The sequence below is a fragment of the Gorilla gorilla genome, chromosome 21 (genome assembly GCF_029281585.2).
Source record: "Gorilla gorilla gorilla isolate KB3781 chromosome 21, NHGRI_mGorGor1-v2.1_pri, whole genome shotgun sequence".
Classification (NCBI taxonomy): domain Eukaryota; kingdom Metazoa; phylum Chordata; class Mammalia; order Primates; family Hominidae; genus Gorilla; species Gorilla gorilla.
This window is the reverse complement of record NC_073245.2, coordinates 53355989-53618893: the sequence shown is the minus strand read 5'-3', so window position 1 is coordinate 53618893 and position 262905 is coordinate 53355989. Positions and strand designations below refer to the sequence as shown.

The 262905-nt window shown below is 46.1% G+C and overlaps 4 protein-coding genes and 2 pseudogenes across 25 annotated transcripts; 3 read left to right on the top strand and 3 right to left on the bottom strand.

The window, feature by feature from the left end:
* The first annotated feature begins 24308 nt into the window (after positions 1-24308).
* On the top strand, positions 24309-24410 carry LOC115931803 (uncharacterized; annotated as a pseudogene).
* A 2847-nt stretch (positions 24411-27257) lies between these two features.
* On the top strand, positions 27258-33524 carry EMILIN3 (elastin microfibril interfacer 3). The gene is made up of 4 exons (XM_004062158.5): positions 27258-27627; positions 28951-29073; positions 30248-30471; positions 31056-33524. Exons 1-4 carry the CDS (start codon positions 27461-27463, stop codon positions 32840-32842), a joined length of 2301 nt encoding a protein of 766 aa, XP_004062206.4. The 5' UTR covers positions 27258-27460; the 3' UTR covers positions 32843-33524.
* A 2-nt stretch (positions 33525-33526) lies between these two features.
* On the bottom strand, positions 33527-53290 carry LPIN3 (lipin 3). 6 transcript variants are annotated; one of them, XM_019017534.4, is made up of 20 exons: positions 53028-53290; positions 48099-48298; positions 46451-46546; positions 45211-45479; positions 44926-45009; positions 44189-44309; positions 43686-44028; positions 42158-42257; positions 41858-42018; positions 41379-41472; positions 41211-41280; positions 39342-39434; positions 39216-39259; positions 38047-38185; positions 36893-37041; positions 36634-36720; positions 36050-36202; positions 35749-35863; positions 35558-35661; positions 33527-35381 (listed from the first exon to the last, which is right to left on the bottom strand). In XM_019017534.4, exons 2-20 carry the CDS (start codon positions 48288-48290, stop codon positions 35237-35239), a joined length of 2559 nt encoding a protein of 852 aa, XP_018873079.3. In that variant the 5' UTR covers positions 48291-48298; positions 53028-53290; the 3' UTR covers positions 33527-35236. The 6 variants fall into 6 exon arrangements, with proteins under 6 accessions (XP_018873079.3, XP_018873081.3, XP_063558426.1 ...); XM_019017536.4 differs by having other exon boundaries at positions 44926-45006; XM_063702356.1 differs by having other exon boundaries at positions 48144-48298; positions 53028-53247.
* Positions 53291-62340: 9050 nt separating this feature from the next.
* On the bottom strand, positions 62341-62878 carry LOC101135552 (acireductone dioxygenase-like; annotated as a pseudogene).
* Positions 62879-76336: 13458 nt separating this feature from the next.
* ZHX3 (zinc fingers and homeoboxes 3) lies at positions 76337-215213 on the top strand. Of its 12 annotated transcripts, none has more exons than XR_010132323.1 (6): positions 76337-76464; positions 124657-124756; positions 188714-191723; positions 192396-192494; positions 193672-193735; positions 207690-207849. XR_010132323.1 is itself a non-coding variant. In XM_063702420.1 (6 exons), exons 4-5 carry the CDS (start codon positions 188864-188866, stop codon positions 192443-192445), a joined length of 2910 nt encoding a protein of 969 aa, XP_063558490.1. In that variant the 5' UTR covers positions 76337-76464; positions 124657-124756; positions 154972-155080; positions 188714-188863; the 3' UTR covers positions 192446-192494; positions 193672-195581. The 12 variants fall into 12 exon arrangements, 11 of the variants coding, with proteins under 11 accessions (XP_063558490.1, XP_063558487.1, XP_063558486.1 ...); XM_063702420.1 differs by lacking the exon at positions 207690-207849 and adding an exon at positions 154972-155080 and having other exon boundaries at positions 193672-195581; XM_063702417.1 differs by lacking the exon at positions 207690-207849 and having other exon boundaries at positions 124657-124745; positions 193672-195581.
* Positions 215214-217956: 2743 nt separating this feature from the next.
* Positions 217957-256696, bottom strand: PLCG1 (phospholipase C gamma 1). Of its 6 annotated transcripts, none has more exons than XM_055372968.2 (33): positions 256580-256696; positions 255757-256094; positions 233953-234105; positions 233748-233841; positions 233558-233605; positions 231173-231257; positions 230984-231067; positions 230720-230754; positions 230437-230509; positions 230233-230334; positions 229879-229997; positions 229711-229796; positions 229516-229636; positions 228616-228784; positions 228350-228472; positions 228166-228267; positions 227891-228078; positions 227324-227524; positions 227123-227242; positions 226859-227039; positions 225790-225867; positions 224848-224951; positions 224543-224639; positions 224192-224261; positions 223449-223606; positions 221420-221516; positions 221066-221290; positions 220834-220982; positions 220177-220291; positions 219898-220059; positions 219700-219788; positions 219400-219587; positions 217957-219244 (listed from the first exon to the last, which is right to left on the bottom strand). In XM_055372968.2, exons 2-33 carry the CDS (start codon positions 255971-255973, stop codon positions 219202-219204), a joined length of 3876 nt encoding a protein of 1291 aa, XP_055228943.1. In that variant the 5' UTR covers positions 255974-256094; positions 256580-256696; the 3' UTR covers positions 217957-219201. The 6 variants fall into 6 exon arrangements, with proteins under 6 accessions (XP_055228943.1, XP_055228946.1, XP_018872524.2 ...); XM_055372971.2 differs by having other exon boundaries at positions 219400-219584; XM_019016979.4 differs by having other exon boundaries at positions 219898-220291.
* Between the last annotated feature and the right edge of the window lie 6209 nt (positions 256697-262905).

Sequence of the window (262905 nt, the reverse complement as noted above, 5' to 3'; positions counted from 1 at the left end):
GTTCCCACCTTCCTGTTAGGCTATTCCCCATGAGCCTTTTTATAAAGAGTTTGGCTGGGAGCCAGAGAGTTTTGGAAAGTGTATGGGCCAAGCCAAGCTGTACAAACCTGTCTTCCTCCCAGAGCTGAAAGAGGCCAGGTTGTTCCCAGACAAATGCAGAGGCGGGGCCGGGGGTTGGGAAGAAGAAAGGGGGCTATTTTAGGAGGACTTGCATACTGCAGAGCCCCCACACAGCAGCAGAGGGTGTGGGGAGGCACAGCCAGAGGCAGCAGAGTTAGGGACCTGGTACCAGGTGTCTCATGTAGACACACACATGAAACATATGCATACACCCCCAAACGCATGTGGGCACAGACACAAGTTACACAGATACATAGGCTTGCGACTGTGTATAAGCATGTGCTGATGTGTACAGAAATATTCACAGGTACATACTAGGCAGTCGCACCTGCAGCTGCAGGGACATGCACAAACATGCTCATACATACAATCACACACCACCATGTACACACACATGCATAGACACTTAGAGATGTACACAAAGGATGCAGATTGAGCAATGCCAGCCTAAACCCAGGAGGCTGGGAGAGGGCTTGCACTCCCTGACAACCCAACTCCCTGAAACCCAGCACACACGTGCGTGCACACACACACACACACACACACCCTGGGAGGAAACCGCTTCCTCCATTGGAACTTTTGGATCCAGGGCAACATGCAATCAAGACCTTGTACTAGGAAAGAAAGCGCCTTTGTCTGCTGGGACCAGGGCTGCAGGAGCAGCTGCAGCCTCCTCCAGGATAAGAGCCAGGCGAGTTCCTTGCCCTGGGGAGGAAGGTCAGGCCAGGCCCTAGATGGGGGGTGGAAAGAGGGAGCTGGGGGCTCCAGCAGGCCCTGCCACCAATCCCAGGACACTGTGTCTGGCTGGTGGCACAAAGCCCGGAAAGCCTGTTGTTCTTAGGCCTGGCCTCCCTGACCTCTAACCCTAGTTTGGCCCTGTCTCCAGAACGACTGTGGTTCTGATCCCAGCCCTGGTGCTACACTGACCCAGACTGAGACCTGGCTCGCCCGGGGCTCCATGCCTGCCATGTGCCTGTGACGTCACTTTTTTTAGCGAAGTGAAAAAAAGTCAGGCTCTGGAATTAGAAAGATGTGAAATTGAATCCTGATTTTGTCACTCTCGGAGTGATTTTGAGAATGTACTTGACTTTTTGAGCCCTAAATTCAAACTCCTGTTATACAGAGGCAAATCTTTTTATTTATTTATTTATTTAGAGACAGGGTTTCATTTCTTATTCCATCACCCAGGCTAGAGTGCTTGCCGTAACCAACCTTAAACTCCTGGGCTCAACTGATCCCCTCACCTGAGCCTCCCAAGTAACTAGAACTACAGGTGTGCACCACTCACCTGGCTAATTTTTTTTAAAATGTATCATAGAGATGGGGTCTTGCTGTGTTGCCCAGGTTGGTCTGGAACTCCTGGCCTCAAGCCATCCTCCCAACTTGGCCTCCCAAAGCACTGAGATTATAGGCATGACCCACCATGCCCAGCCCAAATCGTCTTTATTGAGCCCACTGCATACAGCTGCCTTCTCCCTGTGTGCATCTTCTCTTCTGGGCCTGGTGAAGCTGGGTTGGTCCTCTCAGCCCCCAGCACCCCTACCCAGCACCCTCTCCTGCTGCGCTGGCCCCAGGGAGGAAAGCAAGACCCAGCCCTGATCTCTAGGGGCTGCCATCTTGGGAGCACCCCTCTTCCCTTGTGCCCTTTTCTCACCCTCTGTGGTCCCAGCCCTGTCCTTGAAGCTGCCCTGTGCCCCTTTGCACTCCTCATCACACTCTGAAGGCCAAAACTTCAGTGAGAACAGCCCTGTTTTTCTAACTCAGGAAAAGGATTTAGCCTTGGAGACCCTTCAGAGGTAACTTAAGCCCCATCCCCAGACACTTCCAGAACTAATTTCAGTCCTTCCATTCAACAGATGTTTACCAAAGCCCTACTATGCTATTCTAGATGCTGGAGATTGCACGGTGAGCAAATAGGCAAAACTTCCTGCCCTGGGGCTTACATTGAGGCTCCCCATGCCCCATGCTGCGTGGGAGCCTTTAGCCTCACACATTCTCCACATCTGCCCGAGGGCTGCAGTCACTGTGCAAGCGCAGACACACCTCCTCCTTCATGTTGCCACAAAACTTTGGAATGTCACTATCATCACCATCGCAGCTCTTTCTCCCACTAAGCGGCTCCTGGCTGATGCTAGGAATCTCAAGGGCAGGAATGCGCCTGGTGTGAATGCACTTGAACTATTGAAAGCCATTGAGGCGCTCTCTCTCTCTCTGCCCCGCCACCTCCTGCCCTCATGTAAGATGTGCCTTGCTTCTCCTTGCCTTCCACCATGATTCTAAGGCCTGCCCAGTCATGCAGAACTATGAGTCAATTAAACCTCTTTTGTTTACAAATGTTTTAAAAATGGGCCGGGCGCGGTGGCTCACGCCTGTAATCCCAGCACTTTGGGAGGCTGAGGCGGGCGGATCACGAGGTCAGGAGATTGAGGCCATCCTGGCTAACACGGTGAAACCCCGTTTCTACTAAAAATACAAAAAATTAGCCGGGCGTGGTGGCGGGCGCCTGTAGTCCCAGCTACTCGGGAGGCTGAGGTAGGAGAATGGCGTGAACCCGGGAGGCGGAGCTTGCAGTGAGTCAAGATCGCGCCACCGCACTCCATCCAGCCTGAGCGACAGAGCGAGACTCTGTCTCAAAAATAAAAAATAAAAAATAAGTAAATAAAATAAATAAATAAATAAAAATGAAAGCCATTGTGGAGTCTGACAGCGGCTTTCAATAGTTCAAGTGCATTCACGTACCACTGTGCCTTAGCGTAAGTCTTCTGATCTTACTGTAACTTGGCATCTTTTAACTATGATGCAGTTATGATAAATTATTGCATCGTAATTGAATTATACATAATTATTTCTCTTAATTGCATCATAGTTAAATAACTTGCCCTTATTTTAAATAAAAGCATACTGTTTTAGGAAATAAATCAGTCATGCGCAATGGCTCATGCCTATAATCCCAGCACTTTGGGAGGCTCAGGCAGGAGGACCTCTTGAGGACAGGAGCTTGAGACCAGCCTTAACAACATAGCAAGGCCCCATCTCTACAAAAAATAAAAAATTAGCCAGGCACAGTGGCACATACCTGTAGTCTCAGCTGCTTAGGTGGCTGAGGTGGTAAGATTGCTTGAGCCCGGGAGTTCAAGGCTGTAGTGAGCCATGATCATGCCACTGCACTCCAGTCTGAGTGACTGAGCGAGACCCTGTCTCAGAAAATATAAAAGAAATGGACTGAACCTGAAGCTCAACTAGTGTCAGTTCAGTTGCCCTGCTCTGTCACTCACAGTACGATGCATTTGTTCATGAAATATTAATTGAACACTTGCTCTTTGCCAGACCTGGAGAGGGGGAAAGGGGTCCCTGGAGCTCCCTGTCTAGAGTGAGCCAGTGAGCAGAAAATGACAATGCTGTATAGTAAGTGCTGAATAGACTGATGGGCAGTTGCCATAGGAGCCCAAGGGGAGTTCCTTGGGGGCAGTGTGGGCAGATGGATTAAAGACAGTTTTGCAGAACAGGGGATATTTGAGCTGAGCTTTGAAGGAGCAGTTGGATTTTTTTCAGGTAGAGATGAAAGAGAGTGAGCCAAGCAGAAGGACCAGCATTTGCAAAAGTCATGGAAACAGGGAAATGCCTGATGTGTGAGGAAGATGGCAAAATGTTAAATGTCCCAGGCAGGGAGGTCAGGCTGGCTGGGGAAGTGACTGGCACCAGATAAGACTGTGAATGCCAGGGAGAGTGGGGAACCCCTGCCACATGGAGGTCACCCAACCCTGGCCCTGGAGCTGTCCCCCTGAGCTGTCCACCCCCATCCTGAAAACTCCGTTCAGCCCCTCCCCTCCTACCTTCCTCCTGCCCTTAGAAACCGTGATTTCACTGTGGTCAAATTCCCCTCCATTCTTGGCTTAGGGAAAACAATTATGAGGCAGGAATTCTTGTAAGAGCTTTTTCTATATTAAAATGCTTGATCCTCTGTTAAATATTGTCTGTCTTTTTTTTCACAGTTTGACCTTATTTTATTATGTTTTGATAGAAAGAAGCCTCCCATTATTATGTCGTGAAATCTATCAGTCTGTTCATGTGATGTCTTCTTAGGAAGTTGTCCCCTATCCTAAAATTGTGTAAGTATTTGGATTCTTTTATGGTTTACCTTCTAGCATTTAAATCTTTAAGCCATCTGCAGTATATTTAGGTTTAAGGTAGAAATCTAACTTTTTTCCAAATTATTAGCCAGTTGTCCAGTCCCACATCTTAAGTAATCCATCATTTCTGCCCTGTTTTGTTTTTTTTTTCAAATTTTCAACTCCCCCCTCTCCTCGATTTTTAAAGTTATACATGCTATCCAGAAAAAAGAAGAGGAACGAGCAGGAGGGGGATGAGAAGTGTGGAAATGTATGGCTAAGGAAGTAAAAGCCCTCCCCTTTCACCTCCCTGAGGTAGAGGCAATAACTGTTCATCATTTGTTATAGATCCTATTATTATTCATGTTATAACACTTACTAGGTTTCTCTTAAGTGCAGAGATATTGAAAAGAGAAAATCCAAAAGGGATCAAAACCTCTGGAACATATTTTGGCATAAAAACATGTTGGCTTCTCAGGTGAAGGAGGTTGCAGTGAGCTGAGATCGCACCACTGCACTCCAGCCTGGGCAACAGAGTGAGACCCTGTCTCAAAAAAAAAAAAAAAATATATATATATATATATATGCATATATAAGTATATGTGTGTATATATGTATACGTGTGTGTGTATATAGGTATATATATATGTTGGCTTTTTTAAAAAAAAAAGAATACATATGGCAGGGCACGTGGCTCACACCTGTAATCCCAGCACTTTGGGAGGCCGAGGCAGGCGGATCACAAGGTCATGAGATCGAGACCAACCTGGCTAACACGGTGAAACCCTGTCTCTACTAAAAATACAAAAAATTAGCCAGGCATGGTGGTGTGCGCCTGTAGTCCCAGCTACTAAGGAGGCTGAGGCAGGAGAATCGCTTGAACCCAGGAGGCAGAGGTTGCAGTGAGCCAAGATTGCACCACTGCACTCCAGCCTGGGCAACAAAGCAAGACTCTGTCTCAAAAACAAAAACAAACAAACAAACAGAAATATATAAGGTTGGAAAATAAAACAACTCTAAAAGATATAAAATGAAAAGTGAACACTTCCCTCTCACTACTGTCCCACGCCAAGTCCCTCTCCCCAAAGGTAACCACTGTTGAAATTTCCTATTTGCTTTAGTGTGACATGCATTTCTTTGCCACTTTCCACATTCTCATCTGGAGATGGGTCTACTGCTCGTGTTTCCATTTTCTGTGCCAATTTCCTCTCTGCTGCGCCGGCACAAGTACCATAATGTTCAACGTATTTTAGTGTTACCTGTGTTTTAACAGCTGAGAGGGTAAGTCCCGCTTTAATGTTTTTCATCTGCGGAGACATGGTGAGTATTCGACACTTAACGTTCAACTTTATATTGCACCCTCTCCCTACCCCCACCAATTTGATTGGAAATTTGTTGGAAGGGCATTGTGTGTATAGATTCATTTGGAGAAGATGATGACTTTATCTCTTTGTGGACATCTCACCCCTGTGACTGCATTCAGATTTTGTGACTTTTCTTTTTTTCCTTTTGAGACAAGGTCTTGCTCTTTCATCCAGGGTGGAGTGCAGTGGCACAATCACGGCTTACTGCAGCCTCGACCTCCCGAGCTCAAGTGATCCTGCCACCTCAGCCTCCCAATTAGCTGGGACCACAGACACATGCCACCACTCCTGGTTAATTTTTTTATTTTTAGTAGAGACAGGGTCTGTCTATGTTGCTCAGGCTGATCTCAAACTCCTGGGCTCAAGTGATCCTCCTCGGCCTCCCAGTGTGGGGATTACAGGCGTGAGCCTGGCCCTTTTCTCTTTGAATTGGAGTGAAGGCATACAGATTTTATTAACATGTACACAGGGAGAACCACAGAGTCATTCCCCCAGACGTTGAGACTTTTCTTGTTTGGGATTTTGAACATCTCTCCTTAGAGCATCTTAATCTTCGTCCATCTAATGTCATAACTGCAGCTGCCTACTAGGAAAAGGGTTGGGAGACTCGGTCTCTGTCTTCCCATACTCGAGGGTATCAGGTGAAAGAGGGTGTGGCCTGCTCAGCAGAGCTCCAGAGAGCAGAACTCAGACCAGTTGGGGGTCACACAGAGGCCGCCTTTGGCTTAGTGAACGGAAGAATGTTCTATCCGTTGGAGCTGCAGGGCCATGGAACAAGCCACTGGGGGAGGTGGTGAGCTCCCCACCTTGGCTCTTTTCCAGTGTTCCAGGGAAAATGCAGCCCGTGCTGCCCAGGGGCATCCATGTTGCTGAGAGGAGTAGGGGAGGATGCTTGGTGACTTGGGCCCCTGTTCTCTCCACTCAGGGAAAGTCAAGGCTTTCTGAGCCCCGTGCTGTGCTGCTTACTTCATTTCATTTTGCACAATGACCTCTCTGGGTAGAATGGCGTTATTCTATTTTCCATTCAAAGACAGGGAGGCCAAGGACTTCTCCAGGCTCATCCAGCTAGGCCTGCTTGAACCAGATTCCAAAGCAGACCCTCCCCAAGCTGCCTGTCATGATTGTCCCCTGGGAGCCCCTGCTCAGAGTCAGGGCTGAAAAAAAAGGAAGCGGGAACACCCTTCCTGTCTTTCAGTCTGGGGACAGCTGCAGGGCAGGTGAGCAGCCCAGTGGGCGGCAAGAAGGCACCCTGGCTCCTCTCCCATCCCTGGTTCTGCACGCCCGTGTCTCTCCCCCGGGCAGCTCTCAGCTTGGCTCACAGTGTCCTCAGGGGGCCAATGGGCTTCTTGATTCCAGGCTGCACATCTGGAAGTTGACGCTATTAAAACAAACCCCATTATATAACAAACGGACATCTGGAATCCGTTAGCACTGAGTTTTTAGAAAAAGAAATTGTTTTGGATATGCTCTCTCCTAAGAATGTGGCAAAGCGCCCTCACCCTGGCTGTCCAGGAACCCAGGGATCCAGGGGCCTCTCCTGGGCCCACTTCTCAAGGTACTCAGGCCAGGCCAGAGGTGGGCTGGGGCAGAGACAGAGACAGACTCCCCCCGGCCCCCACAGGCAACTTCACTGTCTCCTGCTGGCTCCATCTTTGGAAGGCTCCTTTCCAATTTCATGTAAATATTCATTCAGCAAACACTTGTGTGCCTACTATGTGCTGCCAACTGCATATCATTCATATGGCCATGCCCAGCTTCTCCACTGAGCCTAAGCACCCCAACATGGCTTAAGAAAAAACATCCTGGACTTCCCTGGATTCTAAACAGCAACGCAAAACAGCCTGAGCCTCAGTTTCCTCAAACACAGAGCCCAAACGCCTTATCTAGTCCCTAGAACTCCCTAGCACCCTCAAGGCCTCTTTTGGAATTGTCTCCCTACTCTTTCTTCCTGGGCATATTGGTGGGGGACACAAGGACAATTGACTTGGCATAGGCTCGTGGCAACCTTGATCTAGCAATGAAGAAAGATTTTATGAGAAATGTCTAGCTAATATTTTCAAATGGAAATTTTATCCCCCCCCCCCAACATTTTATGATGAAAAATTTCAAACATACAGAAAAGTTGAAAGAATTATACAATGAGGCCAGGCACAGTGGCTCATGCCTGTAATCTCAGCACTGTGGGAGGCTGAGGCAGACCGATCGCTTGAGTCCAGGAGTTCGAGACCAGCCTCTGCAACATGGTGAGACCCAACTCATAAAACAATCCAAAAATGAGCTGGGTGTGGTGGCACACGCCTATAGTCCCAGCTATTCTTGAGGCTGAGGTGGGAGGATCGCTTGAGCCCAGGAGATGGAGGTTGCAGTGAGCTGAGATCACAACACTACCCTCCAGTCTGGGCAACACAGCAAGACCCTGTCTAAAAAAAAAAAAAAAGAAAAAGAAAAGAAAAAGAGAAAGAAAAGAAAAGAAAGGGCTGGGCGCAGTGGCTCAAGCCTGTAATCCCAACACTTTGGGAGGCCGAGGCAGGTGGATCACTTGAGGCCAGGAGTTTGAGACCAGCCTGGCCAGCATGGCAAAACCCCGTCTCTACTAAAAAAATTCAAAAATTAGCCGGGCATGGTGGTGGGAACCTGTAATCCTAGCTACTCAGGAGCCTGAGGCAGAAGAATCCCTTGAACCAGGGAGGCAGAGGCTGTAGTGAGCCTAGATCACGCCACTGCACTCCAGCCTGGGCAACAGAGCAAGACTCCATCTCAATAATAATAATAATGATAATAATAATAATAATAATAATAATAATTGTACAGGGAATCCACCATCTAAATTCTGCAATTGTTGGTAGGTTGCTATATGTGCATTTTCAAATATCTATCCATCTGTAGACCCAGCCATCAAGTCAAAAGCTATTTGCAGACAGCAGTACACTTTATCCCTTAACAGTAGGCATGCATATTATTAACTAGAGTTCAATATTTGTTTCTGGTTTTCTTTGAGGCAAAATTAACAGACAATTAAATGCACAAATTGTACTATTCCATGTACCATGTGGACTACATGTTTTATTCCAGTGAGTTTGACAAATGTAGATACTTCCTTTTTTTTTTTTTTTTTATGAGACGGAGTCTTGCTCTGTCGCCAGGCTGGAGTGCAGTGGTGCAATCTCAGCTCACTGCAACCTCTGTCTCCTGGGTTCAAGCAATTCTCCTGCCTCAGCCTCCCAAGTAGCTGGGACTACAGGTGTGTGCCACCATGCCCAGCTAATTTTTGTATTTTTAGTAGAGACAGGGTTTCACCATGTTGGCCAGGATGGTCTCGATCTCTTGACCTCATGATCCACCCACCTCGGCCTCCCAGAGGGCTGGGATTACAGGCATGAGCCATCGCGCCCAGGCAACAAATATAGATACTTTTATAACCCAAACCCTATCACCAAATCCAATTTTCCATCAACCCCAGAAAGTCCCCCAAACCACTTCCTAGTATATCCCTAACCCACACTCCTCCCAGAGGCAACCACTATTCTGGTTATTTTCACCATAGTCTAGGTGTTGTGGGCTAATTGTGTTCTTCCAAAATCCATATGTTAAAGTCCTAATCCCTAGTACTGCAAAATGTGACTGTATTTGGAGGTTGGGTCTTTAAAGAGGTGATTACCTTAAAATGAGATCCTTAGGGTGGAACCTAATCCAATATGCCTGGTGTCTTTATAAGAGGAAATTAGGACACAGATACACACAGAGGGACAACCACGTGGAAACACTGGGAGAAAACTGCCATTTACAAGCCAAGGAGAGGGGCCTAAGAAGAAACCACCCCTGCCAACACCTTTATCAAGGCTTCTGGCCTCCAGAACTGTGAGGAAACAAATTTCTGCTGTTTAAGCCACCCCGTCTTTGGTACTTTGTCATGGTAGCCCTAGCACAATAATACACTAAGTTTGTCTTTTCCAGAATTTCATATAAAGTCATTTGCTCTGTGCCCTTTTGTGTCAGGCTTTTTATTTTGCCCAGTGTAAGACTGTTGGGATTCATCCATGTTGCTACAAGAATCAGTACCTTGTTCCTTTTTATCGCTGAGTAGTATTCCATTATATTAATATTCCACAGTTTGTTTAGCCAGGCACATTTTTTATTTTTTAAGAACAGAGGAATGGTTTGTCAGCATTTCACTTCAGTGTATGCCCTTTATGCCATCCCAGCAACAAACCAGACATTCCATGGCCCGCCCTATTCAGCAGGAGCTTCGGAACCATACGTGGATGTCTAACCATCCTGATAAAAGACATCATAACTCTGGGAAATAAAAGTTCTTACAGATGAGATTAAATTAGTAGCACATCATTTTTATCTCAGCAAATATAGATGATCCATGATATCACAGGAGCCTCAGATCTTCATCCCTTTGGCTGCAAACTGAACACAGTGATTACACCGGCTTGAGAATCAGGCTAGGTTTGACTCTTACTTGCTTTGCAACCTTGGGCAGGTCACTTAACATCTCTGACCCCCACTTTCCTCCTACAGCAAATGGGACTAGTGATTTCTTCCTGCAGGGTTGCTTGAAGACTGAATGAACTGATGAATTCAGGGTGTGTATTAGTCCCTTTTCAGACTGCTGGTAAAGGCATACCTGAGACTAGGTAATAAGAAAAAGAGGTTTAATGGACTCACAGTTCCACATGGCTGGGGAGGCCTCATAATCATGGCAGAAGGCAAAAGGCATGTCTTATATAGTGGCAAGCAAGAGAGAGAATGAGAACCAAGAGAAAGGGGTTTCTCCTTGTAAAACCATCAGATCTTGGCTGGGCGCAGTGGCTCATGCCTGTAATCTCAGCACTTTCGGAGGCCGAGGCGGGCAGATCACGAGGCCAGGAGTTCAAGACTAGCCTGGCCAACATGGTGACACCCCATCTCTATTAAAAACACAAAAATTAGCCAGGCATGGTGGTGCGTGCCTATGGTTCCAGCTACTCGGGAAGCTGAGGCCCAAGAATTGCTTGAACCTGGGAGGCAGAGATTGTAGTGAGCCAAGGTTGCGCCACTGCACTCCAGCCTGGGCAATAGAGTGGACTCTGTCTCAAAAAAACAAAAAACCATCAGATCTCATGAGACTTATTCACTACCACAAGAACAGTATGGGGGAACCCACCCCCATGTTTCAATTGTCTCCTACCCAGTCCCTCCCAATCCCGTCCCTCCCGGGAGCTACAATTCAACATGAGATTTGGGTGGAGAAACCATATCAGGGTGGAAAAGGAAAGACTCAGGAAACATTCGATGTGATTTGTCTCACTCTGCAGCTGTCGGGGCCAGAGCCTGTCACTGGACAGAGCAGCAAAAGCGGGTTTCTAAGTCACTAAGAGTAGAAAATGAGCTTTCTGCACTGCTATTGTAATCGCTGAGACTAAGGAGCAGGGTAGTGAAGACAGTGTCAAATCATCAGGCTGCCAAGATCAATTAAGTTGATACAATCGTAGCAGAAGTGATGCTTTTGGAGTTTCATAAAACACACTCTGAATTGTGGGATTCAGAGTGCTTCCAGGCTGCACAAATTTTGCACGTGTTTGACTATTTCTGTGTATTATTTTATTTCAACTGAATGGGACTGCTCAGAAATTTGCTTCACTTCAATATGATTATTTCTATGGAACTGTAAATTTAAATGTAATCTAGGAACCCATCCTTCATAAGAGACTTTAATTTAATACTTTTCTTATGAGAAAGTAGGAAAAATGCATAATTGGAATTGCCATCATTTGTTTTATCTCAGAAGTTCTTTTCTTCTGAGGGAAATATTTTTCAACTTTGAAGTCCTTAGGAATTGGTTTTTGGCATAATTTATCCACTCTGTCCCAAGTGGCCTTGAAAGGCTCATAATTTCTCTCAGATGGTGATCTTTTTTTGGCTTTTAAAGGCAAAGAAAATGTCTACAGTTTCACTTTGAAGCTCTTTAGAAAAAAATCCTGGGACACTTATCATGTGGTTAAAAGAAAGTAAAACAAAAGATAAAATCAAATTTGGAATCAGTGATAGCAATTGTATACTTCGATCACCTGCAAGAGCTGAAGAGTCATTTGTTACTACTTCCTGTGGTCTAATGGTATCTGAAAGTTCTTCATCCGCAGCTGAAGATGGACCCTGACGCCCAGTCCAATGTGTTTTCAAGAAATTGGCCGGGCGCGGCGGCTCACGCCTGTAATCCCAGCACTGTGGGCGGCTGAGGCGGGTGGATCACGAGGTCAGGAGATCGAGACCATTCTGGCTAACACGGTGAAAGCCCGTCTTTACTAAAAATATAAAAAATTAGCTGGGCATGGTGGCGGGCGCTTGTAGTCCCAGCTACTCGGGAGGCTGAGGCGGAAGAATGGCGTGAACCTGGGAGGCGGAGCTTGCAGTGAGCCGAGATCGCTCCACTGCACTCCAGCCTGGGTGACAGAGCAAGACTCCGTCTCAAAGGAAAAAAAAAAAAGAAATCACCCTGTTCCCTGCACACTTCATCTTCACCCACGTCCAAAGGTTTGGAAAACTCTTTTGGTGGGTACATGGTGTTGTGCCAAGGAGAGAACTGAGAGCATTTAAGGTTTTTTTTTTGTTTTGTTTTGTTTTGTTTTGTTTTTTTTGAGACGGAGTTTCACTCTTGTTGCCCAGACTGGAATGCAATGGCGCGATCTCGGCTCACCGCAACCTCCACCTCCCAGGTTCAAGCAATTCCCTGCCTCAGCCTCCCAAGTAGCTGGAATTACAGGCATGCACCATCACACCCGACTAATTTTGTATTTTTAGTAGAGACGGGGTATCTCCATGTTGAGGCTGGTCTTGAACTCCTGACCTCAGATGATCCTCCCGCCTCGGCCTCCCAAAGTGCTGGGATTACAGGCGTGAGCCACCGCACCCAGCCAAGGTTTATTCTTTTCCTCACAAAATGCTATAATTACCACAACAAAAAAATGTGCGGAATTCCTCAGAACTCCTTCAATGTCACTCAACTTTTTATGCATGCTAGATGCATCATCATAGACCTAGTAAATTTAAAAAAAAAAACTGATTTTATTCAAATCCATTCCATTTTGCTTTTTATTTTTTTCTGATATACTTTTGCAAGTATAAGTAAACTTTTGCAAGGTGATTGATCCCAGTCATCTCTTCAATATCATGAAACCCAAGAACTTCTCTTTAATTAAACCTCCAGGGTGAAGGCAGCCTGATCGCCCTGCTGCCCTCCTTTCCAATATCCAATGGGCTCCCACAGCAGAGCTCCTGGGTCAGCCAGCAGCCAGGCCTGGTCGGTTGGACAGGGCCTTTGTCTTGATAGCGCTGGCTTAGGACTTAGTCTCCTTCTGGGGCAGACAGTAGGGACCCGCAGCAGAGACAGCCCTGGGTGAGAATGGGATCTCCAAGGCTCCAAAGAGAGAACTTGGCGCAGGGATGCACAGAGGAGAGCAGAGCCAGCAGCTTTGGGTGGTCCTGGGAGGCCCTGCAGAATCCCTCCCTGCCCCGAGGCTGGGAGACGGGGATGCAGAGCAGCAGAATGAGCAGAGCGCTCTCTCCTGGGATACAGAGAGGTGCAGCCAATTTGTCAGCTGGATCTGAGCCTTGGAGATGATTAGGGCTGCAAGAAGGCAGAAAGACAGTCGGCACCTGAGGGAATCTAGCAACCAGGAAGGAAGAGCCTGCAATTCACTCAGCACTGCAAGAGGAGACCAACCACAACTTGCATAACAGGAAAAGCAAACAAAACCATAAGCTCACATTTTAAAAAATCAAAGGCATTGGGCGGCCAAGGCGGGCGGATCACAAGGAGTTCGAGACCAACCTGGCCAACATAGTGAAACCCCGTCTCTACTAAAAATAAAAAAATTAGCCGGGCGTGGTGGGGGGCGCCTGTAATCCCAGCTACTCAGGAGGCTGAGGCAGGAGAATCGCTTGAAACCGGAAGGCAGAGGTTGCAGTGAGCCGAGATCACGCCACTGCACTCCAACCTCGGTGGAAGAGCGAAACTCCATCTCAAAAATAAAATAAAATAGTCAAAGGTGAAATCAAATACTTTCCTGAACGAAGAAACATCGTTTTCAATTTAAAATGACTTGGAGGAGAGGAAACCATGTGGAAGAGATAATGCAAAACCCAAAGTAAAAATCTAAAAGCGCCTCAGAGGAGAGAGATACAGGAGTTGTAATAGGTGAATAATGAAAATAAGAATAAAAATCTCAGAAAAAAGAAGAAATAGAAGAGAAGCAATGATTTTTAAATGAGAAAGAAAATTTTCCGTGGTTTGAAGAACGTCTTGGGTTTGCAGATTAAAAGGCTCATTGACTTCCAGGCAGGAATGATGGAAAAAAGACACACATCTAGGCATAGCCTGGTAAGGTTCCCGAATTCCACGATTAAAGAGAAAATTCAGACAAGCTTCCCTAATGAGAAAATAAGTTGCATAGAAAGAAGAGAATCAGACTGAAATCATACATCTTATTTGCAAGCTAGAAACCAATATGAATCACCTCCACAGACCACTGAGAGAAAAGCCTCCTAAACCAACCAGGTTGCCATTCACCTTCCTAGGATAGAAGAAATGCAAAGGTCCACGTAATTTTCCCATATGGGGAAAATACCATAGAAAGGAATCTAATCAGGAAATAGATGAATCAGATTGGAGACAAGGAGATGAAGAAAAGAGAAACCTGTGGTGAGCCGTGAGCTGACCAAATCATGTACAATTACCTCCGAATAAATAATGATAGGATGGAATTTGTAATGTAAGGGCTAAATAAGTATATTCTTTTAAACAGAAGAGAGATGCAATAAGATGTATTGCTAACCTAAAGGGAAAGTGCTGAATGATGGCAAAGTGTAGGCATTGAGGAGGGGAAAGGGAGCCTGAAAAGGCATTTTACGTATCTCCTATTGCCTGAGGGAGGAGAAACAGGGACAAGAGCTCTCTGGTGAGAGGAATTAACTGGTACCTTGTTGCTATGAGTTTCTTTTTAATGAAAATCAGAAAAGGCAAGGTCAGTACTTGCGGACAGCAGCATCTAGCAGAGCTTCCAAAATAAGAAGGGAAAAAGAAGAATGACAGGTGTCTATTGTCAATTGTTCCATCTTTAAAAAAAAATTTAAGACTTTATTACGGAACCATTATATATATAATATATAATATATATTTTACATATATATATATGTATGTATATGTATATATAGAGAGAGGTTTTCACCATGTTGGCCAGGCTGGTCTTGAACTCCTGACCTCAAGTGAGCGGTCTGCCTCAAGTCTCCCAAAGTGCTGGGATTACAGGCTGGTCAATTATGGAAACTTCTGAACACACACCACACAAAAGGGGAGCCATAACATATTGAATCTCTGTGGACCTAACACTAGGGTCCAATGACTCCTTTTTTAAAAGCTGGGGATACATTGACAGGTATAAAACCCTGTAATGTTTCAGTTTTTATTTTCCCCAGCATTCCATTTAGAATCTACACTTTTGCAAAGATCACCACTCATCTTCATTGATCAAAAGGTTTCTTTTCCTATAATTTTTTTTTGAGATGGAGTCTTGCTCTGTCTCCTGGGCTGAAGTGCAGTGGTGCAATCTTGGCTCACTGCAACCTCCGCTTCCCGGGTTAAGCAATTCTCCTGCCTCAGCCTCCTGAGTAGCTGGGACTACAGGTGTGCACCACCACGCCCAACTAATTTTTGTATTTTTAGTAGAGGCGGGGTTTCACCATGTTGGCAAGGCAGGTCTCAAACTCCTGATCTCAGGTGATCCACCTGCCTCGGCCTCCCAAAGTGCTAGGATTACAGGCGTGAGCCACCACACCCGGCCTAATGGGCGATATCAACCAGCATTTATCTTCACACGGTAAGAGACATCTGTCTTGGACAGTATCATTCACTCTCTGCCTCTATTTTAGTGCCAGGTGCTAGTGATTCTGGAAAACTCTGGGCCATCACTTAACTCCTTGGGTGAGTTCTTGCTGGAAAATGACAACAGACTGTGTCTTACCTCATCACAGTTACCTTGGTCAAGATGTCAAGAAGTAAAGAGTAGGAAATATTTGTAAGCACAGCGATAAACAAGCCAGGCACGTGGGCAGGTGGACACCAGCAAGGTAGAGAAATGTCAGCATCAATTTGTTCCCAGACATTCAGTTTTCTTCCTTTGTTCTTCTTTCCAGTGAAAATGTGATTTTTTTTTACATTGCCACAAAGCAAATAGTCACATTTTACAATTCTGAAGCCCCTGCCAGGTTTCTGTTGATTTTTTTGTTTGCTTGTTTTTTCAAGACTGTCTCTTGCTCTGTCACCCAGGCTGGAGTGCAGTGGTGCAATCTCGGCTCACCGCAACCTCTGCCTCCCAGGTTCAAGCAATTATCATGCCTCTAACTCCTGAGTAGCTGGGATTACAGACACGTGCCACCACGCCTGGCTAATTTTTTGTATTTTATTGGTAGAGACGAGGTTTCGCCATGTTGGCCAGGCTGGTCTTGAACTCCTGGCCTCAAGTGATCCACTTGCCTCAGCCTCCCAAAGTGCTGGGATTACTGGCATGAGCCACCAAGCCCAGTCATGTTTCTGTTGATTCTAAATTTGGTTTTCCCTAGGAAACTGGTTGGGGAGCAGCAATCCTTACTCCCACAAGGTTCCCTCTCCCTCCCTAGATCCACCCTTACAGCCCTGGACAGGCCGCTGTAGGCAACGTTTTGACCCCACCCTCAAACTGCTGGGGGGCTGTGGCCAAGGGGCAGTCACCAGAGCCTTGCAGCCACCGCAGAGGCTATGGTCTAGCCTGTCCTCAAACCTTCACTTCTCCTCAGCCTCATCTAAATATTCCTCCATCCTCTCTCCAGATCTCAGGAGAAAACCTCACTTCCCGTTCAGACCAATAAGCAGAGGTCATTTCTGCTTCCTGCCACCCCGTCAGCCCCCGCCACACCTGCAGGTACTCTGCCTCCCAGCCTGTCTGCCGCCTCCTCCTCCTCCCGCCCCTCTTCCCTCCAGCCTGGGTCCTGCTGCTAGGGGCCTTGCTTTCCTCTCTCTGGCTCCCTCCCCTTTGCCTAGAAACATCTCAGCTCTTCCAGCTCAGCACCCTACCCTTCCCTGGACTCACTCATTCTCCTTCAGCTGCCTTCGACTTCTTCCTGCCCCCTCCCCACAGTCACTGCCTCCACTCCATGACTCCCTCACCTCCACCCTGCTTCCACCCAACTTGGTCCAAGCAGAGGGCACCACCACCTTCCCTCTGGGTTGTGAACTCCAACTCTTCACCTATAGCTTCTCTGAGTCTCTTGGAAACTCCTCCCTCTCTTGCTCTCTTATCTTGGCCGGTGTCTCTCTCTCTCTCTCTGTCTCTGTCTCCCCCCCGCCCATCTTTCTCCCTCTCTCTCTCCCCTCCTCTCCCACCCCCCTCCTCCAGCTCCTCTGACCACATCTTTCTGATCTCCTTCACTGACTCATTTTCCTTAGTTTTCGCCTTAAATGTCCCCAGTTTTCTTCTTACACCACACAAACTCCTTTGCTTGTTTGTTTGTTTTCTGAGACAGAGTCACTCTGTTGCCCAGGCTAGGGTGCAATGCAAAGATCTCAGCTCACCGCAACCTCCGCCTCCCAGCTTCAAGCGATTCTCCTGCCTCAGCCTCCTGAGTAGCTGGGATTACAGGTGCGCACCACCATGCCTGGCTAATTTTTGTATTTTTAGTAGAGATAGGCTTTCACCATGTTGGCCAGGCTGGTCTCAAACTCCTGACCTCAAATGATTCGACTGCCTCGGCCTCCCATAGTGTTGGGATTACAGGCGTGAGCCACTGTGCCCGGCCTACAAACTCCTTTGGAGATCTCTTCATTCCCATTGCCTTTATTTTTGCTGATGAGTTAAATTCTCTCCAATTTCAAAGAAATGAGATGGGGCAGGTTTTGAACATTCAGCTGGTTTTGTTGTAAAACTTTTTTTGGGGGGTTGTCTCTATTTTCCGTTGTATTAGGAGTCATTTGGCCCATTCTTCTGGGGAGGGTGACCCACGTCTGGTTGGAACCTAGACTTCTCCCCTCTCTTCCCAGGAATGCTGCCCTGACTGGCACACTTGAGTGTCTAAGGTCAGGCCCTCAAGGTGGGGGAAACCCGTTTCTCTCCTGCTGACAATTTGGGCTCCGGGTATAATGGGCGATCAAAGCTCTTCCTGATTATGGGAAAAGGAGGAGAATGAGGTTTGCGGGAGGAGAGAGGGAGGGCCCCTGGGAAGGAGTTGGTGAGAAGAGAGGCCAGGGATGGGGGAAAGGACGAAAAACTCACGAGGGAACAAAGCTGGAAGGGTGGTCGGTGGTGCGGCAGCCGCCTGGGAAGTGCCAGGCCCGTGGAACAGGGAAGGATGGCCTCGGGGCAGCAGAGGGGCTGTGGCCTCAGCCAGCCGTGCCTTCTGACCAAGTGCCTTCATCAGCTATCTGGGAGGAGGGGTCACAAGGATACCCAGTCAGCGACTTCCCTGTGGCTCTAACAGGAGCCCTGGACAGCAGTGGGGTAGGGTGGGCCTCTGACCTTGCACTACAGCATGCTCTGGCCCCCTGCCCTGCCCCCAGCTTCAAAGGGGCAGCCAACAAATGGGACACCTTAACAGTGTGCATATCCTGCTGCCCTCCAGACAGCCTTCTCCCCCGGGGTACCTGAAGGCACCTCCAACTCAGTGTGGCTTCCCTCCAAACTGGTGTACCCCTCTGTCCTTGTCTCAGCAAAAGAGGCCCCCCATGCCAGAAACCTGTAGTCATCCTGGAGCCCCTCAAAAGTCAAAAGGCCTCATCGCCTGGATAGTTTCAGCTGCTCCCTTCCATCCTCACCAACATGGTTCCAGCCTTCACCCTGGCTCAGGCACCAGCACTGCCACCTAACTGGTGCTACCAACCACCCACTCCATGGTGGGCAGCTGGGGGACGATGGGGCTCTTCATGAGGCCAGAGAAACAGGAGGAGGATGGAGAGAGGGAGGGAGAGGGAGGGGAGGGGAGACTGTGACTGGAGGTGAGACTGTGGTGATATGGCCAGGGAGGAAGATACCCTAATCCCAGTGCAGCCCCTGGGGCAAGGGAGGGAAGGAAAGGATACAGTCCCCGCCGTGGGAGCCTCCTGTCCGCTCTTTCCCAAAGGAACTGGGGCTGCTGGCCAACACCAGCATAGCCAGGAATGTGGGAGCCCTGGCTGCAAAGACTCAACCTGGGGAAGGCCTCAAAGGTCACATGGCAAGGACAGGTGGGTGGGACCTGGGCAAAAGGAGAAGGCTGGGCTGCTCTGGAGGGGAAAGGGGTGTCAGAGGGTCAGGCCCTGGCAGGGACCCCTTTTGAATAGATGCCAGATATATCATCTAGCCCTAAGCATAAGACAGAATCCTGGGGCCCCACCAGGGTGGGGCCCATGACCCTGACCTTAGCCCTGACCTTTCTCCAGCCAGCTCATTGAAGGCTGGTGACTCTCTCTCCAAAATGCCCACCCTCTCTCATCTCCAGCATCTCTTGCCTGGATGCCAGTGCCAGCCTGCCTAGTGCCATCTCCTCATGGCTACAGAATGACCCATCTAACACCCACGGTGCATTCATCTGGCAAATTTGGGCAGGAGATGGCCCCCCGCATCCAGGACTGCCAGTCTGGATTGGAGCTCGACTCAGAAATAGACAATGGCAGTGGCACTAGGAAGTGGTCTGGAGTGGATTCAAGGGGCTGAAGGCCAAGCGTCAAAATGCAGCACCCCCCAGCCTCCTCAAGTCCTCAGCCTGCACGCAGCCCTCTCCCCTCCTGCCATGTCCCCTCCTAAGTCCCCTCCCTCTGATTGGAGCATGTGCCTCCCACCATGGATGCTCTTTCCCCTCTCACCTCCCCAGGCCCCTTTCTGGCCCCTCCTGGGGCTTCTCTAACTCTCATCCACCTCTGCCCCTCTGGATGCCTTGAGCACAGAGCCTGGAGCCAACCTGTCTGTGCTTCCAGCACCGGGTGCCCAGCAAATGTCCCAGCAAATTAAGGAATTAAGGCAGAGCAGGTCTGAGATAAGGACAGTGTCTGGGTGAAGGGCAGGTTCTGCCTGTCCAAGCATGAGTCTTCCATGGCAACACCCTCCACTTCCTTCCCCCCATAGAGGGTAGCCCCCTCACCTGCTCGTTTTGGCCTCTTTGCACACACCCTGCATTGCAAGCCTGCCTCCCCCATCACCAGTGGGTAATCTTGTGTAGTTTTTACTCTGGTGCCCATGAATAGAAGAGTTAGAGGAGAGCTGACGGTGAGCCCTTCCCAGGGCCTTGCAACCACACCCCCGCATCGATGCCTGAGCAGCTCTGCACTCCACTCCCCTGCCCCCAGCCTCTCCCCATCCCTGTCCTAATCAGGCCTGGAGGCCAGCCCCTCCAGTGAGGGGCAGCACCAGGTCCTTACTGGGGTCAGGCCAGCTGTGCCACATACTCTGGTCAGTGTCCGGACCTTCCAACTGGAGGCTCAGCCTGGCTCTAGCTGTGGTGGGCACAGGGAATGCAGACCCCTGCCCTGTACAGCTCATTCAACCCTGCCTCAGCCCTGATGTTTTGTCTCTTCTCTTTGTGGTACCTTCTAGACTCCTTCCCACACCCAGAGCCCCCAGATTAGCCACCAAGGCCTTTTAGTCCTTTGTCCTGAAAGCCTCTAGAATCTAGCCCTGTTCCTTATCCCTCGGTCCCTGTTAGCCTGGTGGCTGACTGCTGCCAGGGCCACCCCACTGGCACCCCACCTCCTGTGTCTGCTCCACACAGCTGCAGCCACAGGATGTTTTTCCTGACAGTTCTGCATGCATCGTTTCCAGCTGTAAAGTCCAGACTTTTCACTGGGGTATTCAAGGCCCCTCTTGTCTGGCCCCTGCCAACCTCTCTTGGAGCCTGGGCTACCCAGAGCTCTGCGGGGTTCCCCATACATACCAGGCTCTCTCCTGCCTCCAGGCCATGCACATGCCGCACCCACCACCCAGGGTGCTTTCTCCCCATGCGGTGAACTCTAGTGTTGCCTGTTTTGTGAAACACCCTCTGATCCCTTCCCCCAAGCTCAGGCACCCAGGCACTTCTTCCTCTGTGAGCCCACGCTACCCTATGGTTCCTGACTATACAAGTTCATGTCCCCCTCTGCATGCAGGTCTGTCCCCCTCTCTTGGGTTGGGTTCCACAAAAGCAGATCCTGAGACAGGGATCTAGTTATAAGTCAGTTATCAAGGGGGCTCCTGGGAGAGATACATAAGGGAGGTAGGAAAACAGGAGAGGATGGAAATAGAGCAAGAATGGATCCCAGGAAGAGTCTAGAGGGGCCTGACCAAGGGAGCTCTGCAACATAAACTAACACTGGGCTGTCCACCATGAGGCGAGGAGGCTGCCTTTTATGTCCCCCTGTATATTAGTCCATTTTCACACTGCTGATAAAGACATATTCTAGACTGGGCAGTTTACAAAAGAAAGAGCTTTATTGGACTTACAGTTACGTGGCTGGGGAGGCCTCACAATCATGGTGGAAGGTGAAAGGCACATCTCACATGGCGGCAGACAAGAAAAGAGCGCTTGTGCAGGGAAACTCCCCTTTTTAAAACCATCAGATCTTGTGAGACTGAATCACTATCATGAGAACAGTGCAGGAAAGACCTGCCCCCATAATCCAATCACCTCCCACCAGGTTCCTCCCATGACACATGGGAATTGTGAGAGTTACAATTCAAGATGAGATTTGGGTGGGGACACAGCCAAACCATTTCACCCTATCAGCCAGTCACTCCTCAGCCAAGGGCAATTCGCAGAAGGGGCAGCTGGGAGCATTCCCAGTCATCACACCTGCAGCCAGGGGATTCATGGGTACACTGACCAGGGAAAGGGAGTCTGGCTGGGGTACCCACAGCACCCCTGTTGAGTGTGACCTCTGCCAGATTTCTTGATGAGTGAGAGGTACATGGATTCCTGGTCCATCCAAGCACTGACATTTTCCAAACCCAGAGCTGCATGTGCTGCTTTGCAAGAAGGTCATGCCCACAGCCTGAGGGGGCACAGTTGCTACTGCAGTGACTAGAAAGGAGGCCCAGATATCCAACCCCCAAGAAAGGACTCTGTGCAGAGCCCTGCCACACTCACTGGGCGTCTGTTATGTGCATGACTGTGCACATGGGAGCCTTGGCCAAAGTTCTCATCTATTCCTCATAATAATCATTTTCGTATAGGAAAGCAGAGGCTCAGAGGGGTGAAGTGACTCAAGGGAGGTCATGCAACTTGTGAGTGGCAGAGCTGGGATTCAAACCTGAGTCTAATTGACTCCTTGCCTGATTTCTTCCCCACAGTGTGTGAACCACCTTGGAGCAAAGCCCTTCCTGCCCACCATAAGAAAACTGGCAAGTCCTAGCCAGGTGCAGTGGCTCATGCCTATAATCCCAGCACTTTGGGAGGCCAAGGCAGGTGGATCACTTGAGGTCAAGAGTTCAAGACTGGCCTGGCCAACATGGTGAAACCCCATCTCTACTGAAAATATAAAAATTAGCTGGGCCTCATGGCTCACGCTTGTAGTGCCAGCTACTCCAGAGGCTGAGGCACGAGAGTGACTTAAACCTGGGAGTCGGAGGTTGCAGTGAGCCAAGATCACGCCACTGCACTCCAGCCTGGGCAACAGAGTGAGACTCAGTCTCAAAAAAAAAAGAAAGAAAGAAACTGGCAAGTCCAGGGTGATCTCTCTGCCCCACAACAGGTCTCAGCTAAACTTAGGGTCTTCAAGGACCCTATCTGGCATTTGCAATAGTTGGGAGACCTGTGCATGTATTTTGTATATAATTTGCATAATGTTGCATCTGGTTTGCATATGTCCATGTTGACAGTCCATCAGCATTCACAATTTCTAAGCTGTTCCTAAGCTACTCTCACTCAATGGAAGTCCGTCCAGGTTTTACAGAGCCCAGTTTCCACGATTTCTGGACTCTTCCAGGACCTCGCCTCCAGGCTGCACATCTATCCCCCGTAGGATCCTGGACGAGCCCTGCTTCTGCCTAGCTGGATGGGGTCAGTGCAAACCCCTGCCCCAGAAACTCACGTGCATTTGGTATAACCTTTTAAGATGGTGCAGGTATAATCAAAATGCTGATGGTGATGATGTGGAGAAAAAAGTGAGCCTGGGCAAACAGCCTTGCTGCACAGAACTTCCAAATGTGGCTCTGTGGGCAGGGAGGCCTAGCTGTGCACTCTCAAAAAAGAAAAAAAAAGAGGGTAAGGGAGATGGGCAGGGACAAAGGGCTGCACCTTAGGGCTGGTGCCTTCAAGGGCTGTGGTCCCTGTGCAGGAGGGGTCCATATGCACCAGGAAGAGCTTGTACCAGAAAGCCAGCAGCTTCAGTGCTTTCTATTTCTGTCTCTTTTAGGGGAACTGCATCCCATACAACTTTGTGTGGTTTTTAATACTCTTATGTGCTGGGCCCTCAATAAGAAAAGGAAAGGCCAGATGTGGTGGCACATGCCTGTAATCCCAGCACTTTAGGAGGCCAAGGTGGGTGGATCATTTGAGACCAGCCTGGCTAACATGGCAAAACCCCGTCTCAACTAAAAAAAAAAACGAAATACAAAAAATTAGCCAGGCGTGGTGGCATGTGCCTGTAATCCCAGCTGCTTGGGAGGCTGAGTCAGGAGAATTGCTTGAACCTGGGAGGCAGAGGTTGCAGTGAGCCGAGATCACGCCATTGCACTCCAGCCTGGGCAACAGAGTGAGACTCCGTCAAAAAAAAAAAAAAAGAAAAGAAAAAAAAGAAAAGAACAGAAAAGAAAGGCAGGATGCATAGGGCTCACCCCTGCAGTCCCAATACTTTGGGAGGCCAAGGCAGGAGGATCACTTGAGGCCAGGAGTCTGAGACTAGCCTAGGCAGCATAGTGAGACCCCATCTGTACAAAAGGAAAAACTCATGCACATGCATGATAATGGTATGGGGGATGGGTTGGGTGTGGTTGTGCATGTCCCTGTGAACTGAAACTGCACTCCCACTCCCATGTGTGGCCTGTTTCCATCCAGGTGTAGAAACTCCAGTCTGAGTCAGAGGAACATGACTGCCTCCTTTCCTCCTCTGCTTCTGGCCTCCCTAGGTTTCCTGTCTGGCAGATGCAAAGTGGCCTCATCGTCTATGGGGGGACCCCCGCTCTGGCCTGATCCAGCCAAGACCCTGAGCATCTCCCTGTACTGAGGTCCTCCACCCCCACTAGAATGGGGCCCAGATCCTGGATCCCAAAACTGTTGCAGTGAAAGAGGGAGCATGGTGTTTGATGTCAGCCACCTGGGAAAGGGGGAAGTGGGGTCCAGCTATCTTTTAGCCCCTATGACGTGGACATTTCCAAGCTCAAACAGGGTCCAGCCTCTTCCTTGTGAGTTTTGGGCCCCACATCTGGGGCTGGGGAAGGGAGTGAGAGGAAGGGGTGGGACCACTTGGAAAAAGATCACAGCCTCTGGGGTGGGGGAGTTCCTCCCAGAGCCAGGCTGGGCAATGCTGCCAGGCAGTCAGCACCCAGCCTAGGATGAGGAGCTGGCTCAGATGTTTCTCACTTCCTAAAAAGCGCAAAGTCAGTGGTTACAAGATCAAGAGCGTGTTGTGGATATGGTGTATCTTGCCCTCAGCAAAATGGTTCATAACATCTCTCTTAGAGGTTGGAGCATATAATAGCACATTCAGTGCTTTTATACGGAGAGTGAAAGGCTGTCTTAGGGACCATGTGGTTGCTGTAAGACTATACTTTTAGGGATCATTTCTACAGTTCATGACTAGAGCAGTTTCTCTCTGTAGAGGACATTTGGTTGCTGGGATCAGAAACCCATTCAAGCTAGCTCCGATGGTGGACTATTGGAAGCAGATAGGGAAGTCACAGCTTGTCCCCAGATGGTTACTCACCACATAGCCCCTGACTCTGCCCCTCTCTCCCCTGACTCTGCCCCTCTCTCCCCTGACCACCCTCTTTCTCCATTTCCCATGATTCCCCCAGAGCTCTCGTGGTCTCTCCTATCATTACCAGCCAAGTGCCCTTGTAGTGGATTGAATTGTGCCCCTCCCAAAATTCATGAACATTTGGAACCTCAGAATGTGACCTTATTTGGAAATAGGGTCTTTGTAGACGTAATCATTTGAGATGAGGTTATGTTGGGCTGTACATCCAATGACTGGTGTCCTTATAAGAAGAGGAGGCTGGGCTGGGTGCAGTGGCTCACGCCTAGAATCCTAGCAATTTGGGAGACTGAGGTGAGAGCATCACTTGAGCTCAGGAGTTTGTGACCAGCTTGGGCAACAAAGTGAGAGCCCATCTCTACAGAAATTTTAAAAATGAGCTGTGCATGGTGGTGCACAACTGTGGTCCCAGCTACAGAGGAGGCGGGGGCAGGAGGATCACTTGAGCTCAGGAGGTCAAGGCTGCATTCCAGCCTGGGTGATGGAGCTAGACCTTGTCTCTATTTATTTATTTATTTATGGAGATGGAGTTTCGCTCTTGTCACCCAGGCTGGAGTGCAATGGCATGATCTCGGCTCATTGCAACCTCCACCTCCAGGGTTCAAGCGATTCTCTTGCCTCAGCCTCCCAGGTAGCTGGGATTACAGGCGCCCGCCACCATGCCCGGCTAATTTTTTTATTTTTAGTAGAGATGGGGTTTCACCATATTGGCCAGGCTGGTCTCAAACTCCTGACCTCAGGTGATCCCCCCACCTCAGCCTCCCAAAGTGCTGGGATTACAGGCATGAGCCATCGCGCCCAGCCCTGTCTCAAATTTAAAAACACAACCAGAAAGGCAGGGCGCGGTGGCTCACGCCTGTAATCCCAGCACTTTGGGAGGCCGAGGCGGACGGATCACGAGGTCAGGAGATCGAGACCATCCTGGCTAACACGGTGAAACCACGTCTCTACTAAAAAAACAAAAAAAAACAAAAAAAAAACCCCCAAAAATTAGCTGGGCATTATGGCGGGCGCCTGTAGTCCCAGCCACTCGGGAGGCTGAGGCAGGAGAATGGCGTGAACCCGGGAGGCGAAGCTTGCAGTGAGCCGAGATCGCGCCACTGCACTCCAGCCTGGGCGACAGAGCGAGACTCTGGCTCAAAAAACAAAAACAGAAAGAAGAGGAAAGGACACAGATCACAGTCACAGAGAAAAAAGGTCACCTGAAGAGGGATATGCGGAGGGAAAGCAGAGGCTGGAGTGATGCTGCTACAAAGAATCCTTGACCAAAGAACGCCAGAGATTGCCAGGAACCACCAGTGGCTGGAAGAGGCAGGAAGGCTTCTCCCCAGAGCCACTGGAGGGGGCATTGCCCTGCTGGCCCATGGATTTTGGAGTTAGCCTCCAGAAATGTGCAAGAATACATTTCTGTGTGTTAAGCCACTGAGTCTGTGGCTGTCACCACAGCCCTGAGAAACTCACACAACCTACACCTGGAAGCTGGATTCCTTCAGCTTCTGTGTTCTGATTCCAAAGCCTGGGAGAAAGCAGGATGGGCCTAGCTGGGGTCAGGTGTCCGCCCCACAGAACCCAAAAGCCACTAAAGCTAAGGGCAGGGAGTAGATGTGGGTTTCAGAGCTGCCCCTTCCAGTATCCTTGATAACCATCGCCCTATCCAAAAGGCATTAATTCATATCTCAAGGTCAATTTGGAGGGAGGTCTCTCCAAGCAAGCCCCAGAGTTCTGTGCGTTCTGCACACCTATCAGCTCCTGGGGCAAAGACACAGAAGGCTGTAGCCACCGGTGTGGATGAGACAAGGCCAGGAAAGTACCGCTCTGATGACAGAATCAGAAGGACTCTGTGCAGGTTAGAGAGTTAGCAAGGTGATACTGAATGAGGACGACGATAAAACCCAACTCTTGGGTTCCAAGAGTCAACTTCACAAGCAAAATGTGGACGACGCCTGGCTTCACGGCGGCAGTGCCCTGTGAGAAAGACCTGAGGATTTTCTCTGACCAGCCGGCTTAGAGCTTCAGTTGCACGAAAAGCACAGCACTTTTGGCTGGGCTGGGGCGGTGATAGGCCTTTCGGGCTCGGTGCAACCCATACCTAAGACAGAGAGGCAACACAGGCGCCTCCAGAGAACCAGAGGTGCAACCGGGCCACCAGGCTAGGTGGCAGAGGTTGCGGGGTAAGGGGGAGGTGGGATGCCTGGGGAGAGGTCAGCGGAGTTATCAAACTAAGGTTCCCGGGCAATGATGGAGCCAGGAGACAGAGCGAGCAAACGGGGATGATCTGGGGTCTATTCCAAAGGTGGCGGGGGAGGTGGTGCTGCTGTGCCCCCAATCACGGCCATCTCGGCTCCAGAGCCCTGGAGAGCAGTTCCCGGGTTCACACGGACTCTGAAGACAAGCGTATCCTGAGGGTGGACGACTCCTGGAAAGCCCACGCCCAGGCTGGCCTCAGGGGTCCGCTTCTCTGCTTCTCGCCCCGTGCCCGCAGAGTGGGCACTCTGTGCCGACAGAGTGGCTGGTGTGCTCGGGGGGCCTCCCAGGGCGCGGCGGCCTGCGCCCCTGCCACCTGGGGCTGCTCCCTTCGGAACCTCCTGTTCGCAGGCGGCCCCTCGGCCGTCCGCTCGGAGCTGGGGCGAGGGGCTGGCGGCGGCGGAGGGGGCTGGCGGCGGCGAGCGGCGCGGCCCCAAGTTTATGCTAATCCGCAAAGAGCCCGCCTCCCGCCTCCCCTCCGCGGCCCCAGCCGCGAGCAGCGCCGGCCACTCCGCGGGACGCAGCCGCCGCGAAGCGCCAGGCGGCCGGGCCAGCGAGCTCGGGGGCCGAAGGGGACCCAGGGACCCTCGGGGCGGGACCCAGGCCGACCAGCGGCGGGGGCGGCGCGGCGCTGCAGGCGGACACCCGGCGGGGGGCACCGCGCAGGGCCGGGCAGAGGCGCGGGGGCCGCTATGGGTCGCCGCCGCCTGCTCGTCTGGCTGTGCGCCGTCGCGGCGCTGCTCTCGGGGGCGCAGGCCAGGGGCACCCCGCTCCTGGCGCGGCCCGCGCCGCCCGGTGCCTCCCGCTACAGTCTCTACACGACGGGATGGCGCCCGCGGCTGCGCCCGGGGCCGCACAAGTAAGCGCGGGCGGGCGGCGGGCGGCGGGCGGCGGGCGGGAAGAGGGAGGGATGGGCCCGCGCGCGTCGCCGCTCCCACCTGCCCGCACCCGCGGGGGGCGTCGAGGCCCCGGGCACCCCGAGGCCGCTGCACAGAGGGGGCGGCGCCCGGGGCCGAGCCCCTGCCCAGGCGGGCGCCCTACGCTCCGGGAGGTTGCGGGGCTGGCGAGGAAAAAGGAACCGAGGGGGCCTGGCGCGGCGGCTTGGGATCCTGGCAGTGCCCGCGGAAACCTTTCCAGCGAAGTAACATTTTCCAGCTGCGCTGTGTGCAGACTCCGGGCGAGCGGACCAGGTGGAGGGAGAGGAGGGAGGGCGTTCCGCGCGCTGAGCACGCGTGGCTCCCCCGCCCCGGGCCTCCCTTCTCTCCCCTGGCACGGCCAGGTAGGAGATAGAGCTGCGCATCCGGGTGGCCGCCGCCCTCTTACAGTCACCCTGGCCCCGGCAACCCCATGGGAGCCCCAGCGTGGCCGGGCTGCAGAGCCAGAGCGGGCTCCTGGCTCCGGGCCTGTGCTGTGGCACAGCCGTCCACAGTGGTCGGCTTATGCCAAGCAGCCACCTCCTCAGCCCTTGTGGCTCATCAAGGAGCCTGCTTTCCCCGCCTCAGCTTCTGGTGTTTTGTGGGCAGTGGCTTGCGAACTGGCCTCAGTTAAGTGGGCTGGAGGCTCTGCCTGGGATGCTGGCTGAACTTGAATTCTAGCTGAATTTGAGAGCTGTTGTAGGAGGAAGAGTACCAACATTCAGTGGGCCTGGGTACATCACAGCGAGCCTCCTGGAGGAGGTGGTACAAGAACTGCTCTGAGAGTAAGGGAACAGGACCAAAGGCAGGGGCTGCAAAACTACGAGGAGAGGTGGATTTCCCCGGGAGCCAGGCAGGGAGGAAGGACAAGACGTGGTGCTCTCAAAGGAGTCACTGAGTGGGGACTCGGAAGCCTTGAATGCCAAGATAAGGAGTTTGGAATCAGCGAAGGATGGGGGGTGTGGCAGGGCACTTGAGGGAGAATCCGGGCTGGCCTCTTCCCTGCGCAGGGAGGGGCAGCCACATCAGGCTCCTGGTTCCAAATAGTGCTTAGCCCAGGGGCCACCCATCACGGAGGCTGGAATCAGAGACCAGCAGCGGGGCTGGACCCCAGACCAAGGGCATTGGCTCCCAGGGACACAGAGAACAGACAGAAGAGACATGGGGGTTTGGAGTCCTGCTGAGGCCCACAGATGGAGGTGGGAGGGTAGGCGCCTCTGTGGGCCTCACTCAGCCAGATATTCCAGGGGTGCCATTTTCTCCTGTAGGGCCCTCTGTGCCTATGTGGTGCACAGGAATGTGACCTGCATCCTACAGGAGGGAGCGGAGAGCTACGTAAAGGCTGAATACCGGCAGTGTGGATGGGGGCCCAAGTGCCCCGGGACAGTCACGTAAGTGCACTCCTCACCTACACACTTGGAATCCCCTGGCACAAGCGCCAGTCCTGCCTTCAGCTGAGAGCAGCTGCCAACTCCACAAGGGGCTTCTTGGACTCCAGAGAGCCCACCTGAGCCCCCATATAGGCCAGAGTAGAAGGCGGCCCCAGAAAAGAGGGTGCCAAGGAGAACCCCAGGGATTTGGGCTTGCAGCAGAGCATCACCTGCACAGACAGGGGCAGGCTTGGGTTGGAGCCCAGGAACCACAGAGGGACAAGGGGAAGGTTCTGGGGGCAGAGGCAGCACAAGGCTAGGAGGAAGTGACAGAGGCAGAAGGTGAGGGGAGAGGAGGGAGCAGAGGGCCCCTTAGGCAACGGGTGATGCCACCGGGGGGCCTGGCAGGCCCAGGGAGGACTGTGGTGACCACAAGGAGGCAGGCCATGGGGCAGGGAGAGGAAGCCGGAGCAGCAGGGCTGCACGCACATGGGACGCACAGCTCTGTACCTGGACAGGTTCAGGTGTGTGTGTGGAAACAAACCTGTTGTCTCTGGTGTGTCAGTGGGTGAACAGGTATGTGGCTGAACAGTGAGGGCATGGACCCTCGCGAGCCTGCCTGTACCCCGGACCTTCCCTTCCCTGCTCACAATCAGAGGTACCCATCCATCTGCCTCTCTGACCAGAGCCGAGGTCCCGGAGCAGGCTAGAGAGGAGTGGAAAGAACTAAGGGGAGCAGGTGGGAGCCAAGAGTGGCCCCCAGGGCAGTGAGGGGGCGGCCAGCGCCAGCTCCAGGGCAGTGCCCCTCCCTGCCCACAGGGAGGGCTGGGGCTGTGTCTGAATTCTCCCAGGTGCTAATGCAGCCTGAGTGGAATTTCTCATGGCAGCATGAGCTAGAGGGGGTCCAAGTGGTCTTGGGAGTGATGGGGCAAAATTCTTGCTTCTCTCCAAGCTACCAGGATGGGTGGGACTTCTACCTGCATCCTTCCCTAACATGACTGTGAGCTTCAGGAAGGCCTGCCCTTACCCACCCCTGTCACCTTAAGCACAGAAAAAGTACAGCCCTGGGGGTGGTATGGAGGTGGGGAGATACCCAGCCTTATGCAAGTGTCTGAGGGCGGCCCTGAGTGCCAGCTAGGGGCAGAAGCACAGCCCTCAGGTGCAGGATCCCACTCTCTTGCCCTCCCTGGCCCAGGTACCGCACAGTACTCAGACCCAAATACAGGGTTGGCTACAAGACAGTGACAGACCTCGCCTGGCGTTGCTGTCCCGGCTTCACTGGGAAACGCTGCCCTGAGCACCTCACGGACCATGGGGCTGCCTCACCCCAGCTGGAGCCTGAGCCTCAGATTCCTTCGGGGCAGCTGGACCCAGGCCCCAGGCCCCCTTCCTACAGCAGAGCAGCCCCCAGCCCTCATGGTGAGTCTGCCCAAGGAGACCCTCCAAGGTGATTGGGTTTCTTGGGCTCAGTGGCAGGGGCAGGGAGGGGACTGATCCCAGGCTGGCTGAGCTCCGGCATGGATGGGGAGGGGCAAGCCCCAAGCCCCACTTTCACCCCACCATAAAGCTGAGGGAGTTATGCCCAGTGAGAAGGTAGGCTTAGAACAGAAAGTCTGGGCTGGGCGCGGTAGCTCATGCCTGTAATCCCAGCACTTTGGGAGGCCGAGGCGGGTGGATCACGAGGTCAGGAGATCGAGACCATCCTGGCTAACATCGTGAAACCCCATCTCTACTAAAAATAGAAAAAAAATTAGCCGGGCGTGGTGGTGGGTGCCTGTAGTCCCAGCTGCTCGGGAGGCTGAGGCAGGAGAATGGCATGAACCCGGAAGGCGGAGCTTGCAGTGAGCCAAGATCGCACCACTGCACTCCAGCCTGGGCGACTGAGCAAGACTCTGTCTCAAAAAAAAAGAAAAAGAACAGAAAGTCTCTTGGGTGGCCTGGCATTGTGACAAGCTGAGAGGGTGAGGCCAGTGATGCCCCTGGGGCTCTCTTCTCTTTCCCAGGAAGGAAAGGCCCGGGGCTGTTTGGTGAGCGGCTGGAACGCCTGGAGGGTGATGTCCAGCGCCTGGCTCAAACATATGGTACCCTCAGTGGCCTGGTGGCCAGCCACGAGGATCCCAACAGGATGACTGGTGGCCCCAGGGCTCCTGCTGTCCCTGTGGGCTTTGGGGTCATCCCTGAGGGGCTTGTGGGCCCAGGAGACAGAGCCAGAGGGCCACTAACACCTCCCTTAGATGAGATCCTAAGCAAGGTGACAGAGGTGAGCAACACTCTTCGGACCAAGGTGCAGCTTCTAGACAAGGTGCATGGGCTGGCACTTGGCCATGAGGCCCACCTGCAGCGGCTGCGGGAAGCCCCACCATCCCCGCTCACCTCCCTGGCCCTGCTGGAGGAGTACGTGGACCGACGGCTGCACCGACTCTGGGGGAGCCTGCTGGATGGCTTCGAGCAGAAGCTGCAAGGCGTCCAGAGTGAGTGTGACCTGCGGGTGCAGGAGGTACGGCGGCAATGTGAGGAGGGTCAGGCCGCCAGCCGGAGGCTGCACCAGAGCCTTGATGGCCGGGAGCTGGCCCTGCGCCAGGAGCTGTCACAGCTGGGCAGCCAGCTGCAGGGCCTGAGCGTGTCTGGCAGGGGCAGCTGCTGTGGGCAACTAGCCTTGATCAATGCCCGTATGGATGGCCTTGAGAGGGCCCTGCAGGCAGTTACCGAGACCCAAAGGGGCCCTGGTGCCCCGGCCGGGGATGAGCTTACGAGGCTCTCTGCTGCCATGCTCGAGGGAGGTGTGGACGGGCTGCTTGAGGGTCTGGAGACACTCAATGGGACAGAGGGTGGAGCAAGGGGATGCTGTCTGAGGTTGGAGATGGGGGGGTGGGGAGTGGGCGGCTTTGGGACCATGCTGGAAGAGCGCGTGCAGAGCCTCGAGGAGCGCGTAGCAACATTGGCTGGGGAGCTAAGCCATGACAGCGCCTCTCCGGGCAGGTCAGCTCGGCCCCTTGTGCAGACAGAGCTGGCCGTGCTAGAGCAACGGTTGGTCTCACTGGAGACTTCGTGCACCCCGAGCACCACCTCAGCCATCCTGGACAACCTCGTGGCAGAGGTGAAGGCCTGGCAGAGCCGGAGCGAGGCCCTCCTACGCCAGGTGGCCAGCCACGCAGCACTGCTCCAGCAGCTCAATGGCACTGTGGCCGAGGTCCAGGGACAGCTGGCAGAAGGGACAGGCAGCTCACTTCAAGGCGAGATCACTCTGCTCAAGGTCAATCTGAACTCAGTGAGCAAGTCGCTCACAGGCCTCAGTGACTCTGTCAGCCAGTACTCTGATGCCTTCTTGGCTGCCAACACGTCCCTGGATGAGCGGGAACGCAAGGTGGAAGCCGAAGTCCAGGCCATCCAGGAGCAGGTCAGCAGCCAAGGCTCCAGGCTTCAGGCTGGCCACAGGCAGGTCCTGAACCTGCGTGGGGAGCTGGAGCAACTCAAGGCTGGTGTGGCCAAGGTGGCCAGTGGGCTGAGCCGCTGCCAGGACACAGCCCAGAAACTTCAGCACACAGTGGGACACTTTGACCAGCGGGTGGCACAAGTGGAGGGTGTGTGCAGGAGGCTGGGCCTGCTGGCCACGGGCCTGGACAGCTTGCCCACTGAGCCACTGAGGCCCAGAGAGGGCCTGTGGAGCCATGTGGACCAGCTGAATCGTACGCTGGCCCAGCACACGCAGGACATTGCCCGCCTCCGGGATGACCTACTGGACTGCCAGGCCCAGCTGGCTGAGCAGGTGCGGCCAGGGCAAGCCAACTAGACAGGCTGGCCAGGACCCAACCCCTAGATCCCACCAACTTGGGGAACATCACCCCAGAGCCCAGCCTTATCCAGCAGCGCCTTCCAGCCTTCCCTGGCTAGCCCAAATGGCACTAAGGAGGCCACTGAGGGAATCCTCCATGTGGCTGTCCCAGCCACCAAAACCCATGCACAGTGCTGCACAAACTGGACAGTTCCGGACAGCGGTCAAGGCAAGGATGTCATGCTTGAAGGCCAGGGTGGACTTGAGAGATTTCACATTCCACTGTCTGCAAATCAGTGTCTGGGCAGCCAGCTGCAGGGCCTGAGCGTGGCTGGCAGGGGCAGCTGCTGTGGCAAACTGGCCTTGATCAGTGTCCGTATGTAAGGCCTTGAGAGGACCCTGCAGGCAGTCAGCACCAGCCTCAGCAACTGTGCAGAGACCTACAGGCTCACAGCCAGTGGCCTGTCCGCATTGCCCTGTGCCCACAAGCAACAGTCCACAGCCCTTGGTGGCTTCTGTTCTTGTCCCCTCGGCTTCTCTTAGCAGCCATCAGGACTAGGTTTGTGCAGGAAGGTGATGCCCACTGGAACTCTCCTCACACCTGGCAGCTTCACGGATGTTGTATCTGAACTAAGGACCAGAGGCTGCCAGATGTTTCTGGCTCCTCACGTGTCCTTCAGGACAGAACAGAAGCACAAAGACTCAGCCAAGAGTTCTCTTTATTCCCTTTGATCCTCCCCCAAGGTGAGGGCTTAGGCAGCTGTAGAACCCCGGGAAGGAACGGAATCCAGGCAATCTGTTTAGAGACCCCCCCCCAACTCCAAATTTATCCTTTTCCTTTCCTTCCCCTAAGATGTTTCCAGGGCCCTCTGGTGCCCACACTGTCCTCTTCCTTCCACTTGGGGGTGGGGAAATCCTTCCTGCGAGGTCAGGGCATTTCTCTACAAAGTGGCCTGAATGAGGCCAGGCCCTGAGAAGGAGCCCCCAGCGGGAGGAAAGGGGCTCCAAGCCTTGCTTTTAACACCCCTGCAAAACCCCCACCCTCCCAAGATGTTCACAAAAGGTGAGAAATTCAGGTATGAAACCATCAATGGACAACTTGAAAATGCATGTTCCTCAGGCCTATGCAGTTCCCAGAGACTCTTGACACCGGTCTCTGCTGAGGCTCCCAGCCTCAGTTTCCCCCACAGCAGCACGGGCCCCACTGTGCTGCTCTTCAGGTCCCCACAGCCCTGCCTTTGGTTCCTGGACATTTGGTATTCTGCCCTCCACTCTGGTACTATCAGAGTAGGGCAGGCTCTGGATTAAAGCTTTTAGCCGGTCTAAAGCTACTTTCTTCAAAGACAGTGGGAGGAGAGGTTGCTGGGCATCAGCCCTGCTTCCCACAGCTCCTTAGGCAAGAGCTTACCCAGCAGCTGTGAGCACCAAGCTGGCCAGCAGAGGCTGGGGGAGGACTTTCAGGCCAACACCTGCCCCAGCTGAGTTTGGGACTGTCCTTAAGGGAGGTCTGGAGAGAGGCAGCGGCAGCAGCCGGACGGGGAGCAGGCCAAGCCGGAACCACAGCCTGCAGGTATGGGTGTGTGTCATGTGCTGAGATGCCAGGGCACCAGCAAGGGGGATATGTTGGCAGTGATGTCTGGCTTCGGAGGGTACAGTCCTGGCTCCCAGACAAGGGGCGGGGAGAACACTGTGTCCTTCCAGAGGCTGTACCACACTCCCACTGCTGTCACCCTTCACTGAAGCCTTGAGCCTCGGTAGGGCCTCCCTCTTCTCCCTGTCTTATCAAGAGTTACAGCAAGGTCCCAGGTTGACAGGGAGACAAATATCAAGGGCATAGAAAACCCTGCAAGGAGGCCTGGCATGGTAGCTCATGCCTGTAATCCCAGCACTTTGGGAGGCCGAGGTGGGCAAATCACTTGAGGTCAGGAGTTCGAGACCAGCCTGGCCAACGTGGTGAAAACCCATCTCTACTAAAAACACGAAAATTAGCCAGGTGTGGTGGTACACACCTGTAATCCCAGCTACTTGGGAGGCTGAGGCAGGTGAATCGCTTGAACCCGGGAGGCGGAGGTTGCAGTGAGCCGAGAGATCATGCCACTGCACTCCAGCCTGGGCAACAGAACAAGACCCTGTCTCAGGAAAAAAAAAAAAAAAAGAACCCTGCAAGGGCCCAGATGACAAGCTAATTGCCCCAGGCCAGTCCCACACTGACGCCTGGAGCAGCTGCAGCTTAGCTGGCAAAAATATGATGGGGAAGATGGGGGAGTCTCTCTAGCTGCCAACCAACCTGCAGCCCCCTCCTTCCCCTTCAGTGGGTTTGCCCCATGACACTCCAATTCCCACCCTCCTATACCCCAGGACACCTAGTCAGTCCTGGGCCGGGCCAGGGAGGAGGAGCCAGCCAGGGCAGGTTCAGTCCAGGGTATCAAGGTCCACAGCAGGCAGTGGCTCCCGCCAGTAGCAGAAGTTACTGTATTCAGGGTTGGCCAGGTCTGTGCTGGGGCCACGGGCCACAGGTGGGAAGAGAAGCTCGACCACTTCACCAAGCCGCTCATACCTACAGGCAGAAGGGGGCCAGCACTGAGCCTGAGCTGCCACCAAACGATGGCCTTGGCCATGGGAACCCAGAGTAAGGGACAGACTCCCTGGTAAGAGGTAAAATTGGGGCCCAGGGAGAAGCCAGGGCAGGGGGACGTGGCAGGGCATGGGGAACATGGCAGGGTTTAGCCTCACGTGGATTTGTGGTTCTTTATGAGCTCCTGGATGAGCTCTCCCCGGGGGTTGACTGTGAAGATGCGTGACTCAGGCAGGCCCACCTGCCGGTAGGCAAAGACGTCCTGTGGGAGACAGGAGGGGCCCATGGAACGGAGGCCTGCAGGCAGCTGGGGAGAGGTGGCTCAGCAGAGTGGAGGGGGCACACTCACGTTGGGCCTGTTCCCAAAGGCAGCATAGAAGGGCTGTCCGTGGGGCAGAAACAGCTGCTGGATGTCACTCAGGCAGGCGACCTTGAACACCTCCGGTTTCTTCTCGATCACCTCTCTGGGGTGGCCAGAACCACAGCAGGGAAGGGGGCCAAAGTAGGGAAGAAGCCAGGGGGGATGGCAGGCTCAGGTGACGGGGGGTCTGACCCCACCCTCCTTGCCACCTGAGAGCTTAATGCCAGCCTGCTTGGGCCTGCCTCTCCCCACCAGGAGGCCATGGGCTTGTATGTGTAGGGGTGGTTACCTGTGGAGGGCAGAGAAGAGGCTGCTGGGAGACAGAAGGATGGGGCCCTTGGGGAGGCTACAGCCCCCCTCGCTCACCCACTGCAGGTACCCCTTGGTGAGGTCCGCCATGCCAATGGCCCGCGCCGAGCAGTACAGGAACTTGTACCCATTTCTGAGAGTGGGGGACAGGGTGGCATAGAGCCATCAGAGACCAGCCAGCCCCCATCTTTCTCCGGCTTTAGCCTGCCCAGCCCAACTGTGGGACTCTGATGTTCCAACCTTTGCAGGGAGGGGACTTGAAGAGAACGGCCAGCAGTGGACTCAGCTGGATGGTGCACAGAGTCCTGAGGCCTGGGTGGACCAGGATGGAGAGGGCCTCCCCTCCGGCCTCAGGCCAGTAGGTGGGCCCTGATCCTAGAACACAGCCCCAGGGGATGAGCCTTTCCCAGAACTGCGGGCCAATAGAGAGGTCTCAGCACTCCAGGCACCTGCCCTGGCAGCCTGCCTTGTGGGCCCTGCTGGTCCCCAAGATGTCCTGTCCTGTCACTCCCTCTCTGGAGCTGGGGGCCTCGCCTCAGCCCCAGCCCCAGCCCAGGCACTCACAGGTGGATTTTGTGATAGAGACTGGTGATGCCCTGGTGTGTCCAGTCTTTACCCAGCTGGGGCAGGATATGGCCCAGAGCATCTGACCTAGAGTAAGAGAGGAAGGGTTACTCCAAGACAGCTCCACGTGGCCCAGCTCCACCCCCAGGATGGCCCACCAGGAAGGGAGGGCTCCTCTCACTCCCCACCACACCCAGCACAGAGGGAGGCAAGTCCACAACCCCTCTCCCTCCCCTTCCCACAGCTGGGTGGGCCTCACTTGGTGATGGTGCCGTCGATGTCAGAGATGACCACCTTGTCGTCCCATTTCCACAGGTAGATGGTGGCCTTGCAGCGGCAGGTGCCCTGGTACTGAGTGGTCACACTGAAGACCACATCATTGGCACCTTCTTGCAGGTTCAGGCGCCGCTGAGGCCAGACAAAGCGGGGTGTGTTGTGATTGATGACAGCCAGGCACTGCCTACCTCTCCCCTTACGCCGTGGCCTCCGATCCCCTCGGGCCTCTCATTCTCCTCTTCCTCCCAGCTCAGAGATGCTTCTTGGATTCATCAGAGATAGCCATGCACAGACACATCCATGTGGGCAGAGGGTGGCCATGCTGATCAGGGCCCTGTCCAGTGCAGGCCACAGGAGCCCTAGCCTCCCTTCACTCCCCTTTGAGATGTAACCCACAAAGCCGCATCCATGACTCCCTGCCCAGGATTCCCAGGCCAGCCCCAAGGCTGGGACTGCTGTTGGCAGGGAAACACACCCCTCCATAGATGGGGGTCCTGTGGGGATCTCCATAGGAAGCCCCTCCTTGGGGCCAGGGTACCTGAGTCAACATTGTCCTAAGGAGAGGCCTAACCCTGTACTTGATCCATAGGGAAGGATCAGGGCCGCTTCCCACCAAAGCCCTGAGTTGAGTGTGAGCTCCAGGGTACCAGACAGATGGCAGCTGCTTTGTACTGGCTGGTCAGCCCCTCCTGGACACTTCCCTGACCATGGAGCCACAACCATGAAGAAAATATGTTCTTATTCCAGGAGCCACCAGTTACTGAGCTTAGAGAAGAGGTGACTTGGGGCCAAGGGTTGCCAGAATCTGAGGGGCTGTCATTAGCATTTGATTCTTTTTAGTGTTGCTTCCAAGGGCTGACCTAGAGCCTGCTGGCTCACTACAGGTTGATATCTTAGGAGGACCTAAGAGACAGCTTTCCCGGTGTCTGACAGACAAATGGGCTGTCATGAGAAGTGAGCGCCCTGCCCTTGGAGGTATTCAAGTGGAGGCCATCAGGGAGGCTCCCAAGGGGATAGATTCTGGCCTTTGGTGAACATGTGGCTCCCTGGAGCCATTTCTCAGCCGGGTCCTGAGGGACTCTAAGACAGAATTAGCTCAGCCCCTCCCCAGCCTCCACACAGACAACCCACACTTACGATCTGATCGGAGGAGAGGCGGAGGGACTTCTTGTAGGTAGGAGTGGAGGGTGGAGTGGAGGGTGGCAAGGAGGGGATCTCGAGGATCACAGGGCTGTCTGGGGCATCGTCATCACTGCTCAGGACTTCTGTCTTCTCCCTGTGGACCGCACTGGCTCTCAGGCCATCTCCTCCAGCCAAAGGGCCTTCACTCCCGGGAGATGCCAAGAGGAGGCTGGACCTGTCCCCGCCATGCCAGGGCCTACCCAGGGTATCAGTGATCCCTCCCTCTAGGTGCAACCCATTTGGAGTGGTGGCAGACACAGGGGTGCAGGCTGGTAGTCTCCACCCAGCCAAGTGACAGCAGAGGGTGCCGAGACCCAGGGTTGCCAGCCCTCAGTGTCTGCCTTGGAGATATTTACCTGAAATACCTAAAGTGTATCTCTGGGCTTATTCCCAACCCCACCTGCTTTGGTTTCAGTCAGGCCATCCTTAGCTACTCTCCACCCAGCCTTAGGCAGCTGGGTCACTTCAGATGTGGAAAAGAAACAAAGTCAGCTGGCTTATTTGGGCTGCAAGAGGCCCTGCCCCTCCTTAATAGGGATCCCCTTGTCTGGGGCAGGAGCCTGAGGACCTGTGTCAGCTCTGCCATTTCCTGGTTGTGGGCCAGGAAATGTGTCTCTAGGCCTCATTTTTTCCATCTGTAAAATGGGGCCATTTCTCAGGAGAAAGAAAAGGTATAGAAGTGCTTGCGGTGGCTCAAGCCTGTAATCCCAACACTTTGGGATGCCAAGGTGGGCAGATCACCTGAGGTCAGAAGTTCAAGGCCAGCCTGACCAACAGGGTGAAACCCCATCTCACTAAAAATACAAAAGTAGCCAGGTGTGGTGGCGGGCACCTGTAATCCCAGCTACTCAGGAGGCTGAGGCAGGAAAATCGCTTGAACCCGGAAGGTGGAGGTTGCAGTAAGCCAAGATCGTACCACTGCACTCCAGCCTGGGTGACAGAGCCAGACTCTGTCTCAAAAACAAGCAAAAACAACAAAAAAAGAAGTGCTTGGTGCTTGAGGAATGACAAAAAAAAACCCACAGCTGGAGACAGGGTGCTGGCTCCTCCCTGTCACCCCCCTGCACCCAGGGCCATCTTTCCCAGGCTCCCCCTGCAGAGCCCCAATAGGGGGTCTCACTCACCCCTGCTGCTCCTTGGCTGCAGTCTTCTCCCTCTGGGCACTGCGCTGTGGAAAGAACATCCATTAGTGAATCCCACCTCCCGCCCTGTGCTGGCCCTGGCCCTGGCCCTCGACTGTGACCACCCACCTCCTCGGCCAGGAAGTCCCTGCGTCGCCAGGAAAACCACCATCGCCCACCCTTCCGGGGCATCTTCTCCCTCTCCAGCTTGTCCACGGTGCTCTGTGGGCAGATGAAAGCCATGGCAGTGTTTCCTGCACCACACAAACCTCCTACCTTACGTTGTTCTTGGGACCCTCCACGCATGAGCCCAGAGTCTGGGCCAACCCTAGGGTAAGGTGCTGTCAACATCTGGAGGCCAAGGAATCACGCTCACCTCCGTCCTGGGATTCCAAGCAATGACTCGGGTGAGCTATACTCAAAAGACCAAGGGCTATTCCTGCCCCCAGCCCCGATCCCTAGCTCTAACCCAGCCTCAGCCTGGCCTCCAAATCTTGTGGATCCATTCCTCTACTAGAGTAGTTAAAAGCAATGCTTTGGGAGTTTCTCAAGATCTGGTACTCCCTATGCTGTGACCAAGTGGCAGCAGGGAGAACAATCTTTAGCTGGTACTCCCCTCAACCTCCAAGACTGCCCCAGGCAACCTCCTAAGGTTGGTGATCCTATTCCATGAACAACCCCCTTTTCTGTATGTTACCATAACTGTCTGGTTGGGGCAAGTTGACCTTGTGAAAAAATGCTGATTAGATCTATGCTATTATAGATAACCCCAGGGAGAGCCCAGGCCAAGTCCCATCTGGGGAACACACCAGCATCCTACAGACCCAAGTCAGGAGGATGTGGGCTTGGGCTGGGAATAGCCAGGGGGCCCCCTTGAGCTGGGAACAGGCTGGTGGGGTAGGGGTCTCTCAGGGGCCTCAAGCGGTGGGTCTGTCTGGGTAAGGTGAGGAGATCCAAGCAGGGAAGGGACCCTCTTCCTTCCCACAGACTCTGGGTCCTACCTCAGACCCTGTACCAGCCAGAGGACAAAGCTGTCACCCAATGGCAGTGACAGCTGTCAACGTCTGTTAGTGATGCTCTTTGGGCAAGCCAAGAACAATAGGCCATGCCAGGTCAGTGTGGTGCCTTGGATTGCTCCCAGAGGGGCAGGGGCAGGTTGGCACAGGCTGGCACTGCCCAGGAGGGCACCATCCTCCATGAGTAGGGGAAGGTGGCTGGGAAGACCAGGGAAGAGGTTCTGGGAAGAGTAAAGAGGCTAGGCATACCCTCATTCCTTTCCCCCTCTGGGCATCATACATGCTGTTCCCCACCCCTGGCCAGCTCAAGGCCCACCCATCCTTCAATCTCTGCAGAGCGGGCACTTGCTTATCAAATCCCCTTGCCATAGGCTCTGCAAGCACTGCACACCTGTCCTTCCCAGCGCTCAGGACTGAATTATATTCATCTGGATGAGTCTTTGGTTAACTTCGTCTTCCTTTCAGAGCAGGGATAATTTTGTTTCGTTTATTCATGACTGTCCCCAGCCTAGGCCTGGGACATAGTAGGTACTCAAGAAATGTGTGCAGATAAAGAAAGTAAACACCCTTCAGCCCAACCTGGAGGAATAGTCTTCAGACAAGGTGAAGGGTGCAACTTCCATTTCCCAAACCCCATATTTCAGATCCAAAGGCTTCCCCATATTTCAGATGCAAAGGCCTCCTGCTAAAGACATGTCCTTGTTTAAGCATCTGTTGGATTTTTCTTCCCCTTTGGTTTGTCCTGAGCTCCTCTGAAGTCAAGTTTAAATACAACAGGATTCTGCCACGGCCAGGAAACCAGGGAAGGGTGAGGCAAGGCTTCAGGGACCTGTGTCGCCTCTCCCAGAGTGAGTCTTGCAGCCAGCTAGCCCCTGGCTCCCAGGCCCATCTCTGCTCACCCTTCACTTCCTTGCCAAGCATCTCCCTGCCCTGAGTCTATGGCTGCCTTCCCCAGCAGGGGCAGTGGTGCTCTAACCATTACCTTGGGCAAGTTTTTCTGGAAGGCTTGCAGGGAGAGGATCATGGGGGCAGCCACAGCCCAGTTATAATGCCTAGAGAGACAGAACAGGGCATCAGGCTGCAGCAGCTGCAGGGTTGTGAAGAGGGAAATGACTCTCCGGCTGCCAGCAGCCCCACCTCTGGGACTTACTTTCCATTGATTTTCACCACTAGGTTTGGGTCATCCAAAAGTCCGGGGTTTTTGGTGAGGTCCTGGTAAGAGACGCTGTGCTGGTTGAATTTCTCTGGGCACAGAGGCAGAGTGAGGGGTGAGGCTGGCACATCCCATGTGACCCGCTGCCCCAGCCTCCTGGTGCTCCCCACTCTGCTGCTCACCTCCTGTCGGTTGACTTTGTAACCTGGCAGTGCACCTCCCTACCTGTGGTTTTTACACCTGTTCCCACCCCAGGACTCACAGGATAACTCACAACTTAGCGTCAAGCATTTTGCTTCATGGGGACTTGGGAAGGTCCAGCCCCTGCTGGCAGAGTGTGGGCTGCACAGGGCAGAGAGCTGCAGGGAAGCCCAGCCTCTCACCTCTACTGCCCCACCCTCACGGTCTTCCCTGCCCTCCCAATCCTCTGGGCTCAGCACCAGTCCTCAAAAGGGCTTGGCCATAGTCGAACATACCTAGGGAGATGTCCCGGCTGTCAGCCAGTCCACCACAGAGGGACAGCGCTATTGTATCCACTGTGTCCAGAGTGGGTTCAGGTTCATGTTCAGGGTTGGGGTCCCTCAGGGACTTCTGACTGCTGGGTTCACTCCGTCTTCTGGCCCCCAGCCCAGAGTCACTGCAGGCAAAGGGGCCAACAATGACAAGAATACGAGGAGGGCGGGAGATGGGTCCTTCCTCCTCACAGGCCCTTGATAGTGGACCCTTGGCCCCAGGAGCCCAGACCCAAGACACCCTGGCATCCAGAACCCAGGCACCTTTGGGGGAAGTAAAGCGCTGCATTCTCAAAGTCCAGGGAGGGCAAGTCATCCAGGTAGATGTCACTGGGGCCCAGGTGCTGGCTTCTCTTTGGGGAGCCTGAGAGTTGAAGAGAGGATATCTGTAGAGCTGACATGTGCTCAGCAGTGTGGACAGTAAGTGCCCTCTGACTCTGAATTCTCTAAGGCAGTGCTGCCCAGCAGAACCTTCTGCAGTGATACAAATGTCCCATGTCTGCACTGTCTGATATATTAGCTGCTAGCCACATGTGGCTATTGAGCACACTTAAAATGTGATCACAGTGTGACAGAGAAATGGAATTCTAGGCTAGGCGTGGTGGCTCACACCTGTAATCCCAGCACTTTGGGAGGCTGAGGTGGGTGGATCACAAAGTCAGGGGATCGAGACCATCCTGGCCAACATGGTGAAACCCCATCTCTACTAAAAATACAAAAATTAGCTGGGCGTGGTGACATGTGCCTGTAGTCCCAGCTACTCAGGAGGCTGGGGAAGGAGAATCACTTGAACCCGGGAGGCAGAGGTTGCAGTGAGCCGAGGTTGCACCACTGCACTCCAGCCTGGGTGACAGCGAGACTCCATCTCAAAAAAAAAAAAAAAAAAAAGGAATTTTGTATTTTAATTGCAATTAATTTAATTTAATTTTAATTTTTAATTTTTATTTATCTGTCACCCAGGCTAGAGTGCAGTGGTGTGATCATAGCTCACTGCAGCCTCAAACTCCTGGCTCAAGTGACCCTCCTGCCTCAGCCTCCTCAGTAGTTGGGACTACAGGCACATGCCACCGTGCCTGGCTAGTTAAAAAAAAAAAATTTTTTTTTTTTTTTTGTAGAGATGGGTTCTCACTACATTGCCCAGGCTTGATCTTGAACTCCTCAAGCAGTCTTCCCACCTCAGCCTTCCAAAGTGCTGGGATTACAGGCATGAGCCACCATGCTGTCCCTAATTTGATTTTAAATAGCCACATATAGCCAGCGGCTACTGATTTGGACAGCACAGGTCTCATGCTTTCCTAGCACTTTTAGATAAACCTGAGCTTGTGAGCTGGAGCCATCTGAGTCTGCTCATCTCCCCAACTTCCTATCCCGGCTGTCTTCCATTTCTTGCTCAAGGCACGCCAGCTGCTTTCAGTTTCTGGACATGAAACTTCTCTCCAGCCTTACATCCCTGGCACATACTGTTTCCTCTGCCTAGAATTCCCTTCCCCTGCTCCTCACTTGGCTGAATCTTCATTATCCATGTCTCAGCTCCAACATCACCTTCTCGGAGGGGCCTTCTCTGACCACCTGGTTTAAACAGCTCCCATTCCAACCAATGACTATGCCTGTGGCACGCCCTTCCACACACGCAGCATCTGTCTCCCACACTGCACTGTGAGCTTCATGAGGCTGGTGCCAAGAACAGCACCTGGCACACAGCAGGTGCTCAAAATGTACTTGAAGTCCCAGCACCCACCCAGGGGACAGAGCGAGACCAGGGAGGCAGTGGGAGAGACCCAGCGTCACTCACCTTTCCCCCTGGAGATGCTCTCTGGCTGCCCGGTGGGAACTGGAACCTCCAGAGTGGCCCAGCTCCATGACTTGGAGGCAGGAGGGAGGCCCATGTCCCCAGAGCTCTGAGTCTTGGTTTCCTCTGTCTCTGGGGTGTGGAGAGGGGGACCCACTAGAGTGGGATCCTCTGTGTCAGGCTGAAGGTCGGCACCAGCCTCTGTTTGCTGGATTGGGAGTCCCAAAGGGTCCACGCCGCCAGCCACAGAGGTAGAGGGAGTGCTGGGTCTTCCCCGAGGAGGAGAGGTTGCCCCAGCTCTGCCTTCAAGGACCACTGAGGACTCGGGCCGCTCAGCTCTGGCCACCTTTAGTGGAACAAATGGAGGAAGATGTGGGCCAGGGTAAGGCCCATGCCCCACAAAGCTTTTGGGGCAGTGGCCCGAGTTTCAGTCCCTCCAACCCTGACCCATGGGGGCCACAGAGCCCCTGAAAGGCAGGGCCTGGGGTTGATACAGAGGGACTCACCTTAGGCAGCCTCCCCCAGGCCCACTGCATGTGGGACTCGGCTCTTAGGGGACTGGGCTCCGGGGTCCGCACCTCCAGCTCCGAGTCGCTCTTAGGGGATGTTAGCTCACCTGCTGAGAGGCTGCAGGAGACATATTGAGAGGCCTTGAGCCTGCCTACCCATCCCCGCTGCTGCCCACCCCAGCCAGGGAAAAAAATATGTGCAACCTATATTTATGCCTGTGTTGAATCCATAATATATAAGGAATATGTAAAGATCTAAAGAGTATATAAATATATGAATAACTTATACTAATCAACAAGAAGAAGACAATCCAGTAAGAAGAAGGATGGGAGGGAGGGAGGGAGGGAGGGAGGAAGGAAGGAAGGAAGGAAGGAAGGAAAAAAAAAGAAGATGGCAAAGTTGTAGCTGGATTGCCTAATGGGCATAGGGTTTCCATTTGGGGGATGGGATATTCTGGAACTAGATAGTGGTTATGGTCATTCAACACTGAATGTACTTAATGCCACTGAACTGTATACACTTTGAAATAGTTAAAATGGTAAGTTTATGTTATGTATATTTTACCACAATTTAAAAAAATCTATAAAAGACTTGAACTCTTTACAAAGGAAAAATACGAATGGCTAGTAAACACATTAAATGGGTTCTGTGTCATTAGTCATCAGGAAAAATGCAAATGGAAACCTCAGAACTTGATCTGGAGTCCCGGCCTGCAGCCCACCTGGACTCTCACCTGGCCTGGGGGGGCCACTCGCCATCCGAGTAGGGGTAGATGTCTTTGGGCTGCAGTGAAGACTTCTCTTCCAACTGAACACTGCTGAGGGGCCACAAGGAAATGGTCACTTATCAGGCAGGATGCCCCAGGCAGGCATGAGAGCCTGGACATCAGGGGCTTGGTAAGGTGAAGCAACTACTGCTCAGAGAGGTCAAGGCCCTTGCCCAAAGTCACACAGCATGAGCAGAGGAAACAGCACTTGAACCCCCAAACTGGGGTTCAAGTCCCTTGGTCCTTACACACCCTGGGGGCTCTGGCCTCAGCTTTTCCGGCAGGGACAGCTCACTCTCAGCGCCTGCCTCCAGTTCCTCCGGACTAGAATCAGTTGCCACTGCATCCTCTTTCTGCTTGGGTTTCCTCCTGCGACGCCTCTTCCTCCGCCCAGTGGAGGCCGTGCCTGCCATGACGAGGCCCTCAGGCTCACTGGCAGTGCCCAGCTGGGAGTCCGAGGGGAAGCCAGACAGACCCCCCCAAGGGATGGGTGAGGTGCACAGGCCGGGAGGCACATGTTCCTGTGGAACAGACCAAGAACTGAGGTTGGGGGCTGACCCCAGTGGGGCTGCGCTCACCACACAGTCATCTTGAGCCTTGCCTGGGTCCCAGCCCTGGAGTGAGCTCATTTAGGGTCAGGAAAACAGGTGTGGAGGCACCAGCCTGGCCCTGTAGCCACTGCTGGCCTCAGAGGTCCCCAACAGAGCCACCTGCCACCCTGGCAGGCCAGGCAGAGATCTTGGCATCAGCCTCTGATCTCCTCTTCTACCCAAGTCTATGACAGCAGACATCTACTTCTGCTTTAAGATTCAGCCAGATGTCTCCTTCTCCAGGAAGGAGCCTTGACTATCCCTCTCCCAATCCCAACATCCCTCACTGCAATGACCAAACGGCTCATCATCCATTGTTTATGTGTCTAGCTCCCAGACCAGTCTGGAACTTTCTTTGAAGGCAGGGGTCACCCGTCATCTGAGTCTGTTGCACAGTGTCTGGCATACAGTAGGGACTCAAAGTTTTTCAAGTTCTGTTTCAACTCCTCTGCTGGCTTCTGCTGGGCCCTGCCTCCCCTGTGCGAACACCCACCACTTACACACTTCTAGGTTCCAGCCGCATGGAGCTGGCACCAGACCCAGGACAAGCCAGATGTTATACTTCCCAGCCCCTTTCTTCAGCTCCCGCCTCCTCTTCAAGCTGCCTGGGGAAGGCCTCCTTTTCATCCCACAGGGGCCCAGCTCAGGGGTCCAGTCTTCTGAGAAACCTTCCCCAACTTCCCAGTAAATAGAGTCATTTGGTACCCTGGCCCCTTCCTCTGGGCCCCCACAGCATATCATGTGTGCCAGAGGCCAGCCCCAACTGATACCCCTGCCTCAGACCTCTGCTGGTGGGGTGCTCCCGGGGAAGGGCAAGGATGGTGACAAATCCCAAGGCTCTGCCCAGAAGAGGCACAGGAAAGGGGTGGGCGGGGCAGGTGCTGTTAGGAGGGCAGACTCACATCATCGCTCTCCAGCTCCTGAACAAAGAAGGCCTCCCCGCTGTCCCCAAGCTTCATATGCAAGTCCACAGGCTCCCCATTGAGCTCAATGTCTACCTGCAAATGGAAAGCGGTGGCAGGGACATGGGCCTTCACGCCCATGCTTCCAACCACAGGCCTCCTGGCTGGTCCTCCAGTGGCTCCTTGCCGCCCCAAACACCGTACTTGCTGGGGTTCGCTCCCTCCGGACCTCAAGTGCCTGGCTGCTCCCCACGAAGGGGGGCTCTGCTGCATCTCCCCTTCCTCAGAGAGGCCTTCACTGAGCTCCCTACCCATCTCTCCCTCATTCACACTGCCCCACTGTCTGAGCCTCATTGTACTTGTCACTGTCTCGGTCTTCTTGTGTATTGCCTGGTTTCCAAGTTCTTCCCTCTCTCTCTCACATCCACAAGAATAGGGATGTGATCTCTCTTGTGATCGCTGTGTCCCCAGCCCCCAGATTATTGACTGCATAAACAATGGTGGGAATTTTAGTGTACTGGCCCTTTGTGGAGTGTTTTCTATAGATTATCTCATTTAATCTCTGCAACCACTTGCAGTAGCTCCTATCATTACCTCCACTTTACAGATGAGGAAACTGAGGCTTTGGGGGTTTGAGTAATTGGTTAGGAGGCAGCCTCACAGCAAGTGAGCCTATGAAGCCAAAAAGGCTGAGTCTACAACCCAAGCTACTAGCCTCTTAGATATACTGTTTCCCATAGGCTACACTTTTCTATTAGGATCCTGGAAACGTCACAGTTGCCTCAGTGTGAATCTTGATTCACACCCTAGACCTTGCTGCTAACAAAAATCTCTGCTGTGCTTGTCTGAGCCCAGTGAAGATGGAATGGATTTATTTATTTATTTTTATTTATTTATTTTTTGAGACGGAGTTTCGCTCTTGTCGCCCAGGCTAGAGTGCAATGGCACAATCTTGGCTCACTGCAATCTCTGCTTCCTGGATTCAAGCGATTCTCCTGCCTCAGCCTCCGGAGTGGCTGGGATTACAGGTGCCCACCACCACACCCGGCTAATTTTTCTATTTTTAGTAGAGACTGGGTTTCACCATGTGGGCCAGGCTGGTCTCAAACTCCTGACCTCAGGTGATCCACCGGCGTCGGCCTCCCAAAGTGCTGGGATTATAGGCGTGAGCCACCATGCCCAGCCTGAAGTGGATTTATTAAGAGAGAGAAACTAACATTTGAGTGTTTCCCACATAGCTGGCCCTGGGACGGTATTATCAGTTGCTACTGACTTGTCCCACCAGCATCATTAGGCCGATAAAATCATATCCATTTGTGCAGGTGAAGTAACTGGGCTCAGAGGCATGAAGTGACTTACCAAGAACACACAGGTAAGGTCTTAGTAAGCTGAGCCAGGTCTGACGGCCCCAGCACTGGGATGAGCCCTACTGGTCTGTTTCCATGAGAAACTAACTGTGAACCCTCCCAGACCAAAACCCCCAAATCAACCCAAAAACCTTCAAAGAAAGTACAAATGAAGGGAAGCCTGTCCAGAGGACAGATCCCCACCTAAGGGAGGCCCCAGGTCCTGTCCTGGGACTGTAGTGGCTGCCCCAGCTTAAAAAGCCCACTCTGCAGTAGCCACTTCAGCCAGCCTGAGCACTCACCACCTTCTCCCGCGACCGCAGGACGCCCAGCTTGCCAAAACGCACGTGGAAGGGTGAGCACCGGAACGAGCCATCCACCTGCTTCACCACCAGCACGTCAATGCCGCCGCTCAGTGTGGCCGGGTTCAGGCCCCGGTACAGCTCCTTCACCGTCCCAAACACCGTCTCCGCCAGCTGCCCCACGTAGTTCATGGCTGGTGCTGGCAAAGAAAGGCAGTGGCTTGCACAAAGGTCTGCTCCAGCTCCTCCACAAGAAGCTCCTGCAGCCTGACCACCCAGACCCCCAAGTTTACATTTGTGTCACGCCTTGGAGTGCCTTCGCACAGATGGCAGCAGCTGTGCGATGGGAGGTACACCTGTAGATGTGGGTCTAACCCCAGCTTGCCCACTGCCCTGCTAAGGGACCCTTGGGCAGCCGCCTCCTTCCCCAAGTGCCGATGTCCACATCTGTAAAATAGGGCACAAGGTAAAACAATACCCAGTTGCCTCGTGCCTCTAAATGCCATGACTAATGATAATGACCACAGTGTTCCGTGGGTACGGCTCATTTCATCTTCACAACAACCCTGTGGGGCTGGCTGAGCAGGTGTCATTATTCCTGTTTACAGGTGAGCCAGCAGAGGCTCAGAGAGGTGGAGTGACCTGCCCAGAGCCTCATAACTATGAAGGAGGGAACCTGAGATCTGAACCCAGGTTTGTGTGGTTCCACTGGGATGGTCCATCTGTGAAAACGGAGGGGGTGGGAAGAGGGGGCAGCCTCATTAGATAGCAGGCCCAGGGCCCTGCTGGATAATGGGTGACTGTGCTAATGAGTACTCTTCTTTTCCCAAGAAGTGGGAAGGAAGGAGCCTCCACTTTTCCATCTGAGAAATGGGCTCAGCTGTCTTGCTATCTGTTGGTCCTGTGAGTTGGAAGGTGTCTTGCTGGGCGATTGTAGCTGACTTATGGGGGACCAAGGGTGGGAGCACCCCAGGTACTCAACGCTCTGTTCAGCCCCATTCCTGGGGTCAGATGCTCAAGGCAGAGCATCCCCTATAGCGGGGGGCTTAAGGTCCCAAACTACAAATTCCTTCCCAGTTTCCCTGGTGGGAAGCCTGTCCATGCACAGCCTGACCCCAGCGGTGTCCAGGCTATAGTTCTCAGACCCCAATTTCAACCCTAACCCCAGCTCCTCAGACCAGGGCTGAGCTGGCTAGGCGCTCAGACCCACAATCAGGCCTTGGGCTGGCCTCAGCCCACTGAAGCTGCTCCCTCCCCCAGCCAGACCGGTCTCTCCAGCTTTCCCACACCAGACAGGGCTGGGTAAGCCCAAAGCAGGAGGCTGAGGCGGCCTCAGAGAAAAAACAGGGCTATGATGAGAGCCTCCTCCAAGCTGGCACAGTGCCCGCCCCAGCAGCTTTAGGTGATCACCCCTGCCCTCCTGGCCAGGCCAGTGGCCTGCTGCCCCTCTGCCTGCCAAGACCCAGACTGTCCTATCTCTACAGAGCACTTTCTTCTCTCAGACCCTGGGTCAGAACCCCTGGAGGACAGCCTGCCATGCAAGACCACTTAGCAAAGAAGCTAAGTGACTTACCCAAGGTTAAGTGACTTTACAGGTGAGGAAACTATTCAAGCTCTTCTAAGCTGACAGGCCATAGAAGGGGTATAGGGAGGGGAGAGAGGGAGTAAAGACTCATATCCAGCTCTCCTGACTCTAGAGCATGGTCTTCTTCCACTCCATGCTTCCAAGCCACCCAAGAGTTGGGTGCATGGCCCATGACCACTTCTGCACAGCCCTGCAATGCCCTGCACTCAAAATGTGGTATGCACCAGCAACAAACATCAGCATCAGCATCACCTGGGAGCTTGTTAGAAACAGAAACTTAGGCCCAACTCAGCCCTACTGAATCAGCATCTGCATATTTTTCTTTTCTTTTCTTTTCTTTTTTTTGAGACAGGATCTCACTCTGTTACCCAGGCTGGTGTGCAGTGGCACCAAAATGACTCACTGCGGCCTCAACCTCCCAGGCTCTAGTGATCCTCCTGCCTCAGCCTCCTGAGTAGCTGGGACTACAGGCATGTACCACCATAACTGGCTAACTTTTAAATTTCTTTTGTAGAGACAGGGTCTCACTACGTTGCCCACGTTGGTCTCAAACTCCTGGACTCAAGTGATCCTCCCACCTTGGCCTACCAAAGTGCTGGGACTACAGGCGTGAGCCATTGCACCTGGCCTAGCATCTGCATTTTAACAGATGCAGCCTTTCATGTGTTTGAAAGGAACTGCTTTTGTGTTCCCAGTCCACAGTCTACTCTTGGAAGAGCCTAAACGACAAGACCCCCACCTCCACAGCATTTCTCAGATAATGCCACATCCTGCCCATCCTAGGACATCGGATGAAGCAGTGGATTCTTTCAGTCTATGTCAGAGCGTCACAAACATAAGACACAATTAGAATTGCCAAAGTGAAAATGGGATGAAATGAAACTCCTTGGACCCCTAAGATGTCACTCAAATCAAGTTTATCTGCAAGGCACCTGCCATGTGCTAGATGGGACATTTCCACTTTGGTTTCTCCCTACCTAATGCCAAACTCTGAATACAGGTCTGGGGAGACAGAGTGGTGACAGACACTTGGTGGGCAGACCTCTAAACCACTGTGCCCAGGAAAAGCAGAGAGGACTCCAGAGGCTTCCAGGAATTAAGGAGCAAGCATGGGGAGGGGCAGAGCCGGGGTTGGGGCAAAGGTCCATCCAGCTGGAGGCCCAAGCCTGAGCTTTCTGCCCTATTAAGCCCTAGTGCAGTTTGTCAGCTTCAGCATTACTGCCCTTTGGGGCCAGATAATTCTTTGCTGGGGGGTGGGTGGGTGCACTGTAGGATATTTAGCAGCATCCCTGGCCTCTGCCCATTAGATGCCAGTAGCACTTCATCCCCCGCAGCTCCAGGTTGTGACAGCCAAATTGTCTTCAGACATTTTTAAATGTCTCCTGGGGGACAAAATTGCCCCCAGCTGAGAACCACGATCTAGTAGAAAGGGCCGAATAGCAGAGATGGCACCCAGGGTCCTACTCGGATCCAGCCCTGGAGTATTCTCAGGCAAGTAACTGGCTGGCCTCAGTTTCCCCTTCTGTGAACCAAGGCCTCAGTTTTTTAGACCCATCTCCCTCAGATCTAATGTCACAGGAGTCCAGAATTCTCTCCTCTCTCTGTTCCCCCCACTTCACCAATGGATGTCCCCCACATCTGCCTGCTCGGCATTTTGGGGGCTTCCAGTGAGCCCCCCCCCATCTGCCTGCTCAGCATTTTGGGGGCCTTCTGTGAGCCCGCCTCTGTCTTCACCTATCCCTTAGGCACCCCCTTTTCCCAGGACCCAGCTCTACCTCCTTGTTCTTTTCCAGACAAAGGAGAGCTCTGCTTGGCTCCCCTCTATCACCCTCCACCCACAAACTAACATGTCTAAAATCAGCCACTTCACTCCTCACACCTTCCCAGGAAGCCGAATACCCCTTAGGACTAGTCACTACCCCTCTCTCCCTCCCTAGCCCTCTGAATCTTCTCCCCCAATTTCCTGCTCATCCAGCCCCTCCTTTCTCCAGCTGTCCTAGGTTAAGACTTTATAACCAGATGCCCAGATCACGAGTGGCCACAGGACATTAGGAGAAAAGGCACCAGATTATCTGGGTGCTGATCCCCACTCTGCCATTTGCTAGCTGTGACCATGGGCAAGTGACTTCATCTCTCTGACCCTCAGTCTCAGCCTCCAAAATGGGAATAACATCAAGCGCGTGTGAGTAACTAATGACTTTGTGTAAAGCCCTGGAATGCAATAAAAGCCTGTATGTACACCTATCAGCAGCAGCATCATGACAGCCCCACTCATGCAGGCTGGTCCTGTGGGCACTGCAGGTCATAGTCTGATGAACTGCCCCTGCCAGCAGTTGAGAGTTTGGACTTCTTTTATTTATTTATTTTTTTGAGATGGAGTCTTGCCCTGTCACCCAGACTGGAGTGCGGTGGCGTGATTTTGGCTCACTGCAAGCTCCGCCTCCCGGGTTCAAGCAATTCTCCTGCCTCAGCCTCCCGAGTAGCTGGGACTACAGGCGTGTGCCACCATGCCCGGCTAATTTTTTGTATTTTTAGTGGAGACGGGGTTTCACCGTATTAGGATGGTCTCGATCTCCTGACCTCATGATCCACCCGCCTCAGCCTCCAAAGTGCTGGGATTACAGGCGTGAGCCACCACGCCCAGCGGAGTTTGGACTTCTTAACTTGGCACTCAAGGCCGTGCACAATGGTGGCACCACTATTTGCAAAACGAGCATGTACACTCCACGTAGGCCTCACACCCCACCTTGGGGATGTTCACAGGCCTTCCAGGCTAGACTACAACTCTAGCACAGGGAAGCCAGAGCAAGCTGCCCTAGGACTGGGCTCTCAGCCCTCGGGGCTCCCAGGTTTGGGTGGATGAAGGGTGTGGCTCTCCACCGAGGACCAGAGGGAGCAGGAGAGTAAGCACTCCTAATGCCCAAGTAGAGAGAAAGCGCCACCCCAGCCCCCAGCAGCTACAGCATCTGACCTGCCCAGTCTCAGGGCAAGCAGGGCAAGGGCCAGTCACTGTTTTGCAACTGAGGACACTGGGTACCAGAGAAAGTGGCTGTCCTCCTCAAGGTCACACAGTCAGGCTGGGGTAAAGCTGGGCCAGCCTCCCCTGGGAGGTTTCGACGTCTCCTCTCCAGACTCTACGTTCTGGGTGTCCAGGGGGCCTGCAGCCGCTGGGCCAGGGAGAGAGGGACAAAATGAGGCCAGTCCCTCCACCCCTGCGTCCCCATCTTACAGCTAGGGGTGGACCCAGGCCCGCGGACAGGAAGGAAGGAATGTAGGATGGCAGGACAGATGGGCAGGGCGGGAGGGGAGAGGGTCATCTCTTCTCCCCCCGAGTTGGGCCCTACCTGGGGAGCTGCCCACTGGAGCTCCTGGACTCAGAGTCGCAGCCTCTACCTGCGTGCACAGGCTCCACAGGTGAATGTCTTCGGCCCTCAGTCACTTGGCGCTTCCGGGTCCTCTAAGACAGGGTGAGAGCACAGCTCCACTCCTTCTACGATCCTAGTGCGGCCTCCACAGGCCCCAATCTGCCCAGGCTCCACTCCCTGGAAAGACCCCGCCCCTGCTCCGATCCCCGCCCAGGGCGCCCTTTGGCCTCTGAGGCGGGGGCGGGGCCAGACTTCATGCCCCGCCCACCAGACCCCGCCCCAAGTCCCTGTGCCACCGCCTGCCCCACCTCCAGAAAAGTGTGGATTTCGGAACGGGGCGGACCTAGCTCCTCCCAGATTTGCTTCCAGCTTGCTGTGTGATCTTGGGTGAATTCAATCCTCAATTTGATCCCATTTCCTGTTTTGTCAAGGGGGGAAAGCCGCCTTGCAGGATTTTAGAGATGACATGAAATGACTTTGCGCGGCTCCTGGCGCTCAAACGTCCCCTCCTGGGGGCAGCTTTTCCTGAACCCGACTGGACAGGCCCCTCGCGTCATCTGTTCGCATAGCCAACAGTTGTAATTTCATATTTGCTTGAATGACTACTTGATTAATGTATATCTCTTCATTTAAATTTGAACTCTGAGAGCAGGTCACGTACATCCTTACACTCCAGCGCTTATCAGTACATCGCCTGACAAACAGCAGGCGCTCCATAAATGCCCGCTCCTTCATTCCATCCCTGGGACGTTCTGGTCGAGCGGCAGCGGGCTCAATACTGACACTGGCCAGCAGGGGGCAGGCGGTGATCAGCCTTCTGGCCCAGCCGCGCTCCCTCCCTGTCTGCAGGCACTGCGGGAGGGGACAGGTGAGCCCAGGTGCGCCGAGGCACGCGGAAGGTCCATTTACTCTCGTGCCTTGGGCAAGGCCCGGGCCGGGAACGGCTTTTTCCTCTTGGATCTGTGGCTCGCGGCTTTCCTGGACCAAAGACCTTTCCGACGCCCTATGGCCCCTGCAAAGAAGCTGCCCTGAGAAGGGCCTAGAGATGAAGTAATTTGTTCTAAAAGAGAGAGGGCACCGAGGAAAGGCTTGGCGGAGCAGCAACGGCGACGAGCCAGGCTTAGAAACGACTGGGCGGTGAGGAGGAGAGGTAGCTGCCATTATTCTGACTCAGGGTGACAGAACCTGTTTGGAAGTGACTGGCCTCAGTTGTCCTCATTTTGGCAGAAGTCATTTAGTATCAGTCCTGATCCCAGGTAGTGTCTGGCTGCTATCTCAGAAGAGCCCTGTTGGGAGCAGAGCTATGTCAAGGTGGCCAGGAGGGCAGCGTCATACATACCATTTTCTGTAACATCAGGAAATCCCTGAAGGGAGCCCGAGAAGGAAGGAAGCAGAGGTCACAGGTTGGGGCTACAGATGCCGAAATCAATTTACCTCTTTGAGCCTCAATTTCATCGGCAAAGGTGGTGATAAAAGCTACCTTGCAGGATTCTATTGTGAGGATTTACAGGATGAATTAAATAAGTGGTTCTCAACCTTGACTGTGTGTTAGAATCACTGTGCCCTAGACGAATACTGATGCCCCGGATACTGGGATTTTAAAAACCTCTCCAGTTGGTTGAAATGTACAAACAAGGCTGAGAACTGCTGATCCAAATTAAATGCAGAGCACAGCGCCAGGGCACACACTAGGCATTCAGGAATGTTTATCACATATTTGTTTTTATTTAAAAAATTTTTGTGTCACACATTTTTAAAGATGGAGCACAAATTGTTTTCATTGTTCATTGTTAGAGGAAAAAAAGTTGATATAAAGGTTGTTGCAGAAATTGCATTTCTGGCTGGGGTGAGGTGGCTTACGCCTGCAATCCCAGCACTTTGGGAGGCAGAGTTGGGCGGATTGTCTGAGGTCAGGAGTTGGAGAACAGCCTAGCCAACACGGTGAAACCCCATCTCTGTTTTTTTGTTTTTGTTTTTGTTTTTGTTTTGAGATGAAGTCTCGCTCTGTCACCCAGGCTGGAGTGCAGTGGCGCCATCTCGGCTCACTGCAAGCTCCACTTCCCGGGTTCACGCCATTCTCCTGCCTCAGCCTCCTGAGTAGCTGGGACTACAGGGGCCCATCCCCATGCCCAGCTAATTTTTTGTATTTTTAGTAGAGACAGGGTTTCACTGTGTTAGCCAGGATGGTCTCGATCTCCTGACCTCGTGATTTGCCCACCTTGGCCTCCCAAAGTGTTGGGATTACAGGCGTTAGCCACTGCGCTCCGTCCCCCGTCTCTATTAAAAATACAAAAAAAAAAAAAAATTAGCCAGGCATGGTGGTGCACAGCTGTAGTCTCAGCTACTCAGGAGGCTGAGGCAGGAGAATCACTTGAACCGAGGAGGTGGAGGTTGCAGGGAGCTGAGATGGTGCCTCTGTACTCCACCCTGGGTGACAGAGCAAGACATTGTCTCAAAAAAAAAAAAGAAAAGAAAAGAAATTGCATTTCTGACAGGCTCGTTTCTGGAACTCTCAATCATCTGGGATTTGGTGATGAGGGTAGGAGAAGAAAGGCGGATAGAACAGCCTCTGCTAGTATGACTTGTTCTAACACTGAATGGAACTGAATAAGGCAGAGACTGTCCCACTCTAGCTTGTGGTTGACATCACCATCTCCAGGGCTTTCTCTGATGGTGCAAGCAGCATGGACACTTGTGTTTGCCCATTTCTGGGGTTGAAGGTGGAGGCCATTTTTTCCTCTGCTTGGGTATACTCATCGGATGAGCCTATATCACTGGCAGCTGTTTCTTTCTTCATTAATCCAAGAATGCAGGTGGTACTTCCTTCTTTACAGAATTTGGTAGCTTATGTGTTTTATTGTTTTTTTGTTTTGTTTTGTTTTAGACAGGGTCTGGCTCTGTCACCCAGGATGGAGTGCAGTGGCACAATCACGGCTCACTGCACCCTTGACCTCCTGGGCTCAAGCAATTCTCCTACTTCAGCCTCTCGAGGAGCTGGGACCACAGGCATGCATGATCACACCTGGCTTTTTTTTTTTAGAGACAGAGTCTCGCTCTGTTGCCCAGGCTGGAGTGTAGTGACACAATCTCGGCTTATTGCAACCTCCGCCTCCCAGGTTCAAGCGATTATTTGCTTCAGCCTCACGAGTAGCTGGGATTACAGGTGCCTGCCACCATGCCCGGCTAATTTTTGTATTTTTAGGAGAGATGGAGTTTTGCCATCTTAGCCAGGCTGGTCTTGAACTCTTGACCTCATGATCCACCCGCCTGGGCCTCCCAAAGTGCTGGTATTACAGGCGTGAGCCACGGTGCCCAGCCACACCTAGCTAATTTTTAAAAATTTTTTGTAGGGATGGGTGTCTCACTATGTCACCCAGGCTGGTCCTGAACTCCTGGGCTCAAGCAATCCTCTTGTCCCTGCCTCTCAAAGTCCTGGGATCACAGGCATGAGTCATTGCATTCACCCTATGTGCTTTGTTAATTTACAGACCCAGTGGTTAGTGACTGTGCCCCTCTACTTTCTTGCTGGGTGAACCTGGTATGAGGTGAGAGGGCCCCCTTACCCAGGCCTGTAGTTGTGATCACTCAGAGCAGCAATACTGGCTTCTGGGAGCAGCTCATCAATCACTCCTGTTGGCTTTGTTGAAGGTGGGAAGGGAGGCAGTGGACCCTGGGGCTGGGTCTCCCACTGCATGCAGGACTAAGGGCTGGGGGGCAGGCAACTGGTGTCTAGTTGGGATTGCCAGATTTAGCAAATAAAAATAAAGGACACTCATGTAAATCTGAATTTCAGATGCACAGCAACTGCTTTTTAATATAAGTATACCCAAGCAATATTTGGGACATACTTATACTAAAAGAAAGTATTCATTATTCATCTGAGATTCAAATTTAACTGGGCATACTTTATCTTCTTTGCTAAATCTGGCAACCCTATGTGTAGCCAAACAGCCAAGTCTCCAGCATGTGGGACTTGCTGCCGGCAATGGCCTCCTGCCCCATGTTGCCACATTCAGCTTCCACCTGTCACTGCCCAGCTCCAGAACTGTGCGTGGCTCCCAGTTACTTCTACAGGACACTCCCTGGCTGCTGTGCTGGGCCTTGGCTCTTCTGCCAGCCCAGCTGACCTGCTTGGGACCTTTCCCATATCTGCTCCTGTTCATGCTTTCCCTGCCTGCCATGTCTCCTGCCTACTCCCAGGAGGGATCGCTAACATTTATTGAGCACCTACTGGGTGCATGAGTTCTTCATTTGCATTATCTCTTTGGATTTTCACAAAACCCAGGATAGTGGGGACAGTAGTTATCCCATTTTACCAGTGAAGAAACTGACACCCTGAGATGGGGATTTGTGTGATCTTGGCTCACTGCAACCTCTGCCTCCCAGGTTCAAGCAATTCTCCTGCCTCAGCCTCCCAAGTAGCTGGGATTACAGGCGCCCACCACCACGCCTAGCTAATTTTTGTATTTTTAGTAGAAATGGGGTTTCACCATGTTGGGCAGGCTGATCTCAAACTCCTGACCTCAAGTGATCCAACCACCTTGGCCTCCCAAAGGTGCTGGGATTACAGGCGTGACCCACCGTGCCAGGCTAACAGTGATTTTTTTTTTTTTTAAATTTTTTTGAGATGGAGTCTCGCTCTTTCACCCAGGCTGGAGTGCAGTGACGCAATCTTGGCTCACTGCAACCTCCGCCTCCCAGGTTCAAGTGATTCTCCTGCCTCAGCCTCCTGAGTAGCTGGGATTACAGGTTTACAGGTTCGTGCCACCACGCCCGGCTAATTTTCGTATTTTGAGTAGAGAGGGAGTTTCATCGTGTTGGCCAAGCTGGTCTCGAACTCCTGACCTCAAGTGATCCACCCACCTCGGCTTCCCAAAGTGCTGGGATTACAGGCGTGAGCCACAGCACCCGGCCCCAACAGTGATTCTTAAAGTGTGGTCCCTGGACCAGCAGCAGCACTTGGGAACTTGTTAGAAATACCAGTTCTCAGGCCCTACCCCAGACCTACTGAATCAGAAACTCTGGGGGTAGGGCCCAGAATCTGTATTTTAATAAGTCCCTCCCTGCCTGCACCACCAAGTGGATTCTGATGCTCACTCTAGTCTGAGACCTGCTGCTGTAAAAGATAAAGTGACTACCAGACTCTCCCATCCCGGCAGAGGAACAGAGGACAGCAGGGTGATTGTGTTCTTCCTGAGCACCATGCCTGGGCCAGGCACTAGAGATGCTTCAGGAGCCCCATAGTCTTAGAGGATGGGGAGGGGAGGGGAAGAACAGACTAGCAACCAGGGAATTGCAATATAAGATGATGAAACCTGAGGTGGGGCAAGCCCAGGAGCCCATAGTGGGGTGGGAAGGGTCAGAGAATGCTTTCCAGAGAGTAGAAAAGTAAGTTGGAATTAGGTGAAGACAGGTGAGCACAGTGATCCAGGTGCAGGGACTCATTTGTACAAAGGCCAGGATGAGCCACCTGGGGATAGTTTAGGTTGGGAGGTGGGAAGGGTATAAAATCCCTGCCCTCAGAGTGAAGGAAGACGCTGTAGTGAGTGCTGAGGGTAAAGCCTCTGCCTTCCAGATGGAGTAAATGCTGGAGAAGATGGAAATTGGGGTGTGAAGAGAGACCCAGGAGGTGCCAGGCCTCCCCACTTCCTTCAATCCAGGAGCTTTTGCTCTCAAGACATTTGCTCAACCCCCAGCCATGTCAGTGAGCAGTGGGCAGGTACGTGGTTGCAAGGTCAGGGCTGTCGGGTCCAAGCGCAGCTCCTTCCTAGGCTAGGTGAGAGATGGAGCTGGGGGAGCAGCCCCCTCCGCCCCCGGCTGGAGAGGTTCCTGCTCTGTGTCCCTGGCTGGGTTGCTTTTGCCTTCCTTGTTTCCTTCTCCTGAGGATGTGGCCAGAACTGTGCACAGCCACTGGGGGCCTCTCCTCCCAGCCAATGGGAACAAGTCCTGGATGTTATCAGGGACCCTCAGGCTGGAGGGCAGGAGACTTCTGTTGCCATCCCCAGCTCCTGCTAAAGGTACCTTTTGTGCCAGATGAGGAGTGACCCGGCTTGGCTAGATTGCAACTGTGCGGTTCCCGACTCCCAGAAAGACGTCAGTTTAGCAGCCTTTTTGGAATTTGTTTGTAATTTCTAGCCTGGAGAGGAATCCTGAAAGATCATTAACCAATGTAGGAAGTGGAGCTTTCTGTGGCCTGAAAATCCCTTCAGGATTTCCCGACTGCCCCATGGGTTTGATCCTCAACAAAGGGACCTCCTATTCTTTTTCTTCTTGGGGTGTACCTTCTGCCTCCACCCACCCTCCATCTGGCATGTGGACCATGTCTTAAGCTTTGCAACTCCAAGAGGATCTGGCACACTGCCCTCTACTTAGATATTCAGAAATATTGTTTACAGAATATCAGTTTATGCTGGGCCTTGAACTATATATAGATGGGGTAAATATAGGAGGCAATAGGCAGTCTAAGTGGGTGGAAGTGGTGAGTGAAGGCACAGGTATTGAAGACAAAGCTAATGCAAGGAGATAACCTTGAATATGGGGCAAAACCATAGGCACTGGGGAGCTATCAATGATAATTGAGCAGGAGAGTGATACGGTATTGCTAGTCACTAGACTAGGCCCTTTGTATAAGTTGTACACACCATCTGCTTTCACTGTCCTGCCCCTTCTCTGCTTGGACAGTTCTTCCCTCCCTCTGTCCACATTGTTGATGCCAACTCATTTTTCAGATTCCAGATCCATTGTTACTGTCTTCAGTGGCAGACAGACTCTAAGGTGGCCCCTGCATTTCTGCCTCCTGGTGTTCATGCCTTTGTGTCATCCCTTTCACTGAAGTGTGGGTAGGACCTGTGACTTACTTTTAACCAATAGAATATGGCAAAGGTAATGGAATATCACTCCTAAGATTATGTTACATTTTATAATATTCTGCTTTGGCCAGGTGTGGTGGCTCACGCCTGTAATCCTAGCACTTTGGGAGGCTGAGGCAGGAGGATTGCTTGAGCCCAGGAGATTGAGACCAGCCTGGGCAACATAGTGAGACCCTGACTCTACAAAAAAAAAAAAAAAAATTAGCTGAGTGTGGTAGCACGTGCCTGTAGTCTCAGCTACTTGGGGGACTGAGGTGGGAGGATTGCTTGAGAGCAGGAGGTTGAGGCTGCAGTGAACTGTGATTCTGTGATCATGCCACTGTACTGCAGCCTGGGCAACTGAGCAAGACCCTGTCTCCAAGAAGAAGGAAGTTGCATTTTACAATGACCATTTAGAAATGAATCCATAAAAAAAAAATCAGATCAGCACTTTATCAGAGTAAAATTTGACAGAAGAAAGCCCTGTGATATTTATGTTATCACGGTTCCTGTCTACATTTTAATCCTTTTTTACAATTTTATTTATTTTTTTAAAGATAGAGACTCTGTTGCCCAGACTGGACTGCAGTGGTGCGATCTCAGCTCACTGTGACCTTTGCCTCCTGGGTTGAAGTGATTCTCCTGCCTCAGCCTCCCGAGTAGCTGGGATTACAAGCGTGTGCCACATGCCTGGCTAATTTTTTGTGTTTTTAGTGGAGACAGGGTTTCACCATGTTGGCCAGGCTGGTCTCAAACTCCTGGCCTCATGTGATCCACCCACCTCAGCCTCCCAAAGTGCTGGGATTACAGATGTGAGCCACTGCACCTGGCCTTAATCCTAAAATTAATAATTTCAGGATTAAAATGTACACAGGCACCATGATAATAACATTTAAGGATCGACTTTCCTCTGTGCAGTGAGAAACAGACCCCCAAGACCAGTATGAAAGTAATGAAAAATTAATTTTAACATGAAAAATTTTCATCCAGTTTTAGAAAAATACTTAGAAAACAACCTGACCTTCTAAAACATGAAATTTATTTGGGGTTTTTCTATGATTATAACGAACTAGGCATAATTGTGTCTTAGAATTGGGTAGAAAAATAACGTACTAATTCTCTTGATAAATTTTAAAATACTAATTCTGTTAAAATCTTGATTGTGAAAGAACCTAGACAACTCGCACTGAAAAAAATACCAACACAGATAATATACACATTAATCACATACATATACAGTCACACAAAGAATCTAAACTGGTGATTTTAACAAGCTAGGCAAAATACCATATATACTTGAATATAAGATAATGCCAAGCCATGAGCATAAAATTGAGGCAGTCACTTTATTTTCTTTTGTTTTTTTTTTTTTTTGAGATGGAGTCTCGCTCTGTAGCCCAGGCTAGAGTGCAGTAGAGCGATCTCAGCTCACCGCAAGCTCCACCTCCCGGGTTCACGCCATTCTCCTGCCCCAGCCTCCCGAGTAGCTGGTACTACAGGCGCCCACCACCAAGCCCGGCTAATTTTTTGTATTTTTAGTAGAGACAGGGTTTCACCGTGTTAGCCAGGATGGTCTCAATCTCCTGACTTCGTGATCTGCCCGCCTCGACCTCCCAAAGTGCTGGGACTACAGGCGTGAGCCACCGCGCCCCGGCAATGACTTTATTTTGAACAAGAAAGTGGCATAAGCAACTCAGAATGTGTCCCCTAACATAAGAGCTCTTCCCTCTACCACTCCCCACCTCAGTGTATAATTTTGGGAAAAAAAAAAGTGTCTTCTATCTGGTTATCTACCATTGCACCTTGTTACAAGGCAGGCACAATATCATGTCCAGATAGAACATCTAAGGAGACACATTTTGGGAGATGAAACTCTCATTTGGACTAAAGATGAGTGCATGTACTAACACAGGGCTACTGAACCACTAGTCTTGATTGCATTAGACAAAACGAAGGTGACTTGTCTTCATTTCCACAGTTGCTTTCATGTAAAAATCAGTTTTATTGCTGCTTTCATTAAAAAATATTCTGAGCCAGGCACGGTGGCTCATGCCTGTAATCCCAACACTTTGAGAGGCTGAGTCAGGCAGATCACTTGAGGCCAGGTGTTTGAGACCAGCCTGGCCAACATGTTGAATCCCTGTTTCTATTAGCCGGGCGTGATGATGTGCACCTGTATACAAGCTACTCAGGATGCTGAGGCATGAGAACCACTTGAGCCTGGGAGGTGGAGATTGCAGCGAGCTGGAATCACGCCACTGCACTCCAGCCTGGGCAGCAGAGTGAGACTCTGTCTCAAAAAATAAAAATTAGATAAAAAACATTCTGATCAAATAATCTTGCAAAGGAAAGACAAGTTTACCATATAAAAGCAAAGAGAAAAATGATTTTGTGCTCGGTTATGTTTAGGACCTTCACAAAGCACATGTTCTCAGGGAGCCCTGCTATGCTGTCTGTGCCAGAAATTTCATGTATTGTCCCTGGACGTTGAAATGGTCAGCTGGCCCATTGTATGCTGTCCACACTGGATCTCCCTGAATGGCCATATGGCCTTCACGTACTTCTTTTCATCCAGCGTGAGGTGGTGACGAATTCCTGCGGGGAGAGTTATGTCTCCTTTCTCCATGAAGATGTGGATTCACTTGTCCTCTTTATCTGTCATATCAAAAGTATCCACTGCCACCCGGGATGTAACAGATCCGATCATCCAAGTGTAAATGCTCCTCATAAAACACCTTAATCTTTTCTTCATAATTCGGTAATTTATCTTTACATGTGGTTATTATGTCTATCCAGGAGTAGCTTCTCTCTCTTTGAGTCTTTTCTAATTCTGGATCATTCTCTTATTTGTCAGTGTCTAGCTTTAGTAGTGCACCCTGAGCCAGCATGGCTGTTTCTGGCCCACTGGGTGGCCAGGGGCTCAGGGTGGTGGGGCTGCCTCCAGCAGTCTGGGAACTCATCCATGTACTCGGCCTGCACCATGGCTGCAGATGCTAACAGGCAGAGTGGGGCTAGAGAGGGGAGGCTGCATGGAAGGGCTGCCACTGGGAGTGAGGGGCTGTTGTGATTAGAACTCAAGGCTCTCAGGAGCTGGACAAAAGGTAGAAACTGTTGTTATAGATGAGGAAAAGGAAACCAATTATTGAGTACACTTAAAAGTATACTTGGTCAGATGCAGTGGTTCATGTCTTTAATCCCAACACTTTGGGAGGCTGAGATGGGAGGATCGCTTGAGCCCAGGATTTCAAGGTTGCAGAGCTGTGATTACACCACTGCACACCAGCCTGAGTGACAGTGTAAGACTCTCTCTTTAAAAAAAAAAAAAAAAAAAAAAAAAGCACACTGGCTGTTTCCTCTGCCCAGAAGTTTCTTTCCCTAGATGCCTACCTGGCTGGCTCCCTCACTAACCTCAAGACCATACCAATGTCCATGAAGTCTACCCTGACCATGCCCAGACACCTCTCTGTGCTCTAATCTTTTCCAGTAGCCCTAACAACTTCCTTGAGTGCTAATTTACTTCTTGAGGATGTCTGGTATGTGTGTGTCTCCCTCCAAAAGAATGCAGGCCCCTTGAGGACAAGACATCTGATCTGTCTTCACTGACAGTTCCTAAGAACAGTCTGGGGCCGGGCACGGTGGCTCACGCCTGTAATCCCAACAGTTTGGGAGGCCAACATGGGTGGATCACTTGAGGCTAGGAGTTCAAGACCAGCCAGGCCAAGACGGTGAAACCCTGTCTGTACCAAAAATACAAAAATTAGCCAGGTGTGGTGGTGCGTGCCTGTAATCCCAGCTACTGGGGAGGCTGAGGCGGGAGAATTGCTTGAACTGGAGGTGGAGGTTGCAGTGTGCCGAGATGGTGCTACTGCACTCCAGTGAATGAGACTCCATCTCAAAAAAACAAACAAAAAGCATCTGGCACATAGTAGGTCTCCGATAAAGATTAGTGAGTGAATGTCCACCTTTAAAGGTTTTGCCTGTACCTTGAAGTCTCCGTTCCTTGGGGCTGCCTCTTTGCCCAGTACTCTTGACCCTGTCCTGGGTGATATGACCTGTTGCCCAGTGTCTGCCTGATCAGTAGGGTCTTCCTAGAGTGCCAGCGTTTTGACCTCCATGTGTCCCCACTAAATTGCCAGCATGTGTGAAATACTAAATTCCAGCTGTTTTTGTTTTTGTAGGGCAAGAGGGTTAAAGAAGGAGTAGGAAGAGGGGGAGCTGATGAGAAGAGCAATGGTCAGAGTGGAGGGGGTGGAGAGAGAATACAGTCACAGATTTCCCCACCCCATCAACTTTCCAAGCAGCTCAGAGCGGCAGCAGAGCCGCGAGTGAGGGCTGCGCACCACATATCCGGAGCTGTGTGCCACGTGGCAGAAGCTGTCCCGTTGAGTCATAGGATGTACTGCTGCACTGCTCTAGAGTTTGGTGTGTAGAGTATTTTTGGTTTTTACAGTCCAGCTCTCTGTGTAATGACTTCCTTCCCATGGCCTTGTTCATCGAGGTGTCCCTGAACGACTAGCTGAGTCACAACATTCCTTGCAGCTTAAAACACTGACCCAAGGCAGTTTCTCCATGTAGTTAGGGACTTAGAAGGCTGCCAGGGAGTGCCTAGGGAAGACAGTCTGTAGTGCTCTTGTCTCTAACAGGCACCCCTCCCCGAAAACATTTAAAAAACAAGTGAAAATAGAGAAGAAATTCCATCTGTTAAGTCACTAGGAAATGGCCTCAGCCCTGCCACAACCTGAAGAATAATTTGTCAGTGACCATGAAGTCAATTTCAAATTGAATCGGGGCACCAGGAATCAACATCCATCGTCTCAGTGTTACTGCAACGCGAAGGGTCAGAAACCCATGCGAAGAGATTGGACTGGTGGGAATATAAACTTGCTCAGCCCTTCTATAAAATAAGCCAGTAGTTCTGAGTAAAATTAAGTATGCATAGGGCTCAGTAGTGTAGCAGTCTCATGCCTGGAAATACATTTTGAAGAAAGTTTGCTCAGATCCGCAAGAAGACAAGCAGGAGGTTATTTGTTACAGTGTTAATGGCATACATGAACTAGAGGCAAAGGAACTAGGGGATGAGTTAGTAAAATGTTGTGGATACATACCTTGGAATTCTACATGAAATAGACATAAAATAGCATGGATGGAATTTATAGTGCTAAGTGGAAGAAAACAGTAAAAGATTTAAAACACAAGGCCAGGCGTGGTGGCTCATGCCTGTAATCCCAACACTTCAGGAGGTCAAGGAGGGAGGGCTGCTTGAAGCCAGGATTTTGAGATCAACCTGGGCAACAAAGCAAGAGGCTGTCTGTACAAAAAAAATTTGTTTAATTATCTGGGTATGGCGGTGCGTGCCTGTAGTCCTAGCTACTCTGGAGACTGAGGCAAGAGGCTTGCTTGAGCCCAAGTGTTGGAAGCTGCAGTGAGCTATGATCATACTACTGTGCTCCAGTCTGGGCAGAGGAGTGAGACCCTGTCGTGCCAAAAAAAAAAAAAAAAAAGGTGGGGAGAGATTTAAAACACAACCTTTTTTCAGTTTTACTGAGGTATAATTGATGTATAATAAAACACATATCTAGGCCAGGCACAGTGGCTCACGCCTGTAATCCCAGCACTTCGGGAGGCCAAGGCGGGCAGATCACGAGGTCAGGAGATCGAGACCATCCTGGCTAACATGGTGAAACCCCGTCTCTACTAAAAAATACAAAAAAGTAGCTGGGCGTGGTGGCGGGCACCTGTAGTCCCAGCTACTCGGGAGGCTGAGGCAGGAGAATGGCGTGAACCCGGGAGGCGAAGCTTGCAGTGAGCAGAGATGGCACCACTGCACTCCAGCCTGGGCGACAGAGTGAGACTCCATCTCAAAAAACAAAACAAAAAAACACATATCTAAAGTGTACACTGAGTTTTGATGTGTGTACCTGTGAAATGATCACCACAATCAAGGTAATAAATATATTAATCACACCCAAAATTATGAAGTTTCCATCACCCCCTAAATTATGAAGTAGGTCTCTATGTATTAAAATATGTTTAACAGATGTTTAGCAGCTACTGTTAAGTTTTAAAAAGGTAAACAATACATGTAATATAATACCATATTTATAGTAAAAAATGTTTAGTTACCCTAAAAAAATCTGGAAGAACATACAACAAATTTAATTATGTTTATTGTTGAGAATCTTTCCAGAGCTGCGTGGCCTTCTTTTGCTAATGTGCAGTGCACCTCAGGAATTGCTTGTTGTCCCATATCGTGGCCTCCAGTGCCTGATGAAGGTTTAGCATGCTATAAATGGGTCATTATGACCCCCTAACTTTCAGTGACTTTATTAAAATAACCCTGTAGCTGAGTATGGTGGCTCACACTTGTAGTCATACCACTTTGGGAGGCTGAAGCAGGTGGATCACTTGAGCCAGGAGTTTGAGACCAGCCTGGGCAACATAGTGAAACCCTGTCTCTACAAAAGAAAATAGAAAAATTAGTTGGGCATGATGGTGCGTTAGTCCCAGCTACTCACGAGGATCACTTGAACCCGGGAGGTCGAGGCCGCAGTGAGCCATGATAGTGACAGTGCACTCCAGCCTGGGTGACAGTGAGCCCGTCTCAAAAAAAAAAAAAAAAAAAAAAGTAACACTGAAGTCATCACAATGGATTCTAACAGAAGGGTGGCCTCACCGTAATAATGTTCTCTATCCCCACAGCAGAGAGCTGTCAGTCACTTCCTTGAATTCCCTGACCTCGAAGGCCAGTTTCTCTCCTCATCCCTGCACGCAGGAGATATTCCAGTAGGGGGTTGGTTTTCTGTGCCTGGGTACAAAATGGTGATTCCCTAACTAGTTACCATGAAATCTGTCTCTATTACCACTCTTTCTGTGTCTCATAAGTAGAGGAGTGGTGGGGGATTGTGGGCGAGGGACATGTTTGGTTTTGTGTGGCTATGGGTTTTATAGAAAGGCAGTCTTAAGATGTGTGTGTGACTTCTCTGGCTTCACACTCGTTATCAGATTCTTCCATGGTACTGTGCACAGCTATACTTCACTCATTTTCAGTGTTGTCTGTAGTGTTCTGCTGAGTGAATATATCACAATTTATTCCATCTGCTACTGATGGGCATTTGGGTTATTTCCAACGTGGGGTTATTATAAATAATGCTGCTGTGAACATTCTTGTACATGTCTACTGCTGTATCTGGGCATGTGTTTCTCATGGGTATGTATTTTGGAGCAGAATTTCTGGGTTATGAGCTATGCCTATGCTTAACTTAAAATAATGCTACTGGGTGCGGTTGCTCACGCCTGTAATCCCAGCACTTTGGGAGACTGAGGTGGGTGGATCACGAGGTCAGGAGATCAAGACCGTCCTGGCCAACAGGGTGAAACCCCGTCTCTACTAAAAATACAAAAATTTAGCAGGGCATGGCAGCGCACACCTGTAGTCCCAGCTACTTGGGAGGCTGAGGCAGGAGAATTTCTTGAACCCGGGAGGTAGAGGCTGCAGTGAGCCAAGATTGCGCCACTGCACTCCAGCCTGGGACAGAGGGAGACTGTGTCTCAAAAAAAAAATAATGCCAAACTGTTTTCCAAAATGTTTATACAAGTGCACTCCCTTCAGCAATGTATAAGAGCTTCCCTTATACATTCACCAACAGTTCTCACCAACAGTTGTTACTGTCAGACTTGGAATGTTTAGCCACCTGGATCTGTAGTAGTTGTTCGCTGTATTTCATTTTCATCATTAATGAGGCTAAGCACTTGCTACATGTTTATTGGCTGTTTGGATTTGTGTGTGTGTGTGTGTGTGTGTGTGAAGAGCCTGTTTTTGCCCATTTTTCTATTGGTCTATATAGTAGTTTTTGTATATTTTGGATATAAAACTTTTGTTATGTGCATGGCAAATCTTCTGTGGCTTGCTTCTTCACTCTCTTAGTGATGTCTCTTGTTGAACAGTTCTTAATTGTAAAAAAAAAAAAGTGCAATTTATCGATCTTTCCTATGGCTAGTGCTTTTTCTGTTCTGTTTAAGAAAACTTTTTTTCTTTTTTTTTTTTTTTTGAGGCGGAGTCTCGCTCTTGCCCAGGCTGGAGTGCAGTGGCGCGATCTCGGCTCACTGCAAGCTCGGCCTCCTGGGTTCACGCCATTCTCCTGTCTCAGCCTCCCAAGTAGCTGGGACTACAGGCGCCCGCTACCATGCCCTGCTAATTTTTTTTTGTATTTTTAGTAGAGACAGGGTTTCACCATGTTAGCCAGGATGGTCTCAATCTCCTGACCTCATGATCCGCCCACCTCGGCCTCCCAAAGTGCTGGGATTACAGGCTTGAGCCACTGCGCCCGGCCAAGAAAACTTTTTCTACCTTGAGGTTATGAAGATATTATTGTATGTTATCTTCTAAAACTTTATTGTTTTACCTTTCATGTTTAAGTCCATATCCAACAAAAATTGGTTTGGCTGTTCATTGAATAAGTGAAGTTAAGTTGGAGCAACATATCACATATATGCACCCATTCATTCAAGATATATTTATTGAGTATCTTCTGTATGTCAGGCCATGATTATAGTTTTATTTTGTGTATTTAGGTCATAAGCAATCCACCTGCCTTAGCCTCCCAAAGTGCTGGGATTACAGGAGTGAGCTACCAGACCTGGCCAGTGTCAAATAGTTGAGTCTTGTTTGTTTGTTTTAATTTCAGTTTGTTAATTTTCCCCTTTTGCTAGAATATTTAGTCCATTCCCATTTAATATAATTACAGATATGATTTCAAACCATTTAAGTATATAATCTGGCTATTTAAAAAAATCTATCTGTCCTACCTGGCTTTTGTCCCTGTTTAATTTTTTTTGTCCTTCTTCTGGAGTAGCCAAGTATTTTTTATTCCATTTTATTATCTCCATTTGATCTTTTTTCTTTCTTTCTGAGACGGAGTCTTGTTCTGTCACCAGGCTGGAGTGCAGTGGTGCGATCTCAGCTCACTGCAACCTCCACCTCCCGGGTTGAAGCGATTCTCCTGCCTCAGCCTCCCAAGTAGCTGGGACTACAGGTGTGTGCCACCACGCCCAGCTGTTTTTGTATTTTAGTAGATATGGGGTTTCACCATTTTGGCCAGGATGGTCTTGATATCCTGACCCCGTGATCTGCCCACCTTGGCCTCCCAAAGTGCTGGGATTACAGGCATGAGCCGCCCGGTCCATTTGATTTATTTTTTTTAAACTGCGGTAAAATCTACATAAATCTACATATTAACTTTTTTTTTTTTTTTTTGAGATGGAGTCTCTCTCTGTTACCCAGGCTGGAGTGCAGTGGTGCAATCTCAGCTCACTGCAACCTCTGCCTCCCAGGTTCAAGCAATTCTCATGCCTCAGCCTCCCAAGTCGCTGGGATTACAGGTGAGCACCATCACACCTGACTAATTTTTGTATTTCTTGTAGAGATGGGGTTTCACCATGTTGGCCAGGCTGGTCTTGAACTCCTGAGTTCAAGTGATCCACCCACCCTGGCCTCCCAAAATACTGGGATTACAGGTGTGAGCCACCGTGCCTGGCCCTGTATTAACCATTTTTAAGTGAACAGTTCACTAGTGTTAACTTTATTCACATTGTTGTGCAACCAATCTCCAGAACTCTTTTCATCTTGGAAAACCAAAACTCTATACTCATAAAACAATAACTTCCAATTCTCCCTTCCCCCCAGCCCCTGGCAACCACCACTTTACTTTCTGTCTCTATGAATTTGACTATAGTAGGTATTTTACATAAGTGGAGTCATACAATATTTGCCTTTTTCTAACTGGTTTACTTAACCAGTTAGAATAATGTCCTAAGTTTCATCTATGTTGTAGCATGTCAGAATTTAATTCCTTTTAAAGATTAAATAATCTTTCATATGTATATACCATATTTTTCCCATTTATCTGTTAATAGATGCTTGAGTTGTTTCTACCTTTTGGTTATTGTGAATAATGCTGCTATAAACATGGGGGTACAAATATCTCAAGACTTAGCTTTGGACCTGGGAGTGATGTACGGTGAATTATACACCACACAATGACGTTTTGCATATACAATGGTGCCACGCTGTACGTGCAGTCAGTGATGAACTAACTGCATGTACAGTGGTGGTCCCATAAGATTGTAATGGAGACTAAAAACTCCTGTCACCTAGTGGCCTTATAGCCATCATAACATCAGAGTGCAACACGCTAGTCACAGGTTTGTGGTGCTTCTCATCTAAAGAAACCTGTGTTGCCAGTTGTCTAAAAGTACAGCACATACAATTATGTACAGTACATGATACAGGTAATACAAATAACTTGATACTGGTAATAAATGACTATGTTACTGGTTCATGTGTTTACTATTTATCATTATTTTAGAGTGTACTCCTTCTACTTATAAAAAATAACTGTAAAATAGTCTCAGGCAGGTCTTTCAGGAGGGATTCCAGAAGAAGGCATTTTCATCATAGGAGTTGACAGCTCCGTGCATATTATTGCTTCTGAAGAGCTTCCAGTGGGACAAGATATGAAGGTAGAAGACAGTGATATTGATGATGCTGACCCTGTGTAGGCCAAGGCTAATACATCTTTTTACAAAAAAGCTTAAAAAGTTAAAAAAAAAGTTAATAGAAAAAAGCTTATAGTTGGGAACCCAAGGCGGATGGATCACTTGAGGTCAGGGGTTTGAGACCAGCCTGGCCAACATTGTGAAACACTGTCTCTACTAAAAATACAAAAATTAGCCAGGCATGGTGGCACACACCTGTAATTCCAGCTACTCGGGAGGCTGAGGCAGGAGAATTGTTTGAACCCGGGAGGTGGACGTTACAGTGAGCAGAGATCACTCCACTGCACTCCAGCCTGGGCGTTGGAATGAGACCCTGTTTCAAAAGAAGAAAAAAAGGAAAAAGAAAAAAAGCTTACAGAACAAAAATATGAAGAAAGAAAATGTACAGCTGTACAGTGGGTTTGTGTTTTAAGTTCAGTGTTACTTCCCAACTACTTGGGGAGCTGAGATGGGAGGATTGCTTGAGCCTGGGAGGTTGAGGCTGCAGTGAGCTGAGATTGTACCACTGCACTCCAGCCCAGGTGACATAGCGAGACGGTCTCAAGAAAAAAAAAAAAGCTAAGTGTTACTACAAAACAGTCAAAAAGTTAAAAATATTTAAAAGTACAATAAGCTAAAAAAGTTAAAGTAAGCTAAAGATAATTATTAAAGAAAATCTTTTTTTACCTATTTATTTTCCTTTCCTTTTTTTTTTTTTTAAGAGATGGGCTCTCCATCTGTCACCCAGGCTAGTGTGCAGTGCCATGATCGTAGGTCACTGCATCCTCAAACTCCTGGGCTCAAGTGATTCTCCAACCTTAGCCTCCTGAGTAGCTGAGACTATGGGCATGTGCCACTACACCCAGCTAATTTTTACATTTTTTTGTAGAGATGGGGGGTCTCACTATATTGCCCAGTTTGTCTCAAACTCCTGTCCTCAAGCAATCCTCCCACGACGGCCTTCCAAAGTGTTGGGATTACAGGTATAAGCCACTGTGCCTAGCCAAATAAAAGCATTTAAAAACTAAATTTAGTATAAGTATGGCCGGGCATAGTGGTTCACTCCTGTAATTCCAGCACTATGGAAGGCCGAGGCAGGCAGATCACTTGAGGCCAGGAGTCTGAGACCAGTCTGGCCAACATATTGAGACACTGTCTCTACTAAAAATATAAAAAATTAGCTTGGCATGGTGGTGCACACCTGTGATCCCAGCTCCTAGGGAGACTGAGGCACGAGAATTGCTTAAACCCAGGAGGCAGAGGTTGCAGTGAGCCGAGATGGCGCCATTGCACTCCAGCCTCAGCAACAGAGCGAGACTCTGTCTCACGAAAAAAAATTTAGCAGTAAGTGTATAGTGTGTATACAGCCTACAGTGGCATACAGTAATATACTAGGTCTGCACATTCCCTTACAACTCCCTCACTGACTCACCCAGAGCAACTTCCAGTCCTGCAAGCTCCATTCATAAGTGCCCTGTACAAGTGTACCACTTTAAAATATTTTATACCCTACTTTTACTGTACCTTTTCTATGTTTAGATATGTTTAGATACACAGATGTATACCACCGCGTTATAACTGCCTACAGTATTCAGTACTGTAACATGCTGTACATGTTTGTAACCGAGGAGCAATAGGTTATACCATATAGCCTCAGAGTATGGTAGGCTTTACCGTCTAAGTTGTGTAAGTACACTGCATGATGTTTGCACAATGAAGCAATAACCTAATCACACATTTCTGAGAACATATCCCTGTCATTAAGCAATGTGTGACTGTACTTCTACTCACATTTTATTGACCAAAGAAAGTCACATGGCTATTCACAAATCCAAGCTATTGTAAGGAAGTACAATCCTATAATGTGCCTACAGAGGTCTTATGGAGAGCATCCCAGTTTTTGTCCCCTTTTTTGCTGGGAAAAGAACAGCTTTCAGGCCAGGCATGGTGGCTCATGCCTGTAATCCCAGCACTTTGGGAGGCCAAGGCTGGTGGATTGCCTGAGGTCAGGAGTTTGAGACCAGCCTGGCCAAAGTGGCAAAACCCCGTCTCTACTAAAAATACAAAAGTTAGCCAGGCATGGTGGTGCACGCCTGTAATCCCAGCTACTTGAGATGTTGAGGCAGGAGAATCACTTGAACCTGGGAGGCAGAGGTTGCAGTGAGCCAAGACCATGTCATTGCACTCCAGCCTGGGTGACAGAGCAAGACACAGTCTCAAAACAAAACAACAAAAAAAACCAACTTTTTTTTTTATTGCCACTTAAAAAAGGCCTCCCTACTATGCAGAAATCAAGAACTCAACAATTGTTTCCTGTGTCACTACCAAATGTTTCCCGGGGGGTTTTGCCACTATGTGGAACCAGCAGTTCTGTGGGGGACTTCTTTCAAGATACCGCCTCAGCTGGAAACAATTTCCCTTTTCCTGGTAATTGGCCATTTCTTGATTCACAGAGGTGGCTTCCTGGTGAACTTCATGCCTGTAAGCTGGCATGACTGTTCTGGAGGAGGAGAGTACCTACCACAAGTTGGGTCAGTTAGAGCCTTTTCTACATGATTTTGTGATTAGAATGATTAGGGAGTTTTAGTCTCTGGGTAGTTGGAATTGTATCTCATACTTGGGAGAGGCTGGTAGACACATTTCCCATTGTATTATTAATACCTGGAGGCAGAGAAAACAAGTTTGCTGGAGTCATACTGGCTCCCCTTACTCTGCTTCCAGCCCATCCAAAATCCCAGCTAATTATTTCCCTTGGCCTCTGTGAGATCCATCCCACCCAAAGCCTAAAGATAAAGTCCCCTTTTATTTTCCTTAAATTGGTCTGATGGGTTTCTGGTCCTTGCAGCCAGCAAACTTCAGATAGTTCTTTGCCTCTGGACCCTGGCACAAAAAGTTCACAGGTGTAGCCCATTCTAATAAAATAGAGGTCAGGTGGTAACCATTGCATTAACTATACTAGCAGTTTCCTTACTGCTTGAGAAAGCTCATCAGAATATGAGTGCAAATGACATTATTATAGGGATTACCTGAAATCTGCTTAATTTTTTTAAAGGAAAGTAATATGCCTCTGTGTGTAAATATCATTTGTGACATACCCCTCAACACTGGTATTAAATGGCCGTTTCTTCTGCCTGGAATCTCTGTCTCAACAACTCTTTAGATGTGGCCCCAAAGTCACCTTTTCTGGGAAGCCTACCCACACTCTCCTGTATATTGTTAATTATGCTATTCTCTGTGCTTCCCAAAGCAGTTGGCACATCCATCTTTGTTACATATTTTCTCCCAGAAGTTTTTTGTTTGTTTGTTTTTGAGACAGAGTTTCGCTCTTGTTGCCCAGGCTGGAGTGTAATGCTGCAAACTCGCTCACTGCAACCTGTGCTTCCTGGGTTCAAGTGATTCTCCTGCCTCAGCCTCCCAAGTAGCTGGGATTACAGGTGCGCGTCACTATGCCTGGCTAATTTTTGTATTTTGAGTAGAGATGGGGTTTCACCATGTTGGTCAGGCTGGTCTCGAACTCCTGACCTCAGATGATTCATCCACCTAAGCCTCCCAAAGTGCTGGGATTACAGGCGTGAGCCACTGTGCCCGGCCAGAAGTATTTTTTTTACATGACTGTTTCCTCTGAAATACTGTTCCTCAAAGGTCGGGAGAATACCTCGTTTTTCTCAGGATCCCACTGTGCCTGGATCAAAATAGATGCTCAGAAAAGTTTGTTGAATAAATGAAGTTGTATTGGAGCAGTATAACCTATATACATTCTCATTCATCCCAGAAATACTTATTGAGTACCTGAACATGTCGACCCATGTTCTAGATGTTGAAGGTGGGAAAAACAAAGTTCCCACCTTCAGAGATATTATAGATGATATTCAGGTTAGAAGGGCTAGGCAGAAGAGTAAAGCAGGCTTAGAGGATAGTGATTGGAGTTGGGATTTGATACTTTAGTAGAGTGGTCTGGGAAAGTCTGGGGAGGTGACTTTCGAGTAGAAACTTGGAGGGCACACGACTTTCTGATATCTGGGGGAAGCAACACCAAGTACAGAGGTTCTGAAGTAGAAGTGAGCCTCCATATTCCGGGAGCAAGAAGGAGGCTAGTGTGCCTGGCATGCAATGAGGAGGCCAAGTGGAAGGAGGTGCAGTTAGAGAGGTGGAGAGCATAAGTGGACGAAGGGCAGACACATAGGATCTTGGAAGCCTTTGGGAAAAAAAAACACATTTTGGAAATGAAAAAAATAGGTGGGCATGGTGGCGTGCACCTGTAGTCCTAGCTACCTGGGAGGCTGAGGTGGGAGGATTGCTTGAGTCTGGGAGGTTGAGGCTGCAGTGAGCTGTGATGGCGCCACTGCACTCTAACCTGGGAGACAGAGTGAGACTGTGTCCCACTCTCAACCCCACCGCCCCCATTTTTTTTTTTTTTTGGCTTTTACTCTGAGATGGGAAACCTTTTGGGGGCTTTTGAGCTTAGGTTTCAACAGGATCCCTCTGGCTTCTGTGTTGAGAGAAGGCACCATGAGAGCACAGTGGAATCGTGGAGAACAGGTAGGAGGCTACTACAATATTCCAGGAAAGAGGAAATAGAGCTGACAGGCTTTTATAACGGGTTGCATGTGGGATATGATAGGGAGAGTGGAGTCCAGGATGACTCCAGTGGTTTGTCCGGAGTCATCAGAAGAATGGAGTTGACATGAACTGAGGTAGGGAAGGTTGTGAAAGGAGCAAGCTAAGGTGCCATGTATGGGTGTTTGACTATCGACTTGTTTACTTGGACACATCGCTTACACTTGTGTATATGCTCCCTGGTTTTCAGGATCTGAAGGTTCTAAAGTTACTTGAAGTTAAAGGCAGCCTTATTTATTGAACACCAAGCACTGTGCAGAAAACTTTATATGTGGTGTCATTTAACCCTTTTAATATTTCTACTGATTTACTCATGTTTCATTGCCCTTTTACAGTTGAGAGATTAACACGTCCAAAGTCACTCAGACAATTATTAACCTGCTAGATTAATGCAGATCTGGGATTCCCGTCCAGGTGCGTCAAGACGGTAGAGCTCCTGCTGTTTACTAATCACTGGATTCTAAAGGTGGGAGTCACTTTCTGAGCATATTTGCTGCAGACTTGGTTCCATAACTAAAAAGGTGCCTGGATCATGTGACGAGAATTCAGGAAAGAACCCAACCCCATCCCAGGCATTACAGGTTACACAACAGCTATGAAGAAAGGACGGTATTAGTGGACTCGAGGAGGCTGACTGATGTTTGAAAGTTCAAGTACTTGAAGACTCAATGTTAAAACAGTGATCAAGAGTTAGTTTTTTTTGTTATTATTTTTAAGAAAACAGAAAATATTAAAAACTGCAGTGAACCCTTGGTTGGATAAAAGACCACTCCTAGTCGACGCTTGTTGGGAAACACTGGAATTGGAGGAGTGGGGGCAGACAGGAGCCAGAGCCCCTGCCAGCCTACACACACATCCTTTTGAAAGTGTAACCTGGTGTGACCTTCTTTAAGTGGTCCTCTGGAAAGAGCAGGATATGGAGTACAAAAGCCAGGAACCTCTGGGACGGCAGCATCCGCCCCCAGCCCCTCCTTCCCCGTCTTCTTCAGCCTCCACACGATGGGGTAGGGGGGAGGAGGAGGAGTGCTGGCGCATGCGCCGGGGGCAAGGTCCGCTCCCCGCGACGTCAGGGGGCTCGCACCCGCTCGAAAGCTCCGCCCCGCGGCCGCCAGAGGCGACCTGGGCGGGCGGGGGGGCCTGGGCCACGCCCCCAGCCGAGCCGAGCAAGGCCGAGGGGAGCCGTGCAAGGCCGAGCAGAGCCGAGCGCCTCCGACAGCGGCCGAGCCCAGCCGAGCGGCCCGGAGTCGGTTGGTGCGGCTGCGTCCCCGCCGCTCAGCAGTCCGCGGCTCCGGCGTCGCCGCCGCCGCCGCCTCTGCGGGGCCTGCGCCGGCCGCCCGCCCGCCCGGCCGCGGGGTGGGAGGCCCGCAGCGCGGGAAGAGCGGCCCGGTCGCGGGCGCCGCCACCGCCGCCGCTGCCAGGTGAGCGCCCGCCACTGCCAGCCGGCCCCGCGTGCCCCCGCGGCTGTCAGTCCCCGGTGTCTGTATCTCTCTCTGCCTGTCAGCCCCTGTGTCTGCGCGAGCTCCTTCCCGCCACGCCTGGCCCGCGGCCGGCCCGCAGTCTCAGTCAGCCCCCTCCCGCCGGCTGCCCCTGGTCTTTCTGTCAGCCGCCAGCACCCCCATGCTGAGAGGCTCCGCCCCTTCCCCCCGGAGCCCCGCCCTCCGCCATCTGTCATCACCCCCCGGGCTCCAGGAGCGGGCGTCCAGGGGTCCTGGGGGTCAGGGTAGCCCCGCGTGCCACCATCGCGGAAGGCGCAAAAGGGGGTGGTAGAGGAGAAGCGGGGGCGTTCGCGCAGGCCCGCCTGACCGTGTGAGAGTGCATGCCCGAGTGTGCGTTCCGCGTGTGCACCCGAGAGCCGCCTGCGTCCACGCCCCAGGGCCCTTGCACTCTGCTGGGATGTGGCAGCCCATGCCCCCGGTGTAAAGAGCGTCAGCTCGACCAGTGAAGGCGGCAGAGCCAGGACTCGAACCACTCGGGGTACAGTAGCACCCTGAATCTTGGGACCCTTGTTTGCCCACGCGAAAACACTACACGTGGGCCCCAGGTCCTCGGATTCCCTGAGTGGCGTGTGAGTGGAGTTTGGAGCTTGTTAAGCCTTCCCAGTTTGGGATTTTCATTCAGGGAAGCCTGTTGGAAGTGATTGAGGAGTGGATGGGATGTAGGACTTAGGTGGGGAGTGTTTGAGAGCTTGAGTCATTTTGAGTTGCATGGTTTACATTTCTGAGCAGTGATTGCCCTGGGCTTGTGCCCTGCGAGAAACTTATGTGACTTGGGGTGGGGGAGTGAGGTAGGAAGGAATGCTCCTTTCTGTTTTTATCCATGTGAACACATAGTATATATTTATCCAGATATCCTAAATGTTTATTCATGAGGCGTCCACACATCTTTAATTTAAAAAAGGATTACAGTAGTTTCCATTTATACACGTTCTTGTGTGTTGTTATCTCGATGTTCTTTATTTGTGGTAACTTAGTATTGCAATATTTCAAAACTAAGAGAAAATGCATCCTAAAACAACTGGTATTTTGCCGGATAATTCTGAACCCCGGAGAAGGAGCCAAAAGCGCACTTCATTAGCTGGAACAACTTATTCGAGCTTAATTTGTTTCTAAGAGACATACAGTGGAAAAATCCAGAAGCGCAAAATAGTATCAAAGACACTTAGAAAATGAATGAAAAGGGCCCTTCTGTTGCTGCCTTGGAAAGATGGTATCAAAGTTGCTGTAGAGGACAGAGTCACTATGTAATGATCAACATATTAACCAAGTTGGTTTTGTGACCTTGATACATTGAGCGGGGCTTGATTTGTGCAGTGGTTCATGACAGGCAAACATTGCATGGGAAGTGTGGTAATTTTTGGAAAAAAATGTTCCCCATGTTGTTTTGGTTTTTGGTTTTGAGTTTTTTTTTTTTTCATATTGAAGTAAGATTTCAGACAAGGGAAGTCTCATGGTGGAGTGCTTTTTTCTTTTTAAAGATAACATTAAAAATTACCAAAGTAATTCATGTTTAAGGCAGAAAACTTGAAAAACAAAGAAAAGCATTGCAAAAAAACAAACAAAAAAACCCCCCATAATCCCACAAACCATAGTAAATCACAATTTGGTATTAAGCCTTTTAGCCTTGTTCCCATGTATACGTGTTTTTTCTTACAAAAATGCTATCATACTACACAACTTTTATTCTATGCTTTTTTTCTTTGACTTATAACTAGATTATGAGAGATACATCTTTGTTTTATGAGTAGGAACTTGTGTTTCTCTTTGCAATCCTTTAAAAAATTCAGATCATGTTAGTCCTCTGCTTAGAGCCCTCCAATAGCTTTTTGTCTTAAAGTAAACTCTGAAGGCCTTGCTGTGGCCTGCCAGGCTAACCCTCTTCCCCACAACCATCCTCACTTCGAGCCTTGCCAGACAGATCTCTTTGCTATTTCTTAAAAACATCAAGCTTACACTTGCAATCACAGCACTTTGGGAGGCCGAGGCGGGCGGATCATGAGGTCAGGAGTTCGAGACCAGCCCGGCCAGCATGGTGACACCCCGTCTCTATTAAAAAAAAAAAAAAAAAAAAAAGCCAGGCCTGGTGGTGCGTGCCTGTAATCCCAGCTACTCAGGAGGCTGAGGCAGGAGAATTGCTTGAACCCGGGATGTGGAGGTTGCATTGAGCCAAGATCGCACCACCGCACTCCAGCCTGGGAGACAGAGCGAGACTCTGTCTCAAAAAAGTCAAGCATACTCCAGCCTCAGTGCCTTTGCATTTGCTGTTCCCTCCGCCTAGAACTCTGGTCCCTGGATATTAACATAGTTGACTCCCTTACTTCAGGTCTCTGCTCAAAAGTTAGGTTGTCTGGCTTTGCTTGACCGCATTATCAAATACACCCCATTTCCCTGTTGTTCTTATCCTGCCTTGCTTACCACCACTTGGTAATACATATTTATTTGTTGGTGTATTGTCTCTCTCCCTCATTAACCCAGAAGTGTGAGACTTTTTTTTCACCGATACATCCTCAGGGCTCAGAAGCTGCACCTGGCCCATTGTGGGTACTTAATATTTGTTGAATGAATGAAGGAAAGAATGAATGCTCATTATCCATCTATTCATATGACCTTGCTGGTAGCCTTCTAGGCTTCTAGGTAGCTGTGTCATGAGTTAAAATGACAGTCTCTTAAAGGTCATGATATTCCTTTCTCATCTATATCTGAGAAGAATTTTACAAAGTGAGGCTGTGGTCTTAAAAAGAATTACGGTCTTGATTTAACTTGAACAATTGAGGGAAGGAACATTTTTGGCAAATGTTGTTGGCTTTCCTTCTTATGCGTTATCCCTGTGTCACACTGGATATTTTTGAAAAGTATAAAGTTTCCCAGTTATGTTTACAGCTGTGATTTCAATTTGGTAGTTGATAGTGATAGTGTAAGCCTCAAGAGCATAGTGGGGTTTTTGTGTCAACAGATACCCAGAGATATAATTATAGCTTTAATGTGTTTTCATTTGGGGAATAGCTGTTACATATTTACTTATTTTTCTGGCAATTCTATCCTTTTCCTCTCCCTGCTTATCAGTTTTTGGATGGCCTAGCAGGTATACTTAATTTTTTTTTTTTTAACATTTTAAAATAAATCCTTGACCTTTTGCAATTTTACATCTCTCCTGTGACTCTTGAACTGTTTGAAAGTACCAGTTTCATCTTTCAGGATGAAACATCTGTAGTAAAATGTATAATTGCATTTTAATTTATGAGGATGGGAAAATTGTATCTTGGGGCAGAATTTTTACAGAGAAGTTGTAATGTGAGCGTAAGCTTTTCAAAGGTTTGAATTTCAGGTAGACTACTTTTCATTTTAGTGACTTTTTGGAAAAAAACAGTTGCTTCTTATTTTTAAGAAAAAGGATCTCCTTGAACACAATCCAAACAGAGACCTTCAAAAACTTGTTTTTCTTATCCTCCAAATATACAAGAAATTGGTAGTCGTGGTGGTAAGGGGGGAATCCTAAATGAAAATTATTTTCTTAAAGGCCTAAAAGGAGGCCGGGCGCAGTGGCTCATGCCTGTAATCCCAGCACTTTGGGAGGCCAAGGCGGGCAGATCACAAGGTCAGGAGATCGAGACCATCCTGGCTAACACGGTGAAATCCCGTCTCTACTAAAAATACAAAAATTAGCCAGGTGTGTTGGCGGGCGCCTGTAGTTCCAGCTACTTGGGAGGCTGAGGCAGGAGAATGGCGTGAACCCAGGAGGCGGAGCCTGTAGTGAGCTGAGATCTCGCCACTGCACTCCAGCCTGGGCGACAGAGTGAGACTCCATCTCAAAAAAAAAAAAAAAAAAGGCCTAAAAGTATCTGTTAAGAATTTATTTTTACTTGTTCCACAGGTATTGATTGAGCATGTATTTGAGCCAGTTCTATGTTTGTGTGGGCTGTGTTACCATGTTCAGTTTTAAATTATCAACGTGATTTTTGGTTATTTCTTTTATTTTCTGGCTCTGCTACCTCCCTTCTCTCATCATATTCTCTCTCTAAATGATCTCATCAATTCCCAGGACCCTAGAACCCCCTGGATGCAGATGACTCTTTCTGTTACGTCTCCCCACCCTTTCTCTGGTTCCAGACTTGAAGTTTTAGCTACCACCTTCCTGTCCCAGTGATCTCAAATTTCACAGGTTCAGAACTGATCTCTCAATCTCCCTCTCAAGCTTCGAAATTTGTATTCCTCATTCCTGACCCTTCCTTACTCTCCCCTTCAGCCTTCTGTCTCACTGTTAGTTATTATTGTCTATTCATTGTTCAGGCTGGACACCTGAAAGTTGTCTGTGATTCTTCTCATTTCCTCACTCCACATGCAACCCATCTGTATGGCTTTTTGGCCTAGCCTCTAGAATATCTCAAACCCTTCATTTTTTCCATCTTCCTAATTCACCTACCTACCTCTCTCAGATGGATGATTCCCTGTCTCCTGGTTGGTCTCCCAGCTTCCACTGTTGCTTTCTTCTAGCACATTTTCCTCACAGCAGCCAGAGTGATCCTACTAAAGAGTAAACCCAAGCATGCCACCCCCCTGCTTGGTGGCTTCCACTGCACTTGGACTCGCATCCACACTTACTCTGATGTGCTCCCTCTCCAGGCTCCCCTCCTTGTTTGCCATGCTTGTCAGGTTGAACACCTTCAGTTCCTCAAACATGCCGTATTCTCTTCTGTACAGGCTCTTCAAGACCTCCACTTGTCTCATAGAAAGATCCTTAAACGTCCAGTCTCAGCTAAAACATCTCCTCCTCAGAGGGGCCTTCCCTGATCACCACTTCTATAGTAGCTTCCTCCCCATTGTTCTCTATCTCAGCACATGTGCATTTATTGCTTGCACTTCACTGAAATTCATAGTGTGTCCGGAGTTCGTTCCTTCTGGTGGGTTCGTGGTCTTGCTGACTTCAAGAAAGGAGCTGCGGACCTTTGTGGTGAGTGTTACAGCTCTTAAAGATGGCATGGACCTAAAGAGTGAGTAGCAGCAAGATTTATTGTGAAGAGCAAAAAAACAAAGCTTCCGCAACCTGGAAGGGAACACGAGTGGGTTGCTGCTACTGGCTGGGGTGGCAGGCCTTTATTCCCTTATTTGTCCCTGTCCATGTCCTGCTGATTGGTCCATTTTACAGGGTGCTGATTGGTCCATTTTACAAACCTCTAGCTAGCTACAGAGTGCTGATTGGTGTGTTTTACAAACCTCTAGCTAGCTACAGGGTGCCGACTGGTGCATTTTACAATCCTGGCTACAGAGTGCTGATTGGTGCATATTACAATCCTCTTGTAAGACAAAGAAGTTCTCCAAGTCCCCACTCGACCCAGGAAGTCCAGCTGGCTTTACCCCCTCAATAGCACTTCATTTATATGTTTCCTTCTTTTGTTTTATTCTTTATTGTCTACTCCCTCAATAGAGACTACAAGATCTAGGAGGGCAGGGACAGCCTTGTCCTGTATATGGTACAGTCCTAGCACCCAGTGCTCTGCCCAGAGTCCAGTAGGTATAGGGCCTCAGAACATTTTGAATAGTTATTTTAATAGCTACTTTTTTCGAGAATTCCTATGTACCAGGTCCATTGCTATGTATGTTCACACATTATCTCTAAATCTTTGGGAGAACCCAGTATGGTGATGATGGTAATTATATTACCACTTCTGTTTTTTTAGTTGAGAAAATTGAACTTAGAGAATTTAAGTAATGTTTAAAGTTACATAGCCAAGAATATGGTGGAATTAGGATTTTAATCTATGTGATGTGACTTTAGAACCTTCCCTCTTATTCATTACTGCCTTGTGATATGAATGCAGGAATGAATGAATATGAAATATGCTGCAATATTAATCCCTGATGGTTTCTCTTGTCTTTCTAAGCATGTATGAGAGCATTAAAAATAAGAATACTTGGGTTAGGATGTTATATTCTCCTGGGAAGCTTCTGTTAGTAACCACTATGCCAAAGCATATAGATAGTTTGCTTTCAGGCTCTGTGTTCTAATTTTACTTTTGCCACTTTCTAGCTGTAAGCCTTTGGGAAAATTACATGTCTAAGTCTGTTTTTTCAGCTGTAAATGGAGAAAAATAATAGTTCTTATCTCATAGGATCTTTTGAGGAGCAGAATTATACACAAAAAACTATCAATGTTAGCTATTACTATTATAAGGAGAAAAAAAATCCTCAAGAGAAGACTTGTAAACTCATCAACAATTTAGAGTTTGGATAAGAGTGAATAACAGACAATAACTAACTTAGTGTTCTTTCACTGACCATGGTTTTGAATTTATAAAAATTATCAGAGAATTGGCCAGGCATGGTGGCTCACGCCTGTAATCCCAGCACTTTGGGAGGCCTAGGCGGGCGGATCACGAGGTTAAGAGATCAAGACCATCCTGGCCAACATAGTGAAACCCTGTCTCTACTAAAAATACAAAAAATTAGCTTGGTGTGGTGGCACGTGCCTGTAGTCCCAGCTACTCAGGAGGCTGAGGCAGGAGAATCCCTAGAACCCGGGAGGGGGAGGTTGCAGTGAACCGAGATCACGCCACTGCACTCCAGCCTGGTGACAGAGCAAGACTCTGTCTCAAAAAAAAAAAAAAAAATCAGAATTAACTATCTGGGTTGGGATTTATAATTATTCTATTGATGTATGACAACGTATGTTTGGATTTGTGCTTGTTAAATGCTTGTGAAGTAAGATAGCTTTCTTTAAAAAAAAAAAAACAAACTCTTCCCCATCTTTAGAAGGATTCTCAGGGTAGAGAGATCTTTCAAGAAGCTGGCTATACTATTTTATTTTATTTTTTTGCACTAGAAAGATATTCACCAGCATACTGTTTACATCAGTAATGCTTACCACCAGGGAGTTTATTTCAAATAACCAAGTGAACAGTAGACTCAGTTTAAGCATAATGGGCTTGACAGCTCGCATGTTGGAATATCTGGGCACAGTTATATTTTCTGGTGGGATGCCTTATGAGCAAGTGCCAAGTTTGGTGGTGGTTATCATCTCTGTGAAATAGAGGTGAGGTCTGCTAAGAATAAATGGGAAGAGGTCAGAGGAAAACAAGGTTTGACATACCATTGAGGTCAAGAAGAGTGGGTAATGAACCTGAGACAATGTCCATGATCTCCAGGCAGTATGCAGGGCTCCACTGAGATAGGACCATGGATTAACTGCGGCACTGGTAGCATTCAGCTGCCTGGTTTTAGGAGCAAAGAAGGCATATAGTTGGATTGAGCCAGGGTTGGGGTTTGCTGGGGTGAGTGGCAGAAAGACAGTGGAGCAGAGGAACTGGGATACTGGCCAGGGGGTGACTAACGTGATAGCTAAAGGTATCTAGGCTAGATGGGGAGGAGAAAAGGACCAGTGTTGTTGAAGTCAAGGAATGGGTGTGTGGAGTGATGGAGTAATAGGATGTGGCTAGAGAGGGACGCATGAGTGGAAGATTTCAGAGTTGGAGCAATTAATTACTGGGCATGACAGATTCATGTGTTCTGCTACAGATATAAGTGACTGAAATGAAGTGAACTCAGTGAAGATGGCTGAATTCAAGGAGGTCGAGTAACTGAGAGGCTGGAGAGTTGTTTCGGCCATCTGTGTGGTCAGAGAAGCCATCAGAAGGATTGTAGGATATTTAGGATGGAGAAAAGGAAAGTGGGCCAAATCTTCAGCAAATGAGGTGGGGTCGGAGATCCCAGCAACGAGATGTTGTGGTTACCCTGCAGGAATCTGAAAGGATCAGGGGATTTTACCCGAGGGAGATGGAAAAGTAGTGACCTGGAAGGTTTATTGGTTGCCAGGTCTCTCAGGAAGGAGTCGGCCATGGCCCAGGTTCATTACACTTCTGAAGGAATCCCAATTCAAGAGGGCAGCACTAGAGGCATGTAGTATTGTGTTTCTAAACGTGTTCATGAAAATCATGTGAGGATGTATGTTAAAAAAACAGATTCCAGGCTCTATCCCGGGCCCACTGAACTACAGTCTTTAGTAGGAGGAGACTGAGAATGTGTATTTTTAACACCCTCCCCACTTGGTAATTCTTTATAATTAGGCAAGTTTGGGAAATGCAGCTGTAGTGATTAAGAACATGGCATCTGGAAGCCTATTGCCTGGGTCTGAAGAAGGTGGGACTGGTGGGAGGGAACCTTAGCCCATGACACTTAAGAGTTTGGCTTTCCTGATACATCTGATATCAGAAACAGTGAACTAAGAATGCTCTATCAGAGGCAAACACACTGACAACAGCAGGAAGGGACAGCTGGTAATGACAGAAACAGAAATGCTCTATAAAATAATTCAAAGTATAGCTGTTTGGAGACATTTATTATAGAGAAAAACATAACCTGTTTGCCTCGGTGGTCTCTGAATACATCAACTGATTATAATTGTTATCATGTTCAACAGGAATAGGTCGAATTAGGGTTTAGTTTGTTCAGAAAGGCTGAGAAGGAAGTTGTGCAATTTAGAAAGCTTTCCGTCATAAACCAGCATGCTTAGTGCTTTAGGTATTTGTAAAATTATGTGCACAATTCTGTCTCTGAAGATACTGGATTTAAAAACAAAGTTTTACTCAACAAGCCAAAGTTAAGAACAGTTGTTATCCCCAAGGGGTTGTCTATATGATTAGATATTTAATATTATGATACTGGTAGCCTTACTGCCCCATTCTCCCTATTTTCCCTGGGAAAATTCTTTCCATGACAAGGAGAGGAATCCTGCAAAAGAATAGCTGCTCACGAGGGAACTTGGAGTTAGTCATTCTTGGCTGACCACTTACACTCCCCCTGTTGCTATTAAGGAGGTTCTGAATTTGAGTTGCATTGTTTAGATTACTTAACACTATACCACCTGGTTTATCATACCCAAACACTAAAGCTTTGGGAAAAGAATGTTGTCAGCACTGTTGAAGTGGTTGCTATGGACCTTGAGCCTAAAACTTGATTTGCTCAATCATGTGTTCCATTTCTTATTTCCTCTTGGACTGAGAAGGCTGGCTTTCAAACTGGTGAATAGCAGCACCTCAGTTGCATTCCAGTCACCTACCACATCCTTCCACTCACTGTCTCCTCTCCTCAGTGAACTACAGGGAGCTAGTCAAATGTACATCATGAGGCCTAGAAAATGTGGCCGTGGAGGATTAGCAATGCCATTTCAACCAGAACTTTCATTTTGCAAGTTGAGATTTGTAAAAAGTGATTCCATTTTAGAGAAAAAAAGGAATTCAGAGTATTGTTCCCTTTTAGAAAAACATTTTCTTCTAAAGCTGAGGAATACTCAACCGATCAGTGTGATGGTGATAATATGTTCTTTAATGTTACACTTTTCCTCCCGTCAGAGCTCAGGAACCCTTGCAGGCTCTGCTGTATTACGGTGCTCTTTATAATGTTTAAGTCACTAAAGGTATTCACCTTGTGAAGTGTTTGTATTCCTGCTGTGAACTAGGTACCTTAGTTGAAAAGAGGGTCCATGGCCTCAAGGAACTTTTTAAAAAGTCAAGGTGCATTTAGATCTCTAACCTCAAGCAGACCATGCTATGTGCTGTGAAGGAGATATAATCAAAATGTTATAGGATCACAGATGAAAGAGAGGTTATTTCTAGTGGTGGATGGAGGTGGCAAGAGGAGATTGGAGGATGCTTTAAGGGAATGTTTGTATTCAGACTGGATCTTGAAGTTTGAGTAAAATTTTGGAACTAGTAAATTACATTTGATATTTTCTGTTTACGAAGGCATCATTTATTTTAGCAAGACTACAACATGGTGCTTAATGAATTAGCCTTCAGTTATCTGAAATGACTCAATTACTTTGGATACCTCGTTTCTGTAACTAATGTGTGATGCATTAAGGAATATTTGGTGGAGAAGGGCTTTTATGGAAGCATAGCTGAAAATGATCTTGGGATCATAGTAGAGATCTGAAAGAATGGGATATATAGTGGTATGGTAGTGAATAGAAAACCAGAATGATAATGGGATGTATATGTTTGAATATATGGTTTAAAATGGAGGGAAAATGGAGCTCTAAATGATGTTAATGAGGCCTTCATAGGAAATGAATAGTCTGCCAGGTTAGCAGGACTTTTGAATACTCACCATCTCATTTCTGGGTATTTTTCTCTGGGGTGGTTGTCAATGTGGTCGGTAGATCCCTGTGAGGTTGGCCACAGTAAACCAAAGGAGGTCAGCTGCTCCTCATTCTGCCTTGCTCTAGGTGGCTAAGCACAGATGGTTTTACAGAAAGCCTGTGAAGCCATGTCCAGAGTGGCTCTTTCTGCCCTAGACCTGTGCACACTTGGTTCCTGGGCTTGGCCTACCTCAAAGCTATGTCTTCCTGCCATGGAGTGGATTCTCTCTCACTGGTGTGTGTACTCTCTGGATGAGTTCACACTCCTTTGGCAAGCCCATTTCTTGCCATGGTAGGTTAGCTATAGCTGGACCATTGTGCTAGCCTTGTAGGTGGTCATCGTTATGCCTGAAATCTTGCATTCAGTTTTTGCTTTCCCATGTTAAGGCTCTTCCACTTGACCCCTCCATTCAACTCTTAATTTTCCAGGAAGCTGAAAAACATACTGCTTGCTACCTTTTGTGCTGAAATGGGGCCCTGGCCCAGAATTTTGATCCCCTTGGGAATCAACATATATAGTTCACAGAAGATAGCATTTCCTTTTTGTTTATTCCTGATAATGCCAATACCATTTAAAAAGCCAAGATATTTGGCAATGCTATAGGCCCCATTTTACCATACAGGTAACTAAAACCACTTAAGAAAATGATTTCAGTAATTCACCAAATAACATACTTACTACGTGCCTACTATGTGTCAGATACTATGCTGAACACCAATGGAGAGCAAATCAGACATGGTCTTCTGTGGTACTCACAGTCTAGTGGACCTATGGCCAGAAAGCCAGGAGAGCTTTATAGAATGACTGTAGGCTTTGGGGAAGAAAGGCCTGGTGTCTAGTCCCACTTTTGCCTTTTATCAATTACATGACCTTAAGCATTTGACCCTATTTTCTGTCAAGTAAAATAAAAAGGATTTGCCCTGGCTTATAAGATTTTTCTAAGACTGGATGAGACCACGTAGAAAAGAGCTTTGCAAAGGTCAAGTTACTATATATGCAAATATAGTTGGGAGTAATCAGCTGTGTCTTCTTTAACAAGAATGACTAATGGAGTATTTTCACTTCTCTGTGGCTTCAGAGAATGCGTCGCATCCCCAAATACAATGCTTGAACTGAATATTAACATTTCACTAATTCTAATGTATATTAATAAATAAGGAAACCAGCTACTTAGGTGGTACCTAGGGCTATATAGTTATCTTTAAAGTCGTAGATTTAATACATATTGGCTTTATTTCAGAAAACAGTGCTTCTGGATGTTTACTATATAACCAGAAATTTATTATTACAACAATGGACATATAATTCTAATAATACAATACATACCATGATATAGTACAAAAATCAGAACAATAGTTATAATAAAAAGTATTCTTTGTAAATAATAGAAGATTACTTTTTGCAGGTTTATGTTGATAAGGAGTTTTGAGCTGAACTGTTACTTTTTGGTCGTTGGTTGGGGTTTATTTATTTATTTATTTATTTATTTATTTTTATTTTTTTTGAGACAGAGTCTCGCTCTGTCACCCAGACTGGAGTGCAGTGGCGCGATCTCGGCTCACTGCAAGCTCCGCCTCCCGGGTTCACACTATTCTCCTGCCTCAGCCTCCTGAGTAGCTGGGACTACAGGCGCCCGCCACCACGCCTGGCTAATTTTTTATATTTTTAGTAGAGACGGGGTTTCACCGTGTTAGCCAGGATGGTCTTGATCTCCTGACCTCATGATCCGCCCGTCCCGGCCTCCCAAAGTGCTGAGATTACAGGCGTGAGCCACCACACCCAGCTGGTTGGTTTTTGAGACAGGGCCTTGCTCTGTTGCCCAGACTGGAGTGCAGTGGTGTGATCCTAGCTTACTGCAGCTTCTGCCTCCTGGGATCAAGTAGCCTCCTTCCTCAGCCTCCCGAGTAGCTGGGACCACAGGTGTGCACCAACATGCCCGGCTAATTTTTGTATTTTTTGTAGAGGCAGGGTTTCACCATGTTGCCCAGGCCGGACTTGAACTCAGTTCAAGCAATCCACCTGCATTGGCTTCCCAAAGTGCTGGGATTACAGGCATGAACCACCGCTCCCAGCCAACCTTCTGTTGTTTTAATGGTCCCTCTTACCTTGCATATCACTGAACAACTAAGACATTTCGTTGTAGGTATTTTTTTGTAGCAACCTAGACAAGACCCTTAATCTTTGAACCTCAATTTTACTCATAAAATGTGACCTTTTCTTTGCCATGCCAACTTAACAGGGTTGTTGAGACATTCAAATATAGTATTGAATGGATATGCTTCTATCTGTGTAATGGTCCTTGTTCAGTCATGGGTGTAGTGATGCGGTAATTCTGGCAAATGAATGCCCCAGAAGGGCTATGTCTTGATTTGTAACATAGTCCTTGGTCAAGTCTTGATTCTTCCCCATGATGATTCATCCTATTGTCCCATTCTCATTTAATAACATCTCACTTTATACCCACTTGGCCATTAGCCAACACTTACTGAGCTTCTGCTGTGTGTCAAGCCTGTGTAAGATGCTGGGGATATAGAGGAGAGTACCTGTCTCCTGGGTACTTGTTCGAGTAGGGGAGTTCAAAACCGCAACAGCAATTCTTGCCTCCATTTCTAGCCTGCTGGTCTGCCCAAAATTTAAGACTTGTCAGCCCTACAATTGCGTGAGCCAGTTCTTAAAATAAATCATAGTGTGTGAGTATGACTGTGTATTCATACAGATATCCATTCACACACACATATATATAGATGTTTCATATTGGTTCTATTTCTCTGTAGAGCCCTTACTGATACAATACTCAATAAATGCTCTCCTTATGGATGCAGTAAGAAGAGGAACAAGCATGGTAAACAAGATGCTTGCTGTGGTTTTAGCCATGTTGAGTTTGAGCTGGAATTCCACCCATGGAATCCAGGTGGAAATACTGGCAGGCACGTGTAGCCAGATTGTGGAGAGCTCACATGAGTGGTCTGGACTGTGGAGATATAGCTACACTTCCACAGCTACACACTGTGTAAGTCTGCAGTGTGTAGCTGTCAGTTGAAGTTATATCTGTGGATGATTTCAAACAGAAAGTATAGTATGTAGAGTAAGAGGAGGTATAAAGATGGAACCCCAGGAAATACCAACATTTAGTGAGGAGGCAGAGGGGAGGAGACTATACTGGAAACCAAGTAGGAGTAGACAGACGGGGAAGATCAAGAGAGAATGGGGCCATGGAAACTAAGGCAGGAGATAATTTCAAGAAGGTGGGAGTACAGCAGTGTTAAGTGCCATGAAAAGGTAAAGTAAGAGAAATGTTGGAAGTTGTCCATTGGATTTAGCTCTTAAGAGGTATCACTGGAGGTGAATGTTTCAGCATCCCACCACCACATTACCGTGGGTGGGGGTGGAGTAGAGAATCCATGGTAATGAAGTAGAGATGCATTTTCACTGCTGATGCTTAAAAGAGCTCAGCTAGGAAGTGTGAGGATAAGAGGGGGCTATGGGCTTCCCAAGGAAGGGGTGATTTTAGGATGAGAGGGGCTCTAGCATGTTCAGAGGCCGAGGAAAGGAGGAGCCAGGAGAAAGGAAAAAAATCAGAGATTCAGGAAGAGAAAGGATAAGTGCTTGAACAGGGTCTCTTCTGTGGATGGAGGGGCATGCACAGGAGATGGCCAGTAGCATTGCCAGAGGAGGAGTGCCTGTTTCATTTGACTGTGTGGAAAGAGGAAAGGCTATTTGGGGATACAGAGAAGTCTATAGAAGGCAGGGGGCTGGAATTTTTGCCCTTGTAAAAGCTTCTATTTTTTTGTGTAAAGTGGAGCATTGGCATCCACTGATAGCCAAGGGTAGATGATGCAGTAAGGTCTTTGAAGGCAGATAAGATATAAAATTACTGTGTGGAGCTTGGAAGTGGGAGTTGATTTTTGCTTCTCATTGTGTTTTGAATAAAAGTTATACTCCACAGTCTGATATTTACAAAGACCCCCACAATCTGCCTTTTATCAGTTCTACCAGACTACCTATCCTTTTTGTTTCATTCTAGCACCCTTGTACCTTAGTTCAGTGTGTCTGATGTGGCACTAGAATGTGGCTTTGAGAGATTAGATGCTGCAGGGAAGATGCTGTTAGACTAAGAGTCAGGGGTCCTGTGTCCAGTTTGGCTTCGCCACTTATCAGCTATGGGATCTTGGACATACCTTAACTTCACTAAGTCCATTTTTTTCATTTGTGAATTGTTAATAGTATTGATTAAGGTGTGTCAAATGAGAAAACATATTTTAAAGTACTTTGAAGAGGATAAGTAATACAGAAATGGAGATGGTCGTCAGGCTATGCCTAATCCTAGCTCCAGGCTTTCTTCATTACCACTAGAGTCCTCTCCCTTCTCTCCAGCTGCCATTTTAATTCAGCCTGTATTGTGTAGAGAAACACTGGCTACTGTAATAGATAAACCCTGCAGAAACTTCAGTGGCTTAAAACAGTAGACATTTCTGTGCTCATTTAAAATCCAGTCACCTGTGGGGATGGAGGGGGCCCAGACTAATGATGCTCTGCCATCTTCAAACCATGGTTTCCAGGTTGTCCTGGGTGTCAGTGGCCTGCCAGCAGTGTTGGAGAAGAGAGTGAGAGGGCATGATTGTCTGGGAGGCTTTTGTATACCAGGCCTAGGATAGGAGCTAGTGACCAAGGCTAAAAGAGATGGTTGAGAAGAGGCATCTATCTACTGGATAGGTGGTGAATTTGGGGTGTGTGGGTGTTTATTTGCAGAAAATGGTTGAGGTGGCTCTGAGAAGAGTGAGGTGCAGGACCTGCGCAACCCCAGGAGGGAATGGAGAAGCTCCTGCCTCTGTGGGCAGAGTTTGGGAAGGGCCAAGGGGCCTAGGACTTGTTCCTGGTAAAGAAGGCAAGTGATGCAAAGGTGGGAGAGAGGTCCCTGGGTCAGGGAAGAGGGAGCTGAGAACTGGGGTGTTAGTACACCCTTGTGGTGAGCTTCTTAAAGGCTAGGGAGACACTGTTTATCTTTTTTAGGATAAGAAAATTGATGCAGTGGTGCCTTGATAAAGGGCACACAACTAATTGGCAGCAGAGAAATGAGCTAGGGCCTTGGTCTTTTGACATCAAAGCCCCTACTAGTGAGACCCAGGAAACATCCCACTGGGAGGACTGGAAAACCTGGGCTCTGAAGAAGTTGGTTTGAGGTAAACCGTTGGGCACGGGGTTGGAAGAGCACTTGCGGTGGCCTATTCCTCTATAGGTAACTCACCCTTTGCCTGCATCTACTGGATGGGAGGTGATTTTGGGGTGTGTGGGTGTTTATTTGCACAAAATGGTGGAGGGAGCTCTGAGAAGAGTGAGGCAGGACCTGTGCAAACACAGGAGGGAATGAAGAGGCTCCTGCCTCGATGGACAGAGCTTGGGAAGGGCTTGGGGGCCTAGGACTGGTTCCTGGTAAAGGAGGAAGGGCAAAAATCCTAAGGCAGGACTGTTCTTAATGAATTCAAGGACTGAAAGGAGACCAGGTTGGTACAAGACTAAGAGGAGGAGAGGTGTATGAGAAGATACTGGAGCGCAAAGCAGGTCCCATATCACTCAAGAACTTACAGGGCATAGCAAGGCATTAAGATTCTATTCTAAGGTCAGTGAGAAGCCGTTGTATATTTTGAGTATGGGGTGGTATGATGGCCTGATTTATAGTTTAAAAAGACCACCCAGACTGTTGTATGGAGAATGGGTAGAGGGGAGGCCAGAATATAAATTGAGTGTAGTCGGTGAGGGAAAAGGAGGAATTCAAGAGGAGATGAAAGTCTGGAGCTTAAAGAGGTTCAGGCTGGAAAATACAATTTGATCCAGTATTTCCTGTTAGCTCACTCCCTGTTCTTAGCCAGGCTTCCTGCGAGTAGCCTTATCCATGGTCTCTACTTCCTCACCTCCTGCAATTTAACCCTCTGTACTCTGGCCTCTGTCACTGCCACTTACTTCCCTGAAATGTCTCAGGCAAAGGGCACCTTAGGCCCTTTGTGGTTACCTAAGTCTAGGCCTTTAGCCCTTGTCTGACTTGGTTTGCGCTCCTTCACACTGTGAGCGACTTCTGCCTTGAAAGGCCCTCCTCCTTAGCCCTTCTGTCTTTCTGGCCCGTCTGTCTTTCTGACCCGTCTGTCTTTCTGACCCATCATTCTGTGGCCCCTTTCTGGTCCCCAAGTCCTCAGGCCAGCCCTGAAATGTTAGCATTCCCCAGTCTTCTGGGTTTCCAGTTGGTCCTCCTGGCTTCCCCTGTGCCCCTCTGCATAGAATAAACCCTATCCTGCCCATTAGGCCAACACTACTTGCCTTTCCAGCTTCATCTCAGGTGCCCCTCCTCCAAAAGCCTTCTCTGACCCCTCGGGCTGGGTAGGCGCCACTTCTCCTTTTCCATTTCTCCTGGAGCATAAAGTAGATTACCTCTGTGATAGCACTTAGCACCCTGTTGACTTGTCTCCCCAGTCTAGTAGTGCTTGAGGGATAGAGTTACAATGAAATACTGCGTGATCTAGGACAAAGATTGCTTTCTCCAGTTCAGGTGAAAGCCACACTTTATAATGAAGGTATCTATACTTGATTGTATATCCTTTAATAGTGCATTCATTTCTCACTGGGTCTGAAGGCTGGAATTCTGGTATAATATATTCTATGAACAGATTAATTTAACTAGAAATAATCAGTGTCTCAATTTTCTGAAAGGAAAAAAAATGACTAAGAATCTGAATTGCTTCAAAAGGGCTTCTGAAGCCTTGAATTTCTTGCCTGGTAATTTGGATCTCCACTCCTACCCTCCCATCCCAAAGCCTGTTACATGTGTCTCGTATTTTGTGATTCCACAGTTCTGGGTTTGACATTACAATTGCCTCCATGGTGATGAGCACTAACATTCTTGTGTGCTGAATTGTGATAGCCGTCAAAGGCAGCAAATAGACTGAATGAAAGATGAACTTCTGCCTTTATGTCCTTCTCTCCTGCTACCCAACTCATTGTGGTGAAGGAAAAAGAAAACGCGGGTGGAGACTGCACTATATGCTTAGGTATACAAATCATACATCTGGAGTTTCAGGAAGGTTTTGGGTGGTTAATGTCACTAAACTCTCATGCTTGGCTTTTTTTTGAGACAGAGTCTCCTTCTGTCGCCCAGGCTGGAATGCAGTGGTGTAATCTTCGGCTTACTGCAACCTCTGCCTTCCAGGTTCAAGCGATTCTCCTGCCTCAACCTCCTGAGTAACTGGGAATACAGGTGCCTGCCACCATGCCTGGCTAATTTTTGTATTTTTAGTAGAGATAGGGTTTCGCCGTGTTGGCAAAGCTGGTCTCGAACTCCTGACCTCAAGTGATCCACCTGCCTCAGCCTCCCAAAGTGCTGGGATTACAGGCATGAGCCACCGCACCTAGCCTCATGCTTGTCTTTCATATGTCTTTTTCTACTCTTGAATTTTTTCTTTTTGTCTTTCTCAGCTCCAAATTCACTCTATCATTTTTGGCAGGTGGAACAAAGAAAATATAGTGTTGAATCACTTTCTTCTCAGTGGCTGTGATTTTTAGAATATTTCTTGATTTTTTTCAATGTTTAGTTTTCTGAGCCTAGCAGAGCAAAAAAGCAGTGATGCCTTTGATTAAATGAAACCCTTAGCATAATTACTCAAAATCATGTGACAGATTATCCTTGTGCCTTTTTTGATATAGTGTTGGGCTGATTAATTTATCTTTAAGAAAAAACATTATAGAGTTATTATTTACCTTTAAGTAGAATGCCTCTCAAATGGAATAAGTAAATGCCTCTCAAATTACAAGTAAATGTAATAGCAGACTGAATTTGAGCTGTTATGTTATTCTCTGAAGGTTTTGTTGTTAGCAGGGTGAGAAATGCTGGCACATAGAAGCTGCACTCTGTTGATTCCCAATTATGTTTATTTCTGGTGTCCAAATAAGACATTAGGATTGCAGACTTTCAGGTAGGAAGTGACCACAGGGTTTTCCAGTATGCCCACTGGTGAAATGCCAACTCATCATCTTATGTAGGGGACACCGCTTGGTTAACACAAGAACAGTCTTCCTCATAGGAAGCCACAATATTTGTCCTGGGACTCTTGACCCACTGGACTTCCTTAGTCTTTCCCATCACAAATAACATATGCAACCCTTCAAGTACCTGAAGAAGCTTTCTTCACTTTCATCTGCCAAGTCCCTCTCTTCAGATTCTGGATCCCTGGTTTCTTCAGATGTAAACTTCCTCCTTAGTCTGCATATTGTGATCCTAATGAATTATCCTGAGGTTTTGTTAGCATTTTAATGGTTCAGTCCCTTACTGAACTTACTCCTGGCTGACACCCACTCTCATGGAACTCCCCTCTGAATGTAGGTTCTAAAACATCTATTCAATGAAGTATTTCTAGCTCAGTGATCTTACTAGCATAGTTTTACTGCTATGTTTTGTTACATTTGTTAATACTGTAATATACTTCCTCTAAAAGTAAACAAAGGCTTTTAAGCCCTAGGGTGCAGGTAAGATGCCAGTAAGGCTGTAGAATTTGATTTCCAGCTAGAGGAGACTTAACCAACTTCAGTTTGGTCTGATTATAAAAGCAAGCATTTATTGAGCCCTCATAGCATGTCACTCACTGTGCTAAGGACTGCTACATGTATCATTAACCCTATGTTAATAGTAGTGTCATTAATAGTGGATAGTGTTATTGACCTCATTTTAATGATGAAGAAATGAAGGTTTGGAAAGGCTGGGGCATGCTCCATGTTTCACATGTCACAGTGTGACCCAGAGCAACGAGCTCCTAGTGTGCCACTATGCTGCTGCTTTAATGCCTTCCTGCTGGGTAATGCTCTGTGTACAGCTCCTTTCTCTTGTACTTTGTATTTACTTCTCTGGTCTTCTTAAAATATAAATTAAAAAAAAAAAAGAATTGGATGACTCTTTTTAACTCACTAGGGCATCTGGAAGAGCCCTCTGCACATGGCGGGTGCTGACAGCTAAGGCTGTCCTTAGCTCTATATCTTTAGACTCAATAGAAATAGATGAAACTTCTGTGAGTTCTTCAGTCTTGGAATGACTAGGGCCACTCTAGACCTCGTAAGTGCATCTTAAACCAGTAAAAGTCTGACACATTATGGTGGGCTAGGACTCAACTGAGGGGTGTTTCCTTTAACTCGCCTTTGGGCACCTGGACAGCACAGACCAAATGGGAGAAAATATGGCCGTTGTCATTAAAGTTGGACTGGCAGTCAGTTGCCTTTATTCAGTCCTGGCTCTGCCTTACATACTTACTTACCCTGGGTAACTAGGTCCCCATTTCCTCACTTGCTCTGGGAATTGGAAAGGAGAGAAAGGTGTGTGTAGGGGGGTTACTTCATATTCTTTCCCCACTCCATCCGAGGCTAACACAACCCTTTGGTTTTGGAGAGTCCATTCTTGTGCTCTATTTTCTAACTCCACGTGAAACCATGGCACATGAAACCATGGCACAATAGGAAAGATAGGATGTTTGCGAGGCTGCTATGTTTCCCCTTCCCCCAGTCTCTGAGAGATTGGTAATTTGGACATCTTTATTAGTTTGAGATAAAACTGGGACTCACTGACTGAGGCTGGACTGAAGATTTAAAACATGGGGAGGCCTAGAACTTCTTGTCAATTCACAGGGTCCCAAGGGTTTAGAAGCTGATGTTATTCCTCTGGGTTCTGAGGAGAATGGCTCAGCTGTGGGACCAACTCAGGCCTATTGGGGGAACACAGGCTAGCCTTGGGAGTTTTGAATCATCAATACTTAGGAGTATTTTAGAATTATCAGATCCTGCCTGCATGTGCATCTCAATCTGAAACCCCAGAACTGCCATTCTCCTTGTGTTGATTCAAGATATAAATGATTCGGAATTCTATAGACAGGACTTAATCTGTCAGAGTCCCAACAAGAAAAGTTGGCATTCTCAACTTAGGATAATTCCAAGAGAGTTTACTTCAAGAGGTATGGGCAGGATGTAGAGAAAACCATAAGGGATAGTGCAGGAACCAAGGTTTATAGTGATGGTGGAGCTGTTACTACCCCTAGCTCCAAAGAGACAAATGGATGAAAATGGATGAAAGTAGTTATCAGGAGCCAGAAGAGATTGTCATTATCAAGTGTCAAGAGGCTACCTTGAGAGGAGCAGTGACTTTTGGTTGAGGGATGCATACGCCGCAAGTAGAATGAATTCTCAACTTTATTCCCTCCCTCGCCTCTCCCTTCCTCCGCCGATCTCTTTCTGGGACTTAGCATTGGCTAAACCCAATCAGAGGTCAAGGTCATAGGGACCTGTTGATGTGATTCATAATGATTAGCCTGCCAAGACAGAGAGCAGGGTAGAGAAAGTTGGAGTGGGCATCTGGGAAATAGTAGACTTAAGGACCCCTGTAGTTTTAGAATGGGCAGAGCTCATGTGCACGTGTGTGGCAGAAGGTGGGGAAAAAAGGATGAGATGAGCATTTCTTGAGCATCACCATGTACTAGGGGCTTTCTTGTGACATCACCTTTTGGGGCAAGCAGTATTATTTCCATGTTATAGATGTGGAAAACTTGAGCTCAGATCTCTTGGCCCTAAGTCAACTCAGTCCTGGTGATCCCTGTGGTGACAGGTAGTATTTGGATATTTCTCTTATCTTAACTTTCTCTGTGGCCCATTCCAGAAAGCCGCATTTCATACATAGTAATGCTGGGAGAACAGTGAGGACTGTAACAGAGCTGCCATGTATTTTTTTTTCTCTTTTTTACTTTATGAACTTGAGAAGGGAAAAGAAGAGGAAAAAAACTCAACTTGGCATGAGTGATGTTAAGTGAGATCAAATAAGGTGAAAAGCAAAATAGACTCCAGAAATTTAGTTTTGCTTTTACCCAAAGTTCATGGGCAGTTGCTGTACAAAGTCCTTTTTGCTTTCCACAAATGTTAAGCACTTTTAATAACATGAATCTCATTATCTTTACTTTTTGGTTGTTTATGAACTTAAATAGCGTTATAAAGGACAACCAACTGAACGTGAAGATCAAACTGTGTGTGTCACCTTTTACTATTTCATTTCTTGCGAATGTACAAATTCTTACACTTGTAATGAGTTAGTTATTCTGGCTCCTGATAATTTTTTTTTTTTTTTGAGACGGAGTCTCGCTGTGTCGCCCAGGCTGGAGTGCAGTGGCACAATCTCGGCTCACTGCAAGCTCCGCCTCCCGGGTTCAGGTCATTCTCCTGCCTCAGCCTCCTGAGTAGCTGGGACTACAGGTGCCCACTACCACACCTGGCTAACTTTTTTGTATTTTTAGTAGAGACGGGGTTTCACCATGTTAGCCAGGATGGTCTCGATCTCCCGCCTCGACCTCCCCAAAGTGCTGGGATTACAGGCGTGAGCCACCGTGCCTGGCTGGCTCCTGATAAATTTATTATAAAAGTATTGTACAGCCAACAGTGAAATAGAAAGTTTAAATTTTTTAAAAAGGGAATTCTAATACTCTAGAAAATTCTTGGATTTTCTTTTTTCCTACTTTTTGATCACATGCATGCATAATTTTATATGGCTAGAATTATACAAGTTTGTATTGTTCACATGTCATTGTAAGCATTTTTCCATGTTGCTATGTAACCTGCATAATTATATATGATAGTTTCTCAGTTTACCTTAAATATTCTCTTATTATATATTTTTAATTTTTTATGCCTTGCTGCATTCTCTGAAAAGGATTGCATTCTATTGAAGTGTTTTATGTATTATTTTTCTTTATAAATATTGTTTATTTGCATCTCAGGCAACTAGTTTCCCCACCCCTCCCTGTTTTGTTCTTCTGGAAGAAGAAATAGAATTATTTCTTTAGGATAATTTTGGGAGTGGAATGAGCAACTCTGAAGCTACATCAAGGAACTGGAAATATAGTAGTTTGAGGGATAGCTGAGAGAAGAGTACAACTGAAATAAGTCATTAATACAGAGTTGTTACTTAAAATATTAATGTGGGCTGGGCGCAGGGGCTCACGCCTATGTATAATCCCAGCGCTTTGGGAGGCCGAGGCGCATGGATCACTTGAGGTCAGGAGTTGAAGACCAGTCTGGCCAACATGTTGAAAACCTATCTCTACCAAAAAATATAAAAATTAGCCAGGTGTGATGGCACATGCCTATGGTCTGGCTGAGGTGGGAGGATCGCCTGAACCCAGGAGGCAGAGATTACAGTGAGCAGAGATTGTGTCACTGCACTCCAGCCTAGGCAACAGAGCAAGACTCCATCTCAAAAAATCAATCAATAAATAAAATAATGTGGATTTTTATTAAATCTTAGGTTTTAAAAACTATTGCTAAGGCTGGGCACAGTGGCTCATGCCTGTAATCCCAGCACTTTGGGAGGCTGAGGTGGATGGATCACTTGAGGTCAGGAGTTCGAGACTAGCCTGGCCAACATGTTGAAACTCCATCTCTACTAAAAATACAAAAATTACCCAGATGTGGTGGGGGGTGCCTGTAATCCCAGCTACTCGGGAGGCCGAGGCAGGAGAATCACTTGAACCCAGGAGGCAGGGGTTGCAGTTAGCCGAGATCATATCGCTGTACTTCAGCCTGGGAGACAGAGTGGGACTCCATCTCAAAACAACAACAACAACAAACTATTACTAAATGAGAACTTAGACATCATTTACTCATAAGTTTAAGGTATGACATCATTTACATACAAAATTTAGCTGTTAATTCTAAATTGTTAAATTTTAAAAATTTTGTTGTCAGCTAAATTGAATGTAGCATAATTCTAAACAAATCTTGGATTAATGTCATTGACCCCAAGCATCCTCTAGCCCTGGAATATTAGCATTGGCCTGTTAGTCCCCTGAGCTACTACTCCCTGGGAGGTGGTCATCCTTTCTTAACTCATTCTTTCCAGCCCTGGGGAGCCTCGGAACTTTTGTCTATTCACTTCTTTACAAAGCTGTAGCCTTCTGGCCAGAAGGGGCTTCCTTGATTGGTGCCCATGTCCTTCCACTTGCCTTTGATTGTCTGGAGTTGTGCTTTCTGGAAAAACAGGCAGGTTTCTTCCATTAGGCAAGAAACATCAGAAAATTAGAGATCTGTTCTGGTTTTCACTCTCTGTATCCTTAGCTCCTGGCATGGTGCCTGGCACATAGCAGATGCTCAAAAACACATTTGTAGAATGAAATGTCTTGAGACAATCTTTCAGATGTGTGAATATGACCATGATGTCCCCACATTGTCACCTCTTCTTCAGGTTTAAGGTCCTTCAGTTCAGCCATTCTTTTCGATAGAATTTCCAGATCCCTTTCCCTCCTTGTTTCTCACCAAACTGTGTGACCACAGTTCACTGTCAGTCACTTAGAATGTGTGACCAGACTTATAGCCAGTTCTCTAGAAGTGGTCTGATTTGTAGCAGTATACTCAAGTGTGCCTTACTTTTTTTTTTCTTTAGCAAATCTCTGGTTGTTTATATTCTTTTACATGATCAGCTGTCAAGCCTGGTCTCTTCCAAGAGGTGCTTTTGCAATTGTTTCCTTCTAGTTTAGTATTCCTTGGGATTTGATGAGGGTTCTTCAATATCCTTGTGTGACTCATCAGTAAAAATGAGGAACAGGAGGGGCCCGAGGAAGAGTTTTGTGGAAACCTCCTTCCAAACTGACAATAATCCTCTAAATCCATGCTTTTCAAACTGTGATGTGCATACAAATTACCTGGGAATTTGGTTAAAATGCAGATTCTGATTCAGAAAGTCTGGGTGAGGCAGAGCTTCTGCCTTTGTAACAAGTTTTCTCTAAGCTTGTGCTGATGTTGTGGGTCTCCCTGATCATCTTTTGAGTAGCAGGGCACAGTTCTTGGGGAAAGTTGTTCATGAAAGCAAATCCTTTGGTATTTGGGTAGCTGTGCTGTACCCATCAGAGCCCCCAGCAGATACTATCTGATGCCGGTATTTGACACCCTATAATCAAACGTGCGTCTCCCACCTCACTAGGTAGATGAAGAAAACAACAGCAGGGCTGTCTTGCCAGCTTCCAAATGGTGGCACACCTCTGTGTATGTTCAATTGGACCTTTTATTCTAGCCAGACAAGCTGTTACCCAACATACTTAGTATCTTTTCAAGTTTCTTGTCATCTGGACATCTGATAAAGTGCTTGTGTATACTGTTTTTTTGAGTTATTAATCTGAGATACTCTCACATACCAGAAAGTTACAGAAAAGAGACAGTCAACAGTTTTTTAAGCATTGGCTAGAAAGTACAGTGTTACTGATAAAATTCTTTTATAAGAAATGTTATGGAGCATCCAATTTTTTTTCTTACTCTATTGGAATTTGGATAAAATGGATGCACTGTTGAAATTACATTCCTAAACTGAAAGGTACTCATGCAAAGGGCAGCTTTTGAATGGTAGATGAGCAAGTGAGTTCTGTAGAAACACAGAGTAGAGAGTTCGTGATCACCTGAACTCCCTTTTCTCCAAGTTTTTAATCTTTTAGCTTAGGGGAGAGGTGCTTTTCTCTTGCCCTTTGTACATGGCAAACAACACTGTGACCCATACTTTTTTGGTCATTTCAAAACAAAATTACTATTAAGCATTGGTTAGAAAGTAAAGAAGTTTAGACAACAAAGCATTTGCACTTGTTTATTTTGTAGAGCTCATTGTGACCTGGTCAGTGGGACAGGACAGTTCTGTATACTGTTGATTAATATGTTCAGATAATTCTGGTTCCTAAATATTAGAGACAGTGTCTTCCTAATGTGTCACAAAAGTTGAATCCTGTAACTAGACATTAAATTCAAAAGTCCCAATCAGAGGATAAAGACAACAGCAAAAAACCCCAAAGCTTTGACACTGACAATTCAGCTGCTCTATTTTCAGTAAAAAATAAGCAATAATGCCAATATTCAATCCAGATTGAAAATGAAATGACTTGGATGTATTAATAGTAATTGAATTATAGAACTTTTTTTTTTTTTTAAAGATGAGGTCTTGCTGTGTTCCCCAGGCTGGTGTTGAACTCTCCTGGCTCAAGCGGTTCTCCAGCCTCAGCCTCCTAAATAGCTGGGATTACAGGTGCACGCCACCTTGCCAGGCTTGAATGATAGAACTTAAAAACAACTAGAGTGCCATTAACTTACCCCTAAATAACAATAGTTCTTTAATATCATCTAATACTCAGTCTATATTTAAATTTCCCTGATTGCTCAAAAATGCATTTTTTTTAGATTCATGCTTTACTTTTAATTGATGGCCCATACAAAAACTTGTGTAGGTTTTGAATATATACATATATAAACTTATATCTGTGTGTGTATACATATGCATACACAAACACGTGTGTCATACATGTATGTGTGTATACGTATACACACATATATTCCAAACCCACAAAATATATATATAGTATATATATATTCTTGTCCATCAATCTTTTATTTATGTAACCACAGCTTTCATATGGTACTTATGCTCTGTGTTTGCTGAATTATTAACAAAGAAAAGTGTAGTCATTTCTATCATAATTATTGCGTCTTCGTTAGAAGAGATTTAAAAAGTTGATGCAGCCACCCTTTCCAATCCTGTACTAACGTGGTGTTAGCATCTTCTTAGAGATGCTGCTGTAATCCTAATTCTGCAACATTTGTGTCATTTTGAATTTGCCTTTCTCTGGCAGCATTTCTCATCTACTTCCACATATTTTTAAGATTTGTTGTGACTTCTGTTCTCTGATCTTCTCTTTCTATATGGATTACTGACCTTGAATTTATGCAGCTTCTCTTTTGGTTGTGGAAAGAACACTGCATGGGGGAAAAAGTCTGAGTTCACATCTCAGCTCCGTGTGGGGAAAAATGTCTGGATTCAAATCTCAGCTCCATCACTTACTAGCTGTATGACCTGAGGCAATGTATTTAACTTCCCCAATTACTTTGTAATTGAGCAACATATTTACTTCCCTTTCAGTGGGCTTCATCAAACAATACCACAGATTGCTTAAAATATCCTAAAGCTCCCCAAAGTTGTAGGCAGGGAGGAAGCAAATTATTGGGTCACTGCTTATTGTCCCAAACTACAAGTTAGCATTGCCTAAGGAGCCAGGCTGGGAGGCCCCCAGATGAAGAAAGTGGGAGAGGAGATGGTAACTAATTAACTGAGTCCCTGTAGCCACTTTTCCATATGCTCATTTAGACCTTGAAGCTGTCCTGGAGATTTTATGATTTAAGAAACTGGCTCTGCCAGTGTAGCCAAATGGTTAAGATCAGTAGCTTGGGTTGAAATACCTGCCTTCCTACTGCATACTAGTAGCTATATGACCTAAGGCAGGTCCCTTCACCTCTCTGCATCTGTTTTCTCATCAGACACAGAGATAACTCAGATTCTGCTTCATACAGTGTTTGTGAGGATTAAATGAAACAAGTGACCGGGTGCAGTAGCATGTGCCTATTGTCCCAGCTACTTGGGAGGCTGGGGTGGGAGGATCGCTTTAGCCCAGGAGTTAGGGCTGTAGTACGCTATGCCAGTCGGGTGTCCACACTGAGTTTGGCATCAATATGGTGACCTCCTGGGAGCAGGGAACCCCCAGGTTGCCTAAGGAGGAGTGAACCTGTCTAGGTCAGAAACAAAGAAGGTCAAAACTCTCATGCAGATCAGTAGTGGGATTGTGCCTGTGAATAGCCACTGTACTCCAGCCTGAGCAACAGAGTGAGACCCTGTCTCTAAGAGAGATAAAATCTATTCTGTTGTACTGGCAAAATAAATAAATAGTAAGAAATGTGTGAGGTGTCAAGCATAGTACCTGGCACATAATCAGCATTCAATAACACAAACTGTTACTCATCTTTTACTTCTCTTTAGAGCTAGTCTTTTTAAAGGAAGACTGTGGAGTTCTAGTGACTTTTAATAAAATTCATAGTAGTGACTACAGACTAAGCAGATTTTCTAACAACCATAATGGAACTTTGTCAAACATGAATGCTTTCCTTTCAAATTGGTTATCTTGAAAGCCTCTTATTTTAACGTTGCCCCAATGTTTGGCGTTATTATTAGTTTTTAGTTTCTAGGTTTCTTTCTGTTGAAACTACAACTAGGATAGAAGTGCATACTTACATAATTCAAATTAGTTATTTCCATGTTTTCAGCAATCTTTTATTGACCACCTACTATTTGTCAGGCTTCCGCTAGGCACTTGGAATATGGCCATGAACCAAGTAAGACAAGATCATTTCTCGGTGGCATTTGTAATCTAGGGGGCAGAGAGCTTTCACTGGCACCTTGGATTATGTTAAAAAAAAAAAAAAGTGACAGTCTTAAATAACATTGTTAAAGCTGCTGAAAGGAAATGGACAAATTTTCAAATGTTTGGTAGACATAGCCAAACCTTTTATTAGTACAATAAGATTGCATCCTTGGCATGTTACCTAAAAGGAAGACAGATGCCTTCTTTATGAATAAAATGAGATGTACTGAGGGAGACACTACTCTGTAACCAGTGCAATAATGTAACTAGCACTTTAAATTTGGAGTAAAACAAGGAGCACTGTTATTTTTCTCTGTTTGACTGTGACTTTGGAACCACTCATTCAAGAACTAGAAATGGGAGGCATAGTTACATTAAACAACACACCTGACAAAGTTATTTACCAATGACCTGGTAATTATTGAAAATGGTTATATATTCAAGAATATTTGTGCTGAGTGCTGTGGCTCATGCCTGTAATCCCAGCACTTTGGGAGGCTGAGGCAGGGGGGTTGCTTGAGCCCAGGAGTTGAGACCAGCCTGGGCAACAAAGTGAGACCCTGTCTCCCTGTCTCTACAAAAAAATAAAAAAAAATTAACTGGACATGACGTGAATGCCTATAGTCCCAGCTATTTGAGAGGCTGAGGTGGGAGTATCACTTGGGCCCAAGAGGTTGAGGTTGCCGTGGAAGCCATGATTGCGCCACTGCATTCCAGACTGAGTGACAGTGAGACCCTGTCTCAAAAAAAAGAAAAAACTATTTGTTAGATTCCATTAATTAGCATGTCTAAAACTGTGCTGATTCTTCTAAAAAGTTTCTAAATATATGTCTATTCAGTGTAACATCTAAGTATTAAATAATTGCAAAACACATACAATTAAATGAATGAAATTATAGAGTCCTGAAATTCAAAGTCACTTTAGAGATAATTTAGGATACCCACCCTTATAGTATGAAAATGCCTGCAGCTATTTTCCAACACCTCTAGTGATGGAGAATGACTAACTATAGACCAGGGGTCATAGACATATAATATAAAGGTAGGAATTTGTTAGTTATAAGACAAGAGTGGTAGTTACATATATGGCAAACTTTTGGGCCCTATTTGTCATACAATTTTTTTCAAAATATCATTCTGGCTAGCTAAGATTTGTCTTCTGCACACTGGTTTCTGCCTGTGCACCACCAGTGTGTTGCCCTTCAAGTAAATTTTGGCATTGCCTAGGGAAACATCTCAAGATCTTTTCATTTTCTAAATTTGTAATAAACATTATAGAATATAATTTTTAACCATGTATTCATTTAGCAGATATTTATTAAGTGACTACTGTGTGCCTGTCACTTTTCTAGGCAAAAGGGATGGTAGTATTCAGCAAAAAGTCACTACCACCATGGAGATTTCAAATTCATGAATGAGTGGCTCTAAAGTCAAAGGCTGGGAACGGTGGCTCACACCTGTAATTCCACCACTTTGGGATGCCAAGGTGGGTGGATTGCTTGAGGCCATGAGTTCAAGACCAGCCTGGGCAACATGGCAAAACCCCATCTGTGCAAAAAATACAAAAATTAGCCAGGTGTGGTGGCATGTGCCTATAGTCCTGGAAGGCTAAAGTGGGGAGGATCGCTTGAGCCCAGAAGGTGGAGGTTGCAGTGAGCTGAGATTGTGCTACTACACTTCAGCCTGGGCAGTAGGGTGAGACCCTGTCTCAAAAATAAATAAATAATAAAATGAAGTCCTTGCTTTATTCCAAATTTGATTTTAAAGGGCTGGTTATATCATCACAGTGCATATAGAGTGGTGTCTTTCTTAATACATCCCATGATATTTTATATTTTACACATGAGAGTATATTATCTATTGTTACATAATAAATGACTCAAAGTAGCATCTTAAAACAACAAATACCTATTATGTAACAGAAATGGGTTGAGAATCTGAGCAGGGCTTAATGGGTGCCTCTGGCTCACAGTCTCTCATGAGATTGCAGTCAAGCTGTAGGTTGGAGTTGCAGTCTCATCTAAAGGATTGATTCAGGACAGGGATGGCCCCACTACCAAGCTTACTCACATGGTTGTTGCTAGGCCTCAGTCTCTCACCATAAGTACCCATCTATAGGGATGCCTCATGACTTGGTGTATTGGCTTCCCCTTGGGGCATGATCCAAGAGAAAGTAAGAAACAGAACCCAGGATGGAAGTCATGGTCTTTATATGACTTAATCTTGGAAGTGACGTTTCATCATATCTGCTGTATTTGTTAGAAGTGAGTCAGTAAGTCTGGCCTACACTCAAGGAGATGAGGTTTCACAAAAGCATGAATACCAGGATGCAGAGATCATTAGGGGCCATCTTAGAGCCTGCCTAACACAGAAGGTAAGACATATTATAAATAAATACAATGTGTCAAATGGTAACACATGCTGTAAAGAAAAAATAGAGCAGAATAAGGGAATAGAGAATGATAGAATGGGAGTCTGACTGCTACTTGGGGTGGTGTAGTCAGGGGAGGCCTCTCTAAACAGTAATATTTAAGCAGAGTTCTGAGGAAGATAAAGGGAACAGGTGTGGATTCCTGGGATAAATGATTGATTCCTGTTATTCAAATCAGAATGAATAGTAAGTCAAAGGCCTCAAGTCAGCAGCATGTTTGAGGAATAGCACAGAGTTCACGTGTATTGGTCTATTCTTATACTGCTGTAAAGATACTACCTGAGACTGGGTAATTTATAAACAAAAGCAGTTTAATTCACAGTTCCACATGACTGATGAGGCCTCAACTTACAGTCATGGTGGAAGGGGAAGCAGGCACTATCTTCACAAGGTGGCAGGAGAGAGAGAGAGCTCAGGGGAAACTGCCACTTTTAAATAATCAGGTATCGTGAGAGAACTCCCTCACTATCATGAGAACAGCATGGACAAACCACCCCCATATCCAATCACCTCCCACCAGGTCCCTCCTTTGACATGTGGGAATTACAATTTGAGAGGAGATTTGGGTGGGGACACAGAGCAAAACTCTGTGATTACCAGAGGTGTGGAGTAATCAAGGGGAGAAGAGAAGAGATGAGGTTATAGAGTAATGGGAGTGGGTAAGATAGATCATGCAGGGCTTTTAGCCCATGGAAAGGATTTTTGTTTTTACTCTGAAATGGGAAGCCATTGGAGGGTTTTGAGCAGAGATAAGAAAAGAATAGAGAGAAGGAAAGTAGCAACATTCCAAGAGTTCTCATATAAGAATTACAAGGAATCTTGACTATAATAAGTATGACTTACAGAAGACTTTTCGACAGCAGCAATCAAGGCTGAAAGACAATGGAACAAAGTGCTTTGAGGAAAAAACTGTCAACTGAGAATAAACTGCCATGCAAGAGTGTGATATCAAGTTAAACTATCAGTAGATCTCAAGTTAACTATAATTCAAGAGTGTGAGTGAAATGGCTTTTTTCAAAGACTGAAGTTTATCATCCACTGACCATTGCTAAAAAACCCCTTAGGAAGTACAAAAAATGAATGCAGAAGGAAGGATTAGGAGTCAGGCAGCAATGATACAATTCATAAACTTGACAGTAGCCATCTTTCTGAAAGTTTTTTTAATGTTTTCAATAATAAGTGGCTAATTTTGGGTAATGGGAATGAGTAAGCATGTTTTCTATTTGTCTTTATAATTTTTTGCATTTTTAATTGAAAAGAGACTTTACAAGTATTCAAGAAAGTGCATTCTCAACAGTGACTACTACTCTGATGCTATTATAATGTTTCTCATCCTTGTCAATATAAGAACTCTTCGCTGATAGTTTAAAATGATAATAGCATTTATTGATCATTTACTCTGTACTAGGCATACTATGCTAAACCTTTTGTATGTATCATCTCATTTAATCCTTAATAGTTCTGTGTGAAAGGCACTATTGCTATTTCTCTTTTACAAATGAAGAAACTGATGCTATGAAAGTTGAGTAACTCTGTGATAACACTAGTTATTAAGTAGCACAGCCAAGATAACACCAGCTAGTGAACAGCACGGCTAAAACAAGAACCTGGGAAGGTTTGACCCTATAATTCATGCTTCTAACTGCTACACTGTTTTCTCCCTTCTTCTACCCAGTTTTGATTACTTTATTTTGATAAATGGTATCAGTTTATTGATACAGTAAATTAAACTGGACTTCTCTTGAAAATAATTTGACAATGATGCCTTGCTGCATTTATTGTTACAGAATTTTATAAACAAAAGAGATTTTAATGAACTAGTTCAGCTCCCTCATTTTATAAACAGGGAAACAGAGGCTCAAACAAGTTAACTGACATGTCGAAGGCCGCACAGGTGATAGCAGCAACATTTAGAAGATGGGCTTCCTAACACCAGCATTAGTATTATTTCCTCTGGAATCTGAGTATTTAGCCTTAAAAAAGGTCAGGGTTCTATTGAAATGGCTTCAGTAAGTAAATGATTTGTCCAGAGATGCTTATTCTGTAAGTTGGCATTCACATACCAATATTGATGTAAATGCCTTCCATGGAGAAGAGTGGCAGACAGAAGTCTGCCTTCACCTCAAGTAATTTACAGTTTAGTGAGGATATAGAGGAATAAAAAGAAATTATAGTTCAGCATGTTAGGTTCCATGAGAGGGGTAAAACAGAATGGCAAGCAGAAGGACCGTCGACCCAGTATTTGGAGTGGGGAGATGCAAGGGTAGTTAGAGAAAGCTTCTTAGAGAAAGAAGTGTTTACGCTGAAACCTAAAGGACCAGTAAGAGTGTCAAGTCAAGGGATGGGAGAGGAAGTATATGGAGGAAGAAAGGTGTGCCAGATAGTAAGGGGAAAAACTATGAGGCAAGTGAATGCTTGTATCTAGGACCCTAAAGTAATGAAGCATAGCTAGTGAGAGCATGCTGTGTAGGGGGTAGGATGGAGCTTGGGAGAGAGGGGTGGTTAGTTTGGTGGAGGATGAGGCTGGAGAGGTGATAAAGGCTTAGATCCAGATCATAACATCCCTAGATTTGATGCTGAGGGTTTGATGAAGGGCTCCCGAAAACTTTCCAGGATGAGAGCAATCAATCAGATTTTTAGTGAGAAAGATTAAACCTGGAACAGTAAGGAAAATGATTGCAGAGAGCTTCAAGGCTGGGGTCTTGATGAGAAAGGCTAGTCCTTTGAGAAAATATATAACTGTAGGGACCAACAGACAGATTGAAGATTTAGGAAGTGGAGAACTGGCCATTGTTGGATACTGGTGAAAGGTGAGGGGTTGGGCACTTGGGTATACACTGAGATGGGCAACATAGGGAGTGGGTCAGGCCTAAGGGAGATGATGATTCCGGTTTGGGACATGTTGAACCTAGGAGTTAGTGGGCCATCCAAGAGCAGATACCTAATGGGCAGCTTGCTCTGTGGTGAGAGAAAGCTGGCTTTGGGGATAGTTGGCATGTAAGATGGGACTTGAAGCAATTGGAGAATAGAAGATGAGCAAGGAAAGTGAGTGGCCTGAGAAGAGGAGAGAGTCTAGGATAGCATGCTGCTTGGCACCTTGTAAGTACCCAAATGTTTATAAATGCATTTATTTGATAAACAGCTGTATTCCTTCTTAAGTAATTAGGTAATAGGCATTCCTTATTTGGTAATTGAAACATTATGAAGCAAGTGCAATTTTCTCATTACTCTGGGGACGCTAACTCATTCTATCACAAAGGTTTGAGAAAAAGACATTTTTGTTTAATAGCCTTTCCTTTTTTCTTTTTTAAAATTACATAAATAATACACAATGCATATATATTAATACTTGTACCATCCAAAAGATACAGAAGTACAGAGAGTAAAAAGGTTTTCTCTTCTCTCCTCATCTTCTCTCCACTCAAGACCTTTTGAAAGTAATTATCCATTACTGTTCCTAAGAGGAGCTGGGTTCTGGACAGTCTAGGTTGGAGACTGGAGAGTGTGATCCTCATGTTTGTCTTTGACTCACAGTGACCATAGATAAAAGTGATTTTTTTTTTTTTTTTTAGATGGAGTCTCGTTCTGTCGCCCAGGCTGGAGTGCAGTGGTGCGATCTCGGCTCACTGCAAGCTCCGCCTCCCGGGTTCACATCATTCTCCTGCCTCAGCCTCCCGAGTAGCTGGGATACAGGCGCATGCCACCATGCCCGGTTAATTTTTTGTATTTTTAGTAGAGACAGGGTTTCACTGTGTTAGCCAGGATGGTCTCGATCTCCTGACCTCGTGATCTGCCCGCCTCAGCCTTCTAAAGTGCTGGGATTACAGGCGTGAGCCACCACACCTGGCCCGATAAAAGTGATGTTACTGTTCAGTGACTGTCTCCCCAGGAGATGCATGTGCTTTTGCCCTTAGTGGTGTGTGACCTTGTTTTTATAGGAAGTCATTCAACTGCATAGTTAGTGGAGAGCTGAAACCCTGCATTATGGACTTTGGGAAGCTCTACCACAGCTGGACAGATGTGGAGGAGAGGGCTCTCATTTCCAGGGTATAGAAAATCACTGGCATGTGAATGCACACACACATGCACCCTGATGGCGATGTCTAAAGAGTTGTGAGGCCGGGCATGGTGGCTCACACCTGTAATACTAGTACTTTGGAAGGCCAAGGCGAGTGTATCACCTGAGCTCAGGAGTTCAAGACCAGCCTGGGCAACATAACAAAAACCCTGTTTCTACTAAAAATACAAAATTAGCTGGGCATGGTGGGGTATGCCTGTAATGTCAGCTACTTGGGAGGCTGAGGCATAAGAATGGCTTGAACCCAGGAGACGGAGGTTGCAGTGAGCCAAGATCATGCCACTGCACTCCAGCCTGGGTGACAGAGCAAGACCCTGTCTCCAAAAAATGAATAAATAAGTAAAACAATAAAGAGTTGTGAAAGCCTTTGGTTATGCAGTGAATTTTTAGTGTTATTACGTGTACCAGTCTCTAGCTGATCAAAATAATTATCTTTAGGAAATGTTAGAAACAGACATGAGATGTCATGTATTTTATTAGATTCCTTGTTTGCCCAGTTTAACTTCATGCAATGTACCTGGGTTTTAGACTTGATATTTGGCCATCATTTAAAGGTGGACTTCATTAGAGGCATCGAAAGATGAATTGTGGGCTGGGTGCGGTGGCTTACGCCTGTAATCCCAGCACTTTGGGAGGCCGAGATGGATAGATCACAAGGTCAGGAGTTTGAGAACAGCCTGCCCAACATGGTGAAACCCTGTCTCTACTAAAAATACAAAAAATTAGCCAGGCGTAATGGGGCATGCCTGTAATCCCAACTACTCAGGAGGCTGAGGCAGGAGAGTCGCTTGAACCCTGGAGGTGAAGGTTGCAGTGAGCCAAGATAGCGCCACTGTTCTCCAGCCTGGTGACAAAGCTAGACTTTGCAAAAAAAAAAAAAAAAAAAAAAAGAAAAGAAAAAAGATGAATTGTGTCTAATGGACCTCTAAGACATTACTTCTCCAGTGTTAAATACGCATAAAAATATGTGGTTGAGGAAGATTGTTACTTGGTAGAGAAGATGAGAAGTTAAGTGATTGCCTTTGGCATTTGCAGCATACCACAGGATCTAGAATTTAAATGAAAAATTAGTCTCGAGCTCAAGCACTGAAAGGGTACTTAATATTTTTTTGACAGCTTGCTGATATATTTATTTTCTGGTCTTCTTCATCTTGGGGTAAATGACATCTTCATGGACTTAGTTGTTAAAGTCAGGAACCTGGGAGTCATCCTAACAACTTTGTCCCTCATGCCCAATCCACAAGAAGGACTACCGATTCTACCTGTAACACATAGGGAATCCATCTTCCCTGGCAGCACCCTAATGTGGGCCACTGTCATCATAGCCCAGGACTTCTGCAATAGCCTTCTGCCTTCTCTCTCAGCTGCTACTCACTCCCATCCACTCTACATTTCAGCCAAAGTGATCTTTTTGGAAACATAAGTCAATTATGTTACTCCCCTGCTTAAAACTTTTAAATGGCTTCCCATTGCACTTAGGATAAAATGTTTAAACACCCATCACTGTTTGCAAGGTGATATGTGACATGGCTGTGGACTAATTAACCTCATGTTGTGCTCACCTCCATTCACCACCATCCTTCCAGTTCCTGGAGGAAGTCATCCTTTTATTTGAACCTAACTTTCTCTGTAAGCATCAAAATTTAATTACCATCTATGGTTCTTCCGCAAATAAGAAAGATTTTATGTCTGCTACTCTTTCCTACTCCCAGCTATTTTTCAAAGTTTTTCATTAATTTTCTACATTATGTCTTTTTTCTTTCAATAATTCTTATTAGCAATTGCACTTCACCTAATGTCTATTTTATTGATAATTGTGGAGTAGAGCTTTAAACCTATTTCTTTGTTCAGCACTGCTTCTTGTATCCCAAGTCATCTTTTATTTCTTGGATTCAAATTTAATTTGCTACAGTACACCTTGGAGTCTCTTCCTACTTACCCCCAGAGTACACAGTGGTGAACTTCATGGAGCAGTTGTATATCCCCAAATAACTTTATTTTGCCTTCATACTTAAGTAACAGTTTTAGGGATATATGAGAGTCTATGCTTAAAATTATTTTTCCTTTTAAACTTTGTAGAAATTGCTTCATTTGTGTTTTAGCACCCGAAATTACAGATGAGAAGTCTGGTGCAAATACAATTTTCCTTTTGTTACAGTTAGCATGCTTCCTAACTGTAGCATGTTCCTAGATTTCAATTTTAGTTTGTAATTTAAAAATTTCACCAAGTTACATTTACTTTTTTTCAATATTGTTATACATCATGTAAACTTGGCAGACCCTTTCAACCTAATGCTCAGATCTCTTTAACTCAGATCTATTTGGTCCTATTATTTCTTTGGTAATTTCTTTTCCTCTGTCCTCTCCTTTAAAAAAAAAAAGGTTAGACATATTGGATCATCTAGATTTATCCTCCTTTCCCCTCTCATTTCCCGTTTCTTGGTTTGGGAGAATTCATCAGTTTGATCTTCTAAATCACTACTTTTGTCTTTGGTTATGCCCCTTTTGCTATTCAGACCTCTGTTGAAGGATTAAGAAATTTTTTTGGCCTGATGCAGTGGCTCACGCCTATAATCCCGGCGCTTTGGGAGGCCGAGGTGGTTGGATCACTTGAGGTCAGGAGTTTGAGACCAGCCTGGCCAACATGGTGAAACCCCATCTCTACTAAAAAAAAAAAAAAACAAAAAACAACAACAACAAAAAAAAACAGAAAAACATAGCTTTGTTTTTTTATTCCCCACTAATAACTTTTTAGTATTGTTCCTCTCCCTTAGTATCTCCATAGATCTTTGAAATAGTATCTTAATAGATCTTTCAGAGAATACTACAATTATTTTCTGCTTCCTTTGCTGTTTTTATTTGTTATTACTTAAGGGCACATTAAATTATCTGGAGAATATTTAAATACAAATGCCTAGATCCCTCTTCCCTCTATAAATACTGATTCAGTTGCATTGCGGTGGGGCCCAGGCAATTGGTATTTCTAAAAAGCTCAGCAGATGATTCTGATGTGCATCCAGGATTGAGAACTCTTTGTATGATCAGAGTGGTAACTGTAGTGGGTTCTCTCAGCACAAGTGGGAATTATTCTTCCAGAAGTAAATTCAGAGTACAGGAGTGCTGGTCCTGCTAAGTACCAGGGATGTACGTCCAGGGATTCAGTCAGCTGCCTTCTGGGTGGGTGTGTGCATTGTCATTTGTGGTGCTGTTTCTTCATTCTGTAGTCCCAGCACCTATGTGGGTGGTTCCCCCACAGCTGATCCTCCACTTTATTACAGAGAGCTGTTCTCACAGCTTAGCCTTTCTGAGAACGCTGGAGGATGCAGCTGTTGCATAGGCCTCTAATTATTCTCCTGACAGTCCTGGGCTCACTTCTACTTCTACATCCAGCTTCACTTATCTCTGAATTTGAGTTTGTTCCCCCCTAGGGTTCTATGGTTATATTCACAGTTTTAGAGTTTCCTTCTTTTGCTTGGTTCAAATTGAAATTTCCTTTACGTCTTAGTATTGCTGTCATTCAGTCAGTCCTGATGGCATTTCCCCTCCCTTTGGCCCAGAAGTCCTCATGCTATTCTGATGGTGTCTTTCCTGTTTATCCTGTGCTGCTGTGAACTTATTACTCTTGTATTTTTATAATATATATTCTTTTAATAAGTAGTCTTTTATATTGGTCATTTTAAGAGAGGGGAGAAGTACATTCTAAGTTAATCATTATTTATGATGAACAGGAAGTCCTCAAATACTTTTTGGTTACTTCTGAAAAGTATCAGACATTCAAGGAATTTAGCTGTCTATTTACAGAAGAGGAACTTGAGGTGGTTTAACCAGATGAAAAACTACTTCATTCTGTTAGTTTAAAAAAAATGCATTTAAAGTTGTAAGATACTGTTTTTCATGTATCAAATTAGTGAAGTGTGTTTTTGTGTGTATGTGTGGAGCGGGGGTTGTGGTGGGGAGTATATAAGGGGTGAGGATTATATATGAGAAAGAGAATTTAATGCTAACAAGGATGTAAAAGTATAGACATTCTTATATACTTCTTGTGGAATGCAAAGTTGTACAATACTCAGTGCAGTTTGGCAATATGGGCCTTTAAAACTTTCATACTCGTTGACCCAGGATTCAAATTCTGGCAGTCCATCCCAAGGAAGTAATCATGGGTGAAGACAATAGTTTATTTACAAAGATGTTATAAAATAAATAAAAACAGTCTGGGTGCAGTGGCTCACGCCTGGAATCCCAGAACTTTGAGAGGCCGAGGTGGGCAAATCACAAGGTCAGGAAATCGAGGCCATCCTGGCTAGCACGGTGAAACCCTGTCTCTACTAGAAATACAAAAAATTAGCCGGGCGTGGTGGCGGGCACCTGTAGTCCCAGCTACTCAGGAGGCTGAGGCAGGAGAATGGCATGAACCCGGGAGGCAGAGCTTGCAGTGAGCCCAGATCATGCCACTGCACTCCAGCCTGGGTGACAGAGGGAGACTCCGTCTCAAAACAAAAACAAAAACAAAAAAACTGTGCAGAGAAAAGTAAAAATTAGCAGCAGTGATTGTTTCTATGATTTGAATTATGTGAATTTTTTCCTCTATAGTCTTATACTCTTCTGTATTTTCCATATATCTACAATAAGTATATTCAGGAAAATATTGGTATTATTTTCTAAATCGCCAAGCTGTTCCACAAAGAAATATGAATGGCCACTAATCAAATGAAAAGATCCAAGCTGTTCCACAAAGAAATATGAATGGCCACTAATCACATGAAAAGATTTAACCTCAGTAGTAATAAAAGATGCAAAGAATGCTCAATAACATGAGAGATGTTTATCAGACCTGTATTTAAGTGAGAAAAAATACCAATATGTGCAGTATGATCCCAGTATGGTTAAAATTGTGCATGTGCATCAGAATGTTGACAGTGCTTATCTTTTGGTAGTGGATAGTTTTGGCTTACATGAGCTTTCCCCCAACTATAATCTTTTTTTTTTTTCTTCAAGACAGGTTCTCTCTCTGTCACCCAGGCTGGAGTTAGAGTGGCACAATCTCTGCTCACTGCAACCTCTGCCTCCCTAGTTCAAGCAGTTCTCCTGCCCCAGCTTCCTGAGTAGCTGGGACTACAAGTGTTACCCCCAACACCCAGCTAATTTTTGTATTTTTAGTAGAGATGTAGTTTCACCATATTGGCCAGGCTAGTCTTGAATTCCTGGCCTCAAGTGATCTGCCCACCTCGACCTCCCAAAGTACAATCCCAGGCGTGAGCCACCACACCCAGCCTCCCCTAGCTATAATCTTCTCTACTTCTTTGTATTTTCCAGTTTGCTTTTATTGAAAGTGTATTGCTCTTGTAATCAGGGGAGTTTTTTTCCCACACTTAAATTAATCTTTCCATCCCCTACACTATACTTTCTGCATTTAAAACATGCTTAAAATATTTGACATGGAGGGGGCCGGGCGTGGTGGCCCCCGCCTGTAATCTCAGCACTTTGGGAGGCCGAGGCGGGCGGATCACAAGGTCAGGAGATCGAGACCATCCTGGCTAACATGGTGAAACCCTGTCTCTACTACAAATACAAAAAATTAGCCAGGCATGGTAGCGGGCGCCTGTAGTCCCAGCTACTCAGGAGGCTGAGGCAGGAGAATGGCATGAACCCGGGAGGCGGAGCTTGCAGTGAGCCGAGATCACGCCACTGCACTCCAACCTGGGCGACACAGCGAGACTCTGTCTCAAAAAAAAAGAAAAAAAAATTAACATGGAGGGTAGGGCAAGAGAAATTTGAGAGAATTCTCTGTGTGATTCAGTCTTAAGAATTAATTGAACTCAATATAAATTTATATACTACTTTGAAGAGATTTATGTTTGTTTAAAGAGGTATATTTGAGTATATCAAATACTTTAAAAATATACCTTTTTCTCAAAATATTAGCCACGTAGATGCAACATGATGGAAAACTGACTTTGTGCCATTAAAAAATGTTACAAAAATGTTTGTGTCATTTTAAAAAAGATATAGTTGAATAAGTTTGTTTCTTTTGTAAGAGATAGGGTCTTGCTATGTTGTCCAGGCTGACCTTGAACTCCTGGGCTTTAGCAGTCCTCCTGCTTCAGCCTCCCAAGCAACTGGGACTACAAGTACACCCCACCTTCCCTGGTAAACTTTTTGTCAAATGTTTATACTCATGTAAACACCACTCCCAATCAGTATACAGAATATTTTTGCCACTCTAGAAAAGTTCCCTCCTCATGCTGTCTTGTCTGTCTTCACCATTCAAAGGTAATTTCTATCGTGATTTTTACCACGAGAAATTTTGTCTTTTCTAGAACTCCACATTTTATTTTATATCTAACTTATCTTGCTCACCATGCTTTTGAGATTTATCCATGATGTGTATTAGAAACATACTCCTTTTTCTTGCTGAGTAGTATTCCATTGTATGAATATCACAATTTTTAAAATCTATTCTTATGCTGACAGATATGTAGGGTGTGTCCAGGTTTTGGCTGTTTAAAAATTGAGGACAGTTTGTAGCTATGTCATAAACCCCAGTGTGCTTTCTTCCTCCTTTTTCCTGTCTAGCAGGGCTTGTGAAGCAAGCATTTGCCCTGCAGTTAAGGGCTTGTTTCCAGGCGCTTATAACTAAGACCACCACAAAGAGAACAGAAAACAAAACTAAAGTGAGCCCGCCAAGTCCCAGGCGGACGCCTCAAGAGTTCAGCTCTTGGGCACAGAACGGCAGGCCTGCAAATTAACTGAAAACTCCCTTTACAGAAAGAAAAAAAGAGCTAAGCATTGAGAGAGCTCAGGGCACCCAATTAGAGACCCAGAGAGCTAGTACCACTTTGGATCAAATCACAGCAGTTGTTTTGAGACCGAGAGGTTATTCAAAATGCTGAGCCTTGACTATACTGAGAGTCAGGCGGGGCGCTTCCTCTCCCCAGCAGCCTTGCAGCAAATTTCCCTGAAGTGCCTTATCGGGGCTCCCTTTTACAGAGGCTTCAGGCTAAGGAGTACTAGGATATACTCTTAAAGTACTTCCCTGACTGCTTTTCCAACATGAGCTACATTTAAAAAAAAGAAAAAGAAAAACAGACTTTTAAGGGTAGGGTTGGGGGACATACTTGATAACTGGAAAACAAAAAAAATCCCACAGACTCAAGTGGCTATCATACATTCAGGTATTGAGCATACTCCCTAAGAACAGGAATTCTCAGCTCTGGGTTTGAGGGGCCCAGGATGCCTCTTTCTGTGACAGACAGGGCACAGCACCTCCTCTCCTATCTCATTCCTTGTAGAGTTCATTTTCCTCTATGCCACCACCAACCAAAGAGAATGTGGCCTTTATCCTGTTTCTTCGGACACTGCCTCTGTATCCAACCCATCCTCTGAATCTTTGTTTGTTTAGTGTTTTTATAAATTTATTTTTATTTTTCGTATTTCTTTTGTCCTCTGAATCTTCACACAGAGTTCAGGTTAACTGAGTGCAACTGGTGCTGAAGAAATGGAGAGGGAGAAGTACAGTCATTCAGTTAGCGTGTTGAAGACACTTTTAGAAGATGGGAAATTGTGTGAGCCCTAAAGATAGGACCCTCATCAGGCAGTGGTAAGACCAAAGAATAGGAAGTCCTCTCCACCTGCCATGTTAGAAGGGCTTTCCAGTTGTGGAAGAATTTGTGGCAAAACTCACGCCATGAGAATGAGTCTCCTACGGATGTTATGCTGACCAGCCTTGCTCACTGTGCTGATTGCTTGGCATCAGACTCAGCCAGCAGAAGTCCACCCTATGTCTATCCTAACCCAGTTCTCGTCATCACTGGACTGTTGTCTATCTGTTGCATCACTGCATCAGGTTTTTACCTGGTTACCTTCTGGCCCCCATTTCTTGCCTGGGCCAATTTTTTTTTCCCTTGCCCTCTTCAACTTAAACTTCCTGGTGAAAACAAAAAATAAACATTGACTCAGAAATTCAAATTTTACGTTAGCTAACATGCTCTGCCAAAGCACTGACCCTGAGCACCTGCCAGATGATATTTTTATTGCTTTTAGTTTCATTATAGATCGCAAAATATATGGAATTGGATTTCTTTTTCCTGCGATTTGGTGGTGGTTTATTTCAACAGATGGTATTTTCTGACTGAAGGTATTTATAAACAGTTTGATTATTTCTTTTCTTTTTTTTTGAGACGGAGTTCCACTCTTGTCGCCCAGGCTGGAGTGCAATGGCACAATCTCAGCTCACTGCAACCTCCGCCTCCTGGGTTCAAGTGATTCTCCTGCCTCAGCCTCCCAAGTAGCTGGAATTAACAGGTGCCCGCCTCCACGCCCGGCTAATTTTTGTATTTTTAGTAGAGACAGGGTTTCACCATGCTAGCCAGGCTGGTCTCAAACTTCTGACCCCAGTTGATCCACCCGCCTTGGCCTCCCAAAGTGCTGGGATTACAGGCATAAGCCACCGCACCTGGCCCAGTTTGATTCTTAAGATCCTTTCTGATGTTGCTGGATCACCTTGGACTATGAGTTTCATGTAGCTTATACATTGAGAGGAGGTGCAAACTGAAACTTTGAAAAGTTGACACCAAACATCACTACTGAGGCAATCACTGCCCCTCACTCAGACTCATAATCTACTGGTTTCAAATGACTTTTATTTTAGGGGAATATATACTTTCCTTGCAATTGCGAGTCTTAGAAAACTCCACAGTGATTTTTCCTGGGTTATTGTGTTATCTTCAGTTCTAATTTTGATGTGTGAGCAAAAAACAGATTGTATCCAGCTCAAGTTACCTTTATAATATCAAGTGATTGTTCTCTCACAGACTTTAGCCAAAAATTTTTAAAGACTTGTAAAACCCTTCCTCTCCAACTGACACCCTGTCCAACTAAAGTTGATACTTTAAGCTCTGACTCTCAAGCTTCTGTGAGCAAAATCTTTGGCGAAGTAGCTAATGTGACATAATCAATTTGGGGGGATTTGAACTACATGAAAAAGAGTTCCTGATACCGTTCTGCGAAGTCTGTTAAACAACTTAACTCTTATCAGTGAACAAATAAGCTTCGTGCATCTCTGTTCCTCTACTGGGAAATGAAGATAATGAAACTTAATTATAAATCAGGAAAATGAAAATCCTTAAGTTCTGACCTTTTCCATAGCCCAAAGCAAACAAAACAGACGTTACATAATTTACATTCATTCTCTGCAGTATGAATTTTGGATTACCAATGGCAAGTATAAACTTCATATTTGTGACATACTCCAGGATATTAGTAAATTACCATAGCGATACAGACAACTAAAGAAGTTAGTGTATCACCTTATCAAGGACATTTTAAAATAACCTTAAAATTACATCATAGAATGGAAAGACATCCATGGATTAGAATACTTAGTATTTTAAAGATGGCAATACTACTCAAAGTGATGTAAAGATTCAGTGCAATCTTGACCAAAATTCCAGTACCTATTTTTGCAGAAATAGGAAAGCTGATCCTAAAATTCATATAGAATTGCAAGGGACCCTGAATAGTCAAAACAATCTTGAAAAAGAAAAACAAAGTTGGAGTATTCATGCTTCCCAATTTCAAAAGATACTACAAAGCTACAATAATCAAAATAGGTATAAGCATAAGAATAGACATATAGATCAGTGGAATAAAACTGAGAGTCCAGAAATAAACCTGTACATCTGTGATCTTTGAGAACAGTGCCAAGATGATTCACTGGGGAAAGGACAATCTCTTTAACAAATGGTGCAGGTACAACTGGATATCTACATGCAAAAGAATGAAGTTGGACCCCACACATACTAAAATTAACTCAAAATGGACCAAATAACTAATTATAAGAGGTAAGACTATAAACTCTCAGAAGAAAACATGAGGGTAAATCTTCATGACCTTGGATTTGATAATGGATTCTTAGAAACATACCAAAAGCACAAGCAACGAAAGAAAAAATAGACAAATTGGATGGCATCAAATGTTAAAATTTTGCAGCAAAGGACGCTATCAAGTAAGTGGAAAGGCAACCTGCAGAATGGGAGGAGATATCTGCAAATCTGTTAAAAAACAAAACAAAACAAAAAACTCTTAACAACTGAACAACAGAAAAGATAACCCAATTAAAATATGGGCAAGGGACTTGAATAGACATTTTGTAAGCTATGCAAATGGCCAAGAAACATATGAAAAGATTTCCTGGGTCATTGGTCATTAAGGAAATGCAAATCAAAGCCACAATGATATACCATTTCACACCTACTAAGATGTCTATACTTTAAAAACAAAACAAAAACAAAATTATAAGCATTGATGAGAATGTGGAGAAATTAGAACCTTGTACTTTGCTGATGGGAATGTAAAATGTTGAAGCCACTGTGGGAAACAGTGTAGTAGTTCCTCAAAAAGTTCCATATAGAATTACCATATGACCCAGCAATTCCACTCCTGGTTATATGTCCAGTAATTGAAAACAAGTATCAGACAAATACTTGTACACTCATGTTCATGGCAACACTATTCACAATAGCCAAAAGATGGAAACAACCCAAATGTCTATCAATGAATGAATGGATGAGCAAGATGTGCATCTATATACAGTGGAATATTTTTCAGCCATAAATAGGAATGAAGTACTGATGCATGCTGCAATGTAGATGAACTTTGAAACATTATGCAGAGTGAAAGAAAGCCAACCCAAAAGGTCACATATTGTTTGATTGCATTTATATGAAATATCCACAAGAGGTAATTTTATGGAGACATAAAGCATATTAGTGGTTGTCAGGAGTTGGAGGAGGAGGAGGAGGAGGAATAGCAGTGACTGCTTAATGAGTACAAGGTTCATTTTCGGGTGATGAAAATATTTCATCAGTAATGTAAGGTAATGGTAAATGTAATGGTTGCATGATACTGTGAATGTGCTAAATGCCACTGAATTGTACATTTAAAAATGGTTAATATTACGTTATGTGAATTTTCAGTTTTTAAAATTACATCATATAATTTCTGTGATCTCACAGATAACTGTGGCTTTGCTGTCATAGTTACCTTGTGACTGTTGAAACCCATGTGCTTTGTACATTGGGAAGTTCTTTCCAGCTCTGGACAGGAAAACGTGAAAACAGATGATCCCAAGTAGGTTTCTCCCTAAACTAACAATTAAAGAATATAGTTTCACTTTTTCATTTTTATTTGTTGAAACTGGTAAAGCTTCTACCTTGAGTGGGTCTGGGTTGTTTTAAAATTTATCAGACCACATTGGTCTGATATTGTTTCCTTCATTTAATTTGAAAAAGCTTGTTTAAAATAACTATTTGGAGATGGAATAATTTTTTGGTTTTATGAAAATTTAAAGGAATTATAAAAGAATCTAAGACATACTTATGGAATTGCAGTCAAGTTTTTCTGGTGATTTTGTAAGCTACACTCCTAGAGATTTTTGTAATACTTTCTAAAATCATTTCAATTTTTTTTTTATTGTCAGTGACCTTGGTGTCAGGAATAAGAAAATTGTATTCAGATCAGTCAAGCAGAGCCTGTGCAAAAACAAAAAACATTAATTTTTTATTTGTATCTCATCTGTTTTGTTTTTTGAAGGAGGAGCTTTAGGCTATATTCTGGCAAATGATCTGAGAAGAGCTTCTTACTCAGAAAGCTCGAAGTGTTTTGCCAATTATTATGAAGCTTTTTTTTATGAATGAGGCTGTTGCTTCTGGCCCACAGTCAGTGCTGTTTTTGGAGACTTGTTTCTCCAGCAAACGTTGTCTTCCACACTCCTACCTGCTTCCTCTTATGATCCAAAATATACCATCCAGACTAAAAATCTGTAGATGTGAAGCAAACAAAGCTAACTGGTTTATAGTGGATTGAACCCATAGCTTTTGGCATCATCTGAATCAACCAATCAACTGAACTCTAATGCCTTGGTTGAGTAAGGGTGTTGCAATTTTAAAGTTAGAAGGGATCTGGCAAGCATAGGAAAATATCTATCATGCTGGCTATTTTTCTAAAAAAAACTTTTGTAGGCTGGGCATGGTGGCTCATGCCTGTAATCCCAGCACTTTGGGAGGCTGAGGTGGGTGGATCACGAGGTCAAGAGATCGAGACCATCTGGCCAACATGGTGAAACCCCGTCTCTACTAAAAATACAAAAATTAGCTGGGTGTGGTGGCGCGTGCCTGTAGTCCCAGCTACTCAGGAGGCTGAGGCAGGAGAAATGCTTGAACCTGGGAGGCAGAGGTTGCAGTGAGCCGAGATAGTGCCGCTGCACTCCAGCCTGGGGACAGAGAGAGACTCTCTCTCAAAAACAAAAAACAAAAATACTTTTGTAGAGACTGTGGTCTCACCCTGGTGCCCAGGTTGGTCTTGAACTCCTGGCCTCAAGCAATCCTCTTTCTCAGCCTCCCAAAGGATAATTTTCAAAAAATAAGCAAAGATGAGGTTTAAGTTAGGGAGAATTAGAAGTTGTTTCTCAGTAAATTATTAATAAGGAGAAATTTTCAAGAGCTAATTCAGTAGACATTGAGCTACTTTAGGCATACCAGGACAGAAGCAGAAGAAGTGAAATATATGGATGACACTGTAGCTTACTGCACAGTTATATTTGCCCACGTACCCCTGACTATGAACAGCAGCATAGTGCATAATACTTTTTTTTTTTTTTTTCTGAGACGGAGTCTCACTCTGTCAACCAGGCTAGAGTACAGTGGTGCGATCTTGGCTCACTGTAAGCTCCACCTCCCAGGTTCACGCCATTCTCCTGCCTCAGCCTCCCGAGTAGCTGGGACTACAGATGCCTGCCACCACACCCAGCTAATTTTTTTGTATTTTTAGTAGAGACAGGGTTTCACCGTGTTAGCCAGGATGGTCTCGATCTCCTGACCTCGTGATTTGCCCACCTTGGCCTCCCAAAGTGCTGGGATTACAGGTGTGAGCCACCGTGCCCGGCCTTTTTTTTTTTTTTTTGGACGGAGTTTCGCTCTGTTGCCCAGGCTGGAGTGTAGTGATGCGATCTCGGCTCACTGCAACCGCTGCTTCCTGGGTTCAAGTAATTCTTCTGCCTCAGCCCCCTGAGTAGCTGGGATTACAGGCGCACACCACCATGCCCGGCCATTTTTAGTAGAGACGGGGTTTCGCCATGTTGGTCAGGCTGTGTCAAACTCCTGACCTCGTGATCCGCCCGTCTCGGCCTCCCAAAGTGCTGGGATTACAGGCGTGAGCCACCGTACCCGGCCTTAACATAATGCTTTTCTTTAGGTAATTTACCTAATAAGTTTCCTTATCTGGGTGATTAGAATATAGAATCAACCTCATAGCATCATTGTAAGGATTGGATTAATGTATTTAAAGCTCTTACAACAATCCCTGATGCAGTGTAAAGCTAGATATGTGTATGTTAAAGACATAAGATGCTGGTGTTAAGAAGTTAAGCCACTTGGGTGAGGGATTTTTTTTTTTTTGAGGGGCAAAAAACATGTGTACATTCATGGATGCTCGTAGTCATGATGCTCTAGTCATGATACACTAGAGTCTAGTGTACAATGCCTAGACGTCTGTTGGAAGTTCTGAGACCTTCTGGTATACTCGCTTTGGGGCCATTTTACTGCTAATGGGCATCTCAATCAAAGATAATTCTTCAAGAAAGAAATAAGAACTCAAAAGTAGTGGTTTTACAGCTGTTTCCCAAGTAATTTTAAGATCCCATGAAGCATCTCTGGTTGTCTGTTGAAAACATAGTTACTGTCTCATTCATTTACCGAAAGTGCCCATGATGAAATAGGGGTAATGGTCAGAGACAGAGATGAAAACAGTTCCTTGGCCTGGAACTCACAGTCTGAGCCATTTTTGTACCTCTAGAATCCATACCAGGAAAACCCGAATGGAAGAACATCAGAAAATAGCACATCCTTGAAGTTACAAAGCAACACATCTGCTAGTATTATTTCTGCCAAGCTGTCTCAAACTTAGCTGGGAGAGAGACATGGAAACTCATTGGTGGAAAGAGCGTTAAAATTACAGATTTTGTTCTGATCTGTTATCAGAGACCATTGAGTTTGCTTTATTTCTTCTAGGAATTTTAATAGTTTCAAATTGCTAGTTTGTATTTTGATAACCTCTTTTTCACCTTTGTCTCACTGGTTTTTCTGTTTATGTATAGTTCTGGTGTGAATGAATTAGGAAGGGAGACTGATGAGATTGGATAACTCAGCCTCCTAAAATGTTTTCTCATAAAGTGATGATGTGCTGCTTCTTTTATAGGACTGAAATGCAACTGCAGAAGCAACATGCGACCTTTTAGAGATGCTGGTAGGACTGCGTAAAGTGAAGAGGGAAACTGGAAAAAACAAGTAAGGAAAAAGTATGTTTCTCGAGTAAATAGCATGCTTCTGAGTTTTCACAAGTTTCTTGCTACATCAATTACCACAACTTTGTAATGCAGAAGTCTTTATATTTAGTCTTTGCATTGCTGTTAAACATTATTTTCTCCTCCCTTGTTTTTTATTGCTGAAGTCTTTGATCAAATGATTCTTTTTTGGATTAATCTAAAAATCTGCATTGAATCTACAACTTCGACGATTTCTTTGATCATCTGATAGGAATCTGTTATAGGTTGACCATTGAGATCATAAGAGTATCCTGTGTTGTGTCTCTCTATGATGTGCAGGGTGAGTCAAAGTGTCAGCTTTTAGTTTGAGTGCAGAACTTACATTTGATTGACTTGAAAAACTAGAAAACTAATTTGAATACTGATTATTCAAGCCATATTCTCAGGTTACAATATATGTGACACTACACTTATCTCTGGGATCTGTGGAATAGGAAACCTTTTAAAAAATGATCTAGTGTATTTAATGATGGACATATATTCACAGTAGACTATTAAAAAGCAGTTACAAAACATATTAAAATTTAAATTGGGAAAACTTTTTTTAATGCTAAACTTAATATGGAAAACAAAGCACACTAGCAAACAATCATTGTAAATAGAGCCTTCATTTGATGAAATAGATATGCCTTAGTAAGCTTTTTAAATAAAGCGTGTCTTTTACATTATTTTCCATTATTAAGAAACTTTGTCCAGTAAGCTGAATAGAAATTTTTAGAAGGAGAGAAAGAAATGGAGGCAGAGTCATTGACGATATGTGATGCTGGAAGTTCTGTACAACTTCTTTAGACAACTCCATGGCAACATCTCTCTCTCCTCCTTCACAAGCCTGGGGACCACCAGCCCGTGGGAATTTTCCCACAAATGTAACTTCTGGAACTTTCTGTCTTGTGGTGGGCACCTTCCCTATGCTTCAGTAATGGATTGCTGCAGGCGTAATCTTGGGTATTCTACCTTGATCATTATTTAACTTTGAGTCTTAAAATTGAGTAAAACTGTTTAGTGGCTTTATATATCAATCCTTTAAACCAAAAATGTCATAAGACAAGTTTCTTATGTACACATCTCCTAGTGCTCACTCTCATACTGACTGCTTCATCACACTGGTCTGCTGGCCATGCTTCAGTCTGCCCAGAAATATTCCTGCTTTGGAGCCATTGTTCTTGTTCCCTCTGCCTGGAATCATCGTCTCCCACATAGCCAAATGGCTACTGCCCTCCTCCTTCAGGTTTCTGCTCCAAAGTTAAACTTTCAAAGATGCCTTGTATGGTACCCTCAATTGAAAATGATACCTTACCATACCCTGGAATCACTCTATCCTTCTCTATTTTTTCTATAGCATTTATCACCATCCAGCCACTGTAGATAAATTTGATTGGCTGTCTCCCTGCCTTCCCTTCATACCCAGTACCTTCCCTGCCTGAAATCCTCATTGAGGGCAAGAACTTTATCCCCAGGATCTAAACCAGTGCTGGACAATAGGTGCTCAGTAAGTATTTGTTGGGTGAATGAATGAGGAATGCTTACGTTAGGAGGATTAAGTAGATTTGGAGATCATGTGATTGGATTGAAAATGATTAACAGGGAAAATATTGTGGAGGAAGTATCTTAAACTGTATGTTAAAAGCCTGCTAAACAGCAGGGCTTAAAAATCATTGTCAAAAATAGCTCTTTGATCTAGAAGGTAATTTATAGCCACTTTAGGAATATAAATGGCAGATTAGATATTTACACTAAAAAAAAGACATAAAATATTAAACTAATGTCTAGGAAAGCTTTGGATGATAATAAATTGGGAGGGTTAGACCAGGTGCCGGTGGCTCACGCCTGTAATCCCAGCACTCTGGGAGGCCAAGGCAGGTGGATCTCTTGAGGTCAGGAGTTCAAGACCAGCCTGGCCAATATGGCGAAACCCCATCTGTACTAAAAATCCAAAAAAAATTATCAGGCATGGTGGCAGGCGCCTGTAATCCCAGCTACTTGGGAGGCTGAGGTGCGAGAATTACTTGAACCTGGGAGGCGGAGGTTGCAGTGAGCCGAGACGGCACTCCAGCCTGGGCAACAGAGTGAGATTCCATCTTTTTAAAAAAAAAAAAAAAAAAAAAAAAAAAAAAAACGCCGGGTACGGTGGCTCACGCCTGTAATCCTAGCACTTTGGGAGGCCGAGGCGGGCAGATCACGACGTCAGGAGATCGAGACCATCCTGGCTAACACGGTGAAACCCCGTCTCTACTAAAAATACAAAAAATTAGCTGGGCGCAGTGGCGCGCGCCTGTAGTCCCAGCTACTCGGGAGGCTGAGGCAGGAGAATGACGTGAACCTGGGGGGCGGAGCTTGCAGTGAGCCGAGATCGCACCACTGCACTCCAGCCTGGGCGACAGAACGAGACTCCATAAAAAAAAAAAAAAAAAAAAAAAAAAGATTGGGAGATTAACAAAAAGAGTTACAGTGGTTCAGGTGAGAGGTGACCTGAAAGAAGAATATCATGGTCAGGATAGAGGGAACCAGGTGGGCCCTAGCAATGCCTGTGGAGTTAGATAACTGGTAGGATGGGGACATTGCATATGACTGGAGGTTGCAGTGGGGGAAGGTTAATGGGAAGGTCAAAGTCAAACTGGAATCACTGAGAGTTTTCTTATATGTCAATCTCTGTACCTACTACCTGGTGACACTGAGCCATCTTGACTAACTCCAGCTTACCTCATTTCTGCTACTCTGCTTCTACCTATGAAGTATGATGTTTATTCTACACGTCATGCTTTTTCTCTTTCACCTTTAAAGTCTTTTAAAATTAATCTTTCACTTTTAGAGGCACATACCATCTGACTCAGCAATTAATACAGCATTTCTAGAAATTTATCTTACATATGACCTCATACAGGTATGCAGGTAATCCTAGAGTACCTCGGCCTCTATGAAATCCTCACACATGCCTCCTACCTCAGTAACACTTGGAAAGAGAATAATTATCTATCGCTACCATTGTTCTGTTGTGGCCATGGGTCTTGTCCCCCTCCACCGGTTCTGGTATTAACTTCCCACCTTTTTGCCTAAACTGCAGTGGACTAGAGACATTTGTACAGGAGCTATGTCTTCTCTCAGGTTTCTTCTTTTGAACATTTGTTCCTTATGGCAGTCTTTCTCTACCCATTTGTGAATATTATGAACGGTTAATAGTAATACTTTTTTACTTTGTATTTTTAAAGATATTTAGGTAACTAAGTATATAGTAGTGGGCATCTCTACTTGGCTACACATTAAAATCACCTCAGAAGCTTTATAAAATTCTAATCCCTGGTCTCACCCTCAGAGACTCTGAGACAATTTGTCTTGGGGGAGGTGTGGACATCAACATTTAAAAAGCTGCACAATGAATTTCATGTGCACTCAAGCTTGAGGACCAGGAATACTATAAGTTGTTCTGTACTGATCATGACTGTGGTCACTTTAAATTTATCATAACGGCCGGGCGCGGTGGCTCACGCCTGTCATCCCAGCACTTTGGGAGGCCGAGGTAGCAGGATTACCTGAGGTCAGGAGTTTGAGACCAGCCTGACCAACATGGAGAAACCCTATCTCTACTAAAAATACAAAATTAGCTGGGCATGGTGGTGGGTGCCTGTAATCCCAGCTGTTCGGGAGGCTGAGGCAGGAGAATTGCTTGAACCCGGGAGGCGGGGGTTGCGGTGAGCCAAGATTGTATCATTGCACTCCAGCCTGGCCAACAAAAGCGAAACTCCGTTTCAAAAAAAAAAAAAAATTATCGTAATGATTTAAGTGATTCCTTTGGGTTTTATAAGTTTACAATGGTGTTATATTTTTTAAAAAGTATATATAACATCTGCCTTTATTGTATTTGTGTCTCTCCTTCATTTTTGTGTTGCTTTTTGTTGGAAGGAACTTCTGATACTGTGTTAACAGTGATGATAAAATGCTTATTTTGTGCTTATTTTTAATGACTGCATAGTTTGTTTTTTCCCTTGAAGTATAATTGACATTTGGTTCAATAAATAGGTACTCAATCAGGGTAAGAAAATATACCTTTATTATTAGTTTTAGAATTTTAAAATTAAGAATAGGTGTTAGATTTTAACAAATGAATGTTTTTATTTCTGTTGACATGACACAAATAAAAATTTTAAAAAATCTGTTTCTAGGTTCTATTTACTATTTTAAATTTTTGAGCATAAGTTCGGAGTGAGCTTTGTGTGCTTTGTGTATAGTTTTCTCTCTTTCCATTTCTTTTAGCCAGTTTTAGGGTCAGATTAGTAGAATAATTAGATAACCTATATCCTGATCCATTTTTGGCATGATTTCTATAACATGAATCATTTGTTCCTGGAGACTGTGAAAGAATTCACTACTTTTTAGGGGTGTAATTATTTGATTTTTTTTTTTTTTTTTGAGATGGAGTTTCACTCTTGTTGCCCAGGCTGGAGTGCAGTGGCGCGATCTTGGCTCACTGCAGCCACTGCCTCCTGGGTTCAAGTGATTCTCCCATCTCAGCCTCCCAAGTAGCTGAGATTACAGGCATGTGCCACCATGCCCGGCTAACTTTTTTTTTTTTTTTTTTTTTGTATTTTTGGTAGAGACGGGGTTTCTCCATGTTGGTCAGGCTGGTCTTGAACTCCTGACCTCGTGAGCCACCCGCCTCGGCCTCCCACAGTGCTGGGATTTCTGCCCCAAAATGCCTCATAATTTTTTTTTTTGTATTTTAGTGGAGATGGGGTTTCACCATGTTGCCGAGGCTGGTCACGAACTCCTGAGCTCAGGCAATCTGCCCGTCTCGGCCTCCCAAAGTGCTAGGATTACTGGTGTGAGCCACCGCGCCTGGCCTAGTTATTTGATTTTTAAAAGATGTTGGTCTGGTTAGGTATTTTATTTTTGCCAGTGTTAGAATTTTACATTTTTGATTAAAAACTCATCTATTTAGTTTTATCCAAATTTATTAACACACATATTCTCTTACAATTTTATTGCTTCTTTTTGTGTCCTGTTTTTCCAATTTTATGTTTCCTTTTTTTGCACTTGCCAGTAGTATCAATTTTAGTCTATTCACAGCAACTTTTAGTTGAAATATAAAAGTTTAAAAAATACAAAAGGATATAGTGAAAAGTCAGTTTCCCATTCATTCTTATTCCTTGGCCAAATAGCTCCCCTCTCTTAGGCAGCAGCTCCTGTCAGTTTCTTATGAATCCTTCAAAAGTTTTTTGGTTTTCAATTTCAAAATATCTAATTTATTTCTTTTTTTAAAAAAAATTCCTCAGCCAGGAGTGGTGGCTCATGCCTGTAATCCTAGAACTTTGGGAGGCTGAGACAGGCAGATTGCCTGAGCTCAGGAGTTCGTGACCAGCCTCAGCAATATGGTGAAACCCCGTCTCTAGTAAAATACAAAACAAAAATTAGCCGGGCATGGTGGCATACACGTGTAGTCCCAGCTACTCTGGAGGCTGAGGCAGAATTGCTTGAACCCGGGAGGCAGAGGTTGCAGTGAGCCGAGATCACGCCACTGCACTGCAGCCTGGGCAACAGAGCGAGACTCCATCTCAAAAAAAAAAAAATTCCTCTAATTCTTCTGTTTGTTTCTCAAGATTATTAGTTGTGTATTTAGTTCTTATTTTTATTTTTCGGTAGCACAGAAAGCAATACTGCTCTCTATTCTTTTTTCGTGATCTATAATTTCTTATGTAATGATTTTGTTACATTTTCCAACTTCATTATCGTTATTTCATAGCCTATCTTGCAAACAGAATGTTGTCGGATTTTGTCTGTTTAACTTATCTTTGAAGGTTCTATATCTTATATGGGAATTTATACTCTTTAATTTATTATTGCTATTGTATTATGTTTTCTGTATATTGTATGTTTCTTTGTTTTTATATTTGTTGTTTCTTCTCCATTATGTCTTCTGTATTACAGAACATTCTTTGCTTTCTTTAGCTTTAAACAAATTTTAAAGGTTAACAATCTTTCAAATTCTCTTAGTGCTAAACATATTTTTCTGTATTTATTTACTATAATCAAAGCAAAAGCAAGAACTTGCCTTTTCTTCCATATAAGGAAATTTAATTTGCCCCTTTTTTGGCATCTTCTCTTCCTATTCCTTATCTACCTTATCTCTCCAATTTTTTTTTTCACCACTTAATGTTTGTTCTGTGAAGTGTCTTAATTCTTCTGAGCCTCAGCCTGGTACTCATAAGTATTTTGCTATTTTTGATTCAGTTAGTTAACAACCACTGAGGTCTCACTCTGAGCCAACAGATCCTGAGCTGGGTGCAGGAGATACAAAAGTAAAGGCAATTCTGTCCCTGCCTTCAAGGTTGATGAGGTGGCATGATGTGCAAATCAGCCAACAATGGCAAAAGATGTGATGTGTCAGGTGTACTGGATACAGAGAGAGAGAGAAAGAGAGAGGGAGTGATGTTTGGTGAGTCAGTGCAGGCACCCTGGGAGCTAAATGTTACTGTATGTACCAGCAGGGCTTTGTGAGAAAGAGGATAAAGTGAGAGGGCAAAAGTCTGAAGGTGCACAGGTACATCACCCTGTTCTTGGGTTAGTGGCTGGAGATGAGGCTGGACAAGGGATGTTGGGGCCAGATTGTGAAGCACCTTGAATGTTGGGCGACAAGTTTCAGTTTGTATCCTGTGGTCTGTACCAGAGGGTTTAAAGCAAGGGAGTGCCATGTTCTAGTTCATTTTTTAGGAAGGTAATTCTTGCTGTCATGTGAAGCACAGCCTGCAGGGAGGGAAGTCAGTTAAGCAGCTGTGGCAGTTGTCCAGATAAGAGGTGAGAGCAGCTTGAGCAAGGAGATAGCAGTGATGATGGAGAAGAGGAGATATGAGGAATTTCGGGGCAGAATCTAAAATTACCAATGCCTGCCATGGTGGAGATTGGGAATTAGGGCATGCCTCAGAGGAGTTTTTGTTTGTTAGTTTTAGGGAAGGTGGTGATAGATGGTGGAACTACTGACCAACTTGGGGAGTGGCATAAAGGGTGTGGATTGGGTGCAAAGACTAATTTGCAGAGAAGCAGGGGAAAGTTTATTTTAGGACTTGTTGAATGTCTAGGAAAACATATCTAGGAGCAGTTGGAAATATGGATCAGAAACTCAGATGAGATGTTGGGGCTGGAGATAAAGGTGTGAGACTCACTTTGTACCAAGGAGGATATCAAAGCCATAAGAAGAGAGATAAAATCCCTCAAGTACAGCATGTACAGAAATTAAAAGGCCTTAGGATTGGCTGTTGGCAAAGATCAGTCTTTATGTTCAGGAAATTGAACATATTGAGCACTGTAATACATGTCCAGCATGGGGTGGCTAGAGCTTTTTCAGATGGCTGGCTTAGTCTTCACAACAGGCCCAAATGCCACATCCATGCTAGAGAAAGAAGTAGAGGAGATACAGAAAAGTGGTGTGGAAGAGGTGTTTTCCTTCAGGGGCAGTGGCCAGCAATGCCAGCATGCTGAGTTCCCACACAACCTAAGTCAGCTCCCTCTGGAGTCAGGAGGCAAGGAAATGCAGTTTGACTGCCACTCTAGGAAACAGTTTGTTAGATGAATGATGAGGCCACTTGGTCTGGGGGTGGCGTCATTTTTGTTTGTTTACAGATGACAGCTTGAGGTATCCTGATTTGCTGAGCTTCTTTGAGGTTTTATATCTTAGATTGTCTCATTTCTAGACTTTTGTTATTTAAAAAAATAAAAAATAACTCTACTAGATTCCCCTTCATGTAATCTATTTGTTAACTTGTTTACTTGGAGTTTTTTTTCTCTCTTCCTTCTCACATTGTTTTCAGATGTTTCCAGGTCATGTCCCAGGGATCCTCTTTGCTAATGATGTGTGAGACCCTGGGAGTGCCTTCTTGTTTCTTCTTTCAGGTCTTTCCATGCTGAAAGTAGTTTCCTTCTGTCATTTGAATCTTTTGTTCAATTCAGTTTCCTCCAGAGCTCTAATTCATAGATTGTATCTTTCCTGTAGATGACAATTTGCATGTGCATTCTTAGACAACAGGATTGTGTAGTTCTAAGAGCATGGGCCTGGAACCAGACTGCCTGGGTTTAACTCCTGGCTCTACCAGCTACTAGCTGAGTAACCTTGGGCAAGTTATTAGCTTCTTTTGTGCCTCAATTTTCTCATCTGTAAACTGGAGGCAAAATTAGAATCTACTACCAAGGGTTGTGGTGAAGGTTAAATGAACTACCACTTTTAGTGCTTAGAAAGAAAGGTGTCCAGTGTGTGTTCCACCATTGTTAGTTGCTTGTGTTGCCATTGTTGTTACTGTTCTAGGGAAAAATGGTGCAAGAGATAACCTCTTCCTCATTGTCATTTGGACCACACAAATAGTGATAAATTTCAGGCTGTTGGAGCCTTACTTGATGAACTAGAAGTAGGCAAATCTTGGGAATTGGGTTGTATTCCCTCAAGTTTTTAAGGAGTTCAACAAAGAACAATTTTAACCTTGGTCCAGAAGTGACATCTGGAGTTCAAGTGTCCACTATGTGACCTCATCTACCCCATGGCAGTGTTCAATTGATGTCTCTTAAAAACAGGATGTAAAAGTTTTATTTCTACCTTACAAAAAGCTCTTCCAAAAATTTTTATTTTTGCTCTTATAGTTGTCCAATCATCTCATCTGTAGATAACATATTTAACTTCCTCTGCAATATATATGCCTACCTTATTTCAGCTGTCTTGCTGCGTTGGCCAGAACTTCAAAACTATTTAAGATGGTAAAAGTGGCCTGTCTTTTATTGCCTTTTTTTTTTCACATTTGGCTTAGAGAGATGTTTTATATCATCTTTCTTTACCTATATGCCTTTTGTTCTTAGTATTTTTATTAGAAATGAATATTAGCAAATTACATTATTGTATCCATGGAGAGTTTCATTAGGTTTTTCTCATTTAACTCTTTGATTTTGTGTCATGTGTATCTTGAACTATCATTCCATTCTGGGCAAAATTCTTATCAGTTTGGTTATTCTTTTATCATTAAATTATTTCTGCCAGTCATTAAACATTTTAAAATCTATATTCATTCAGAGTTGTTGCCTATGAAAAGGGTTTTAAAAATCTTATTGGGGTTTTTAAAGTTGTACTCTTTGTAAAAAGTTCAAATAATATAATAGTTACAGACTAAATACATAATAAAATTCACCCAATAATCCTATTCTCCCAGAGTCATTGATGTTGGGTTTATTGTGAAACTTTCCAGATTTGTTTCTATGCATTTACATATATATAGGTTTCATGCCCTCTCTAATTCTTTTCTTTTTCTCTTCTTTCTCCCTCCCTCTCCATCCCTCTCTCCCTTCATCTTACCAAAAATGGAGTCATGCAAAGTCCTGAAATGTTTTCATTTAATAGTATATCATGGGAGTCTTTCTATGTCCATTCACATGTATCTACTTCATTCTTTGTAGGGTATTCCATAGTGTGGAGTCATCATAATTTAGCCAGTTCCCTGTTGGTGGATGTTTAAATTATTCCCAATTTTTTGCTAGCACTACATGAAATGTTTTTGGTACATGTTTGTATGTGCAAGTAATTTATAGGCTAGATTACCAGAAACAGAATTGTGGATCAAAGGTGATAAATAGAATAGGGGTTCTTAACCTAGTCTGTGAGTCCCTATAGTTGTATGCAAAATGTCGTGTGTACTATATATTGTGCATTTTCTGAGAATGAGAGTCTATAGATCAGATTTACAAAGAAGTCTTTGGCCTCCCAAAAAGAAAGAATTACCTGCACACAAAATTAGGCAACTTGCCCAAAGTCCATGGTGGAACTGTGATTTAAGCTCATGGTATCTGACTCCATTGGTATTAAAAGAGGAAAAAAGGTTCATATGGAATATACATCAAATTATCTATAGTGCTAATCTCTGAAGGTGGGGTTATGAGAGCTCCACAATTATATTTTTTTAAACAATGAAAATGTGTTTTTTTTTGATAAGCAGAAGAAAAGTAAAATTCACTGAACAAACAAAAGTAATCAGAGTGCTTGTGTGGCAGAAATAGTTAGGGAAATCATATCAACTAATCTCTTGGAAATTTTAAGCAGAGTGAGCAGGTTTGTGAATAAGGGAGCCAGTAGTCCTTCAGGAAAGCTTTGAAAGAATTTGCATCATCTCAAACTACCTCAACGTGTTAATTAACTATAAAGAAAGAGGTCATAAATTGGTAGTGGAAAAACCCAGCAGAAACCACCTTAACCAAGAGGTCAAGGCCAACACCACCAGCAATAAGACATATCAACATCATGAGCCCCATGATATGATGTATTAAGAACACAACATCATTTCTGTGGTATTTTTGCCAAGAATGCATAACCTCAGAGTAATCATGAGAAAACATCAGGCAAACCCGAATCAAGGGACAGTCAACAAAATAACTGTTTAATACTCTTAAAAGTTGTCAAGAACATGAATGACAAGGAAAGAACAAGGAACTGTCACAGGCTGCAGGAGACTAAGGATAAATAACAACTAAATACAGCGGGGATTCTGAATAGGATTCTGGAACAGAAAAGGGACATCGGTAGAAAAAACCAGTACAACTTGAATAAGGTCTTTGGTTTAGTTAATAGTATTAATGTTAAAGTTCTGGTTCTGGTAAATATACAATGGTTATGTAAGATGCTCACACTGGAGAAGCTGGGGCCAGGATATATGGAAACTCTGTACGATTTTTGCAACTTTTCTGTAACTCTAAAATTAGCTCAAAATGATTTTTTAAAAGAAATCTTGGCTAGGTGCAGTGGCTCACTCCTGTAATCCCAGCACTTTGGGAGGCTGAGGCGGGTGGATCACCTGAGGTCAGGAGTTTGAGACCAGCCTGGCCAACTTGGTGAAACCCCATCTCTACTAAAAATACAAAAATTATCTGGGCATGGTGGTGGGTGCCTGTAAACCCAGCTACTCAGGTGGCTGAGACAGGAGAATCACTTGAACCTGGGAGGTGGAGGTTGCAGTGAGCCGTGCCACTGTACCCCAGCCTGGCTGACAAGAGCAAAACTCCGTCTCAAAAAAAAAAAAGGGTTGGGTGTGGTGGCTAACACCTGTAATCCCAGCACTTTGGGAGGCCAAGGCGGGCAGATCACAAGGTCAGGAGTTCGAGACCAGCCTGGCTAGCATGGTGAAACCCTGTCTCTACTAAAAATACGAAAACTTAGCCAGGCATGGTGGCGTGTGCCTGTAGTCCCAGCTACTAAGGAGGCTGAGGCAGGAGAATTGCTTGAAGCTGGCAGGCGGAGGTTGCAGTGAGCTGAGATCACGCCACTGCACTGCAGCCTGGGCAACAGAGCGAGACTCTGTCTCAAAAGAAAAAAAAAAAGAAAAAAAGAAAAAAAATCCTGACAAGATCTTATTTTCTATCTCACTTTTAAGAGTCATTGTGGAGTTAGAGAATCAATTTGGACCTGAGTAGAAACTGGATTAAGAATATGAAAGAAAGCTTAGGGTTAAATCCCCTCCTATAAGTGGGTAAAATATGAATGATGACTGTCCATAGTGCTGCCTATAGGCTCATTTTCCAATATGTTTAATTTCCTAGACCTTTTTAAAGGGTACAGTAGTGGAAAGCTACGATGAGAGATTTTCATGAACATTTTATGAGGCTATGATAGCAGAAAATTAGTCAATGCAAGATACTGCACTTAACTGGAAAAAAGAAATTCCAAACCAGCTTTATGCAGAATCACAGGTCCCAAGATACCACTTAGTAGCCTTAAGGTCTCTGAAGATGTTGCCTTAGTGTTTGCTGCTGAGGCCAAGATGGCCTGAAAATTGTTGCACATCCATGTGAAGGTGACCACACAATCTTCTGGAGGCATTTGTAGTTGAAGGTCCTTCCTTTGTCATTAGGAAGCAGCCAACCTGAAGCACTATACACAGAAAAATCTTAAAAGCTAGAGGTTTATGCATGTTCTCACTTATAAGTGGGAGCTAAACAATGGGTACAGATGGACATATAGAGTGGAGTAATAGGCATTGGAGGCTCCAAAAGGTGGGAGGGGGCTGAGGGATGAAATACTACCTATTGGGTACAATGTACACTATTTAGATGATGTGGACGCTAAAAGCCCAGATTCACCACTACCTAAATCTATTTTAAAAATTGCAAAAGCTAAGGGTTTTATAACATGTTTAGATGAAGAATGGTGCAAAGGGACAGCAGACGGGAAGTCTGCATGGAGTCTAGGAGGAGTTGGAGTGTGGGACTCTCTGAGTACACCTGGCTCTGTCTGTGAAGGGAAGTGCCATATTGGCCTGGGGCAGACATTCTGATTGCTGCAAGGCTGGGCATGCTAGAACACAGGTTGAAAACCCCCAAAGGGGCTCTAAATTTGTTCCTTATGCAGCAACCTGATTAGGGATTCTGTTTCCTAGATGCTTTGATATTAAGAAAGGACAGCTCTGGGTAAATTACGGGAATAGTGAGGCTCCTAGAAAGCTATACCCCTTCTAAAAATGAGGGGAAAAAATCTAATTTGTCTCCATCGAGTTTAGTTGGTATTAAGTCAGTTCTACCCTCACCTAATTAAGAACTGAATAGTCTCTTAATGAATATTTAAAAAATTCTCAATTTACAAAGCTGGAGACTAGTCTTATTCTGTCAGTGGGTATTTCTCAGCAACAGTTATATGCCAGGCACTGTATTACACCCTAAAAACATAGCAGTGAGCAAGACAGTCATGGGTCCCTGTCCTCATGGAGCTCACAGACAAGGAGATTATTCCTCCGAGCCTAAATCAGCCAGCACACCTACCTCACTCAAAGGTGCCTCTGCTAAAAAGGCTTGGTTTACACCAAAATAAGTTTGCTTTTTATTTTTCCCTTGAAGTTAAATGTAAAAATAAATTGTTACTATTTTAATTTCCAACAGTGTTGAAAAAATGTTTTCATTTATACTTTATATATTTAATTTACATAATTTTGAAGTAGCATTTGATGCCTTTAATCACAAAACCTGCCCCTGTCCTAGCCACTTCTTTCAGGCTGTGATGTTGAAAACACTTTGGTAAGGCTTAGTGAGTTTGCTCAGTGCCTACAGAAATCAGAAATGTGTTTACCAAGGCATAGCAATCTCTGAGGCCCAGCATGGCCAGCTGGCAGTGGCCAAAGGAAGCCAACTCTTCTCTGCTGCATGGACACCTCTCCCTTCCTGAATTTAATTTCTTGAGTCAGATTCCAAGTTGTAACCTCAAAGTAGTGAAACAACCAGAGTGGCACTAACTCACTCGATTCTACCACAGTGTTAGTAGCCTCTTCCCTGGCCCTTCCTCTAGAGGCTCTGGGATGTATTATTTAGTAGAGATATGTCCTTGTTGGTAAAATGGTTATGGTTATGAATTCTTTGCTTCTCTATATAAAGAGTGCAGTGGATAAATGATGAGTAGTATTTATTTCTTAGAAAAATCAAGGAAAAGTTACTGGTTGATATAATTAATTTGTAAGACTTAGCTCTACGAACCTGGTGGAGTGTAAGAATAGTTGATCCTTTGCTGGGCGTGGTAGCTCACGCCTGTAATCCCAGCACTTTGGGAGGCCGAGGCAGGTGGATCACAAGGTCAGGAGATCGAGACCATTCTGGTTAACATGGTGAAACTCTGTCTCTGCTAAAAATACAAAAAATTAGCTGGGCATGGTGGCAGGCGCTTGTAGTCCCAGCTACTCAGGAGGCTGAGGCAGGAGAATGGCGTGAACCCAGGAGGCGGAGCTTGCAGTGAGCTGAGATGGCACCACTGCACTCCAGCCTGGGCGACAGTGCGAGACTCCGTGTCAAAAAAAAAAAAAGATCATTTTTTCAAAATCCTTTTGACCTTTCCAGGCATGAATCTTCCAAACCACCCTGACCTACCTTTTATTAAATTCTAGTAGGGTGCCTATACCATGTCCTTTAACAAGCTTTTTCTTACCCTTTTCTGACTTCAAGTCCCAGTTCATCAATGCCACTCTCCCCTTGAAGTCTTCTTTGGTCTTCCTCACTCACTATTATCAGTCTCCCTCGGGTATCGCATGCCCATTGTAGTACCTTTCCTGTAGCACACATTCATTATAGGCTGCTTTGTGATCCCTCTGTTGATGTTGCTTTCTTGTCTCCTGCATTATCAACTCCTTGAGGGGTCAGGGACTTAGGCATTCATCATTATGTCCTCTGAGTATCCAGCATAGTGAATTCGCTAACATCAATTGAGTGTTTACACTGTTTCAGCTACTGTCTAAGCCATATATGCATATATAGCAAAATAATATAAGCAATATAATTGCATTTGTCATAACCCTATGAGAGTGACATGTATTATTCCTATTTTACAGATGAGGAAACTGAGACACAGCTTAAGAATTTTGCCCAAAGCTACAAAGGTAATAAGTGGTAGAGTTGGCATTTGAAGCCAAGCAGTCAGGAGTCAGGGCTTCTAGTCATTACTTGATACTGGAATAATCTGCTGTGATGCCCATGCTCCTTATTGTATGCTATAATGACATAATAACAGCTAGCACTTCTCAAACACCAACTGTGTGGCAGGCACTGAGCTAAGTGCTACATGTTTATTATCTCACTGAATCCTCACAAAAATCCTGTGAGGCACTTGTAATTATTATTCCATAGATGAGGAAACTGAGATGCAGAGGAGCTGGGGTTAAGCAACTTTTACCAGGCAATGCTAGAGTGTGTGCCTAGTACGTGTTGACGGGTGAATAAGCAAATAGATGAATAACAATAGGGATAGGATTTGAGAAGGGAACTAACAGGTATTTTTATTTTTATTTTTGCAGTGTCCCCCTCATGGCATTAAAGTTTTCTTCCTTTCTTCCTTCCCTCCTTCTGGTAGAGACAGGGTCTTGCGATGTTGCCCAGGCTGGTCTCACACTCCTGGGCTCAAGCAATCCTTCTGCCTTAGCCTCCCAAAGTGCTGGGATTACAGGCATGAGCCATTGCGCCTGGCTGAGAACTAACAAGTATTGAGTACCTTCCATTTTTTTTGGTAGGAATTTTTTTCCAACATTTTATTATGAAAAATTTCAAACATACTGCAAAATTGAAAGATTATTACCATGAACAACCATATATCCACTACCAGTTTTCAGCCATCAATATTTTACTGATTTTGCTTTCCCTTTATCTAGTCATTTGTCATAGTATTTTCGATGCATTCCCCCCTCACTATTTCAGCATGTTTTATCGCTAAGTAGAGGTAATTATTTGTTTATAGGTTTCTTCTTTGGAAGTAAGATGTGTGCATTTTATTGTAGTTAAATCTTAACTGTATATGGACCTGGTTTTGACAAATGGATACACCTATAAAACCCAGACACCTAGAAGGATATTATCATTACCCAGAAAGTTTCCTCATCTCCCTTCCCAGTCAGTGCCCACCCCTACTCCCCAGAGGAGTATCTACTGTTTTTATATTGTATATTCATATGGCATCCTGTTCTACCAGAATTTAAAGTGACTCACTCTGGTCCATAAAATACAAGAAGAAAACATAAATGAGAAGTAGATGGAAAAAAGAAACCAAGGTAGGAATATTAAATGGAACCAGGAGACCACCTGGAACTTTTATAAGTAATACATTATTCAGTCCTCACAAAAGATATACATAATTATTTCCATTTTATAGACAAAGAGGCTACAAAGCTATGTAGCTAATAAGTAATAGGGACACTTTTACTCCAAGTCCATACTTTTTTTTTTTTACTGTAGTCCCAAAAACCAAGACAACAGGTAAAATAAAAGCTTATTTTAACTGTGAATGTGGTCTCAAATAATATACGCTAAAGTATTTGCAAAATTGTGTTTCCTCTTCTTGTTGGTACTTTGACCATGAGAGATGGCAAGGGTGGGGGCACTAAAATAGTCCTGCAGTCCTTACAAATTTCCTTAAGGTCAAGGTTGGCTTTGGTTTATCCTGTGTGGCCCTAGAGATGGGATTCCATGTCCTCAGTTATAGAAAAAGACAACTTTTCCAGGACTGGTGATAAGAGTGAGAAGTCTTGAAATGCCCTGTCGACTGTTAATTAGGACTATAGCAACATCAACAAGGAGGCATCTTACATATAACAGACTCCTGGCCAGAGTTTTCAGTTTTGACTTTAGTGGGGTTCGTTTGTTGTGTTGAGGAAGAGAAAAGATAACATTTTATAAAAGAATTATAAACCTCTAATAGGGGACCTTAGAAATCTGCCTTCTATATTCTGTGTTGTCTCCTTTATAATAATATATTGTATATATAAGTAATGGGTGAGGAAGAACTGAAGATTACTTTAGAATTTCTTACTTAAAATCCCAGAAAAGGGATTGGGCATGTTATATGGTAGGAAGGCTGTCACAAGACTCCTGGATAAAGTTAGAGAGAAACTGAAAAATAAAAGAAGATGAGCATGTTACAGTTAGACTTACTTGGCAGTATAAAATGAAGACTTTCCTCTTCTGGACTGTGGCCACCAGCATCGCGGGATGACACTGGGTTTGGCTCTGTTGGGCCACAGGGGACTAAGATGTACTCACATGGTCTCAGGTGATGGATTAAGAAAACACAGGAACTAGCTCAGTGGCGAGGCCTAAGAAGACCTAGAGCAATGACTCTGGAAACCACTAGAAGTGAGCAGGCATCCAGTAGTCCTGCTCTACTGTCTGTACTGTCTTCTCTCTACCCCCTGTCCCCTATCCCTCTGCTCCCTAACTTCTCATTTCCCACTCCCAGCCCCTCCTCCCTGGATCCCATACCCAAAGTCTGAAAAGAGGACATTTCCTGGTCTTTCAGGCCTTCTGCCCTGTGCCTCTGGTCTTTTGGAGGGTAAGGCAGGTATAGACAGCCAACTCATCAGTAGAAAGATCCACATTAATGGTGGCTAGCAATGATAAAGATTATTTCCTCCTTCCTAGGCAGCAATACAGTTATCTTGAATAGACTGCTTTATTTGGAAAAAACAACATTTTTTAAATTATGAAAGCCATTCTTTCTTATTGTAGATAATCTGAAAAAACATAGGAAAGAATAATGAAGATAATTGAGATGCCCTTAGTGATATCTTGATATCATTCCTTTTAGGTATTTATTTAGAAATTGCTTACATACAGTGTAAAGCCATGTTTTATATATATATATATAGTATCTCACTTTTAGGATATTTATGTATTTATTTATCATGTCTTATCCAAATATTTTTCTGTATCAAGAATGATAAGCATAATTTAAGCATTGCTATTTTATCCTATAGACAGTACTCTACTTTTAGCTTAACTATTTTGTTGAATTTGAAGTGAGTTTTTGTGAACAGCATATAGTTGGGTTGTATTTTTATTCTACTCTGCCAATCTTTGCCTTTTAGTTGGTGTATTTAGATCATTTATCTTTAAGCTAATTATTGACATATTAGAGCTTTAATCTGCCATTTATTATTTACTGTTTCTTTTCTTGTCTTTCTCTGGGTTACTTGAACATTTTGAGAGGTTTTTATCTTGACTTTCTAATAGTTTTTTTAGTGTATTTCTTTGTATTATTTTCTTAGCAGTTGCTCTGAGTATTACAGTATACCTATGTGACTTACTGTAGTCTACTATGATCAGCATTTTACCACTTTGAGTGCAATGTGGAAACCTGACTTCCATTCAGGTCCGTTTACATTCCCCCTTTTAATTTTTAATTTTTTTAAGACACAGAGTCTCGCTATGTTGCCCAGGGTAGAAGTGAACTTCTGGACTCAAGCAATATTCCTGCTTTAGCCTCCCAAATAGCTGGGACTACAGGAGGATAATCTCTCTCTCTCTCTATATATATATCTCCCCATATTTCTGCCTTTTCTGTTGTTTTCTGTTCCCTTTTGATGCTTCAGAATTCTTTTAATTTCCTTTCTGTTTGAAAAACTTCCTTTAACCATAAAAATGTTGTGCCACTTCCTTCTGGCCTCCATGGTTTTATTTTTTATTTTTATTTGTTATTATTTTTTATTTTTAGTAGAGACGGGGTTTCACCATGTTGGCCAAGCTGGTCTCAAACTCCTAACCTCAAATGATCTGCCTGCCTTGGCCTCCCAAAGTCATGGGATTACAGGCATGAGCCAGTGTGCCTGGCCAGGCCTCCATGGTTTTAGATAAGAAACCTGTTGTCGCTTGAATTGATGTTCCCTTGTAGGTAGTATGTTGTTTTTCTCTGCTTTCAAGAGTTATTCTTTGTCTTTAATTTACAGAAATATAATTAAGATGTGTCTTGGTGTGGATTTCTTTGAGTTTATCCTATTTGGGATATGTTCACCTTCTGAACCTAGGTTTACGTCCTTCAGCAAATTTGGGGAATTTTCAGTCATTATCTTTTTGAATACTCTTTCAGCCCTTCTTTTTATTCTCTCCTGTGACTCTGATAATATGAATATTGGATCTTTTGCTATTGTTTCATAAGTGCTGGAGGTTCTGTCTGTTTTCAGTCCATCTTCATGGTTTTGCCATGTTGCCCAGGTTGGTCTCGAACTCCTGGCCTCAAATGATTAAACCATCTCAGCCTCCCAAAGTACTGGGATTACAGACATGAGCTACCACGCCTGGCCAACAGGTGATTTTTTAAAATCTACTTTGGACATTTTGTCTATTAAGAGAGTCTGGGTCCTATTTAAATCTTCCATTTTAGCAGGCAGTCACAGTGTTTAGATGCAGCATGTGAGCTGGGATTTACTCTTGTGGTTCCAACGATGATTTACTTTTCAGAGCCTTTGCAGTACTCTTTTGGTCCACTTGGTTTATCTGGTGCTGCCACGGCTCCCACTAGTCCCTGTTGGTGCTGTCTGATGGGGGTAAGGAGTTTCCCCAGGCCATGCTGCCTGATATCTAGGTAGAGGAGGGAGTCTCCATCCTGCTGGGATGAAGCTTGCTTCCTGGGGGCCCTGTAGTCGGGGGGAAAAGTGTTTCCCCAGACTGCTTTATTGTTAGTGGGGTCCTGAGCTATCCCCCTTGTTGGTGCTTCCAGCTGGCCTGGTATTGTCGGCAGAGCTCCCATTCAATCCTCTGCTGCCCTCTGTTGCTAGGTTGGGGGTTGGGAAACGGAAACACCCTCGGCCACCTTCTTCTATTGAATGGGGGTGTGGTCATAAGATGTGCTGCTATGTTGTTCCTCCAATCCTGGGTCCCTAAGTAATTCACCTTCCTTTTTCTTTCAGACTTCTCCTTTGGTTGCCTTTTGTGTTATTTTCAGGATTTACAGTTGTGCTTACAAGGAGGTGGGGGGAGAAATGGGTTTAGACCATTTTGTCTGAACGGTGACAGGGTTCTATTTAACCATTCATCTTTTGGATGCTAAGATTGTTTTAAATGGTGAGTAGATTAGACTTTGTATTGGAGAACTGGGGGAAGGAGGCCTCCCAACGACCTTGATATCTCAAAGGCTTTCTTACTCCACAGACTCATGGGCCTGGGCCTGGTTGGCCGCCCAGTGCAGGCTATTACTCATCTGCCTTCCGCTTGCTTGGCTGGTGATGTCAGTTCTTCGTGTCTGCTTTAAAGGCAGGCTTTTCTTGTTCTTATGCTCACTGAATAATGCAGTAGTTTGTTATACTTTTAGCATGATTAAAACAGATGAACTGTCACTTTTGTAGGGTCTTTTCTTGGCCTATCCTTTTGGTCAATATTGTTTCCCTTTTGGCAAGGGAATTTTGCAATTTATTTTAAATTCAGTCATGCAAATTGTATTTAATTGTGACTTAACTATGAGATTTTTTTTTATGTGAACAATTCTGTTTCAGGGCTGCAAAACAATGACCAAGTTTTTCTTATATTAGTGTGAAGAAAGTTTTTAACATTTTCCATTTGTGAATGAGGAATTTGAGGTCATCTCAGTTCTTCCAAAGTAAATGTGCCTTTAAAAAAATCAGAGTGAGAAATCCTTTATAGTGGAAGTCATGGGTAATTTTGTATAGTTTACAAGAATAGTTTTGCACAAATAATTTCAGGTTAAAATTGCATACTATTTATCCCCACCCATTTCCTTTATTGGCTGTGACACACAGGAATTACGCCCATTGCTTGACTAACCTTTCTGACCTTTTGTTACTTGGCTATAAATTGACTTGGGTCTTTTGCAAAAACACTGTCAGGGGGGAAAAATCTTTTTGTTAGAACCCAGCCAGTTCCTGCTTCAGTGGAGAACAGTTTGTTCTCCTGAAGAAATGAGCCAGTTCAGTGAACAGAAAAACATAGCCATAAACTGGCATCGTCAAACACTGCAAAAGCGATTGCCCACATTCATTCCACAGAGGAGGGAGTTTTATAAAAGAATGAGGTTTTGGAGAGAGAAATACGGTTTTGAGCACCATGGGCTTTAGGTCAATGTAATTGACTCGTTAGAGTGAGCTGTAACCACATAAAAAAATTTTCTTTTCCTGAGCTCTGGCAGCCACCAACATTTTAACATTTTAACATTTTAAACAGGAATATTGTGGAATTCTCCTGCTGCCTGCTTTCAGTCCTCTTGACTGTGTTGTATAGCATGTATCCTCTGCATTTCATCTGATGTTTCCATGAGATTGGAAGCTGCCTGTGTTCAGCAATGCAAACATTTCCCAAGTAACTGCTCTATGCAAAGCTGAGTGTTGTTATACTTTTAGCAGAGAAGACATTAATAATGGTCAGTGAATTACAAAAAAAACCCTGAGAAATCGTTGTATGACAGGCACAGGTGCAAAGTAGTAGAAAAATGTACAAGACACGGTTCTGGACAGACTGTACCACAGAAGTAGAGGCATTTGAGAGAGGTTTGAAGTCTGTTAAAGAATTTGCCGAATGGATGAGAAGAGTATTCTCATCAAAGAGAGGAGTAAATGTAAAGCTGAAGAGTGATGACCCAGCATGGAATTTCAGGTACTATAAGTAGATTTATGCTTGGGTGTAAAGTATAAGGAGGGAAACGAGTAGCAGACAGTGAAACTGGAGAGGCGCAGGGACCTGATACCATGGGTCTCAAATGCCACCTGAAACAGTTAGGAATTTATACTGTAGGCCATGGGAGGCTCTGTAAGAGCTTGAAGCAGGGGAATGGCCTAGGCAGAGTTGAGGTAGGAAGATGTGGGTTTGTAAGGAACTGTTCAGAAAGGGTGGGTTGGACCAGACTAAGACAGGACCATGATACCAGGCTGAAGTGGGCAGACTTTGTCCTGCAGGGAATCACTGAAGACAATGATATGTGCTCTAGAAAGGCAAATATGGTTGTGATTCAGGGGAGCATACAGGGAGGGCAGGGTGCAGGCAGTGTAGATTGCTGAAGTTACTGCAGAGGTTTACAAGCCACAGGAGAAGGATGGTGCTGCAAAACCTTACTCAGCGTGCAAGTTGGTCACTGGGGAGTGCAGGGGAAGAGGAAGGAGGCAAAAAGCCTGAACATGCTACTTAATTCTCCTGTTAAAGACACTTAACAGGCACTTAATGCCTGTTAAAGATACTTCCACACAGACTATCTTGTTTAATTTTTATAGTGGGCCCCATCTTGTCTATATTCAGATGATTTCCATTGTGCAAAAGAGAACTGAGGTTTGGGAGGTTCAATACTTTGCCCAAGACCCAAATGACCTACACTAGGAAGTAGCTGAGTCCAGATTAGAACCCAGGTTCATCCAACTCTGAACACAGTGACATGCCACCCTTGACTAGTACTTGCTATAACTGAGCTGCCCAGTATTAAGCAAGTCTCAAAATGTGTATGTACTCTTTTTTTTCTTTTTTGAAACAGGTTCTCCCTCTGTCACCCAGGCTCCTGCCACCCAGGAGTCGGTGGCATGATCTTGGCTTACTGCAGCCTCGACCTCCTGGGTTCAGGCAGTCCTCCTGTCTCAGCCCCGCCAAGTAGCTGGAACTGCAGGCATGAGGCACACGCCACAATGCCCATCTAATTTTTGTATTTTTGTAGAGACAAGGTTTTGCCATGTTGTCCAGGCTGGTCTCAAACTCCTAGGCTCAAGCGATCTGCCAGCCTTAGCCTCCCATAGTGCCAGGATTACAGGCATGAGCCACCATGCCCAGCCATATACATACTCTTTATAAGAGTTCATGTCTATAAATCATAGTACTGCTAATATTTAGATATTAGTTTTTTTGTTTGTTTGGTTTTTTTTTTTTCAGATGGAGTCTTGCTCTGTCCCTCAGGCTGGAGTGCAGTGGCACAGTCTCGGCTCACTGCAACCTCCACCTCCTGGGTTCGAGTGATTCTCCTGCTTTGGCCTTCCGAGTAGCTGGGATTACAGGCATGTGCCACGACGCCTGGCTAATTTTTGTATTTTTAGTAGAGATGGGGTTTCCTTATGTTGGCCAGGCTGGTCTTAAACTCCTGACCTCAAGTGTTCCACCTGCCTCAGCCTCCCAAAGTGCTGGGATTACAGGTGTGAGCCACGGCACCTGGCCTAGGTATTAGTATTAATGCTAATACAATTAATATTTCAAAAGCCTGGATTTTTTTCTTCTTAACCTATTACCCTGTGAAAATATCAGCTGTATCATTTTATTTGTTAAAATCTCACCATTTTAGAAGAATTGGTTTAGGGGAAAGCCCAACCAAATTGGCAAAAAGTATGAGTGAGTGAGTATGCTTAAATAAATGTAATTTTAAAATGTTCAAGGTGTGTCTGTATGTGTGTGTAACAATTCACATTAGAATAATAGACTATGGCTTTCAGAAATTAGAGAACCTTTTAGGACTGATATGAACTTAATGTAAATTTTAGTAAATGTGTGCTTTAATAGGTCTCAGAAAACATACCTTTTAGTATTATATCTGAAGAACAGGCTTACTAAGCAAAAATCATCTTCAGTGAAGTCCCAGGACGAATGAATGATTCTCTTTATGCAGCATTCATTCTACTGTCATGAGGTCATGGAGTCTGTGGTTAGGGCCTAGGAAAGGAGATGCAAAAGAACCAGAAACAAAACTGGCCTACTCTATATCAAAAATATATTCCTGGTTAATGGATCAGCTCCTAGTTAGTTACCAAGGGGAAGTACTGTTCCATTTGATGTTGGAGACTTGAGGTTCCAGCATTGAAGGCTGTAATTATGGAATGTTGCAAGCTGTCTCTTCAGCATCTCACATTTTCACCCTTTCCTTGCTTGCTGCTTCTCAAAGTGGAACCAGAAATAATGAGTGTTTTCAAGGTAGAAAAGTGCAGGAAATGTGGGTAAACTATCTCAATCTTAAGATTACTGTATTATTATCTTTGTGGCATCACTGGTAGAAATTGCTAGGTTTTTAAGAAAAAATTAAGATCTAATGTAACTGAGCTGTGGAGCTGTAGCACACTTCCCTGCCCAAACAGTTGGAATTATATATAGCACAGGAAAAGAAAGACAGCCCTGCTTTCCTCTAGTGGCTGCTGAGCATAGGAGCAGAGCAGGAGAGGCAGTTATGTAACTGGGTGTGCTCATTAGTTGTGCTGTAAATTCACACAGCTGGGCTTCCATGGGTCCTTTGTTCACCTCAGCGTTACCTCTTGCTCCCTTCTTTGTATCACTGGGGCCTGTGCCTGGCACATAAGGAAATACTAGAGTCACAGAACTCAAAGCACAGCACCTGACACAGATTAGAGCCCCTCTGCTCTAATGTTGCAGAGCAAACAGACAAGCAGGCAGCTACAGCTTGCATGGGGCAAGAGGCTGTGGGTGCTGAAGTGTGAGGAGGCACAGCATGGAGGAGTCTGCCAAACAAGCCCCTGGCCACACTGGGAGGCCCCTCAGTCTGTGAAGATGCCTCTGAACCTCACTTTCCTTCTCTATAGAAAGGAGCTTGTTATAACCACTTCATATATAGGTATTACGTGATGCTGTGAAAGTTGAAGGTGGTGACTCATGCAATGTGCCTTGCCCAGAATTGACACTCAGTGGGCATTTTGTAAACATATACTTGTAGGCCCCTTCCCTTTCCTCAACCCCCATCCCCAGCCTCAGCTTTACCTTGTTTTCTTTTTAGTGGGAAACATGGTCCTTTTTGTGAACACTGTCAATAGATCTCTTTTGAACCTCAGAATTCTCTCATCTCTACTCCCTTCTTTTCTTTCCTTCCTCCCTCCCTGAACTAAGTATCCCAACTCCTTTTGCTTTTCCTGGGCCAAAACCCTTCCAAGGGTGAGAGGTGAGGCAATAGGAGATGGCCGAGAAGGTAAGGATGGCACTGCAGTCACAGACACAACACACATCAGTATTTCTCCTTATCCAGTTCCTCTCCAATCCTCCCAAATGGGCATGGGAATTCCAGGTTCATTATGACTATTCTATTAGCATTCCCCCGGTTGTCTTCTCTTTCTTTGATTTACCGAAAGGAGAAAGAGAGTAAGGGTTTTTCTGTTCCAAGCTGTGTGGGTGTAGAATCCATCCTCTCCACTTATAAATGTCCTACTCCCAATCAAGGTCCTACTGGACATTCATCAAAGGGCCCTCATCATGGGATCTCATTTGCCTCCATTTGTCTTTTTTTAAATATGTGTTTTTAAAAAAATAGATACAGGGCCTTACTCTATTGCCTAGGCTAGACTTGAACTCCTGGGCTCAAGTGATCCTACTGGCTCAGCCTCCCAAAGTGGTAGGATTACAGGCGTGAGCTACTGTGCCTGACCCTCCGTTTGCTTTAAGGTAGTCAGAGTCCATACCTGAGGGAGTTGCTGAGAGGACTTGAGTCACACATCTGTCCCTCTTTCCTATCTGGTTCATGGCTTCCTGTTCTTGCTCTGCACCTCCCCAGCCTCCGCATTTAGCCAATCCCCAGTTTCTGGCACATGTTCACCAAAGGCACTGGTTCTCAACTAGGGATAACTGTGTTCCCTAGGGGATATTTGGCAGTGTCTGGAGACTTTTTGGTTGTCATCACCTGGGGACAGTGTGCTCTACTGGGATCTAGTGGGCATCTAGTCAGGGATGTTACTAAATATCCTGCAATTTACAGGACAGCCCCCCAGCACATAGAATTATCTAGCCCTAAATGTCAATAAAAAGATTGAGAAACCCTGATGTAAGGGGTGGTCCACGAATCCCTTTGTGTTTGCCTGCTTCCAACTCTGTGTTTAAGAACTTTTGTTAACCTCAAAAGCATCTCCTCCCCAGTGGATGGCTTCACATCTCTTAAGTTTTCCTTCATACTCACTCCAGTCAGAGTTGATCCTCGCCATAGGGTTTCTAAACTGCTTGTGTCCATTCATTGCAGCACTTACCACATTTGCCTTCTAATAGCCCCCTTCAACATGATATGTTCTTTCTCCTTTGAGAGTAGAGTAAAAGCTTGATTATGAGGATGACCATTGAAATCCCATGTATTGTTATAATAATAATAATAATATTATAAGGCCCCAAACCTCAGCACTAGGGGAGTCAGTGGCACATAGTGGAGTCAGCCCAGAACATAGTGTCAGGAGATTCAGTCTGGTATCCAACTATAATTGTCCAGCTCTGTGACAAAAGATATAACTTTCCTGAGCTTTATTTAGCTTCCACATAGGTAAGACAGAAATAATATCCATTTCCTAAGACTGTTTGAGTCAGTGAGATGTTAGCATAGAACCTGGTCCATAGTGGTCATTCAAATATGGATTGAATCAGGAAAATGAAGCCAAGGTTCCAGATGTGACCCTGATAATAATTGGCTCATGGGGAAGAATGGAACTGTTTCTTATTACCTTGATAGCGGCAATCTTAATTCCAGGCAGCCACATCAGCTAATTACACTTCTTGAGAATGAAGAGAAGCCCTACTGATGCTGGGCTGGTAGCACATCCTATTCACTGTGGAATTACTAGAAAGTGTTGGTGCTTTCTCCTAATTTCATGGAAGCAAAGGGAAATCCCATATGCCTCTGACTCCCCATTATTTTATAGAGGAAGTATTTCTCCCTCTCTTGGAGCACTGGGAACCTAGAAGCATACCCTGAAGGTTGGGAGGTCTGTCCCGACCTGGGTAACCAGAAGTCTGCTGCTTTGTAAAGGGACTGCTGAGGCATGAGAGGGACACCACATCCACTTAGACCCACTACTTTCTGGTACATGGAGACAAGCACAGAGGAAGTGGTATTACATTTTGTTTAGACATTATAAGACATTTAGCTTTTTCCACCAAGCTAAAAGGTTAGTGACAGTTGATCCTGTGGGCAAAGACAATTGCCATATGCTCTTAGGGATAGGGTTATAAAAATCACTTAATTATTAAACAATGGAAGTACTATCTAGTATTTGGCCAGAGGATTTCAAACTTCCTCCATATATGGCCTTATGTCTAGAACAGAATAGAAGTCTGTCCACATCAGGGAAAGAGCTGATTCCATCCTTGGAGATAACTTTGAAAGGTCTTAAGGCCTGTCAAAACGTCATTGGTTTTCCATTCTGTCAGTGGCTAAAGACATAGTACACTAGTAGATCATGGGTCAGAGGCCAACAGACAGATTGTGTTTGATCAGTTAGGCATCAGTGTTCACAGGGTTCACAAAGCTAACAGCTGTGTATGTGGCTCCTCCTCACCCTATTTGCATTCTTTGATTTCTCCTAAGCCACTTTACTCCACATCTCAGGACTTAGCTCTTCACTGTAAATATACTCTTTCTACTCCTCACCCTTAGTGGATGTTTGTGTTTTCTTCTCAGCCAGATGTGCTGTGGTTAAGAATCTAGGCTTTGGAATTGGGAGCACCTGGCTTTGAATCCTAGCTGTTGCCTGTTGCTTGTGTGACTGAGTCAAGTGACTTAGCCATTCAAGCCTTGGTTTCCCAATTTGGAAGATCAAGTTGATATTTAGCTCATAGGGTTATTGTGAGGATCAAATTAAATGAGAAAATAAATGTAAAGCACAGTGCCTGACATCCTATAATTTTATCCAGTTGATGGTAGTAGTAGTTGTTACACTTCTTGAGGGCAGAGACAACTATAGTTTTGAACTCTTCCTCCTTGTACCCTGTCTCTTAGAGCTGAGCATCTAGTAGCACTCACATATTTTAAAATTTGAAATAATGACAGGTGCACACATGTACACACACACACACACACACACTCTTAGAGGATAATCTGATAATGACAGTAATTTAAAACACTCTAGAGGTCATGATTTTAAAGTGCTTGAGCTTACTTTTATAAATATGATACATAAGGGGTCTAATTCATGGATTGGAAGAATAAATATTGTTAAAATGTTCATACTACCCAAAGCAATCTACAGAATCAATGCAATCTCTATCAAAATATGAATGACATTCTTCACAGAAATAGAGAAAACAATTCAAAAATTTTTATTGGAACCACAAACAACCCAGAATAACCAAAGCTATCCAGAGCAAAAAGAACAAAACTGGAAGAATCACATTACCTAACTTCAAATTATACACAGAGTTATAGTAACCAAAACAGCATGATATTGGCATAAAAACAGACACATAGACCCATGAAACAGAAGTGGGCAAAGATTTCTTGAGTAATACCTGGACAAGCACAGGCAACCAAAGCAAAAATGAACAAATGGAATCACATCAAGTTAAAAAGCTTCTGCACAGCAAGGGGAACAATTAACAAAGTGAAGGGACAACCCACAATATGGGAGAAAATATTTGCAAACTACCTTTCTGACAAAGGATTAATAATCAGAATATATAAAGAGCTCAAACAACTCGATAGGAAAAAAATCTAATAATCCCATTAAAAATGGGCAAGGGATTTGAATAGACATTTCTCAGAAGACATACAAATGGCAAACGGGCATAGGAAAAAGTGCTCAGCATCATTTCTCAGAGAAATGCAAATCAAAACTGCAATGAGATATCACCTCACCCCAGTTAAAATGACCTTTATCCAAAAGGCAGGCAATAAGTAACAAATGCTGGTGAGGATATGGAGAAAAGGGACACCTTGTACACTGTTGGTGGGAATGTAATTTCCCACTGTGGAGAACAGTTTGGAGGTTCCTCTAAAAACTAAAAATAGAGCTATCATACAAGTCAGCCATGCCACTGCTGGGTATATACCCCCAAAAAGGAAATTAGTATATCGAAGAGATATCTGCATGCTCATGTTTACTGTAGCACTATTCACAATAGCCAAGATTTGGAAGGCAACCTATGTGCCCATCAACAGATGAATGGATAAAGAAAAAGGTAGTACATATACACAATGAACTACTGTTCAATGATACAAAAGAATGAGATCCTGTCGTTTGCAACAACATGAATAGAACTGGAGGTCATTATGTTAAGTGAAATAAGCCAGGAGCAGAAAGACAAACTTTGCATGTTCTCAGTTATTTGTTGGAGCTAAAAATTAAAAGAATTGAACTCATCGAGATACAGAGTAGAAGGATGGTTACCAGAGGCTGGGAAAGGTAGTAGGGTGGGCGACGGGGGGGAAATAGGGATGGTTCGTGGGTACAAAAAAATTGAATAAGACCTAGTATTTGCCAGCACAACAGGGTGACTATTGTAGAAAATAATCGTACATTTACAAATAACAGTATAATTCAAAGGATAAATACTTGAGGTGATGAATTCCTCATTTACCCTGATGTGATTATTATGCGTCACATGCCTGTACCAAAATATCTCATGTAACCCATAAATATATATACCTACCATGTACCTACAAAAATAAACATTAAAAAAGGGGTTCTAAGATATGTGAGTTACTACTCTTTGCAGTAAGTTCGATGATTTGAAGGGAAAGCATCTGAGCTATATCATCTCAGCCCTCTGCTGAAGTAACTTCACTTGATTATGATATGATTTACTGTCCCATGCTCTGCCTTCTGGAGGATCCATGTAGGAATGGCCTATTGACCAGCCTGGCCAACGTGGCAAAACCCCCCATCTCTACTAAAAAATACAAAAATTAGCCTGGCATGGTGGCATGCACATGCAGTCCCAGCTACTTTGAAGGCTGAGGCAGGAGAATCGCTTAAACCTGGGAGGCAGAGGTTGCAGTGAGCCAAGATGGCGCCACTGCACTCCAGCCTGGGCAACAGAGCAAGAGACTGTCTCAAAAAAAAAAAAAAAAAAAAAAGGAATGGCCTATTGAGTGTGACTGCATCTTTCCAAACTAAGCCTCCTGCTTTACCTATTTTCTCTTAAACACAGTTCCAAGACATTCTTCTCCTTGGGTTTCCCTTCAAAAGAATTTATCTCTGTATAAGAATAAACATTTGTCTTTGTTAAACGATAAAAATAGTGTCACTTAAAATACATTTCCATATTTGCCCTTGATACTGGGAATCACAGGGTCAAATTCAGTGCCAGGTGAAGGGTGGAGGGCATTCTAATTGTTCCCCTTCTCACAATGTCTCTTCTCCCTCCCTCCCCAGTCCCTTCCATAGGAAACAGGGAATGTTTGTTTCTGTCTTCTGGTAGGAGAAGGATTGGTCCCACCCCCAGCTCCAGGGATGGATCTTGATTGTTTAAGCCCAGTCAGGTAAACCCCACACTTGTTGCACAGTGATTAACCCAGTGGCAGTCACGCCAAGAGGTTTGTTCATGGCTGGGCATGTGATCTGTGCAGGCCACCAGCATGCTTGCTGAGGACTTTGGGAAGAAGGCTCTTCAGTCTTCTGATAGACCTCCCCAAGACGGCCCTCTCTCTGTGTCCTTCTGGATGTTTGGGACATGAAGCTTGGGGCTGCTGGAGTTACCTTGCTGTCACGAGGGAAGCTACCCCTAGGATGTGTTTAACGAAGTAGAAAGAAAGAAAATAGGCCCTTATTGGCCAGGCGCGGTGGCTCACGCCTGTAATCCCAGCACTTTGGGACGCCGAGGCGGGCGGATCACGAGGTCAGGAGACCGAGACCGTCCTGGCTAACACGGTGAAACCCCGTTTCTACTAAAAATACAAAAAAAAATTAGCGGGGCATGGTGGTGGGCGCCTATAGCCCCAGCTACTCAGGAGGCTGAGGCAGGAGAATGGCGTGAACCCAGGAGGCGGAGCTTGCAGTGAGCCGAGATCATGCCACTGCACTCCAGCCTGGGCGACAGAGCAAGACTCCGTCTCCCAAAAAAAAAAAAAAAAAAAAAAAAAGAGAGAGAAAACAGGCCCTTGTTTTCATCATAGAGCAACTGACTCAAACTCAACCTGAAGCCGCTGAACTTTCCATTTGCATGTGCCAGCAAACCACCTTTATTATGTAAGCCCTTTCAAATTAGGTTTCTTACTTATATCTTAGAATCCAAATGGTGCTTGATAGATACATTTCCTTGTATTTTGTGTGTTTTAGTGATTCTAACCCATGGACCAAGACCCTGCCTTGGAGATTGGGGAACAGGTGTTGGAAGGGCTCTATTTTGGCAAAGAATGGATTGTTTATGTGAGCATATTTCTGCAAAGTAAGAAAATGTCTTGCCTATATATGTATTAATATTTTTCAAATTTATCTTGCTGTTTTGGTGAAATATAAATTTAGATAAAAATACTGAATTTGTAGGTTTTTATCCTGCATTTTTCACAATGAGCAGATGTTAGAAGCATCATGTAAATTTGTCCAAAAAGATTTTGTTTTTTGCAGAAATTTTTGACTTGAGGAAGAAGCTCTTGCTTAGATAGGTGTTTCCACCCTCTGTCCCTCCTTCTTTTCCTTGCTTCCTTCTCTTCTCCCGCCTTCACTCCCTGCTCCCTTCCTTTTTTTCCCTCTTAGTCTCTGTTATTACCCTGTTGTCCTTCTGTTGAGTCTTGTTACTCAAACTCTGTTAGAAATAGTTGAGATATAAATTCTAATTAATTTTATTTGGATGCCTATGTTAAGCTTCATTTAACTTTTCAGATCCTGCATCTATGAGTTTGACATAAATGCAAACAAATAATGGGTATTGAGTGCTTTAATAGCAAGGGACCCAAACTGAAGTTCATTCCCCATGCAACAAATTGGGTGTTGGATGGGAATGCTTATAATGATTGACCCCTGTTTTTGGTAGTAAGCAAGAAACTGCAAGTAAACTGTAACTGATGTATTTAATGAGTGCTCACTGTGTGCACATTGCCATTAGTGTAGCTGAGTGGTGCAGCACTGAACCCTTACCTCAAAGATCTTATAGTTCATTGGAGAGAAGAGACATGTACACCAAATACTGTGTAAGCCAGGGCTGTGTTTTATAAGGGAATATGTAAGTTGACATCTGGAACCTCTTTCTTAGAATTATCCTACCAGAACCTTGTGTTTAATAAATATTGATCACCGCCATTATAAAATATGCTGTTTGTTAATAAAACATATTTTCTTTATTTTATTTTATTTATTTTTTTTTTTATTATACTTTAAGTTTTAGGGTACATGTGCACAACGTGCAGGTTTGTTACATATACATGTGCCATGTTGGTGTGCTGCACCCATTAGCTCTTCATTTAACATTAAGTATATCTCCTAATGCTATCCCTCCCCACTCCCCCTACCCCACAACAGGCCCCGGTGAGTGATGTTCCCCTTCCTGTGTCTGTGTGTTCTCATTGTTCAATTCCCACCTATGAGTGAGAACATGCGGTGTTTGGTTTTTTGTCCTTGTGATAGTTTGCTGAGAATGATGGTTTCCAGCTTCATCCATGTCCCTACAAAGAACATGAACTCATCATTTTTTATGGCTGCATAGTATTCCATGGTGTATATGTGCCACATTTTCTTAATCCAGTCTATCTTTGTTGGACATTTGGGTTGGTTCCAAGTCTTTGCTATTGTGAATAGTGCCGCAATAAACATACATGTGCATGTGTCTTTATAGCAGCATGATTTATAATCCTTTGGGTATATACCCAGTAATGGGATGGCTGGGTCAAATGGCATTTCTAGTTCTAGATCCCTGAGGAATCACCACACTGACTTCCACAATGGTTGAACTAGTTTACAGTCCCACCAACAGTGTAAAAGTGTTCCTATTTCTCCAGATCCTCTCTAGCACGTGTTGTTTCCTGACTTTTTAATGATCGCCATTCTAACTGGTGTGAGATGGTATCTCATTGTGGTTTTGATTTGCATTTCTCTGATAGCCAGTGATGATGAGCATTTTTTCATGTTTCTTTTGGCTGCATAAGCGTCTTCTTTTGAGAAGTGTCTGTTCATATCCTTTGCCCACTTTTGATGGGGTTGTTTTTTTCTTGTAAATTTGTTTGAGTTCTTTGTAGATTCTGGATATTAGCCCTTTGTCAGATGGGTAGATTGCAAAAATTTTCTACCATTCTGTAGGTTGCCTGTTCACTCTTATGGTAGTTTCTTTTGCTTTGTAGAAGCTCTTTAATTAGATCCCATTTGTCAATTTTGGCTTCTGTTGCCATTGCTTTTGGTGTTTTAGTCATGAAGTCCTTGCCCATGCCTATGTCCTGAATGGTATTGCCTAGGTTTTCTTCTAGGGTTTTTATGGTTTTAGGTCTAACATTTAAGTCTTTAATCCATCTTGAATTAATTTTTGTATAAGGTGTAAGGAAGGGATCCAGTTTCAGCTTTCTACATATGGCTAGCCAGTTTTCCCAGCACCATTTATTAAATAGGGAATCCTTCCCCCATTTCTTGTTTTTATCAGGTTTGTCGAAGATCAGATAGTTGTAGATATGTGGCATTATTTCTGAGGGCTCTGTTCTGTTCCATTGGTCTACATCTCTGTTTTGGTACCAGTACCATGCTGTTTTGGTTACTGTAGCCTTGTAGTATAGTTTGAAGTCAGGTAGTGTGATGCCTCCAGCTTTCTTCTTTTGGCTTAGGATTGACTTGGCAATGTGGGCTCTTTTTTGGTTCCATATGAACTTTAAAGTAGTTTTTTTCCAATTCTGTGAAGAAAGTCATTGGTAGCTTGATGGGGATGGCATTGAATCTGTAAATTACCTTGGGCAGTATGGCCATTTTCACGATATTGATTCTTCCTACCCATGAGTATGGAATGTTCTTCCATTTGTTTGTATCCTCTTTTATTTCATTGAGCAGTGGTCTGTAGTTCTCCTTGAAGAGGTCCTTGACATCCCTTGTAAGTTGGATTCCTAGGTATTTTATTCTCTTTGAAGTAATTGTGAATGGGAGTTCACTTATAATTTGGCTCTCTGTTTGTCTGTTATTGGTGTATCGGAATGCTTGTGATTTTTGCACATTGATTTTGTATGCTGAGACTTTGCTGAAGTTGCTTATCAGCTTAAGGAGATTTTGGGCTCAGATGATGGGGTTTTCTAGATATACAATCATGTCATTTGCAAACAGGGACAATTTGACTTCCTCTTTTCCTAATCGAATACCCTTTATTTCCTTCTCCTGCCTGATTGCCCTGGCCAGAACTTCCAACACTGTGTTGAACAGGAGTGGTGAGAGAGGGCATCCCTGTCTTGTGCCAGTTTTCAAAGGGAATGCTTCCAGTTTTTGCCCATTCAGTATGATATTGGCTGTCGGTTTGTCATAGATAGCTCTTACTATTTTGAGATACGTCCCATCAATACCTAATTTATTGAGAGTTTTTAGCATTAAGGGCTGTTGAATTTTGTCAAAGGCCTTTTCTGCATCTATTGAGATAATCATGTGGTTTTTGTCTTTGGTTCTGTTTATATGATGGATTACATTTATTGATTTGCGTATGTTGAACCAGCCTTGCATCCCAGGTATGAAGCCAACTTGGTCATGGTAGATAAGCTTTTTGATGTGCTGCTGGATTGGGTTTGCCAGTATTTTATTGAGGATTTTTGCATCGATTTTCATCAGGGATACTGGCCTAAAATTCTCTTTTTTTGTTGTGTCTCTGCCAGGCTTTGGTATCAGGATAATAAAACATGTTTTCTATTCTACCTTTTTCTTGGCCATGTTTTTTAGCTATACACAGCCGGTTTTTTTTGTTTGTTTGTTTTGTTGTTGTTGTTTGCCGTAGAACCAACATTTTGGCACTACCCCCCACTCCCAGCCATGTGTGCACATACACACACACACACCGAGTTTGCTGCAAATACAGCATTACAATAATTCAAAATTATAACTGTCTCTCATGGAAAAGAGGCTGCCTGCTGGTTTGGCATGGGGATAAGTGAACTAGCTGAACTGTACTCATTTCCTACTAAACAACGTATAGCTGAATGCAAGTGAGAGAGACTTACAAGGACAACCTTGAGCTATCTCCCAGTTTGTTCAAAACAAAACCAAAGAAACTTACCAACTCTGGTATTTCATGTCAGCAGTGACAAAGGCTTACTGAGCTCCCCAGTAGGTGCCTGGCCCTGCATGCTGCTTCTAGAATGCCAGCAGGAAGGCCTGGCCGAGCAGCCAGCTGGCTGTGGAGCCCTTATTCTAAGACTATGCTGCCACTTTCTTGTGACACTGGAGTCAAAAGCAAAAAGGGGCTTGCAGCCAGTAACCAAAGGGCTGTATTCAAGCAGTGACCTATTTTTACACTGTAATCGGGTTGGGTTTCTCTTTTTCCCTCGTGAGGCAGTAATCTCAAATTCTTCTGAGTGCTCAAGAAGCCAGTTCCCTGTTACCTTTTTGGCTTAGTTGTTTTTCACTTTGACATAGGTCACTCTTAACTTGAGGACAGGAATATCTGTCCCTTTTCCCTGATTTGAGGGTAGGAGTTGGTTTATGTGTATAAAATGGAGAGATAGGAAAACATGAACCAAGGTAAGGATAGATGGCTTCTGAGGAGGAACAAAACCAGGTGAGCTAGATAGAGAAAGGTATTTCGGATCATAGGTCCAAGGTTCTGCCCTTTCAAACCCTAATCACACATATGAACTAATTACTTAGCTTAGTCATCAAATTTTGCTTGTGCTTCATATGTGCTGGGTGTCAGAGGCGTAGTAATAAAAAGGTAAAACTCTTGCCTCAGCCCACAGTTTTGTGGGGGAGGAATCTTGTACCCACAATTGCAATGCAGTGCCACCAGTGCAACAGGGGAGTTGGGCCCGATTGAGGCTGTTAGATGTTGCTGGGGAGGGGTCACTAAGAAGGGTATCAGAGGAATTCCTCCTAAGCTTCTTAGTTAGACCCTTTGCTACTCCAGCCTGTCTCGCTTCCATCAGATCAGTGCCTAGTCTGTATTGGGTTTTTTGTTTGCTTGTTTGTTGCCATTTAGGTCTGTGCTATGTATAATCTGAAAGGGTGAGTTCTTCAGGTGGGATTTTCATGTCTCTTCAAAGAGACCTTTGGGACCGGAGGATAGTGTGCCACATGGCTCCATTCTTCAAAAGGTGACATGTCTTGGGACTTTATGCCTAGGATGATACATATTCCTGTCTTGTCTGCCTGGACAACTTCTTTTCATCCTTTAAGACTTGTTTTTAGCATAAGTCCTGCTCTCACAGGATGTAAGTTCTGCTCTGATGTCCTGATAGTTCTTGTCCGGTCTCTCCATTGCCTTTTTCCTCTGTTCTTGGCATGTAGAGCCTTGAGCTTCAACTCATGCTTCAGCTGATATTTACACCTGTATCTATCCATGTTCCCCTACTGCACTGTGAATCTCAGACACAGGGCATATGTTTTATTCACCTAGGACACACCAGTTGCTTAGCAATGGTGAGTCACATGAAGGAAGTATGTGTGTCATGTGAATGAAGTTCCCATCTGGCACCAAGATGGCTAAAGATACTGAGAGGGCTGCAAAAGATTCTTGACTGGGTCTCAAACTTTTTGAGCTCATTGAATGTCTTTTGTACTTAAAAGGATATTAGGAAGGTTTTGCAGCATAAAGCCTAGGAGGATGTAAAAAGTGGCCGGCTGGGATTTGGGAGACAGAGATCAGTAAAAAAGGGTGTATACACCACAACATAGCAGGGAGAATGTCTAAGGGAACACCCCCATTTAGGTGTTGCTTAACTTTTATATGTAATGTACTCCTGAACACAGGGCAAAATTCACATTATCTGGCAGATGTTATCATGTCTCAGCATTGCATGGTCATGTGCCAGCTAGTTGTATCAGAGTCTGAATTCAGCATTCAAAAGGTGATTGGGAAGAATCCAGGTTTGCTATAGGCAGAAGTTGAGGTTGCTTGTGTAACAGGCTTCCTGGTACCTCCTGGTAACAGGGAGAAATGCATCGCAGGTGCTTTATAAAGATGGATGTAATGATTAAACGAACCCTAATACCAGCCTTGTGTAAGTTTCTCCTGACTCTGTCATGGTTTGGAGCTTACATTTTGAAAAATACTGATACATATCAAGAATTTTCCAGCCGGGCGCGGTGGCTCATGCCTGTAACCCCAGCACTTTGGGAGACCGAGGCGGGCGGATCACGAGGTCAGGAGATCGAGACTATCCTGGCTAACATGGTGAAACCCCGTCTCTACTAAAAATACAAAAAATTAGCCGGGCGAGGTCGTGGGCGCCTGTAGTCCCCCGCGGGAGGCTGAGGCAGGAGAATGGCGTGAACCCGGGAGGCGGAGCTTGCAATGAACCTAGACTGCGCCACTGCACTCCAGCCTGGGCGACAGCGAGACTCCGTCTCAAAAAAAAAAAGAAGAATTTTCCTAGATTAGAAGACAGCTATGTACACCAGAGGGTGCTGTGTTTCAATTTTCATATCTCTTTCTTTTCCACTCCTGTGGTTGTATGCTACGTGATTCATATGAGGACTAGCCAGTTGAGAATTTGCCCTCAACAAAGGACTGTTGAAGACCTGAACACACCCTACCCACTTGCTGCTTTCCCAGCATAACAGATGAGTTCAGACATGGCTACACCACACACTCCCCAGTTCTGCTTTGCTGTATACTAGTTCTTAACCATTGAGTTCTTTGTTTAAAACTAGACCTTTTTTTTTTTTGTGCTGCAGCGTAAGTCCATTTTCAATATTCTTTCTTTGGTGAAAATGGAGACCATCTGGTCATCATTCTCTGTGTAATAACAATGATTGAAGATGGTTATTAAGTCACCCTTCGGCCTTTTCTCTTGCCTAGGCAAAATTGTCTTCGTTTCTGTGGCCATTACCCATAAATCTCATTTTCCAACCCTTTAATCATCTTGGTGGCTTCCTTTGAAAACAACTTCAAAGGCTGTTTCACTGCCTCTATTTTGGTGGGGTCTGGGCTGTCAGCGTCTAATGGATACGGAATGTGGTTGTTTTAACCATCTAGTTTCCATAGCTAGTTTCCACATCTTGAGGCCAATCACTATCATTAACCATCAGGAGCTGCTTTACCGTCTTTTCACTGTGATATACTTTATAAATATTATTGATTAATGTGTTGCTTTGACTGAAAATACGAATTTTAGCTTGTGAATAATTTTAGCTGTTGGCTGATAGAATTTTACACCCTCGTTTATGGCATTTGAGGTTCTTTTCTAAGCTATTTGATTCTAAGTGAATATGTTATCTCTTATTAGAGGATATGTTAATTTTCCTGCATTTTATTCATTTATTAACTTAACATCTCTGATTGCCTACCATGTGTCAGGCTCTGTACTAAGGATTGAGGACCCAAAGATGAACAAAACATGGGGCCTAATTCAAAGAGTTCACAATCTGGAGAGAAAGTCAGCCACATACAAAAAAATTATAAGGTAGGTAGAATGTGCTATAAAAAATGATTTAGGTACAGTGGAAGTTTAGAAAGGCTTCACTGAAGATGTCGTATTTGAATTGGGTCTAAGCATGAATTAGTCTTCAGGTGAGGGAGGGGGTTAAAGAAAACTCTAATGAAGGAACTCTAGTATGTGTGAAGGCAAGGAGGCTGGTGTGTTTAGGTTGCAGCAAACCAAGTACAACCAGGCTTGGACTTGAGTGACTGCAAAGACAGGAAGATGCCATGCTGAGAAAAACTGCCCATGCCAAGCTGAGAAATGTTCAACAGAAACATAAGGTGAGCTGCATATGTCATTTAAAATGTTCTAGGAGCCACATTTTTAAAAAATCAAAATTAACAAGTCAAAAAATAAAAAGCAATGGGGGGAGATTAAATGCATATTACTAAGTGAAAGAAGCCAATCCCAAAAGGCTACATACCTGTATGATTCCAACTATATGACATTCTGGAAAAGGCAAAACTATAGACACAGTAAAATGATCAGTGGTTGCCAGGGGTTAGGGAGGAGGGAGGGATGAACAGGCAGAGCACAGAAGATTTTTAGAGCAGTAGAACTATTTTGTATGATATTATAACATCGTAGATACATATCATTATAAATTTGTCCAAACCCATAGAATGTACACCAAGAGTGAACTCTAATGTAAACTGTGGACTTTGGGTGATAATGATGTGTCAGTGTAGATTGATCAGTTATAACAAATGTACCATTCTGGTGGGGAATGTTGATAATGGAGTAGGCTATGCATGTGTGGGGCAGTGGGTATATGGGAAATATCTATACCTTCTGGTCAGTTTTGCTGTGAACTTGATCTAAAAAATAGCCTACTAAGAAACACAAGTCAAATTAATTTTAATAATACATTTTATTTAACCCAATTTATCAGAAATACTAATATTTTAACATGTAATTGATATAAAAGTTATTAACTAGATATCTTACTTTTTTTGGTACTGAGTCTTTGAAATCTGGTCTGTATTTTACATTTACAGTACATCTCAATTCACATTAGCCACATTTCAGATACTCAGTACACACATGAGTACCTATGGCTAGTGGCTGCTGTGTTGGATGGGGCAGGTCTTGAAACCTGGACTTGCCTGACTCAGAAGCCTCAATTCTCAGCCACAGTGATATCCTGCTCCCTAAGTACTATAATGATAAACACAAGAGGAGAGGAGTTTTCAGATGATCATCTAATCCCATAACGTTAGCTGTTGCTCTCCACACTGCCTGGTGGCTCCAGTCTGAAGCATCTAGGCAGTGCTGTCCAACAGAAATATAATGAAAGCCAATATGTGATAAGTGTCCTATGGGCCACATTGAAACAGTGAAAAAAAAAAATCTAAGAATATATTTAACCCAATATATGCAACATATTATTTCAACATCTGTTTAATATTAAAAATTGTTAATGAAGGCATATAGACCAATGGAGTAGAGTGGAGAGACCAGAAATAAATCCTCACACATAAGGTCAAATGATTTTTTGCAAGGATGCCAAGACCTTTCAATGGGAATAGGACAGTCTTTTCAACAAATGGTGCTGAGAAAACTGGCTATCTACATGGAAAATAATAGGATTGGATCCTTACCTTACACCATATATATAAAAGTTAACTCAAAATGAATCAAAGACCTAAACAAAAGATCTAAAACTATAAAATGCTTAGAAGAAGACAGAGGAGAAAAGCTTCATGACACTTGCAAACCATATATCTAATAAAGGGGTAATATCTAGAAAATATAGAGAATTTCTACAACCCAACAAAAACAACAAAAAACCCCAGACAACCTGATTAAAATGGTCAAAGGACTTGAATAGACATTTATTCAAAGAAGATACACAAATGAATAAGCACATTAAAAATACTCAGCGTTAATATAATTAGGCAATACAAATCAAAACCACAGTGAGATACAGCCTCACGCCCATTAGGATGGCAACTCTGAAGAAAAAAAAAGAAAATAACAGATATTGCCATGAATGTGGAGAACTCTTGGGAACTCAGTGCACTGTTGGTGGGAATGTAAAATGGTGCAGCTGTTATGGAAAACAGTATGGCAATTCCTCAAGAAATTAAAAATAGAATCACCATGTGATTAAGCAATTCCACTTCTGGGTAGTTACCCAGAAGAGTTGATAGTAGGGACTCAAAGAGATTGTATGTCCATGTTCATAGCAACATTATTCATAATAGGCAAAAGGTAGAAGCAACCCAAGTGTTCACTGATGGATGGATAAAATGTGGTATATACATACAGGGGGATATTATTCAGCCTTTAAAAGGAAGTAAATCCTGACATATACTATAATATGGATGAAACTTGAGGATATTATGCTAAGTTAAATTGATCAGTTATAAAAAGGCAAATACTATATGAGTCCACTTATGTAAAATACCTAGAGTAGCCGAATCTGCAGAGACAGAAAGCAGAATGGTAGTTGTCAGGAGTCAGGGGTGGGCAGGAAATGGGAGTTATTGTTTAATGGGTGTAAGGTTTCAGTTTTATAAGGCAAAGAGTTCTGGAGGCAGATGGTGATGATGGTTGTACAACAATGTGACTGTGTTAATACTTAATGCTACTGAACTCTCCACCTAAAAATGATTAAGATGGTAAATTTTATGTTATGTGTATTTTACCACAATTTCTAAAAGTCCCTCTACCAAGAAAAGATGTTAAGTGCTTCCGAGACCATTAACATTTCATGTGGGAAAAGAGAAAAGAGAGATGTGAATAAAGGAAACTAGGAAAAAAATAAGTATGCTTGGAAATCTGGATGTATGGTGCAGTGGACTGAATGTATCTCCTAAAATTCATATTTTGAAATTTTAATCCCTAATGTGATTGTCTTAGGAAGTGAGGCATTTGGAGGGTAATTAGGTCACTGGGATGGAGCTCTCATGAATGGAACTAGTGGCCTTATAAAAGAGACCCCAGACACTCCCTGGTCCCTTCTGCCATGTGAGGACAGTGGGAAGTTGTCTGTCTATGAGGAAGTAGGCCCTCACCAGACACTGAATATGCCAGCACCTTCATCTTGGACTTCCTGGTCTCAAGAACTGTGAGAAATACATTTCTGTTGTTTATAAGCCATCCAGTCTATGGTGTTTTTGTTATAGCACCCCAAACGGACTAAGACAAATGTTGAGAGGTGAAATGAAGATTTAGGAAGTAGACCTAGGCTGTATTTTTTATTTGCTTGTTTCGTTTTTTGGAAGGGTGAGTGGAGCCACTTTTGGAAGGGTGAGTGGAAGGGTCAATGGAGCCAGAAATTTATGCATGTAGTTTTTTAAAACCTGCAGGGATCAATGGCAGTTGGAAGTAATGGATTTGGAACTTGGCAGATAGGTCAGGGCTGGCAAGGGTGATTTGGAAATCTCTTGGGTAGAGGAGATTGCAAAGTCCTGGGCATGAGTTTGCTCCCTTTGGAGAGGTTATAGAGGTATGGGTCTTAACTTCCTTTGGGTCCTGAGTGGTTTGAGACTTGAAGGAGTAGGAAAGAGCCACTTGACTGATGACCTTGGTGCAAGTGGTTTGGGCAGAAGGAGAGGAAGGAATGGGGCCTGCAATGCACCAAAGATTGATGAGCAAGGAAGTTGAATAAGTGGGACAGAGGCAGTCTGGCATGGGGGAGGGGGAAGATGGGAGAGGCCAGTTAGGGGATCTTTTCTATTTTTATGAGATTTAAGTGGTGTCTCAAGTAATACCACTATGATATACTTGGACTAGAAATTTTCTTGTCCAAGTGTGTCATAGAAACAATAACAAATAACCAGCCAATATGTAATAACAAACCAATATGTAATATTAAAGCAGTCCTTTTGTTTAAAAACAGATAAATAGAACTTTTACCAAATTCATAATGGCAGACACATTACATCAGTTCTTAGATGTATCCATTCTCAGAATATATGACATCAAGAGAAGCTCTTAGAAACTTCTGATTTAGGCTCCTGAAGTCTCATGGAAAGGAAATAAATATGCTAACTATCTTGCAGCGGAAGTTAACTCTTCCCCCAGTACTCTCCTGAGTGTATCACTGGTGAGTGTGGGTTCATGCACACGCACTCACATATTGCGGGAAGAAGGCTGAGATGCGAATAGGGAGATATATGTACTTCATTCCTGATAAATAGTTGTTGGAGTTTTATATTTTGCACCATCACAGCCACTCTCATTTTCAGGATTTATGATTGACTTTATCGCGTTTTAGATTAGAGAAGGCTCAGGTACTGAGAACTATTCCTCTCCTTTCCTTTTGCTTCACCTTGATGCTCTAAGGTTTCTCAAAGACAGAGCAAGTATCTTCAGAAGCCTCCCAGTGCATCTTCCATTTGGCTGTCAACATCTCTGTTCTGCTGCCCCCCACCCCAGGACAATAATGTGAAAATGAAGAGCTCTGGGAAAATACAGAACTTTATTGAGCAAATCCAGTTGGTCCCATTAGTTGGGCAGCATAAGATTGGAAGGGGATTTGCAGAGAAATATCCTGGCTGTAATGATAAGGCTGATCAACCCAGTGAATAGGACTTAATCTCACCTGTCAAGGGAAACTGATACTTCCTGATGAAATATTAACAGCATTCAAAACAGTACTCATAAAGGAAACATTTTAGAAACTGTCCTGGGCCGACTAAGGTAGAGCCATAGCCCTCTATTGTTCCAGGGGGCTTAGACCCTGGGTACCTGCAGCTTCATTCTGCTTAGACCTGGGGCAGTACCCTTCTCTGGATGAGGAACCTAGAGTTCTTCCAACAGAAAGGGATAGGAAAGGTATAATAGCTTCCTTCCCTTTTGGACAAGTAAAATAAATTTTAAATTTGACCTGTTGAATTCACTTGAAAATAGAGGAACCAGGAGGTTATCAGAAAGGACTAGGGAGTGAGCTTGAGAGGAAGATAATTTGATGACAGGATCAAAAAAGGTGAAGACGAATTGATGACTCCTGTGATTTCTGCTGCTCTGCCAGCATCATAGGATTGTGGAGAGCTTAAACAAGAAAAAGTGTATACCCAAAAGAATAAAAAATAAGATCCCAAAGAGAGATTTGCACACCCATATTCACTGCAGCATTATTCACAATAACCAAGAGGGGGAAGCAACCTAAATGTCCATCAATGGATGAATGTATAAATAAAATATGATATATACATATCATGGAATATTACTTAGCCTTAAAATGAAAGGAAATTCTTTTTTTTTTTTTGAAACAGAGTATTGCCCTGTCACCCAGGCTGGAGTGCAGTGGCACGATCTCAGTTTACTGCAACCTCCACCTCCCGCATTCATGCCATTCGCCAGTACGCCTGGCTAATTTTTTGTATTTTTAGTAGAGATGGGGTTTCACCATGTTAGCCAAAATGGTCTCGATCTCCTGACCTCATGATCCGCCCGCCTCGGCCTCCCAAAGTGCTGGGATTACAGGTGTGAGCCACCGCGCCCAGCCCAAGATAAGTACTTTTTTTAGCTAGCTAGGTTTCTGGTAGTATTAGTAGTGGTAGTAGGATGATGAAAACAGCTTGCTTTTCATTCTCCTCTAGCTGGGCTACGTCTTGAAATATAACTTCATTTATATGAGGTAACTAAAGTAGTCAAACTCTTAGAAAGTAGCATGGTAGTTGCCAGGGGCTGGGGGAAGAGAGTAAGGGGAATAGTTATTTGATGGGTATAGCATATGCATCTTTTGCAAGATGAAAAAGTTCTGGGCATCTGTTGGTCAACAATGTGAATGTGCTTAACACTACCTTACTGTACACTTAAAAATGGTTAAGACAGGCTGGGTGCGGTGGTTCACGCCTGTAATCCCAGCACTTTGGGAGGCCAAGGCAGGCTGATCACCTGAGGTCAGGAGTTCGAGACCAGCCTGGCCAACATGGCGAAACCCTGTCTCTACTAAAAGTACAAAAATTAGCCCTGCATGGTGGTAGGTGCCTATAATCCCAGCTACTCAGGAGGCTGAGGTAGGAGAATCGCTTGAACCTGGGAGGCGGAGATTGCAGTGAGTCAAGATCACGCCACTGTACTCCAACCTGAGCGACAAGAGTGAGACTCCATCTCAAAAGAAAAAAACAAATGGTTAAGACAGTGAATTTTATGTTATGTGTTTTTTATCACAATTTTTTAAAAAGAAAGAAAGAAAGAAAGGTAGGCTGGATAAAACAGCTGATGTACCTCTAGCTGTTATAGTTAATTGTCATCCTTCAGTGGCCAGCCTCTGAGTGGGATGTGGTGGTAATTAGAACAGTAGCAGTAGCTGCAGTAACTGTGATTTATTGAGTGTTTCCTGTATATCAGACAGCATGCTAAATCATTTTGTGTACTTCCTATCAATTCACCGAATGTCATGTCAGCTCTATGAGGTAGGCATTAATAGCTCCTCATTTTACCAGTGAGGAAATGGATTGTGAGGACTTAATTCATTTGCCCAGGAATACGCAGTCCACAGTGTTAGGGCTCTAGGACACAAACCCAGCTCTGTCTGATGTTAGAGTCTTAACTCCATTATCAGCTACCGTTCATTCACCCATTCACTTACTGAAAACGATTATTATGTGCCAGACATTGTGCTATATGCTACGGAAACAGTGGATATAGGCCCTGACCTTACTTACAGAGCTTACAGCCTAGCCAAAGTGAAAGACAATAAACAGGAAAAGAATCAGATGAAGATCCAGACAAATTTTGATAAATGTTATGAAAGAAACAATTAGGATGCTGTGATAGAGAATAATTCAGCTTGGATTTGGGGGAGCCACCAAAGACATTTAGATAGGATGTTCAGAGAAAGTCTAACATTCCTTTCTTAAGAAGGTAGATTTCAAAGAGGCAAAGGGGAAGATAGCTCAGAAGTCCTCTGTTGGAATTATAAATGAGTGTCTGAAAACGTGTATCCAAATGGCCTTGTGATGAAAGAATCCTAATCCTCCTTAATTCTAGCAGTGTTTCGTTGTCCCACTGGGTCACTTCACCTCAAAGTCCTCCTCTGTGAGGGGGAGAATAGAACTTGTATCTAGCTCAGTTTTTGGTTGTATTAGTCATGGTAATAGGATGATGAAAACACAGCTTCCATTTAATTCTCTTCTGGTTGGGCTACATCTTGAATGCTTTGTTCAGTTCTAATTGCCACATTTTGTGAGAAATGCAGACAAATTAGAATGTATAGAGAGAATGTGCAATGAATTCAGGACACTTAGCTGCAGAAGTAAATACTAAAAGAGGAAATGATCTTCAACTGTGTGAAAAGCTGATACATAGAAAAGAGAGTTGATGCGTCACGTAGTAAAAAGAGTTGATTTATGTCCAAAAGACAAATCTAAAAGCTGGGAACCAGGTCCAACTAAGAAAGGGGCTTTGTAATAAATTGTCATAAATTATAATTAGCTCCCACACTTGGGAGATACTCAGTTGGAGACTGGATAACAGATTGTTGCAGGATTTTTTAATTAGGAAAGAAGTTGGACTGCATATATTGTCCCATTCCTCCATTTTGGGTATTTTTTTGTTTTGCTTGTTCTTTTATTTATTTATTTTTTGTTTTGTATACTGGATATCTCTAAGTTATTTTTGAACTATGGCTTTATGGCCAGAGGCAAATGGAATATATAATATATAGTTTTAAGTGAAGTGCTCATGTGCACCCCTACAGAAGTTACACCAAAAGCTCATCTGTAGCTATTAGAAGTTTGAAATGTAAAGGAGCACTACTTGGTATTTGACCCAGTTACATACTCTGTAAGGACCTCTACTCTGACGCCATTAGCTTCTCACTTTCTCACTTGTTATTTGTAACAACCCATGTATTTTGGGAAATATGCTAACATTTTTTCCACTTACGTATTTATTCAATTTTTAACTTTTTGTTTTGAATACATAGCACATTAACATTGTTCAGAATTTAAAAGGGGCTACAGGGAAAAGCTTCCCTCAAACACATCTCCCTCTTCCCCTCGCCAGGGGCAAACACTATTATTAGTTTCTCACATATTTTTCTCGAGGTATTTCTAGCGTATACTTTTTATTCTGTGCTTTGCTTTTTTAAAAACTTAACATATATCAAGATAGCTTGAAGGTTAATCCATAGCAGCATAAAAAGCACCTCCCTTGTTCATTTTCACAAGTGTGTTACTCCATTGTATAAGTGTGCCATAATTGATTTGATTATCTCCTGTTGATGGGTGATTAGGTTATTTCCAGTCCTTTGCCATTACCATGCTGATAGTAGATTACCTTATACATGTGTGACTTACCATATGTGCAAAGTATATCAGCAGGCTGCCTTCCTAGAGGCAGAATCTGGTGAGTCAGGGAATGAGCATTTATAATTTTGTTCTTGTTAAATACTTCTTAATAGAAGTCTTACCAATTTTCACTCCAGCAAGCGGTGTGTGAGAGTGCCTATTTCTGCAAACCCTTGCCAACTCAGGATATTATTATCCAATGTTTCAAGCCTTTCCAAAGTAAGTGAAAGAAAAATAATCAGAGTAATTTTAATTTGTATTTCTCTTACTGTGAGTGAAATTGAGCATTTTTTCTTGTGTGTAAGATCTTGCTGGACTTTGTAGTGCGGCCATTGAAGAAAATCATCAATACAGACTAAGGCTGGAAGAGGTAAAAGGAACATCTTATCCACAGTGGTCAGCCAGACAGAATTTTTCTTTCTTTCTTTCTTTCTTTTTTTTTTTTTAACAAATGTTCTTGAGAGATTCAAGTGAGCTCACCAGCCTGCAAGCTATTCCGACTGTAAACTATCTGGCCCACCCTGGAAAATTTCAATTAAAACAAAACAAATGTAATCTCAGAAGTAAAACCACATCCAGAACAATTTCTTTTTTACTGTTTAGTTTTAAATTTAATAAAGTAATTTACTTTGTACTTGGAACAACATTTAGGATGCAAGTACATTTAAAGTAACATGTTTAACTTTGAAAGGCGCTGTCTCACACCTCAGAGAGTGCAATTTCTAACTACTTGGCTCTTATAATACCCTAGATTTGGTCCCAGCCTCCCCCCAACCGCATTTCTGTAGTTTCTCTGTAGATTCGAGCAGATTTTGGCAAAGACCAGAGTTTTTTCATTGGGAACATTGGCACTACACAGCCTCTTTGCTCATTAGCAGTCTGACCCATTAATTTCCTACAACATTTGTGACCAAACCAGTTCAATCCAGTTTTTCCCCTGGAAAAGGACCTTCTAGTTTTAGCAGCACAGATTTGCTTTGCTTTTTTCACAAAGCTTCCCAGGTTCAAACCTATCTTGGTTGATGGCAACACTATCCTTCTAGTTGCTTAGATCAAAAATCTTGGAGTCATCCTTGATTCCTGTGGCTACAATGTTTACATCCTCCTATCCATTCCTTTAGGAAGTCTTTTCGGCTTTACTTTCAAAACATATCCAGAATCCAGCCACTTCTTCTTACCTCCATCTCTACCATCCTGGTCCACGCTGCTGTCATCTCCTGCCTAGATTGATGTCTGACAAGTTTCCCTACTTCTCCACTGTGTTTTCCTACAGTCTGTTCTCAACATAGCCAGCAGAGCCATGCTGAAGGACACGTGTCGGATCACGCCAACCTTCTGCTCAAAGCCCTCTCTTGGCACTGCCCATCTCAGAGAGACTCAGATCATGGCAGTGGACCTGCACGGATCCCCTCCCTGCCCCCTACCACAGCCTCTTTGACCTTGTCTCATACTACTGTCTCTCTATTACTGCCGCCTAGCTCTGCTGGCCTCCTTGCTGTTCTTTGAACATGTCAGGCACATTCTCACCTCAAGGTCTTTGCACCAGCTGATGCCTGTGCCTGGAGTGTGCTTCCCCACATACCCAGATGGCTCACTTCCACACCTCTGAGTATTGGCTCCAGTGTCACATTCTCAGTGAGTTCTCTTCTGACCACTGTATATCTAAATTGCAGTCTCACCCCTCCCATGCTCCACATTTCTTCAGCCTTTCACTGCTATGCTTTTCTTCCACTTTTTGCTCTGACACATAATTTCATTTTCTTATTTTATTTATTATCTCTCTCCCCCAAACTAGAATGTAAATTCCAGGAAGGCAGAGATTTCTATCTATCTTTTTTGTCTTCCCCATATTCTGGCATGTCTGGCATAGGAAAGGCATTTAGTAAGCATTTGTTAAATGAATTGACTATCTTTTCTCTGCAAACTTGTTCCTCAAATTCTGCCACACCTAAATTGAAACAAGCAGGTATTGTATTTTGGTACAAGTCCTGGTGCTGTGGATTAAATCCAAGAGCATTGATCCATATTTTTCAGGGGAATCTCACATTATAAATAATGTGGCATCGTTTGGGTAAAAACTTTTGTGAAAGATTAAATATGACATGAGTAAGTTTAAGGAAGGTGATAAATACGCTCAGACTACATCTGGAGAATTAGATTTAGATTTAGATGCCACTGTTGAGAACGCTATAGACAAAGAAGAGCACATTCAGAGAAGAACAGTGGAGAGTGGTGCGGAGTCTCTGTCCCAGTCACACAAAGTACAGGAACTGAGGATTATTGGTTTAGGGGAAAAGAAGACTTTTAGGGAACATGATTCTTTTTTTTTCCAAAAAATCACATTTTTCCAATTGAAAAATGTGTCGGCTGGGCACAGTGGCTACGCCTGTAATCCCAGCACTTTGGGAGGTTAAGGCGGGTGGGTCACTTGAGTCCAGGAGTTCAAGATCAGCCTGGGCAACATGGCGAAACCTCATCTCTACAAAAAAAAATAGCTGGGCATGGTGGCACGCACCTGTAATACTGGCTACTTGGGAGGCTGAAGCGGGAGGATCACTTGAGTCTGGGAGGTCGAGGCTGCAGAGAGCCATGATTGTACCACTGCACTCCAGCCTGGGTGATAGAGTGAGACTCTGCCTCCAAAAAAACAACAAAAAAAAACTGTATCATATAGAAAGTTAAATATCTTGTTTGTATACCTAGAATCACCTCCTATTCCTGCAACCTGATCCATCACAAGCAGATCCAGCTTTTGTGGAACTTGAACATTAGTAAAGGGGACCCTCCTAAGAAAAAAATCTAAGAATAAAATTATAAAGATATAAAGTTAGATAGAGGCTTTGGAAAGTGCCTGTGCAAGTGAAGTGAGGGTCCCCAAAGCTTCGGCTGTAGTAGCTTCATAGGAAATCTACCACATTCAGATTTGTACAATAGCGAAACTGAATCCTTTCTAGCTCTCCAAGCATGCCATGTTTTCTCCTCCCTCTACGGTTTTTGTATAAAGTGTTCCCTTTGTCTAGAACACTCTCTTCTCAACTTATCTACTTGGCAGTATTTATTCATCCTTCGAGCTCTAATCCAAAAGCAACCTTCTCTATGAGGCCTTACCCCAAGTTCCCCAGAAGACAGAGGTGGGTAGAAAGTCTTTTCCTATGCTCCACAGAACTTAGTGCATGCTTCCACTACAACACTCAGCTTATTGTCTGATTGGTGTTGATCATTTTGTTGATGACTTTGTTGATCATTTTGCTGATGATTTTGTTTGTCTGTCTTCAGACTCTGTATCAGTCAGGATGGGCTGCAGTAACAAGCTACTCCAAAAACCTCAGTAGCTTAAAGTGACAAAGGTTATTTCTTGTTCATACTGCATGTACATGGCAGGTCAGCTATTGTTCTTCTTTTAGGACTCAGGCTGATAGAGTAGCCGCCATCTGGAACATAACCAGTTGCAGGCCAGAGAATAAATAGTGAGGCAAAGCCTACACTTTCTCCTAAAACTTTTCCCCTGGAGGTGACACATTTGTTCACGTTTCATTGGTTTCACCTAACTTCAGGTAGGCAGGGAAATTCAATGCATCCAGTGGAGGGCAAGGCCCAGAGCCCTGGTGGATAGCTTAATAACCACAACAGACTGTTAGCTTCTTGAGTTATAGGGCTAGCTAGCATCTTTTCAAAAATCCTTGTATACCCAGTGCCTAGCACATAGTAAGTCCTCAACTTTATTTGAGAGAAAAAACAAATTTAGCAAATAAAACTTATAGGAAGGTTTTGTTGTTTTTGGTGCTTACTATAAGGAACCATTTCAAACATCTTTCTAGTGTCAATAAGTGCCAAGCTCCCTATCTTTGGAGATCTTCAGGTATAGGCCATCCTAACCACCTGGTAGTGGTACTTAAGGTAAAATTCATGCAAAGGTGAGTGGTTAGAATATATGATCTCTAAAGTCTCTTTAATTCTGAGGCCTTTGTATTTATATCACAATCACCTTCTGAGCTTGAGAAAGAACAAATTAATGTTTACTTTAGAGGTGATAATATCTGACTAGAGTGGGCTATTTCTGTTGGTGATTAGACAAAAATAAGAATTGAGGGGGAAGGCCAGGTGCGATGGCTGACGCTTGTAATCCCAGCACTTTGGGAGGCTGAGGCGGGTGGATCACGAGGTCAGGAGATCGAGACCATGCTTGCTAACACGGTGAAAACCAATCTCTAATAAAAATACAAAAGATTAGCTGGGCGTGGTGGCAGACGCATGTAGTCCCAGCTACTCGGGAGGCTGAGGCAGGAGAGTGGCGTGAACCCGGGAGGTGGAGCTTGCAGTGAGCCGAGATCGCGCCACTGCACTCCAGCCTGGGCAACAGAGCGAGACTCCGTCTCAAAAAAAAAAAAAAAAAAAAAAAACACCACTGTTTGAGGGGGAAAAACAAGTAGAGAGCTCTAGCCTTGAGCCCTTGGCTGATGGTGATTACTAAATGCAGAAATTACTGTGACCCTTAAGTAACCAGAGGGCAAATTGAGGCCAGCTCTGGGCTTGACATTGCTTTGACGTTTGAGGATTTAGACTTGAGTTCTTTGTAACTTTTTTGTTTTCAGCAGAAATCTGACAATTCCAACCAGCAGATCCATTTACTGGACTGCCAAGGTCCTGCCCACACACATTCCTGAGGAAGGACAGTTTTCCACATGTTCTTTTTGTTATAGAGTCCTACTGACTTACCGTGGTCTAATCACCAAGCCTCATGTTAAAAGAGTTCTCTATTAATACATAAGAGTAAGCAATACAGACCCTCTTCTGACGGTATAAAAGTGTTATAAATATTAAGGATCATAATAACTGTCAAGCCTTTTTACCATTTATTTATTTATTTATTTAGAGACAGGGTCTTGCTCTGTTACCCAGGCCAAAGTGCAATAGCGTAATCCCAACTCACTGCAGCCACAACCTCCCAGGCTTAAGCAGTCATCCCGCCTCAGCTTCCCAATTAGCTGTGACTACAAGCATGCGTGCCACCATGCCGGCTATTTTTTAAATTTTTTGTGGAGACGGAGTCTCCTTATGTTGCCCAGGCTGTTCTCAAACTCCTGGGCTCAAGCAATCCTGTCTCCTTGGCCTCCCAAAGTGCTGGGATTACAGGTATGAGCCACTGGTCCAGCCTCTTTTTTCATTTTTAGGAGACAGGGTCTTGCTCTGTTGCCCACATCACTGGAATGCAATGACGGAACCATAGCTCTCACTTCAGCCTCAAACTCCTGGGCTCATGAGATCCTCCCATCTCAGCCTCCCAAGTAGCTAGGACTACATTGTCAAGCCTTTTTAAAGAACAAAACAAAACACTAGAATAATTCAGGTTGTAAAATCTTCGAACCCTCTGTAAGAAAAAAATGTCAAAATAGTTACAGGTAGTGGATGTATTGTTTAGTTGGTATTCAGAGTGAATATAGTCTAAAAGAGAACACTGAATTTAGAATCAGAATATCTGGCTCTGCCAAAAATATGCCGTGTGTGACTGGTCATATCACCTCCCCTTTCTTGCTCAATAGCTCCTCAATACTACAGTGAGGGAAGGCCAATAATAACCAATTCAGGAGACTATGGGGATGGATTGAGAAAGATATGGAAGTGCTTTGCAGGCTTTCGTGGACTTTGATGATGAAATTGAAGTGAATTCTGTTTTCTTTTCGGTCATGGAAACTTCCCAGAAAGCCAACTGATTTACTTAGGATTGGCTTGGGCAGCAGTAGGGTGGGTGGCTGCATCTGATTTTTGTTTCCAAGGTCAGCGTTTTCCAAAGGAAGAGAAGAGAGAAACATTTAAAACAGAATGTTTTTTAAAAATATAAATTTAAGCTTCATTTATGATAGAAGATTTCTTTTTAAAATATGTCTCGAGCTTTTAATTTTTTTTAAATTATGAAAATGTCAAATGTACATAAGAGCATATATATGAGCCATATATATCCCAACCCAACTTGAACAATTATAAGTTCATGGTCAAATTTATTTCATTTATTTCTACCCATCCCTCATTTTTTTCTAGGGGGTTGGGTTTTTCCTCCCAGTAAATCCTATATAACAAATTATTTTACCCATAAATATTCGAGTGTGCATCACCAACTGATTAAGACTTTTGTTTGTAACATAACTGAAATACCATTATCATACATAGCAACATTAACAGTAATTCTTTAATGTCATTTACTGCCTCCTGTGGTAGATGGGCTCCAAAAAATGGAGATGAAACCCCAGCTTCATCTATGACAGGTAAAGAATAGCCCATTTTCTTAATATATGGAGAACACTTAACATCCCGTAGGAAAATGGACAAAAGATAATTTTATACAAAATCATCAATGACATGTGAAAAGATATTCAGCCTTGCTCATAAAGAAATGTAGATTCCAAATACTAGTAATTAGTGTTTTATATATCAAATTAACAAAGACTGAAAATGGCAAGAATATGCAGTGATAGTGAGTGCATCCTCAGTTCTCTGGTGGTAACAGCGAAAATCAGTACAGTTTACTTGAAAGACAATTTTGTATTTTGCTAACAATATTTTAAATGCTACTGCAATTTTACTTGTAAGAAATTCAGTATTTCAGAAATTCTCAAATGTATAAAAATATGTGCAGGGATGGTCACTGAGTCATTGTAATAGTTAAAAACCTGGAGAAATGCAAATGTCTCTTAACAGGAGAATGGTTAAATAAATTATGATGCATCCATAACCTAGAATGCTGAAGTTGTTTAAAAGACTGAGGTAAACTAGAGATGGTGACATGGAAAGATATTGAAATTAAATAATTGTGAGACGAAAACTCAGGGTCAAAATAGGATGTAAAAATACAATTCCATTTTTGGTTTTTTAAAAAGAATTAATTATAGTAAGCTATGCCTAGGAAACATGCCTGAAATCATATATACTGCACTGTTAACAATGGTTTATCTCTGGGGGTGAATAGGAAGGATTTTCACTTTTCTTTCTTTCCGAGAGAGAAATTTCCACTTAGAGCATAATTTGAAACAAAGTAAAAAGGATAAATTTCAAAGTAAGTCTTTGTTGCTAGCACTAAATAGTGGAATGCTACCTATGAATTTTTATTTTGGAATGGGTTGAGGTTTATTTATCGTCTGTTATACACCACGACTAACTTTTAAATGTGTTTCATGGTGTGTAGAATGTGAAGTCAATTACTATAGAATACTCAAGACTATATTCATGTCTGTCAGATCAACCTCATAGTAGTCACATTCTTTACATCTTTTTTCTTTGTCCACTTGATCTTTAGAGTATTATCTTAAAATTTCCCACTATAGTTATGTTTCTGTAATTCTGTCAGCTTCTACCATTATTTCCTTTTTTTTTTTTTTTTTTGGACAGTCTTGCTCTGTGGCCCAGGCTGGAGTGCAGTGGCGCGATCTCTGCTCACTGCAAGCTCTGCCTCCTGGGTTCACGCCATTCTCCTGCCTCAGCCTCCTGAGTAGCTGGGACTACAGGTGCCCGCCACCACGCCCAGCTGATTTTTTGTATTTTTAGTAGAGACGGGGTTTCACCGTGTTAGCCAGGATTGTCTCGATCTCCTGACCTCGTGATCCACCCTCCTCGGCCTCCCAAAGTGCTGGGATTACAGGCGTGAGCCACTGTGCCTGGCCTATTTCCGTTTTTAATGATAAATCCTGGGTGATATGTTCAAGAGGGCTGCAGGCTGACTATCATAACGCTTGGAAGAGTCTGTCAAGAGTTACTTTCTAAGTATTTGAATTCCTTCATTGAATTCTTACTGTTCTTCCAATTCATTCCTCAGAATTTTTTAAAGTTCCTAATTCAGTTTATAATTTAAAGATAAACACTTTAAGATTTTTATCTAAAAAACTCACATATGTATACTGCAGTGCTGAAATATAGTAGCTATTAACTATAGCTTTGCTAATTTAGTGAATTGAGCAATTACCAATTCCCAAAGACAGATTTTTAAAAAAAGTTACGCACTTTTGTTTTTATTTTCCCATTTATTTATTTTTATTTTTATTTTTATTTATTTATTTTTTGAGACAGAGCCTTACTCTGTGTCCCAGGCTGGAGTGCAGTGGCGTGATCTTGGCTCACTGCAATCTCTGCCTCCTGGGTTCAAGTGATTCTCCTGCCTCAGCTTCCCGATAGCTGGGATTACAGCCACACATCACCACACCCGGCGAATTTATTGTGTTTTTAGTAGAGACGGGGTTTCACCATGTTGTTGGCCAGGCTGGTCTCAAACTCCTGACCTCAAGTGATCCACTCGTTTCGGCCTTCCAAGTGCTGGGATTATAGGTGTGAGCCACTGCTCTGGCCCCATTTAAAAGATCCATTTACAAGGCAGAAGGTTTCAAGATGGGGCATGTAAAGGATTGTACAAAAGTGACAAAATGCAAACATCACCTGGCCTTTCCTTCTGAATCTCTTTTGGCCGCACCTTACATTTCTATCAGCTCACTTCACTAGGGCTTGACTTAGACAATAGCATGTTTCCACATGGTAGTGCCTCATTTATCAGACATGCTCCGTGAGTGTCTTTTGGATGAATGATTTTCTAGATAATTAGAACTTTGCTGTTTAAGCACCATTTTTAACCCCTTTAAAAATACGTAACAAATAAACCCAAGCTTACCTAAATGGGTAATGTTGCTAAAAACAGCCACCTTAGTAAGCATCCAGGTGGTGGGGATATGGGTGTTCACTGTCAATCTCTTTCAACTTTGCCATTTGTTTGAACTTTTTCTTAATAAATGCTGGAGGAAAATATTACTTCAAGAGGTCTGTAGCCCTTATTGCAACAATCTGGAGGTTTCTCAGAGAGCTAACTGTGGAGTGGTTGAAGTTGCAGGCTCTGGAGCGAGACTGCTTGGGTTCTTATTCAGCTTCTGTCGTCTCCTAGTTGTGTGCGCTCCAGGCAGTCACTGCACTTTTCTGAGCCTTGTCCTTCTTGTCTGTAAAATGAGAATGATTATAGTGCCTTTTCTTGGGTTTATTATGAGTGAAATGAGGGGATGTGTATAAAAGCACTTGCGACAATATGAAACACTCAGTAAACACTGGCTGTGGCTGCCACTGCTGCCACTACTGCTTTTTTGTAATTGCTTGTAGTCAATGGTCCATCTACCCAGAACATGGTTAGCAGTGGTACCCTTCTTAGTCATTTATTCGAATGATAATTTAGGGCTAATTTGAGACTTAATTTTTCTTTTTTTAAGAGACAAGGTCGTGCTCTGTCATCCAGGCTGGAGTGCAGTGGCATGATCGTTGCTTACTGTAACTCTGAACTCTTGGGCTCAGGTGATCCTCCCACCTCAGCCTCCTGAGTAGCTGAGACTACAGGCGCACACCATTGTTCCTGACTAATTTTTTACAATTTTTTTGTAGAGATGGGGTCTCTCTATGTTGCCCAGGCTAATCCCGAACTCCTGGCCTCAAATGATCTTCCTACCTTGGCTTCCCAAAGTGCTGGGATTACAGATGTGAGCTGCTGTGCCTGGCCAAGACTTAATTTTGAATGACATTGGGACTATTGCCAAAAATCAAATCCATCTTCGTGTTGTCCACTTCTCAGCCTTAGTAAATAAAATACCAGGAATACTATATACCTTTTCCTCAGTGAAACCCAGTCCCCATTACAAATAGCAGTTCTGGCCCTGTGCCTGGAGTGCTTGTGTTGTGTTGCTAGGGCTCTGCAGTTAGCTTCTCCTGAGTTCTGCTGCCTGGCCTTCTGGTGTGCTCATGCTCTTTTTCCTTTGTGTTGTTGCTACTTCCAGGTAGTAGGTCTGCATCTCTCTTCCCTCTCCTCTGGCAAACCTGATGTTCACAGGCACTGCCATTCAGCTTCTCTAGGGCCACAGTAAATATTACCAAGGTGAGTCAGGAAGTAGCACAGAACTGTGTCACCTATATTGAAACCTTAGAAATGTAAATGCTGACCCTCTTCTATAGAACTGAGTGCTATAATTTACTGTCCTCTACTTTTCTTGGTTTCGATGTCCTTCCTGAGGTTTTTATCATATTCAGAGTTGTGCAGCCATCCCCACTATCTAATTTCAGAACAATTTTCATTGCCTGGTGACTCATTAGCAGCCACTCCCCCTTCTCCCCTACTCTCAGTCCCTGGCAACCACTAATCTACTATCTGCCTCTATGGATTTGCCTTTTCTGGATATTTCATATAAATGGGAATCATACAGTATGTGACATTTGTGTCTGACTTCTTTCACTTAGCATCAGGATCATCCATGTTGCAGCATGCATCAGAACTTCATTCCTTTTTATGGCTGAAGAATCCATCGTATGGATATATCATATTTTACTTACCCATTCACCAGCTGATAGACGTTTGGGTTGTTTCCACCTTTTGGCCATTATTTGAATAATGCTGCTGTGAACATTTGTGTACATATTTTGGGGTGGACATGTTTTTATTTATACTGTGTATATACTTAGGAATTAAATTGCTGGTGTTTTGTTTTTTTGTTTTGTTTTGTTTTTGTTTTTTTTTTTTTTGAGACGCAGTGTAGCTCTTGTTGCCCAGGCTGGAGTACAATGGCATGATCTTGGCTCACTGCAACCTCCGCCTCCCAGGTTCAAGCAATTCTCCTGCCTCAGCCTCCTGAGTAGCTGGGATTACAGTCATGCACCACCATGTCTGGCTAATTTAGCATTTTTAGTAGAGACGGGGTTTCTCCATGTTGGTCAGGCTGATCTTGAACTCCTGACCTCAGGTGATCCACCCGCCTTGGCCTCCCAAAGTGCTAGGATTACAGGCGTGAGCCACTGCGCCCTGCCAAATTGCTGGATCTTATGGCAACTCTATATTTAACATTTTGTTTGCCAAACAGTTTTCCAAAGTAGCTATACCATTTTACATTTTCATCAGCAATACGTGAGGGCTCCAGTTTCTCTGCATCCTCATCTATACTTGTTATCTGTCGCTATAATTACAGCCATCTTGGTGGGTGTGAAGTGGTATCTCATTGTGGTTTTGATTTGTGTTTTCGTAATAACTAATGATGTTGAGCAGTTTTTTATGTGCTTTACTGGCCATTTGTATATCTTCTTTGGAGAAATGTCTATTCAAATCCTTTATCCGTTTAAAAATTATCTTTCTATGGTTGAGTTGTAAGTTATATAATCTGGATATACTTTACCAGATATATGATTTGGAAACCTTTTCTTTCTGTGGATTGTCTATCTTTTCACTTTCTTGATGGTGACCTTTGAAGAATGCAAGTTTTTAATTTTGATAACATCCAATTTGTTTTTTCTTTTGTCATTTGTGCTTTCAGATATTCTACTCGATGTCTTCCATAACTTGTCTGAAAATCTGATTTGCTCACTGGGTCCATAACTGTATTATTTTTAGTTTCCCTGATTTGGGATCATAAAGCACTTGATTTAAAATGTTTGCCAATGATACATACAAAGGAGCTTAGAAATGTTGATGCTCTTTGAGATGGTAAGCCCATTCCTGTGCACTTAACCTCAGGAAATAATTTGATAGAAGAAAAACATCCTGTATGCCCAGAGATGTTTGTTTCAGTGTCACCCATGAGATTGGCATGCTTTTCAACAGCAGGGGTGGATAAGTCAAATTCATTGTGGTACATTATTAGGTAGCTATTAAATGTTAAACTTATGAAGCTTGTGTAACAAAAATGTTTATAACGTAATGTTTGGTGAAAAAAGCACAAATATGTGCTCATTGTGATTAAAATATGAATAAAATATCTGGACTAAATGAGAAGGTATACAAAGTTATAGACATTAAATTTTATTTAAATTGCATTTTATCTTTATAATTAAAAATTAAATAAAAAAGTGTGCATGCCAGTTCAAATTGGTGGGGGAAGGGGTGAGAAGTTGTTAGAGTGGGTTTATGTTTACCCTCACCTTCAAAGTTTTAAAAATTATTTTCATCATAAAATAGCCGTGTTTACTGAGAATTTGAATAGAGATATTTTAATTTTCTTTACATCTTTGTATCAAATCCAAATACTGATAACTTGATTTTAGTATTATAATTACTATTGTTTTAGTCATTAGAGCATTATGATTTGCTAAAATGAAAAGTAATAATGATGATTATCATTACATATTAGTAATAGGGCTCACAGAATCCCTTTTCTCATGGCATCCTGTGAAACAATTATTATTATTATTTCTTTTTGAGTTATCAACTCTTTAATTTAGGTCTTTTATATATAAAACCATTGGTTTTGTTTTCAGGTTAGTTTTCTGCCTTAGCTGTTTTCTTTCTTAGCATTTTAAAAGTGTGAATTCAATCTATTTTATTAAAAGTTCAATACATCTAAATTCACAGGTAAGGGAAGTTATGTAATGTCTGGATAGTGTAATGATTATTTGTTTCTGGTTTCCTCTTCTTTCTTCTTTCCTTTCTTTTAAAAAAATACTTAAAAGCATATGTGAAGATTACTTATAATTCTTTTTTTTATTATACTTTAAGTTTTAGGGTACATGTGCACAACATGCAGGTTTGTTACATAGGTATACATGTGCCATGTTGGTGTGCTGCACTCGTTAACTTGTCATTTACATTAGGTATATCTCCTAATGCTATCCCTCTCCCCACCCAACGACAGGCCCTGGTGTGTGATGTTCCCCACCCTGTGTCCAAGTATTCTCATTGTTCAGTTCCCACCTATGAGTGAGAACATGTGGTGTTTGGTTTTCTGTCCTTGTGATAGTTTGCTCAGAATGATGGTTTCTAGCTTCATCCATGTCCCCACAAAGGACATGAACTCATCCTTTTTTATGGCTGCATAGTATTCCATGGTGTATATGTGCCACATTTTCTTAATCCAGTCTATCATTGATGGACATTTGGGTTGGTTCCAAGTCTTTGCTATTGTGAATAGTGCCGCAATAAACATACGTGTGCATGTATCTTTATAGCAGCATGATTTATAATCCTTTAGGTATATACCCAGTAATGGGATGGCTGGGTCAAATGGTATTTCTAGTTCTAGATCCTTGAGGAATGGCCACACTGTCTTCCACAGTGGTTGAACTAGTCTACAGTCCCACCAACAGTGTAAAAGTGTTCCTATTTCTCCACATCCTCTCCAGCACCTGTTGTTTCCTGACATTTTAATGATCGCCATTCTAACTGGTGTGAGATGGTATCTCATTGTGATTTTGATTTGCATTTCTCTGATGGCCAGTGATGATGAGCATTTTTTCATGTGTTTGTTGGCTGCATAAATGTCTTCTTTTGAGAAGTGTCTGTTCATATCCTTTGTGCACTTGTTGATGGGGTTCTTTGATTTTTTTCTTGTAAATTTGTTTAAGTGCTTTGTAGATTCTGGATATTAGCCCTTTGTCAGATGGGTAGATTGCAAAAATTTTCTCCCATTCTGTAGGTTGCCTGTTCACTCTCATGGTGGTTTCTTTTGCTTTGCAGAAGCTCTTTAGTTTAATTAGATCCCATTTGTCAATTTTGGCTTCTGTTGCCATTGCTTTTGGTGTTTTAGACATGAAGTCCTTGCCCATGCCTATGTCCTGAATGGTATTGCCTAGGTTTTCTTCTAGGGTTTTTATGGTTTTAGGTCTAACATTTAAGTCTTTAATCCATCTTGAATTAATTTTTGTATAAGGTGTAAGGAAGGGATCCAGTTTCAGCTTTCTACATATGGCTAGCCAGTTTTCCCAGCACCGTTTATTAAATGGGAATCCTTTCCCCATTGCTTGTTTTTGTCAAGTTTGTCAAAGATCAGATGGTTGTAGATGTGTGGTATTATTTCCGAGGGCTCTATTCTGTTCCATTGGTCTACATCTCTGTTTTGGTACCAGTACCATGCTGTTTCGGTTACTGTAGCCTTGTAGTATAGTATAGTTTGAAGTCAAGTAGCATGACACCTCCAAGTTTGTTCTTTTGACTTAGGATAGTCTTGGCAATGTGGGCTCTTTTTTTGTTCCATATGACCTTTAAAGTAGTTTTTTCCAATTCTGTGAAGAAAGTCATTGGTAGCTTGATGGGGATGGCATTGAATCTATAAATTACCTTGGGCAGTATGGCCATTTTCACAATATTGATTCTTCCTATCCATGAGCGTGGCATGTTCTTCCATTTGTTTGTGTCCTCTTATTTCATTGAGCAGTGGTTTGTAGTTCTCCTTGAAGAGGTCCTTCACATCCCTTGTAAGTTGGATTCCTAGGTATTTTATTCTCTTTGAAGCAATTGTGAATGGGAGTTCACTCATGATTTGGCTCTCTGTTTGTCTGTTATTGGTGTATCGGAATGCTTGTGATTTTTGCACATTGATTTTGTATCCTGAGACTTTGCTGAAGTTGCTTATCAGCTTAAGGAGATTTTGAGCTGAGACGATGGGGTTTTCTAAATATACAATCATGTCATCTGCAAACAGGGACAATTTGACTTCCTCTTTTCCTAATTGAATACCCTTTATTTCTTTCTCCTGCCTGATTGCCCTGGCCAGAACTTCCAACACTATGTTAATAGGAGTGGTGAGAGACGGCATCCCTGTCTTGTGCCAGTTTTCAAAGGGAATGCTTCCAGTTTTTGCCCATTCAGTATGATATTGGCTGTGGGTTTGTCATAAATAGCTCTCATTATTTTGAGATACGTCCCTCAATACCTAATTTATTGAGAGTTTTTAGCATGAAGGTCTGTTGAATTTTGTCGAAGTCCTTTTCTGCATCTATTGAGATAATCATGTGGTTTTTGTCTTTGGTTCTGTTTATATGATGGATTACATTTATTGATTTGCATATGTTGAACCAGCCTTGCATCCCAGGTATGAAGCCAACTTGGTCGTGGTAGATAAGCTTTTTGATGTGCTGCTGGATTTGATTTGCCAGTATTTTATTGAGGATTTTTGCATCGATGTTCATCAGGGATATTGCTCTAAAATTCTCTTTTTTTGTTGTGTCTCTGCCAGGCTTTGGTATCAGGATGATGTTGGCCTCATAAAATGAATTAGGGAGGATTCCCTCTTTTTCTGTTGATTGGAATAGTTTCAGAAGGAATAGTACCAGCTCCTCTTTGTACCTGTGGTAGATTCGGCTGTGGATCTGTCTGGTCCTGGACTTCTTTTGGTTGGTAGGCTATTGATTATTGCCTTAATTTCAGAACCTGTTATTGGTGTATTCAGGGATTCAACTTCTTCCTGGTTTAGACTTGGGAAGGGTGTATGTGTCCAGGAATTTATCCATTCCTTCTAGATTTTCTAGTTTATTTGCCTAGAGGTATTTATAGTATTCTCTAATGGTAGTTTGTATTTCTGTGGGATCGGTGGTGATATCCCCTTTATTGTTTGTTATTGCGTCTATTTGATTCTTCTCTCTTTTCTTCTTTATTAGTCTTGCTAGCTGTCTATCAATTTTGATGTTTTCAAAAAACCAGCTCCTGGATTCATTGATTTTTTGAAGGGTTTTTTGTGTCTCTATCTCCTTCAGTTCTGCTCTGATCTTAGTTATTTCTTGCCTTCTGCTAGCTTTTGAATGTGTTTGTTCTTGCTTCTCTAGTTCTTTTAATTGTGATGTTAGGGTGTCAATTTTAGATCTTTCCTGCTTTCTCTTGTGGGCATTTAGTGCTATAAATTTCCCTCTACACACTGCTTTAAATGTGTCCCAGAGATTCTGGTGTGTTGTGTCTTTGTTCTCACTGGTTTCAAAGAACATCTTTCTTTGTGCCTTCATTTCCTTATGTACCCAGTAGTCATTCAGGAGCAGGTTGTTCAGTTTCCATGTAGTTGAGCGTTTTTGAGTGAGTTTCTTAATCCTGAGTTCTAGTTTGATTGCACTGTGGTCTGAGAGACAGTTTATTATAATTTATGTTCTTTTACATTTGCTGAGGAGTGCTTTACTTCCAACTATGTGGTCAATTTTGGAGTAAGTGTGCTGTGGTGCTGAGACAAATGTATATTCTGTTCATTTGGGGTGGAGAGTTCTGTAAATGTCTATTAGGTCTGCTTGGTGCATTTAGCCGATTTACATTTAAGGTTAATATTGTTATGTGTGAATTTGATCCTGTCATTATGATGTTAGCTGGTTATTTTGCTCGTTAGTTGATGCAGTTTCTTTCTAGCATTGATGGTCTTTACAATTTGGCATGTTTTTTTGCAGTGGCTGGTACCAGTTGTTCCTTTCCATGTTTAGTGCTTCCTTCAGGAGCTCTTGTAAGGCAGGCCTGGTGGTGACAAAATCTCTCAGCATTTGTTTGTCTCTAAAGCATTTTATTTCTCCTTCACTTATGAAGCTTAGTTTGGCTGGATATGAAATTCTGGGTTGAAAGTTATTTTCTTTAAGAATGTTGAGTATTGTCCCCCACTTCTCTTCTGGCTTGTAGAGTTTCTGCCGAGAGATCCGCTGTTATTCTGATGGGCTTCCCTTTGTGGGTAACCCGACCTTTCTCTCTGGCTGCCCTTAACATTTTTTCCTTCATTTCAACTTTGGTGAATCTGACAATTATGTGTCTTGGAGTTGCTCTTCTCGAGGAGTATCTTTGTGTTGTTCTCTGTATTTCTGAATTTTAATGTTGGCCTGCCTCGCTAGGTTGGGGAAGTTCTCCTGGATAATATCCTGAAGAGTGTTTTCCAACTTGGTTCCATTCTCCCTGTCATTTTCAGGTACAACAATCAAACATAGATTTGTTCTTTTCACATAGTCCCATATTTCTTGGAGGCTTTGTTCGTTTCTTTTTTCTCTTTTCTCTCTAAACTTCTTGCTTCATTTCATTAATTTGATCTTCAATCACTGATACTCTTTCTTCCAGTTGATCGCATCGGCTCCTGAAGCTTGTGCATGCGTCATGTAGTTCTTGTGCCATGGTTTTCAGCTCTATCAGGTCATTTAAGGTCTTCTCTACACTGTTCATTCTAGTTAGCTATTCATCTAATCTTTTTTCAAGGTTTTTAGCTTCTTTGTGATGGGTTCGAGCATCCTCCTTTAGCTCAGAGAAGTTTGCTATTACTGATAGTCTGAAGCCCTCTTCTATCAACTCATCAAAGCCATTCTCCATCCAGCTTTATTCCATTGCAGGCGAGGAGCTGCGTTCCTTTGGAGGAGAAGAGGCACTCTGATTTTTAGAATTTTCAGCTTTTCTGCTCTGGTTTCTCCCCATCTTTGTGGTTTTATCTACCTTTGGTCTTTGATGATGGTGGCGTCCAGATGGGGTTTTGGTGTGGATGTCCTTTCTGTTTGTTAGTTTTCCTTCTAACAGTCAGGACCCTCAGCTGCAGGTCTGTTGGAGTTTTCTGGAGGTCCACTCCAGACCCTGTTTGCCTGGGTATCACCAATGGAGGCTGCAGAACAGCAAATACTGCAGAACAGCAGATGTTGCTGTCTGATCCTCCCTCTGGAAGCTTCATCTCAGAGGGGCACCCAGCTGTATGAGGTGTCAGTTGGCCCCTACTGGGAGGTGCCTCCCAGTTAGGCTACTCGGGGGTCAGGGACCCACTTGGGGAGGCAGTCCGACTGTTCTCAGATCTCAAGGTGAGACCACCCTTTGAGTGGTCGTACACAGAAGATGTATAGCTTGCTGGGCCACAAACTGGTTCTGTGGATTCCCTGACCCTCTGACCTTTGGTTTCATCTCAGTAACAGTGGTCCGGGATACATAACAGCCAGTAACTGTAAGGTGATCGCTTTTCTGTGGCCTGGAATAAGTGCGGCAGGCAAGGAAAGGCTACAGAGGCCTGGCTCTTACAGCAGCCGGTCTTCCCAGCCACCCTCGCCCACCCCACCCCTTCCGTTCACACACTGCAGCTAACTTGGTCCCTGGGCCTGGCTTGGGAGAGACAGAGGCGTCATCTTGTTCTCATATGCGGGAAGGCTATGAAAAGAAAACCCCATGTTGGTCCAAAATGTAAACAAGAATTACACTAGGATCTTTTGTTCTCACTCTGACATGGTCAGAATTAATTTGGAGGTCCAAAAAGAGGGCGTTTTGTTTTTTAATCTGAATTACTTAATGCAGGGATATGTAGGGGGTGGTGGGGAAGAAACAAAAATACGTTGCTTAAGTCTATCAGTTGGTATTGGACCATCCCCAGGTCATTCTTCAGGGTCCAGTTTTTGTCATGAGGGGGTTCCTAACTTAGACTTCATATCCAAGTTGCTGGTTAAACTTACTGTGAAAAGACCTAGATGGTAGAAGGCAAGCAGTGGAATGTGTCTGGGTATCCGAGAAATATACAGAAAGCACTTAAGAGAACTTAATCATTTTTTTCTCCCTTTCCTTAGATTGAATAGGGAAAACCTGCTTTCTGCAAACAACTGAAAAAGCTGCACTTAGAAACTGTTTCTTTGGCCCTCATCGAGAAGCTGGAACTTGTATTGTTAGGCCCCTTATGGGACAAGCTCTCAACTGCTGATCACCCAGTGATTGTCACCATGGCCAGCAAGAGGAAATCCACCACACCATGCATGATCCCAGTGAAGACTGTGGTGTTGCAAGAGGCCAGCATGGAGGCCCAGCCCGCTGAGACCTTGCCTGAGGGACCCCAGCAGGATCTGCCCCCAGAAGCATCTGCTGCCAGCAGTGAGGCAGTGCAGAACCCCAGCAGTACTGATGGCTCTACACTGGCCAATGGGCATCGGAGCACTTTAGATGGCTATTTATATTCCTGTAAATACTGCGATTTCAGATCCCATGACATGACCCAATTTGTGGGACATATGAACTCAGAGCACACAGACTTTAATAAAGACCCAACCTTTGTATGCAGTGGGTGCAGTTTTCTGGCAAAAACCCCTGAGGGGCTTTCCTTGCACAATGCCACATGTCACTCCGGGGAAGCCAGCTTTGTGTGGAACGTGGCCAAGTCAGACAATCATGTGGTTGTGGAGCAGAGCATCCCGGAGAGCACCAGCACTCCTGACCTAGCGGGTGAGCCCAGTGCTGAAGGGGCTGATGGACAGGCAGAAATCATCATTACCAAAACTCCAATCATGAAGATAATGAAAGGCAAAGCTGAAGCCAAAAAAATTCATACACTCAAGGAGAATGTCCCTAGCCAGCCTGTGGGTGAGGCCTTACCAAAGCTGTCGACTGGAGAAATGGAGGTGAGAGAGGGGGACCATTCCTTCATCAATGGGGCAGTTCCAGTCAGCCAGGCATCTGCCAGCTCTGCAAAAAACCCCCATGCCACCAACGGGCCCCTGATAGGAACAGTGCCAGTTTTGCCAGCTGGCATAGCACAGTTCCTCTCCCTCCAGCAGCAGCCCCCAGTGCATGCCCAACACCATGCCCACCAGCCACTGCCCACGGCCAAGGCCCTTCCCAAAGTGATGATCCCCCTGAGCAGCATTCCAACGTACAATGCAGCCATGGACTCTAACAGCTTCCTGAAGAACTCCTTCCACAAGTTCCCCTACCCCACCAAAGCCGAGCTCTGCTATTTGACTGTGGTGACCAAGTATCCAGAAGAACAGCTCAAGATCTGGTTCACAGCCCAAAGGCTGAAGCAGGGGATCAGCTGGTCCCCTGAGGAGATTGAGGATGCCCGGAAAAAGATGTTCAATACAGTCATCCAGTCTGTGCCTCAGCCCACAATTACGGTTCTAAATACCCCACTCGTCGCCAGTGCTGGCAATGTCCAGCATCTCATCCAGGCCGCTCTCCCAGGTCACGTTGTGGGGCAGCCAGAGGGTACAGGAGGGGGACTTCTGGTCACTCAGCCATTGATGGCCAATGGGTTGCAAGCAACAAGTTCCTCTCTCCCCCTCACGGTGACATCTGTCCCCAAGCAGCCAGGTGTGGCACCCATTAACACTGTGTGTTCAAATACAACGTCAGCTGTGAAGGTGGTCAATGCGGCCCAGTCGCTCCTCACGGCCTGCCCCAGCATAACCTCCCAAGCCTTCCTTGATGCTAGCATCTACAAAAATAAGAAATCTCATGAACAGCTGTCAGCTCTGAAAGGGAGCTTCTGTCGGAACCAGTTCCCAGGGCAGAGCGAAGTTGAACATCTCACAAAAGTGACCGGCCTCAGTACCAGAGAGGTGCGGAAATGGTTCAGTGATCGTAGATACCACTGCCGGAACTTGAAGGGCTCCAGAGCGATGATACCTGGAGATCACAGTTCCATCATCATTGACTCTGTGCCAGAGGTATCCTTCTCCCCATCGTCCAAGGTCCCTGAGGTAACCTGCATTCCGACAACAGCCACACTAGCAACCCACCCTTCTGCCAAACGACAATCTTGGCACCAGACTCCTGACTTCACACCAACCAAATACAAGGAGAGAGCCCCTGAGCAGCTCAGAGCCCTGGAGAGCAGTTTTGCACAAAACCCTCTTCCTCTTGATGAGGAACTGGACCGCCTGAGAAGTGAAACCAAAATGACCCGACGAGAAATTGATAGCTGGTTTTCAGAGAGACGGAAAAAAGTGAATGCTGAGGAGACCAAGAAGGCTGAGGAGAATGCCTCTCAGGAGGAAGAGGAGGCTGCTGAGGATGAGGGTGGAGAAGAGGATTTGGCCAGTGAGCTAAGGGTCTCTGGTGAAAATGGCTCTCTGGAAATGCCCAGCAGCCATATCTTGGCAGAGCGCAAAGTCAGCCCCATTAAAATCAACCTGAAGAACCTGAGGGTCACTGAAGCCAATGGCAGGAACGAGATTCCAGGGCTGGGTGCCTGTGACCCTGAGGATGATGGGTCAAACAAACTGGCAGAGCAGCTCCCAGGCAAAGTGAGCTGCAAAAAGACTGCCCAGCAGCGGCACTTGCTGCGGCAGCTCTTTGTCCAGACACAGTGGCCAAGCAACCAGGACTATGACTCCATCATGGCCCAGACGGGTCTGCCACGGCCAGAGGTGGTGCGCTGGTTTGGAGATAGCAGGTACGCACTGAAGAACGGCCAACTCAAATGGTACGAAGACTATAAGCGAGGCAACTTCCCACCAGGGCTACTGGTCATTGCCCCTGGCAACCGGGAGCTCCTGCAGGACTACTACATGACAAACAAGATGCTGTATGAAGAGGACCTGCAAAACCTCTGTGACAAGACCCAGATGAGCTCCCAGCAGGTCAAGCAGTGGTTTGCTGAGAAAATGGGGGAGGAGACCAGAGCCGTGGCAGACACAGGCAGTGAGGACCAGGGCCCTGGTACTGGTGAGCTCACAGCAGTTCACAAAGGGATGGGTGACACCTATTCAGAGGTGTCTGAGAACAGTGAGTCGTGGGAGCCCAGTGTCCCTGAGGCCAGCTCAGAGCCCTTTGACACATCGAGTCCCCAGGCTGGACGTCAGCTCGGTAAGGAGTCCACAGGGGCCATGGCTATCCTGTGTGGGTAAGGGGAGGAGGCGCTTACGGTTGGGCACTGAATTTACTGCACAGGGGCATCTGCTGTCTCTAAGGCTGCCTGGCAGCAGCATTAACCGCCTGGCTGCTTCAGAGGACAACTAGCAGCAGAAGCCATAGGAACATAATATGATAAATGGTTGAGAGCTGTTTTTTGTTTCATGTGTTTTTAAAAACCTGCGCGGGGGAAGGAACATGGTGACCCTAAAGGGGTCCAAGCTTTTCTAGCCATTTCTTAGCAATAGGAGAACAGGTCAAAACATCCTCTGAGTCGGGCAGATCCACAGCAACTGGGTAGGAGACAGCAACAGGACATGAGTTGAAATTCAGCTCAAATTGATGAAAAGGAAAGAGAGCCTTTAATTGTCCTTAGATACATAATGTGCTTTTTTCTGATGATGAAAGTCTTGTGTTTCTCTGGTTATGCCTGATGTAGAAGAAATGTTTAGTATAATGGAAAATCACCTTCCTTCTTTGACATACATGGAATCAAAAGCTTGAATTTTGTTCCTCAGTTTCTCTGGATCGTACTGGAAAGCAAAATGTATCGTAGAAGATTATTTTTATTTAAGACATAGTTTTGAAGCCACAGACAAGTCATGTTATTACGTGTTGATTTTCTAGGTTCCTGGTCACTGAGTTCCCAGCCTCTCCCTTCCCTCCTTACCCTTTGACATTTGTGTTCTCATTAGAGACCCCATCAGAGGGCAGCCAGAAGCTCAGGTGAGAGCCAGGAGGGTGGAGTATTGTAGAAGCTGAAGGGATTGGGGGTTCCAAAATGGCAGCATTGCTAGCTGAGTTGGCAATGGTGGGAGGGGGTACAGGAGACACTATTTGTGGTGTTGGGCAATGTGATGGTTCCGTGGTGACTTTGGCATGAGCTGCCTCAGTGTGGGGCCTTGTGTTTGGTACCTCATCCCCAGGGCCAACCATAGTGGCCTATCCCTCAGAAATCCCACAGAATTTCCTGGATGGTGTTGCATTGTTTCCATACAATAGCCAACCATTGTTGTTTGTTTATTTTGGCCTGGCAAATCCCAGCTCCTCCACCCCAGTTGCTTTCTACTTAGGATGTCTTAAAAAGGACAAAATTCTTTTTCATTCTCTGAATATTTTAAATTCATTTGAACACAACAGTTTGAAACATAGTTATGCTATTGTTTCTTTACTGAGTTAAGGAAAAAGAGACTTCCTTTTTGGCCCATAATTTGGTGGGGTGGGGGTGGGGAGTACCATGTCATCCATCTGTTTAGCATTTGCAGAAAGCCTGTTCTTCTCATATTAACATACTAAGGCAAAATCCAGTTCCACAAAGCCCACAGTGAGAGCAAACACCTGGTGGAGCCCAAAGCCCTGGTCAGCAGTTAGGGTAGGAGTACAAGGGCCACTGGCTCCCTTACAGCCTCCTCCAACTCCAGCCATGTTTTCAATAGGGCAACAACAAAACACTCCCCTCCTTTGGGGCCCACAGCTCACAGCCTGCTTTATAAAGTAGCTGATGGCACACCCTGGAGTCAGAACAACAGGTTTTTATGGCTGGTTTGACTTTTTTATAATGCAGAGCAGGTAGTCTCTCCTACAAGTCTTTGTCCAAGTTTGTAAGTTGGTCCTTATGTTATACCCAGCTCTATGCTTCTTGTAATATACCAGTAGGCCAGGGTGTCATGCTCAAGAGAGATGAGGATGTTTGAACAAGTTTATTACGAAAGCTGACATGGAGAATGACATTATGGAAGATGGCAGTAGCAGCACCAGCCTCTTCCTCCACCAAAGCAGTTGAGCTGGCAGTAATTGTCTCAAGCAACTGTTTTGGGACTCAGAAGTCTAGTTGAACACTTGCAACATCCAGGGAAGACCTTGATGGAGAGGCTTATAAATTTTGATGGTTTTTTTGTTTCAGCATCTCCAAGATCTGCAGCAGGCAACTGTGGAAAATGTTCCTGGTGCAGACTGTTGGTGCCAGGGTAGGCAATAACAACTTTGTCCTCCAAAAGTCAAGTTTTTGTGGCCAGGTGTGGTGGCTCACACCTGTAATCCCAGCACTTTGGGAGGCTGAGGTGTGGATCACTTGAGGTCAGGAGTTTGAGGCCAGCCTGGCCAACATGGTAAAACCCTGTCTCTATTAAAAATACAAAAATTAGCCAGGCATGGTGGTGAGTGCCTGTAATCCCAGCTATTTGGGAGGCTGAGGCAGGAGAATCACTTGAACCTGGGAGGCAGAAGCTGCAGTGAGCCAAGATGACACCACTGCTTTCCAGCCTGGGCAACAGAGTGAGGCTCCATTGCAAAAAAAAAAAAAAGAAGTTTTTTGATTTCTGATTACTGCATTTAATCACTGAGGGGGCCAGTGCAGAGGCTGATCATTGTCTCAACGCCCTTGGGCAGAGGGAGCTTTCTAGCCACAAGGGGATTTAAAGAGACAGTACCTATTTTTTTTTCTTTATTCCTCCTTTTGGCATGCCAGATATTTAAGGAAATCTTAGGTCACTGGTTAACCACAGAGATATCACAACAGAAACTTCACTGACCCCATACTGCAAAGAATACACACTTCACAAAAATAGTTGGAAAAGTCACAAATAGTTGGCTCCAGCCCTCAATAAGCAAAAATCAGCAATCTCTGAGGCATGACAGAATTAGATTCTCAGTACCACAATGTAATACTCATAATGTCCAGTTCTCAACAAAAAATTACAAAACATAAAAAGAAATAGAAAAACATGGTCCATTCACAGGAAAAAAAATTGACAAGACACCATCCTTGAGGAAGTCCAGACATTGGAATTATTACCCAAAGACATTAAATCAACTATCTTAAGTATGTTCAACGAGCTAAAGGAAACCATGGACGAAGAACTAAAGGAAATCAGGAAAACCATGCATGAACAAAATGAGAATATCTATAAAGAGACAGAAATTATAAAAAGGAACCAAACAAATTCTAGAGCTAAAAGTATAATCCCTGAAATGGAAAACACACTAGAGGGATTCAACAAAGATTTGGGCATGCAAAAGAAGAGAACAGTGAATTTGAAGAGAAAATAATTGAAATTATCCAAAGGAGAAGAAAGAAAAAAAATATATAGGAAAAAAAACCTGAGAGAGCTGTGAGACATCATCAAGCATACTAATGTACTCATATATTCATATAGTCATTATATTCATTAGTATATTCATACTCATATACTCATATAGGAATCCCAGAAAAAGAAAAGGGACAGAAAGAATATTTAAAGAAATAATGATAGAAAATTTCCCAAATCTGATGAAAGACATGAATCTACACATCCAAAAAGCTCAATAAAATCCAAGCAGGATGAACTCAGATCCACACCAAGACATGTTATATTAGAATTGTCAAAACCTGAAGACAGGATTTTGAAAGCAGCAAGAGAGAAGCAACTCGTCACATAGAATTTTTGACAAGATTAACAGCCGATTCCTCATCAAAAATCTTGGAAGCCCAAAGGCAGTGAGATGACATATCTAAAGTTGTGAAAAAAAGAAAAACAAAAACCTCTAAACCAAGATTTCTGTATATGGCAAAACTATTCTTCAAAAATGAAAGAGAAATCCAGACATTTCCAAATAAAATTGAAGGAGATCATTACTAGTAGACACGCCCTACCAGAAATGCTAAAGGGAGTCCTTCAGGCTGAAATGAAACGATACTGAACAGAAACTTGAAGCCATAAGAAAAAATAGGCCAGGCGCCGTGGCTCACACCTGTAATCCCAGCACTTTGGGAGGCCGAGGTGGGTGGATCACGAGGTCAGGAGTTTGAGACCAGCCTGGCCAACATGGTGAAACCCCATCTCTACAAAAAATACAAAAATTAGCTGGGCCTGGTGGTGCTAATCCCAGCTACTTGGGAGGCTGAGGCAGGAGAATCGCTTGAACCTGGGAGGCAGAGCTTGCAGTGAGCTGAGACGCACCACTGTACTCCAGCCTGGGTGGGGCAGAGCAAGACTCTGTCACAAAAAAAAAAAAAAAAAGAAAAAGAAAAAAGAAAGAGCACTAGTTAAGATAACTTTAGAGGTAAATATAAGAGCCAGTACTATTGTACTTTTGGTTTATAACTTTTTCTCTTTGTGCTTTATAATTTAAAAGACAAATTCATTAAAAAATTATAAATCTATATTAATGGGCATAGAATGTAAGATGTAATCTGTCTAAATAATAAAACTAACAAATTAGTGCATTGTAAAAACAGAATCAAAACAGTACATTGTGAACAATCAAATAAATACAAAAGGAGGTAGTAATGGAATTGAGGAATCAAAAACATATAAGACATATTAAAAACAAATAGCCAAATGGCAGAAGTAAATCCGTGATCCGTAATCACATTAAATGTAAAGGGATTAAGCTCTTCTATTAAAAACAAAGATTGGCAGATTGGAGTTAAACAAATAGTGTTTATATGCTGTCTTAAGAGACTCATGTTAGATATAAGGACACAAGGAGGTTGAAAGTAAAAGGATAGAAAAAGATACACCTAGAAAATAGTAACCATATGACAGCTGAGGTGGCTATATTATCACCAGACAAAATAATCTATTTTTTCTGGAGAAAAAAATATATATATTTTAAATATATACAATTATATATAAAATATATAATATATATTTTAAATATATACAATTATATATAAAATATATAATATATATTTTAAATATATACAATTATATATAAAATATATAATATATGTATTTTAAATATATACAATTATATATAAAATATATTATATGTATAACATATACATGTTATATATATATAATTTAGAATTAGCCAGCAAGACTCAGCCAAGATGATCCCAGTTTTGTTGGCAACATCAAAAGCATTGTAATCAGGAGCCAGTTGAACATACGCCTTCTTCTCTCTATCAGCCCTGATCAGTGTGTTGACTTTGACTACATCAGTGTCATAGAGCTGCTTCACAGCCTGACCTGGTACTTTTTGGCTTTTAACATCCACAGTGAACACGGGTGTATTGTTGTCTTCTATCTAATTCACGTCAGACTCAGTGGTCACTGGTCAGTGGGAACTTGATGATGGCATAGTGGTCAAGCTTATTTCTCCTGGTAGTGCTCTTCTGAGGATACTGAGGCTGCCTTCAGAGTCATAATGTCTTGGGCCACAGGAAGGTGGGTGATGTGTGAATCTTCTTTTTTTTTTTTTTTCTTGGTGGCTGTGTGGATGCCTTTCAGCACTGCCTTCTTGGCCTTCAAAGCCTTCACTTTGGGATCAGCTTTAGGAGAGTCAAGAGCTTCCTTCTTCACCTCCAGTGTCCTCTTTTGAAAAAGGCACACAATAAATGTTAAATCAAGAAAGGTTACAAGAGACAAGGATATTATATTGATAAAAGATTTATATATATAAATATATATATTTGTATATATACTATATATACTATATATTATATATAAATATATATATTTGTATATATACTATATATACTATATATTATATATAATATATATTTATAAATATATATTTTATTTATAATATATATAAATATATATAAAAATATATATTATATATAAATATATATAATATATATTTATAAGAGATATTTATTTATATATGAAATATAAAATAAAATATATTTATTATAAATATATATTTATTTTTATATATTTATTTATTTATTTATATTATATATATATATGTATACCCCTAACAGAGCTCCAAAACATATGAAACAGAAATGACAGAATTAAAGGGAGAAAGACACAAAAATAGTTGGAGACTTTAATATTCCATGTCCGATAATGGATATAGAAACCAGACAGAAGATCAATCAGGAAATAGAGGATTTCAACAACACTCTAAGCAAATTAGACCAAATAGACATAAGCAGAATACCACCCAACAACAGCAGAATACACAGTCTTCTCAAAATCACATGGAATACTCTCCAGGATAAACCATATGTTAAGCCATGAAACAAGTGTTAATACATTTTTAAAAACTGAGATTATACAGAGTACATTCCAGTTACAGTGGAATGAAACTAGACATTGAAAATAAAAAAGTGGAAATACACAAATAGGTGGAAATTAACACACTATTTAAAAACTAATGGGTCAAAGAAATCATAAGGGAAATTAAAAAATACCTTGAGACAAATGAAAACACAGCATACCAGAACTTATGACACATAGTGAAAGCAATCCTAAGAGGTAAATCTGTAGCTGTAAATGCATACATTAAAAGAGAACTTACGCTGGGCGCAGTGGCTTATACCTGTAATCCCCGCACTTTGGGAGGCTAAGGTGGGTGGATTACCTGAGGTCAGGAGTTCGAGACCAGCCTGGCCAACATAGTGAAACCCTGTCTCTACTAAAAATACAAAAATTAGCTGGACATGGTGGCAGGCACCTGTAATCCCAGCTACTTGGGAGGCTGAGGCAGGAGAATAATTTGAACCCAGGAGGCGGAGGTTGCAGTGAACTGAGACCGCACCATTGCACTCCAGCCTGGGCAACAAGAGCGAAACTCTTCTCAAAAAATAAAAAATCTCAGTCGGGCATGGTGGCTTGCACCTATAATCCCAGTGCTTTGGGAGGCCAAGGCAGGAGGATCACTTGAGGCCAGGAGTTTGAGACCTGCCTGGGTAACAAAGTGGGATCCTGTCTCTACAAAAAAGTAAAAAATTAGCCAGGTGTGGTGGTGTGTTCCTGTAGGGCCAGCTACTCAGGTGTTTGGGGTGGGAGGATTGTTTACCAGGAGTTTGAGGTTATAGTGAGCTATACTTGCACCACTGCATTCCAGCCTGGGTGACAGAGTGAGACCCCATGTCTTAAAAAAACGTTTTTTAAGATCTCAAATCAGTAAACTAAATGTACACTTTAAAGAACTAGAAAAGAGCAAATGAAACCCAAAGTTACCAGAAGGAAGGAAATAAAGGTTAGAGCAGATATAGAGAATCAATGAAACCAAAAGTTGGTTCTTGAAAAAACAAAATTGACAAACCTTTAAATAAGAATGAAAGAGAAGACTTAAATTACTAACATCAGAAAGGAAAGAGGGGATGTTACATTTTCACATGAATATAAGGTATTTTCACATGAATATGATATTATAAGAGACTACTATTAACAGTTATGTGCCAATAAATTGGGTAACCTAGATGAAATTCCTAGAAACCCGCACTCTCCCAAAATCAACTGACCAATAAATAGAAAACCAAAATATATCAATAACTGGTAAGAAGATTGTTATCAGAAACATTCCAACAGTGAAAAGTCTAGGACCCCTGGTGAATTCTTCCAAGTATTGAAAGAAGAATTAACACACCAGTTCTCCTCAAACTCCTCCAAAAAAATTGAAGAGGAGTAAACACTTCTTAACTCATGAGGTCACCATTACCCTGACACCAGAGCAAGACAAGGGCACTACAAGAAAAGAAATCTACAGACGGATAATCTCTTATGAATATAGATACAAAAATCCCCAAAATAGCAAGCCAAATTCAGCAGCATACTAAAAGGATTATACCTCATGACCAAGAGGGATCTATCCCTGCAATGCGAGGATTGCCTGGCACATGAATATCAATGTAATACACCACATTAAAAGAATAAAGAGAATAAAACACATCATCCTAATTCAAGCAGAAAGAGCATATAACAAGTCAACTTGCTTTCATGACAATAAACACTCAATAACTAGGAATATGACAATATGATAAAGACCATATATGAAAAGCCCACAATTAACATCATACTCAAAAATGGTGAAAGACCGAAAACTTTTCCCCTAAGATCAGGAATAAAATAAAGATGCCCACTTTTGCCACATCTATTCAAAACAGCATTGGAAGTTCTAGCCAGAGCAGTTAGGCAAAAAAAATAAAGAAATAAAAGGATCCAAGTTCGAAAGGAAGAAGTAAAATTATCTTTGTTCACAGATGACATGATCATATATGTAGAAACTTGAGGCCAGTCGTGGTAGCTCACGCCTGTAATCCCAGCACTTTGAGAGGCCAAGGCAGGTGGATCACAAGGTCAAGAGATCGAGACCACCCTGGCCAACATGATGAAACCCCGTCTCTACTAAAAATACAAAATTAGCTGGGCATGGTGGCATGCGCCTTTAGTCTCAGGGTTAGGGCTGAAGCAGGAGAATCACTTGAGCCTGGCGGGCAGAGCTTGCAGTGAGCCGAGATCATGCCACTGCACTCCAGCCTGGTGACAGAGCGAGACTCCTTCTCAAAAAAAACAAAAACAACAACAACAAAAAAACTTGAATCCACACACACACACAAATAGTTAAGAGCTAATAAATGAACTTGGCAAAGCTGCAGGATATAAAAACACAAAAAAAATCATTTGTATTTAGCTGGGCACAGTGACATAACTGTAGTCCCACTACTTGGGAGGCTGAGGCAGGAATTCAAGGAGGCCAGCCTGGGCAACATAGTGAGACCCTATCTGTCTAAAAAAATTGGTCGTATTTTTATACACTTGCAATGAACAATCTGAAAAGAAAAATGTTTAAAATGGTATCATTTACAAGGGCATCAAAAAGAAAAAGTGCTTAGGAATAAATTTAACCAAGGAGGCCAAAGAAGTATATCTTGAAAACAACAAAATGTTGCTGAAAAACATCAAAGATAACCTAAATAAATAGAAAGATATCCCATGTTCATTGATTGATATTATTAAGATATAGACGCGACCCAAAGCAAACTACAGAGTCAATGTAAAATCTATCAAAAGCATAGTCGCATTTTTACAGAAATAAGAAAATCCAGGAAGACCCAACCAAAATGGCTGACTAGAGGCATTTTATACTTGCCTCTTCCATTAAAAACAAAAATAGAGAGTAGATAATCACACTTTGAATAGATTATCCAAGACAGAACACTGGAATTCACAGAAAAGAGACAGGAAACAAAGTAAGGAAGGAAAAAGAAGCAAGGCAGCCTGTTCAGCTGGGATTGGCTGGGAACTGAGAGAGACCCCCCAGCATGGGGAAAAGGTAAGTGAGAGACCCTCAGTGGTCCACATTTCCACCATGAAAGGATTCTGCAGTTCTAGCCACGGGAGAGCTCCTCAGCCCTTGCAGTCCCTGAAACTTAACATAGGAGGTGCCAGGAGATTGTTCAATGGCACTGCTCCAGAACGGAGCTCGCACTGGGTCCCCTACACTTCCTGAGAACAAAACAGCTACAGCAAGATGCCATTTAAAGCCCAGCCCCCAAAAGACTGTACACTGTCCTGGAGTCCCTGGGTGCCAGGGCTGAGGTGTAAGAGAACTGCAGACTGTTTTCCCCAGAGCTGAGGCATAAGTGACTGAGTTACTGCAGCTGGGGCTGAAGCACTACAAGGCATGTGCTCCTGTTGTTGTGGCTGAGGTACAACTATGGTGCCAGCTACCATAGCAGGGGCTGAGGCACCAGTACCACTGGAGCTGAGTGAGGTGTGAGTGGCACATGCATTCCCCACTGGCCAGCAACCCTGTGCTCTCCAATGGAAGGTAGTAGTACAGCACTGCCACTCCCTATCCAAGCATTCTGTAGGTGGCCTAGGGATTGCCCTGCACCTGCCCACCTTGGTTGGCACCTGCACACATCATAGGGAGCCCGAGGATGAGACTGCCCAGCCTGGCTTTACACCACCACCTCCCTGGCCAGAGCACACAGTCTAGGGGCTGGGGGATTGTCCAGCCTAGTCCACCACCATTGGCACTTGAATACTCCTCTTGGGTACCTGAGGTTGGGGCTTACCCACCTGGCCACTACTACCTGTATGTACCACTTGTGGGCCTGCAGAATGGGCCGCCCAGCCTGTTGCAGCCACTGCCAACACAAGCACATATCACTTGGGACCCAGAGGGTCATTTCAACACTGTCACTGCCATCTCCCATGCCGTGCCAGCTGCCCAGGGGCCTGAGAACCTGATCACATGCCTGGGAACTGCTGCCACTACTGACATCTGAGTAAGCCACCTGAAAGCCCAAGAATCAGCCTGCTTGAACCCACTAACACTGGTGCCATTGTATGCTCCTCTGAGGTCCAAAGACAGGCATGCTCTGTCCACTGCTGCTACCACTGGTGCCTGGAGAATGGCCCACCTGGCATTCCAGTCCTTAGCAAAATTTTACCATAGCTTCCACTAGTAACTACTCAGCCACTGAGGAAATCACAGATACCACTGATGCTATTTATAGCCAAAGAAATCATACAGAGACTACACTACTGCACATACCAAGAATCAAAGCCAAAGTGTCCTACCCAAACAACACCATAGATACGTCTAGGAAAAAGTCCTCCCTTACAAATGCAAAAGCAAAAAATTAGAAGAAACAACTGTTATACCAGATGTGCAGATATCAACATAAGGACACAAACATGAAAAAGCAAGGAAATACGACACCTCAAAAGGAACACAATAAATTTCCTGCAATAGATTCCAATAAAAAATAAACTCACAAAATCCCAGAAAAAGAATTCAAATTATTGAGTGTAAGGAAGCTCAATGAGATGTAAGAGAATGTGAAAAAGAAAAACAATTTGGGAAATGAATGATAATTTTATCAAAGAGATATATGTCATAAGCAAATGCTGGAATAGAAGACTTCATGAAACAAAGTACAGAATACAATTGAAAGCTTCAGCAATATATTAGATCAAGCAGAAAAAAAAGTCTTAGAGCTAGAACACAGGTCTTTTGACATAACTCAGAAATAAAAAAGAATACAAAATGAGCAAAGCCTTTGTGACATATAGGACACAATAAAGCAACTACATATCTAAATTATTGGGATCCCAGAGGGTTAAGAGAAAATGAAAGAGTGAGAAAACCTATTTAATGAAATAATAGGTGAAAACTTCCCAAATCTCACAAGAGATTTAGACATCTAGATATAGGAGGCCCTGATAGCCTCTAAACGGATACAGTGCAAAAAGGTATTCTCTATGGCACATTATAGTCAAACTCTCTAAAGTCAGATAATTCTAAGGACAGCAAGAGAAATGTGTGTAAGCAACTATAAAGGAAGCCCCATCAGACTAACAGTGGATTTCAGCAGAAACCTTACAGATCAGGAGAAAATGAGATGATATGTTGACAGGGCTGAAGGGGAAAAAAAGTAAGCCAAGGATACTATGTCTAGCAAAATTATCCTTCATAAATGAAGGAGAAATAAAGTATTTCCAAGACAAGCAAAAGCTGAGAGAATTGATCACCACTAGACTAGCCCTACAAGAAATGCTCACAGGAGTCCTAAACATGGAAGTGAAAGCATGACATTTAACACTATGTAAAACACACAAAAGTATAAAACTCACTGGCAAAGCAAACACACAGATGAGGAAAAGACTCAAATGCTACCAGTACAGAAAACTACCAGAGTATAATGCCAAACAAAAGAAAAAGGAAAAAAATATATAAAACAACTAGAAAACAACAGTATAACAATAACAAAACCTCACATATCAATAATCCTTGGCTGGGCATGGTGGCTCATGCCTGTAATTCCAGCACTTTGGGAGGCCAAGGTGGGCAGATCACCTGAGGTCAGGAGCTTGAGACCAGCCTGGCCAACATGGTGAAACCCCATCTCTAAAAATACAAAATTAGCCAGGCATGGTGGCACATGCCTGTAATCCTAGCTACTCAGGAGGCTGAGGCAGGAGAATTGCTTGAACCCAGGAAGCAGAGGTTGCAGTGAGCCGAGATTGCACCCCTGTGCTTCCGCCTGGGCTACAAGAGCGAAACTCTGTCTCAAAAAATTATAATGCAAGGATGGTTTAACATACACCATTCAGTTAATGCAATATATCACATCAACAGAATGAAGAGCAAAAATCGTATGGTCATCTCAATAAACAGAAAAAGCATTTGATAAAATTCAACATCGCTTCATGATAAAAAAAAAAACACTCAGAAAACTGCATAGAAAGAAGATAGTAAAGGCCATAAATAATAAACCCACAGCTAACATCATACTGAATGGGGAAAAGCTGAAAATCCTTCTTCTGAAAACTGGAACATGACAAGGATGCCCACTTTCACCGCTCCTATTCAGCATAGTACTGGAAGTTCTAGCCAGAGAAATCAGGCAAGAGAAAGAAAAGGCATCCAAATTGGAAAAGAGAAAAATTGTCCCTTTTTGCAGATGACATGATCTGATACTTAGAAAAACCAAAAAGGCTCCACCAAAACTCTTAAGGCTGGTAAGCAAATTCAGCACAGTGGCAGGATATAAAGTTAACGTACAAAAATCAGAGTTTCTATACACCAATAATAAAATAGCTGAAAAAGAAATCAAGAAGGTAATCTGATTTACAATAGCTACCAAAAATAAAAAAAGATACTTAGGAATAAATTTAATCAAGGAAGTGAAAGATCTCTGCAAGGAAAACTGTAAAACACTGATGAAAGAAACTGAAGAGGACACAAATGGAAAGACATCCCATGCTTATGGATTGGAAAAATTAATATTAAAATGACCACACTGTCCAAAGCAATCTACAGATTCAATGCAATTGCTATCAAAATACCAATGTAATTTTTTCACAGAAGTAGAAAAAAAAAACCCTAAAATTTGTACAGAACCACGAAAGAGCTAAAATAGTCAAAGCAATCCTAAGCAAAAAGAACAAAGCTGTAGGCATCACATTACCTGACTTCAAAATATATCACAAGGCTATAGTAACCAAAACAACGTGGTATTGGTATAAAAATAGACCCACAGACCAAAGGAAAAGAAAATAGAACCCAGAAATAAAGCCACGTATTTACAGCCAGCTGATTTTCAACAAAGGTGCCAAGAGCATGCAATGAGGAAAGGACACCCTCTTCAATAAATGATGCTGGGAAAATTCGATATCCATAAGCAAAATAATAAAACTGGACCTGTATCTCTCACCATATACCAAAGTTAAGACAGATTAAAGATTTAAATATAAGACCTTGAATTATGAAACTACTAGAAGAAAACTTAGTGCAGAACACTTCAGGACATTGGTCTGAGCAACGATTTTATGGCTAAGACCTCAAAAACACAACTAAAACAAAAATAGACAAAGGGAACTATATTAAAAATCTTCTGCATAGCAAAGGAAATAATCAGAGCACAGAGACAATATGTTGAGTGGGAGAAAATATTTGCAAAACTATTCATCCAACAAAGGACTAATATCTAGAATATATAAGAAATTCAACAAAAAATCATATTAAAAAGTGGGCAAAAGGTGGGGCACAGAGGCTAATGCCTATAATCCCAACACTTTGGGAGGCCGAGGTAGGTGGATCACTTGAGCCCAAGAGTTCGAGACCAGCCTGGGCAACATGGTGAAACCCCATCTCTACAAAAATTAGTCGGGTGTAGTGGCACATACCTATAGTCCCAGCTACTCAGGAGGCTGAAGTGGGGGGATCAGTTGAGCCCAGGAGGTTGAGACTGCAGTGAGCCGTGGTTGTGCCACTGCATTCCAGAGCCTGGGTTACAGAGCGAGACCCTGTGTCCAAAAAAAAAAAAAAAAAGGTGGGGGTGGGTGGGGGGACAAAAGACATGAATAGACAATTCACAAAAGAAGACATACACATGGCCAATAGGTATATTAAAGAACACTCAACATCACGAATCAAAAGGGAAATAGAAATCAAAACCACAATGAGATATCATTTTATCCCAGTTAGAATGGCTATTATTAAAAAGACAAAAAATAATAGAACTGGAGGTCATTATGTTCATTGGAATATCCCAGGCACAGAAAGACAAATACACGTTCTTACTCATATGTGGCAGCTAAAAAACTTGATTTCATGGAGATAGAGAATAGAATGATAGATAGCACAGGTTGGGAAGGGTGTGAGAGTAGAAGGGGGAAATGAAAAGAGGTTGGTAAATGGTTATAGACTTATAGTAGATAGAAGAAACAAAGTCTAATGTTAAATAGCAGACTAGCGTGACTATGGTTAGCAACAACATATTGTATATTTCAAAGTAGCTAGAATAGAGGACTTGAAATATTACCAACACACAGAAATAATAAATACTAAGGTGATGGATACCCTCAATATGCTGACTTGATCATTACTCATTCTGTGCATGTAAAAAATATTCACATGTACCCCATAAATATGTAAACTATCAATTAAAAAAGAATAATCCATCCTAAAGTTTATATAGAATCTCAGGGGACCCCAAATAGACAAACTGAGAACAAAGTTGAAGGAGTCACACTCACTTGATTTCAAATTGTACTACAAAGCTACAGTAATCAAAACAGTGTGGTACTGGCATAAGGAGAGACATACAAAACCAATGGAATAAAATAAAAAGCCCAGAAATCCCCACGTAATGGTCAATTGATTTTTGACAGGGGTGCAAAGACCATTCAATGGGAATAGACAGTCTTTTCACCAAAAGGTGCTGGGAAACTGGATATCTACATGCAAAAGAATGAAATTATACTCTTACCTTGTACTATATACAGAAATTTACTTAAAATAGATCAAAGAACTAAAAAAAGCTAAAGCTATAAAATGCTTAGAAGAAAATAGAATCCTTCCAGATTTTTGATTAGGCAATTATTACTTTTTTTTTTTTTTTGAGACAGGTTCTTGCTCTGTTGCTGGAGTGCAGTGGTACAATCAAACCTACTGCAGTTTCAAACTCCTGGGCTCAAGCAATCATCCCACCTTAGCCTCCTGAGTAGCTAGGATTACAAGTGTGCACACCTGGCTAATTTTATTACTATTTTGTGTGTGGGTGTGTGTGTAGACAGGATCTCGCTATGTTGCCCAGGCTGGTCTTGAACTCCTGACTTCAAGCATTCCTCCCCAACCTCCCAAAGTGCTGAGATTACAGGTGCAAGCCACCCCATCTGGCCAGGCAATGATTTCTTATGTATGACACTCAAAGCATAGGCAACAAAAGAAAATAATAGATAATTTGGATTACGTCAAAATCTAAAACTTTTGTGTTTGAAAAAACACTGTTAAAAGAATGAAAGAACCCACAGAATGGGAGAAAAGAACTGAAAATCATACATCTGATAAGAGATTTATATTCAGAATATGTATAGAACTCTTAAAACTGAACAACAAAACCAATTCAAAAATGGGCAAATGATTTAGACATTTCTCATAGGAAAATATACAAATGGCCAATAAGTACATGAAAAGACGAACCTTTGGCATTAGGGAAATGCAAATCAAAACCACAGCGTGATACCACTTCACACTTAAGATGGCTGTTACAAACACACACCCAGAGAAAACAACGTGTTGGGAGGATGTGGAGAAACTGGATCCCTTGTGCATTGCGGGTGGGAATATAAAATGGTACAGCTCCTTGGGAAACGACTTTGTGGTTCTTCAAGAAGGTGAATATAGAATATTACCATGTGATCCAGCAATTTCACTCCTAGGTATACGCCCCAAGGACTGAAAACAGGGACTCACATATGCATGTACATCAGTGTTCTTAGTGGCATTATTCACAGTAGCCAAAAAGCGGAAACAAGTACTTACCACCAGATAAATAAAGAAAATGTGTGTGTACATACAGTAGGATATTATTCAGCCAAAAAAGGAATAAAATTCTGATATATCCTACAACATGGATGGACCTTGAAAACATTTTTGCTAAGTGAAATGTCAAGACACAAAAAGACAAATATTGTACCATTCAACTTACATGAGGTATCTAAAATAGGCAAATGCATAGAGATAGAAGGTAAAATAGAGGTTACCAGGGCCTAAGGGGAGGAGGACATGGGGAGTTATTGTTTAATGGATATATAATTTCTGTTTAGGATGATGAAAAGTTGCGGAAATAGAGTGATGGTTTCATAACACTGTAAATGTACTTAATGCTACTGAATTGTACACTTAAAATTGTTGTAATGGTGAATTTTATGTTATTTATATTTTACCATGGTTTTTTTCTTAAAGTCAACATGGAAATGTGATGAGTGGATTTGAATCACAAGCATTGGCTCCCCTCAGCTACTAAATCCAACACAAAGTGACATGTTGCTGTCCTTTGGGGGACAGAGCAGGAATGGCAGGGGGTGGCCATGCCATTGGCATTGTTCTCTTCTGTCTGAGACAGGTAACTGTGGGTACAGGAAGGGCCAATCTGTTTATCTGTAGCTGGTTTCTCTTGGCTTTCTCAGCCAGATGCAATTAAGGACCATTTCTTTATGAATCATAGATGATGGACCTCTCTGATATTAGCCTTACTTTGACTTTGATGTTAGGGTTGCAAGTTACAAATGAAGTGAAGACATCAGTAGAATACATATCAGAACTAGACCCAGCTGCTATTATATTGGAACAGTATGTTCTGGAGAGCCTGGAAGGAGAGGGCAGGATGAAGCATTTTAGGACAGGACTCCAGAGACGGTGGTGGCGGAAGCCTGGGGAGCTAGGGGGATTTAGTGGGCCTGGAGAGGCCAAACCACTGCTCCTGCTGCTAGGCCTAGGGTTTAGCGGGGTCTCTCAGAGAGTCTGATGGCCTTACAAGGTTGAGCCAGCATCGTGTCCTTAACCCACATTCCTTCAGGCTGGAGGGTGGGGGAGTGGGTGGCAGAAGGCCATTGCTCATGGAATTAAGAGGTCCTCAAAGCCAGTGATGCCACCCTGGTATAGCAAGGACCAGGCTGCCTGGGGGGCAGGTGGTGGCAGCTGCCGTAGAGTGACAGGCATGTGTTTTCTTCTCAGAAACAGACTGAATTTGATCTGATTAATGTGAAGGACTGGCCAGTCTGGGAAACCGCCTGCCACGTGGAAGAGCCAAGCCCGACTCTCTGCTGCCACATGCCGTTCCCATGCCCGGCTGCTGGGCACCTGGGAGAGCTTCCAGAATCCTCGCAGACAGCCCAGAGCCTGCCGCTACCCTCGGCCTGCCCACCACCAAGCAAGCAGCAAGCAAGATGGGGTTCTCATCAGTTCTTCCTCCCACAATGTAGGACCTTTCCTTTACCTTCCAATGGATAAAATAGTTCAGATTTCATAGTCATATTCATAGACACAGAATCAAGCTTTTAACATATACATCCACCTCTATATGTTAAATAAAACATCAGATTATCAACACTGTCATTACGTAGAAACTTTGGTTAGCCAAGCAGTACATTGTCAGTTACGTCATCTCTAAAAATGACCTGTGTCTGTTCTCTGGGGATTGCTGGGTCACAGGTGCCCCTCACCTTCCACAGTCAGGCAGGGAAGTTATAGGCACAAAGCTACGTCTGGAACCCCTTTGTGCCCCCTTTGTGTTCCTCAAGGAAGCAGTACCTTTGAAGAGATCTCTGCTGCATTAAGTGATGACCGGCTACGTTTCATGTCAGGCTTGCTTTGCCTTGTGGGCTACTCAGTGCAGAACCTGCTGTAACCCTCAGTTCAAAAAATGGACTGGCAATGTGATTAGTGTTGGATGCTTTACCATTCTCTTTAGTTGTTACCGTAATTCTGCTTTTTCATGGGAGTTTGAATCATGGACCATAACTTTTCAGTTAATCAGATCAACTAAAGAAACATTTGTTGTTAAGCCTAATGTGCTGACCTATGTGCCTGCATTTTTTTTTTTTAATCTAGATGTGTTTGGAGTGAGAGAAAGATGGAAAAAAGACATGGGGTAGGGATGTAAGTGGAAGTCTATAGCCACAGCCTGTAGCTTTGACCACTGCAGTTTTCAGAGCCCTTTCTCCACACTCATTTCAGAGCCTCCTATGGTTTGGGAAGGAATAACACACTGGCCCATTAGTAAGGGTGAAGGCTGGAGGGATTTGTTGACTTCTTGGAATTGTCAGAGGTAGGGTGGTCTTTAGCACAAAGACTTGCATGCAGAGATCCCTGGCAGAACACCCAGAGTGCCCCTGGCTCCCACCCCAGGGTCTGGCCGGTGTGCTGGATGCATGCCCAAGGGTGCTGGGCATCACTGGTCCTTGTGAGGATGCTTTTAAAGTTTTATATTTATATCCCCAAACTTGGAAACAAGAACTCTACTTTAGCCTAACCCTCATGTCCTTTTTTGAATTGAGAAAATTACAGGAAATGGTGCCTTTGAAAATTAGAAAACTTGCTTACAGAGCTGTACTAAATGGTAAATCCTCAATTTCCCCAAGACCGGTTGCTCTGAGAGTAGCTGGTAAAGAGGGGCGAACTAAAGACCTGTCCACCTGTAGCTCCGCTCATTTCTTAGAAACCACCTGCTTCTCAGAGTGCCAAACCACAAGTACCAGGCTTCGTGGGCACAGACACCTCCTGGGCTGGGCAGAGTGACAGTGCTAGAAGACCCCAGAGAGAGGGCAAGGGCTTTGGGCAAGAAGCACTGGTGGTGTTTTAGGGACCGTCCTTCTCCCCTACCCAGGGAACTGGACCTGGCAGGGCACCGTGCTCATGTGGCTCCAAGGACAAGCATGGCGGTGGCCCCTTCTGCCTTCCAGGAGAGGGCTTGCTTTGGAAACGAAAATCATGTTCTTCTAAAGTGTCATCTTCTGCCCTCCCTGTCCCAATAGGGACCACATCTTATTTGTCTCAAACAGGGACTTGTGAGTACTTGGCAAGTTTTGCAGCCTGTTTTTATATTCTTAATTTGGGGAGTAAAGATGTTTGGTCTCAAAAACCTTTGAGGAATTGCCAAGAATGGTGAGTGATTGCTTTCCTTCAGAGAACAGACACTTGGAATTTCTCCTTTTAGTGTTTATATACATGCAAATTAATTTATATATATATACACACACACATATACAGTATAAATACTCATTCTCATAAAACGCGCATCTGGCGTGTGCAGTTGAGAAACTTGGTGGCACATGGGTGTTGGGGAAGTAGCCTGTGTTGGAGGGACACCAGTGCACTAGGCAGCTGGGGCGGCCCAGGCTGAAGCCATCTCTGGGTGTCTGAGAAACCACCCAGTGCCTCACCTCCAGATCCTGCTGGCATCACCTCCAGAGCCCTGCATGCACTGGCTGAAGAGTTGGTCTGTGGAGAGGATTTTCTTGGTTACTTGTATTCACAGTTAATTTACAACCCAAACAGCAAAACACAGTTGGTGGACAAGTTCATGCAGGACCTACAGTGACCCAGCCATGGGCACTAGCTTATCTTTCAGGTGGAAAAGTACAGTGCTGCCTGCCCTAGTATGTTTTTCTTACAGATGTTAGCCCTGCCCAACAGCCAGGGCTACACTACAAAAGGCAAGAATGCCCATGTAAGGAGCCCAGCAGTCTGGACAGATCCTTCTTCCTCTGCTCTTGGATGAGAGTGAGTATGGTCTGGACCTTATCCTTGGAAGATGATCAAAAGCAATGATGAGGGAGGCAGTCATCACGCAGGTGCTTAAAGGGACATTGTAGGAGGTACTCAAGGGTTTGGGGGCAAAACCCTGAATCCAGCCAGTCGTGCACAGAGACACACCCACACTAGCCCAGTGGCAGTGGGGGATGTGGGATGGCAGCAGCCAGGTATGTAGCCCTGTCACAGGACAGCTCACTGTGGTTTTGCACACTGCCCAAGGGTTAAATTGTGTTGTTGCCTTCAGTAGAAGGCATTTGTGGGCTGCAGAGGTGAGAGTTGGGTGAGGTTAGTCTGTCCTGAAGAAAAAGCCTATAAAAAGTGGCTAATCTTATCCCTTTTCTCTGTATGCAGTTGGACTCGTCAGAGATAGTAAAATCATCTTTTAGTGTTTTTTTGTTGCTGATGTCTTGTACCCGTTTGTTTTTTACATGGGGTTGTAGATCGAGTTCTCAAAGGTGAAACCAGATGCTCATTCTGATAAAGGAAATTTAAATTTGATACATATGCTTTGTATATTTTGATTACTTGTTTTCGTTTTTGACTATAAAGGAGCTTTTTTATTTTGGGAGGGGAGGAGTGTCATTTTTGAGAATCTTGGGTTCCTGAAAAAGAACGCCCTAGTTGGATGGCTTGCCAGGGCCTTGGGGTTTGGTAGTGATTGTACAACTTAAAGCTCCTTTCTCTTGGCTGAGTGACAGGCGGCTATTCAGGTGGACCAAAGCACCTTGACACAAGGACTCCACACTGTGCTCTCTAGTAGCACAAGGAGGAAGTTGGACAGAACATTGGGTAGTGCCTTGCGGGCTCACACATGTACTAGTGGTCTCATCTCCAGCTGGCCTTGGGAGGCCATCCCACCAGGAAATCTCTGTATTCTGTAGCCTGAGATGTGCCCTTGTGGGTTTTATCCTGCTCAGTCAGTGGCCTAGTGGCAGGTCCTGTGTTCTCTCCCTCCCCCTCCTGGCTCTGGGACATCTGTCCCTGGCTGCCTTTCATGGAGGAAGGACACTGGCCTTTCTGGTTGGATGCTGTGTGGATGCTCTCTGCTTGAGCCTCGTGGTCTCTTGTCTCTTTTTGGACCAATATCCTCAGATTGGTGCAGCTTTTTCAGTTCAGATATCACACCCCAAGTGGATAAAGGCAACTTGCAGGAGAGGAGAGCCAGCCAAGAAGAAAATTTTAAAACCAAACCTAGTTTAGGATTTTCCTAAAGTCATCTTCTCTTTTTTCTTGCTCAGAGTTTACCTGGGAGATTTCACCAGTTTGACTCACCATTTGCAGAAGATGTGCTTTTGTATTAAATTTAAATTTTCACATATCACATCCATTCTCAAGGTAGTTATATGCTGGAGAAGAAAAATCTTCTAGACACATGAAGGCCCACATAGTCAAGTCTTCCAGGGCAAAGCCAGCAGCCCACCCAGGTCAGGTAGCCAGCAGGGCTCAGTTCCCCTCACTCCAGACACGGACCATCCTCTTCAGGGTCTCTTGACCCAGCTTCCTTCTCTCCTTTTACCTGAGAGCACAGACCTCTCTCAGCCAGCCTGCCCAGACCACAGGGGGCTACTCCCATGTAGTTTGGGGAGCACTTGATCTCAGAAAAGCTCCAATGTCTGAGCAAATGGGGAGTTGTGGAGCTCAAGCCTTTCTCCTGTGCTCAAGTCCCTTCCCCAAGCAAGGCTTCAACCTCATCTACCCACCATGTAGTTTTCTCCGGCCATTTAAATGGGGCGGCAGGGACATGGTTGGGCCATGCCACACCAGGGCTGGTGAGGCAACCAGTTTTGATTTTGACAGAGTGGCTGGAGGAAAAGTGGCAATCAAGGTGCTGCTTGGTTTGCTCTGAGTGCAAATGGAACCCACAGGTTTCTACTGCAATCTGTGTGTTCCCAGTGCCAGGTCACACCAGGAGGGGTGGGGCAGGGCTAACCAAGTGGTCTCTGAATTCACCGAGCATCTGCACTTGGTTGTGAAGTTAATGGGAGTACAGAGAGCGTCTGGCCTTGGAGAGGGGTTGAGAGCCTCCTTTTTGGTTCTTCATTCCTGAGCTCTTGCCTGCCCACAAATCTGACCTCTTTGAATGGGGACGCAGTCCTTCATCAGAGAAGTTTCTATGGCAGAGAAGTTTCTATTTAGCTCTAGATCCAGCAGAGTCATCCATTCTAACTGCCCTGAAGTCTAGAGCAGGGGAGGGAACCCAGAGGCTGGGGATGAGACTAGGCAGACCCTGGTTACCATATGGACAAGGACAGGGGAAAGCACCCCCTTCCTCAATTTCTGAAAGTTCTATCTTTGGGTTCGCAGGACTTTGAGGATGATAAAGAACATATAGGTACTAGCTTGTTGTTGCTGGTCCCAAGCTTCCACAGCCCTGAGAATTTGGCTTTCGTGGCTGCTCTGGCAGCTGAGCAAAGGGAGAAGGGAGGAAGGCCGCCACTCTGGTGGGGACTCTAGGCACCTTCCCTGCTGTCCACTTGGATAGGCGGTGAGCCCCAGGGTACTGAGAGGAGCCTGAGCATTTACCTGCCATTAGTGCCTCTTCCTTCAGGAGACTGGCTTGAAACGTGTGTTCGTGTGTGCGTGCACACATACACATAAGCACCTGTGTTAATGAATAGTTTTTCTTGGTTAATGCTTTTTAACTTCTGTTCCTTTCCGTAAGTGGATGATTCAAAATTAACGTGACTTGGCTGGGCGCAGTGGCTCACACCTGTAATCCCAGCACTTTGGGAGGCCGAGGGAGGCGGATCACCTGAGGTCAGGAGTTCGAGACCAGCCTGACTGGCATGGTGAAACCCCGTTTCTAATAAAAATACAAAAATTAGCTGGGCGTGGTGGTGCGCGCCTGTAATCCCAGCTACTCAGGAGGCTGAGGAAGGAGAATCACTTGAACCCGGGAGGTGGAGGTTACAGTGAGCTGAGATCGTGCCACTGCACTCCAGCCTGGGCGACAGAGCGAGACTCCATCTCAAAAAAAAAAAAAAAAATTAATGTGACTGGAGTTAAAAGTGAAATGTCAGGTTGTTTAGTCACTGAATACAGAGAGCTACAAATGCTTGGTCTTTCCCAAGAATCAAACCTGAGTAGAAATACATTTAAAAGAAAAATCTACATGGTACCTATGAATCCTGTAATTTGTTTAGGGAGATCTTGTCACTCATCCCTGGTTCCTGCCCATACAGTTTGGTCTCATTCTTGCAGTTTGCTTGAAACAGGGCCAGAGCCCCACATGAGATTGTCAGCAGGAGTGAGAAGCGCCAGTGCCTACTCCTCAGCAGGGACCCAGCACAGCAATCCGGTTGTTCCCTGTTAGACTGGGTCGGGGCCAGGGGAGAAGCAGTCACCCCTGTGTAGAGGGTTCCCGCCGTGCTTCTGAGCAGTTGCTTTGTTCAGAAGTGTTAGGAGGGTCAGATTGTGCCATAATTGTTATTAAAGAGAAAACACGCCCACCTTCCTTTCTCCCCTGCTGGCCATTGTTCATTGAGTTTTACTGAGGGCAGCCTTTGTGGACGTCAGGGAGGTTGCCAAAGGCCTGTAGATGCCTCCTGACAAGGTCTTGATTCCTGGTTTTCTAGCACCCATTTGCATTTTGGTCTTCGGCACAAAGCCTTGTTCCCTGTGGCCGGACTGCTGGGCAATAAGACTGGGGAGTGACTGTTAAGCAGTCTGCTGTCAGGAGAGATGGCTGAAAAGGTGATCATCTTGGTGCTAAACAAGTAAGAGGCAACTGCCCTGTTTTTGTTTGTTTTGAGGCACAATGAAACTTTAGCCAAACTCTGCAAGAGGGTCCCATCTCCTGCCATGGCCAGGTGTGAGAGACCAAACCGAGAAAACAACAGCATACTCTATCACTTAAGCCTTGGGTAGAATGGGAATTCTTTACCCTGGGTAAACGTTTTAACAAAAAAATGGAACTTAACTTCGGTTTGGACTGTGGTCGTGCTGAGGCAGGAGTGGGGTTGCCCTCTTGGGGCTGAATCTCCAGGCCTCACGAGGTCCCCTGTGGGGATGCTGCTATTTCTAAGATGCAAATTGCACATTTCCTAGATTTTGTATCTATGGATTTGGATAAGGGAGGGGAACAGGGACAAATTGCTTGTACAATTTGAAATGGGCCTCAATGGTACTTCAAACCTTTTGATTATTCCTAAATAAAAACATAAATATATTTCATATCTGCTGACTTATTTTGTGGGGGAGTCAGGAAAAAAGCCAAAAACATTTCACTTGTTCTTGCCCGCTTCTGTGGATCTTAAACTCCAGTGGACGAGTGGGGCAGTTTCCCTCAGCTCACCACAGAAGTTCCAGCTCACTGTCTTCTGCATTGCTGAGTTCACCACACTGGCTTCTACATGAGAAAACTATGATATTTTAGAAATTATGCTAAATAGACAAAGGCAAACAGTCAAACCTGGTATCATCTGGTGAGAGGACACTGGCAAGTTCTTTTCTGTTTCCTGTGAGAGTGCTGAAAAGCATAGCCTGTCATTTGCTGGGGCGGTGTGGGGGGTTAGGGAATATGCATAAGGACCCAGGGGCCTTCTGGAGGAAAAAGACTAAAGCCCCAGCTTCTAAGACCCAAAGCATTTGAATTTTGTTGGGGTGGCCCTGAAGGCCTGGGACAGAAGGAAAAAGGGTCCTTTGAAATGAAATCACCTACAGTGGAGCCAGGCAGTGATTCTGGACACCAGAATAGGAGTCCAGCTTATGTGATGGGGAAGCAGCTGTGTGTGTTGAATCCCAAAAACCAGGTCCTTGGAAGCTAGACCAAACTGGCATGCAACTGGCAAAGCCAATCAGCTGAATGCTGTAGTGGGTAGACTCAGGCAGTGACTCACTTGGGATACTATGGGTGGAATTCGCAGGAGCGGCCAGCCAGGGGGTTGCTGTGGGGTTCCTCCAGGCACGGAACAGAATGCCTAGATTAACCCCTAAGCACAAGTCCCCTGGGAATTACTAAAGTACCCAGAGAAGACAGGAGTTGCAGTCTGAGACTGTGCTTGATCCATTTAATTAAAATGTGAAGACACGATCCTTTCATTCACTGAGTTAGTCTGGTGGGATAACCTGAACCTATTTGCTTTCTACCCACCCTCAACAGAACTCACATGGTGAGTGATGGGCTCAAGTTGAAAGACAAGTGAGTGTCTAGGTCCAGACCCAGCTCTTAGGTGATGTTCAAGATGTGCTTGGTCAGGAGGCAGACCCCTGCCTTTTCTGCTCATGGCCACAGATACTCAACTGAGGTCAGAAACTGCTCCTGCCATCTTCCCGCAGGGCAGCCTTTAGTCCTGTGGCGGGGGCAGGATGCCCCTGACGTTGTAGGCTCTGCTTTGTATGTGTACATGTCTGCTGGGCCAAAGCTGTTGAAAGTGAAAGGTCTGTCACTTTGAACCCAGTCTACTTGTCCCTGGTCTGTCAGCCAGAAGGTTCTACTGGTGATGGCAGGAGAGCAAGGAGCCTGCAAGGGAGCCCATCTACCTTCTGGTACCACTGACTTCCCTCTCCCGGCCCTGCCTGCTCTTTTGGTTTGCGCTGCCAAAATCAGGGTTTTTCAACCCTTGTTACTCATTTAAATCACCTTGAGAGGTTTTGAACAATACCTATGCTAAGGCCCCGGGTACCAGTATTTTTCAGAAGCTCCCCAAGTGGTGCTAATGTGCTGTTAGGGTTGAGACTCCACAGGTCATAAACCTGAGCTGTCGCACTGTAGGGACACAGCCTGCATGCATGGGTTGGGGCAAACAACTCCTGATGCCAAAGCATTCGGCCCCAAGTAAGGGTCTTCCCCACCAACTCTCTGCCTTCTGGGTCAATCAACATTTGTCAGGTCTGGAGGAAGCTTGAAGTGAAAATGATCTTTAAATTTGCTTGAGAGTTGGCACGTTTTCCACTAGGAAGAACAATCAAAACATTTGCAGTGAGGCAAAGGCAATGTCTTACAGAGCCCAAGAGAGGTGAGCCTCAGGTCTACAAAGCTGCCTTAAGAAAGGCAGAGCTGTCTGTTCCCCAGGTTGTGTTCCAGAAAGACACTTGTTCAGCAAATAGAGATACGTATTGATGAAAATTAAAAGGGTCAACACTAACAGGCCAAGGACGTCCTAGCCAACGTGGATGGGCCCTAACAGAAGGGCCTACACAGTCCTCTTCCTTCTCTGATAGGAAACCTTTCTCTCCAGGCCATTAAAAACCTAGAGAGGAAACATGGATCATGAGGGCCCAGGTGAATTCCCACCCACCACCTTCTTGTGTATGGGAAAAAGCCACCCTCCTCTCTATGAACTGGGACTGTGAAGCTGTAAAAGAAAGTCACAAGAACCTGAGCACTATCGCTGTTTGATACTGGCTATCAGTTCATGTCATCCACGGAACCGGATCTATCTATCTTAAATTTTTTGTGTGGCGTCATTTTTGTTCCATCCCAGCACAGCCAACTATGGAAACAGAGCTTCAGGAAGAGAAGGGCCTTTCAACTGTGTTGAAAGGGCCCAGAGATTTCAGCTGCCAAGTCCTAGAGGCAACCAGAATGGCACCTGGCAGTGTTAACTAACTGAATGCAACATTTTTGAAAGGAGAGGTTTCTGTGGAACTGGAAAGGGGCTCTGGTTGTTTCCAGCTCACCACCAAAACTGGCTGGCCACGAAGAACCCAGGCAGGATGTACTCTGCTCAGACACACCCTCAGAGGATGGGCAGGAGAGAGTGGACCCACAACTCCTGTTAGCCCAGAGGAGGGGTTACAGCTCTTGCTGCTTAACCTGAGAACAGGTTAAGCTCTTGCTGCTTAACCTGAGAAATTTCCAGAAATTTCCCACCTGCTTCTACTGCAGAATAATCATCTGGCGACTGTTTCTAGTGAGCATGTCCCATGCAACAGGCTTTCCTGAGCCCCCGAAAGAGCATACAAGTCAAAGGAAAAAGGACATGAGGATGATTTATTTGGCAGTCAGATCTTAAGAGGGCAGCAGAACTAGCAAATGGCCAACCCTGAGCCCAAATGTGGGCAGTAGGTTTGTGTGTGCTGAATGCTGGCTATGCTATGAGGCACCTTTGCGCCCATGGGCCTGGACCCCGGCCTCTGTCCTCAGAGGTGAGGGCTGCCTTTCTAACCTTCCCATCTCCATCCCTGGATCTTTTTACCAGTTAGAAGCTGCAACAAGGATGGCAGCTTCATTCAGCACCCAACTGCCTGTACCCCACCCACCCAGGAGTCAGGCAACTCCTCAATCCCTTTTTCATTCCTCAGGGAAAGCATACTCAATCCCTTTTTCATTCCTCAGGGAAAGCATACTGAGTCTTCTTTGACTTAAAAACAAAAAACCCCACCAAAATAGGCTCTGCTATTTCTTCTCTTCCCACCCTGGCCCGCCCCCCATTCCTGACAGTGCCTTAACATCACAAACTAAGCCCTCTTAACACAGCAGGCAGCCCACCTGCCACTCTCCTCTCCAAGGTTTCCCTACAAGGGTGAGGAGCAGAAGGAGTAAATAACTTAGTTACAATACCATTGAGAAGAAAAATAATACTGCTATTTTTAACATGATCCCCTGTATCTTTCAGGCTGGGTCATGTTCCCAGCCATGGGCAATGTGCCCTTGTGCTGTGTCCTCCTCCTCCAGGCAGGGCAGAGCCCTTCTCCATGCAGGCCCTACATTCCTCTGCCCTGGCTCCAGGGCCAAACTGCAGGGGCATCTAGCTTCTCACCCTGCCCAGCTGTGGTTTTAAAGCTACAGGACAATGTAAACTTTGTTTCCCTGGCCCAGCAAGGCTCCTCCTCCTCCTCCACTCTTAGGAATGTCAGTAGCTCCTTGGAGTCTCCTGTGCCACTGGCTGAGGCAGCCTCTCTCTCCAAGGGGCTTCGGCCATGGTCCTGGCCCCACAAGATGGAAGGATCCATCTCCAGAAGTCAGGGCCAGATGTGTGTGCTTAATGCAAAACACAGTACAGTTTTTGCCTTCATCCAGAGCTGGGGCATGTAGGCCCAAAACAGTAATAACATCTCATTAATGGCTTGGTTTCTGTCTAGCATTCACTGCTGGAATCCAGGCTTCAGGCTGCGAGACCCGGAAGGCTGCCACAGGGGGCTGCTTCCAAAGAACCCAGTTCGTGGCATTCTACAAGGCGCACAGCACCTGCTGCTCTCCAACGAGGCTGGGGTACAACTAGAGGCGGTTGTCTCCATTGACCCGAGTCCTTCTTGGGGCCCTGGACAGAAGGGAAGAGTGTCCTTACTGGCAGGCAGGACCTTGCAGCCCAATGCCAGACAATATTACAACTTTTCTACCCAGGAGAAAGAAACACTGAAGAAGGAGGACCTAGCCACTGCCTTCCTGGCTCTAGCACCCCTCCATCTCCCTCACCTTCGTTCTCGACTGTCAAAATGGTCTGCGAGATGCTCCTGGGAGATGCGGAAGTCCTCAAATGGCTGCTGGTAGCGGGATTCAAAGGAGCCTTCCCGGGCTCGGCCGTGAAACAGCTGGCCTGAGGCATCTGAGCCCCGCTCCCGCAGGGACGTACCACTGAAGGGACTGAGGTCACCATTCTCCTGCTTCAACGAAGCCAGGTGCACAAGAGGGTCAATGACTCCTCTGCACTTCTGGAGGCTGCTGCCTGGCTCTCCTCCCACCTACCCCAGGCCAGCCCACCCCTGCTGCAGATACCTTGGCAGGGAAAATGTCAATCTTGATCAGCAGGGAGGCCAACTCCAGGTCCTCACTGTAGTTGTTCTTCAAAGGCACTGCTCTGTATCCTAGGAGGAGGAAAAGCCTGGCCCTCAGCCCACGAGGGACCGAGCAAGGGGCCCAGCCCCACCCTGCCAGCAAGATTGCAGGGGCACTGCCTCCAGGAATGGTCCTCACCTGTCTTCAGGCCTTTTACTGGGAAAGTAGCCTGAGCCAGGAAATTCTGGTCACTAAACATGTCTTCCTCATACACCACGAAGCGCAGAAAGGCAAATTCAGGGTTACTGATCTGGAAGTGGAAGGGCTTGGCTGGCCATACAGGGTTGAGTCCATTGTCCACTGTGAAGGCAACGACAAAAGGCTTCAGGTCACCCTGGGAGAGGATGGGATGACTGGTGGGGAGGGGCTTGCAGTGCCCCAGCAGGATGAGGAGGATGACTGGGAAGACAGACTGACCCACAAACTCTGTCTTCTGCTTGGTGCTGTCATACTCAGCTCCAGCCACCTCAATCTCCACAAAAGGACACACAATGCCTCGGCCATTCTTTGGCAGATGTCGAGCCCCCAGCACCTGTAGGCAGACAAAGAAGGGCCTGGGATTGTCCTTCCTGCTCCCTCCAATCCCCCACTGCGGAGGCTCAGGCAGCATCTGTGGAGTGGAGGCAGCGCGCCCTCTGCTGGGCCCCCGGGACACTGCCCATGGAGTCCCTCACGACATCAGGGACCCTAAGCTGTCCAGAGCAGCTGCTGCCTGTAGTTTATCTGAAGCCTGAGCTTTAGCCAAAATTTCCATGTGAGTTTTGCAATCTACTTCATGTTAAATCCATTACTATTTTAACACAGAAATCTTTTAAATGACCTCCCCTTAGGGAAAAAAAAGATCTCATCAGAACAAAACAAGTCATCAGAACAAGTCACACCATGGCTCTGCACGACCTAGATGCATACAGTGACTGCATGCTATCTTCACCCCTTCAAAGACTCTGCTCAGGCCCCACCCACCCTGACCACCTTGATGCCTGAAAATACCTACTTTTGGAGAACTCAACATAAACAGACTCCAACGGCAAGCAGCCCCTTTCCCACCCTGAGGCCCAGATGAGCAGCACCCACCTCAATAGAGATGGCACATGGCTCCAGCCCGCGGAGGCTGCTCTTGTCAAAGGGGTCGAAGGCCTCATCCCGCATGGTGCTTGGCTGCAGCACGTAGCCACAGTGCCTGCCCGTCATGAAGAGGGCCTGGTTCATCTGCATAGGCTTGTCTGGAAGAGGCAGATTATGGTGTATTCCAGTCCAGCTGCCCCACAGTGCCCCTCCCCACCCTCCTCACAGGGGACCTCCTCACCAGGGGTCTGGAAGTTGAGGGCCACAAGCTGACTGCCACAGATCCACATGGGCAAAGGATCGTAGTTGGAGGAATCCAGTCGCTGGCCCTTGGGGTAGATGCGGGAGAGCTGCAGTCGATTGTACTGAAGGAACTTCTTGCCTTTGGCCTTGTTCACGTATTTCTCAGCCTTGGTTTCCGGGAAGGATGACATGTCCCGGTAGCAAGCACGTTCTGTGCCAATCTCTGGGCCAAACAGGGAAAACACTTACAGAGCCCGCCCACCCAGGAAGTGTTGGGGGGATACCTAAATACTCTATGCACCCACCAGGCCCTCCAGGCACATGCACACCCCGCCTGGGCCCTGGCCCTTACTCTCTTCATCGAAGGGAACAGGCCGGCAGTAGACGACAAGTTCAGAGAGCTCCAGGGCAATCTTCTTCCTCCGTTCCATTATCTTCCCTTCAGTGAGCTGGTGACACACACAAGGCCCTGTAGCCCCAGGCTACAGCCCTGCCCAGGAGAAGGAAGCCCCTGCCAACCTTGGGCATGCCCACACTGCAGGTGCTCTGGGCCCCTCTCCCACCTTCCCCTGTACCTTCCAGACACCACACCCAACAGTAAATGAGGGAGCTCTGTCCTCAGCCTCATCCTGAAATCATCTTTCCTCTTTTCTGTCCCAGAGGACACATGGACACATTTGCCCTCCAACCCTCTTAGGAGGGGTGGGGGATACAGACTCCTCATCACCACCCATGTTCCCAGTGACCTTCCAGGGATCCTGGAATTGGCCACACTCCCAAATGACACTTTCTGACCATTCATTACCCAGCCTCATCCTGGGGTAAAAATGATTCTTCTGTGTTACCTGTGACTGCACTGGGGATACAGGCCCCTGGCTTGGTTTCCATCTGTGTCCTAAGGATGATCCTCACTGCCTCAGCTCCCCCAACTCAAATATAACCACCCACTCTTCATGGCAAATCTCCATGCCAAATCTCTACAGAAGCCCACTTACAAGCACCCCATCCCATCCTCTCACTCCTGGAGGACTTTCTTTCAGTGGCTTTTTTTTTTTTTTTTTTTGAGATAGAGTCTTGCTCTGTCGCCCAGGCTGGAGTTCAGTGGCGTGATCTCGGCTCACTGCAATCTCCACCTCACGGGTTCAAGCGATTCTCCTGCCTCAGCCTCCCGAGTAGCTGGGATTACAGGTGCCGGCCACCACGCCCGGCTAATTTTTGTATTTTCAGTAGAGACGGGGTTTCACCGTATTGGCCAGGCTGGTCTCGAACTCCTGACCTCAAGTGATCTGCCCATCTCGGCCTCCCAAAGTGCTGGGATTACAGGCGTGAGCCACCACGCCCGGCCTCAGTGGCTCTTACATTCAGACTCTTCCCTTTTCAGCCTAGACCCCCAGATCCAGTCCTTCAACCACCTGGTATGCCAGCACCTTTTCCTTCTAGGGGACAGCCTGGCAAGCACCCTATCCCTTCTCTATTTGGCTTGCAGGTGCCCTCTCCAAAGCAGCTACAGACCCATCTACCAAATGCACTTGGTGAAAGGGCCACCAAGTAGGAATTCCCTAACCCTTGAGAATACTTCTCTGTTCCCCCAGGCTCAGGGGAAGAGGCCACCCTTCTCCAGAAGGCTGGTCCTACCAGCTAAGCTTGGGCTCCATCTCCTCCCACACGCTGCTCGCCCCTTTCAGCCATCTGCATGAGAGCCTGCTCAAACCCCAGTCACCTGTCCTCTCCCTCAAGGACAGGCCCTACAAAGGCTCTGCTTTTGCCATTCCAGACTCCCTGCTGCCCACTGCCATCCAATGCCAGCCATGCTGCTGATGCAGCTCAAAAGTCTCACCAGGGCTATTAGCTGCTGCTGAATCCAAAGGGCACTTGCAAGTTCTTATCGTTCCTGTCTTTACCTCTGTAGCTCTCAACACAGCAGACCCCCTCCCTCACCAGTGGCCTGCAGTCTGTCTGACCTGCCTTTCCTGGGCTCCTTTCCTTGCCCATGCCTTCTCATATGGAGCTTGTCAATCCATCCCAAGTTCTCTTCCTATGCGACACCACCTCATCCCTTCTATGCCTCAGACCCCACTCCACTCCTGCTTCCAGCCCAGGACTTCTCCTCTTAGTTCTGGTCTTGTGTATCCAACTGCCCACTAAGCAGACCCACTTCAACGACCCATCAGTATCTCAAACTCAACACAACCTAAACACACCACATTGCGTCTTATGTGTCTGTTTCTTCTCAATCCCTAGCTAAGGCAAGGGCTGTGGCCTATCTGGCAGAGGCCGTCAGCTGCCCCACTGCTCTGAGGGGGCTTGTGCTGGGAGCTGGAGGCCTCAGCTGCCTGACAGGCCCACACACTGCCCCCCAGAAGGTTCCAGCAGAATCTCACCCTGGCATCTGCGGTCTGGGCCACTTCACGGATCTTTTTCACCCAGTCCTGCAGCTCCTCCTGTGAGTCGGCAGCAACATCCAGGGACCAGTGGGCCACCGACGCCATGCTGATGGAGAAGACGAAGAGCCGGTTGTTCTTGCCCTCAGGACGGATGGCTGGGAGGGCGAGAGCAGATAACAGCTGGGAATAGACATCTCACCCCCTCCACCCCACTCCACACCGCAGGCACTGGCTCAAATGAGTTCTATCTCATCCCATTTCCTCCTTCCCACACCCCATGAGGGGAAGGACTACTCTGCTGGCCCATTTGACAGATGACGACGCTGCAACTCAAACAAGTCACTGCTGGTTGTGGTGGAGCCAGTGTTCCAACTCAGCTCTGACTCATGCTTCTTCCTGAGGCCGTGTCTCCCTCTCCACCCCATCTCCAAGCCTCTGTCACATCCCTGTGGTACAACCCATTAGGCCTGGGGATGTCAGCCAACCAGGAGCATCAACTTTGTTCTGCTGATTCTGACGGGTTCCCCAGTGCCTGGCATAGGTAAACATGCAGGGGTCAAAGCTGAGGGTGACAAATGGAGCCCAGGATGTCAAGGGGATGTCCAGAGCATGGGGAGAGCTTGGAGTGAGGGCAGACTTTGGGGTTCAGCCATCAGCTTCCTCCCTAGGAGCAGGAAAGAGATACAAAGAAGAACCTCACCCTAGGGAACAGTGGGCAAGAGAAACGGATGGGAGCTCACCAATCTGACAAGCCGGCACATCCAAGACCCCCCGCAGCAAGTCCCCTAGGGGGCTGTTCTCGTCCAAGTGCTGTGGGAAGCAAAGCCCACCAATGGTCAGCATGGCTACTGCATATGTGTGTGAGGGGATATCCGTGTGCATGGGACAAATACATCTTGTGGGTGTACCTGTGACTGCCAAATGTAGCACAGGTATATGGGAGACTACGAGCATGGCCACATGGGCTGTGCGACCAGCCCATGTGACAGGTGTCTGTGCATGCACGTGCGTGCTTGGGACTGTGTGACGGGGGCATGCCAAGGAGAATCTGGGAATAGGGAATGCTCTTCCTCAGGTGGTTCTGGTCTTACCTCCCTCTCCGGCTCCAGGGCCACAGGGTTGACCATCTCTTCCACGTAGTTTGATGGGAACCAGAGCTGCTTCTTCCCTCCGTAGTCCCCTCGCCACCTGTGGGAGCCACAGGGTGCTGACCTCCAGCAACCACCCCAAACTCCCATGAGGAGGATATCCTTTGGTAGGGGTTCCCATGCCTAAGCCAGGGTGAGGCAGGCACTGCTGGTGCATACAGGAGACAAGCACATCACAAATGCATGTCTTTGGGGCCCCAGCTCCACTGGGGCTCTTGGACTCTGGGCCTACCACACGACCGGCTTACCAGCCTCCCTCTTGCTTCTCCACATTCTGGATGATGGCGCTCTTGGTGAAGGTCAGCTCGTCCTCCCTCTGGGCCTTGTAGTCAAAGAGGGCTTTGACCGCACACTGCAGAGGTGAGAAGCACCAGTCAGAGCAGAAAGGCTCTCCCTGCCGCTGCCAACCTGGGGCTTCATGTGCACACACACATGTGCTTGGGCTTCCCTGCCTGGGGTCAGGCCAGTGGGAGATGACACTGCCATCAACAGGCCCTAGTTATAGTTCTTGTTACTGCCCTGCAGGGAAGCTCCAGGACAGATATGATCAGAGAGGCAGGGCCTCTGCCAGTGAAATACCTCGGGACCCAGGTGGAACCTTAAGCCCCACCCTGGGCCACAGGGAGAACCTTGAATCCGCTCCCAGGAGTCAGGGCTGGCAGGCCAAGAAGGCAGGGTCTGCAGTGGCCCTGAGTGCCTCCCCAGGACCTGGAAGCATATGGGGCCTGGATGGGACCCCACCACTCATCTGTGAAGTGGAAAGAAAAACTTCCTTCCAGGTCCCCTGGCTGTGGAGGGGAGGGGGTGAGAAATAGGGCCAAGGCCTTTTTAGAGAAAAAGGCAAAACAAAAAAGAACCTGTGTAACAGGGCTCCATGAGGCCGGGGAATGAGTGGCCAGTGTGCCTCCCAGCTCCTACCCCGCTGCTGCCCAGGAAGGAAACAGGGGTCACCCACGGCAGCAGTTTTAAAGGGTCACTGCTGACTTAAGGGGTAGGGGCTAGGGAGTGAGTCGGCCCTGGGAGACCTGCGGTCGCTCACCAACCACACATCTCTCACAACCTCTTGGGCCTCGGAAAACCACAACCACCACTTCTCCACAAAGACCACAGATGGCCCAGAACACAGAAATGAAGCCCCAAGCAGCTGGGGACCCTCCCCAGCTTCCTATGCCCAGAGGCCTGAGCTGTACCTTGAAAGTTGGCATAGGGTTTGCCTCTACATAGAAGCCAGGGTTGCGTCCCTCATACAGGGCCCCGTAGTCAGGCTCCTGGAAACAGGACACAATGGGATATGTTAATGCCCCAGAGCCCAGAGGTAGAAAGCAGCTACTGGTTTCTGGAGCAGCTTCCCTTTCCCCCAGTGCAGCAAACTTGCACCTGATCCACCGGGATCCTTCAACCTCAGTGGAGACGGCTTCAGAGGCCTCAGGCCCGGCCTCACCCTTCCCTTTCCTTTCTTCACGTTCTTTTATGTAAGGCCCAGCCCAGGATTCTAAAATCTCTCAGGTCCTAAATGCCCAAACACCCAAGTATTTCTGAGCTATGTGCAGGTGGGCCCTTCACAGACTACCCATATTCAGTGCTTTAGTTCAGTGGCTCATTGGTTCACTGCTGAGCCCAAAGTCAGGAAGAGCCTTCCCACTCCCCACATTCCTCCTGCCGCTCCTCTCCATCACCTGAGTCCCAGGTGCCAGTGGACAACAGGTCTCTCTCTCCCCAGCCAGCCCTGTCTACTGACAACAGCAGTCTCTCAACTGATCTCCTGGTCCTAGACCCCTTCCTTCTGTCCAGGGCCCTTATCACCAGCTGTGCTGCCATGGGTCCTGACTTTTTCCCTCACTGGTCTCACCTCCTGTGGCTCTGCCCTCCATACCATCCACCAGGCGGAGGCTCCACAACCACTCTTGGGTAGCCTCATCTCATCTGCCCTAGGACAGAGTCCAGGCCAAGCCCAGGTGGATGAGTTTCCACTGTGTGCACCTCTCCCAGTGTGAGCCCCAGAACCTCCTCACTCCACACCTTGACTCATGAGGAACCCTCTGCTTATGTGCCTGTCCCCATCCTTACAGACGCTGCTCAGATGTCCCCTCCTCCAGACACCCTCCTGGTACCACACTGTGGCTCCCAGCTGGACTCAGGGGCCCTCCCACGAACTTCTACAACACCCCAGGTCTTGCTGTTACACACATCCAGAGACTGGTAAGATTCTGGGTCTCTCCTGCCTCCCCTGCCATGCCCCGTCTACCACAGCCCCCTCACAGCTGTGCCAATCTTCTCCAGTGCCTCCTCGTTGATGGGATAGCGCAGCTTCATCTTGCGGTATAGCGGGTGTTTCTCATAGTAGCTGATGAGGTCAACAAGGCTGTCGAACTCCGAGTTCCCTAGCATCACTGTCTGGCCCTCTTGCTGGACACGGCAATGCTTGATCTTGCCCTCAGCCCTTCACAAGGACAAAACAGTCACACAGGGTCAGGGCAGCTCAGACCCAAGCAAGGCCCCACAACCCAGTGCCACACCCCTCACCGGAAAGAGATGGCATATGAGTTGGGCTCATTCCGCTTCCGCACCAGGAAGGCCCCATCACGAGGGACGCGCATTAGCATGTGCTCAGCCTGTGCTCTGGTCAGGCTCGCGTGGTACCACCTGAGAACAGGCAGAGTCAGGCCCGGCCAGCACCACCCATGGCCCTGCCCTGCCTTGTCCGCCCCCAGGCCCCTCCCTCACTCTTTGCTCTCGTGGGCGTTGGTCTGTGGGACAGGCTCTGAAAGTCGCATCTCAAACTCATTACAGCGCAGGGGCACCTGCTGGTAGTGCGTGATGAGGTCATAGAGGGAGTCAAAGACGAGGTTGTCTGTCAAGAAGAACTTGGGGGTCCCAGCATCTTGCCGGGAGTGGATACGGCAGTGCTGGACTTTCCCGTTCCGCCTGTGGAAGACACAGAGTGAGGGAGGCTGGGGGAAACAGGCCAGGGCCCCAAAGACCAAGTTCCACCCCAAATGAGGGTGGAACTCAAGGAGGGAGCCTCAAGGAGGGAGGCCAATCTCCTGAGGAGCTCTGGTGTGGGCAGTCACATGAACCAAAGGTGTGGGCTTCAAATGAACGGAAAAGGGAGGGGTATGGTGGGGGGTGAGACAGAGAGTGTGTGTGTGTATGTAGGTGAAATTATGTTCCATGTAAAGCCTAATTATTGTCCTGGATCAAAGGCTCAAATGTTAACTGATTATCTCTGGGTGATGTGATGTCTGTGTACACACGCTGACTGAACATATGCATCTGCATGGGAAGTGTTACCAGAAAGAGAGCGTGTAGTCGCCCACGAAGGTCTCACTCTCTCGCACGAGGAAGGAGCCGTCAGGGGCTCCGGTCTCGATGCAGTACTCAGTAAGCAGGCGCTCAGCGATGTGACGCCCGTCACGCCCTGCCCCTAGCTTCCCATGGAACCACTTCTCATTGGAGTGCAGCTCTGTGCTGCTGCTGACCTGTCAGGGGAAGGCAACAGCAAAGATACTGTGACCCTGGCCCAGGCCTGACCTGGCCCAGCCCCCAGACCTGAGCTGGTTCCTCACCTCCTTGGGCTCCTCCTCATCCTCGTTGCCCTGGTCACTGCTGGTCTCCTCAGAGTAGTAGATCTTGCTGCTGGTCAGAACAAAGTAGTGGGGATACCATTCCTGGAACAGACCAAAGAGGGACTTGTGAGCCAGGGTCCTCACACCCACTGGCCTACCACCCCCAGCCTGGCCCAGTCCTCACGTGGTTCACAGGGTCCTCCAGGTAGAGGATGCCATTCTTGATAGAGTTGCTGATGTCGTTCTCAGAGTACATCATGGATGTAGGCACCTCCTCGTAGGCACTGCCCTCAGCCAGCTTCTTGTGCTGTAGGGGCAACCAGAACAGGGCAATGCAGACCCCAGTCCTCACCCCACCTCCTCACCCAGGTTTAGGCCCAACAGCTGAAGCCATGGCCTGGGCAAGGCACTGAGAAGTGTGGGGCTTCCGCAATAAGCCCGCCACCCCACCTTGATGAGGATCTTCCTCTTAAGCTGGTTGGGTGAGGGGAGCCCATCGGCGGAGATCTCCACGGGCTTGGTGAGGAGTGTGTCCCCCAGCACCTTCTTGAAGTATTGGGCCATGTTCCTCTGCTGGGCAATGCTGCAGTGGTCCTCAATGGACAGGATGACTGGGTACCTGCGGGATGGGGGACAAGCACAGTGAAACAGATTCTGCAATTCTCTGGGTCTAAGTAGCCCCTCACAGTGAGCTGTTGGAAGCCAAGGGCCTGGGGGCTTCTTGTCTATAAAAACTATCCCAGAAAAGAGGCAGGCCATAGCCACTGGTGGGGCAGAGAGGGGTTCTACAGCTGTGGCAGCAGTGGAAACCAAAGGGTAGCAACTGATGCAGTCCCGAGCTGGCCCAATTATGGAGGCTGCTCAGCAGTGCAAGAAAAATGTTTCACACCAAAGAGGCCAGGAGAGAGGAGAAGCCTCCAAAGTTAGCTGTTAGAGCCCTGGTGAGCTAAGGGAGACCAGTGACCACAGTTTAAGCAGTAAACAGAATTGAAGGAATGGGACATAGGGAACAGAGACAATCTTCTGGGCTGTGAGGGTAAAGGAGTTGGCAGGACACTGGCCTAAAGAAACCAGGGCATGTTTTCTGAAGATGAGAAGAGCATGTGTTCTACAGTCTAAAGGACCCATGAAGAAGAAAGTGGGCCCAACATGTAGGAAACAGAAAGTGTAACTCGGGAAGCAACAGCTCAAGCAGGGAGCAGGTGATGAGGAGAGGCCAAGAGGAAGGACAAAGATGAAAGGCTGAGGGAGAGGGGACAGGGCATTTGAGGAGTCTTTCTGCCCTCTGTCCCTCTAGAACGAGAGACCTGGAGCCAAGTTAACCCCTGGGTCATCCAGCCTCCGACTCACTCTGAGGCCACAAAGGCATGCTCCTTGATGGTGTGCAGGACATCTGAGAACTTGATCTTGGTGGTAAGGGTGTGCCCATGGTAAATAACTGGCATCCCATCCGGGCCGTCCCAGCAGTCCACTGGGGAGCAACATCACCATGGTCAAGCGGGCAGGCCTCCCATCTTCCCTCCCCCAGCCCTGGACCCCACGCACACTCAATGCAGCGACAGCCCATCCGCAGGCAGCGAGCATAGGCTTCCAAGGATGACTCACTGGAGAACTGGTCCCCGGTCAGGTACCTGGATAGGCAAGGAGAGGCAGGTATGGTGAGATGGGCCCTCCTGGGAAGAAGCTGGGTGGGCCTGAAGGAGCCACACTCACGTGTTGTGCGAGGAGGAGATCCAGTAGTGGGAAAGAGGGTTGTTCATGGTGTCCGGGCATACTGCATCCAGCTGCGAGTTCCACACACTGTTCTCTTTGGAGAACAGGAAGGTGACAAACTGTCCAGAAACATGTGGAAGGGAAGAGACAGTGAGTCCCTGCCCTGTCCAACCCAAGATGGTAGGTTGGGGGTAGGAGAGAGAGTGCTCTGTCCCAACTAGGGGTGGGCAAGGTGCACAGTAGGGAGAAACAAGGTGGCATCCCTAAGGAGTGTCTAGCTCCTGGAGCCCGGGTGGGGTCCTGGTCACCCCTACTCATTCTCTTGACAAAAAATGGGTGAAACATCGGGCTCACCTCATCCAGGAAGAAGTATGGCTCCTCGATCTCTCGTAAGGGGTCTCGGAGGAAGCTGAGCATGAACTCCTGCACGTGGAGGCGATCAACAGCCCACAGCTCCTGATGGGGTAGGGAGGGCAGGGGATGAGAGAAGCCTCCAGTCAGGGATGAGCCCAGCCCCCCACAACCTACCAGCCTGGGCCAATGTCAGCCCAGCCATACCCCCTGGTAGTCAAGAAGGAACTGCTGGAACTCAGGAAGGGACACTCGGCAAAGCTCCGGCCGCTCCCCAGCCCTGCAGGGAGAGAAGGTAAGCTAGCTAGTATGGTCAACAGACAACAAGGTGCCCCATGGAAGGCAGAACCCAACTCCCAGCCAGCACAGCTTCCCAGAATGGTCCAGCATGGTTCCCTACTCCCACTGCCTCCCACCTGGATCAAGAATCGCCCAGTGGAGAGATGAAGGGGGCCCAGGGAAAACCCCACCTCCCCACTCCAAACCAAACCTCAGAGTACTGGCTTCCAAGAAGGGGAGGTCCATCTGCAGGAAACAGAACCTGGTCAGGGCAAGACCCCTGGGAGGCCATGTGGGAAAGGGGCTAGTAAGAAGGCAGGCTAGAGCAGCAGATGGGGGCAGGCCTCTAGAGAAGAACTGGAGAAATGGCACCCAAAAGCCCCTAAGCAGGGCAGCAGGGCTGAGGCAGGCAGAGCTGGGGTGTGGGGTGGAAGAGCAGGGGCAGGGGTTGAGGGAGGGCAGGTGGCTCATGCACCGTCTTCTGGGCGCTGTACATGAGGCTGCGGTACAGCTGAGCAAACTGCCCGTAGGTGATGTCCCCGCTGCGCTGCTCCAGGTCCTGCATGGTATAGAGCAGGAGTGCCAGTCAGGCAGTCAGGCCCCCAGCTGAAGGGCTCTTGGCTTCCCCTGCCCCCATCTACAGACAGCCCTGGGTGGCACTTACCGTCAGCCGCTCTCGGAGGAAGCGCATGTTGGGGACCCGGTAGTTCACCTGGGACAGCATGTTCTTCAGGTCCTTGGCTGATATACTGAGAAAACAGGGACATCCCCAGTGGTCTCATCCAGCTTCTCATGACCTCTGACCTGTGGGTCGAGCCCACCTGGGGCTGGACAGGTAAACAATACTATTCTGGGAACCTGGAGGCCTGAGGGCAAGACTGGATCAGAACCCATGGGGTGACCAAGGTTAGTCCCTTCCTTTCTTTGGACCTCAGTTCCTCATCTGAGCAAAAAAAAAAAAAACAAAAAAACAAAACAAAACAAAAAAACCCTGTAATTCTGTCAAGGAAGATGTGAACAGATTCAGTAAAGTGGGTCAGGCATGGGAGGAAGAAAAACCACACTCCAGGCCTCCCCTCCTACCGGCACTGCTGAGGCCTGTGCCAAGGTGGCAGTCAGCCTATTCAAGACAGAAGGCAGGGCTCACTCACAACTTCCCTGTTGGGGGCAGCATGGCAGCAGGTCCCTACCTGCTGCCCACTGGGATGCTGGGAGTTTGGTCCTCAGAACCCACTAACCCATGAGAGGGAGGAAGGAGGAGGTGCATGCTCCACCAAATACAATGACTGGCAACTGGGCACCTCCTGGGGCTAGACAGGGCCTGGCTCCAGGAAAGAAACTCAGAGAACAAGCGCCCCTGCTCTCCCAGGGGTGTCCTGCCCAGGATGTGAGGCTGGGGACACTGCTGGACCTGGCAACAGGATGGACAAGAAGGGGGAAGGGGGGGGCTTTCTCTCCTGGAAGGTGGTGTCAAGGAGGGGAGGGGAGGGTGGGACCACCTCCTCTGGGCCCCAAGAGCCTGGGAGGAGGCACCAAAATTCCCCGAGGGGGCTGAGCGCCACACTGAGTGGATCAAGCACTGCGGAGGGAGGGCTGGCTCTATATAGGCGCCCCCTCCTCTGATCCTCAGTCACCCAGGAGGTAGGTGCTATCAGGGTCCTTGTTTTCCAGTGAGGAAACAGAGGCCTTCTGGTTGCAACTGCCTGCATCACCAATCTTGCCCTCTGTGGTCTCTTTCCCATCAGCATACAAACAGCTTGTTACTTCTTCCACCAAAAACACCTGTCTTGCCCCTGCTTAGCTCTCCAGCTACTGCCCTCTTCTTTGCTCCCCTCCACAGCAAAACTCCTTGCAAGAGTCATCTTGCTCCCTCTCATTCCCTTGAGCCCCTCACCGCTAGGCTGACACCGCTCTTCTCACCATGTTAAATCCAAGGGTCAACGGTCAGATTTCACCACTGTCTTCTTCCTTGGGCTGCCAGAACTCAACACCCTGGGGGTTCTCCTCTTACCGCACTAGTTGTCCCTGACCCCTCCAATCTCTAATATGGGGGTGGTCTGGGATCAGCCACTGGACCCTGCCCTTTTCTTGGTCTGCTTGCCCCCTAGGTGATCTCACCCAGCCGTGTGGCTTTCAGTGTTATCTACATACTCCCAAGTTAAAATCTGTAGCCCCTACTGTGTATGTACCTAAACTCACTCTAACCACCTGCCTCCTCAACATCTCTCCCTGGACAGCTAATAGGCATCAGAAAACTTAACATGCCTCAAACTGAACCCAAGCTTCCCTCCAAATGGGCTCGTCCCATGATCTTCTCATCTCAGTCAATGGCGACTCTGTTTTCCAGTTGCTCAAGCCAAAGAGCATACTATTATCCTCAATGCCTCTCACACCCCAAAATCAATCTGTTAAGGACATTCTTTCTGGCGCTATCTTCAAAATACAACATGGCCAAAATCCAGCCACTTCCTACCATTACCATCATGATCCAAGCCCTCTCACTTTTCACCTGGAGTGTGGAAACAGCTCCTAACTGAGCTCTCCACACAGCAGCCAGAGTGATCTTGAGTAACCCAAGTCAGGTCACATCACTCCTCTCTTCAGAACCCTTCCATGGATTCCCATTTCTTTCAGGTCAAAGGACCTCACCATGGTGCAGCACCCACACTATCTGGTCTTTGCTCCCCCTTCTCTCCTTGGCCTCTCTGGCTGCCATACCAGGTCTCAGAGCCAGAGTTTCAGGGCACCCTTCACACACTACTGGCCACCCTCACCTCCAGGACACCCAAAGCCAGTTCTACACATCCAGTCTCTGCCCATAGCGGCAGGGCACACAGCATGTGGCTGGCTCCTCTCACCAGCTCACACCAAGGCCACCAGAGGACTTTGTGCAGAAAGCTACACGTGGCAGAACCTTCTGCCCACCCTCCTGGCCCCACTTAAGGTCCCCTGGGTCCTCTGGCTCTCCTGGCAGCTACTTAGAGGCCCGACTAAGGTTCTGGATGCCCATCCCCACCCTGCTGGGCTAGAGCCACAGCTCAGTACTTACCGATCCTCACGATTCCGATCCACTGAGTAAAACTGCTTCCGGAGCCACCTGGAGAGAGAAGCCTGAGGTGAGGGCCACTTCTCCATCTACAGTCAGGCCTGGGAGATGTCTGGGCACACAAAGGTCTGCTGTCCCTGTCCCCCTGGTCCCTAATGCTCCCAGCCCTAACCCCTTCAGGAGTGGTTCTTACCTCTCAATCTGCAGGGGTGTGGGTGCCTGCAATGTATCCTCCATCAGCCAAGTTAAGCCCTTGATCCACATGTTCACTTCATCCTCAGATGTGGCTGTGAGCAAGGTATCAATAGCTGCCCCGAGGGCACATACCTCCCACTGGGCAGGAGCCAGCGGGCATTCCCCTAACTATCCTCTACATCCTCCACCCCCTTGACTCCCACCTTGCAGGCTCAGCGTTTTCAGGCGAAATTCCATTCCATAGAGAATGACAAAGCAATGTGACTGGTCCGGCCGGAAAGCTGGGTCCTCTTGATAGCGATCAAAGTCCCGTGAGGTCTTCCCTGGGCGGATCTCCTTAATTTCACGAATGTCAACTAGGAAGGTAGCAAAGAGGCCAAGATCAAGCTGGGGTCTCCCAGAGTCAACACCGAAAGAAGGGCAGCCTGGTTTCCTCATTCTTACACTCTCTCTCAGGGAGGAACCCCAGAGGCAGAGCCAAGACCACTCAGTCACTCTGGTAATAAGAGGGCTGGGTTGAGTCTAGGGATAGGCCTTTGCTAAGTAAGGGCTGAGATGTCAGAGAGGGCTATATGGGGGAAAGGTGGTTCTGTGGGGTGTCCCTTCCCTATCTTTGTTCCCTCACTGAGACACTTTGACCTGCAAAAGAGCTAGACTCCAGAAGGAGAAATAGGGACCCAAGGCTGTTCATGAGGACCACTTCCTGACACAAGGTACACACAAATCAAATCATAAAGTCCCAGAGGCAGGGCTGGGTAGGTCAAGATGGGCCTCAGGATCCCTGGGAGAAAGTAGGCTCTGGCCCAGAGGACTGGTGCATCCCTGAAATGCCTAACTGCTAAAGCCATCCCCACACAAGTCTCAGCAAGGGGCCTAATCCCCACCCCATCCCCTGACCAAGGCACTGGCTGTCCAAGAGCAGCAGCCATCCTGGACCCAGACCACCATTTTGCCTGGGACCATTTCCTTATCTTAGTTATCCAAGGCCCTTGCATGCTCCCCTGGCCTTCACAGGGCACAGTCAGAGAGGTACACGGGCTTGAATAGCAGATGACCTGCCTCAGCCACTAAAACTTGAGACAATGATGAGTAATTTATTTAACTTCTCAGAGTCTCAGTTTTACCATCTGTAAAGCAAAGGGCTTGACTGAGTTTCTCTAGAAGGCAGGGTGGTAGAAAAAACATGCACGAGCTCTGGGTGAGACTGGCTGAACTAAAATCCTAGCTCTACCTCACATTAGCTATGTGATCTCAATAAAGTGACAGCCACTCTGACCTCACTGCTACACCTGTGAAGAGAGTAACATAACAGTAACATAATAGCATCAGAAAGATGTTGGTAAGATCAAAAGTCTTAACAGCTAGAAACACCCAGCACTATATGTGGGACATGGAGGGAGCCCATCCAATGGACTCCTCTGCTCCCTCAGCAAAGGTGCACAGGCTCTGATACACTCTCCAGCACAGGGAGGGGCTGCCCGCTGGCTGGAGGGCAGACATTCCAGCCCAGAAATCACCGATTTAAGGTAGATTAGGTCAAAGGAAAAAAGCTTGGCTTAGCCAACAGCTATGACTTTCTTTGAGTACTCCCCAAGCTCTGAAGCCTCTTAAAATGCTCTAAACCCAGACTGGCCTGGTAACTTCGGAGCCAGATGCAGTGCCAGCATTTGCCTGGCCAGCCCCCACCCCAGGAGCCCTTCTAGCCCAAACTGCACACCAACCTGCCTGGAATGTCCTAACGGCCCAACTCCCCCAGATGCTCTCTTCCTGTCCTGTCCCTCTAGCAACTGCCACAAAACTCCACATCTATCCCACCTGGAACAGTGGGCATTGCTTCTGGCCCTAACCCTAGCTCCCCGACACATTTCTGGTTCTACCTGGAACCACCTGTCCCCTCAGCAAACCCCCCCAGCCTGTCCTCCAGCTGAGAGTCCTGCCTTTTCTGCTGTTTTCCCTGACCCCTGGTTCTCACCAATCAGCCATCCTTCCCCAGTCTTCTGGCTCTTCATAAAACATTATTCTGACCCCCCTAGACCTCATTCAAGCCCCTCCCGAGGCTGCCCACTGCCAGTCTAAGGAGAACAAACAACAAACACCTTCTATGGCTTTGAAGGCTCTTTGTGACAGGGCTCAGGAATTTACCTCCCCAGCTTTTGCCCTCTCACCCTCTCTGCTCCATCCACACTAAGCCACACCTAGGGCAAGAATAGCTGTTGCTTCCCATCCCTATTTCATCTTGATTCCTAGTCTGGAAATGTCCACCTCCCCGGCTCCCTTCTCTTCCACCAAGGGCCCAACTGAGAAGTTCCTTCCTGTGGCACTAATACACTTGATGCCTCGTGCATACAAACATGTACATACATGCTCACATACCTAAGGCCAAGCAGGGCCCCTCCAGGGCTTGCTTAATGACTGAAGAAATGAAAAAGGCAGGTACACAGGCAGAAGGAGGGAAAACCAAATAGGGATGGGGAACAAAAATGAACAGTTATACTTGGGTAGAAACAGGGGCAGGGAGAACTGGGCCATAAAAGGCCTAACCGAGAACACAGGGCTTCCAATGACAGAAGGAGGAGCTTCCATCAGGGGAAATGGCTAGATCAGAAACTGCAGAACAACCACAAACTCTGCCTTTTGAAACAGAAACCAGTCTGCTCTTCCGGTGTGGAGCTGCTGTCATCCCCCTCCCACACCTTCTTGCAAAGGTGAGTGTGACTGTACACACACACACACAGTCAACAGGCCTGCACTCCTGCACATATTTCCATTGAGATCAGTTGAAGGCAGAACAGGTGCCTGAGATAGGGACCAGGTAGGCACAGCACAGCTCCAGGCCAGGCATCCAATGCTCCCAAGTTCCTGTTGGCCACACCTGGTCCCTTGTACTGTCTTCCGTAAGAAGGCACCAGCCTGGCCCTGGCAGCACAGTGAGATGCTCTACTAGGTTCTTGAAAGCCACATCCTGTGCTACCTCCCAACCTCACCCTTCATCTTCCTGCCTCCCAGAACAAATATGGCAGCATCCTCTTTCCTGAGAGAGCCAGAGCTGGTCCCCAGAAATTCACAAGGAGACTCCCCAGAGAGGAATGGCCTCTGCCCTGGTGGCAGGTGACAGAGCAAATGATCCAGTCTGGCATAGTCTGGGTCAGACCTCTCTGCCATTAGTCAGGAGGGCAGGAAAAGAGACCTTCCCAGAACTTAGGAGCTTGAGAAGGGGAGAACTACTTAGGGGAGTAGGAAAGTCACACCTTATACCCAAAAATCCATGACCTAGAACTCCTCCCCAACTCAGAACCATGAGAGAACAACATTCAGGGGAACTCTGGGGAAAAGAAAAGCCAGGGGTACGAAGAGGCTGTCACTATGAAGAAGATGGGGCAGTGAGAAGGAGGAACTCTTTGAGAACAAGGGCAGGATCCCACAAGTAGCAGCCCAGAGGCCTGATGTATAGCATGATGACAAAGGCCTAATGCCCAGGCTCGCCTTGACCCAAGAGGGCAAAGCCCAGCCAGCACAGCCCATCAGGGCTGCAGCATATTCATTCTGCCCAGCACCAGGTCCCCAGGCCCATGGTGATGGCTGCCCAGGCTTCAGGAATGGCACCATGTCCCCAAGCCCACAGTGAATGCTGCCTGGGCTTCAGGAATGGCCTGGGCATTACCATTCCAAATGTGGCTATGGTAGACAGTGACAAGATAAGCTGCTTGGGGCAGTGAGGGGGATTTAGTCCCTTATATTGAATTGCTCACAAACTCTGATGAAGAAACAGATTCTTTCTTAAGGGGCTCTGAAGTAATGAGGGACCACACACACCTGTGCCTGGACTGTATCTCACATGTCAGCTCTGAGGACTGAGAACCTTCTCATAAGCCAGGCTTCCTGGTGCCCCAGGCAGAATCCTGGGGCCTTGCTCTGCTCCCTGCCCTGGTGGAGATCTGCCTTCTCCTGCTCTTTCAAGAAGTTTTCCCTGACCATCCCCTTCCCAACTTAGGAGAACCACACAGCTCTTAAATTCTAGCTATGAGGCCTTGGCAGTCCCTCACTCTTTTGGTCTCAGTTTCCCCATCAGGAAACTGGAAATTCCTCTTACCTCACATGGTTGCTGTGAGGGCCATGCTGGGAAGTGCTGGTAATAGAGAAGTCTGGAGACAGCCCACCCGTCTACCTGTGTGCCTAGTGCCATTGACATGGAGCCTACAAAAGCTGGCAGTAGTGGAGACAAATAAGGCCACTTGCCAAGGCTCCACTAGGTGCAAACCCAAACTTGGGTGAAATAAAGATGGCTCATGAAGAGAAAAATACAAGCAGCTATTTCGCCAGCTCAAAAAGAAGCCTGGTAGGGATGGGGGCATTGTATGGGGAGAAGGGGGACTCTTACAGACTTGTGTACAGATAAGCATATGCAGACACGCTGCTTCCTGAGCCTGCAGTGCCCCACCAGCACACTCACCAATAGTCTGAGGCACGTGCATCCCCAAAGATCAAGTTTCAAATCCTGGCTCCAAGCATATAGCTAGGCCTTGGCAAGTCTGCAGTCCTCTCTGGTTCATCGTAAGATGAAGGCTTTCGTGGGAGTAGACCCACAACAGACCCTTACATGTAGGCACACTACCTCACAGATATCCACATAGGACGGTCAGCCTTGGCCTGCCCTTACCACGCCCAACCTCAGATTCATGTGTGTTTTGTTTTCTGGGCAGAAGGAAATGTGCCTGCTGCCTGGCACCTGGGGCCAGCTCTAAGCATTAAGGCAAACTGCCACAAGACTGAATTTGTAAAATAACAGGTTATATGACGAGGCCAGGGAGACTGGGAAGACCAATGTTCCTTTTCCATCTCTTCCCTCTTCTCCCCTCCCTTCTCAGCCCAGGGACAGACTCCTGGCCTGAGACCACAGAGATTAGAGACCAGCAGTTACTCAGAGCGGAGCTTCTGGGCCATGCAGTCCTGGACAGCATCCCCCTTTTGGACATGCCAGTAATGGCAGTTGCTTTCCCTTTAAAAGAGGAGCCTGTTTCCTCATCTGAGCCACCCTATGCCCAAGCACTCTGGGAGCTGTGAAGCTATACAACCCTCAGGGCCAGCTGAGAACCTGCCTCTGCAGGAGAGTAAGCCCCCACCCTGAGACAGCACCCAATCCACTGAGTGGGGAGAGAGGGTGCTGTCGAAGGGACAAGCTATATGGCGGGCAGCCAGTCTGGAACCTGGGAAAGGGAGAAGACAATAACCACAGAGGACCCATCTGTGTGCCTGGCTCTTCTGAAGGTAGGGCTGCTTCCTGTCTTTGACTCTTGCTCCCACCCCGACTCCCCCGAGACATCAGGCCAAGTCACAGGCCTGCCACTAGCTCTCTTCCTGTCCAGTAAAGTGGGATAACCACCCTGTCTGGCCACCACGAGGATGTGCATAAGGGTAGTATTCCTGTTGCCCCGGCAGAGTTCAAGGACAGCGGGAACCCTAGGGAAGAGAAAGAGAAGAGCAAAGGCAGGGCTCCTCAGAGCACAGCCAGTGAGAGCCAGCCAATCCTGCCCTAGGGGGCAGACACATTGCAGGCCCTAGAAGGGGGAGAGGGAGCCCAATCATCAAATCCAAGACCCTAAATTAGACCTAAGTTTCTTGTTGGAACCTGTGTCCTAGTATCCCCTGTGCTCAAAAAAGCCACTTCCAAATAGCCCAACAGACAGAGGTCCCCCAAATTTATAAGCCTGTTAACCACTCATCAGGCAAAAAGGGTGTAGAGAGGTATTATGAGCAAAAGCACTGGCAAGGTGGGCAGGAGGCCTGGACCCATCTCTCTGAGCCTCATTTTCTTCATCTGCAAAATAGAATCACCACTCCTGTCACCTCCTTCAATGGACTACAGTGAGATGCCAATGAGGTAAGAGATACAGAAGTGATTTAATCAGAAAGGGACAGGAGGACATATTGAAAACTAAACCCACCAAATGATGAAGATATGGCCAAGAAAACCATAACCGAAAGTACCCCAAATTTCTGAACATGAAACATGCTTTCACTGAAATATTTCTCTGGGTCTGGGTGTCTCGCTCTGTTGCCCAGGCTGGAGTGCAGTGGTGCAATCTCGGTTCACTGCAACCTCCGCCTCCGGGGTTCAAGTGATTCTCATACCTCAGTCTCCCAAGTAGCTGGGATTACAGATGCACACCACCATGCCCAGCTGATTTTTGTATTTTTAGTAGAGACGGGGTTTCACCATGTTGGCCAGCTGCTCTCAAACTCCTGACCTCCAGTGATTCGCCTGCCTCGGCCTCCCAAAGTGCTGGGATTAGAAGCATGAGCAACCATGCCCTGTCTGAAATATTTCTCTTCAGAGAGGGTTTTCCCTTTATAAAGTGCATACGCTCACTTTAGAAGGCTGAGGCAAGAGGACTGCTTGAGGCCAGGAGTTCAAGACCCATCTGGGTAACAGAGGAAGACCCCACCTCTGCAAAAAATAAAAATTAGAAAAACTTAGCTAGACATGGTAGCACATGCCTGTAGTCCCAGCTACTTGGGAGGCGGTGGGAAAGATCACTTGAGCCCAAGGGTTTGAGGCTGCAGATGAGTAGGAAGCTCTATGAGCTATGATCACAGTACTGTACTCCAGCCTGGCCAACAAAGCGAGATCCTTTCTCTAAAAACACAAAACCCAAAGTGTGTAAGCTAATTGATGTAAATGGTAGCAAAAACTATCCATTTAAACATGCATGGAGTAACGAAATTTTGTAAATTAAAAAAACTGCAACTCATAGTAAATATGAAAGGTCTCTTTAAAATCTAAAGAGCTTGAAAGAGGTAAGCGAAGATTTCCTGGACAGGTTCCTTCCCTTCTGGGGGTTTTTACTACCCCTACCTGTGGCCTGTGGACCCCAGAACCCCTCAAGGCCTGTGTGCCCCGCTCTGCAGAGGGCACTGGAGGAAGGCAGGGAAAGCCCAGCCCTCCTCAAAAGGGTCCAGGTCCAATTAACACAACACAGACACCAGCCCATGTCTCCCCATACTCCTTCCTGCCTCAGCCTTTGCACAAGCCACTCCTACCTCCTCACTTAAGCCCCCACCAGGCCCAGGCCAGGGGCACACTAGGTGCCCCCTCCTCTCTTGTGTGTTACCACTTGTCACACCTGCTGGTGCTTCCCTGGTGTCTTAGGCCACTGGCCTGTGAGCTCCTCCAAGGAAGAAACCACATTTGACTCTTCTCTCCATTCCCTACCAGTCCAACACAAACCCAGGGCCTGGGGAGGCCTCAAAATGTTTAGAGTACTTAAGAGCAGGAGTAAACACATGGAAGTTAGATTCCAGAGCTAATTATCTAACAGGCAGCAAAGGCCACAGATGCTCAAAAATGGTACCAGAAAGATGGTATCAAGGATGGCTTCCTGGAAGAGGTGGCACAGTGGGCCACAGAGGCTGAGGGGCTACAACAAATACTGAAGATGCAGTGGTCAGTGAGGTAACAACAGGAACAGAAGAAGAAGAAGCAGGCATAGTTGGGGGGAATGTGACCCCTGGGGGCAAATACAGTCTGGAAACACTGGGAGGTCCTTACATAAAGATTCCTATAGCCAGTGGGAACCACGGGAAGCTAACAGAGCTTGGGAAAAACAGTAAAAGCAGCAGGATGCTGAGCACCCACGCCCTGCTGGGCCCTAAGCCAAGACCAAGAGGAGATTCAGGAGAGTGGTCCCAGGGGTCAGAAGAGGTGTGTAGATCTCCAAAATGACCTCTCACCAATCACCCTCTCCACATGTAGCCTGTGGCAAACAGATGAGCCCCTCCCAGTTCCCCACTCCCATACCAAAGAAAATACACAGCCAGGACCTAGGAGAGCATAAATGGAGCTAAGCCTTCTCCACCAGAAGATGCTGAAAGATGGACAAAGAAAAGTTCCAGCAGAAGTGAGTATCATCTGGGCCACTTCTGGCCCCCTACTTCAGTCACCCCATTCCCAGGTTCCTATACAACTCCCTGTGGGGTAGGGCAGGCACTGCACTGCAGATCCCCCTTCACAGGCAGCCAGAGGCACAGGGGCTCTGCACCCGTCAGGACCATACGGCTTTGGCAAGGTTTTTGCAGCTCTGAAGGAAAAGGATGGAGGTAGCCAAAGAAGAGACAAAGACAGGACCTGGACACAGATGGGAAGGAAGCCTGATGCAATAGTAGCCAGGCCACAGGATGGTCAGCATTTCCAAGCTGGCTGCATATGCCCAAAGCCTGTGGAAAGGGTGAGAGTTCTCCTCTCCCTCTCATTCCTCTCTCTTCCTGAGACTATAATATTCCTCCTTCTGCCTCTCAGTAGAAACATACTCACAAATCTGAGGTTTCCCTGAGTACATCTGGCTGCCACCAAAGGAAGGTCAAAGTGGAGGGGTGGGTAGCTATCCCTTTCCATTTTACAAACAGGGACTTCTGAGGTCACAGGGTTATATGGCAAAGGGAAGGCGATGGTGGGGCTTACTGTCCTTCCCATTACTGTGCAGCAGCTTTCAAACCAGACCCGCGGGCAGCGAGTTGGACAAGCTTGGTCTAGATTCTAGACAAATCTCTTTGAAACAATGAGGAAACAGAGGGTCCAAAGGGTCTTGTCATGGTCATATGGTGAGTCATGGCAGAACTGGGACACTCTGCAGTGTCCCCACAGCAGCTGCTATCCCTGACACTGGGTATACAGAGAAACACAGAGCAGCCATAGCCAGCCTTTGTACCATCCAGGCAGGCAGCCCTCTTCCCTAGGACTCTAAATTAATCTTACCTATCTCAGAGGTAAGAACAGAATCCAAAGGAAGGAAGGGAAAGGAGGTCCCACCCAGAGAAATTAAAGCTGGAAGAGCACTCAGCAGTGATCTATTTGGCTTATGCAGTCATTCATTCCATCATCTGATCAAACATTTATCGGGCATCTATCTACTCCATGTCAGGCCCTGGGCTGAGTCCTAGGGAAACAGAGATCAATAAGGCATTTGAGTTCCTGCCTTTGAGAAAACCCCTGCCTGATGGAGGAAACAGATGGGGAAGCAGATAACTATGAGGTCATGCAAAGAGTAGAACAACAGGGAGGTGTCTGTGGAGCTGAGTGTGTGTAGAGCAATGTCTTGGAGTGCTCTGTAAAAGCCAGGTCTGGAGGGCTGACAAGCACACATTGGGCAGAGGGGTTCATGGAAACCAAGACAGAGGTGCAGGAGTCCACTAAGTTCCACAAACAGGGCATTCAGAGTATCATGGATGAGAAGGGAGGGAAGATGGCCTATACCAAGCCTTGACTGCCACAGTAGGGAAAGGTGGCTTTCCCCAACTTTTCTGCACAAGCCCAGAAGATTCTCCAGGCAGCCATGGGTCAGCCTCTGTGTCAGGAGTCTAGTGTGCTCCAAACTCTGCCTCCCTTGCAGACTGATGCTGCCTAAGTTCTTTCTAGATGGCCTGTGTATGCCAGGCTCCTAGCTACAGGAGAGAGACTGGAGACCCACCAGGGCCATGTCTCAGGGATGCCCAGGACCTCAAAAGTCCCTCATAAAATGCTCCCCCGCATAGTACACTCAGGCTACTTGAAGAACCAGAGCACTGGGTATAAGTCACTTTTAAAATTTTTCTTTATATTTTATAGAGATGGGGTCTCGCTATGTTGCCCAAGCTTGTCTCAAACTCCTGGCCTCAAGTGATCCTCTCACTCGGCCTCCCAAAGTGCTGGGATTACAGGTATGAGCCACCATGCCTGGCCCATAAGTCACTCTGTTGTCCAGGCTGGAGTGCAGTGGTACCACCAGGGCTCACTGTAGCCTCTACCTCCCCAGGTGCAGGTGATCCTCCCACCTTGGCCTTTCAGGTAGCTGGGACTACAGGCAAACTACAACGCCAGGCTAATTATATTTTTTGCAGAGATGGTGTTTTGCCATGTTGCCCAGGCTGTTCTTGAACTCCTGGGCTCAAATGACTCGCCAGTCTTGGCCTCCCAAAGAGCTGGGATTACAGGCATGAATCACCGTGCCTGACCCATAAATCACTTATCTATGGTCCTCCTTCCTGATCCCTCAGAGCAATCAACACGGTTGATCACGCCCTCTCTCCTTGAAGCTCTGCCCTTGATTTCTCCTGCACAACCTTGCCTGGTTTTCATGCTTCTTTGTGCGCTACAGGCCTACCTGCATTTAGCAATGGCCTTGGTCAAGGCTCAGGTCAAGGTCCTCTCTTCCGGTGCTCTGCCTTCTTCCTCATCAGTGTCAGCCATGCCCACACCCTTAATTACCTCCTATGTACAGATAATTCACAAACAGGTCTCTAGCCTAGTCCTCTCCTCTTAAGCTTCAGATCCTTCAATTCAGCTGCCTACTTGCTATCCCCACTCTTCATCTCAAAATGTCTCAAAGACAGCTCCTCAAAACCAAACACTGTCTTCTCTCTCTCACCAGAACCGAGGCCTCTTGCCATACCCCCTGGGTCAGTTAAGAGCATCACCATTCAAACAGGTACCGAAACTCCAAACTTCAGAATGATCCTTCGCATCTCCTTTTCTCTCACCAGCCCCCAATCCAGCCCTCTGACAAGTCCTACTGGCTTTATTATTCAAAATTAACCATACGTTCTGAGCACCTACATGAGAGACATTAAACTAAATATTTGGAATACAAGTACCTCAAGGAGCTTGAATGTGGAAGGAAAAATTAGATATGAGTATTATGCTAGATAGCTTACGTTAGAGTCCACAGACAAATACTATAAGAAGCTGAGAAGTAGAGGATGAAGTAGTTACTACCTCTGCTGGGTGGGAAGAGACGATGAGCAACAGCAGCATCTGGCATCCTAACACTCATTTCTTGCATATTTACTTTGCATAGACATTGTATAAAGCTCTTGATAAGATTGCCTTACAAGGATAAAAACTGCCTTATATTTTATCCTTGCAAATAACACTATGAAATAAGTATTAGGGTCCCCAATTCCCGAGTGAGGAAATTGAGCACAAAGAGGTTAATTAACTTACCTAAGGTGGCAGTTGGTGAGTGGCAAAGCCAACAATACTTCAAAGCCAAGACTGCCTGTACCCTAGACGTGTGCTCTGTAATGCCTCAGAATCCTTGTTGGAAGTGGCCAAGCAGGGCCAGCACAGACAGAAGGGGAGGATGGAGAGGACTCCAGGTTTCATGGTGCACTCCTGCTTCACAGTATTTATTATAGTAGCCATACATGTATTTTAAGGCTGTCTTGATTGTTTTCTCCACTAGAGTGTAAACTCCTTGAAAGACTGCACCATGTCTGCCATCTTCAATGTTCCATGCCTACCAGGAACTTAATAAGGTTTTGGGGACCTTATTCAAGAAAAATACAATGAAAGCATCACTGCTATACAACTTGTTCCTGCTCACTAGATAAATGAGGCCCTCCTGACCACAGCCCAGCATATCTCCAAGTCTCTCTCTGCTGCCCTGTCTCTGCAGAGCCCTCTCACAAGGGAGAGGAAATGGAATGGGTTGGGAGAAGAAATAAAAATCTGGGGTCTCCCTCCTACAAGGAAACAACGGGGCCTAGAACTCATAGTGGTGGGGGAAGCGTCAGAGCAATAGGGGCTGAGGTAGGGAGACAAGTGGGAAAGGGAGAATAGAGGCCTTCCCCTCTGCCACTCCCTGAACCCCATGACATCTCACCACCCCAACCTTGGTTCCTGCCTCTTTGGTTTCTGTGTTACTGCCACCTCTTGGACAGTAAATGTTGGTTTAGTCCTTAAGCCTCCAACAGAGTAAATCTGTGGGGTTGGAGACGTTCTAAATAATGACCGGAAGTCGTCAGGTCAGAGGCCTGCTTGCTGAGACATCCTGCTTCAGCAGAACCCACTAGGCTCTCCTGTTTTAGAGCTACTTGACCCAGCCGCCACAGCATCTGGCTGCACTCCCTTTGGGCCATGCCAGCCCAAGCCAAGCCACTCTCCTGTTCCCTTTTTGCTTCCTGGGAAACAGGGCTCCAGTGAGTGATCTAGTCTCTGATCTCACTCCAAGGTGCCAGGGATCTCATTCACTCACTGCCTGCCCAGAAAGCCCAGCTTAGATTTTTTTTTTTTTAAAGAGACAGAGTCTTGCTCTGTCGCCCAGGCTGGAGTGCAATGGCGCGATCTTGGCTCACTGCAACCTCTGCCTCCCGGGTTCAAGCAATTATCCTGCCTCAGCTTCCTGAGTAGCTGGGTTACAGGCGCCCGACACCACGCCTGGTTAATTTTTGTATTTTTAGTAGAGATGGGATTTCACCATCTTAGCCAGGCTGGTCTTGAACTCCTGACCTCGTGATCCCCCCACCTTGGCCTCCCAAAGTGCTGGGATTACAGGCGTGAGCCACCGTGCCCGGCCCAGCTTAAATTCTTTGAACTCACCTCCCCTACTGAGAGAGATGGCTACCTTGGATTTCTTTCTCCGAAGTTGAAGTTGAATACCCTATCGTTTTACCTGCTTAGGACAGCTGCTTGCCCAACCTTTACTAGCACACATGATTGTATGGAGCTTCATGCTTCCAGTGTAGACCAGTTCTCAGGCCAGAACCAGGCCATCCTCTTCGGATCAGTCTGGCAACAGACATTCTGTTCTCACTGGAGGGAATGCTCTATGTTTCACTGCTGGCCTCAAAAGGCCCTCAGCAAAATCCTTCACAAAGTTACCTTTTCTAACCTCCTTGGTGGATATGCTAAGAACTCACAAGAAAAGGCCACAGTCCCAGTTAGGATGGACAAGCTAACACAGGCACATTATACTCAACTACTGTTGAAGGTGGAGGAAGTGACTAGGGCAGGAAGAGGGGAGCTGCCTCCAAACAGCTGGTGGACTATCAGGCAGAATAGGGTGACCATAAAGTGGGTCTTCAGTGCCTCAGAGAAGGACCATCACCCCTGCCTCCATCGCTGCCCAACCTCCCAACTGAGGGAATGGAGTTGTATTCCTTAGCTCACCTCCTGCCCCCAAGTAAGCTGAGAAACCTGTGGGACCTATGGCCAACTGGAGCTCTCCTTCACTCCTTCCTAGGGTTAGTCACCCTGTGAACTCAGGCCCACACTCTCTGGGCCTTAGGCTGAAGTCAAGGTGGGGTTGGAATTCTCCCACCACACATCCACACCTACACAGCCAGAACCCAGTGCGGTCAATACCCGACTCCTACCATGGGCAAGGCCAAGCCAAGGACACTATGACCCAAGCCCATGCCCTCAACAATCATTTCCCTCAGAACATTTTAACTCAACCATATCCCCAGGTGTCCAAGAAAACAGGAAGCCAACCCCAAAGTGAACTCCCCACCTGTGCCGAGGAAGAACTAAACACACACAAACAAGTGGCCAAACTCGCCATGGCCCAACTCCTCACCAGTTTGGCCAGCTGTTCACTGTCAGGGCCCAGAACATCAGTGAGACCACCCACTCTCCTCCGTACCCAAGCCTTGCTGCCTTGCGCCCAGGCCCCTCACAGCCTTTGTACAGATGCTTTACTCAACACCTGTGTGCCAGCTGGCGGGTGGAGGGACCCCAGAGGGTAGGATGGGCTGCTACAGGGAGAAAGGCGATTCCGTCTTGGCCCTCAGGCTCAGCCTACAGCACTTTAGGCACAGCTGTCTCCTGCCAGCCCTGGGCATTAGCGGTTTTCTGCATGGTCCAGATCACAAGCTTCTCAGAATCAAGGACTGGGTCACCTCCTTTTCTTGCTTCCTAACTCCAGCGTCCTCTGTGCCAGGCCTGGGCTCAGTAAAAAGGGATGCCAGTCTTCTGTAGGAGAACGCCCTGCCCCGTTTACTCTGCATCCTGAGTCTTGCTGAAGCCAGGGCCACCGGCCAACACCAGGAAGGGCCAGGGCCGGAAGGAAGCACCAGAGCCTATACACAAAGCCTACATGTGGACTATAAAAAGCAGCTCCTCCCTGCCTCCCCCAGGATGGGCCCGGTTCCTAGGAGGTAAAGAGTGGGGAGAAAGCTAGGACTTAAGCCTGGGCACACAGCCACTGTAGCCTCTCAAAAGCTAGCCAAGAACCACCTCAAAAGGAACTAGTCTTGCAAGGAGGGGTGCGAGAATATTAAGGGCTTAGCCAGGAATGCAAGTAGAGACTCTCCAAGTCCCATCTCTTGGGACCATTGCCTCTCTTAAGGCAACCAACTCCACTGTCCCCATTGCTTCTTCCCCGAAACTACAGAATATTCGGGGACCAACCCCTTCTCACACTTCTCTACTCTCTAGGGGCTGAAAACACCCCCTAGAAGTCTCTAGGCACCCATATTCCCCACTTTCTCTGGAGACTTCAGCACACCCAGCAAAGCTCTGGGAAGCAACTGTGATGAGTGGCAGAAGTAGCGAGAAACTCAAACCCTGGGCAGCAGCAGGATACTGTGGCCACAACAGAGTAGGCTCAGCGGGCAGCTCAACTAGGGCCATGGGTTGGTGGGGAAGGGGGGGCAGCTATGGCAGAGATGACAATTAGGCAAGGGCCACACAAATATACCTATTTCAAAGATGTCAGCCAAGACAGTCTCTTGACCCACACAGGCAGCACTCTACCACAACAGCAAAGCCACACTCACCACATGCATCCTAAGTCATAGAAATTAATTCCTTCTAAACCTCCATAATCCAAATCCCTCTCCAGCCTAGTTTGCCCAGGGTGTTCAGGTTCTGTACTAGAGGCCTCACCCAGAACCACTGAGGCCACTCTCCAGGGACGGTGGTGTAGGTTAGCACACATAGCAAACAGGGGAAATTAACCTTCCTTGTTGCCAGCCATTGATATGTGGGCATCATTTGTTATCACAGCACACCCTCACCTACCCTGACAGAGCAGCCTCTTACTTTATTTCCTTCATAGAACTCACCAAATCCTATAAGTATTTTATCTGTCTGCCTATTTATCTCCTTTCTGGCTGTATCTACCCTAACCTTATGTCCACTACTGGTCTCCACAGTGCTTGGCACAGTTAGCAAATGCCAGAGTCTAAAGCCAGGGAAGCACAAGTCGTCTCTCACTTATTCAATGAGCCACTGAGGCCCAAGAAAGCTAGTTTTTTGTTTTTTTTTTTTTTAAGGAGAGTAGCTATGGTGAGATGGAACACAAACCAGGCTAGAGATCTACTGCCACCATGAACAAGTCAGAGGCTGGAGTAATCACATCCAGCTCAGTGTGCCCAACACACAGTAGCAAGGCCCACAACAAATGAATGACAAATTAAAGAGCACATGAATGAATGCATGCTCTTGAGTTGTCATAGAGAATCCTGGAAAAGCCCTTCTCAGGATATTTGGGGCATGGAGCCCCAGGTTCCCATGTTCTGTAGAAGCTTAGGCGGAAGTGTCACCACAAACCAGAAAGTCAAGAGGGTGAGGCTCTTCTGTGCCCCGCCCCCAATCAGCGGCTACCTTCACCCCCATGTAGGAGTGTGGGAAAGGTCTGGGTGGGCCAAGCATCTCGACACTGGTGTTGTGGCAAGGATGAGTGCAGGACGGGTTTTGAAATTGAGGCAATGAGTCCAGCTTGTCCACAGATGGAAGTCTAGGCTGGTCAAACACATGTGGCCAGAGAGAAGAAAAACAAAACAAAACAAAATAACCCTCTGTTCCTATAGAACAGTCCATCCTATTATCATTTTCCCCAGAATGGGAGAATAAACTGAATACTATAGCAGGAATCAGAAATCCTAGGGTCTGCCATGAACTTGCTATGTGACCTTACCCTTAGGGCTTGGTTTTCTCCTCTGTAAGAGAGGGATAGTAACTCCTGCCCTCCATGGATTCGTGGTGCTGCTGTGAAGTTCAAACAATACAACAGGTGAGAAAATGTTCCATGAACTCCCAATATGCTATTCCAATTCCAGAGTTTTTTGATGCCCCAGTCCTCTGTGTACAGACTCAGGGAAGGAACACAGAAAGCAAGTAGGAAACAGACTCCTAGCCCAGGTTGTTGGAGCAGCCACTTGTGGCCGAGCTTAGTGGTGGAAAAGATTGGAGCTCTGTAGTTAACAAAGGTGAGAGTAAAGGAAATGAATACTGTTAAGTGGCCACTAAGTGACAAATGTTGTGCTGGGTAGTTTTCACATAAAATCTCTTACTCTTATATATAATCTCCCTTATTATTAATATACAGCTCTGTGAGGAGAAATTACTTTTACAGCTAAAGATCAATTTCAGACAGGGAAAAGTAATCTGCCCAAGGTCACAGTAAGAGCTGAGACCTGAACCCAAATCTGACCAGCTCTAGCCACAAATCTCCAGGCACTTCAGCTCAATTACCAGCAAGGTGGGACTATCTGGTCAATGGTAGCCTGAAGCCACTCCTCACCCGTGGCTCTACCTTGAGTCTTGCCACCTGTAAACATGCTGCTCTCAGAGATTCCCTCCAAGGACGCACTGTTCCCATGCTCCTCTAAACAAGGCACTCTACGAGGGGCACCAGAACATTCCCATCCTCCTATCCCACACCCATCTCTCCTAGGACTCTCCTCAAAGTCCGCAGTGACTTCTCTAGTTCTAACAAAGCAAGTGGAAAGGGGGAAAAATCAGTCTCCTAATATCACACCTTTGCAATCTCAGGCCTCACTCCCTTCCTCCAACTTATCATCTGTGGTCTCCTTGAAGCCCCGTCCCACAGGAAAAGGCACAGAGTAAGAAGACATACTGTGAGTTAACGGAGACTGACACAGAACAGTGACAGCAGAGGCAGGCCCTACCACATCGAGGCTGTGGCATTAGAGCACTTCCTCGAAGACAAGATCTCTCCAGATAGCATCCTGGGCTAGGCACTTAGAAATAGGACAATATCATACCTTCACTCTACAGAAGGGGTTACTACCCAAAGCAGCTGCTTCCAGCCAACTGCCCTGTCTCCCTGCAAAACCAGCAGTGGGAAAGAGCCCTGACAATAGAGGGACTGCTGAGAGCTGCAAGAAAGGATGGGCGGGCCTCCTTGCCTCTGAATCAAAGGGCTTGGTGGCCAGGCACCAGCCCCTTAGGACAACAGGTGCATTCGAACTCCTCCCCACCAGGTCCTCCTGGGAACTTAATCCTCATCTCTGTCCTGTCAGGGATCCTACGTAGTAAGCACTTACACTGTGCCACACTCCATGCTAAGCACTTTATACAGGTTCTCATCAAATCCTCACAAAAACCTTATAAAATAAATGCCATTTAATACTATCCTTTTTACAGATAAGCAGCCCAGAGAGGTAGTCATATGCTTTAAGGTCACAGAGCAAGTAAGCTGCACAACAGGATTTTAATTCAAGCAGAGTCTAGGGCCCAAATGCTTAACTACTAAGCTCTGTCTCACCCCTCAAGACCCAGCCCTTCTCCCATCTACCACCATGGCATCCCCACCCTGCCTCAGCAACAAGGTCTTGTCTGGGCCCTCATCAGCTCTCTCCTGCAAACTGTGCAAACCGTAGGAGCTCACTGGCCTCCCTCCCCAACACCTGCCTGACAAACCACTGCCACTGTGGTCTCCCAGGCAGAGGCAAGTCAGTCCCACAACAGCCTCCGCTGACTCCCGTCGCCTCCAGGACTGAGTGTAATCTGCTGGACATGGCACACCAGGGCTATAGCTGTCTCCAACCAGTCCCAGCTTCCTCTCTACCACACCATATCTGTTCCCTACCCCTGCACAGAGTGATTCCCAGTTCCTCAGCCTCGGCACAGGCAAGTGCCTCAGTAATTCAAGGCCTACCTCAAAGGTCACCTCTCCTTTAATGCCTTCCTGGCAGAGCTCCTCACAGTTCTTGGTAGAGGCCTTTATATTATGGTATGTAACACACAGGATTATAATCATATGCCTCTACATCTGTCTTTTCCAAGAGTTCATCAATGGCACAAACCATGTCTCAATAAACTTTTGAATCCTTGGTGCCTAGCACTGGGCAAATGGGGAGGTATAATAATACTTACTGCAAATATTAATAAATGTGCCTCATTCCAAGAAGCTACCCAGAGCAAAGCTGGTAGCCAAGATCTCTAAACTCCGACTGAATCCTGTGCATCTGTGTACACATACACACAAGAGTCTGGAGAGAAGCTGGAGGTGTCGCGGGTCCCAGGACTGGGTGTGCTCAGCTCCTCCAGTTATCTGTGAAGCAGGCCCTTTTCCTAGGTTCACAGGAAACAGAAGATCCCAGCTGGGCGGGGGGTCCTGGAAACCCACACATCGGGGCAAGCCTGGGGTGCCGAGGAAACACTAAAAGATCTGACTTCCCTTGGGAAAAACTACATCAGACAGGAAATACACAGGCAGGGATGGCTAGCTCTGGAGATCCGGACATGTGCTCCTGCCCCTCTCCCACTGGGAGTAACAGCCAGTACAAAGAAAACCCTTGATGACACCGGCCTGGGCCTTGCCCTCTGCCGTGCTGTGGGCCTAGCCCTCGGAGCAGGCCTCCTGGTGTGGTCTGCTCCCCAGCCACAGGGGTCAAGCCCCCGCCAGCTGGTTCCACTACTACCTCCCTTCTGAGCCCGCCTGCCTCATCAAGGCAGTTAGCTGTTTTCTTCCGCCACCCTCACCCTCTTCACCAAAGGTACTGCTCACAATTGTCATTGCCTGTTTTCGTTTCCCTAAAAGCAAGCACCTATACTCCTTCACCTCAGAGGGCCTGGCATCTAGAAAAGTATCTAGTGAAGAATCAGCCAAAGACAGAAGCCTGGGGCCTCAGAAGTCCCCACGGACATGCTCAGCCAGTATTCAGAGTACCTCCACAGTGTCTACACCAGCGTTTACTGGGCCCACAAAGACCCTCAAATGGACAACCTCATTAAACACGAGTCTGAACCATCTCAACTCAGAAGACACCAGAAGAAAAAGTGTGGAGCCACAGCCTAGAGAGGCTGAGGCTGTCTTGGGATACAAAAGCCAAAGTGGTCTTTGCCCTGTAATGCATGGTCTGAGCACAAAGGTGTCTCACAGAGGAGCCACGTGGACCACAGGGAACATGGGCTTGGGGTTGCTAGTCAGCCTCTGACTAGTGAGCTGGCCCCAGCTGAGGCCCTGGCACACACTGACACAACACCTTGGGCACAAAGGATTCTCCATTTCCATTTGCTCATCTGTAAAATGGGACGAAAGGTCTCAATAGCACTCAGCTGGAACTCTACATAACTGCATTTTATTCATTTATGTCAGTATCTGCAACATAAAAGGCCAAACACCAACCTGATTCCTGTCATACCACCAGGACAACCAAACTTGTCAACACCTAAGCACTTCCCCACCCCGCTTTTGAGCCAAATGACCACCCTAGAAATCAGCAGGTGTCAGCTCCATTTCACAACTGCTGACAAGAAAGGGCACAGAGTCAGGGCAGAAGTAGGTCTTACATATGAGTATGAGTGCTCCTTAAACCACACTGTCTCTCCCTCAGGTCTACCAACACCCTGAAGGTAGCACAGCGTCTCTCTCTTAGGCCAGGCTTCAGGCACTGCTGGTACCCTGGTAGGGTCAGCAGGAAAGGCCAGATACCTGAGGTGCTTGGGCAAGAGTCCAGGTGGCAGAAAACCTGGCTGGCAGTCCAGCCTCCTCAGAGGCCGCAGGGATCAGAACCCACCAACAAGGAGAGCCCACGAATGGGCAGAAGCATGGCACGGCTTCAGTGGAAGCCTCCATTAGTTAAGTCTGAACACACAAGCATCGACCAGACTTTTCATCCAGGCTCTTTTCAATCTGAGCCCCCAAAATCCAAAAGCCAGGGTCCTCCTACATCCTCTGCCTACTCTCCAGGCCTGTTAAATCCCAGCTAACTGATGAGATCACTGAATGTGTACACCTCTGGCTGACCCACCTGCTCACCCCTGGGTAGGGGGTTATCAGGTCCTCTGTATGCCTGCCTCCATCCCCCAAAGACATGAGGCATGATAAATCATCCCCTCTCTGCACCCCTCTTTTCTGTTCAGGCCCCAACTTACAAACAAGAAAGGTCACACCCAGGAGTCAAATGTGCACAACTGCAAACACTTTCTCTACAGAAACACTGTTCTACATGGTGGGTGGGTGAGTGGGCACATGGGTTGGGGCAAAACAAAACTGTTTCCTGCCTTTTTCTGAGTAGCAATCTAAGTGAAATGTGAATTTGGTCACCATCCTCCTCCCTTCCTGCACCTTCATCCTCACCTACAGCCACACCTCACCCCCTCACCATTCCCAGTTCAGGGTCTTGAAGGGCAGCCACGGTCTATTGTTAATGTTATTGCTAATAACAGCTCATATTTATTAAACGTTTATGTGTCAGACAATGCTAGATGTTTTACATGAATTGTCTCATTTGATCCTGGAGCAACCATATATACTGGATATATTATTACCCCCATTTTACACATGAGGAAATCAAGGCTCAGAGAAGGTAAGTAACTGGCCGGGAAACATACAATGAATATATGGGCTTCAAATCCAGACTTGCCATCAACCACTGTGCTACATTTATTGCCTGCTAATATGCGTGGTTTAAAATGCAGTCTGTTACCCAGGAGATCTCTGAGAACTTCCAGCCAGTGCCACCAACTCAACACAGCATAGGGAGTAAGGAAGGGGACCATGCCTGGAGCCTGATGCCTGAGTGATGTTCCCAGGGTTATCTCAGCTCTTTGCAGTGTCGACTCTTCCTTTACTTTGGAATCCACAGGCTCTCAAGTCACTAAAATGTTCTCCCAATGGCTGACAGGGTCAGTGGGGGCACTGAGGAAGGGGGCTGCCATTTCTAAGTTGAGCAGCTGCGTTAGATCTGTGTCAGATCTGGAGTTTGTAGCTGAGGATGGTTGGCTGCCTCACCACAAGACCTTCCTTCCTCCCAATCTCCACAACTATCTACACACATGCACACCATACCCAAGAAGGTTTGTGGGACCCCCCCCTTGGGGTGTCACATCCTGATCTCCCTCCTTCACACAGACCTGGTTCTGAGCCTGGGTCCCTCTAACCCTAGTCTCCGGGGGTCCCTGCAAGAAGCAACCCAGTCTAGAGTTGCAGACACACCATCTCTTCACACTGAGAGGCGGGGGAATGGAGGGCAGAGCAGAGTGCCCATCCGACCACAGCACAGGCGCGCGCTAAGTGGAACAACTCTCAAAGATCTGGGGTTTTTCAAAATCCCCCAACTCCCTCCTCCCACTAGAGACCAGCGCAAAAGCAGCCAAGCTCAGGCCTGGGAAGGCGAAAAGGCAGGAAACCAAGAGAAGCCGCTCCCGCTCCCTGAAGCCACCGGACAGAGGACAAAGGGCTAGACTCACAAACTAGCTGCACTCCTGAGAAGAGTACCTGACTCCAAGGCGCTGGGGCAGGCCTTTATGGGGCCCATCTCCTGGGAACGTGCTTCCCAGGGCAAGGGGAGTCCCTGCCCTGGCACTGAGTGTCTGCCCACCCACATAGGCCTCCAAAACCCAGCTCTGGGACAAAAGTAGCAGAAAAAAAAAAAAAAAAAATCCAGCCACTGGCTTCTCTCAGACTTCTCCAAACCAAACAAGACCACCTTCCTCCCTCTCCCCCAGAGGGAGATGAGTAGGCCCAGCTCTGCTCCAAGACCAGCCCTACCCAACATCTGCCTAAGTTCTACTTAGGGAACCCAAAGGTTCCTTTGCAAATAAGAGCCCAGCCTGGGGGCCCGGAGTTTCACAGACTGCTCTTTCTGGATAAAGAGTGGGCGGGGACCGTCTGGTCAGGCCCCAGGTTCCCGTGCAGGGTGGGGGCCACTGCCTTAGCTCCCCTCGCCGACGCCGCCACCACTCCCAGGGTCTGGGGGGCCCGACGCCTGCACCGCAGGTCTCCAGCCCGCGAGGATTTTTAGGCCTCAGGGCAAAGCGCCTGGAACACTCCCCCCAGCTGGGGGAGGGGGGGGGTGTCCTGTCAGGTGACCGAGGACCCGGATGCCCCCCGCCCCCAGTGACCACCCGAGACGAAGCGGGGGCGGGGCCTGGAGGGAGTCTGGGAGGGCCCGAAAGTTTGCCCAAGTCGCTGGGGCGGCCGGCCGGGGTGCAAGCAGTCGGGCCGGGCTCCCACGACCCCCGCGCGCGGCGGGCCCAGGCAGGAAGTGGGCGCACTTACTGGCCCCCTCGATCTTGTCGGCGCCCCGGCTCCACGTGATCTGGCGCGTCTCCAGCTTGACCTGGAAGGTCTTCCGCTCGGGTCGCTGCGACTTCTTGGAGTAGAACAAAGTCATGACGGTGCCCACCTCGAGGCTGCGGCAGAGGTGCAGCACCTCGGCGTCCGAGGGCGCGCCGGGCCCGCAGCCGTTGGCGCAAGGGGACGCTGCGCCCGCCATGGCTCCGACGCTGGGGGCGGCGGCGGCACAGGCCGGGACCGCCCGGGAGCAGGCGCAACGGCGGCGGCTGAGGTTGGGGCTGAGGCTGAGGCGGCAGACGAGCGGGACCCGGCGGCGGCTCCTGCAGGCGGACACGGGGCGGGGCTTGAGCGCGGCGGGGCGGGGCTGCCCTGAGGCCCCACCCCGCTCGCGCGCCGGGAACAAAGGCGCCCGCGCACCCGTGGGGAGGACCCCCGCCCGTCGGCCCGCCGCGCCTGCGCCCCGCGACCCCCAGACAGGCCGCAGGCGGGGACGGAGGCGCGATGGCAGCGGGAGCGCGCGCCGTTCCCGGTCGACCCACCCAGCCCTCAGTCCCGCAGAGCTTTCTCACGCGGCGCCGGACACAGCCCGGCGGCCACGAGCGGCCCTGTCACGCACGGCAGCCCCGCCCACAGGCCGCAGGCCCCGCGGCCGGCGCGTCAGTCAGGCGTACTCGCACGGGCGGCCGCTAGCCCGCGGTCCCGCACAGACACAGCCCCCGCGTCCCGAACACCGCCCATGCAGCGACCGGGACGGGACGTGAGGGGATGGCGCGTCCTCCGGGAATGCCCGACCAAACCCAGTTACCTGGGCGGGCTTCCCGGAGAAGGGAGCCAGGACGGGCCGCCTCACACCGGCGGCGGCGGGTCCTCCGCTCGCCCTCTCCCGGGAGGGGCGGGGGCGGGGCTGCCTGCGGATTGGTCGCGGGCACTGATGGACAGCCGACATGTCCCGCCCCCCCGGCAGCGCGGGGCTGGCCCGCAGGCAGTTCTGGCGACGGCCAGACCCATGTCTGTCTGTTCCGCCCCTGCTGCCAGGGTGGCCTTCAGTGGTCCTCTCGTTCGGAGAGTTCCCCCCAAGCGTGAGCACCCCTTACAGGGGCGTTAGGTCCGCGGCCGCGCTGTCCAGCGGTCTGACCTGCAGCTCTCAGGGCCTTTGTGTCTGTCCCTCGCATGGGCCTCTGCACGCTCCGTCCCCACGCGACAGGACTGAGTCCGATTCGGGGCTCTGACTCAGACCCTACCCCGCAGCGCCCTCCTGCAAATGCTCTCCTGAACTTTGGTTTTCCCCGCCTTGCTTTCTTCCTCCTCCTGTGGCCGCTGCCTCTCGATCTCAGAAGCTTCTCTTCCTCTGCACTCAGTGCTAGGCCAGATCCCAAGGCGACCTGACCTTTCCCCTGGCTTTGCCCACAACACAGGCAGCGGTGACTCCAAACCTGCATCTCCCCTACGTTCCAGGCCCCAGCATCCCACTGCATGTTCCACATCCCCCCTTAGACAGCTCACCTTCCCTCCCCAAACGGTTCCTTCCACAGTCTTCACTTTCTCAGAACGCGGCGCTAAACCCCCCTAAGTTGGAAGGTCAAAAACCTTGCAGCTAACTTTGATTCCTCCCTCTGCCTCACCTCCAATCCATCAAGACCCGGTCACTCAGCCCACAAGCTGAAGGCCCCATCTCCTGTCACCCAGACTACTCACCTTGTTTGGTTTTGCCTGGATCTATCAGTTTGGTTTTGCCTGGATCTATCATGCTTTAAATCTTTAAAATGAAATTAAATCATGATCCCCTACATCCAGCCTAAAACTCTCCGTGAATTCCCATTGCACCTAAAATCCACACTCCCTGCTTGGCCTAGCAGGTTCTATATGACCTGCCCGTCTCACCAGTTTCATCTCTCACAAGTGATCCTTCACTCTCCATTCTCCAGCCACAAGGCCTTTTTCTGGTTATGGAATATAAATCATACTCTTCGTCTTTCTGAAGCCATTCTTGAAACTCACCCCTGCAATCTATCTACCCTTGTCAGCACCGCCAAAATTGAGGACACCCACGGTCGCGGTGGAGCCTGTCTGACATGTTGAGCCAGGCAGTGGGTCGGCTGCCAGGCACAGCAGGACAACTTACTGCATTTCAGAGGTGAGAAGCCCAACAGAGCTTCCAGCTGATGCCAGAGAAAGAGCCAGGCTTCCTGGGATTTGTGAGATAGTAGGACTAGACTAGAGTTTGTAAGTATGTAAGAGTGTGTGCTCAGGCAACCCACTCAGCTGGATAGTGACCTGGGGCTGCTGCTTCTGACTTTGTCTTGCTGTAGTGGAAACTTGTGTGTTAACGTTGATTTCCTCAAGTGCGTCCCCTAAGAAGCTCAGAATTCAGCATGACCTTGAGACCCTTTGTCCTAGCCAGCCTCTGTGGAATAAGGAGCGGTGGGGTAGCTGAGATGGACTGCCACCTAGTGGCAGGCCTTTACGTGGGCGGGACGGAGCTAGCGTAGACCCTGTGCTGAAGGCGTGCACCTGTGGTCACACCTGATCCTCATAATTATCTTCTAATCAGGAATGATGGTCCACAATTTACTGATGAGGAAACAGATTCAGACAAGTTCTACAATTTGCCCCAAAGCCACATAACATGACTAGGTGGGAATTAGAACCCGAGTCGGCCTGACTCCGTGAGTTTTCGGCCTCACAGGAGATCCACTGGCTTAGGTAAGTCCTGGTGGTCAGTAGTCAGTGGGCATGGAGGCTATCTGGTTAATCAGCATGGGTGAGGGGAGGCATGCTCACCGCTGGCCTTGGGCACAGAGAATCCAGCAGAACGTGAGTGCTCACAGAGTGTGGCTTGAACTGGCTTAGGCTTGAAGTTCTGTGGACCGTGCTCTTCTCTGTGTTGGGCATTGACAACATGAGGAGCACAAGAGAGACACAGCGCCAGCTCTCTGGGAGTTCAGACATTAAATAAACACTCTGTTACATAAAGACAATTATGATGAGGGCTAGAAGGAAAAACATTGGGTCGAGATCTCTTCAGACCTCAGCAGAGGTCTAAAGGAAGTGAGTCGATGGCGAGGTGAATTATTAAAGGTGGGTTGGAGAAAAGTACATTCCAAGTAGAGGTAACAGCATGTACAAAGGCCCTGAGGCCAGGAAGAGGTTGTTGAATTTAGGGTTACAAAGCTAGAGTTTCCTGACTGAGGAGGGGACAGGGAGTGATGAGACCAGGAAGGCAGACGGGGGCTGAATGGGGCCCCTCTCTGGCTGTCTGATCCTGTTTTTTACAGGAGGCACCCTCTTAAGTGCTGCAGCTCTCATTGAGCTTCCTGTGCTGACTCGGGCAGCCTGTGGGCTCTGATGCACTTTTTACATCTGTTTCTCCATTTTTTTGGGAGCTTCCTAACATGCAGGGTAAGGCTTCCTTGCTTTTACTTTTGCCTCTGGGTCTGGACCTCTAGGGGCTCAAGAAATCCCTGCCAACAAGAGCTTGAGTTTTCAGCCCGTTGCCCGGCCTGTAATCAGGGAACAGGACCCATTTCCTCCTGGGACTTCTGGGCCAGCATCCCAGGCCTCAGGTGCCTCCTTCCACCAAAGGAGGTGCAGGAAAAACAGGGCATGCAGAGGGTGTGGTCTGTGTGGGCTTCCCCCAGCTCAGCATATATATGGGTGCGTGGGTGTGAATGGCAATACGTGCAGCTGCGCTGTCTGGGAGGAGCAGCCCAGCACCCACACAAGGCACACGCCTGTGACGTCACCCATGCTAGCCCTGCTCAGGCCTATTTCTGTGAACATGCATGCTTCAGCATGCCCTGGCCTACACTGTACCTGTGCCCATGCCCAGAGTCTGGGGAGGGTCCCAGCCCAACTGCCCCTCGGGACCTGTGGGTTTGGCCTCACAGCTGTTTATTAAATGACCACTTAGAACAGTGGTTGGCATATAGTAAACACTATGGAACTGCTTTATCCACATTGTCTCATTTCTTCCTCATTACAGCCCTATAAGTGCTCTTATTATCCCCATTTTCCAGATGAAAAAACCGAGGCACAGAGCTAAAAGGCAGGATTCAAACCCAGGTAGTCTGGCCCCAGAGTCAATGCTGTTTTGCTTCCCATGTATGTATGAACACTTTATTGTATATCCTCTCTCCTTTGTACAATACCCCTACCTGATATGTTTTCTCTTTTTTTTTTTTTTTTTTTTTGAGACAGAGTTTCTCTCTTGTCGCCCAGGCTGGCGTGCAGTGGCACAATCTTGGCTCACTGCAATCTCCGCCTCCCGAGTTCAAGCAGTTCTCCTGCCTCAGCCTCCTGAGTCTCTTTTGATTTGGTGCTGTCACAGGTTGGGTTCTTTGGATGCGGACTCTGTGACAGGTTAGTGTGCAGTATGTTTATTGGGGAGTGGCCCTGGGATCAACACTCTGGGAGGTACTGGAAAGAAACAGGAGTGGGCACAGGGAAAACTAAACTGAGACGCAGGCCTGATGACAGTCTCAGCCAACCCCCAGGATCTCTGTTGTCTGGCACTAGCCTGGAAAGGAGTTGTAATGTCCTGGGAAGAGCCTAGCCTGGGCCAGATGGCACTCTGCAGCCAAGATGATCTTCGAGGGGCTGACAGCTGAAGATTTTCTGCTGACAGCTCTCCCAATAGTTGGGTCAACAAGTCCTTCTTTGAAGGGGATCTGGGTGGCACGTTGCTATGTCTACCACAAGTGTATTCTTTTTCAGCCCTTTAAAAATGTTTTGAATACTTAAAAATAGAGAATAAAATATAGAAATAGGAGATGAGATTATAAGGAGGAGGACGATAATATGGTTTATGGGTTAACGTAGCTGATGTGATTGAGAATTAAACATGGCTGAGCTTCCTGATAGCCAAAACAATAACACTTTCTATTCTGTTAACTGGTTCTTTGGAGTAAAAAAAAATTCTGGAGTTAAATTATAAAAGAAGTTTCTCACCTGGATACTTATTTAATTGAAATAGTGGAGAATGTTCTCAACTGGTTAATAGCAAATGCTGATGCCGTTTTCATTTGTTCCTTGTAATGGCCTTGAGTGAATATCGAGGGCATAATATACAAGTATAGCTCAGTGAAGCCCTTTTCACATTAGAAGGGTGCAGATTTATAGTCTTGCAGTGTCTAATTTGATCCATGTGTAAAACATTGTCCTTTTTCTTTAAACCATTTTTTTTTTTTTTTTTTTTTACTCTTGTCCTGGCTGAAGTGCAGTGGCGTGATCTCGGTTCACTGCAACCTCCGCCTCCCGGGTTCAAGCAAGTCTCCTGCCTCAGCCTCCTGAGTAGCTGGGATTACAGGCGCGTGCCACCATGCCCAGCTAATTGTTTGTATTTTTAGTAGAGACGGGGTTTCATCATTTTTGGCCAGGTTGGTCTCGAACTCCTGACCTCAGGGGATCCACCCACTGCAGCCTCCCAAAGTGCAGGGATTACAGGCGTGAGCCACTGCACCTGGCCTAAACCATTCTTTAATTTTTACTCAGTTTCTCGTGTTAGACATCTGAACAGCCCCTCCTCTGGGTTTGTGAGCCAGCCTGCACCTCAGCACACAGCCAGTACTACTTCCTAAGAACTAACCTCAGTGCACCTTGAACTCCACCCACAACCTGCTGTTTAGGCTCCTGACCCCTGGCCCCCAAATCTATCTGTGGCTCCAACTTAGTCATCAGGCCTCACACTTCTTAGGTCATGTCCACCTGCTTTCCTCCTCACCTCGGTTGTATTATCTGTCCCTCAAGAGCCTCGTGTTTTCTCTCAAGGCAAAATCACACCTGGCTCGGCTGCTCCCAGGGACTGCTCTCTCCATTGACCTTGGTGTATCTCTGCTGATTGGCCCCCATAGTGGTACCCAGATGTTGAGGTTCTCCAGCTGGGCTGCAGATGTACCTTCTTCTGAAAGGTGGCAGGGACACTGTGACTGCATCACTGAGGCAACATATGGCAATAAAGGAAGAGAAGGGGAAAGCCCAGGCCAGGGCAGACCTGCACTTTTCTGTTTTTCTCTCTCCTCCTCGCAACAAGCTTCACCGATGCATCCTCTAGAGCACTAAGACAGCACAGCTGAGTCAGAACAAGTTCCCACTCCAGCAGTGGGTACAGAAATGCGAACAGACCATGACAATTCAGTGTGATGGGGGCCCTTGGAGCACTGAGAAGGGACACTTGGCTTTATTGAAACCTGTTAGTGTCTGTGGAGATAGAGCAAAGTGAGAGACTGTATATGCCTGAAAGAGATGGCCACTCCAGATACAAGGCAAACACTCATTTTCATGATAGGGTCACTCCAAGTTGTTTTGTGGGTTGTTTTTTTTTTGCAACTAAAATATAAACTTTTTAGAGATGCAAATGTCCACATATAATAGTTTATTTAGCTACATGTACATACTTTAAGTCACATATTTAAAACAATATATTGATTCATGAACATTGATTTTTCCCACACTCACATTTTCAGTAAATTATATTCAACTCTACATGAATCTTGGATTTCTGTATTTTCACCATGAGTCGCTTTTTGAGTCATCTAATAGAATCTCTCAAAGCATATCATCACTTTCCCTCCCTTCTAAGTTGAGAGAGAGAGCAGACAACTTTTTTTTTTTTGAGACGGAGTTTCGCTCTTGTTGCCCAGGCTGGAGTGCAATGGTGTGATCTCGGCTTACTGCAGCCTCCGCCTCCCGGGTTCAAGCGATTCTCCTGCCTCAGCCTCCCGAGTAGCTGGGATTACAGGTGCGCACCACCACGCCCAGCTAATTTTTTATATTTTTAGTAGAGATGGGGTTTCACCGTGGCCAGGGTGGTCTTGAACTCCTGAGCTCAGGTGATTCACCCACCTTGGCCTTCCAGAGTGCTGGGATTACAGGCGTGAGCCACCGTGCCCGGCCAACTTTTTTTACTTAGATTTTTTTTTACTTAAAAAATAATTTTTGTTGAGGAATAATTTACATATAAAATACATCCAGTTTTAAGTGTCAGATTTGTGCTTTGACAAATGTATACCCTCATGTAACCTCCACCCAATCAAGATAGAGAATATTTCCATCACCCCAAAATGTTTCCTGGTGCGCCTTTGCAGTCAGTCTCCTCTGTCCCCATCCAGCAACCACTGATTGACTTTCTGTCAC

Excerpts from the sequence above, each read along its gene's own strand:
- LPIN3 (XM_019017534.4), bottom strand. The coding sequence starts at position 48,290 with ATGAACTACGTGGGGCAGCTGGCGGAGACGGTGTTTGGGACGGTGAAG. Across the intron at positions 36,203-36,633 it reads CTCTATCACAAAATCCACCT|AAATGGGTACAAGTTCCTGT; the intron begins GTGAGTGCCTGG and ends CCCCACTCTCAG. Across the intron at positions 35,382-35,557 it reads ATAAAGAACCACAAATCCAC|GTATGAGCGGCTTGGTGAAG; the intron begins GTGAGGCTAAAC and ends TTCTGCCTGTAG.
- EMILIN3 (XM_004062158.5), top strand. The coding sequence starts at position 27,461 with ATGGGTCGCCGCCGCCTGCTCGTCTGGCTGTGCGCCGTCGCGGCGCTG. Across the intron at positions 27,628-28,950 it reads CTGCGCCCGGGGCCGCACAA|GGCCCTCTGTGCCTATGTGG; the intron begins GTAAGCGCGGGC and ends TTTCTCCTGTAG. Across the intron at positions 30,472-31,055 it reads AGCAGCCCCCAGCCCTCATG|GAAGGAAAGGCCCGGGGCTG; the intron begins GTGAGTCTGCCC and ends TCTCTTTCCCAG.
- PLCG1 (XM_019016979.4), bottom strand. The coding sequence starts at position 255,973 with ATGGCGGGCGCAGCGTCCCCTTGCGCCAACGGCTGCGGGCCCGGCGCG. Across the intron at positions 234,106-255,756 it reads CGACAAGATCGAGGGGGCCA|TTGACATTCGTGAAATTAAG; the intron begins GTAAGTGCGCCC and ends CTACCTTCCTAG. Across the intron at positions 229,998-230,232 it reads CATACTTCTTCCTGGATGAG|TTTGTCACCTTCCTGTTCTC; the intron begins GTGAGCCCGATG and ends GTTTCTGGACAG.
- ZHX3 (XM_063702418.1), top strand. The coding sequence starts at position 188,864 with ATGGCCAGCAAGAGGAAATCCACCACACCATGCATGATCCCAGTGAAG. Across the intron at positions 191,498-208,460 it reads CCCAGATGAGCTCCCAGCAG|AAACAGACTGAATTTGATCT; the intron begins GTCAAGCAGTGG and ends TTTTCTTCTCAG.